General features: G+C 37.1%; 1 long non-coding RNA gene across 3 annotated transcripts; it reads left to right on the top strand.

The window, feature by feature from the left end:
* The first annotated feature begins 119,002 nt into the window (after positions 1–119,002).
* Positions 119,003–270,509, top strand: LOC140695623 (uncharacterized). 3 transcript variants are annotated; one of them, XR_012071317.1, is made up of 7 exons: positions 119,003–119,168; positions 157,852–157,913; positions 201,839–201,925; positions 244,024–244,185; positions 263,436–263,510; positions 265,009–265,058; positions 270,062–270,509. It is a non-coding gene; the product is annotated as an uncharacterized lncRNA (long non-coding RNA). The 3 variants fall into 3 exon arrangements; XR_012071316.1 differs by lacking the exon at positions 119,003–119,168 and adding an exon at positions 155,711–155,784; XR_012071318.1 differs by lacking the exon at positions 119,003–119,168 and adding an exon at positions 155,711–155,784 and having other exon boundaries at positions 263,436–263,514.
* The last annotated feature ends 5,857 nt before the right edge of the window (positions 270,510–276,366 follow it).

Below are 276,366 nucleotides of genomic sequence, written 5' to 3'. Positions count from 1 at the left end.
TACTATAGAAAACGGAATTTAAAGGTTTTTCCCACGTCATGCCCTGCTGTGATACCAGAGGAACATACTCCGTTCCTTGGGAGCTCGTCCTTGGGGCAGGGTTGTGCCTTTTTATGGAACTTGGAGAGGCAGTTAGGGTTGGGGTGGTATCTCCTTTCAAAGGGCGGTAGAAGAGTATAACTGGCCTTGACCTAAATTAAGAGAAACATCGACACCTCTCATTCTCTGGCTCGTCCGAGTTTCGTTCATTTTATTTGACTTTGACAGGGATGTGGGAAAACCTAGCTAGGGCTTAAGCTATTGATGCTAAGTTGAAGAGACGGGTGGGAGTGTGAGGGGGAGCGAAGGCTGGGCATACCTTCCATTCCTCGCGATGCTCTCTGTGTAGGCGTGGCTAAAGGAAGGAGCCTAAAGAGCCCTCTTCAGGCTGTATCTGTGTCAGTGTGGATAGACTGACAAGGCTTCCTGTCAGAGAAGGTGAATTAACTGAGGAACACCAGATTAAAACAAACCAATAAATGGTTGAAACTGTTGCAAGGCTGTTTTTTAAAAGTTTGCTTTTTTGTTTTTTAATTTGAGGCGATTGTTTCCCTCAGATTGTTAAACATTGTTGAGTTTTACAGGGGTTCCCCAGAACAACTGATAGACATTTAATCAATATTTCCCATCATTTTAAATTGGGTAGGGCTATGCTTTTTAGAAAGGTCCATGTGAGAGTTTGTCATGACTCATCTCCCACCAATTTATTAAAAATCCTCCAGCCTACATATACACTACCTTTTGATTCAGACTCTCAAGCATTGTATGTGTGTAATATGAATTACAGAATGAATTCTCCTTGCATAGAATATGGGTTAAGTGGAAACGCCTGTATTAAATGTTGTTACATCACAGGAGAGCATTTTAAAAGTTAACTTAATTTCAATCCACTAGATTCAGCTAGCTATTAAGATGTGATTAACACTTGTTAATTTAGTTTACTAGAGTGTTAATTATCTTAAGTTCATTGAATACATTAAGGCAGTCACAAAAAAGTTTGAAAAGTAATTTTGTACTTGAACCATTCTTTTCTTGTGTTTGCTTTACTTTGATAGAGAAGGACTGACCACATATCTAAAGCTTTAATTATTTAGGGATGAGGTGGAGGGGATTTGACCAGAACGAGTAAAACCTGTATCCCATTGTCTTCCGTTGAAGGTGGGTAAATCCCCACCCACATGGCATCTTAACTTGGCCTCCTCTTACTCAGAATTTCTGATGACATCCAAGGGGTTGGGGAGGAGCAAGGGTGGTTTTCAATGTAGTTTTCAAATGTCTGACCTGCAGCCCCTTAAGAGTAATTGATTTTCTTTTCTTAATTGTGGTAGGAAAATTCTTCTCATGCCTTATTTTAGTTAGTAACCTAATCTTTTGGTAATATATTATTATAGTGAGTTGTTGTTTGTATTTTCCCACTTTTCAGCATTTCAACTATGGAAGGAAGCAATGACCGTGTACAAAGTAATTTGGTACTCTGGTAGTGTGTCTCTTCATTGCATAGTACACATTATGCCTACCTGAATCAAATGGGCAAGTTGTGATGCTGATAAGGGTAATTTGTTCTGAGGGAGCTGATGAAAGTTGCTCTTTGGGAAGTTTGCCATTTTTTAGATATTTTCTGTATCATTCAGTTTAAATAATTGATAAACAATTATTGAGTGCTAAATAAATGTAAAATGCTGTGGAAGATTTGAAAATTAAACAGCATAGTCTCATATTTAAAGAGATTTTCTGTTTAAATATGGGGAATGAACCAAGATATTCAAAGCAGAGAAATTACAGAATTAGCTAATTTGGGTGGTGGTGGTGATGAGCTTAAAACTTCAAAGAAAGGAGAAGTCTAGAGAGGTTTTGTGGAGGCGTGGAACTTGAACATTTCTTGAGGGCTGAATAGATTTTAGATAAGTAGAGGTTGTATACATGAGGAAAGGCCAACTAAAAGTGATCTTAATGATAATTCTGGCTGAATTCATTTATTTTATGAATGAGAAAACTGAGACACCGTTAATTTAAAAGCAACCTGCCTAACCTTTTACAACCAGGTGAGGCAGGATATGAGTCAGCTCTTTTAAGAGTCCTTCTAGTCACTGTATACACTGAGTAGCTTTTGTTTGGACTAAATAACTAAGAAGAAATCCATCCTATATGATAATTCAGTGCAGGACAAAGACAAAAAAGAAGTAACCTGATGCAGGGCCTGGTCCATCTCTGATGTCTAGTGTGCATTGCAGACAGAGGATGTGTGAACATCAAGCCCTTTGCTGGCCTTCAAGTGCTGGATCACTCCTCATTCTTGGTTACCACATATTTAACGACCATTTCTCACTTCTCCTTTGGAGCTGAAGTCACCGATTCAGATGCCTTCAGTGACCATTAGGTACCCCAAATGAGTAAAGCAGACTAGACACTATGTCACAGGGGCTGAAGGTGCTGGATTGTACTGAGCTGAGGGTGTTAAAAGGGCTCAGTGTTTTCCTGGTTCAGCTGATTGTTGTCAGTTGAACCTGCAGGGGCCCAGTGTTGTGCAATCTTCTAATTTTTCAAGAAATGCTGTAAATCAAAGATTTTTACATGAGCTTTCTGATATTTGTTTGTTGGCACCTAACTAAAAATTTCAGTAAACATTTTGTGGACATTGAAAAATTCTTTGGGCCTGAGTTAGCCCTCAGCTTTCTAGTTTTCAACCTCTGCTTTAGTGATTTCCAGTGTAGAAGGCCGTTCTATTTTATACATGTCTTAGTAGTTTTGTGAGTTATTTCTTGAAGCACCTGTAAAATAATTCCTACTTATGTCTTAATACAAGGCAATGACTTCTGTTATGAAAAGAGGATAGAGAACCTTATAAATATGGCAGAGAAGCTCTCTGGAAGAATTCCCAGGTGGGAATTCTCTCTCGCTGAAGCTCCTTGCCCCCATTATGTTTGACCCTGCACCATTACACTTGTCTTCTTTCAAGACTGTGCCTAGTCCTGTGCAAAAATCTCCTCCTTTCCTTGGACACAACTGAAGTAGGAGCTTGATGGTTTTAAAGGAACTTTGCTAAATGTTTATACAGAATAAAAGTGAAATAACAGGAGGGACATATGTATTTGTTGCTTAAACACAGATTTTAAGCTGAACAATCATGTGTGATTATTTTTAACTCCATTCCATTCAAGTGTAAGAAATGTCACATGGTGTTATTATTATCATTATCATAATTATTGCTAAATCTGGCTCTAAGCCCCCATCTCACTGTGTGGTAGAACAATAAATCCATAGGTTTTATAAAGGACCCAGAATATATGGGGTGGACTCTCTCTGGTCTATGTCTATCACTGCTGATATAATCCATTGGAAGCTCAAGAATTTCCCTTTAAGGAAGTGTTTGAGATTGGGTGCAGTCTAGATGAAGGAACCAGGGGATCTGAATTAAAGCTGGGTTTACATAGTAAACATACTGGTTTTACTTAGATTATGTGTTTATTTGGCCGTGAGGTTGAGGGTGGCATTGACAGGGATTATGAGAAGCGAGGCTGCAAATTTCCCTAGCCACCGCTTGGCACTGAAACATTTATGATGATTGTCTGCATGATTTCCTGAAATGTATAGCTCACCTGGGAGCTGTGGTACCATGCCCAACTCTCCTCTGCAGGTGTGCACTTTCCTGAGGAGCTGAAAAGACAGTGGACCTTCCTGGGACTGGCAGCCTCTGCCCTTTCCCAATCTTGGGGGTAGCTATCCTAACTCTAGACTACTATCTGTACACTCTCCTAGTCTCCAGAGTTCTTTCTCCTCCTAGGACCCTCTGGTTCTTTTGTGATCTAAGACTAAGGAAAGTATCCCCCTCCCCACCTCCCACTCCCTTCCACATCCTCCCCTCCAGTTCAAGTTCCTTTTTAACTCTTGGTGGTGCTCTGTAGGTGAGGTGTGCGGGAATATCTTTCACTGTTTCAGATATATTGAAAATACAACTCTGGCTTCCTAAGAGATATCAGTCTTGACTAACACCTTTTTGGGCATCTTTCCTTCTTTGTTCCTTGCCTTTCTCTACCTAAGAGCAGCCTCTAGGAAGTTGTATGTCCTTTGAAAGCAAAAGACTCAAGGTTAACTCTCCTGCGCACCAAGAAAACTCTCTTCTTCTGTACTGTTTGAGAAAAATGTCCTGTCCACAGAATTGTACAATATTGTGACAAAAGTGATCCTTTCTCCCACATGATAATTGTCTTTAAGGCATTTGGCATAGTGCAAAGTGCCCTGAAAGGTGTCAAATAAGATCTGAGAATAAGAAACGGTGGTAAAGAATGACCTCACAACCCTGTTTCCATACTGTTTTATACTAAAAAGGAGCATATGTATTTCTGAGTAAAATGAGGAGGTAGGAAGAATAGATGGGGCAGAATGCCTCTTCAGCTTTTCACTTTTAAACATGCTAATAGTGAACCAAATGCCATCAACATCAAAAACATTGCTGATTAATAATAGCTTATTCCTGATGGGGCTTTGCAGTTTAAAAACAATTAAGTTACATTATCTTTTTGAATTTTCTCTCTATTCTGTGCGATAGTTGTTTTATATTCAGTTTACCTTTAAAGGTAACTGAGTCTCAGAGAGGCTGTGTATCACCCAACTGGAAAGTAACAGAGCTTGGTCAGAACCTAAAATTTCCTTTTCCAAATCTAGCACTTCTATTTTGAACATGCCTCTAAAATCTGAATAATTATACAGAATGGGTCAGATTGTCACAATAAAAGTGGTAAAAAGGAAATGGTTGGTTCTCCTTTTGGGGGCAGGTTGGAGGTTGGTTTTGTTGTTGATCTTGAAAGCAAGACTTAAGTCATTTGAATCACTCCTTCTACACAAACATTAAATATTGTATTAAACAGTTAAGAGGTAAATAAAATAATTCCTTTAGCTTTAGTTTATTATGGCTAACATATTGACTTCATTGATATTTACGAAAGTTAATTCTCTGTTTATGTGTGGCATAGATTTGTGATATATTGGAGCCCTTGGTATAACAAGTATTTGCATATGTGCCCATTTGAAAGTGTTCATTTTATAATTTTAAGTTATATGGATTTACAGTTGTTATAGCTTTGCTTTTATTGTATGTTATTCATAGCTATGATTTATTTGATAATGAACCTTTGGTCAAAAGCACAATCCCTGCTAATATCACTTGTTCTCATAGGAAAATACCACTCACTTTATAACATGGTTTCCAGACCATATTATGGCAAAAAGTAGAAAATATATATATCACACATATGAACACAGAAGATTTTCTGTTTCTACTTAGAGAATTAGAATTGTAGTCACCTTGGTCTCATTTTATTTTCAGTCAGCCATTTATTCAAGTATCATACTTATCATATTTAATCTTTTGATCTGTTATGGCCTACTTGGGAGCTTTTGCTGTTGCTTTGGATTTTGGAAATTTAAGAACCAATGTGAACTTACAGTTTAGAATACGTTCAGAATTAGAGACAGGGCAGTATAGTCTAATAGGGGATGTAAGATATGAGGATAAGGGATATTAGATTGGAAGCACCATTCAGGCACTAATTTAGTGATGTCAGAGTTCTGGAGTGCTGGAACATATTCAGCTCAGGGTGTTGGTAAAGGCTTCATGGAAAAGTTAACATTGGAACATCAAAGGTTTGTGGCTGTGATAGTGAGAGGATTGAAACATTTTAAATTTAGGAATCTCATAAGCAGTGATTTGCTATCACAAAGTGGTCTAGGGGAAAGACAGTAATCTGGTTTAACTGGCATACAGGGCACATGAAGGTGCCTGTGACAGATGGAGCTAAAAAGATGGGTTGGGGACAGATTGTAAAGAGAGCGTTTAATATTGGGTTAAGGAGTATGGATAAAAATCTGTGAGCAATAGGAATCCTTTGGAGGCTTCTGACCAGAACGTGGCATAATTAAATCAATACGTTAGGACTATCGAGGTGATAACAGTCTGAGTAATGGATTGGAGTGAGGGGATACTGGAAAAAGGAAGCTGAATTAGGAGACAAAAAATAATAAGCCTGTGCAATGGAATTGATAATGGGAATAGAGAAGATGACGAGGCCATGAAGGGCTCTGTGAAGGTAGAGCTGACCAGTTTGACAGGTTTATTTGGGTGAGAGAGGTGAGTGAGCATGAGGAACCAAAAATAACTACTAGCATCAAGTTTGGTTTACTAGAAGATGGCATTGCTAGGAAAAGAAAAAAGGAAATCAGGAGAAGAAGCTGGTTTCAGTTAGAAGTGGTAGGATATATGTGTGAAAATATTTGGCAAGCATTTGAAAATGTGGGTTTTGAAAATGTGCCTCAGAGTCAGTCCCATCGAGATAATAGTAGGAGTCATGGAATTGGATAAGTTTTGTGAGAGACGTTATAAGGAAAAGGGATAAGAAAGGAAAGAGTGTTTCCAAACCATGCCCATTGTAAGGGCTGTACACCCCCTTCTCATTTAGAATCATGCCGGTGGTGGGCCACTCTACTGACAGGGGTATCTTATGCCTGAGGTGTGTGTGTGTGTCCTTGTATATCTTTCTAAGGTTTTTCCCAAGAGTAACATTACTCTCAGTCACTTGCCATTCAAATGTGTGTTTTGAAGTAGGAGAAAGAAGAGGTGGAATTAACAGCTGCCGCTTTGGGCATTGCACTTATTCAGGGCCTACCATGAAGGTATGTTGCCTTGTACACCTCATCCCCTGAGTATGTTATGACAGAAAGCAGGTATTATAGGTGGTAATGGGGGGGGCCTGAAGGCACTTTGAACTGAAATGAACAAGGAACAAGAGATTGTGGGGAGAAAGTAAGCAGGGAGACCAATGATCAGAGGAGGCCCTATATCATATGGGAGTTTGAAATAGGGTACTCTCAGTGGAAATAATGAACAGTGTAAAACTGAAGTGATTATTTGCAAAAGGCATTTAAAAGTAAGAGATTGTTGCTACTGGTAGTAGTCACATATTTACTGAATAATGGTTCCCGGCTGTATGTTGAATATTGTCCATCCTGAGTGGATTAAAATTTCAGTTCAGTTCTAGGGAAAATTACACAACTGGAAAAGAGAAGGAATACAGTTGTCTCCAAGGGTTGGTGCTGTTTTATAGTACTTAAAGCAGTAATGCCTCCTTTACATTTTTATAGCAAATTAATTTTAACTATGGCTAATTAATAGGAATGTGTTTGATAATCTGTAATGTGTTTGATCTTGGAAACAGAGCCATTAACTGAAAATAAGGAGAACTGCTCTCTGTTGATGATTCTGTACCTCTAATCTTTGCCTTGAATAAATCACTTCTCTTATGTGTGTAATTATTTTAGGTGATTTAAATACTCTGGTTATTTGAATTGTGATATTCTCTTCACTATTTCTCAACTGAGCCAACATAAAAAATATTAAAACTGTAAGGTATAATTTGATCTATCTGCGAAAGATTATTAGCTTCAAATTGCAAATAAATGTATCAAAATCTGTATGCTGTACACTTTATTCTCACACAATATTATATATAATTTATATCTCAACATAAAAGAAAAGAGTATTAGCCTCTAATAGGGATATTCACATTTCTTAAAAACAACAATGGTCCAGAATGTTAACAATCTATTGTAACTCTGACTTATGGTGAAAAAATGTTACTGGAGTCAGCAAATTGTATTAGACTTCAGTAGTATAGAAAGCCAAGCCGCATGATTTAGCATTGTCAAATATTGATATATCTTGTATTTTGCATGGAGAAGTCTGTCCTATATAGATTTTGACTTGATCAGTATCTTTGCTTCATTTTTAGTTTCCTGAATCTTTTTAAGAAAAGTTTCTATCTTGTGGTTTAAAAATTAGCCTATCTTTTACACATTCTCTCTAAGCATTCACTTGAATAGATCAAGTGAATATTTTTAAAATATTTTGAATATTTTCCAAGACAAATGTGGCATTGGAAATTTACTTTAAAAATAGAAGATTTGAAGGCATTTTTTATTTGTTTGTTTTGGAATGGCAATTATTCCAGGAAGTTTACTGTAAAATATTCAACTGTTAGCTCTTCAGAATAAACTTTTTAAAATTTATTTTTAGTTTACACGAAGTAAAATATACTCTTTTTGTTTTATACATTTGACAAACAGAATAGTTCTATTGCCCCAAAAACCTCCCTCATCCCATTTCTTTGTAGTCAGACCCTCTTCCTTTGACTCTTAACCCTGGCAGCCACGGTCAGTTTTCTATTCGCACAGTCTTGCTTCTTCAGAATGTCATATAAATGGAATCATACAGCATGTAGCCTCTTTGGTCTGGTTTCTTCCACTTAGCATAATACATTTGAGATTTATTGATGTTGTTGAATGTATCTGTAGTTTATCCCTTTTTATTGCTGAATAGTATTTCATTATTGGGTGGTATAGTTTGATTATTAGTTGAAGGACATTTGTATGGTATCTAATTTTTGGTGATTCTGAACAAAGCTTTATAAACATTCACAAATGTTTTTTATGTGAATGTAAGTTTTTATCTTTCTTGGGCGAGTACCTAAGAGTGGGATTAAATTCATATATTAAGTGTATATGTTGTTCTTTTCAGTGTATTTACTATTTTCCAAACTATTAATAGTTTATAATATACTGCCAAACTATTTTCCCAAGTGGCTATCCCTTTTTTTGTTGTTTTTTTGAGAGTTTGGTTTTCAGTTTATACTTACCAACACTTTGTATTGTCAACTTTTTGTTATTCGTTTTTAGTTTTAATCATTCTAGAGAATGCATATTAGTATCTCATTGTGGTTTTAATTTGAATTTCCCTAGTGACTAATGATGTTGGGTATTTTTTCTTGTGTTTGTCATTCTTTTATTTTCTTGTTGAAGGATCTTTTTATATTTTCTGTCAATTTTAAAAATTGGGTTGTTTGTTTTCATGTTGGTGAGGTTTGAAAATTCTTTATAAAATCTGAATACAGGTTTTTTGTCAGATATGTGATTTGCAAATAATTTCTCCCAACCTCTGGCTTGTTTTTTTAAATTCTTCTGAAGTATCTTTTGCCCAGCATACTGTCTTTTTGTAGAGCAAAAAAAGTTTTTAATTTTGATAAAGTCCAATTTATCAATTTTTTTAAAGATAGTGCTTTTGGTGTTATATCTAAGAACTCTTTGCCTAGCTCAGTCACAAAAATTTTCCCATCTGTTTTCTCTAAATGTTTTTTTTATATTTACATTTAAGTCTGTGGTCCATTTTGAGTTAGTTTTTGTAAAAAGTGTGAGAAAAATGTCTAGGTTCTTCTTTTTTTTTTTTTACATAAAGATTTACACCATTTGTTAAAAAGGTGGGTTTTTCTCCATTAAATTGCCTTTGAACCCATGTCAAAAATCAATTGGCCATAGTATTTATGTGGGTGTATTTCTGGACTCTGTTCTTTATTGATCTATCTGTCTTTCCATTTGCCAATACCACACATTGTCATGGTTATTGTAGCTTTATAGAATTAATTTTAAACATCTTGGCTAGAAATAAACAAGTTCACTATAGCATTCTTTTTTTAATCTTATTATCCAATCAGATGGATTATTTCTGAATAATTTAAGTGTCTTCTATCTTCATTTGTATTGAAGTGTATATATTGATTATAAGTTCAGAATGGGCTATAGCCATACTTCTTATATCCCTTCCCTGGCTAGAAGGAAAAGACCCCTGTGAACTATGACATTTAACTAGCGCTTTCTCTACAAATTCAGAAATGTGCAAAAGAACCACTTACTAAGCTAATACCTGCAAAAGTTCCCTTGATGGGCTTCCCCTCCTCTCATGGGCCCCACCACCCAGCCTGAGCTGCCTGGACAGTAATGACACCTTACCACCCATTGACAACCAGCTTCTTGTCTGGTGGAGTGGCATTTGGTGGAAGCCAGTTGTCACGATCATACCATTTAAGATTTCTGCCTTTTGAGTAGTGACGCTAACAGAGCCAGGCTGAATGGTGTCTGATTGGGAGAATTTTCTTTATGAAAGAGGTTTGATTTCTAGTGCCTCAGCAATTGAACTTTTTATTTTTTAACAGGTATGTTCCAGTTTTCAGTTTCTGTGTGAATTCGGTTAGATGGATAAGTGTTGTTTTCACCAAGTGTTTGTTCTAGCTGTTATTTCTTCTTGAAAAACAAGCAAGCTTGGAAACATCTGTAAAATAAAGGTTCTTGCTTTACCCGTTCTTTAATAGTTTTACAAGTTTTCAGGTTTCTGATACACTCCAAAAGACAAAAAGTTCTCTGCCCATTGTATGACTTGTTACATTTTGGATTTGGTGAAATAAATTTCATGTGCCTAGGGGGATAACTTCATATACCTTGAGGATATGGTCTTTCTCTTGGGCTGCTGAAACCAGTTTTATCCCTGGTTTGTCATTTGTTTATTTGTTTGGGATTTTTGGGGGTCATCTTGTTAGTTCAGATAGACTTATGAATGTCATTTAAAAGCAGAATATTTGTTAGGAGGTCAAAGAAGTTTACTACCTTAGGGACAACTTTTTGTGCCAGTCAGTCAGTAAATACACTGAAAAGTACAATATAAGAAAAAAAATTAAATATTGGTAAGGAAACAGTATACTGGTTTTTATGTGTCACCTCACATTAACGTCGTCCTTACTTTAGAGAAAACAAGAGAGCATGATGATGGAGAAAGACAGTGATTAAGTTCTAGGCATACCAGTCATGTGTGTGTGTGTACTGGGGGGAGGTGGTGGGGAACGAGCCTATTACCAGCAGTGCAGCCTCCTACAGGATGGGCCAGATTTCTATAGTGATGCTGTATAGCATCTTTGCTACATGCTGAATCATGCCCCTAAATATGAGAAAGTCAGATTATGACTGGAATTTTTTCTGAAACTAAGGAGTGCTGATTTCCTATAGCCAATTAAACTTGTGCTGTAATTCAACATTTTATAACATTTGGTAGTAACAAATGATTTTTAGCTTTGTTTTGGTGATACCCTAGGGCAAAAGTTCTCAAATTTTAAAGTACATAAGAATCCCCGGGGGAGCTTGTTAAAATTTAGGTCCCTAGGCTCCAGCCCTGAAAGGTTTGGATTTAGCTGGTCTGGGGAGTGGTCAAGAATCTGCATTTTAACAACAACCTCACTGTGTTTGGTACCCTGAGTCACCTCTCAAGAAGTTGCACCGTTCTCCTAACAAAAATTGTTGCTCTTCAACTAAATTTTTAAAATACTGTTTCACTTAGTACAAGTAGGTGTTGTGAAACCTAATAATTGAGCTTCAGAGTTCCAAAGAGGTTAGCAATAACTAGTTTAGATTCCCTAGGTGTGAACTAAGATATAACATGCAATGAGCAGTATACAAAGGCTTAAGTTAGATTTCTTTCAATTAGAAGTTATTAGTTACCCAATTTCCATTTCTAGGTCATCTGCACATCCACAGATGGTATTAGATAAGGGAGGTAGACCAGGCATAGATACCTAGGGAATTTCACAAGGTTTTTTATAATCATTTATTGCCTACTGTGCCCTTAATGATGTTACTCAGGATCCCATTAAGTTAGCTGTGAATATCGTAATTGGTCCCTAGACAATAGCCAGAGGGTGTTGAATCCTGTGTCTCCACTCCGTTCTGGTCATGTTGGAGACAAGATAGAAACTGCCTGTAATCCTTTCTGGGGACAAGGCTGCCTGTGTTTCAAAGATTTCTTAAAACACAGCAGGGGTCTCTGGAGAGCCCTCCTCTAATTCAGGCAGGCACCTATGACCTACTTTTAAAACTAATTTGAAAATCCCATCAAACACAAGCAATCAAAATCCAGATTCCCCACCAGGTATTCTGTAGACCTAGCATTGCATCCTTTCCATTTGCTTGTACCAACAACTTAAATATATTTTGGGTAGAATTTTCCCTTATCTTTAGTGTTATTTAGATAAGATGGAGAATTTCTAGTTTCTGGACTCAAAGCAACTGCACAAATGAATATGATACTGGGTAAACTGTTTTTTTTTTCTCCTGTACATAACAGAGGGAAGCAGATTTGCTGCTTTGGTGTTGAAATTCAAAGTTCTGCAGCTTGCTGAATTAGAATATCCAAACCAGAGGTTCTTTCTCCCTCTTTGGAAGCCCTGTGCCTGTGGTTTATGTACTACCTCATGAAATTTTTCTTAACTTTTCAAAGCAAAAGTTTGACAAGGCAAAGAGATGGACAGAATCTTCCGGAGTTGGAAGGTACTTTAAAGAATATCCAATCCCATCTCTTACCTAATTTTTGAATCTAATCTTACTTCTACTGTAGCTCTTCAATTTAATCTTCAGCTTCTTAAGGAAGAAATTTCTATTTTACTCATATGCTCCTATTTTTAATCAACATGAAATTACGCTAATAATCAATTTCAGCTTCTTGAGGAAGAAGGCTTCATTTTGCACAATTGGCCTAAATAAATATTTGTGAGTGTGATCATTAAGATGGCTTATTTTTCTCATTCCTATTTTCCAGCTGCATGAATTTGGCTGCCACATTTCCTCAATTCAGATTCTTGCCCTGCCACTTACTAGTTGTGTGACCCTGGGCAAGTTACTTAACTTCTCTGTGCCTTAGTTTTCTTGCCTGTAAAATGGAACTCAGTAAATGATAGCATGATCCTGATCACTACCAGCCCGCCCATGCTCTTTTATTGTCATCATTTCAGGGTGTCTTTTACAAGACTCTTGTCATCTGTTTTCATTGGTGCCTTTAATTCTCCCTAAAATCAATCTGCATTTTCTGAATTTATTCACTTCTGACTCTATCTGCTGAATATATATATATTCTGGCTAAGAATTATATGGCAGTGCTCCAGCCTCTGGAAAGATAGTGTGAAACTGCATAGCATAATGCAGGCTGTGCTGCAGCCTGGAATGAGCCTGGATCTGCCACTTACCTCGCTTTACCCCACTGAGCATCAGTTCCTCACAAGTAAAATGGAGAGGATAATAGTACTTGTGTCATGAAGTGCAGAAGAAAATGATTAGGTAAAAGCACTCAGAATGGTAACTAGTATTCAAAATAACTACCATACCCAAGCCCCAACCTAAGATTCTGGTTAAATTGATCTAGGGTGGGGCTCAGGCATCTGTTTATTTAAAAAACTCTAGGTAATTCTAAGATGCAGTGAGGATTGAGAATCACTGGACTAGATTATTCTCAAAGTCTAGTCTCACTAACAGCAGTACCAGCTTATGTGCTCATGCTTCCTGTCCTTTTATGTTGTAGTTTAAGTTCTATCTGAAAAATACAGACAGAAGTTATTTGAAAACTGTTAAAAGTAGGACAAGTTAACAGTTACAATTATTTAATATGTACATACTAGGTACCTGTTATTATGGTAGGTACCCCTGGATTCTAAATCAAAAAATTTTTCAACTGAAAATGTAATAAGGAGTTTTTAGGCTCCTTCAACTCATTGTCCTACAACATAATATGGAACTCACTGGTTTAAAAAAAAAAACCTCATGATTCAGTAACAAAGTTAGGTTATGTCTGCTCATGTAGAGCAGAAGAGTAAATTAATTGGGTGTTTGGAGTCTGATACGCTGCAATGAATTGGGTTATCAAGTGGTGACTTAATTGGGCTATTGAATGCATTAACACTCCTTAAATGTGGAAAGTTCACATTTAGCTTCATCATTCCTGTTAGTGAACTGGTGGCAGTATCCAAAAGATCAAAGTACGTTTATGGAAATAAAAAAAAAAAGGAAAATCCAAGTAATTCATATCAAAGAATAATAAGTATCAGAGGCATTAGGGCCTTATCATTTAATGTTGCTAATGTCCCATATAATATTCACTGCAGACAAACTGGGAAAACACAGAATTAGAAAGAAAACTAAAATCACCTGTAATTCTGTACCCTAAAACAACCATTACTAAGAAGTTTATTAGCTCCTCCCAGCCACAATTATGTATATTCATGAGATTAAAATAGAAGTTGTAACTATAGATAAAATTTTGCATTTATCACATTAAACAAACTCACTGAGAGCACCTTGCAAGACAACATGACTTGAACTTTTGCTTTCTCCTCAGTTATACATGAGATATGCTAAATAATAATATAAGTTCAAGATAAAGGATGTAAGTAAAAGGAAAAATAGAAAAACAAGACAGAGAAGAGTAAATAATAGGTGCTGTTTCTGAATATCACTTTTTTATTTGTAAATAAATTATTTATGAGGAAGGGTTGAAAAAGTCAGGGATTTAAATTTATTTATGGAAAAAATACAGTTTAGGTTCATTAGTGAGCTTTTAAGGAGTGGCTCAATGAGTATTTTATGAATGAATGAAGGAAGAACTAAACACATAGGAATATAAATATAGCCTCTAAAACTATAAATTCTTTGTCTCTCTCTCTCTCCCCAGACTTACTCAAAAATCTCTTTTCCCTTCCCTATATTCTGTGACTTAGGAATTTTAAAAGTGGAAGATTTACTGTTGATTATATTACATTTTCTTTTCTTTTTTTTAATATAGAAAATATGGAAGCCCACCTGGGTACTAGTAGGTATAAACACAAAGAGTTGGGAGATCTGTGCTTACAATTCTTGGTGCTGGCTGATATTCTCCATTTTGGAAAGTCTTTGAAGAGAAGGACAAGAAAACCTTATGTGGCTGAAGGATTCCCAGAGCCATCTTGTAATGAAGGCTGCATTTGGTACCCATTAGAGTTTGTTCACCATTGGGCCCAGGTGCTTGCCATGCAGGTGCTGAAAGTTCAGTTTTTGATTCCCAGTACCCTCTGAAACACTGACTTCATAACTTGCTAGGCCTAGTACAGAATGAAAATGTGGAGACCCTTGTTCAAAAAGCTAGAAAATTAAAATATAAAGCTTTCCCCTTCTAGTCCTTCCAATCTGTAATGTTTTTATTTCTTATTTAATGTTTCATATCCTCAGGCCTGGGGACACTTGCCTGGCAAATGCAGATTCTGACAAGGCCTGATTCTGTGACTAACCACCCATGTTGCTGGGTTCTTCCTTCCACCAGCTGCTGGACAGACCCATGTCCTGGCAGAGGGCAGAGAAGTTGGATCAGACATCTCTTCCCCTGTGCTTATAGCCCATTAGAACCTATGGTGGATGAGGGACCTCTGAGGGTAGTGCAACTTCTATGCTGGAATTTGCTAGATACCTGGATTGGAGGTGGGTGAAAGTTTCTCTTCCGCCCACCAGTCACTGATAAATACCCTGTGGTGCTGTCCATCTGGGATGGGGATGGCTGCCACCATGCCTTGCTCTGAGATATCTCAGGGAGTAATGCAATGCTGTCAGTAGCAATGGGTGAGGACCTGGAAGGGGGAAGCCGAGGGGTTCTTAAGTTCCAGGGCAGCTAAAAACCCATCCCAGCGAGGCAGGGAAGTGGGCTGATACTCCAAGCTCCTAGTATGTGTGCTGTGGTCTCATAGTACTTCACTTAGAAACCATAAAGATAAAATTATTAAGAATTTCAAGATAGAGTATTAAATCTCATGGAAAGAGGAGGGTCTTCTGAGCCAGTACGCTGTGTTGCTGAACTGGCTGCATTCCAATGAAGCAGTCCTGGGCCTCTAAAATAACCTTCTGACACTGAAATGAAGAAACTTTTCAAGAGGAGTGAGAAATACTTGAATATCACTTTTTTTTTCTTGTATAGCAATGCTTCTAAACTTTAATGTACATATGAATCATATGTAGTTCTTGTTGAAATGTGGATTCTAATTTAGTAAGTCTGGAGTAGTGCCTGAGTTTCTTTATTTCTACCAAGTTCCCAGCTGATGCCAAAGCTGGTCTGAGAACCACCCTTCCACTGCCACCCCCAGCCCCATCATAAAAACATTTTATTTGAAAATAATTGTAGACTCAAAAGAAGTTGCAAAAACTAGTTCACAGACTCCTATGTACCTTTCATCCAACTCTGAGTGGTGACATCTTATATGTAAAGACTGTAATATAACACCAAAAATAGGAAATTGACATTGTACAATAATGTTAACTATACTACAGACTTGATTCCATTTTCATTATTTTTTCTTTGCATACATTTATGTGCATGTATGTGTGTTTGTATGGGATGTAGTTTCATTCCATGATACATTTGTGTACCTCTCACCACAACCAATATATGAAACTATTCTCTCAGCACAAAGGAACTTCTTCATGCTACCCATTTAATTCATGCCCTGCAAAGATGTATACAATAGATTGGAAATTCTCAATAATTTGTATAATAATAATGCCTATTCTTTTATTATAGTCAGAATTGTTTCTAGGATGCAGCAAACCATGAGCTTAACAGTTCTAAGTGCATTGAAGCAATAAAATGAGATGAAGCTTAAGGGGCAAAAATAACACTGGCCTTTGGAGGGAAATACAGCATTCCTTGTCTTAGTAAACCCTCCACTCATCTTGGAGTGTGTCTTGCATGCCTGAAGTCAAATGCAGATTTGGGGGCATCATTTTACTTAAAGGAGCCATGATGAAAATAAGAACCAGATCCACCCAGTAAATCTCCAGGACTCAGAATAGAAATTGGTAAATAGTAATTGATAATGATGAAGTAAGATGTTTGTCATCATAGTGTTCAGAGGACTTGCTAATTGCTTTATCTGTGCATAAAACAGCTTCTAACCTCACACATAAAATAAAACTTGTTACTTAAGAAATACTCCGTATAAAGGCAATATATATCAGAACTTTGGTAAACATGACTCATAATTATCAGTAGTTCCAGTAGACTATGCCTGCTTCTCTTTGTATGTTGGTGGTATAGGCTAGTGGTTAAGCACATTACTCTTATCAGCTGTGTGACCCATCAAGTAACTTAACATCTCTATGCCCCAGTTTCCTTATCTGTAAACTGAAGATGATTGATTACAGGACCTAACTTAGGATCCTTGCAAGAGTGAAGCACATAGAGCAGTGCCTTGCAGAGTGTAAATGCTCAGTGTCAATTAATCGTATCATGAATGTTAGGACTGGGCTGGCCTTGGATGCTGTCTTTCAACAATTGCCCCAAATTTTGCTTCTTTATATCCAAACTATTGATCTCAATAACTTCTATGTTGAACATATATAGATTTTTAAGGATAGAGGATCTTTGAAAAATTTTTTAATTGAAGTGTTGTCAGTTTATAATGTGTTAGTTTCTGGTGTACAGCATAGTGATTCAGTTATACATATATATTCATAGCCTTTTCAATATAAGTTATTACAAGATGTTGAATATAATTCCCTATGCTATACAATATGACTGTTTATCTATTTTATGTATAGTAGTTAGTATCTGCAAATCCTGAACTCCTAATTTACTCCTCCCCTGCTTTCCCCCTGTTACCCATAAGTTTGTTTTCTATATGAGTCTATTTCTGTTTTGTAAATAAGTTCATTTGTGTCTTTTTGTTTGTTTGTTTTAGATTCCACATATGTTATATACGGTATTTTTCTTTCTCTTTCTGACTTGCTTCATTTAGTATGGTAATCTCTAGGTCCATCCATGTTGCTGTAAATGGCATTATTTCTTTTTTAATGATTGAGAAGTACTCCATTGCGCATATATATATATATATATATATATATATATATATATATATACACACCACATTTTCATTATCCAATCATCTGTCGATGGACATTTAGGTTGCTTCCATGTCTTGGCTGTTCCTGGTTTTCTCAATAAGTATAGCTAGCTCACGAAGTTCCAGGGATACTTGGGAGAAATGATGTTAAACCAAATATAAAAGAGCATTTCTCCAGCCCAGTGACCGGTCACACCTTGAAGACAGAGGACTTGGAACACCTAACAATGTAGATTCCCAAGTGTTGCAGAGACTACTAATTGCCCCCTGATATCCATCCTCTTCTTCCTCTTAGTAATTGGACCCTGCTCCTTGCCAATGTTAGAAGGGCACATGGCCAACAGAGCCAGAAACCACATGCTCCTAGCCTGCCTCGTAACTAGCTGTACGTATTTTTCTGGCAATGGAATGTGCACAACTTCTTCACTTCCTGACAAATTGCTTGCGCTCTACTTCTTTGCTTTCCCCTTCCCTCTTCTGAGAATGTGATAGCCCATAGACATGGTCAGGGACCAGCTTTTACTATGCAAGCAACAAGACAGCATTAGTTCGATTCTGTGGTTAGAGTAGAGCTGCCTTCTCTACGTTGGCCACCTTTTACTGTACTGGACTTAACAGTCCAGTAAGTAAGAAGAAGTAAGTGGAGTAAGCTTCTATTTTGTTGATGCCACTATATTTTATAATCTCTTGGTTATAACAGTTTAGACTGTATCCTAACTGATTTATCAGGCTCATTTCCAACGATGTTGAATGTTGGGAAATACACATTTTAATAAGAACCTCCTATAACTGTGATGCCAGCAATCTAGGTGCTATACTTTGAAAAACACACCAGTTTGCTCTAAAGATGTCTCCTTGCCTCTAAGCAAAATGTAAGTTTTGAAAAGAGGTCTAGAATTTAGAAAAAAGGGTCATCCCCTGATAAAATTTTATTATACTGGAACTGAACTTTGTTTAAGAATTCTGAAATAATTAACCTGCCACCTCATTTCATTTTACATTAGCAGCAAGATTACTTTTTAAGTTAAAATAATTGATTTAAGAAAATGAATGCCCAAGATGTTCTTTATAACATTATCATAATAACCAAAAAGAGTGAAAATAATTTGGTATTTATCAGGTCATTTGTTCAATTTTATATCATGGAATTAAAAGAATGAGGTAATTATATATTGACTGAGATGCCCAAGATGTATTAAGCTAAAAATAAATAAATATTACAAATAAATGAAGCAAGACACAAAAGAATATATATGGTTTGACTCAATTTATTTAAAAATCTAAAAGCTGGAAAAGTTATAGTCCTTAATGATGCATGCTTAGATGGTAATATTAAAAAGAAAAACAAGGAATTGATTACTCTAAAAGTCAGGATAGTGGAAACCTTTGAGAGGTGGGTGGGAGGGGTAGTGATTAGGAGTCATGAAGAGGGCTTCTAAGGGGCTGGCAATGTGGGTGGTGATTGCAAGGGGGTGCACTTTGTTTTGTACACTTACCTATGCATATATTGATTTCACAATAAAAACTATTTCATAACTACATTAAATATATATATTCTCTATATATTCATATGTATGTTGGGCATATATATGTATGTGTGTGTATATATATTCTTGTGTATTCATCGAAAATTTCACAAAGGATGCCACACAAAAAGAGCTATGGGAATTTTTTATTAGCTCTGGGTAGTGGGGATGTGAGATAAGGAAAATTTCACTTTGTATTTTACAATTTGCATTTTACCATAATTTGCATTTTCTCCATAATCGTGGTACTTTGTTTAAAAATACTCCCTCAGATATTCTATGTGAATATGGATCATTCCATTTTTATATGTTTCTGTGTTAACTGAATTGTCTTCATAATCATGTGTTACTTTAAAAATACTTTCTCAATACATATGTGTATACATATGTATACACATGTTTATATATACTTGGAGAATTCTGGGATGATATTTGTAAAATTCTTAACAGTGGTCACCTTTGAGGAGTGCACCTGGGAATAATGCACTATGAGAGGGGAGAACTTTTTACTTTATATACTTCTGAGTTGTTTGAATATTTTCTTTTACAATGAACATGTATTACTTTTAAATTTATAGCACACACCAAATGTGGTATATAGTATATTTCAGTGAATTTTGTTTTATAGGCAGAATAGACTTGGAGAGATAGGAAGGAATCTACTTAAAAATGTGTCTGAAGGGAGGGTGGGGGTGAAGGCTTGTCTATAGGAAGATACCCTAGATTACAAATCTACCCCTTACCCCAATACATAAATGCCAGAGCCTTTGCTAATGGGCTACTCTGATGGAATCTTTGAAATTAAACCACCAAGGTAGGAATCCTCAAAATCAAGCACAGGTCCTGGCCTTTGGAAGGTATTCAAGAGTTCGTTGAATTTATAAGTCAGCAGTACAATGGTTAAATGCTATTTTACCTACTAGACTTTCATTGCTCGGTAATGCTTATGCTTTTTAATATTAGGTGTGTTTTTAGTGAAAGAATTGAGAGGTGGAGAACATTATTGATAGGATACAAGTGAGTGATTTAATCTGCTTTTAAAAGCTTAGGCTCCTTTTCAAATTGTTAATTAACAATAATACTATGTCCCAGTTGTTCTATGAAGCTCAGGGTAAATGATCTAAAATTCAATAGGAGTGACACAGCCAGACAAGAAAAAATTCACTTGAAGACTAAATATATTATGCGGAAACAGCACTGGTATTAATCAACAATCTGATAACTGAATCTCTATGAGAAGTCTAAGTAGATTCAACACTTTCTGGTTGATAATTAAATATTGTCAACAAATGATAATCAATAATAATGTTTTGTTGACAGCAGAGGCAATCAAGTATAGAGATGCAGAAGTGAGCTACTCACTGGAAGAGAGCTTTTCTGAAATAATGTCCAGCACTAATGTAAAGCTGTGCTACTCAGAAAGTAGCAATTAACCACATGTCACTCCTGAACACTTGAAATGTAGCTACTCTGAACTGAGATGTCTTTTGTCAAATACACGCTAGATTTTGAATACTTAATTGGAAAAATAGAATGGAAACTATTATTTATGTTGTTAAAATTTTAATGTTTTAATGTTGCTTACATGTTGACATCATACTATTTTGAATATATTTATGAAAAAATTATTAAAATTACCTTCACCTGCTTCTTTTTAGTTTTAATGGTTATGAAAAAAACTTAAAGTGACTAATGTGACTCACATTTGTTGCTCACTTAGGCTTCTCTTGGATAGCACTGGTACAGAAGATTTAAATTCAAAGTGAACCAGGAATCAGTGTTTTCACTTCTCTTACTTTCCATCTGGGGAAAAGCATTCCAGGGAGGACGTTCTTTGCTCAAAGGCACAAAAGTGATTGGGAAGAAGTGAGCAGTAGAGTTTCCATCTTTTGATTCTGTCTCCTATCTTATAGCTTACACAACTGGCCCCTAATAGAAAATTCGAGATCAGAGAAATAGACTTACGCATATCTGACTAGGTATTTCTTTAACCTAACCTTAAGAGCTAGGCAATGATTTAAAAAAAGAAATTTCTAGAGATTTGGAACAGGATTGAGAACAGATAGAGGTCAGAAGATTTTAACAGTTTAGTTTTACACACCTCTGTGTTATTCTTAAGCCTTGGGCATATATTACTATTAAGAAAGGGAAAAAAAAAAGAAAGAAAGAAAGAAAAAAAGGCCTGGGGTGATAGATAAGATTCAAAAGAAACCTTGGCTTGAAATTCAAGTCTGGAGATATTTGAAGTGGCTTTTTCTACCATTATCTTCTTTCACATCTCTAAACATCCTTAGCTAATTCTTTCTGTTCCCTTTGGGAATGTTTTACTTTTTACATTACTAAAGCAAAATCTACTGATACTCATTTTTGAATCTGCAGCTGTAGCTCCAAAAACCTGTTTTCCCTACTTTCGTAAGCAGCAGGCCATAAGAATGATTGGTGATTTTATTTCAAGAGAATTCAAGTCCTGCCTTCTAAAGGGTACTTGCCAACAGACTAGATTTTTTTATTTGAAGCCATTTGCTGCAATCATCCTTGAGATTTTTTTGCTCATGGCTTTCAGAGCTGTTACTTCTAAAGGCATATTCTTAGAATACAAGTTCATTGAGCTTCAGAACATAGACAACCTTCTTATTGGAGCAGCTGTGCTGAGTTCCTGAACTGAGAGATGATTTCCATAGTGCATTTTATAGCCACACACCATTCCTGAGGAGAATCTTAATCACAAATTATTTTTATTTTTCCTCTGTTCTAGTAGGAGAGAAAGACATACTTGGCTAGTCTAAGTGGGTAATGTTTACAGCAGCATTTGAAATTTTTGTGAGTTTCGTTTGCATTGTTGATTTTCTTTTCAACCCCCAGAATTCGATTTAGAGGTCTCCTAACCCAAGACAAGGATAAATGCAGGTTTCCAGTGCTTACCAGGACCCTTGGAGTGTGTATGAGCACAGTATCAATTCCTCTGTTTAAATTTTTGCCGGTATTCTCATTTTCTCTTCTTAGTTTATCACTTTTCAGCCTTTACAGTCCCTGAAACAAAACATACAGGCATACCTTTAGAGATGTCCTAGGTTTGGTTCCAGATCTCCACAGTGAAGAAAATACCACAATAAAGTGAGTCACGCAAATTTTTTGGTTTCCCCAGGGCATATAAAAGTTATGTTTATGCTATACTGTAGTCTATTAAGTGTGCAATAGAACTAAAAAACAAGGTACATACCTTAATTTAAAAACACTGTATTGCTAAAAAATGCTATCATCTGAGCCTTTAGGCAGTTGTAATCTTTTTGCTGGTGAAAGGTCTTGCCTCAGTGTTGATGCCTGTCTTAAAATAAGCCAACAATGAAGTTTGCCACAAAGATGTGACTCCTTGTGACTCTTGCTTTCACAAATGAATTCTCTGTAGCATACTATGCTGTTTGATATAGCATTTTACCTACAGTAGAACTTTTTAAAAATTGGAGTCAATCCTCTCAAACCCTGCCTCTGCTTTATCAACTAAGTTTATGTAATATTATAAATCCTTTGTTGTCATTTCACCAATTTTCACATTATCTTCTTTCTACCAGAATCTACTTTACCACAGAATCTGCTTCTACCAGGAGTAGAATCCATCTCAAGAAACCACATTTTTTGCTCATCCATAAGAAGCAACTCCCCATCAGTTTAGGTTTTTTTCATGAGATTGCAGCAATTCTGTCACATCTTCAGGGTCTACTTCTGATTCTGGTTTTCTTACTGTTTTCACCACATCTGCAGTTACTTTCTCCACTGAGTCTTGAATGTCTCAAAATCATTCATGGAGGTTGGAATCAGCTTCTTCCAAACGCCTGTTAATGTTGATATTTTGACCTTTCCCCATTAATTACCAGTATTCATAATGGCATCCAGAATGGTGAATCCTTTCCAGGAGGTTTTCAATTTACTTTGCCCAGATCCATCAGAGGAATCAGTATCTATGGCAGCCATAGCTTTATGAAATGTATTTTTTAAGTAGTAAGACTTGAAAGTCAAAATTATTCCTTGATCCATGGGCTGCAGAATAGATATTGAAAGCAACATGAATCTCCTTGTACATCTCCATTAAAGCTATTGGGTGGCCAGATAATAATGAGCAGTAATACTTTGAAAGGAATCTTTTTTTCTGAGTAGTAGGTCTCAACGGTGGGCATTAAATATTCAGTAAACCATGTTGTCAGCACATCCAGGCTTTGCTGTTTCCATTTTATAGAGCACAGGTAGAGTAGATTTAGCATAATTCTTACGAGCCCTTGGATTTTTGGAATGGTCAATGAATATTAGCTTCAACTTTAGGTCACCAGCTGCCTTAGCCCCTAACAAGTGAGTCCTTTGAAATTTTAAAGCCAGGCATTGACTTCTCCTCTCTGGCTATGAAAGTGCTGCGTGGCATCTTCTTCTAATTGGGAGGGTGTTTCGTCTACATGAAAAACCTACGGTTTAGTGTAGCTGGAGATCTCAGCTAGACCTTCTGGATAATTTGCTGCAGCTTCTACATCAGCACTTGCTGCTTCACCTTGCACTTTGATGTTATGGAGATGGCTTCTTTTTTAATGAACCAGCCTCTGCTAGCTTGAAATTTTTCTTCAGCAGCTTCCTCACCTCTCTTGGCCTTCATAGAGTTGAGGGGAGTTAGGGCTTGGTTTAAGGGAACTTTGTGGCTGTTTTTTGATCTTCTATGCAGACTACTATAACTAGACATCTCCATATGAACGATAATGTTATTTTGCTTTGTTATCATTCATGTGTTTACTGGAGTAGTATTTTTAATTTCCTTTAAGAACTTTTCCTTAGACTTTACAACTTGGTCAAATGTTTTGTGCAGGAGGCCTATCTTTCAGCCAATCTCAGCTTGCTTACTTGCTTGCCTGCCTGCCTGCTTGCTTGCTTGCTTGCTTTCTTCTTTCTTATTGAAGTATAGTCAGTTTACCATGTAACAGTTTCTAGTGTACAGCATAATGTTTCAGTCATGCATACACATACATATATCTGTTTTCATATTCATTTTCATTATAGATTACTACAGGATATTGAATATAGTTCCCCGTGCTATATAGAAGGAACTTGTTTATCTTATCTCAGCTTTCAACATGCCTCCCTCACTAAGCTTAATCATTTCTACCTTTTGGTTTAAAGTGAGAGAAGTTCGAATCTTCCTTTCACTGATCACTTAGAGGCCATTGCATGGTTATTAATTGGCTTAATTTCAATACTGTTGTGTCTCAGGAAATAAGGAGACCCAAGGAGAGGGAGAGATGGGGGAACAGCAGGTCAGAACACACACAAACTTTATTAAGTTTGCTGTCTTATATGGGCACAGTTTATGACACCCCAAAACAATTACAGTAGTAACATCAAATATCACTGAACACAGATCACCAAAACAATTGTTATAATAATGAAAATCTGAAATATTTTGAGAATTACCAAAATGTGACACAGAGACATGAAGTGAGCAAATGCTATTGGAAAAATGATGTCAATAGACTTTCCTGACACAGGATTGCCGCAAACCTCCAATTTATATAAAATATAGTACCTACAAAGTACAATAAAAGGAGGTAAACCTGTAATCCTGCCCTAGAGACTGATGTCATCTTCTTTACCTACTTTTGTGAGTCACGTGCAAAGGTTCTGAAGGAACTTTTTTGTTTTGGTTTTTTCAAAGTTATTTACCAAATACATATTCAGATACCTGAACTCATCCAGAAAGTGAGGAATCTCAGTCTCTTGAATCCCAAAATCTGCTTTCATTTATTTCACAGTCATAATTTTAATCACCGCTTAAGTGCAAAGGTAAGGGTATCTCTGTTAAAAATAACATCAACAGGGGTACAGGGTATATAGCTCAGTGGTAGAGCATGTGCTTGGTGTGCATGAGGTCCTGGATTCAATCCCCAATGCCTCTGTTAAAGGGAAAAACAAACAAGCAAAAAAGATTAATGTTGACAGTTTATCACATCACAAGGAAAAAATTTTTTTGTAATGATGTTTGATGCTGATGTTAACCAAGCTTATTGTGGTGGTCATTTTGTAAGGCATACAAGTGATGAATTACTATGCTGTACACCTGAAACTAATGTAATGTTGTATGTCAGCTATATCTTAACACACACAAAAAGAAGTAACCTTGGAAGAGTGAAGAAAGCTGAATAAAGGCTCTTAGACCACTCCTGAGGACATTGGAGTGATAGAAAGAGAGGATGCAGAAGATAAAACTAAGTCTGGGAGAGCCCAGTATCCCCACCTCCAGAAATAGTCAAATGCTACATACTCCCAGCCTTTGTCTGCCATTGGGCTTCTGAGTTGCTGCATAGGGCTTTAGTCCCTTAACAGCTTTCCTGACTTTTGCTTGTTTGCTGTCCCCACAACACCAAAAGCTGGAGCACTTACATATAAATTCATGCCCAAGGCCGGTCTCTTCTCCATTAAAACACCAGCTATGTGACCTCACCCTAGCTCAGAATAACTCTCTTAGATATTTACTCTGATCTGCAAAAAGAAGGGCTGGGACCTTTTTTAGCCTTAAACTGGTAACCAGGCTGAAGAGAAGAGGTAGAAGTAGAACTTCATCTTAGCTCCTATTCGAAAATGGTCATCCACTGCCAGGAGGACTTGGTCACACCTGCGTTGCACAGTGGAAGTTTCAGAGATATGCATGTCCCTGAGCTCTGCCCCTGACCAATTAAATAAAAATTACTGAGACGTGGGACTTGAGGATGAGCATTTTTGAAAAGCACACCAGCTAATATGCAGCCAGTGTTGGGAACAACTGATAGTGAAAGTCTCAGGCCATGAGAGGGACAGACATGGGTGTAAAATCCAGAATTTACCACTTATTAGTTGTAAAGCCATGAGCAAGTCACTTAATCTCTTTTAGCCTCAAGTTCTTTATCTGTAAAGTGGGGACAAAATATTACCTTCCTCAAAGGTAGCTTTGTAGCACATAATAGACACTCAGTGAATGGTAGTTATTGAGATGAGTCTATAGCTATTCTGTCCAAATGATAGCCATTACCTATACGTGATTGTTTAAAATGAGATAAGTTAAAAAGTTTGTTCTAAGTTACACTAGCCTCATACCAAGTTTGCAGTAGCCACATGTGGCTAGTGGCTGCTGTATTGTACAGCAGAGATGTTAAGCATTTCCTTCATCACTGAAAGTTCTGTAGGCTGGAAAATGATAGTCTACAGGATCTGCTTCAGTAAGAGCTAAGTTTATTCAGAGAAAATTTATTTTTAGCTCTGTTCTGGAAAACCCACTGCATTTGTTTCTGTCAGGTAAAAAGCAGGCCTTCTACTTGAGCAGAGAAGTGAAGGAAATCCAGGAACCAGATCGTCTGGAGAGACTTTTTTACTTGTTCCTATGTACCTGTAAATGAGTTTACCTAGAAGTAAACACACAAGTGGGAACAGCTAATCGATTGTTTAAATAAGGATCTCTCTTCACCTCCCTACCCCATAAGTTCACTTAGCATTTAGTCCATTTTTTGAAGTAGAACATTTTTCCTGCTGTATTTTTCAATACGACAGGTACTATTAGTGTGGCTGTGTGTGTGCGTGCATGCGTGCGTGCACGTGTATTAAGAGAAAAAGGCAGAAAGGGGGAAGCGTTAGTGTTGGTAAGGGAAGTCACTAAATATCTGTCAGTGGGAAAAGAAAGACCATAGATAGGATTGTTTTATGATTTTATTATCAGTAATGTTTATTTCACGTATTTTGATATCTCTTTTATTCTGAAAATTCTTTAGTGTCATTTTGATTTGTCCACAGTGGGTAAGAACACAGGCTCTGAAGTCAGACCTCATGAGTTCAAACCATGGTCCAGTATTTAATAGTTGAATGACCTTATGTCTTAGTTTCTCCATCTACAAAATGAAGATAAAAGTACACCTCATAGGATTGTTTCAAGGATTAAATGAAGGAATGCATGTGAAGTTCTTAGTATAGTATCTAACACCAGATAGCTGCTAAATGAATTTTTAAAAATTATTTAGAGAAAAGAAAGGATATTTTATTGTCAGTAAACAAATGGTGTGATGCTTTTAGCTACAAATTTATGAGATACATATAATTCCTCATAGGAGTTTTAAATCTGTTTTAAAGTGTAATGTTCTTATCCCTTTGTCATATCTTCTAGAATGAGTAGATCTCTTTGTTTCTCAAAGAACATTTATAGTCTCTGTGTTACATAAATGTTCTACTTGCTCTACTGTACTTGTTTGGTTAAGCACAGGCCTAGCAGCTGGGGAGGTGTCAAAGTCTGAAGAGCAAATGTATTGTTGATTTGAGCTACTGTGTGCTAAAAATTGCTAATACAGCCAAGCAGTCTTAAAAACAAGGAAGGTAGTGGTTCATGAAGGAAAAGAGGCCACAACCTACCTCTTAAATTCTCTTTATATTTGTTTTGTCTTCCTGCAGTGATGTTTTTGTTGGCAGTTACTTTATTATTTTTTTTAAATCTGAAAACATGGCATGTCTTTTGGGTTTTGTATTATTTAGATGTTTCACACTCTTTGATTTTGTTATGCAGTGTGGCAGTGTGACATACTTAAAAACTAACTCCCTAGGGAGTGGAAAGTGCTGTCATTTATTTTTAGTAAGGACGCTGTATTGGTTCATATAACTGCTTTCCCAGCTGAAATAACATAGCAAATTAGTGCTGTTTGAATACGGTTAATTGCTGAGTGTTCTTAAACTAGTAAATAGGCCTGATTAGCTAGAATCCAAACAGTAACCCAAAGAGACCAGACGACTTTTGATAAGATAAACACTCTACTAACCTTAAACATTCTCTTTGGATTATCTTCCAGTGCCATGAAATGTTAAACTAGAAATGTTTTTTTATATTTAGAAAGACTTCAGGAAAAAATTGTTTGGGATATTTGAAACCAAGTTAAAGTTTGTTATGTCCAATGTATGATCTGGTAGATAATTATCAGTAATTCTGGTACTATATCATTTAAATCCTGAGAGTTGAACCATAAAGGTCAAACAGTTTATAACAGAAAGTCCTGATTTATAAGATCACATTGTACTCAATCATTTCTGTTTGGACAACTGTAAACAAACAGTAGTAACTCTAACAAGGGAATAATGAGCTTTTAATAAATAAAATGTACTATAGGGTTCTTTATTACTCATCTTAAATCTCAAAACTGGAAAGCTTTCTAGAATAAAACTCCACTTTTATTTACATTTAAAATATTCATTGGAAAACAACTCTAGATTTCCTTCCATTTTTCAGGTTCTAGAGCATTTATATTAAAATTAAGCTTGTTTGAGGTATTCTATTTAATAGAGTTTAAAATGTTTTAATTAAATATTGCTCATGTGAACCATGCCATTTCCTTAACCCTAGAAATGAAAGCTGAAACACAACGAAAATGATCAGAATGTGATATATCAAGAGTCAGGAGACAGTCAATTTTTAGAGGGCTATCAACTCACCTTGTAGACTTAGATAAATATTTTTTAAACTCTCTGTGACTCCTACTGATAAGGAAATTTTCTTATCATTGAAGTACATAGAGTGAACTAGCTTTCTAAAGTTTTTGCCAGGTCAGAAATTCAACAGTAAGGTATATTTTTATAAAAAATAAAAAATGTTATTGTTTTCTTGGCTCACTGTTAAAAAATAGAAAGTAGGAAGAAGAAAAAGAAAACAACTACAGTCCCACTAACCACCATTAAGTTTATGGCATAGTAGCTTCTAGTCTTCTGTTCTGTACTTAAAAAACTTAGAGTTGAACTCATACAGCGTATATGTATACTTAATATTATAATAGTGAAAGCTTTTCATAAAGTCATTTTATTTATTTTTATTGAAGTATAGTTAACTTACAGTATTATATTAATTTCAGATGTACATCATACTGATTCAGTATTTTTGCAGATTTTGATCCATTAAATGTTATTCCAAGATAATGGCTATAATTCCCTATGCTATACAATATATCTTTGTTGCTTATCTGTTTATACATAGTTTGTATCTGTTAATCCCATACCCCTAATTTGTCCCTACCTCCTTCCCTCTCCCCACTGGTAACTACTAGTTTGTTCTCTATGTCTATTTCTGTTTTGCATATACATTCACTTGTCATATTTTTTTAGATTCCACATGTAAGTGATATCACAGTATTTGTCTTTCTGTCTGACTTATTTCTCTAAGCCAAATATTCTCTAGGTCTATCCACATTGCTGCACATGGCATGCTTTCATTCCTTTAATATGGCTGAGTAATATTCCACTGTACACACACACACACACACACACACACGCACACACATACACAAACACACTCCACACACATCTTCTTTACTCATTTGTCTGTTGCTGGGCATTTGGGTTGCTTCAGTATTGTGGCAATTGTAAATAGTGCTGCTATGAACCCTGAGTGCATATATCTTTTCAAATTAGTTTTTTTGTTTTTTTTGCTGGATATATACCCAGGAGTGAAATAGCTGGATCATATGTTAGTTCCATTTTTAGTTTTTTGAGGAATCTCCATGCTGCTTTTCATAGTGGCTCCGCCAGTTTATTTATTTATTTTATTTTATTTTTTTGTCATTTTTTTAATGTTTTATTTTGTCTTATTTATTTTATCTTTAGGGGAGGGGGAGGGAGGTAATTAGGTTTGTTTATTTATTTTTAGAGGAGGTACTGGGGATTGAACCCGGGACCTCATGCATGCTAAGCATGTGCTCTACCCACTTGAGCTATACCTTTCCCCCCCACCAGTTTATATACCCACCAACAATGTACAAGGGTTCCCTTTTCTCCACTTCTCCAACATTATTTGTAGACTTTTCAATAATAGCCATTATGACAGGTGTGAGGTGATAACTCATTGTTTTGATTTCCATTTTCTCTAATAATTAGTAATGTCAAGTATCTTTTCATGTGCCTATTAGCCACCTGTATGTCTTATTTGGAAAAATGTCTTATTTAGGTCTTCTGGTCCTTTTTTCACTGGGTTGTTTGTTTTTTCAACATTGAGTTGTACAAGCTGTTCATATATTTTGGACATTAACCCCTTGTTGGTTATATCATTTGCAAATATTTTCTCCCATTCTGTAGGTTCTTTTTGTTTTGTTGATGATTTCCTTAGCTGTGCAAAAGCTTTTAAGTTTAATTAGATCCCATTTAAAAATTTTTGCTTTTATTTTTTTTTTGCCTTAGAAGAAAGATCCAAGAAAAAATTGCTATGATTTATGTCAAAGAGTGTTCTGCCTATGTTCTCTTCTAGGAGTTTTATGGTTTTAGTTCATGCATCATGGTCTTTAATATATTTTGAGTTTATTTTTGCATATAGTGTGAGGAAACATTCTAATCTCATTGTTTTATCTGTAGCTATCCAATTTTCCCAGCAACTTTTCTGCCAATCTAAAATTACTACAAAATAAAAAGTTCATTAAAGAAAAAGAAATTGAAAAGCTTGTTCTAAAATGTATGGAAAAGCAAAGGACCTAGACTAGCCAAAACAATTTTGCTAAAGAAGAATAAGATATATAGACTACCTAATTTCATGACTTATTCTAAAGCTACAATAATCAAGACTGTGTGGTATTGGCATAAGGATAGACACATGGAAACAGAATGGAATAGAGAGCTCAATAATCGATCCCAATTTATAAGATCAAATGATTTGCCAATAACGTGCCAAGGTAGTCTAATGGGGAAAAGGGTAGTCTTTTCAACAAATGGTGCTAGAACAATTGAATATCTGTCTGGAAAAAATGATCTTTGATTCTTACATCAGCCTTGCACAGGAAATAACTTGGCATGGACTGCAGACCTAAATGTAAAAGCTAAAGCTATAAAACGTCTAAAAAAATTAAGAGAAAAATCTTTGTGACATTGAGTTAGGCCAGTGGTTCTCAACCAGGAGTAATTTGTCCTTCAAGGGACATTTGGCAATGTCAGTTGTGACAACCAAAATAAAAAATTTTTGATTGTCACAACTGCAGTGGGGAGCACACTGTTTAATGAGTAGAGACAAGACATGCTCATAAACATTCTGCAATGCACAGGATAGCCTCCACAACAAAGAATTATCTGATCCCAATTATCAACAGTACAGAGGTTGAAAAAGCCTGGGTTAATCAAAGGTTTCTCAAATAGATAATAAAAATCATGAATCATAAAAGGAATCAATTGATAAAATCACCTTATGAAAATTTAAAACATTTTTCTGTGAATGATGTAGTTAAGAAAATGAAAAGGCATCTCAGAGTAAGCGGAGGTATTTGCAAAACATATATGTGACAGAAGGCTTGGATTCAGCATATATAAAGAACTCATATAGTTAATAATAAGAAAACAAACAACTTAATAAAAGTAGATAAAGGACAGATACTTTAAAAAAGAATATAAAAATATGGCTGATAAGCACATGAAAAGATACGCAATATCACTAGTCATCAGGGAAATGAAAATTAAAATCACTGCACGCTCAGTAGAATGGCTAAAATTAAAAAGCCTGGCAACAAAGTGTTGATAAAGATGTGGAGAAGTCGGAATGCTCATACATTAATGGTGGGATTGCAAAATGGTTCAGCTACTTTGGAAAACAACTTGGCTTTGCCTTATACAGTAAGCATATGCTTACCACAGGATCCAGCAGTCCTGCTTCCTAGGTATTGACCCAAGAGAAATGAAAACATATGTCCATAGAAAAATTTACAACTGCATTATTCATAATAGCCTCAAATGAAACAATCCAGTTGTCTATCAATTGAATAATGAATAAATTTGTGGCATAACCATACAATGGAATTTTATTTGGTAATAAAAAGGGAACAAAATACTTGTGCTAAGTGAAAGAAGTCACAAAATTATATTCTGTATGATCTCATTCACATGAAATTCTAAAAAAGGTAAAACTGTAGTGACAGAAAGTAGATCAGTGGTTGCCTGGGGCTTGGTGTCAAGGGAAGGGATCAACTGCAAAGAGGAGATTTTTTAGGGTACTGGAAATATTCTATAACTTGGCTGTAGTGATGATCCACAATTGATTATATACAATTAAAACTCTTCAAACCATACATTTAAAGTGAGTGAATTTTATGTTAGATTTAACCAGTAGAAAAAAATAATTTGAGACTTTGATATTAATAACACACTATTAAGAGACTATGAACCAAATAATAAAGGAAAAAAGTTAATTATCACCCCCAAACAGCTAAAGATAATTATTGTCATTGAGCACTAAATTTGGCTTCAAGGTTTCTGGTAGATAAAATAAAAATGAACAGTGCATGTGCTATATACTTTTCATTATGTCAGAAGGCTACACATTTTTATAAGCAGGAGGGTAGTCTTCTGTGAGAATTTTCACATAGGAACATTAAGCACCACACTGGGCAACATTTTCTAAAGGACTTTAAAAAGTCAGAAATATTCTTAATATGGTTGACTCCTTTTTTTTTTTTTAAGGTTGACTCTTATAATGACCATGAAGAAACCATGTTTTTTCTGGAAGCAAAAGTAAAGTACATAGTTTCCCATTGTTCAACCCCTTGGAGCAGTTTTTTGGATGTCAGTAACCTTACCAAGACAGTTAATATGAGCTCAGAAACAAAGGAGGAACTGTTGAAGTTCATGGAGCAGGACTGAGGTATGATCTAAAAAATGAGTCTTGTAGATGATGACATTTTTATGAGAATAGAACACCCACCCCAGTGGAACACATCTATCCCACGGGGTGTTTTATATGCTTAAATGTTTAGACAAGCATTCTGTTGAATTCCTAAATTTTATATCACAAGCAAAGAACACATATTCCATTGGTAAGTATCAATAGTTACCAGCTTTTTGTATGGAACTTTAATAGGGATCATGTGCAATGTTTTAATTTGACCTGGTCTGCAGCCTGATAAGCCTGCCAAGTTATCTTCAAGATATAACCTCAGATAATTACATTAGTTGACCTATTGAATTATTTAGTATTTTCCATTTGAGTGCTGCTGAAATTTGTATGTGGAAAATGAATATTTGGGTCTTGGCATACTTAATATTGGATCATTAATTTCTGAAGCAATTGGTCAACAGATTCAGTTACTTCTTGTGGTCTTAGGTCATTAGCAGATGGGAGTAATTTTGCTTTCGCATTTACTGTACTAGGTCTGATTGCTTTGGTATTAGTGGAGAGGGTCTTTAAAGACAGTTATATTAAGTCCATTTTGGGGTTAGAATATGTTCTGTGAAGTGCTCATGTCTTCCTACTCCAAACACTTCTGCAATGGACTGAATGTTTATGTCTTTCCAAAATTCATATGTTGAAATCTTAGTTCCCAAAGTGATAGTGTTAGGAGGCAACAACTTTGAAAGATGATTAGTTCATGAGGGCAGATCCCTCAGCCATGTGAGGACAAAGGGAAAAGATACAGTCTATGACCCAAGAAGTGGGCTCTCATTAGACACCAAATCTCTGGGGCCTTGATATTGGATGTCTCAGTATCCAGAACTGTGAAAAATAGTATTTCTGTTGTTTATAAGCTATCCAGTTTATACTACTTTCATTATAGAAACCAGAACATATTAAGACAACCTCTTATATTCTATGGATATAGAATATATATATAACTCAGCCATAAAAATGAAATAATATCATTTGCCATTTGCAGCAACATGGATGGACCTAGGGATTATTATACTAAGTGAAGTAAGTCAGACAGAGAAAGACAAATATATGATATCACTTATATGTGGAATCTAAAAAAAGATACAAATGAATTTATTAACAAAATAGAAAAAGACTCATAGACATGGAAAACAAACTTATGGTTACCAAAGGGGAAAATGTGAGGGGAGGGATAAATTAAGAGTTTGGTATTAGCAGATACATACTACTACATATAAAATAGATCATAAACAAGGACCTACCGTATAGCCCAGAGAACTATATTCAATAGCTTGTAATAACCTATAATGAAAAGGAATCTGAAAAAGAATATATATATATATATATATATATATATATATATATATATAAAATCTGAATATAATATATATATTTGAATCACATTGCTATACATCTGAAACTAACACACGTTGTAAATCAACTGTACTTCAATTTAAAAAAGAAAGTATAGCCAATGGAACACCTCTATCTACATAACCTGCAATTCCTGGGCCCCCTCTCAGCCCAAATAAATCAGAATCTCTGTGGGTAAAGCCCAGGAATATACATTTTAACAAGCTCTACACATAATCTTTATGGACACTAAGGTCTGAGAATCAATTACTGTGCTGAGTCCTAGAGGGACCACATCACAAACATTAGGTTCAGTTCATTAGGTTAGTTCCATTAGGTTCAGTGAAATTGTGTGCCAAAGTCCCCTTGTGTAATAATCTCAGTGCTGACAATTTTTACATATAAGCTTCCAGAACAAACAGTCTCCAAAGAAACTACTATAAAATTATCAATGTACTGAAAATAATTATCACTGTTAAAGGAGGGCAGAAAGGAGGATGAGACTGATTTACCAGAGTTAGGAAAAGTATCATAGAGGAAATACCTGTGTTGGGTGTTACAGCACAAGCTTTTAGCTGGGTCAGCCAGTTTTGAAGCTTTGTCTTAGTCAGGATTCTTTCGGTATCATACTCAAGAGCTGGATGAATCAAGAAGTTGTTACCACTGCTGATTCTTAAAAAGTGTTGGCTTCTGCCATCCACTCTGGAGCCTGTAGAATGATGCCTTGTGACCAGCCTATTTCCTTCCATAGCTCACTTCTGCATCAAGGTCTTCCTTGGTGCAGCAAATGTGTATCATTTAAGTTAATATCTAGACACTAACTACAGAGGAGAATGGGAAATGCAGCTTTTTGTTTTTGTTTTTATGCTACCTTGGGAAGGTGAAATTGACAACGGAAGGAACTATCAAAACATGGAGTGAATAGTCAAGCGATTTTGAGCTGCTATGATGTTTATGTCTCCCACAGAGTCTAAGTCCAGAATCTAGGCTTTTAGCTACTCTGCTATACTGCTTCTACTGTGGCCAGTAATCTCATTGCCCATATCTGAGTCCTGCATAGATATATATACACACCACATCTTTATTCATTCATCTGTCGATGGACATTTAGATTGCTCCCATATCTTGGCTATTGTAGCCATACTGTTACTGAGTCCAAATTTGTTCTGCTCACCTCATGACAGGCCAGTAAATCGGGAGATGAGGTTTTGGGGCAAGGAATAATGACTTTATTCAGAAAGCCGGCAGACCAAGAAGATGGCAGACTAACATCTTAGAGAGCCATCTTTGCCACATCAGAATTCAGGCTCCTTTTATATTCAAAAGGGAAGGAGGTATAGTTGTTGCAAACTTGATGTCAGAATCCTTTGTTCTTGCAGCTGTCTATGTGGGTCAGGTCATGGTATCCCTGTACACCTCCAACAAAACAAATGTTATTTTCTATCCTGCACCTTTTTGTCTTTATATGAATGGAAAAGTGTTAATACCCTTAAAGGTCAGAGCCTTGAGAATGGGCTATCCTGTGTATTTCAGGCTATAGGCAGCATTCTTTTACAAATGATGCAGAACAGCAAGACTAAGTCTAGGAAACAGAGCACAGGGTTAAAGCCAAAGGAACAGATTTATTATGAAGTCAGATTTTTTTTTCCTATTAAAATTCTTTTATAAACATTGAACTATACTTGAACTTTGTGTTTTATCTCATTCATCAATGTTAGCCCAATGCCTGGCACATGGTAGGTACTCTGTAAGTATTGGCTTAATGATTGAATTAGTTCATTGTGTGATAAATAGTAAAGGACAGAAATATTGAAAATGGTGACACTTTACCTATACATGTTTTGTTCAAAGTATAAAAATGCTTTGGAACCAAAGAAGCAAATTAGGCAATATTTTTCCATGTAGTGATTCAATAGCTTCTCTAAGGGTCAAACTTCTGGTTCAGTGGGTTTCCCACTAAAGTCGGGATTCATTTTCCATGCATGGTCGGACAGAAGATAGTACATAGTAATTTTTGATTCACATTTATCAGGGAAAATTGTACCCATGTCTGGCAAATTTATCACTAAAGAAGGTATCTTTTTCCAGAGCTTTAGAGCTTGTGTTCTGGCAGGACTTCTCTTCCTACTGCTTTTCTAGCCCTCCCCTCTGTGACATTATCTCTGGGTGTCAGGAGCTTAAATTTGAGAAAAACAGCATTCGTGAAATAGTACCTTCTAAGACACAATTATGTATTGCAAATGTGGGGATAACTTAACAATCACAGAACTCAAATAAAACTCAATTATTTCTTCAGCTTCTGCTCTTTGTCTGCCTGAGTTTTTTTGAATAGTTAGGCATGATAACAGAACCAAAAGAAGGTGAACATGGTTTGACATGAAAGAGAAAGATCAAGGATAAAGATCTATATGGCTCAGAGCACTCAGAATAGATGTACTCACCCAATGGCCCTAGTCATAGGGGTCTTGTACTGCTCATTTCCAGGTGTGGGAATTCTCGCTGTCATACAGGGTCTTGTTTGGATGACACTTCGTGGAGGAAGACTTTCTCAGTTTTCTCCCATTCACAGCCAGTAGGATCTCACCATCCTCAGAACCTCTATCTCATAGTTATTTCTGTGAATCCTATCTTTTCTGTCAAACTGTCAGCATTCTGAGGGTCATGTACCTGTACTAAATAAAGACTCTGTAAAAATGTGAGTGAGCCATTGTCAAAGGGCACATGTTTCCCTGTTGTTAATGGAAGGACTAGGACAGTTTGCTAAAATATACTAAAGAATTTTGAGAGAGTTTTGGTGGGGGTTGGAGGAGGGTGAGAATCTTAAGGTTAAGGAGAGTAGAGAGCTTCTGTAATGGGTGGTATAGCCATATAAAAGAATATAAATGACAAGAGAATAATCTTTTCAAGGCATATAAGTGAAGCTGTGATTCATTCACTTGTCTTTTTAAAAAACAACATAGTGAGATATATTTTACACATTACAAAATTCATCCATTGCGAGTGTACCATTCAGTGATTATTAATAACTTTACTGAGTGGTGCAGCCATCCACCATAAATCAGTTCTTGAACATGTTCATCCTCCCAACAAGATCCCTTATGCTTATTTACAATTATCCCCATTCCCATTCCCAGGCAACTACTAATCTATTTTATGTCTATAAATTTGTTTTTTCTGGACACTTTATATAAGTAGAAGCATACAATATGATCTCTTGTATCTGGCTTTCTCTTTGTCAGATGTTTTTGAGTTTGTATGTGATATAGCATGTGTTGGTAGTTCCTTCCTTTATCTTGTCCAGTAGTATTCCATTATATGGGTATACCACATTTAATATATCTGTTCACCCATTGTTTGACGTTCAGGTTGTTTTCAGTGTAGGGCTCTTATAAATAATTCTGCTGTGAACATTTCTATGCTAGGCTTGGTATAGACATATGTTTTTATTTCTCTTGTGTAGATATCTAGGAGTGGAATTGCTGGGTTCTTTTGGTAGTTTTATGTTTAGCTTTTTAAGAAACTGCTAAAATGTTTTTCAAAGTACCTACACCATTTTGCATTCCCAGTAGCAATGTATGAGGGGTTCCCTTTCTTCACACCTCACAACATGTGTTACCGTCTGCCTTGTTTATTATAACCATTCTAGTGGAAGAGAAATGACATCTTATACTTGTTTTAATTTGCATTTCCTCAATGACTAAAGATGTTGAACATCTTTTCATGTCTTTATTAGCCATTAGCCATTTGCATATCTTCTTTAGTGAAATAATCAGCTTATATATTTTGCCCATTTTTAAATTGCATCGTTTGTCTTTTTATTATTGAGTTGTAGGAGTTATTTGTATATTTTGGATGTAAATCCCTCATCAGATACGTGTTTGCAAATATTTTCTTGTAGTCTGTTGCTTATCTTTTTATTTTCTTAATCATGTCTTTTGTTGTGTGAAGTTTTAAAGTTTGAAGAGGTCTAATTTAATTTTTTCTTTATGAAATGTGTTTTTGGTATCTACCTAAAAAAATCTTTACCTAATTTAATACCTCAGAGATTTTCTCCTATATTTGTCTCTATTTAACTCTTTCATTTAAGTCTATGATCCATTTGAGTTAATTTTTGCATATGGTTTGAGGTGGGGCTCTAGGTTCATCATCTTACATGTGAATATCTGATAGTCCTCACTTACAAACTGACATCTGTTGAGTCAGATCTTGGCTTTGGGGTAAGCTCTGGTGATACAAAGATGAATGATGTAATTTCCAACTTCAAGTACAATCTAGGGAGGTATATGTTTCTAACCAAGGAGCATAAAAGAGGGACACAACAACTCAAGATCTTGTGACTTCAAGAAGAATGACTGTAAGGTAAAATCAAGTGGATGGCTTTGGTATTCTCAGGGAAAAGCCCTGTATATCTTAGGCTAGTCTAGTGTAATTGTTTCAGCTTGTTTGATCTCAACGCACTAGTTTGTCACCATCTGTTTTAAGGCATATCTCAAAAATTTTGTGTTTAATAAAGAATTCAAATACTGGTTTTTGCTAATGATAAAAAAAAGAACACTTGATATACTTAGAGTGAGGGCTATAGTGTTGTCTAGAATTGACCACACCCCAGGTTATACCCTGAGAACATGTCTCTCATGTACACATTATTTAAAAATGGCTTAGTGGGTGACCATTAGATTAGGAATCAGGAGACTACTTGGGACTACTATTAATGGCTTTGTGTTTTTGGACCATTATCTAAAATCTGAGACCCTCAATTTTGCTTCCAGTATAATGTTTTTTCCTTAGTATGTTCTATTTGTTCATTCAGTCAACATTTATTGAGTACATGCATTGATAGGGTGAGCACTGTCAAACAAAGTTAAGACAAAGCTGCCAGATACTTTTCTAGAAGGAATGTGAATGCAAATCATTAAAAGATAATGTTGTACATTTGGCTTCGTTCTTTGATTCCCTGGGTCTAGAAATGCATCTCTCTTCCGACTGAGGAGTTAACTGGGGAGGGTGAAGCAAAAAGGAAAATGACCCCAAGGATCAGCTTACAGAACATGCCCTGTAGGAGAGAATTCACACATGAGACGTGTGACAGGAATTCCAGCCTACACAGCTGTGACCAAACTTTGGACAATGATTTTTTTTCATATTGTGGGAGAAAGATATATTTATTTCCCCAAGAGCGAAAAGGGAAAGATATGCAACACTTGGGACTATATAAAGAACTTGGCAGATACTGGTTATCCAATTCTCTATTTTGCTGAAATTTATAACGGCTATTATCTTATATTTTAAGTTTTCCCGAAGAGCAAACCTATATGATGAAACATCTGGTTAAGAAGTATGTTTTTAATATATTGCAGGAATATGAATCTGGTAGAAATCAACTTCATGACCCCATTCCCAAGACTTGTCTTTCAGATTCTGAGTCACATTCTCTAATACATTTTCTGAATTTCCTTTTATAACTACAGCACCTTCAGACTTGAACCTAAATAACCTAATATTCTTTCATGTAATGTACAGACACTGAAGCTATGACTTTCGAAAGCTTTTCAGACCAAGGGTGTCTGTGCTCCTTTGTCTTGAGTTCCCTCAGAGATCCCTCTGAATCTCTCCTCTTTACGTCCACACACTTTCTTCTCTCTTCTTGACAACTGACAGTCTAGGGCTGCTTATATGTGAATAGTTGGAAGTATTTGCAAAGTTATAAGAAAATTAAGCTGACATTACATTCATTTAACTTTGTAATCTTTATTTGGCTTTTGTACCATTTAGGAGCAACCATTGTTCAAGTATACTTATATATGCCTTAATTATACATTGTGTTTTGGAAACGCCTTGCCTTGGTCTAGTAGTCAGGATGCTTTGTTACAAGTGACAGAAATCCAGCTCCAATTAACGCAAGCTCAGCTCAAATTCTTAAAAAGAGAATTTATTGGCTCTTTTAACCCAAAAGTCCAGGTTTGCTGCTGATGTAAGCACAGCTGTATCGGGGACCCAGCAGAATTCCTGGCTCTTTCTCCCTGTCACTCAGTTCAGCATTATTCCAGGTACTGGCATTGTTCTCAGATTCTATGTGTGTGGTAGTTAAAGACGGCACCTCCAGACTGATCCGGTCTTGGTAAGTCAAGATCAGTGAGAGAGAGCCTCTTTGAGGTCCATATACTGGATCTCATCAGGGGACTCTGATTGGTCCTGCTTGAGTCATATGCTCACCCATTGCCCCAGTCTCTGTGAACAGCAGAAGAAGATATAAAGATTGACTAGCCCAGGAACTGTCCCAGCTCATGAAGCCAGAGCTGAGTAAGGCCTTCTGCCTGACAAATTTTCCAAATCCACATGGGGTGAAAGAGGAGCAAGTGCCTAGTGGATGGCGGGCAGACATAAACAACAGATGTCCACTACATTTGTTAAGGTGTTAATTAAGCACTTGTAAGTGAAAGGAACACTGGCTTTCATTTGCCACAAAAATGCAAAGCTGCTATTAATAATATTGCTTTATTTATTTTTGAAACCATCTCAAATATCCCAGAGATCTATTTAAACTCATTCTCTCTTAATCTTCCATATGGTAATATAATACCTGGTCACTGAATTAACATTCGGTGTCAATTCTTTATATCAATTTTTGAATTTTATCAAGTTTTTGTAAATATTCTCATTGTGATTGCTTGCACAGCCTATGTTTATTTCACAAGCGTACAGTTGGGAGAGATCGTTTAAAAAGTAGATCCTTGTTGATCATTTGAATGTGTTGATGGTGTTTGTTTACCTAGAATTAAAAAAAAATTTTTTTGGACTAGAATTTGTCTCAAATTTTTGGTAAAGACTAGGAAATAGTTTTTAAGTGACCACAGTTACAAGCTTCAGGTGAACTCCATTTTCCTTGTGTAGGACATTTTCAATTCTTAGATCTTGACCCTGATAAACTTTCTGATAGGGGAAAATTCCAAAAAACATACGAAGGAAAGAATTATATTCAGGCGTTTTAAATAGCAAGTCCAAATACAGTAATCTTTTTTTTTCATACTCATAAATTAGGACAGCTCCAGCTTTTAAAATAGAGTAAGAAGAAAGGGTGGCATACATACAGAACAAACCAACATTTAAATATAGCACATTAGAATTCTTTGCATATCAAAAACAAGTAATAAAATGTAAGTTGATGTTGGCTTTAGAAAACATGTTGGATGTTGGCTGGTCATGCTATGCTGCCAGACTCTAGAGCTTGGCATGGGGCCTCCATCGTAGGAAGAAAGAAGAAGTGAAATCATTACAAAAAGGCCCTGCTTTTATTGTTATCACTAAATCTTTTTGGACTATTTCCAGTGTAGATACATTATATGTACAATTCCTATGCATATGGTTAATTTTAGTGTTAGTATATCTTCTTCCTTCAATCTGTTGGTCTTAAAGTTAGAAGCATTATGTGATAGAGTGACTTGTTCCTAGGAAATATATACTGAAATATTTAGTGGAAAAGGGCATGATGTCTCCAACTTGTTCTCAAATGGCTTACAACAACAACAATAATAATAACATGATGTTCTATTGTATAAATGTTTCATAATTTATTTTTATCAGTCCTATGTAGGTAATTACATGTGGAAGCAGATGAGAAAACTTCAACTCAGGCTTTTCTTCAAGTAGTTTTATTATTTGCCTTGAAATGCTATACATTACAAATTTTTAGGCCATATTCCAAAGTCAGTATACATGCCATTAGAGTTAATAATTGAGTTGACTGTACATTTAAAATATTACCTCAAAGGACTTCTGATAAAATGTGCAAATAGAGTCATTAATAGGTGAGAGATTTCAACACCATTTTAGAAGTTAGAAAACAGAATAAGATGCTACAACATGAGTCTTCAGTTTGAAAAGGCCCACTGAGTGCCTACACAATGAATGAAAAGAGACCCTCATAAAGCAAGTCTTCATAAAATTCAGCACCTAGGATTAAAGTGAAAACACTGAACGACCAGGCCATGTAAAACAGGTAATAGAATGGCATAGTGTGTAGTCAGTGAGCATATGTGGCTAGGCCACATCTTCAAAATGTGGCACTATCACATATTGTTGAGCATTTTGTTCCCCTGTTCCTCTCCATCTGGCTAAATGGTAGACCAGTTTCATAGGAATTAAATGATTTATCTGCTGATCTAGTGGTAGACTAGGGCTTAGAAGTCAAGCCTTCTGATGTCAGGAGCAGGAGTATAACTTCTTGGGGCACCAAAGCTATGTGGTGTTTATTGCTACTGTCATCAGAGCAGTCACTAAACTTGAAACATAAACTCCAGGACGGTGAGATTGACTTTGAAGCAAAACATGGTGAACATACAGTGCTTGGATTGGGCTCTCTAGCAAATGTTAAGGCAGGTTTACTTATTCCCTTATTACTTTCTATACTTTTAAAATCCCTTTTTATATTTTGAGAACTAGACATTGCAGGAAACTCCTCTCATACCTTGTTTTCTCTCTGTAGGTCCAGTAGGTGAAAATGACAGTCCTGTGATAGCTAAATATCTAAGCTTTAAAAACATTTTAAAAGCCCTAATTGGCATAATAGCCTGTTATTTTCTTCTCTTTTTTGGCATCACCCATTTTATATCTTGTACTTCCAGTTTCTCTCAATCACATAATTATCAGATATTCTTGTGGATTGTAAAAAGTGGTTTTGATGTCATATTCTTCAATTAATTGGCCAGTTTGCTTCCATTAACTGTAATCTTTTGTTGCTTGGTATATAGTTTAGTTCAATAGTACCTTTTGAGGCCTTGTCCCTTGATTTGTTGACTTTAATACTTGTTCCTGGTCTAAGTGGGAAATCTTAGAGGTGGAACAGAGAATATTTTTCTCACTGTATGTGTAGATTAAGCTTCCTTAAGAGTAATGCTATTTCTGGGTGCAAGACTGGATTGACTATCTTTGGTTCTGTTTCTATTGTGTGAATATGGCTAAATAAACTTCATTCTCTTGGTCATCCCTTTGAATTTTGAACTTGGTTACGGCTCTTTTGTTGGCTGTTATACTCTGAATGTGTGTTCCTCAAAATTTATATGTTGAAGCCTTACCCTCACCCAATGTGATAGTATTTGGAGGTGGGGCCTTTGGGAAATAAACCGTCAGGTCAATCACAATAATTAACATGATGAAACTGCCACGAATATGTTGCATCCTGTTCCATTTATCTATTCACCGATCCTTGTGCCCATAACGCACTGCACCATTCTGTCTTGGTTACCACAGCTGTATTGTACGTCTCAAGAATCAGGCAGTGTAACTCTGCCAACTCTGTTCTTCTAAATCGTTGGCTATTCTATATCCTTTGTATTTCAGTATAAATGAAATATTGTGAGCTTCCTCAAATTAAAATGAATTATGTAAAAATTGTATAGGTTTTCAAGCTGGTGGGCCTAGTGAATTATAAATTGTTTTCAATGCAGTTGCCACTGTAGCTGATTAAAAAAATTATTTGTTATTTTTTGACAGTCCTAGGAAAATGAATATTGCATTATGCCTGGTCTTTAGAAATATATCCTTAGGATAAGATGCAAATGCCCTATGTATTTATGTCTATAAACCTATAATGCATAGACATTTATGGAGTAATACATAAGCTACTGTGTTTTGCTCTGGTAGAGTCGGGGGAGGGTGGAGTGGATGTCCGCTAAAGAAGAGAAACTTACTTTTTTGTATACCCTTCAACTCCTTTAAATTTAAAAAACTAATACAATTTTTCATAATAAAAATTTAATATACATTATATTCATGGATTTTGAGATCTATCTCTAAATCAGAATTCCTTCGTATGCATGAAATCTGTCCTGATTTATGACTGTCAGTGCTGTTTATAGTTCATGTCATGGCAGTTTGTCCTCTTTATTTCTTTCAGTCACCCAATCATGTGGACTTTAAGGAAACTTTAATTAATCAATCTCCTATATTATGCATCTTTGCTGTACCTCCTGAGCTTTTCATACTGCTCTTGGCTCCAAATAAATACTTATGCTTTAGGGCTTATAGCTGTCTTTCAGTGCGTCCTGTTTTTGCTTAACTTTTCTTACAGTTTCTTGTGGATCCTAGTTTTACTTAATGTATCCTGGCCTCAGTTACCTTATCTGTAAAAGGTATTGGATAAAATATGCTCCAAAGTCCCTTCTAGTCCTGTGAGTTCATAAGTTTACCTTCTATTTGATTCCATTTCATTTATGATCCAGATAGACAGTGAAGAGACAATCTTCAAGACATAATGTGACTTTCATAGAGAATTCAAGCTTCAGAAAAGTTATGCCACTCTTTGCTATTCCTTAGACCTGTGATTCACAGTTCTAGTTCTAGAATGTTCAGGATGCCTGCAGTTACCAGCAAGGGTGATATGTTGAATCATTTGCCCTTCCCTGCATCCACACTCTTGCCATGGCTTCATTGTGGGCAGAGTATACTTCCTCAATGCTTGACTTGCTATGGCTAATGGCATGTAGGCAGGAGCTGTGTCACTTTTCAACCTAGGATTTAAGGGCCTTGTATAATTTTGATAGTCATCTGGTGCTTCCATTTCTGCTGGTTCAAGGAGGGTGAGAGACATGGGGGGCAGACCTACTGATATGAGTAAGAAGCAAGGCTATCCCAGGCACTGAAGCCTGAACCAGAGCCTCTCAGTTGAGCCTAGTCTGGATCAGCTGAGTCCCAGATACCTATAGATTTTCAAGAATAAATAATTATTAGGTCTTGGCATGGTCTATGACACAGCATTTTTGTGATTCCTAACTCATACAACAGGCACCATTGACCATTTACTTGACTTCTATGAAAATATACTTTTAGTATATGAAACATATTTATATGGTTCAAAAGTGAAAATATAGGAAGGTGAACAGTGCAATGTTTGCCCCAGGCCCTGGGGCAAACATTTACCTGGGTCCCATCAATGTCCTACCACCACACGAGGCACATTTTATCTGTTTCTTTTGTATCCTTCTGGAGTTTGTTTATGTAAATACAAACAGACATGAATTTATAATCTTGGCCCCTATCCTCACCTTTTATACTGTTTTTTTAACATTTTTTATTGATTTATAATCATTTTACAATGTTGTGTCAAATTCCAGTGTTCAGCACAATTTTTCAGTCATTCATGGACATATACACACTCATTGTCACATTTTTTTCTCTGTGATTTATCATAACATTTTGTGTATATTTCCCTGTGCTATACAGTGTAATCTTGTTTATCTATTCTACAATTTTGAAATCCCAGTCTATCCCTTCCCACCCTCCTTTTACACTGTTTTATGCTTTGCTTTTTTCATTTAATATATCTTGGGTATATTTACACATCATTATATAGAAAGCTTCCTTATTCCTTTTTACAACTGCATTGTACAGGCATACCTTAGACATATGGTAAGTTTGGTTTCAGACAACTATAATAAAGCAACTATTGCAATAAAGCAAATCACACAAATTTTTTGGTTTTTCAGTGCATGTAAAAGTTATGCTTACACTATACTCGGTTTGTTAAGTGTGCAATAGTATCGTGTCTAAGAAACAACATGCATACCTTAATTAAAAATACTTTATTGCTAAAAAATACTAACCATCATCTGAGCCTTCAGCGACTTACAATCTTTTTCTGGTGGAAGGTCTTACCTAGATATTGATGACTGCTGACTTTCACGGTGGTGTTTGCTGAAGGTGGGAGTCACTGTGGCAGTTTCTTAAAATAAGACAACAATGAAGTTTGCCACATCAATTGACTCTCCATTTCATAAGAAATTTCTCTGTAGAATGCATTCCTGTGTGACAGCATTTTACCTAGAGTAGAATTTTTTTCAAAATTGGAGTCAGTCCTCTCAAACCCTGCCTCTGCTTTATCAACTAAGTTTTATGTCATATTCAAAATCCTTTGTTGTCATTTCAACAATTTTCACAGCATCTTTCTACCAGGATATACTTTTACCATAGAATCTACTTCTACCACGAGTAGAATCCATCTCAAGAAGCCACTTTCTTTGCTCATCCATAGCAACTCCTCATTAAAGTGTTTTTTGTTTGTTTGTTTGTTTGTTAATGAGATTGCAGCAATTCTGTCACATCTTTAGGCTCCATTTCTGATTTTAGTTTTCTTACTAGTTTTCATCACATCTGCAGTTACTTCCTCCAGTGACATTTTAAACCCTTCGCAGTCATCCATGAGGCCTGGAATCAACTTCCTCCAAACTCCTATTAATGCTGATATTTTGACCTTTTCCCATTAATTACAAATGTTCTTAATGGCATCTAGAATAGTGAATCCTTTCTGAAGGTTTTCAATTTACTTTGCCCAGATCCATCAGAGGAACCAGTATCTATGCCAGCTATAGCCTTATGAGATGTATTTCTTAAGCAATAAGACTTGGAAGTCAAAATTATTCCTTGATCCTTGGGCTGCAGAATACATATTGAAAGCCACATGAATCTCCTTATCTGTCTCCATCAGAGCTCTGGGGTGGACAGATATCAATGAGCAGTAATACTTTGAAAGGAATCGTTTTTGTTTTTTTTTTCCTGAGAAGTAGGTCTCAACACTGGGCATTAAATATACAGTAAACCATGTCAGCACATGTGCTTTCATCCAGGCTTTGCTGTTCCCATTTTATAGAGCACAGGTAGAGTAGATTTAGCATAATTCTTAAGAGCCTTAGGATTTTTGGAATGGTCAGTGAGCACCATTTTTATCTTCAGGTCACCAGCTGAATTAGCCCTAACAAGACAGTCAGCCTGTCCTTTGAAGCTTTGAAGCCAGGCATTGACTTCTTTCTAGCTATCAAAGTCCTGCATAGCATCTTCTTCCAATAGAAGGATATTCTGTTCACATGAAAAATCTATTGTTTAGTGTAGCTAGTGATCCTAACTAGATTTTCTGGACAATTTGCTGCAGCTTCTATATCACCACTTGCTGCTTCTCCTTGCACTTTGATGTTATGGAGATGGCTTCTTTTTTAAAACCTCATGAACCAACCTCTGCTAGCTTGAAATTTTTCTCCAGCAGCTTCCTCACCTCTCTTGGCTTTCACAGAGTTGCGAGTTAGGAGCTTGCTCTGGATAAAGGTTTGCCTAAGAGACTGTTGTGGTTGGTTTGATCTTGTATCCAAACCACTAAAACTGTCTCCATATCGGCAGTAAGGCTGTTTGGTTCTCTTATCGTTTGTGTATGTACTGGAGTAGCACTTGTCATTTCCTTCAAGAAATTTCCCTTTGCTTTCACAGCTTGGCTGTTTGGCACAGGAGGCCTAGCTTTCAGCTTATCTCAGCTTTTGACCTGTCATCTATAGCTTTGATTTAATGTGCAACTCTTCCTTTCACTTGAACACTTAAGAGTCCATTGCAGGGTTATTAATTGGCCTAATTTCAAAATTATTGTGTCTCAGGGGATAGGGAGGCCAGAGGAGAGGGAGAAAGATGGGGGATCGGCTTATCGGTGGAGCAGTCAGAACACACACATTTCTCTATTAAGTTTACTGTCTTGCATGGGTGTGATTTGTGGCACCCCAAAACAATTACAGTAGTAATATCAAAGGTCACTGGTCACTGATCACCATAACTCATAAAATAGTAATGAAAAAGTTTGAAATACTTCAAGAATTATCAAAATGTTGACACTGAGATATGAAGTGAGCAAAGACTGTTGGAAAAATGATGCTGATAGACTTGCTCTAAGCAGGGTTGCCACAGGCTTACAATTTGTAAAAACTGCATTACCTGTGAACCACAATTTAAAAAGGTATAACTGTATACCATAATAAAAGAGAATGCAGTCCTCTTTTGACAGCCACTGGTTTGTTTTCTTTTACTGCAATGCAAGTGTACCTGTATGATAAATTCTCAGGAAAAAGAAGATGTATGCATATGGAATTTTGATAGTTACTGCCAATTGTCCTTTATAGAGCAAATGAATTTCAATTTGGAAGAGATATTGTGAATTTCTACAGCCTATTTCTTTAACTTGAAGAAAGAGTATAATATTTCACCCAGGAAGGCATCCCTCTGAGCTTTTAGGAGGCCATGAATTGATCTTTTCAGAGAGCTGACACCTATACACCAGAAAGTTCTCAGCACTTTACAGGTATCAGCCTTTTAAATCCTCACAATATCCTATGAAGGAGGTAATGTTACTACTCTCATCTTAAAGATAAGGAGATTTCTGTGTAAGAAAGCTGAGTGACTTGCTTGGGTTCACTCAGATAGAAAGCAGTAGAGCTAGGTTTCTAACTTATGTAGACTTACTCTAGACTAAGCTAAATAAAGGTATAAATAACCAGTATTACTATAATACCCTAAATATTTTTTCTCACATACCCTGTTTCGGCAATAGCTTTGAAAAAGTAATCCATAAGTCATGTGCGTGTGCTTGTGTTTGCGCGCGTGTGTGTGTGTGTGTTTGGATGCTGTTTTACAATATCTATAGGACTCTGGGGGGATTTCCACTTATAAAACTGAAGATATGTTGAGATATATTAGAAACTGCTATGAACTGGACTCACTTTTAAAATTCTGTGATTGTAATTGTTGGTTGAAGTTTTAGAAAATATGTTTTCTAAAATGTGTTTTGGAAAATGTATAGGTGAGTTTCTATAGTTTCCTAGATAGCTAACTTAACTTTGGCACAGTTGAAAACAAATCACTTCCAATATATATTCATTTAATATTCACATCACTTATGTGAATTGTAAGGCATTCATATTCTGATTTTACAGATGAGAAAATTGAAGTTCAGAGATAGGAGTTGATTTGCTCAGGTAGTGAGGATGATTATGGTGACGGGTAATATTTACAGAATATTTATTTACTCTATGCCAAGCGCATTGCTAGGCCCACTTTATAAGGACCTATTTAATCTTCACAACAATTCTATCAATAGTTACTCTTACTCTTCTCATTTTACAGGTAATAAGGTTTTAAAGAAATTTAGAAACTTTCTCGAAACCCTCTAGCTGGGAATCCAGCTTTATTATCATGGTCTGTTTAGTGTTTCAATTTAGCTAGGCTACAATCCCCACAGTGATATTCATTCAAACACTAGTCTAGGCATTGCTATGAAGGCATTTTGTTGATGTGATTAAAGTTCATAATCATGCGACTTTGGGTAAGAATGAGCCTAGATAATCTGTGTGGATCTGACTCAAACAATGGAAAGGTCTTAAGAGCAGAGCTGAAGCTTTCCTGAAGAAGAAATTCTGCCTGCAGACTGCAGCTTCAGCTGCCTAAGGGTTCCAACCTGCCCTTCCTGATGGCTTGCCTGATGGATTTCAGACTTCCCTAGCCAGCCCCCAGTTCTTTGCAATAAACCTCTTCATATAAACTTCCTACTGGTTCTTTTTCTCTGGTTGAACTGTGACTGATTTGTTTGTCTAAATCCAAAGCTCAAGCACTAACCAGAATGTTATGCTCATTCTTTGTATACAGTGAATTAGGAATTTGAACCCATGTCCAGAGCTTGTGCTGCTGTGCATCTGAATCATACATTACACTTGTCATACCCTACCTCATACTGTTAGCTTTTAAATTTGCACCTTCTAGCTTGATACTCATTTTGAAGGTAGAATAAAGGTTTTGCTTATCTTCTTTTTCCTATATGCATATCATGCACACAAGACGCACAGCTCTGTTGTCAAAATGGTTTCTGTCACGCCTGTACACAGCCATGTCGTTTGCCTTCTTAGTTTTGTACTCTCAAATTTAGGGGCTGTTGTTATTGTTCCTATTCTAGCTTTTCTTTAGTTTTCTGTTTTAATTATTACCTTACAAGCTTTAAGGAGTTTAGAACTTTAGTGAATATAGCTGTGCCCTGTCTTATCAATTATTAGGGTTTGCCCTAGGTAACAGAAAACTTTAATGGGAGAAAGAGGTGATATTCTCTGAGCTTTGGGTGGTGATTCGATTGAGCTGTTTTAACCTGTGCTCCAGTTCTTCCAGGGCTGGACTTCTCACAAAAATTGATAAGCAAAATTCAAAAGTTTTCAGTTCTCTAATGAACACCGTTGGAATAGGAAGAACATGATTGTTACTATAGATGAGTCCTAATTCCAAGGTCAAAATGTTATCAAAGAGCAGATCCTGAGAGTTGATTAAGTGATGGGTCCTAAAAGACAACACTTTTCTATTTTTCTTCTTTTCTACTTATACTTTATTTCTTAAGTAAGATCTTTCTTTAATATTTTCTCATCTCCTGTCAATTAGGCTTGAAGTAAATCCTTTGCCAAGAGAATAAGAGGTTCCCCTCAGACTTTCTTATAACTTAGCTGGCCCATTTCCAGTAGATACCCTCTTAGCATTTACTTCAATCATAATAATAGAATTAAGACTAAAAAAAAAAACAAACAAACTAGAGCTTAAAATCCTGACTCTGATTAGAGATTAAGACATTAATTTTAGTTGTTTAGTTGGATCATAGATGATGTGAGCTGAGCCATAAAATGTGGAATGTGTCTCACTTTCCTAAGTTTACAGAAATTTGTATTAAACTTTATTTGGGTATATTTATTTTATATAGAAAGCAAAACCACATACATCTTGTTTTGAAGAATCCTATAGGCAGTATAAAAGGTGAGATACTTATTTAAGTTTGCTCCAGGTAATTTTGTTGCTTGTACTGTGTTGCATTCCTTACTTTGCTCTGTGGAAAAAGTAGGTATCTGTGTACTTAATCCCCTTGCTAATCTTTCTTTTCTTCAGCAAGAATTTTGTAAGGAATATTTTCCTACATTGGAGTTATGCAGAAGATACGTAAACATCCAACATACATTTGCAAATCTTTAAAGTATAACGTTGAGCATGTTTAGCTTTTCTCTACATAGGCTACCAATGGAAGTATACAGAAAAACTATTTTGTGATCTGAACCAGTAAGATCCAATGCAGACTGCAAAAGAACAAAGAAATCAAACCTCATTTGTTTACCTCCAAGCATAAATTGCTTGATAAAGAGACTTGGTTGGATTAAGTAAGCAGAGACATGTGCCAGGGGTGTCAATGATAATTACTGTTAAGCATACAAAGCATACGGGAATATAGAATGCTTCATTAATACTAAAATCAATTTCTTTTCTTAAAGAGGTTCCATTTGTGTTATCACTAGACAATGTAAAAGGAACATTTCCTCCCCAGAAAGTAAATAAAAATGATTATTCTGCATTGCTCCCAATGGTATTAGATATAACTGCTAACCTCATGACTTGTACAAAGGGCAAGGTTGCCTTGAAACTATAATTCCCCCAACATAATCACATTTAAACAAGATCTGTTAAAGAAAACTTTTGTGGAGAGAATGGAACCCTCTAAAGGATATGGCCCACTCCTGTGTTCCCTAATCACTCTCCTCAGCAGGTACACAAAACTTAAGGGACTTCTCTAGTACTTGCTCTAAACTCATTTCTTTAGTCAGAATTTGGATACTGCTCCCATGCTTTCTAGTTATGTATTTGTGCCTGTCAGTCATTAGTTCTGTTCACTAATATTCTGGTCTCCTCCTTTGGGCATGGTAGGTTTCTACTTCTCTTTGAAATAGGTCATGGCCACATGACTTGTAGGGAGGAGTCAGGGTGTAAGTCACCATCTTTCTCTTCTCCCTGCATAGCAGCCAACTTTATTTAAGACAGCAGATGCTCCATCATACTACAAATAGCAGAGGCTTCGCCAACCTGCATGGATAGGTAGCATGAATGAAAAATAGTATCACTAATTATCAGAGAAATATGATGAATTATCAGATAAATGCAAATCAAAAACTACAGTGAAGTATCACCTTACACTGGTCAGAATGGCCATCATTCAAAAGTCCATGAGTGATAAATGCTGGAGAGGGTGTAGAGAAAAGGGTACCCTTCTACATTGCTGGTGGGAATGTAGTTTGGTGCAGCTGTTAGGGAAAACAGTATGGAGATTCCTCAAAAACTAAAAATAAACTTGCCAAATGATCCAGCAATCCCATTTCTGGGTATACATCCAGAGAGAACTCTAATTCGAAAAGATATATGCACCCCAATGTTCATAGCAGCACTATATACAATAGCCAAGACACAGAAGAAACCTAAATGTCCATTGACAGATGACTGGATAAATAAGTTGTGGTGTATTTATACAATGGAATACTACTCAACCATAAATAGAATAAAATAATGCCATGTTCAGCAACATGGTTGGACCTAGAGATTGTCATTCTAAGTGAAGTAAGCCAGAAAGAGAAAGAAAAATACCATATGGTATGACTCATATGTCAATTCTAAAAAAAAAAGGAAAAAAAAAAGGACACTATGAACACATCTACAAAACAGCAACAGACTCACAGACCTAGTAAGCAATCTTATAGTTACCCAGCAAAGCCTTGTTTATCTATTCTGCATATAGTAGTTAGTATCTGCAAATCTTGAACTCCTAATTTATCCCTCCTCTCTGCTCCTTTCCTTTTTGGCAACCATAAGTTTGTTTTCTATTTCTGTGTCTCTACGTTTTGTAAATACGTTCATTTGTGTCATTTTTGTTTGTTTGTTTTTCAGATTCCACATATAAGTGCTATCATGTGATATTTGTCTTTCTCTGTCTGACTTACTTCACTTATTATGACAATCTCTAGGGACATCTTTGCTGCTGCAAATCTCATATACCTATCCTTATTAACAAAGTGACTTTGAGTAAGCTCTTAACCTCTGATAGTTTTCTCATCTGTAAGATAGGAATAGTAATAGTTCCCACCTTGTGGTTAGTGTGAGGACTAAATGAAATTATCTAGTTAAAGCACTTAGCACGGTGTCTGGCAAGTGATAAATTCTCAATCAGTGTTGGCTGATGTTTTTACTTTCATTATCTTTATCCAGAATCTTCAGGGCTAAGATACTATACATTTAAAAATCTCCAAAGTTTATCCCCTTTAAATGCAGCCTCTTTTTAAGAATTACTTTTCTTGCTTATCTTTCTAAAAAGTATCACATTCTTTTCTACCTTAAATAGAGTTCTTAGGGACTTAGGTCTATCATTATGAATGCAAATTATTATACTGTAGTGTGCTATAGACTTCCCAAAGACTAGAGCCATCACTATAAATGTCAATTATTATACTGTGATGTGATGTGGTTCAGGACACTCTGAGGTGTGTAGGGCATCTGCTGTAATGTTTTTTGTTTTTGTGTGTGTGTATTTTTGCATAAAATTATGGCAATTTTTCTTCTCTATCACCTATTTGCTATTATCAGTGAGCTTTTGACAACATTTTCTTTCTAATCCCATTGACCTCTTAATATATGGCTTTCAATCTGCTGCAAATTTTGGAAGGTACTAATCAGTTTTGTTAGAATTAAGGATAACTTAAAAGAAATTAGCCTGAAGTAAGTGACTACTTGTTAGGTATGCTACTGTATTTCTTGAGTAGCTTACTGATTTCTTTTTTTTTAAAGAAAGAAACCTATCTAACCCTCTGTCACTATTGGAAACATTTCAGCTTTATTATAGTTGAGAAGCTAAATAGAGTCTAAATTGGATAGTGTTCATATTCCATCAGTTTTGCCATCCATCAGAAGTTTGAGATCAGCATCACTAGAACACTTCCAGTGTAAACAAATGAGCCTGGGTGCTTGTGGAGGTTCAGGGACCTACCATTATTCCCTGCCTTGCAAGCCCATCCAAACTGAAAGTTGGAACTGGAAAATATTGCCACCACTCCTGCCACTTTCAGAAACCAAGGTGGCAAGCACCAGTTAAGGGGAGAAAAGAGGGTGGGGACAGACAGTAGATTTTCCCAGTGCACTCCTGTTGTTCACATGGACATGGAAATTTATCATTACCCCTTCCAGGTGATATCAGCTTATTTGGGAATATGGCCCAGTTACTCAGAATCCCAGGTTCTCCACTATTATTGTTAGTGTGTTGTGTACATTGGGCATTAAAGAAATAACATAATTTCTGACTCTTATTATCTGTTCAATACATGTGATTATGGTGAATTATAAGGGCTTATGAGTTCTGAAAAACAATGTAAGTCAATACTTCTATATACATAGGGCATGTGTTTTCTCATTGTCACCCCTTTCTTGCTTTTTTTTAACACTTTTTATTGAGTTATAATCATTTTACAATGTTATGTCAAATTCCAGTGTAGAGCACAATTTTTCAGTTATACATGAACATATATATATTCATTGTCACATTTTTTTCCTCTGTGAGCTACCATAAGATCTGCGTATATTTCCCTGTGCCATACGGTATAATCTTGTTTATCTATTCTACAGTTTGGAAATCTCGTCTATCCCTTCCCATCCTCCGCCCCCTTGGCAACCGTAAGTTTGTATTCTATGTCTATGAGTCTGTTTCTGTTTTTTATGCTTTGTTTGTTTTTGTTTTTGTTTTTTTTTTAGATTCCACATATGAGCGATCTCATATGGTACTTTTCTTTCTCTTTCTGGCTTTCTTCACTTAGAATGACATTCTCCAGGAGCATCCATGTTGCTGCAAATGGCGTTATGTTGTCGGTTTTTATGGCTGAGTAGTATTCCATTGTATAAATATACCACTTCTTCTTTATCCAGTCATTCATTGATGGACATTTAGGCTGTCTCTATGTCTTGACTATTGTAAATAGTGCTGCTATGAACATTGGGATGCAGGTGTCATCCTGAAGTAGGGTTCCTTTTGGATATATGCCCAGGAGCGGGTTTCCTGGGTCATATGGTAAGTCTATTCCTAGTCTTTTTGAGGAATCGCCATACTGTTTTCCACAGTGACTGCACCAAACTGCATTCCCACCAGCAGTGTAGGAGGGTTCCCCTTTCTCCACAGCCTCTCCAGCATTTGTCATTTGTGGATTTTTGAATGATGGCCATTCTGACTGGTGTGAGGTGATACCTCATTGTAGTTTTGATTTGCATTTCTCTGATAATTAGCGATATGGAGCATTTTTTCATGTGCCTATTGATCATTTGTATGTCTTCCTTGGAGAATTGCTTGTTTAGGTCTTTTGCCCATTTTTGGATTGGGTTGTTTGGTTGTTTCTTATTAAGTCATATGAGCTGCTTATATATTCTGGAGATCAAGCCTTTGTCGGTTTCATTTGCAAAAATTTTCTCCCATTCCGTAGGTTGTCTTTTTGTTTTACTTATGGTTTCCTTTGCTGTGCAGAAGCTTGTAAGTTTCATTAGGTCCCATTTGTTTATTCTTGCTTTTATTTCTATTGCTTGAGTAGACTGTTCTAGGAGAACATTTTTGAGATGTATGCCAGATAATGTTTTGCCTATATTTTCTTCTAGGAGGGTTATTGTATCTTGTCTTATGTTTAAGTCTTTGATCCATTTTGAGTTTATTTTTGTGTATGATGTAAGGGAGTGTTCTAGCTTCATTGCTTTACATGCTGCTGTCCAGTTTCCCCAACACCATTTGCTGAAGAGACTGTCTTTATTCCATTGTATATTCTTGCCTCCTTTGTCGAAGATTAGTTGACCAAAAGTTTGTGGGTTCATTTGTGGGCTCTCTATTCTGTTCCATTGGTCTACATGTCTGTTTTTGTACCAATACTATGCTGTCTTGATGACTGTAGCTCTATAGTATTGTCTGAAGTCTGGGAGAGTTATTCCTCCAGCCTCTTTCTTTCTCTTCAGTAATGCTTTAGCAATTCTAGGTCTTTGATGGTTCCACATAAATTTTATTATGATTTGTTCTCATTGTCACCCCTTAGTCCTTCCTCTGTAACAGCCCTTGGACTCTGCTTTGTGGTGGCAAAGCAAAGGTGGGACTGTGGGAGTTCTACTTTCCTTCAGTCAATCTAGACCTCTTAGATGTTATCACTTGGAATTTGAATCTTGAGTGACAAAATGACTGAAATTATTGGCCCAAATTTTTGTAGCAGCCCTGAAGAAGAAAAGAAAAGTCATTAGCTTCTGCTGTCTAGACCTCCAGACCCGCCAGATTCTGGATCTTTCACATGGCTTCTGAGGGGTATCTCACAACTTTCCAGGAATTCATTTTCTACTTTAGTCCATTTCTTTTGCTTATAACCCAAGAATTTCTACACAATAAAGTTTTGTGTTTTATGTTTCACAGTGATAATTAGCATAAATAGACATTTTTAAATGTTAGTTTTAAAATATATTGAACAAGAAGATACATTTTCTTAGAACAGAACTGTAATGAATTTGAGTAAAGACAATTTCTAAATTAGGAGGATAGCTACTATTTTTTGAACATGTTAAATACTTTATGTATACATGGCTATGTGGGTGTGTTGTATAGTTACTTGTGTTTAAATATATACGTATAAAACTTTATTTGCCATTACAATGACTCAGGGAGCAAGATATTACTATCCCCATTTTACATGTGAAGAAGCTGAAGCTTAGAGTGTTTAATTTGACAAAGTCAGACAACTGAAACTAGGATTTATACCCAAGTCTGGTTGCTTTAACCACCATGATATATTGCCTCCCATATTAGAAATAATGTGATTTTTTGGACTCAAATAAAAGCTGATACTTGCTCAGAAATTAGATATATTCTCTCTCTCTCTTTTTAGACAGGGCTCTGAAAGCAAAAAAGAATAAATGCTAATAAAAATAAGCAGCAGATTTGTAACACATCTCAAAAGATAAAATGGTTATAAATAGATCAGTCCTCTAGTCTTGTACTGTTACTATATTTGTTTCCCATTTTATTTTTGAAAGAGAGATACTTAATTCAGTTACCTTGGATGATTCTAAGATTAGTCAGAAGTTTATACTTAAAATTTATTTAAATTTTAATTGACTTAAGATTTCATTTCCTATTTTGTTAGGATCTGGTATTTTTTTCCTGTTTCTTTATAAATGATTGCAAATCTAGAATGTGCATAATGCAATATAGACCAGGAAAGCAAGTGATATTGTTCAACTCAGAATCACAAATAACTCTAGTATCATGGAGTGAATGGAGAGAATTTTATCAGTGTCACTGCATACTCTCTGAAGTTCCTAAACATTTTATGATGGAAAATTAGGTGACATGACAGATCTTTTTTTTTTTACACAAAAGAATAATTAAAAATTATAGCTGCCTCCTAGTATTTAGGGTTCTAGAAGCATGCCATAAGAAACCAGCTTTGTGCTTGAAAAGTCCTGTTTTTCCATTGTTTCAAGTTAGTATTACTTACGAGATTCCTGTTGATCAGTATTTTTTTTATTAGCTAGAAAAGGCATTTTCCTCCCATTTTATTTGATAGGACATTTTCACAGAAACATGATATTATTTACAAATATACATGTAAGAGACTGCTGGTTAAAAATCTTAAACTGAAAATGTCATCAAAAGATAATTTACAAAACCCACCACTATCCAAGGGAGCCCTGGAGAATATGGATGGCGCCCTGCGATGGGCCTGCAGAAGTGAGCGCCTCTGCCATTCTGGCTTCTGGACTGTCCCATGCTAGAGGCCCAGGCTCAGCACCCACAGCTGCCCACAGTATGTGTTTGTATATATGTGTGTGTGTGTGTGTGTGTGTGTGTGTGTGTGTATACACACATCTACAAAAAACTTTCACAGCACCACCTAGATTATTGTTTGATTAGGTAATTTGGAACTGGAGGATTAGAGCAGTTGACACAGACTAACCATCACCAAGTCTCTGTGTGACACTTGTGATGGTGGAAGGAAGTCTCTGGAAATTTTGTAGGTGTAGCACAACCTGCTTAAGGGTGGCTGGGGAACGGAGGCAGAACAGGTGTACCTCTTGCCCTTTCTTGCCCCCCAGGCATCCCCCGTACTACCTCCCTAGTGATTGTGCAGCCATGGTGGTGAGCAGAGGGGAAGATGTTCTCTAGAGAAGCTAGGAAATGATAGTTCAGTCATTTGGGGGAAACCTGGTTGTAAAGGGTCAGGATCTAGATGATTTTATGATGGCTCTTGTGGGGTGAGGGTGAAGGGCATCATTTATTAGCACAATAATGTCCTTGGTTTCACTTTGCTAATGAGAGTCTAAAAAAGATTTTACACTGAAATGCCACTTGTGAAAGCTGTCTGGGCCTCCTCTCACCTTGTCCCAATAATAAAATAATACTGTTAGACTAGTAGCTAGGCTCAAGACTCATGGGGGATTTAGGGTTTCCAAATCTCTGTTGCTTTCAGAACCTCTGAAATGTGTTTTCTTCTTATGGCTGCTTTACACTAAAAACCTGTGAACTGGGACACAGAAAACAGAAACAGTAATGGAAAGATTGGATCCTGGGTAAGCGTAAAATTATTCACTATTTAAAAAGTCTTGAAGGTAGAATCCAAAATATGGGTCATGGAAATTTTTAAGGACATAGCAATGTTATGAGACAATCTTACAGGCATATTTTGTGTAACAAGCCAGTTAAATAATGATGGGTAGGGATGAAAAATAAGATTTAAGCAACATGATAAAGGGAAGAAATTTTGTTTCCAACTTCACCTTTAAAACATGGATATTTAATAAAATCCCATGAAGTTATTTTTTTGTCTCCGCTTAATAAAACTTGACCAATGACAAAATGTAACATATAACCCACGAATGAAATATTTACAAAATAAACACAGACTTTCATTTATTTCAGAGTAATTTCAGCCAAGAAATGAAATAGCTAATGAAAGCCAGAGTTATTATTATCCAATAGAGGCAAAGTGTTTACTAAAACCATAATCCCTAAAGTTAACTCTAACTGAAAACACTGCAGAAAGGTTGTTCAGCATTTGCCCCAAGTGACTTTTTAGCCATCTCTACCTTTAGAATACTATCAAAGTTTTTTTTATTATTTTAAAGGAAAGGATTTCAATTTACTACTCATATTATATCAGGACCAACACTTAACAACTTCAGTTTATTTACCTACGGTTAAAAAATAACCAAAAAACAAATAATCCAAAGCGGGAAGGAGGAAAGAAAAGCATACTTACATGATGGTTTTGTAAAGGCAAAAAGTTAAAACATTTCTGCATTTGAAAAATGATTGAAACTTTTTAATAATCTTTCACTTCCCAGTTGAGACCAGGTGGGAAGCAATATGGCAGTGCTATTTGGAATTCCTAGGAATTGGACAAGGACTCTTTCCTTGGCTCCTCTCAACCACAAAGGAAAGTGCTTTGTTTGCTCTAAAGAGAACTTAGACAGAATCTCGGGAGAAACATCTGCTGTTTTACAGCAGATAAAACTACTGAGGTATGTCTTTTATAGCTAGAAGCAAGATAATAGACAGTTATTAGGACCTCTACTTCCATTGTATTATCTGATAAAAACAAATGAATTAGGCTCTCTACTTCTAACATATTACCTTAATAAAAAAAGATGAATGCTATTTTGTGTGAAGTAAAGACCTCAAAGCAATTTTAGCCTTGTTTTCATATGAATAGAACAAAATGTAGATGTTTGCCTTCCCTGTTTCTCAGGCCATACAGAAAAGGTGTACAGTGCACGCTTTCTCTGAACTTGATGGTACACTTTTTTTGCCAGGATAATCTCATTGTTTTCCAAATGGAGGTCAGGCCTTCTGGCATGATTAAATGTCATATTCATATTTTTGCTAATTTATTTAACACATTAACAAATTTCTTTGCTTCTGAGTCTCCTTTAGTAGAGCTTCTAATTGAGCCAGTGAACTAGTGCTTGATCATTTGAGTTTGAGTGTAATTAGTCTAATGCTTTCCCACATTTCTCTCAACTAACTGAGTTTAATAAAATCCTTCTCTGCCCTTCAGACACTTTGGATAGAAAGTTCAGTTGTTTGAGACAAAGCTTGCCAGCCCCCCTAGGCCACACGGACATTCAGTAACTCATGAGAATGAGGTACCCCATTTGAATCTGTCCGTCTTGACTTGCCATTTCCAATTAATTTTTCCATTACTTAGAATAGATGAAGACTCAGATGAGAAGATAAAAAAGATCTATCTGCTGAAAAACTTTCATTGCTGATTCAACTTACAATAGTTATTTTGGGGGTGGTGATGTCAGTGTCCAACTATTATAGTCCAATTTTGCTGTCTTTTCTTTTTAAAGTACAAGGAGAATTCTGTAAAGAAGCGGGCCAAATATCCTGCAAATGTTTATAGGAAAGCTCAAGAGGCAGGAAGCTAAATTAGAGTTTGGTCTGTCTCCAGCAAATATTGGGAGTAGTGAGAAAATGGAGAGAGACGCTTTACCATCATTTATTGGTTTGTCTAGTTTTTCAAGTTTTCAGCAGAACCAGGATGAAAGTCATTCTATAACAAACAAATGATTTCATGGTAATGAAGTTAAAACTTGCAAAAAAGGAGTCAAGAAACTTTCCGGAAATAGCTGTTTGTGTTTCTCTGGCTGCTTGGTGTCCAGGTAGAATTGAATGCTGTAGATAAATCCTGAGCTACTTCAAAATATGTGATCATATTAGATAAAGTATTTCCTAGTTCCCACATCAGTCAGTGTTCCAGATACTTGATTTGGGGAAGATATATCTATTGCTAAAATTGGCCATACTCTGTAGCCAAACTGAAGGTTTTGCTAAGCCAGTGAAAATATTCCTAAGATTGCCGGACTGCCTTTGCCCACCACAAAGCCAGTTTTTTTAACACAGTATTTTTCACAACTTGGGAGAGTGTTCACTGAAGCACAGGTGCTCAGGTGTAAACACATGTTGTGAAATCGTGTCAGGAGGCCAACTGGAGTTTACACTTTTTTCTCACATAAAAAAAACAAAGAGATTTGAATTAGTCAAAGAGGCCTGGGAAAGCTTTCCCAGGAAGATACTATTAAGCTGAGAGCTAAAAGACGGATAGGTTTTTTAGCCACATGATGGACCAAGGTCTAAAACCAAGAAAACAGAGTGTAAGATGCAGCTGAATGACTCCCAATTAATTAAATCTCGAGTGTCTCCTATGTGTACATTGTGGGCTAAGCTCTGGGAATATAATGGTGTTCCAAAACACAATCAGGCATGATCCTTGTGTCATTTCCTCTCTATGGAGGGAGACAAACACTAACCCAATTACAGAAATAAATATAAAATCATCACTCTGTTAAAGAGAACAAGATGATGGGGGAATATAACCAAAAGGGATTTGAACTCATTGGGGCTGACAAGGGAGGCTTTTCTGTGAAAGTTACAACTGAGCTGAGATCTAGATGAGTCAAATATCTGAAGTGAGGAGAGCACGTGTTTCAGGTGAGGGAACAGCATGTATGAAAATTGGATGGCCCATCCTCACTGGAGGGACTTCTGCTCTTCTCACAAAGAATGTTGTACAACTTGTGAGAGTCTGAAGAACTTTTTCAGCTCAAATTCTAAAATAAATCATGGAGTGCCTGAAAGAGTAAATTAGTTAGTCAGGGCTTTAAACTGGGCTGGCAGGGTGAGAGGATAGTGATTTTGATGTGCCCTGAGGCAGTGGACTAAGAAAGGAGGAGAGGAAATATGGAAAGATGAGTTCAGTAGCATACTTAGATTTGGGAAAAAGAAGCTGTGGACTTCTGCTTCAGAGGACCCTCAAATCACAAATATGTACCACACATAAACAGTAAATTATTAAAAAAAATTGGCACTTCTATTGCTAAACATTCATGCTTGTGATTAACACTCTTCAGGCTAAAGGGAAATTCTTTTCCACATCTTTTAACCTACCTCCTGGAAATAGAAAGGAGTTGTGGGGGGGTGATGAATATAACTCAGTGTAAAGCACATGCTTAGCATGCATGAGGTCCTCGGTTCAAACCCCAGTACCGCCATTAAAAAAGAAAAAAAAAAAGAAGGAATTGTATCTGAATGCTGTGAAGTATTATGGGTTATGCTACCCGCAACATATGAAAAGGAGAAGGCTTCAACCATCCAGGGAGGAGTTGAACAGCAGAAGCACTTCACTAAGAGAAAAGATAAATTAATTAACTTGTCAAATCCTTCTCATAGCATGAATGCAGTGGATACTTGCAGTATGAAGTTTCATTTCCCAGTGGTGCTGAGCATCCACTTTCTTGCTTCTCTTCATATAAAGCAGTTCATGGTTCTGGATTTACTCCAGATGTGCTCAGAATTTGCAGTTATTGCATATGATGGCTTAGGAATATTTTGCAGTATTAAACAATTCATATTGCTCTTAAATTTGTATGCATTTATGTCTAGGTGTAATATACTTAATGTGTGATACTAGTTCTTAACATTGGCAACTAGGTGAATATTGAATGCTAGAAATGCAAATAGTTTCATTTTTATAAAAATGTTTAATCAGATTAATTAAAATTTCAAATATTAAAATAAAATTCAGCATTATTTAATTTTACTTTATAATTTGATATTCATTATAGCTTATATTTTGCCCTTTAATTTTAATAATTTTATATATTTTAGAAGAAAAATAATTTTAACACATGAAAATTTTTATTTTTCTGCATTTTTAATTTACATTTTTGATTAAAATAAATTCAAATTTTATACACTTTCTACAATAACATTTTACTTTTAAATCTTTTAGATCATTGAGAATGAAGGGCCAGTGAAGATACAGAATTGGGGTTGAAATACAGAATTCAAGAATAGAGATTAGAAAAGAAAAAAGCTGGAAAGAAAAAAGAAACAGAAAAAATTTCAAAGAAGAGTTCTAGTTAAGCTAGAAATAAAACTATAGGAATGATGAAAGTGAGCAGTCTTGTTGAGCATGACATTAATAGAAATTGTAAACAAGAGATTACAAGTTCTTATTTAGTGAAGATTTAACTACTGATCAGAACAATGCAAATGAACAAGAACATTATTCTCATTAAATCTACAACTTAGATGGGTCAGTTAAAAAACTCTTGCAACTTTTTATTATTTATTAAATGAATATTTAGTTACTAATTAAAACAATGAGAATGAAAAAGAATCAACTGATAATATTCCACAAATAGAAATGTCAAAATAGTACATAGGCATATGTTCTTTAAAGAATAATATTGTATATCCAATATTCAGCCATGCCTTTCAAGACAGAACAGCAAAATATTTATAAAATGTAGTGGCAGATGTCTAGGATTTATAGAAATTATTTTGTAATTTGATGAAAGAATGATCAAAAACATAAGATGGATAAAAGTAATGAAACAAATAATAATTCTCTAATAAGGAGAATTAAAAATGAAATTATTTATTTAAGAGATAATAAAGTGAGATTAAAAAAATCATCCTCCAAATTTTGAAAAGCAAGAACTATTTCCTTGATTCCACCAGGATCCAAGTATTGCTACATAAATAACACATATTTACATATATGTTGAATAACCAGGAGAAGGTTAAATTATAAATATTCCATTGGTTTCAAACCTGTTGGGAAAAGTAGAGCTTTTGACTTGAGGAAAAAATTGAAAAAACAACTTCCATTTTAGGCTCTGATTTAAAAGATTGTTGGGAGCAAAACTGTGATACTGGTGCTAACAACAAATGTCATTTTGGTGAAAAATCCAGAATGATTCTTTATGCTATTTACAATACATGGTTTGAATTTGTTACTAAAAGTCATGGTGTCAATACTGCTGATATTGTTGACATTCTTTGGAAGAGTTTAAACATTATATAGTATTTTCAAGATCCGTTCAAAGATGGAACATCTTGAGGAAAACAGAAAATTTGACCTAATAGATATTCGTGGATAAACAATGGGAGTGCTGATCAAATACTGCTAAAGCAGTTAGATTTAAACAAGATTCAAAATGTACTAGAGCAGTTAAATGAAAAAACAGAAAATTTCTCAAATAGTGAATTGTGATTTTTGCCAGAAAATGCAATTAATTTTGAGTATGTCTATCCATGTATTTACTTGCTGTTAATAATGTTAGCAAAAGCTTAGGAAAAAAATCTAAATTTGGCTATATAACTTTTAACAGGGTTGAAAACTCTTAAAACTGAAAGTGGTTTTTATAAATAGAAACTACATGTGCAATATACAGTAAAACTGACAATCCAAAAAAAAATTAAAATGAAGAAATAAAGATGTTCATATGACTACAAAGCAGAAGATTCACATAAAAAAAAGAACCCAAACTAATTTCTATTAATATCTATAAAGGCTATTTTCTGGCTATTAGAAACCAAAGAAAGATTGGAACAAATTGAGCAAGACTGCTGTTTTAAAATTTTTATAATATCCTAAAACTGAAAAATGTAAAAGCAGAAAAATTAAGAATTATTATATGAATCTACATAGTGTCTTGAGATCCTGAAAAACCACAATGTGATAGCAACCTCTCTGATGAAATTAAAATACTTTGTAATATTTTTTGAGATGATAATTTATCATGTGCAAACCCATTACAATATGTGAGCATGATATGTGAAATGAATGTTCACTTCTGAACTACTGCTTTAAAAATTTTATTGACAATTCCATTTGCCACTGTTTCAGCAGCGCTAAGCTTCTCCAAAGAGAATTAAAAACTATATAATAATTTCAACCTAAGAAAGACCATCTAATTTGGCATTTCCTGTCAGAATTCAGATTATGTGAAAAATCTTGATTTAACAACATAATAATTTTGGTGAAACAAAGGCAAGAAAAATATATTTTACAGAATAGTATATAATATTTTATGAATTATGGATGTCTTTATTACTCATCCAAATATCATTTAGACAGGTGCAGTAATTACATTTAGTAGTAGTCTTTGTTGTTTTGCTGATTTTCAGCCATATAAAACCTATTGATTGTCAAGATAGAAAGATAAGACATATTTTAGCTAATAATTTTGTTAGCCTGATTTATAACTTTTAAATATGGGCCTCCATTTGTGTTCTTGCTCTAGTCCTACAAATGTTAGGTATAGACCTGGGTGAACTGCTTCTCTCATGGGCCTGAAATGTACTAGACAGAGGGCAGTGGAACTGCCTGTTAGACAGTAGCCAGGAGGCCCATGCTTGGTCAGCTCATTTAGGTTAATGATTGGTAGGACAGGATTGTGAACAGCTTGGATTAGACTGTAAGGATATACAAGCTACACTATTTGCGATCCCTTGAAAGATTTAGAGCAGGATGGAAAGGTCTTATTAAGAATACCAGATGCCCGGGGATGAGGGTAAGGGGAAAGAGGTTACTTTTAAGTGGTTGTCTTCACCATCTCTTCTCCCCTTCATCCCCAACCCCCATTCTGGGACTTGCCACACTGAAGACAATACAAGAGTTAGGCAATACAAGAGTTAGACGATATGACCCAGGTTTAGCCCTAATGCTTACAGAAACTACTCAGGCACGTATCTAGCCTGTCTGAGATCCCTCATTTAGAAATTGTGAGTTTAGAGTATTAACCTATTACACCATATTGCTTTAATGGGTAGTAGGTAAAAATAATGATAAAATACTTGGCAAAAGTAAAGCCCAAATATGTGTGCCATGGTAATATTTGCTATCCCTATAATACAGTGAAAATTTATCACGACATTATGACCTATATGCTGTATTTCCACTTGAGTGTTAATTCCTCCCCTGGAAATGTTTTTGTATTTATATTATATATAATCAAGAAGTTATCAGAGATTTAAATGAACTTTCTTTAGACCTAATTATAGGCTTCTTTCCCCAGAGCATGAAGACAAAAAAAAAAAAAAATCTACCTCGGACAGAGGAAAATTTGATTCCATTTATTTTTCTCTCTCCAAGTCTTCTGGTGGTAATTAACAGATGGTCCTTGTTTTCTAGTTGATAACCAATGAGCAAACATGTGCTTCATCTTTAGCCTGCAGACAGAGTTTGTCATCAGATGCTGTATGTCAGAGTCTGGCACAGCACTTAGCTGGATTTACACAACCATTTCTCCCACCCACTCAGTAGGTTATTTTATTTTTCAATCATACTGGTTAAAACATCAAATTCACATAGGTATTTACCCTCACTCTTTAGTTGAAGTGACCTTGCCCTGCCATTTTTGTTCTGTTTTCACTACAAGTCCTTGATAAAGCAAAATAAAAAGTTAATAGTGTTTGGAAAGTGTAACAAAAAAATCTTTAAAAAATATCTATCTATCTATCTATCTATCTATCTATCTAGAGACAGAAATCTTGCTATTTTTTTTCCCTTCCCGCAGATGACTATGGACTATATCGGATGAGATGGGGTGCGTTCAGTGTGGTATGGCCGTAGACAGACTATGGAATCTATCAGTGTAACAGAGGCACATAATCTACTGTGTTTTGTTTTTTTCTATCCATGTAATAGAAACCTGTACTAGTTATATATTGATGTGTAACAGCTAACTACAACAGTTAGTGGCTTAAAACAACAAACATGTTATTATCTCATAGTTTCTGTGAATCAGAAATCTGGGAGCAGATTAGCTGGGGGGCTCTGACTCGAGGTGTCTCATGAAGTTGCAATCAAAATATCAGCAGAGACTGCAGTCACCTGAAGGCTTGACTGGTGCTGAAGGAACTACTTCCAAGACGGCTTATTCCTATGACTGCTGGAAATTCCCCACCATGAGGTCCTCTCCATGGTGCCGCTCGAATCCCCTCACCTCATGGGAGCTAGATTCCCCCAGAGGGAGTGACCTAGCCTTGAAGTCACATGTCATTGTGTCTGCTGTATTTTATTGATCATACAGACCAATCCTGATATTATGTGGGAGGAGGAATATCAGACTGTGAACACCAAGAGGCAGGGTTGCAGGGGGCTATCTTGGAGACTGGCTACCACAGACAGGATTGTGTTCAGAGCACTCAGTGACTAGTGTTGAAGCCAAAATATATCTAAGAGAAGTTGTGTCGTCTGAGCTTTTCTTGAACATCTCTTAATCTTTGAGATACGTGTTGGTTACCATTTGAGGCAACAGTAAAAAAAAAAAAAAAATGTTTGGACATGGGAGCCAGAGATATCAGTTCATATTGTTGCTCTTGACTCTGCTTTTGAGAGAGGTTTGATCTAAATCTGACTATCTCAGTTTGTTTTTCTTTAAAATGGAGGAAGTAATACACATCTGTCTGTGCTCAGTAGATTGTATGCAAGACAAAAACCTTTGTCATTTTAAGTATAGTGCCAGGCATACCAGAGATAAACAAATGCCATTTACCTTTCTCCTTTCCCTCAAGATGCTCAAACAAAATTTACCAAGTATTGTACTGTGAAATACCATTTCTTTTCTTGCCATCCTTCTGAATCTGTTGCTTCTGGCTGACAGTGACCTCCTCCAATGTGCCAAATAAGTACTAACTTTTTACATGTTTATCATAGTGAAAAACTTGGGGCAGCTCTTCCCTAAAAGAAGATTGATTTAAAATAGCCATTTGAAAAGACATCTAATAAGGTACTCAGGATCTAATTATAGCTACTTGCCCCTAAGAGCACTGTTTCAGCACAGGCATGAGAATATATTTAGCAATACCTTAAAACAGTTTTCCCAAATGTTTTGATCCTAAAAGCAAAGATTCAGACCTAGATAAGAATATCCAAGGGATGAGGCTAGAAACCCAAAGTTTTAACAAAGACTCCTAAAATTCTGGGCATTAGACAAGTCTGGGAAACACTACATCTGATGAATTTACCTTTGGAAAGTGTAATGTAGGGAGTTGGCCTGGAGGGATTGGGCAATGAGAGTAAAGGGAGGGAAGTGTTGATATTTTTCTCACAAATTCTGGCATTGTCACTGATTTAGCTTTTCTAGGTCAGTGTGTGTGTGTGTGTGTGTGTGTCTTGTCTGTCTGTCTGTCTGTGTGTCTGTAAAGTGGGGAGTGGGGCTGTTATGTTCTGTGAATGTTATATTGCAGTTCATTCACTGTAACTCATATGTAGGATGTGCTCACTATGTTTAAGACATCTGACTGTATAGTGGCCTCCCCACCTCTGCTCAGCTACTTTGGTGTGATGAACTGGGCAAAACAAGTCTCTCCCACTCTGCCTTTGATAGTATTACTCTGGCTGTAATTCAAATGCCTTCCATGGCTGGGCATGAAATGCAATGAATAAAATTTTGACTAGTTTAGGGTGGTAGGAAAAAAGATCTCCAAGTGTAAATTTGGTGGAAAAAACAAGATAAAAAGCAGTATGTATAATATTCTACCTTTGTGTAAAAAAGGGGAACTTAAAATTATCTATGCATATTTTCTTATCATTTGCCTAAAGAAACTAGAAGAATATACACAAAACTAATAAAAGATTACCTTGAGAGAAGTTGGGGGCAGATGGGTAGGTAAGACATAACGGTGGGCGAGACTTTTCACTGTATACCTTTTTTAACCAAATGAATTTAAGATCGTTTTTAAAAAAAATAAAATATAACAATATTCAGTCTGAACCAGACAAGAATCTGGACTGAATTTGGCCCATGAACTGCCATTTGAGACCTCTCTGTTAAACAGATTCCTAAACTTCAATTATTGAAATTTGAATCTTTGATTCATTCATTCAGTTCACATTTATTGAATGCCTCCTAAGGCCCAGGCTTCATGTGCAGGACTTGGTCTCTGGTCTCAAGGAACCTTTTTGTCTCGATTCTAGTGGCCCTTCTTGGTGAATATTTAAAAAGAAATATCTTTTTATTATTTTGGCAACTTAAACTAATTAATATGTGTTTCCAAGTTGAATTTCCAGTGCATAGGTAAGACTTGCTTGCGGATTAGCAAAATTTATTTATAGACACACAGTAATGTTTAAGACCAAAAAATATTTTGATCTTAACTATTTTGAAATAAACCCTTTTTAGCCTTGTTTGTTCTATTGATTTATTAGGCAAATACTTTATATATTACTAAGGATAAACTTAAACCCAAACCAAGTCAGTTACTTCAAATCTAAATAAAATGAATCCATATTAATGAAGCTTAAATATATTTGCAAATAAAATGAGATCTAACTGTTCTCAATGAGAGATAGGAAATATGAATAAAGAGAAGAGGGGAACCAGGAATAAAACAGAAATCCAATATATCTCCCCTTGAAGAAAAAAAAATGATTTGACAGCCTCCTTTAATCTGGTAAGCTAATATGGACACTTATCTCTTCTAAAAGTATATTTTGGCTTCTTTCCTCACCATGCCCCCATTTCCTCCAGCCCTCTGACCCTGGCCCACATTTGACGCCTGGAAGTGTATAGTTTATGTAGAAAAGCAACATGTTCTGCCCTCTAGTAGAATGGAGATAGAATGGAGAACTGTGTTCCCCACATGCCCCTGTAAAAGTGCCAATAGAAATTTAGATTGTCTCAAATGTAGAAATATATTTCCCACCATGACACTGGGAAATATTTCAGGTTTCTAGATTCTTAAAGATTCTGCTTCCTGAAAATTCTATTCTGAAGCCTACTTTTCTTTGACTAATTGTTAGTCAGGCGGCAGAGTTATTCAAGACTAATATTACTGGTTTTGAATCGACACTAATATTTTGAGGAAGCCTAACTACTCGTGTGGAGCAATGTTTCTGACCAGAATGTTACCTCAAGAGCCTCAGAGGTTAAATAACTTTATTTGATAAGAAAGAGGTTCATTAACAGTTTGTCACATATGTCTCGATAAATGATTTCTTCAGGGTGATAAAACAAGAAAGTCTTCTCTATATGCTGTTTAATAAAACTTGATCCAGTTTGAGATTTAACATCCATCTAGTAGAATTTTGCATCTGGTTCAGGTATCTTTTACTACATCATAACTGCCCCCCCCGCCCAATTTAATGACTTGAAACAGCAATTCACTGCTATCCCTCATTAATTGTTCTGTAGGTTGGCTGGGCTCAACTGAGCTTGAAATTCTTGCTTGGAGCCTCTCAAATGGTTGCAGTCAGATGTTGTCTGAGGTCTAAGTAATTTGAAGGCTTGAGGGAGTCGGACATCTCAGATGACTTCTTGACTCACATATTTGGCTCCTCAGCTAGAATGGCTGGAAGAGCTAGAAAGTGATCTCTCTCTCTCTCTCTCTTCACGTGGCTACATTGGGATTCCACACAGCATTACAATCTCAGGGTAGTTAGAATTCTTATGGTGGCTGTTTCTCCTAGGGTAAAGGTTCAAGAGACTCTTATAGAAGCTGCAAGGTTTTTTTTACAGCCTAGCTTTGGAAGCCATGCAGCATCACTTTTGTTTCATTCAGTTGGTAAAAGACTAGTCATACACAGATACCAACTAGTAGAGCTTCCAACAGCCAAAGCAGGGACAATTTGACCAATAAAATAAATAACATAGTATTGGATTATAACACGAATTATAGGACAGGGATCTGTTGAGTTCATCCTGATATAAATAAATGAATAAATAAATATATGTGGGAGAAAAGACAAATCTCCCTTGAAATGGAATTCCAAATAGTATGTAGATATTCCACCCTCAAGAAGGGGAAGCATGAATCCTTATTCTTTAAGTGTGTGCTGCTCATAATGACTTCCTTTCAGAGTGCAGAATGGAAGGTGGGAAAGAAAAAGGATCTCAGAAATATGTTCAATGTTAGTAACAACAGCGATAAATTGTGTTGACAGTATATATTCTTGATATCTTGTGATGAAAATGGCACTTCTGTGCTCTTCATTCCAAAAATCCATAACCCCAGTCTAACTGTGGGAAAAGCACCAGACAAGTTCCAATAGAAGGACATCCTACAAAATACTTGATCAATCCCTCAAAACTGTCAAGGTCATCAATGGGGAGAGTCTAGTTCAATGGTAGATTGTGTGCTTAGCACGCATGAGGTGCTGGGTTTAATCCCCAGTACCTCCATTAAAAAAAAAAACAACCTAATTACCACCCCCCTTCAAAAAAAAAGACAAAACTGTCAAGATCATCAAAAAATAAGAAATTCTGAAAAACTGTCACAGCTAAGAGGAACCAAAGGACAATGACAAATCAATGTAATATGGTACCCTGGATGGTATCCAGAGCAGAAAAAGGTATTAGGCAGAAACCAAGGAAATCTGAATGGATTACTATGGACTTCAGTTAATAATAATGTATTAATGTATTAATAGGTTTTCATGAATTGTAGCAAATGTACCATGCAAATATAAGATGTTAATAATAGGAGAAATTGGTGAGGGGGAATGTAAGAACCGTGTGTACTATGGCCTCATTTTTCCTATAGATCTAAAACTTTTCTTAAAAATAAGATCTATTAAAAAAAAGTTAGGTATAGGACCCAGATTTGAGGGAAAGGGACTACAAAAGATGTGAAAAACAGAAAGTGTGGTTCATTGGGGGACCATCTACAATAGCATTTGTTCCATTGATTTTCCTCCAAGGACTCACCTTTCTACCTTTGGATCTAGAGATAGAGTCAGTGACTCTGGCCTAAGGCAATCAGTGAGTTTCATATCCCTCACCAGAATCTCCTTACTTACAACCAAAACTAAGGAAACTGCATCTCCTTTGCCACGGAATAATTTCAATGGGGAGTAACTTAAGCTGGGGCAATCAGAGTAATTCTAAGACTGTTAGAAAAGTCCCTCTGGCCTTGAATTTGGGTATATGTGAGGTGGGAGCTGCTGCCTCTTATCTTGTCATCAGAAGGGGAGAACTTGGTGTGGTGCTAGGAACCACCAACTAGAGTATGAGAAAGAAGCCAACAAAATGGGGGTAGCTGATAAAAATAGAGTGAAAAGATGGGGAAAAAATGAGCTGTGGAGCATTATGGAGGCCAGAATCTATCCCTACTTGGAAGAGCTCTGCCTCTGGAGATTTCTCAACTACATAAGTCACTATTATCTTTTTGGCATAAGTCAGTTTGGTTTGGGACTTTTTGGTCCATTACAATAGAAGAAGTTCCCAAATGACATAAAACAGTTATTGTCCTCCAGTTTATCTCTATGTTAAATATGATCAGAATATTAATTAATTTTAAGATTCCTGCTTTTTTAAAGGCTGCTCTGTTTATTCCCAAATCACTATTAATCTGAAGATAAATTTGGCAAAGTGTAAATTGGTTAATATGTTTAAAACACTTAGAACAATTGCATAGGACACAGGAAGTGCCCAATAAATGTTAGATATTACTTATAATTATTATTTTAGCTTATTTTAAAGGGCTAAAACTTTGTTATGGCATTAAATATACATATAGTTATCACAGTAAAAAATTAGAAGAATCATATAGCAAAGTAGCTAAAAGCATATTTTATAATCCAACAGATTTTGGTTCAAATTCCAGCCATGCTCCTTACTTGCTGTGTTTGCCTCTCTGAGCCTTATTTCATTCTGCTAAAAATTAGAATAAAAATACCTCTTAGAAGTAAAATTAAATCATATTTACAAAGGCCCAGTTTCAGTGGCTAATGCAGAATATACATTCCAGCAAGTGTCATTATATTATTTTATATTGTGTGAAGATAAAAGACTGAAATTATAATTAGCCTATAAAAAACTTGTCAAATAAATCAAGAATCCATGTAAGTGACATGTTTATTATATCAATGTATGAATTACCTATCTAAAAATTAAAATGAATAAAAGTTGCTCTAAAATTTATGAACTATATTTATTATAGAAGACATGACATTATTTTGAAAATTTGGGGCTAACATACTTTTTCTAAGTTACAAGGTTAAAACACTATTTCAAATGTATTATGATATCCTTTAATTAGCAGACCATATTTGTTCAATGTCAACTGTGTTCTAAAATTATAAATGAACAAGTTGCACAATGCTGAACAGTAAGTTGAAATAGATACTGGTTTGTTAGATGATCAGTGTCATAAAATTAAACTTATAGTCAATAAATATCATCAAATTGAAATTAGTTAAAACAAAGTAAAGGGTCTGAGAAACAGTGTTATATGAATACATTTCAAATATATAATTGCTTTTAAAGAACAAGCAAATGCTAGTGTTTTAATTGTTGTAATGGGACCATTTTGGTTGCCAAGTAAAAAGAATCTGATTAATATGATTTTCTCATCTAACAAGTCTGGAGGTAGGGTGCTCCTGGTTTAGTACTGTCATGATGGACTCAGTTTTTCGATCTTTTATCCAGCTCCCTCCCTGGTCACAAGATGGCTGCAGCAGATCCAGCTCTCATAATCTCACACCAATGCCCAGGTAAGAAAAGAGGATTTCTTCCTTGTGTTTCTGTAGAAGAGCTAAGAAACCTTTTCAGAAGAAGCAACTTTCCCAGTTTTCCATCCTGCACAAACTTCTCTTCAGGTCTCATTGACCAGAACAAGGTCATAAGGGAAATAAAAGTACTGTGATTGGTTTGAATGACCTAAGAGTCACTCTGGGGGCTGGGACTGGACCATTTGTCCATGTCAATGAACATGGGTGGTTATCAGAGTGGAAGAAGAGGGGAATGGGTGGTGGGCAGGCAAACAAACACCTAGTACACTGACAAGCACCATTCCAAAAAAGTCAGAAAGACAATTTAATTGATGAAAGCATAATGTTAAATATTATGAAGTAGTTAGAGGAAATAAGTGTAGAGCAACATATGTAGATCTTAAAAGCATAGTCTTCAGTGAAAACAGAGGGAAAGAGGACAAAATCTATTGTACAATATTTATGTTGCTTAAAAGTACGTGAACACTGGAACATTCACCTACTGCTATTACATTTGGTACAACCATTTGGGAAAACTGTTGGGCAGAATCTTCTAAAGCCAAACAGAAGTATGCCCTACTTCCCAGTAAATTAGTCTCCTAGGCAGATACATATGCATATCTATGTGCACCACACATATCTGAGAATATTTAGAGCAACACCATTCATAATAAGCTGGAAACCAGCCACTCAAGTGTCCAGCAGCCAGAGAATGGGTAAGTAAGTGATGGTATAGTTCTACATTAGAAGACAGTAACGGACTATCGTACAGTGTTCACTGGAATATTATACAGTGGTGAGAATGAATGAATGACTGCTATGTGCTACAACTAATGAAAGCAGTTACTAAAAAGTTCCAACTATATGATTCTATTTATGCGAATTTCAAAAATAGGCAGAATTAATCTGTAATGATAGGAGTCAAGATAGTGGTAACTTTTGGGGAGAGGGTCATAGTTATTGGAATGGATTTCTGGTGGGCTGGTAATGTTTTATTTCTTAACATGGGTGATAGTTTCATGGGTTTATTTGTGAAAATTCACAGAGCTGTACAATTGTGATGTTCAGTTTTCTATATGCATCTTATACTTTAAATTTTTTCTTTAAAAAATCATACACATGCAAAATAGCATTTATTTATTTATTTATTTAATTAATGAGAATACAAAGAAAACTCAGTCCGTGTCTCCATGGAGCTTAATTCTAGTAACAAAAATAAATGTAATAATAGTAACAGCAGGTAATACTAAATAGCGTAGATTGTGTGCCAGATCAGATTGTAACCATATGCAGTGGACACTATCATCATCCCCATTTTGAATGAAGGAAATGGAGGACCAGGCTACCTGCTGAAGATCACATAGTAAGTGGTAGGGTGAGAATGCAAGCCCAGTAACTCTAACTCTAGGGTCTGGCTTTTAACCAGGATGCCCTATCGCCTCTCATTCCAGTGAAGGAGAAAGACAAAAAACAAAGATAGGTACAAAAACTATCTCAGGTGACAACAACTGCAACTAAGAAAATCCAAAATACAGAGACAGAAAGTGACAAGGGGGATTATGCTTTTCAATAGAATGATTAGGGAAAGTTTTTTCCCTTCCCCCTTTAAAAAATTAAGCAATGTTTGAACAGAGACATGAAGGAAGTGAGTGAGCCATGTGGATATGTTAGCAATGAGTGTGTTGGGTAGAAGAAATAGCAGGTACAAAGGCCCTGAGGTGTGCATAGTAAGTTCAAGAAATAGCTAGGAGGTTGGGGTGGCCTAAGTAGAGTGAGATTGTGAGAGTGGGGGGAGATGAAGTCAGACTTAGTTGGCACCAGATCATAGATGGCCTATAGGCCAGTGTTTGTGCTTTATAAGGACATGCACATACCCCATGATATATGTAGTAAGTATATTAGAGTGAGTGCTTACCATAGGAGGGAAATGGTTGAGGGGATCTTGAATAAAAGAAATAAATACAAGGGAGGGACCTAGCATCAACCTATAAGGCTAGAGTATCATAAGTATTAACTCAGTTCTACACCTGAATTGTTGGGTAGAGTTGGGAACAACTCTGGCATGGTCTTTAACCAAAGACGACTCTATACTCCATCTCCACACCACCATAAATTATCCAGAAGTTAAAATGATGGCATCACATCTCCACGTCAGAGAAGAAAGTTATACCCTAAGTCTGTTAGGACTTCTCCGTTTCTGATGATTGATTTCCAAGTAGGTGGTAGTATTTACAATGGACTGTATTGCCTTTGGCCTGCAATGTGGCAAGAGATCTCTTTTCCTTTCGACAAAGCATCTTACTAAAAGTGTAATAAAACCTAGTTCCTTAAAAAGATATATTAACATCAATCATTTAAAAACTATATGACTTCATGGTTTAATTTTCCTAGGAATGACAGGCATATTGACTACATGAATTGTTGCTTAAAACAGTGATTTCTTCAAAACAGTCATTCATTGGTACTATGAGAGGTCTTACTTTAGGTTAGAGAGATTTTATTTTATTCAGGCTAATTATTGCAAAACTTGCCTCCATGTTTATTTTTTGGTTCTCAAAACCCAGAAAAGGTATCTTTTTAAAAAGTACAGTTGTCCTGTAACAATTCAGATGAAATAATATTTAAAAGCATTGTGTCCTGGCAATTCAGCAGTTGTACTTTGAACTTCATTAGGACTTTCAAAGAAAAAAAAGTGGAAAGAGAACTATCTTCTGCGATTTGACTCTCAAATGAGCTTCTAGGTTTCAGCTCAATATTGAAATTGTAAAAGGGATGAGCACTCTGTACATTAATTTATAATGCATTTATTAATCTGTTCACTACTTATTGAATGTCTCCTGAGTGTCAGACGCTGTGCTAAGTGCCTGGGATATGTTGATTAGGGAAAACAGACACAGTCTTGCCTTCATAGTGCTACAGGCTAGCAGGGCAGGGGACATCAGTAAAATAATTACTCAAGCACATATAGAACTGGAAATGTAACAAGCACTGTGGAAAAGAGGCTCATGAGGCAATGAAAGCCTATAAGAAGGACTTTGGACTAGTTGGGTTGGTAAGGGAAGGCTGCTCTGGAGACATGACAGTTACATTCTGAACTGAAGTAAGAGGTAGGAATTAACTTAGTGAAGGGAGAAAGGAAGAGGATGAAAAACAGAGGGAAAAACCAAGTGAACAGTGGGAACATAGAACAGAAAGAAAGTCAAGAGAATAGGAATTCTTGATTAAAGAAAAAAAGATTATAGATGAAGGCTATATTCATTCATTCATTTAAGGAAAGTGTTTTGAGTGCCTACTGTGTGCCAAATCTTGTTCTAGGTGCTGGGAATATTGAAGAACATTGACTTTGTTATCAAAGTAAAGACATTAAAAACTTAATCATGCAGGGATGGGGGTGGGGTGGTGATATGATCATATCTGTGTTTTGCAGTTAACTAGCTCCAAAATAAAGACTGGCTGAGAAGAAGTCAAACTGTATTCTGTGAACTAGCTAGGAGGCTATCTCAGTACTTCAGCTGAGAGACAAGGATAGCTTGCCTGAGGAAAATAATGCTGGAGATGGCTAGCAGTGTGGGTAGCTTCAAAAGATAGTTTAGGAAGCAAAATAGGACATTGTGATAGGTTGAGGGGGCAGGGAGGGACATGTCAAGGATGTGTCTGAGGGTTCTAGCTGGCACAGCTAGATGGGTTACATAAAATAATGGCAATAATAATAAATCAACATTACCAACTGGTTTGACTGGAATTTTGGGGTGGTAAGGGGCTGTGGGTAGAAATTGCTGTATTGTAGTCTTTAGTCAAAGTAGAGTCCTTCCTCCTACCCACTATAAGTGATGATTGCCTCAAATCTTCCTTTTTTTTTGGACAGAGTAGACATGTCTTACATATGTCAGAACTTCACTGGTTCTGATGGTCCATGTGAACACTGAAGCCTTTTATGAGTTGCACTGCTTTGGCCCTGCAATGTTGCCAAGAGTCCTTTTCTCTATAGATACAGCATCTTCTGAAAAGAGCAGTCAGACATAATTTCTGAAAAGCAAAAGAGGTATCTAATGTAGGGGGTAAAGCAAGGAGTAGAGAGGAACACACCTCAGATTCTTTGTTGGGATCCAGGTAAGATCAAAGTCCAGAGCATGGAGATGCAGCCTGTGAGGCTGGAGTGGAGGGTGGGATATCTGGCCTGGCAGGAGATGAGGCTGAAGTGACATCCTGGAGGACGCTCTGCACTTTGCTAAGGTTTCATTTTACCCAAAGGGCAGCAGAGAGACTTTGAAAAGGTTAGGAAAATGTCAGAAATAAAATTAGATTTGCATTTTAGAAAGATGACTTTATAATAATTTAAGCTGCCCTTATTTTGTAAACATTTTCTGAATATGTGTTATTTTCACAATAAAACTAATTTTTAAAAAAGGAACACTGGTTTTGTCTGCATCGTAGATTGGATTGGACTTGGAATGTGAGACAAGATGTAGGGAAACCAGTTAGAAAGCTATTGCCACAGGAGGTTAATAAAATGGAAGAGAAGTTGTGAACTTTGGAGCTAGGAAGACTTAAATTTGGATAGACCCTGGCTCTGCCACTTCTGGACTGTGTGAGCTTGGGAGGCTGTTTTTCTTCTCTGGGTCTTAATTTTTTCATCTGTAAAAATATGGATAATAGTACCTTTGTACATTATTCTTCTTTGTGATTATTGTGTATGTTAAGTTCCCAGCATATAGTGCTCTCAGCAAACATAGTTCTTACTCATTTTTAATGATGAAAAGAGTCTGAATTAAGGCAGAAGCAATGGGAATGGAGAGGGAGGGAATAGATGGCAATGATGTTAAGGAGGTTGATTGTATAAGCCTCAGGGACAGATTGAATGAATGTGGGAGAGCTGTCATATTCCCAGGGATCCTACATGGGTGGGATTAAGCAGATGGTGATTCCTTTCATTAGAAAGAGAAATCAAGAGGGTCAAGTTAGTGGTTTGGGGTGGGTAGGTTGGGAATGAAGGGAATTATGAACTCAGTGTGGGATTTGTTACCCTTTGGATGCCCAGAAGACAGCTGGCTATATGGGTCTGTAGCTCTATGGAAGAATTGGGAGTTGGGGCTCCAAGATGAGGAGGTGGAACTTTCTAAGGAAAATACGCTCTGAGTAATGAGTTAGAAGGCCAAGGTTAGTGCCATAGGAGCATGAGCATTTTAAGAGTACAACAACAGAACAAGAGGCAAAAAAGGGGGGATGAGAAAAGGAAAATGGTTATACATGTTAAGAGGAGAAGCAGGAATTGTAAGTCAAGAGAAGAAAATTTCAAGAGGAAGGAAGTGCTTAATAGTGTTACCTGTCACAAAGAGGTCAGCTAAAGTTTGCATGGAGAAAAAAAATGCATTGGATTTAGCAACTGGGGGTGGGGTGTGAGGGTGGTGTTACAGTCTTACGAGAGACCCTTGAGTGGAATGTAAGGTCTGGAATCCACACTGCAGTCTGTGGAAGAGTGGACAGGAGGTAAGAAGTCAACATGGGGTGGAACTGCCCTCTGTCCTTTTAGTGAGGGGAAGGAGAAAAATAGAGATGATGGAATTTTGTTTGTTGGTTTTACAAATGAATTCTTAGGTGTTCAGGGAAGTAACCAAGCTAGAGAGAGAAAGAATAAGGGTGATTCTGAACTGTGTGGGAGGCATGGAATTTGCCAGCACAGGTGAAGGAATTAGTTAGGAACTAAAAAAGGGAGGTCATTTCCTCTGGAATGAGAAGAAAGCTGGCACGTATGGGTACAGATAAAAATAGATGAAAGTGTGGGCAGGGGAGGTGTGAGATGTAGAGGAAGTTCACGCTGATGATCTCAATAGTCTTTGTAAAGAGACTGGCAGTGGCCATGGGGCAAGAGAGTAGACTTAATTTTACTGAGTTGTCTGAGGCCCCAGGAACAGTGAGTTGATCACATGTGGGCTCCAGAAGGGATCCTTGAGTAGCGCTCCAGTCCTCTTGGGGTTGAAGGTAGTTGGCTGGCTAGGTGTCTTCCACCATTGTTCCCTGTTGTAACCGTGCAGAACTGAGGAAGGGGCTACTGAAAGGGAAGGAGCTGAGGTAGGATGGAAAGTCAGGGGCTAAATGTGTGGAGGAGCTGAGTAGGAGGCAAAGATCAAAGAATGCTCCTGGATGCAGAGGATTTAGGCTGTGGTGGAGAGCAGGACTGGTGACTGTGTATTTAAGAATTTGAGGCCATGGTTTAAGCAAAACACATACCTTAGCACTTAACACCTGTAGTCTGAACAGAAAGGTGCAAGGTGGGGCTGGTGATTATCTACAAGGATATTTTTAGTTAGATGGTCTGTAATTGACAGTCTCTCTTGTTTTCTCTTTCCTGGGAAGAGGCAGAAAGTTTTAAAAAACCTAAAAAGACATGATTTCTGTAATTTGAGGTCTTTGTACAATGGGAACAACAGAAAAGATCATAAAATACTGATAAGACCAAAGTAGTATTGACAAAGGCATTACAAATGACTTGGGCACTATTCTAAAGTAAGTAAAAAAACCAACCCCCCCCCAAAAACAATTGAAGACAAGACATGGGTTATTCTTTCTTCTTTTTCTAAATTGCTCTAAATCTTTTATGTCAGAACTTAGTAAGGAAATAAAATAGGTTGTAAGTAGCTATTGATACTGGAATTTTTATTTAGGCTATTGTGTGTGTGTGTGTGTGCATGTGCACACGTGTTTACATGTGTGTTTACCAATCAAGGAGTCCCTCTGTGCATTTTGTGGCATTAGATGTCAAGTATAAGTGCTAAACAAGAATGTCTGTGGGAGTTAATATCAGTAGCTAATATTCTCTTAGCAGTTAAGTTTTTGAAATGATGATAATAAAGTGTTGAAATCGAAGTGTCCAGAAATTTGTTTTTCAATTAAAAATATCTTTAAAATTCTGGCAGGTGGGCAAAGTCATCAGCCAGTCAGGGGTAGGAGGTAGCAGGATAATTCTGAAAGGAGCCAGTTTTGTCACTAAATGTTGGCTGCCAAGAGCTGCCTTTTAAAGGGAGTGCATGCCCCTTTTATGAGTTCCCTCCCTTGAACTTGTCCTGGTGAGGGAGGGAGTGGGGAGAGAAATTTGACCTATGAGGGGAGCCCATCAATGATTCTTGTGGGTGATGGGGTTAAGGGTTACAGTGGATGGCAGCCAGATTTCCTGCCAGAAGTCGACCTGGTGCTATAAAAATGTCAGGAAGAGTGTGCCTAGTACCACTGTTCTTAATAGCCCCAAAATGGAAACACAAAAATGCCAACTCTAGGAGAATAGATAAGTGTGTATAGGTAATTCTCACAATTTGCTTGTAATGAATGAGTATAAATATACACAACACCCCAGATGAATCTGTCACAAAATACTAGTGAAAAAAGAAAATCCCAGAAAACTATACATAGTACAATACCATTTTTGTAACACTTAAAAAAAGCCAAAGGAACAATAAACACCAAGTTCAGAATGGTAGTTACCCCTGAGGTGGTGAGGGTGAGGAGCACACTGAGGATGCCATGGGGAGAACATTTAAGTAGGTATTAGTTATTGTTCATATCATTTTTTTGGGTTAGAGGTATATTCATGAGTGTTTCTATATTATTTAAATTAAAATGAATAAAATAAATAGAACCAGGAATGGATTGATGGAGATAGTGCATCAGAAACCAAAGAGATATATGTTTCCAACAGCATGACATTGTGGGCAGCTAATATGACAATAACGTGGCCCCTGGTGAGCAAGACGGTAGAACCTCTTCCCACAAGAGTTTACCTTCTGGTGTGAAGATGGACTGCAAACAAAGAATTTCAGAAAGTCATACGTGCCGTGAAAGAAAAACAACCCCCCAAACAAAATCTTTTTCTGTAGGTTTGTGCAGGTAGGTCTCTAGGATAGGTGCCCAGAAACAGATTAGTTGGATGGGAGAGTATGTATGTTTAAATTTTTGACAGATACTGCCAAAGTGTTCTCCAAAAAAAGGTTGTACTCATTTACATTTTCACAGCCTTCTTTTCCTGCGTTCTTGCCAACATTGATGATTATCGATGATTATCAATCTTTTGGTTTAGCCAACTGGCAAAATATGGCATCTCATTTTTGCTTCAAACAACCAATTTTTAGATGAGCTTTTGGCATGGGAGTCATTAGTGAACTGAAGACTGTGCATACTTCTGTTCTGTTATTGGCAAAAAAAGCAATTGTAGTTGTATTTGCCTAAAAGTTCTTTGGAAACAGTTGTGCCTGTGTTTAGATCTATTTCTCCCTAATCCATTTGGTCAGAAGTAGTGCTTACCTAAAACACTTGGGGAGATAGAAGAGGAGGGAAGGAAGACGTATTCAGTGCTTTTCATGTGACAAGTAGTGGGCGAGATGCTTTCACGTGTTCTCTCATTTAATTTTTTCTTCATGACAGCCTCCTGAGGAAGTCTCGAGATTCAGAATTGAAGACTTGGCTTAGTCATATTGTGAGGAAGTGATTCAGCTAGCTCTTACTTCATTTCTCATACTTCTCCTTCCCCCAAACCTAATTGAAGATAGCACCATTTTAAGGATCTAGTCTTTGAATGGTTCTATTCTAGTTGTTTCCAACCTTGGTTGTATATTGAGATCTCCTGGGGAACCTGAAAAAAATACACCTGGATCTTATACCCAGAGATTCATCTGAGGTGTACCCTTCATGTTACGATTGAAAAAAAACTCCCAGTGGATCTACTGTTCAGCCAAGGCTGAGAGCCACTGGTCTAAATCAGTGACCTCCAGATTTCTTTTTAGACTTCCATTCATTACCAATAATTCAATTTTGTGACAATCTTTTGCCACTTTATCTCTTAAGAGTTTTGCAACTTTTTTGGGTTTTGTTTTTGCTTTATTTTGAGGCTTTTGGAAAAATTCCATAATAGAGTTTGAAATAATTGCAGATATCCTGGTGTGAGATGTAGAAAGGCTGCATTACTAAACTGAGGTCAAGAGTTGCTGAGCTAATTATTTCCCAGGTCTTTATTTTGCAGTTTTAAAAATCAGTAATCCAACTGCAGCATGACATAAGCAGTCTTCATCTTAAAGAAGAGTAACAGCAAATTATTAGTATCACTTATGACTTTTCACAAATACATTTTCATCTGTTACTGAAGATAAAATAGCACAAAACAGGGAGCTCAAAAAGGGAAATATGTCAGCTGTAATAAATGAAATCTTATTCAAATGTTATTCAGTTTTTCTGGAAATATTTACTCAGGGCCCTATAAAAGTAAAATACGTACAAATTGTCTGCCACATGTATGATGAGCATAGTCAGTAAAAAGATTTCTCTAGTCTGTGATATCAAGACGCCTTCCCCCACCTGCAGTACAGCTGTAGAAATAATTATTTTGGGAGCTCAAATGGAGGTCATCATGCCTCTTATCTGTGCAGTTGTTGGGGTTTATTCTTTTTTTGTTCATTTTGTTTTTTTCTTTGCTTTTTTAATTTTAACTTTTTTATTGAAGTATAACAGATACACAATGTTTCAGGTGTACAGCAAAGTGATTCAGTTATATATATGCGTGTATATATATACATACATATACACACACACACATATATATATTCTTTTTCAGATTCTTGTCCATTACAGTTTATTATAAGGTAGTGAATATAGCTCCCTGTGCTATACAGTAGGTCCTTGTTTATCTATTTTATATATAGTAGTGTGTATATGTTAATCTCAAAGTCCAAATTTATCCCTCCCCTCTTTCCTCTTTTGTAACCAAAGTTTGTTTTCTATGTCTGTAAGTTTATTTCTGTTTTGTAAGTAAGTTCATCTGTATCAGTTTTTAAAGATATGGTTTATTCTTAACATGTGTTGATATTTGATATTGCATTTCTTGGTGGTGTGGCCAACAGTTATAGGAAAACCATACAGTGATTTTAGCAGAGACTTTATTTTTTCCCTTTCCAAAGCACTTATTATTGTTCTTGTATGAATATTTTAATTTACAGGTCTTTTTCAAACCAGTTTAATGTAACTCTGACTAGGGGATCCTATTTGATTTCTGTGTGTCCTGCGGTTTTTTTGCTTTTCCTTCCAGTCTTCTTTTCTGTAAGTCTCACTAATCATGGCCCAGTCCTGAGATCAGCTTTGCAAAGACTGGGACAGAGACCCAGCATGGTGGTGTAGGAAGAGCAAGACTTGGTGGACTTGACTTTTAGTTCCACATCAGTGATTTCCCCTAGAATTTGGAGTTATTCTGTGTCATAGTTTTCTTAATCTATAAAATGGGGATAACAGTTCCTGAGAAGCAAACAATAGACTGTATGTGAAAGCATTTTGAAATGTATAAAGTGTGGTGTAGTTCAGTACTGTTTATTTCTAACTAGTCCCTTTTCTTCAAAGTCGGTAAAATAAACCAAAAACCATCTAGAAGCTGCTATCTGGCGTGTGATGACTGTGTGAGATTGGAGTTGAAAGATCTGATGTGAATCTGGGCAAATCATTTCATCTTAGCCTTAGTTTCCATCTTTAAAATGAGGCTAGTAGTTAGGTACCATCTCGTTGGATGGATGGATGAAGTATTATCATCAATGTGAAAGTACTTTGTAAAGAGCAAAGCACCTCACAAACATTAGCTAACTCCTGATTTAAATTGGGGTACAGGACCCATCCTTGAAGTCATTAAGATTTGCCCTTCAAGTCAGGCATCGTCTTTTTCAGCTCCAAGGCCCAGAATCTCCATGCTACCTCCCAAATTCCCACTCTCTCTCATTTTGCTGCTTCTTCACTAGGTCCTCCCATCTGGACCCCTCTCTCCTTCTAACCTTTTCTTCTTTCACCTTCTTTACTCCCACCCCTCTCCCAGATTATTTTGACATTTTCCTTGCCTGGGTTTTATTTTCTTCATTATGAAATTACACTTCTATTAATATAGATTAAGATTACATTTACTTTTTAGCAGCTGATTAACAGCTGCTTGTGGGTAGCATTTTAGATGACTAGTTAATCTGTTGATTATCTGAAAATAAATGTTACTAATTTGTGTTGTTCTTTCAGAGAGTATACCGTATTTTAGCAATGACCAGAGTACCAGCACCCACAGTAATGACAAATATAAGCATTTCAGATCTGTGTTAGATTCAAGGTGAATGTTTAAGGAGGGATGTGCCTTTTGTTACCATCCAAAATTCACCTTCTAGCCAGCTCCTCAGTCTGCTAAACTATGTTACTGCTCCTAGATGGAAAGGAAGCACATTTTTTCTCTTTTTTGGATTCAGATGAAAAGTTATTAATGATATTTTGATTATATTTCAAATAATTTTAATAACAGCTATGGTAATATATATTTTAATTCTTTTGTTGAACTGTGATTCAAATATAAGACGATAAACTTTTAAAATATTATCCAAATCCTTTGAAACACATGTGTAACATGACATCCCTGTCCTTAAAAAAAAAACCCAGTCCAGTTCCAATCTTAATAGTATTCTACCATGTTTTCTACCAAAAAAAAAAAATTCCTCAATGTCCTCTTTTTTAAAAAAGCATCACTTTTAGGTGGATATTCTTTTTAGCACAAAGTTCTTAAAATCAGCTGACTTCCCCTAGTCATGTATACCTAGCGTAGAGCAGTTGATTTTTGAAATTTTCTATGAACTCACAGGAAAAAGATTAAAATGACTGAAAACCCAAAACCTAAACAAACATCTCTGATTATTTTAGAGATTTTTCTTCTTGGGAGTTCTTTATCTTTTGCTTTATTCCAGGTGTTTTACTATGTCATAAATTTCAATAAGAAGGAGATCTTCTGCAACTACTTTGTATAGTCAAAAAAAAAAAAAGAAAAAGAAAAAGTTGCTTCTGGAAAACTAATGACTTTCAAGGCATTCTTAATAAAAACAATGCCTCCTTCTCTTGGGCTATGAGACTGCTTGGGCTGAAAGAGATTAAAGAATTATTTATCCCCAACTCTTGTATTTATTTCCAGATGGGAGGACTGGGCCCCAAGGAGGTGACAGTTTGCTTGAATTCACGCAGATGGCTCACTTTATTGAGGAGTTCTTAAGAAACAGTATGGGTAGGCATATCTAGATAAGAGATAAAAACATATGAGTTGTATCAGTTTGTTAATGAGCTGTTGGCCATTTCATCTTTCAGATATTATTTATCCATGCATCTGTTCTTGGCAAGGGCAATAATAGAAGCAGGATTCCTGCCCTATTGCTGAGCTTGGGAGAGTTTTACATACATATATATGTTCAAACATAGGAGAAAAGGGAAAATTAGCCACTTTTGTGGAAATTTACCTTTTTTCTGTCCTGAGATAGTCTTAGCTCTTAACCCCTGATCTTAGAAAAATAAGATTTTGAAGAATGTGTTTGGGGGAGACCTCAGCTTCCCTGAGGGGAGCCTTGGCTTGGACACTTCCAGGGCAGAGCCATCAGTGCCAGCTCTGGTGTCAGACAGCTCTAATTGTTTGAAAGGTTTTCATTATATTGAGTTGAGATCTGTTCCCTGTAATTTCTACCCACAAATCCTAGACCTTCTTTCTGGAAAAACCCAGACCCAATACATTCAGTCAACTTCCTTCCTCTTCATGGAGGTCTCTTCTTTCTGGAATAACTACTCCCAGACCCTTCAGCTTTTCTCCATAGTGCATTATTTTCAGATCTCTGATTGCTATTCTTAGGACTCAGTCTGGTTTTGAATTGTGTCTTTTAAAATGTGAGGTTGAGAACTGAGTACCTCTCCAGATGTGGTAATCCATTATGGAATATATGGCAGAACCATAACATCTGCTAGCAACTATATTTCTATTAATAGAGACTAAATACATTTGCTTTCTTGATAGTTGCCTTTATACTCTTGACACATATTAAGCTTGGAAACAACTAAGCCCCCTGGATATCCTCTACATGAAATGTTATCATATCAGGTCTCCTCTGGTCTATGTTTGTGCAATTAAATATTTTGAACTGACATTTATCTATGTTAGATGTTATATTTTGGTTTCATTGTAGTGAGAGATCTTAATTCTTGACCTTGTCCTTGACTGAAATCATTTGTGTACTTTCTTTGTAGTAAAAGAATAGTCTTCAGCATTTTGAAGGGTGGGGTACCTTATTTTGCTTAGAAATATCTAGGAAAAAGGAGGATTTTTTCTTGACCTTATCTTAGGTCTCATTAAAAAAAAAGTTAGTGTGTAGTGTGAGTTTATAGTACATAGTGGACTCTATGGTGTACTACTCAGATCTCCCCTTCAGAACCAAGTCACTAATTTCCCTAGTAACTGGATAAGTTGGAGGCTAAGGGCCAGAAGCTAAGACCCTCTCTGGGAATTACCCTCAGCCAAAGATTTATCTCACACAAATTATACCACTTTCCCAGGGTCAGCCTACAGACAAAGACTACTCAGTCTGGGGAATTAAGACTCAATCTCATCGCTTTGAGGAAGGGCCATCCCAGTTTCAGAGATACCCAGCAGCACAGCAGAATCCCTTTTTGTGACTGCACTGAAGTTCAACTTTTCTCTCTGTCCACACCTACTTCCTTGATTCCCTCAAAGGTGTGGATCCCAAGGGTCTTCCTCAATAAACTTTTTGCACTCAAATCTCCTTCAGAATCTGTTTCCCAGAGAACAAGACTTAAGAAATTTGGTACCAGAAGTGCTCTGAGGAAGCTGCTCTAAAGTAGGATTTTGGAGCTAGGTTAGTGCAAATGGCTGGCAATGGTGGATAATCCCTATCATGAAGTGGTCATGCAGTTGTTTACACCTTCACTGATGATGAACTGGGATGGAATAATCCTGGAAGAAATGAAGTGGCTGGTGCAACATTTCAGACTTTTGAGAGGTGAACATACTAATTATAAGGACAATGGGATAGGATGGCTCCTGCTGAGTGTCATTAATGCATTGGAGAAAGGCAATGATTAATTACCAATCAAAGAGGAAATGTGAAAGTCAGAGAGCCTTCTTAGCAGCAAATAATGAGACTCATCTCCTACAGGCTGAGAGCAGGAAACACTGAGAACCCCTTGCACATGCCATGTAGAGAATTATACACCATTTAATAAACAGCTCCTGGATACTACTGGACCCTCGACCATGCGAGACTAAATGTCCATGCAGCCAGAATTACCTACCATGAATTCGGGTCACACCACCAAGTCTAAAGTCTGTGAGCTCAGCAGCCACCAATTATAAATAAAAGTTGCACATTAATGAAGCCCATGCTATTTGACATTGTTGCACTGGTACATCTTTTTCAGCTAACACAGAGGGCTGCAGGGACAAGGGGTCCTTATGACTAGCTTGCAGAGGAGAAAAAAAAAGTCTGAGCTTGATTCATAGATGAGTGGATGTAAGCCAAAAATAGTCTGCTATATCACCACCCCTTAGAGGTGGCCCTGAAAGACAGTGGGGAGAGGAAGTCCCCCCAATGAGCAGAGTTTTGGGTGGTGTCTTTGTTATTTATTGTGTGTGGAAAGAAAAGTAGCCTGAAGTAAGAATATTATAAACTCATAGGCTGTGGAAAATGGTTTATCTGGTTGGTTAGGGGACGGGAAGAAGGCTTAGAAACAGGATAAACGGTTCCGAAGAGAAGCATATAGATGGACACATGGGAGTGGACACGTAGTGTAAGGATACTTATGTCACACGCTGATCTCCACCAGAGAGCAATTATCATGGAAGAGGCACTAAATAACCAAGCAGACCAAATGACTTAGCTCACGTCAGTCAGTCTGTCATTGTCATCTCATTGCTGACACAATGGGAACATAAGTCAGATAGCCATGGTGGCAGTGAAGAGGCTATACATGGGCCCATCAGCATGAGCTCTCCTTTACAACATTCATCTAGCTACTGCAGCTGCTGAATGGCCAAATTCCAGCAGTAGACACTGTCTTAGTTCAGGAGGCTATTGCAAAGTGCCATGGACTGGGTGACTTATAAACAACAGAAATTTATTTCTGTTGGAGGTTGAAAGTCTGAGATCAGGTTTCAGCATAGTCAAGTTCAGGTGAAGGCCTTCTTTCAGGTTGTAAAATGCCAGCTTATTGTATCCTTACATGGTAGGGAGCAGAAAAGAGAAGCAAGTTCTTTTGTGAATCTTATATGGGCACCAATACCATTCATGAGGGCCCCACTCTCATGGCCTCATCTAATCCTAGTACCTGTCAAAGGCCTAACCTCCTAGTATCATCACATTGTGGGGGAGGTGGGGGGAGATAGGGCTCCAACATAAGAATACAGGGGGGGACAAAAGCAATCCATTTATAACAGAGACCAATGCTGAGTCCCCTGTATGGAGTCATCCCTCACGATACCAAATAGCAAGCAATTGGTGATAGCTTGATTACACTTTACCCTTCTCACTCTGGAATCAACTAATGTTTTAGATGTGGGTTTGCCTTATCTTCCTGCAGGGCATCAGTTGGCACCACTATCCCACAGCTAGAGAGTATTTGGTCCACCAGCACAGGATTTGTACAACATTGTATCAAATCAAAGAGTCCTTTCTACAACAAAGGTGCTAAAGTGGATAAATGGTCATAAGATCCATTGGCCTTATCAAACACCACACTTCTAGAAGCTGCCTGCCTAGTAGAGTGATAGAATGCCTTGTGAAAGGACAAATGAAGTGCCAGCTTGGAGATAATAACCTTTAAGGATGGAGTGTAAGTGCAGCATGCCCCTCAATCAACCATCATTATATAGTTCCTTGTGTCTAAGAGGCCGGATACATGTATCCAGGGACCTAGGGTTGGAGGTAGGGACAACCTCATTTACCAACTCTCTCAGTGACCCACTCAGTGGGGAATTTGTGCTTCTGTGGGTTTAGAGATCCTGTTTCCCAGAAGAGAAGCACTTCCATCAAAGGACAGTATTATGTCCTGTTAAACTTTAAACTATGTTTACACCCAATCACTTCAGGTTCCTCAGGCCAAGAGCCCAGTAGTCAAGGCAAGGAGTCACCATCCTGAGAGGGGTAATCAATCCTGAAGAGAAAGCAGCAAGGCTGCTGCTACATCATAGGGTATAGAAAAATCTGTTTGGCACTTAGGTGATCCACTGGGGGATTTTTTTGGTATTTCTTTGCTCAATTTGAAGAGTAAATGGAAAAATATATCAGTCATGGCCTGAGAAAGGTATGATGACTAGGGACTCAGTCCCCTCAGGGATGAAGTCTGGGTCACCCCACAAATTAAACTACCTACACCAGAAAAGGTACTAGTTGTGATAAGAAGACTCTAGAATGGGTAACGAGGAGGGAGACAATGACAGCCTTGAGACCAGCTGCAATGAGTTTGTCCTACTAACCTCTTTCAGCTTCCTCAGAAAAAGAAGCCAATCAGAATCTTGGAGGACTTTCCCCTAGAACATAACATGTGAAGCCAGTGCATACAAGTGGCACAAGTGTGGGGCGGTGGTGGAAATGGTTCATTGCTGAGATCCCTCCCTTCAGGACCAAGGCACTCAGTTGCTGAACTGTTGATGTTGATAGTTCTCTGCTGAATCCCTCTCTGGAATTTACTTTCAGCTGAAGGGAGCCGCCTCACCCAAAGTTCTGCTTCTCTCTGGGAAATAGCCTGCACTGGATGGCTGGTCAGTGTGGAGTTATTAAGCTTAGTTCCTTGACTCAAGTGGTACGACTCAGAGGGATCATCGCAGCTCCAGAGAACCCTGTGGGAGTAGTTGAGTCCTTTGTTGCAATCACAGTACAGTTTACCTCCTCCCTGTGCGCATTCTTACTTCCTGTAGTCCTCCATAATTGGTTTTTTTTTTGGAGGGGGGAGGTAATTAGATTTATTACTTATTCACTTTTTTAATGGAGATACTGGGGATTGCACCCAGGACCCCGTGCCTGCTAAGCACACAGTCTACCACTGAGCTACACCCTCCCCCAAGTCCTACACAATTTTTGATTCTGAGGGCATTTCTTGAGAACTTTCCTGCATAGAAGCATGCATCTCAGACTCCATTTCCCAGGGAACACAACTGAAGTCATACCATTTTTCATTTCAGTTGGTCAGCAAAGATCAGAGACTCCATATGAAGTACATGCAATGGTACATGCAACTATACTGCAATATAAAATCCTGATGTGTGGTCTTCCTTAGTTGGGGGCTGTACTAGGCACTTTACATGCCTTATTTTATTTAACCCTTTTAACAACCCTCAGAGGTAGCTAGCTACCTGTCATTCCCAAGTTACAGGTGAGAAACTGAAGCACAGAGAAGTGAGTTGTATTGCTGAATTCACATGAGTAGTTAGCACCAAAGTTGGGATTTGAAGTTCATCATTCTGACTCCTACTATACCGTGCTGTTATAAAGGTGTTTGGAACACAAGATGGTATATATTTGCTGGAGGTTCCTAATCTACCCTTAGTTTGAACTGAGAATGTGAGACTGTGGGCAAGGACCTCCCAAACAGGACATGATTCATTTATAAGTTTACCTGTAGGAAAGCTAGTCTAATGGTCACTGTGGTTTATCCTCTGATGGAGAGAGGGGGGTAATTTAACTTGGTAACAGGATGGATTTAGCTGTTGAAGGATTTTGAGTGACTTAGATTTGTGTGTTCTATTGGCTATGAGAATGAGAAAGAAAATGGTAGCACAGGGCAATAGTTTTTCTAGCTTTGACTCCAGTATTTTTTGATGCTATTAACCAGGTGGTAGTTGGAAGCCAGGTTTGATTCTCTTGCCTCTTGTTGCCATGGACAACAGTGAATGCTGAATGGAGATCATGTCAAGGAGTGAAGAAAGTTAGAGACCCTCATAAACCCAGGGTTTCAAGCCTGTATCTAAGTTGCTTTGCTCAAAGCTAACTTTGCTTATATCATGTTGCCAAGAAAGTTGGCATTAGAGTACTACCAACAGCTGTTGAGTGATCGGCAGCTCTCATAAGGATTTCATTTTGGTACTTTCAGTAAATTGATGATGATTACATTGAAAAACTTCAGCCTTTACTAATTATAGATTGTATTTTGAACCCTGACCATGGGGGTGGTTGTTGCTACCTGTCTGTAGTTTATTGCATCTGTGAAACTTCTCTTCATTTTGCCTGATTTTTACCAGTGATATTTCTTGTCTGTGGTTTGTGTTATGTGGCCTACGGGGGAAAAAAGCCACCTGCTTAACTATTTAAATACTCATAAGTCAATAGTTTCCTGAAATAACCCAGTCTAACTTTCTCAGAAAGGTGTGAAATTCCCTTTTCTGGGAATTGTTTTTCGCTTCTGATTCTTGCCCTCAGTGACAGCTATGCTGGTGTCTTATTTCCATGCTAAGCAAGATAAAGTTAAAGCACAAAAATTTACAAAAGACTTCACAAAAAAATAGGCCAGATGTCCCCTTTGCTTAACTCCCTTTATCTTCTTTGCACTGACCTGACATGCTGGGAACAGCTATGTTTTGGGGTATATTTTTGGCTTAAATTTTTAAAGGCTAATAATTGTCTTCTGGTACTTATTCCTATTATCAACATTTCTTGGTTATGATATTTTCTAAAAATATTTTTTTAAAAAATCCCTAATGAGTGCATTCAAAAGGCTGGGTTTTGATGAAAGGGGTAGTACACTTTTTCTTGGGGTAAACAAGGAACACAGATAATTTTTTTGCTCTTTTCCATCACAATTTCTTGGAACTTTGGAAGCACATCAGTGAATCAAATCAGCTTCCCCAAACGTCAGTGGATAAAACATAGCTGAGAGTTATTGTTCCTAACCTTAACTTGTATTTAAAAAAAAAAAAAGCTTCAATGCTATGAAGGAAAAAAAAATTGTTGAGAGGAGCAGCACAGGAGAGCTTTTTGGGCTGGAAATGCTTTCTATCTTCATCCGGAGGGTTGGTTACATTCATTAAGCTGTATGCATAAGACTTGGGCTCCAAATTATATGTATGTTCTACCACAATAAAGCAAATGAGTATTTTCTAGTCTTGAAATGTCTTTTATTTTAAAGCATTTAGAACATGAGACAAAGTCAGGGAAAGAAATGTTTAACACGTAAAACACTATGGAACTAAAAGATAGCATGATCTAGAAATATAACTGGCGTATTTGGTATACAAAGTGGATTGTCCTCCACCCTGTAGCCCTGGATCTTTTCAGCTTTGCTGCATTCCCTTGACCTGGAACCAGGGAGGGAGTTCTCTTTGTGTCTGGTGATTCTTACCTCTTCCCCTGCTGTGAGGCTTAAAGGTTTAATTCTAGGGCAATTAACCTGCAGATCTTTTTCAAAGTCTGTCACCTTACTAAAACGTAATGAAATAGCACATATTGTCCCTGGGATGATCGTGGACAAATTTCACAACAATTGGAGAGAAATTCAGTGGAGTCAGGGGTGGTATTAAGAAAATGTATTATAGAGGCAGGGAGAACACGTCAGAAGAGTGCAATGAGGACAGGACAGACTGGACACATATTCCTGATAACACATTGCTAAGCATTTGTGACAGAAAACTGCTAGTGCTGGCAGATGAATGAAGAAGGAAGAAGAAAAACTGTCTGTGAGTCCCAGACTAGGTCCGTCATTAAAACGGGTTTGAATGTCACTTGGACACTGTCAGGTTATAGCAGACCTTTTCAGTATGAATCTCGTGGAGAAAGTGAGCTTAACAGCAGGGCCCGAGAGCCAGCCTAGTTGCCTTTTGCTGTTGTGAATTTTGACCTCTTACAATTTCGGACTGCTTTCCGAACTCTCTGACTCTCTACTGTTCCATTCATTCCCATAGCTTACTGTTTGATCATAGCTTCTCTAACTACTTCTGTTTCTTTTTTATACCTCTGCACCTTTCCCCTTTCCCCTCCCACTTTCAAATCCTTTCATGGACTTGTTTTCAGCCAGCTTGGGTACAAAGTCTTGCCTTTCCTCCTCTCATCTCTTCTTTGACAGCAAGCTCAAGTTTCACATCTCTCATCACTTCAGCCCATACTGATCTCCTCTTTCTTCTTTTAGCTACTACCTGTGACTTCCAATGTGGCACTCTATGATTTCTGATCCTAGTTCTTAAGTGGTTCATATAAATGGCTTATTTCTTTCTTCAAATTTCTTGGAAAGAAAACATCACCTTCATTTTGTATTCACTTTAGGTCACTTCAGGGGATAGCACATTGCTTTAGAGGTATTAGGTAATCAAAATATATCTGTGGAATGAACAAATAATGTATTCAAGGCTTCTATATACAATCAGGTTCCCACTCTTTTGGGTGCATAAGGATATTATGTTGAATCTCAAGTAATCTCATTCTTAAGATTACATTCTTTATTTACTTTTAATTTTCCTTTTGCAATTCAATCTGACAAGAGGGGCCACTTGCGTATGTATAGGAAATCCTTTGCCCAATTTAGGCTTCCAGTAAATACAGGTTTTAAATAATGCAATATGGATATGGCTCTTTATAGTCTCTAAGTAATTACCGGGACCCTTCAATAAGGGAAATATTTTTCTGATGAATCATTAGAAACACATTTGTGGTAAACTTCTAAGCCATTAATAATCATGGATATTGTCTTAATTGCTCTTGAAGTGAAGAATTCTTTTGTAATATGAAGAACCACTTTCTAATTCATCTGTTTTGCTAGTTTAGATTTTCTTAAATTGGCTTGCTTTAAAAATGGGCATACTTGTGCTTAAAAAAAGCTCCAGAGACCTTCCATCTATCTACAAATACAAAAATAGCAATAATGACTGACAGTCACCCCCTTTCCCCCTGTCAGTTATGGGACTATTTCAGGTTCTTTCTTTTTCATGCTCTCGAAGTAATGTGAGGTTTAGATTCAACTCCCTTTAATCTGAAACACTGACTGAGCTCCAAACCACTTAGCAGCCTGCCATTTTTCAATGGGAGGGGAAAACTGCGATGTAATTTACTGTCCACATTTTATAGTTTTCCCTTTAAAAAACCTGCTTACACAGTTCCTGTATTTGCAGAGACTGGAGAGTGAGATGGCTTTTAAATGCAGCTCTTGGCTGAGCAGTGCTGGGAAACTCAAAGCAGCTGACAGGCCACCCTAACTGGTGCAAGGTGATGAGAGATAAGGGGCTCTGGGAATAAAGCTGTCAGGGAGAGTGTGAGGAAGACGTAGGCATCGCAGCAGGTCTGACGAGCCAGAGGGGGAGCACAGTCTGGGAAGGACAGAGGGTCATGGCTGGCCTCCGCTGCTGAATCGAGGTGTACACCTAGATAAGAATTGTGTCATTGTTTTAGTCAGGCAGCAGCATTTACTGGGCACTGACTCACTGCTTGGGAGTTTCTTCATTGTTACCCTGTCTGAACCCTGGTCTCTCAGAGATTCAGCCAAAAGAATCTCTGGCCTCACATCCTGCTTTTATTACTGAACAGGCAGTGTCTGCCCTGGGCCTTGTGTAGGAAAACTGGATTAGAGGTGGGATTCCTGAGGCCTCACCTTCAGGATGGTGTTCTACCCCATGAGAACTTTGCCCACACTCCTTGTCCCCCTACTCAACTGCCTTATGTTCTTCAGCAGTTTTCTTCTTTTCTTATTCAGTTTGTCTATTCACTTCCAGCTCCATCCATTCATGGAGCAGTTACTGAGCATCTACCATGGGAAGACACATACTGAGAGATACCGCATTAGCCAGGGTTCTTAGAGAAACAGACTTAATAGGATATATATATCTCCTATATATGATATAGTATATATATAGGTAGATATATAGATATCTATATATAATATAGACATATATAGATATGTATCTGTATCTATCTATATGTCTATCTAATTGACCTGTGAACAACATGACAGGTAGGGGTACAGACCCCTGCACAATCAAAAATCTGTGTATAACTTACAGTTATCCAAGGTTCTGCATCCAACCAACTACAGACAGTGTAGTACTGTAGTATGAATTTATTGGAGAAACTCCATGTATAAGTGGATCTGCACAGTTCAAACATGTGTTGTTCAAAGTTGCACACACACACACACACACACACACACACCCATAGAACTGATCAGTCTATCTCTCCATCTGTCTATCTATCTGGCCATCATCTATCTAGATTTATTTTAAGGAACTGGATTGTGGAGAATGGTAAGTTCAAAATGCACAGGGTAGGCTAATGGGCTGGAGACCCAGAGAAGAGCTGATACTGCAGCTAGGGTCTGAAGACAGTCTAGAGGCTGACTCCCCCCTTCCTTGGGGGAGGTCAGTCTTTTTTCTGTTTAAGGTCTTCAGCTGATTGGATGAGACCCACCCAAATGATCAAAAGTCATTTGCTTTTCTCAAAATATACTGATTTAAATGTTAATCTCATCTAACAAATATTTTCACAGCAACATCTAGATTAGTGTTTGACCAGATATCTGGGTATCATGGCTTAGCCAAGCTGACACATAAAATTAACCAAGAGTACTATGACTCCTACAAAGGAAAGTACTCTAGGCCCTTAGCCTCAATGAATATATGTTTAATTAGAGAGATGATCACATAAATAAGTAAATGACTGTAAATCCAGTCATGAGCCTTGTGATGAGTTCTGTATCAGTTATCAACAAAGAACTTAAGGAACCCAGAGGAAAGAATGATCAATTCTGACAGGGGGTAGTAAGAAAGGCTTTGTAAAAGGGATGCATTTTGTGGTGGGTGTTGAGAGCTAAGTAGGATTTTGCTAAATGAAAAAGGTGAGGACTGGGGGAGGGGAAACAGTCTAGATCTGGTAAAAACAGAATTGTTCATGAGTTCATATACTCTCTAAAATTTTATCAAGCACGATTTCTTTGCCTCTTTATTGTTCTAGGTGCTGATGGTGTGCAAAGAGGATGCGTCTCTCAGAATGAACAATGATAATGGTTACTATTTCTTGAGTGCTGTCTGCCATGTATCAGGTACTATGCCAAGTGTCTGTACCCATTATCTCAATTACTGTCCGACCGCCATGTAGGAATGGTTCTCTGTGGGGAAGCTCGGCCAGTACAGTATGGTATCTGTCAGTGGACTGTGAGGGCTCTACTGAGCCTACTCCTGGGAGTAGGAAGGACAAGTAGTTGTTGGGCTCAGAGGCTTGGACTGAAGGGCATAGGTTTTTCATTGCTAGGCTGGTCCTGAAGCAGACAGGACGTGAATCCAGCCTTAGCTCACAACCCAGGTGATTCTGCAGGTGTTCTGGTATAAATGGAAGCTGTGTGACAGTATCCAGGGGAATGGAATCTGAAATAGTCCAATCTTCAATTCTTTGCTAAGTTTGCTTCCACTAAAGTCATCACTCTCATTATCCCAAGAAAACTGAGCATTTGAGAGGTTAAGTGAATTTCTCAGAATTCCACTGCCAGTAAGTTGAGGTTCAACCACTGGCTGCCTGACATCAAAATTTTTGCTCTTTCCCTTAAGCCATAATGCCCTAACTCCTGGGCTAATGGGAAAAACAGTAATTGCTGTGGTCTGAATATGGCCCCCGCCTGGAAATTCATATGATGAAATCCTAATGCCCAATGTGACAGTATTAGGAGATGGAACTTATGGGAGGTGACCAGGTCATGAGTATGGAGCCCTTTGAATGGAATTAGTGCTCTTTTAAACAGACTCTACAAAGTTCTTTCAGCCCTGAGACCGTGGGAGGATATAGCGAGACATCTGCAGCTGGAAGAGGGCCCTCACCTAACCATGCTGGCACCTTAATCTCAGACTTTTAGCTTTCAGAATTATGAGAAATAAATTTCTATTATTTATAAACTGCCCAATCTGTGGTATTTTTTGAAAAATAGCAGCCTGATGGGCCACAACAATGATTTAAGCAAATGACTCCAAAGGAGTGGGGTTAGTGCTATAATGGAGATATCTTTAAGGTACAGATGATGGAGTGATGAGTTCCATAGAATGTGAGCAAAGGTATACATACTGCAAGGTGTGCTGAAGGAAGAGTACCTGGAGTCTAGGCAGCTGATGAAACCAGAACCAAGATAAAGGTAATGGGGATGGAAAGGAGGGACTTAACATTAGATTAACATTCTGTAAGTCTAGAAGACAAAACTTAGTAACCAATTTTGGGAAAGTAGAACAACTTAGATATCAGGACCCTTAGCTGCATGCAAAAGAACACTTGTATCTAATTGAAGTAGGGAAAGATCATGGGAGGCTATTTCCTAGGTCACAGGTTTTCTAGGAGATCCAGAGAACCAGGCTGAGGGACAATGAAGCCTGAAACCATGCTCACATCACACCATGGGGTTCCTGCAGTGAAGAGTCCACTGTTGGCACCCCTGGGCACTGTGTATCACATCATAGGTGACTGACCACTGGTGCTGGGCGCTGGATGCTAGAACCTCTACCACTGCTTGCTTTAAACTGCATCCCTCCACCTCCAACCTCATGAAAGTAGGTATTGTACAGTTCTGGCTTTCAGTGGGTCAAAAGCTTGTACTCTGGCTGCAAGGGAGGCAGCAAAAGGGACATTCTACCTTTCACCTTTTGAAGGTTGAGGAATTCCTCAAATGTGGAATGGATGATCGCAAGGTGTTTGTGGCCACAAACATGCCTACTCAAGGTGGAGAAGAAGAGGGAGGACTCAAAACTGATATTATGGTTTCTCATTTAGCAAATGGGTGATTAGAGATACTAGGGCTAAGATCAGGAAGCTGGAAGGAGGAATGTATTTGTGGGTCTAAAAATTTTAGTTTATTTTAAAATACATTAAATTTAAGATACCTGCAGCACATTGATGTGGTGATAGTTATACAACAGGCAGTTAGAAATTTGGGTCCCATGTTCAAGATGGCAGATAGGGATAGAGATGTATATTTGGGAACCAATATACAGATATGGGAATAGATAAGGCTGATCAGGGAGTATGTAACTCTGATGAACATGACCTTTGAAGGTGGATAGAAGAGAAGGAAGACCTACTCAAGGATTCAAGAGATAGAATGGGAATCTAAAGACTGAGAAAACTAGAGTGTCATGGAACTCAAAGGTGCAAAGGAGGGAGATGGTGGTCAAGACAGTGAAATGCTGCATAAAAATGAGTTGAGTGAAGGCTGAGGGTGACTTGGTCTCACAGTTAGAAATTCATCAGTGGTGTACAGAAGTTCTTTTGTCTTAGGCCAAGATCATGACCCATTTAGGGTGAATAGTAACATACCCTATACTTCTTCTTAGCCTCTACACAATAAACAGCTTTCATCCCTTTGTCCCTACCCAGTCCTCAACTTCCTTTCTTAACCCTCCCAGTGTCCCCTTTCAAGACTATGTTACCATACACTTCCTAATAACAAACCCTGCCCCAAATCTGTGCCTCATTTTAATCTCAGTCCCCAGCTATGCCTTTCCCAGCTTCAGTGTTCTGTCCGCTCCCACATTCTTCTCCTTTTCTGGTCTCATCCTTTCTCTGTTCTCTTTGGTGTTTCTTCAATTGCAGGGTCACTAATCTAGCACCCTGTATCAGTCCCTAAGCCCAGACTGTTTTCTCAATTTCCTTTTCCTGGATTACTTCCCATTTTTCTGTGGAGCTGATGCCAGTACTTCCTGTACCAGAGCCCTCACCTGCACCCACCATTTTCCTGGCACTAGGGCTGGCCTCAGTCCTTGGAGATTTTGCTGGCCTGCCTCTCCCCTGCTTTGCCTGTCTTTCTCATTTCGAGTCCCTTCTCTCACTTTGGATTCTATGTTTCCTCACTGAACTATGTACTTTTTCCTTATCTGCTAACTGAAAAAAAAAAAAGGATGTCTAAAGAAATTCCTTATCTTTCAGAGGCAAATAGTAAAGTATTTATTGATGCAGTGATATGATTACTAGAATTTGATTCAAAATATTTGAGATGGGGGCTAGCAAGGGTAGATATAAATAGAGAAGTGACCCTCTATGAATTGATAACTGTTGAAGCTGATGAATACATACAGGCTTCTTATATTATTCTCTATTTTGTTTACATTTAAAATTTTCCATGAAAATGTTCTAATGAAAAAAATTTAAATGTATGTAAGTAAATAAAATGAATTGCTAATCAAGAAAACTGTTAAGTAATACTAGTCCAGATATGGCCAAAATATGATAAGGCAAAAACCATGAAGGTGAAATTGGAATGCCTAAAATGGGGAAAACACTAAGATAATAGAGACGGAGCTCAGAATGAGTAGGGGTATCGAGCATCAGAGCATTCGAGGAAAGAAGTCTCAGCAATTCCATCATCTGGGCTTGACCCTCTTGGTGAAGGAGTCCATATGCTCTCCAGGGTGTGAGGGGGTAGGGAACAGGCAGGACTTGGGTGAAGAATTTTGATACAGCCATTGTGGGGAAGGGGAAGGGAGCCAGCTAGAGAAAAGCTGCAGCGGAGGTTGGAGAATTCGAGTCTGTGGTAGGGCTGCTCACCCACATCTGAGCAGTCCAAAGAGTCTTCTAGGGCACTTGGGGAACCCTCATGAGTGCTTCAGGTTTTCTGCAAAACAAAAGAAGTCTTTTCTATAAATCAGTGATGATGTAAACTACCTGTAGAACCTATTTGTCTAGAAGATCTGCTTCACATTAGGGGTTTCAGGGAAAATACTTATTGAAAAAGTTTCACTGGTAAAATGTTGGACTAAAGAAGCAGTATCTCTGGCATAGCTGTTTTCTTTCTGGTGTTTTATGCACTTGTTTTGTTGTAGATGTTAGTGGAACACAATGTAAAATAATGGATAGTGAGTCCATCTCAAAGGGAGAATTTTGAAAGTAGCTGTTGCTATTTGGAGTGGCTCATCGGGGTTTATCTGCCCTCTGTTTGGTTAAGGCAGTGGTTTTCAACCTACACGCATGCGCACACACATGCACACATTCAATTGTGCATATAATTTCAAGGATTCAAAGACCAGAGATCCCAGATAAAATCCTAGTGAGTCACATAGCAAGAGCTCTTACTGGGGAAGATGTCCATTTGTGTTTAGCCAACAGAAGGCTCATTTTTCCTCTTAGAATTGATAAGTAGTATTGTCACTGAGACTGTTTCTTCTCCAGGCCTCAAATGTCAAAACTTCACCTTCTTACCTTAGACCAAGAATTTACCAAAAGTTATTCTGACTCAAAGTCTGTTATCCCTTTGATATCATATAACTAGTTAATATAGAAAACACTTGTAACAGTATAAATGTCCACATAGTACAAGTTGTACTTTGTTTTGTATTTTAAAAGTAATCTGTGTGTGCACAGACTTTTATAGGGCATCAGTAGTTGTCCTGCCATATTGAAGAGAGAGAAGGGAGGGATCTAACATTTACTGAGGACTTAGGATACATCAGGTTCTCTGTGTGTAACTTGTTTAGTCAACACAGTATTGCCATTAGACGGATATTACTTTTACTATTTGAATGATGCAAAAACTGAGGTTCAGAAAGTCTAATACATTTGCCTAAATGACAGTTAATGAGTGGCTGAGCCAGCATTGAAATCCTGGTTTCTTCTAAGTCTTTGCTTAACAGAGAACACTGGAGAGTTGTTGCTTTTTGGCTACCTTGCATTTATTTCTCTCTTTTCTGGAGAGTTAGTACCTCTGTTCCCCACCCCACTGCCCCCAAACTCTATTCTATTATATGCCCTTAAAACTATTAATCAAGTTACCCTGCCTCTTGACACAAGCTAGGATAATCATATTCTCTTTGAGTTGTTTGAGTCTTACATGGAGACACTCAAAGATTGAAACCTTTGTTGGGACTAATTCTTTCTAGTATGAACACCATAAATGAACTAACTGTTGACTCTTGCTACCTAACTGTCCCTGCAACCCCAAGTTACCCTGTTGGTTCTCTAGGTTTCTTTTTGATTCTCTGGGCTATTCAGTATCCTCTAATAAACTGATTTCTTTTGTAGGTTATGTAGTGCTATGGGCTGAATTGTGTCCCCTCTATTTGTATGTTGATGCCCTGACCTTCAATGTGATGGTGTTTGGAGATGGGGCCTTTGGGAGATAATTAGGTTTCAATGAAGTTACAAAGGTGAGACTCTCATGGTAAGATTAGTATCTTTGTAAGAAGAGACGCTGGAGAGTTCGCTTCCTCTCTCTTTATGTCATATGAGGACACAGTGAAAAGGTTACTGTCTGCAGGGCCAGGAAGAGGGTCCTCACCTGGGAACTGAATTGGCCAGTGCTTTGATCTTGGACTTCCTAGACTGTGAGAAATAAATTCCTATTGTTTAAGCCACACAGTCTATGGTATTTTGTTATGGCAGCCCAAGAGACTCATATGGATATTTTCTGTTGCTTGCTACCAAATTAACTACTGTACAGAATGGCTAGTGAGAAGGCATAGTTTAGCTTTTAGCACCGTGTTTCTGAAATAGAGGAGAAAGGACAGAGGTTACACCAGCAAATTTAGTGACTTACTCTCATTTACAGGAGGAAAAGTTCTGTGAATAAGGAGGGAGAGAAACGATTTATAGTGTGGGATTTGGGAATTATTTATGGGTTATACCTATTCTTACTTTCATTGTAGCTTGTGTGCACACCCCTTAATTCTAACTTGATCACAATTTGGCGCTACATGGTGATAAACCAATGCAAAGTTAGAAAATGAATTCATCTAGGATAACTTTTCCTTCAGGCTGCAGAACCGGTGAAATGAGGATTAATCCCTAAAAAGTGGTCTGCCAGAAAGAAAAGCTGCACTGAAATGGGCACCTAAAATTTTCCTTCCTACTTGTTTGCTTTGGTATTAAAAAATGTAAGAAATTCTGACTGCAGGAATTTCTTCACTGGTTCCCAGTCCCCTTTTCCTCACACAGGTTCATCTTTTATTTTTAGAGCTTTGTTTTGATCTATATGTCTTTTAGCCCTGAGTAGTGCATTCCATGAGATAACTGAGTTCTGAGAAATCAAGTCAGGTGAAGATGAACTATAAGGTTTTCCTACCTCTACTGTACTTAAAAAAAAAAAAATCTGCTTTTAAAGATGTATACCTTCCCTCCAGGATTTCTTGGCACCATCTATATTTTTCCTCTTAGTTAACAGCACAATTTGAGTTTGATGGTATCCTAGCAATCATTTAGTTCACCCTTCTTACCTTACGGAAGAGAAAATAGAGGCCTAGAGAAGTATCTAGCTTGTCAATAATTATATAGTTGGTGACTGAATAGGAACTCGAACACAGTTCTTCAGATTTCCAATTCTTTATGCAGTCTCCTTCTACAAGCTGCCAACTAATTGACCAAGCCAAGAGAATAAAAGCAATTCCCATTTAACCCAAACTAAAGAAAAAATATGGAAAAGAAGAAGAAATAGAATTTTCAAAGTATTGAGTTTCACTGAGCAAAAAGGGAAGATTTTGAGCCATGTGGAGGAAAGAGGCAGAGAGGTAGTAGTGTTTTATGGAAGGATTGCTTTTAAGCCTACTGCCAGATTGCTTTATTCTCTGGGTATGTGCCTGCATGTTTATTTCACGGGTTAAATGATCCCTTCAAGGTCAATAAAACACTGTCTCATTTCCTTGTGAACAAAAATTTTAAAAAGAATTTCTTCCCCCTTGGGAGTTTGTCACATTAAATCCACTTGGTTTGAGCATCTATGTTGAAAACAGGCGAAAGGGGACTGGGACCTCATCTTATTTCTCCAGTTGGCTTCTTGCCTTCCTGTCTTGCAAGAAGTAACGTTGTCTGGGCACCCTGCTCCTTCCCCAGCTCTAGACTAAAAGTCTACTGTCCGTTTGGTAGCTTGTCCCTGTCTGGGCAACCACACCCTAGGTCAGGATGGTTTGTTTTCAGTATAGAGCCAGCTGTTCCAGGATTACTTTTTCAGTGTTGGAAACCACTAATTTGGACCCCAAGGCAAAATGCTGAGAATAAAAATGTAAAGAAAAATGTCAAAGAACTTTCAGATTGTCACCTTTCTACTTGAAACTGAGTCTATTTTAAGTGTTTTTCAGAATCCCTGCTCTAAACATGTTGCTCTAAAGAACGTATGATGAAAAGTCATAAATATTAAGTGAAAACACACATCTCTCTCCTTTCCTCTAGGCAACAAAGGCAAATATTAAAAAGGAGTAGAACAGTTGAAATTTATAATCTTTGCTCTGGATAAAGAGGTATTTCTTGATAACACTAAGGGCTTGGGTTCTGGGCCTGGTCTCCCAAATCCCTCAGTGTGTAAATAATAGACAGTGATCAAAGTAAACATTTTGGTGAGGAAAACAACTTCAGAGCCATCCTTACCGTAATGGATTGCTGAAGTTGAGTAATGAGTAGCTACAGAATTTAGAGCAGGGTTTTAGAAAGTCAGTCTCTATAGTTGTAAGCATATGCTATGTTATGAGAATTTGCTGTACCATAAGAATATTCAGTGACTTCTTTAAAACAAAGAAGAAGGAAAGTGATAAATATCAAGTTCAATCATTGAAGCTTGTGTTTTGTAAAATTGGCTATTTCCCCCCTTATACTCAGATTATAATAAACCCTCAAATCATAAATCTATGTGATTTTTCATAAAGGTCAACAACAATATAAACAAATATTTAAAATTAATTCATAATCACATTTGCCCATTCAATGAAACATATTTTTGTATAATAGTTTCTATTGTTCTTTCCATAGGCCTGTGCATTTTATAATATTTACAACCACACTATTTTATATTATGCTTTTTACACATAGCATTCTGCCTCTCAACATTAACATTTCCAACTTCTGTATCATATTAATGATTACTGTTTTAAATGATTGTATAATATTTAATATCATCTATCTTAATTTGCTAATCTCTACTATTGGCCACTAGATAGCTTTTAACTTATTAAATTACATTTTAGAAATAAAGATGTATATACTATAGAAAACATTGCATTGAGGATCTTCATGTTTATAGATATGTATTTTATTAGTATTGAATTTATTTTCTCATAATTAAATTCCCCCAAATGTTATCAAGGTTAAAGATTATGAACATCTTTATGGTTCTTGCTGTACATCAACATGACATGCTGCTTTCTAAAGTTTTCATACAGTATGACCTTATGACATCCTCTGGCCTTTTATGTATATTTGATATTATCATTTGTTTTAATTTGCATTTCTTTGATTATTAGTGGAATGAACATTTTCCTTTGTGGATTTTGTTTTATTGTTTTTGCTAGTTGTATTTATCTGGGTATGCATTGTCTATGATAGTTCAACAGCTTATTTTTTCCTGTTTAATAATTTCCCTGAGGAGCAGTACACGTTGATCTCTGGACATTTGATTGTCTGTTCTAAAGTGATCTTCAGGCCAGGAACATTAAAACAGTTTTTTCTTAGGTGAGACTGGTCTGAAACCATTGCACTACATTTTAGCCGAAATAACTATTTGTACCATGAGGAAACTATTCCACTTTCTCACTGTGTCCTCAGAGAGAGTCCTCTCTGGTAGACCTTCTTATACAGGCATTACTCTCACCAGAGAGCTCCACTCTTACAACCCTATGTACCTCCCAAAGGCTCCATTTCCAAATATGACTGCATTGGAAGTTCCAACTTTAACACGTGAGTTTTGGGAAGACACACGCATTCAGTCCATGACACTCCTCTTCTCCCTCAGGTCACTCCAACACCTCTACCAAAGTACGCATCCTCATAATTAAGGGGGACTTGATGAGTGTTAAAGACAGAAGTTAAATTTCATGAACACTTGATCGAGCTTTAAAAAATCTAAGCAGTAGATATGGAACAAAATGAAACAAACAAAAGAAAAGCATGGAAAGAAAGTAGTTGAAGCATTTTATGTCAGGGCCAGTCTCTAAGCATGATTTGTCTTGTGGGTATTGATGGTGGCATGTGGTTTTAAGAGATCTTTTGGAGGAGTATTTTCATGTCTTGTAACTCAAGCATTCTGAATCTTGAGTCTCTGTCATGAATGATAGAGATGGAACTTCATAATACAGGGATTTTAGCAGCGCTAGGAATTACCTCCTTGGTGCCGTCTCTTCTCCCCTCCCCTTCTCTCCCTTCCCTTCATGTCATTCCCTACCCACGTCCCTTGCCCTAAGCGCCCACATACCAACTGGCATCGGGCTAGTTACACATCTGGTTATTTCTTTATTTTCTTTTGTGAGTCAGAAATGAATCAATATCCTGGCAAGGAATTAAGAAGGCTGGTCTTTTCAAAGAGCTGTTTTGTAGGTAAATACAAACATAATAATTTAAGTGTTTAAAAACTTAAGCTTGAAGAGTTATTTTAGGATTAAAAAAATCCCATTATTGATAACTTAAAAAATGCAATTAGTTTGTAGAATTTGAATAAATCTTATTTGCACATGGTAAAAATGCAAGCATTACAAAAAGGTGTGCAGTGAAAAACAAATTTTCTTCCCATCCTACAATCCCAGTTCCTTTGTCTCTCTTCCTCTCCTCGTAGATAATCACTACTAATTTCTTACTAACGCCCTATGGAAACACTCTGTCTACAATCAAACTTGAATATTATTCATATAGCCTGCCTTTAAAAACCCCAATAGGAAATAACTATGCACACCTTGGTTTTCCTCTTATTTTTTTTTACCTTTAGCTTAATGATATCTTATTTCTTGGAGATTGGTCCATGTCAGCGCATATAACTTCCTCCCATTCGTTTTACTGGCTGTATGGTAAGGATATGCTGTCATTTATTAAATTAGCTTTTTATTAATAGGTATTTAGGTTATTTCTAGTCTTTAAAAAAGGAAACCCTACTGCAATGAAAAGGCTTATATGTATGTATTTGTGCATTTGTGCAAGTATATTAATAAATATATAGATAAATAGACTTTGAGTCAGAATAACTTTTGGTAAATTCTTTGGTAAGTTCATAAAGAGAAATGTGGTATTATAGTGGTAAAAAGCATGGATATTAGAGTTTTACTGTCCACCACCTGCCTAGGGACACGTTACTTACCTTTCTGTATGTCAGTTTCCCCATCTATAAAATTGGTATAAATATTAGTATAATAATAGTACATACTTTGAAGATATGAACATTAAGGGAGCTAATATAAGTACAGCATTCATCAGCATATAGTATGTTCTCCATAAATTACCTTATTGGGTAATTTCCTAGAAGCCAGGACCTTATCTTTTAGAAGCATCAGTGCTGTTACTGGAGAATAATTTCTTTTTTCCTTTTGGCTCCAGAAAGACGTTTGGGAGGGTAAATTGAGAGTAGGAGTTATGGCTGTAGGTAGAAGTGGAAGTCTGACTTTAGTCTTATTTGTTTTTGAACATTGGATTAAAAGTCATCATTTGAGGCCTCAATGTCCTTGTCAGTTATATACAGGGATTAGATTAGATGATTCCTAAAGTAACTTCCAGCTCAAACAGTTATGTCTGTGCTTGTTCCATTCTCAAAATGAGATGTGATATATATGGCTTAGACCATTGTGAGACATAAATTAAAATCTTGACTCATGTAATGGTGTCACTTTGCACATGTTGTTCCTTCTATGAGGAATGACCTTCCCCCTTGTCTGACTGTGTGTGTGTAGCCAAACCCTGACTTATCCGCATAGACTTAGCTCTGGCTGGGCCTTCGCTGTGAAGCCTCCGCTGTGAGCCCCAGTTCAGTTGGGCCCTCTCTCCCTTGGAGCAGTCTGAGCCTCTGTGTCATGTGATAGAAGGAGAGTTTTCAGTTATTACCCGAGCGTTTTTATTTGTCACCCCACACCCAGCTTTGGTGGGGCATCTTTGATGCATGAAGGAGGATGAGATGACACAGTCTTTTCTTGGGTTTTAAGTTTCAAAAGTCTGGGCCCTTCAGGGAATAAGAAGGTGCATGTACACAGATGAACCAGGAGAAGACATGCTGAGCATGTAAAGTTCCTATGTTCCAGAAGAGAGAAAGTGCTCTGGACAGGAAGGAGCAAGGGATGAGTAGATGCTGTGGGCCTGTGACAGAGGACCTGTGAGGTTCTCTGCCTGGTCCTTTCCCCGAGCCCAGCACAGGAATAAGGAGAGTGACAGAAATCCCCCAGGTTTATGCAGAATCTGAGCACAAGAAACGGTACCATGTTTCCTTTCTTGGATGGAGCCCAGTGAGGTGGGAAGAACCCAGAGCAGACATGGCAGCACAGGGTACCCAGGTGCACAGGCCTGGAGGGAGCTTGCAGAGGTTCCATAGAGAGCAGCATGTCATGAGAGCAGAGGGTGACATCTGTGCTCTGAGGGGGGCATGGGGGTGGTGAAGGGCTGAGGGTGGTCCTCCCCTTCCTGGGGCCCAGTGTGGTATGGGAACCACAGAATGGTCCCATGTACTGTAAAGGGGCAAGGGAGTTAAAGAGAGTTAGGCCCCAAAGTACTTTAGTTAGGGGACATGAACAGAATCAGTAGTGACCGATATGGACCAATGCCTGAAGATCAGATGGAAGATGTTTTAGTAAATACCTGGATGTGATGTTCACCCACTCCCAACCTGCCCCAGAGAAATAGGGGAATCCCAATTTGACTGAGATTCAGTTTCCATAACCTAGAGAAATAGGTATTCCAAGGGAGAACTTGAGTTTATTCAAATTAAAAAAATTTTATTAAAGATTCCTAGGACCTCTAATACTTTTCTATTGCATCATAAATATTTGATTCATTACCTGCTTCTCTGGATCACAAGCTCTTTGAGGGAAGGCACTACGTCTGTATTTTCTATTTTATTTGTTCCTGTGCTTTTCAAGTGCTGACCCAGAGGAGGACTGTAGCAAGCTTTCTGGATGAGTAAATGAACATTTACTGCATGGCTGTTCTCTGCCTCCGCCTATCCTAGGTGCCTTCACAGCCCATGAACTAGGCGTTATCATCTCCATTTTGCAGTTGAGAACACTAAGTGAGGCACAGGGAAGTGATATAACCCATTCATGGGCAGTCGGAGGCAGACTGTCATTCACACTCGAGGTCCTCTGACACCAGACTGCTTTCCTAGGTAAAAATGATTCTTTTCTCTTACTGTCTGATTAACTATGGAATGCTGATGAAAATTAGTTTTTCACTTATTGTAGTAAGTTTTTACACTTTCTTGCTTTATTACTTTTAAAATAAAGCAGAGTGTTTTGCTCATTTTATTTTTCTTATTGACTACACATCAGAAAAGAATACCTATTGCCGTATGACCATGATACTACAAGCACGATAAAGGTACAGAGAAACTTTAATATTCTTGCTAACACTGCCCTGTTTATTTATAGAAGAAATATATGTTCTTTGCAGATGATTTGTAAAATTAGAAAAGTTCAAGAAGTTAAAATTCACTTATAATTCCACTTCCTACAGATACCCAGTATTAACTTTCACTTGTATTTCACTCTGATTTAAGAAAGTTAGAAAATTGATACAAACACTTTGTTTATGTGTTATTATATCAAGAATGTTCTCCATAGTGCAGAGTGTTTAATGGTCATGGAAACGAATCTAGATTGTAGTGCTCAATGGGAGTTTTTGGAGTTAGGATTTCACAGGTAAATTGAGATACCTAATATGCAAGTTCTTGCTTTAGATATGCTTCCAGAAAACTTTTAAAATTTCAAGGAAAGGAATAATGTACATTTAATCCAGTAAGACTATCACGACTATAATAAACTTTAACTGCAATTTGAAATATGGGAAGAGGATGAAAATCACCTACAGCATGATTTATAAATGGTTTAAGAATCTTACTGGAGAGAGGAGCGGCCTCATGTCTCGGAGGGATTTGACCACTTGACCTCAGTGTACCATCCATGACCATGGGTAGATTTGTCATTTCATCTGTTTTCCTGCACCAGAGACACAGGTTAGCAAGTCAGTCATGGGACACAAGAATGATTGAACAAGTGTAGCAACATTTCTCTCCTACTCCAGAGGTAGTGAAACAGTGGACTACAACAAGGACAAGGACAATGAGTAAAAGTTTAGCACTAGATTTACATTTCAAACTTTCTAGAGAATTAACATGTCTGTTTCAGGCCAATTAAAGAAGAAAGGTACCTTCCATTCAAAGCATTAGAATTTTCTCAGTGTGAATGGAAACTGCTGTAGAGTTGTTTTGGCTTGTTTCCATGGTGTTTAAGAAAGAAGAAGGCCTGGAGGGCACTCTAAATTGACTTGATGTTTTTAGGTTTTTGACATGTGGGGCTAATCTTATTTCCATGTCAATGTACCCTGTCAGCTGCTGCAGATTAAAATATGATTAGCCCTTCCCTTTAATTGGCCATGTGATAAACCCATCATCCCCAAACCATGGCTTGGTGGTTCAGAGCACAGACTTGGAAACAGACTGCCTGCATTTGAATCCTAATTTTGCTCTTTATGGGCTTTGAGAGTTGGGACAATCTACTCAAGATCTTTATGCCTCATTTTCCTATTGTTCTTCTCTCAGGAGGAGTTTCATAAGGATTAAATGAGATAAAATGTGTAAAGCACTTTGAATAATGCCTGGTACAGAGTAAGAACTATAAAAGTATTAAATAAAAAGTAATATAGGGCTGGGGGTGGGAAGGGACAGACTGGGATTTCAAAATGTAGAATAGATAAACAAGATTATACTGTATAGCACAGGGAAATATATACAAGATCTTATAGTTGCTCACAGTGAAAAAAATGTGACAATGAATATATGTATGTTCATGTATAACTGAAAAATTCTGCTCTACACTGGAATTTGACACATTGTAAAATGACGATAACTTAATAAAAAAAAATGTTAGGAAAAAAAGTGATATAATTAGGCTCTCCATTTGTGATCACTGGTGACCAGAGGTAAAACCACTGACTGGGAGTGGGCTAATGACATGGCTGACTTTGAAATCTCGTAATGACAAAAAAAAGTGCCAGTGTTTTTGTGGCAGAATGGGTGGGTGGTTAGGCAAGAAATAGGTAAGAAGTACCACAAGAGTCTTCAAGCCGACTGGGTTGCTTCACTAGACATGATCTGTTGGGGCTGGCCTGGGGAATGAATGGGAAAACTGGGTTCTTTAGGAACCGAATGCATATTTGAAAGGTAAATTGCGATTTCTCAGATTACTTACCTGGACTGTGGGTGCGGTCAACTGAATCTGGAAATAGATTGAAGATATCCAAGGTTATGCCTTCTTGCTAGGCTTTTAGATAAATCAGATAGAATTTTAATCTTCAGTTCACTGTTTCTGTCAGTTCCCATTTGTTGGCTGCCATCACATAGGCCACTTCTGGCTAATTGCATCAGAGAAGTAATTTATTGGAAGTGAGGACATCTCAAACAAGAGGAAAGGCAAGGCAAGAGATTTAGAAGGGCCAGGAATTATGGCCACTGAGGGTCTGGAAAGCAGGGACTGCTGGCTGATCACTTCAGGGTCAATCAGCCACTTGTCCATTGTTCACATTCCAAAGACAGCAATCTAATCAGCCTTGCTTGTGCCAGGTAGCCACCCTTGGCTAGAGGGCAGGGCATCTAAATTGGCAGTCACACTTGACTGTATCTGGTGGAGCAGTTCCTCCAAAGCAAAAGAAGGATGATAGTACCAGAAGGAAGAAGAAAGAAAGCAGAGTGGACAAAAACAACAAATGTCTACTGCACTATCCTATATTGCTTCAAGCAGCTGCTGCAGAAGACAAAGGGCATAAGGAAGTGAGGAGACCCTGGACAATATGATTTTTAATCTTTCTCTTCTATTTCAATTGCCTTCTTCTCTGACTTTGCATCTAGACTGCAAAGCTTAGGCTCACACCAGAAGAAATCCTCAGATTCTGGTAGAATTACCTCCTGATCCTACCATAATATGATTTAAAGAAAACAGCTTAAAACATTTTATGAATTTTTATCAAAATGGTGATGGTTGTTCTTCCATTAGATACTTACTGGGTGTTTACTATCTATCAATAAAAAACAAATAGCTCTGTCTTCTGCCTTTCAGGAATTTATAGTCAGGGAAGCAAGACAGACAAATAAATTACATGAATACAATGTAGTGTGGAGAACAGTGTAATAGAGAATAAAAAAAAAAGACTCAGATACATCTGCCTAGGGGTTTCAGTAGAGGTGGCATTTGAACTTGGCTTTGACAACTGAATGAACATTTATAATTTTAAATTGATGCATTTAGAATAAAAACAAAACTGACTCCAAACTATAAATATTATTCACATTGCTGTCAATGGCACCAATTTCATCTCTTGGCAGCATAAATTCTATTCTTTGTGTTTCTAAGGTTAAGAAGTGAACTCATCAAAATAAAGTCAAAGACTGAGGAACAAATAAACTATAACATTCCTAAACTATAACAATTTATAAATAAAGTACCGTTCCTACAAATTGTAGTTTCATGGGTCAGGGGAGCGTATAGTTCAGTAGTAGAGTACATGCTTAATATGTACGAGGTCCTGGGTTCAATCCCCAGTACCACCATTGAAAATAAATAAATAAACCTAATTACCACCGCCCTCCAAAGAAAAGCTTAAAAAATTGTAGTTTTATGAACTTTACTAGATATAAAATGTGCCAGGTCCTTCCAAGACTTCTGGAACCCCTTTAGCAGCTGTCATTCATTGACTGGGCAGCTTGAAGGTCAGAGCTTCTCCTGGATCAGGTAGGGGTGTTGGGTTAGCTACTGACTTTTTAGTATAGGGGCTACTTATGCATTTAACATTTGTATCTTGGCTAGAACTCATCTGTAGTATGTCTTTGGGTTAGCAATGTGTCTGGATTTCAATCTTCTGTAGAAACTGAAATTAGAGTCAGGAATATAGTGGTAAGAAAGAACTCAGAATTTGCAAGGGTAAGAAGAATCTCATCACAAAATAAGCCTCACTGATTAGCAGATTATTTTTAATTAGTAAAACTATTGTCAGGATTTTTTATATTGGGAATGTGTTTTCCTGTGCCAAATGAATATTCCTAAGGTGTTGGAAAATATTTTTTTCTCTTGGGTTGATGCGAATGCTTTACCTTGTTGTAAGGCATGTGTCTCTATAAACTACCTCAGGTCACTTTTTAGACCAAAATGGGAAAACAAAGAGCAAATGAATGAATGAAGGAATAAATAAGCTCTAAAAAATAAGGTGTATTAAAAGTTACATTAATTATCTAATTTGAGTTAATAAAAACTGTCCAGGGTCCTATAAAATGATTCCTTTGGCCCCATTATTTTGCCACGGATAAACTAGGAGTTAGAAGACCTGAGTTTTGTCTTGGCTCTGCGCCTACCTACCTGTGTGAGTCTAGGTGAAATACTAGGAGGACCCTGATCTCTGAGGAATTTTCTATGAGATGGTTAGCCCTACCTATTTGAGGTCCCTTCAAGTCATTTCTCAGTTTACCTCAAGTGTTACCACTACTTAAAATAAATCAACCAAAACCATATAATTTGTGAGCTTTAGTGCAGACGTATTTGATTGAGGTCTACTTTTTATTTCAGTAAATATTCCTATTATCTGTTTTGGTAAAAATCTCTTTGACACAAATTTTAATTTAAAGGACATGTAGGGAAAAATAGCCCCTCTAAAGGCCATTGATGGGCACAGATAGATTCTAGGTAACCTATGGATTTCCCATTATAGGAACTTAGAACAACTGGCACAGTAGTTACATGCTTAGCTTTCATGTAACTACTATAATTAATAGTATTCTCTAAGTGTTGGTGGGCAGAAATCCTTAAAGCATAACATTTTGATAGATTCAGTTTAGGTACTGGATTGTTTTATTGTCAAAAGTTTTACTCACATTTTCCCAGAGTCATTGTAAGGTATATAACATAAAAGAGCTAAGAGTGTGTGTACTTTTTTTTTTTTTAATGTATTTCACCTAAGACTTGGAAGACCAGTCTTCTTAGGCCAAATTTAAATTTCAACTTAATTATTTCCATTTTTTTAGAATTCTAAATTTTCACCAGCATTCTTGTTCATTCTTGCTCATGTAAACTTTCTTTATACCAGAAGTGCACAATAGAGAAAGGGCTCAGTGGAATGGAGGAAGAGAGATAATCACAGAAACCCACATTGAGCTAAATGATCTCTGGAATGCCATTTGAAGATGAATGTTCCAAATTATTTTTTCTCTGTCTAGATGACAGACTAATAAGGGAATCAATCAGTCAGTCAAACTCAATCAATGAGAACAGAGTGAAACTCATCTGAGTGGTGATAGATGATACTTGAAAGTGAATTAGTGACTGATTTGGAGAGATTTCAAAAGAGTAGCTCTAACAATGGCAAATCAGGTTAACTTGTGTGTACTGCTGACAGGATGTGGGCTGGGCAACAGAAATTCTATCCAACAGCCTCCAACTGCCTGTGAAGTTGACCCGGAGACGACTTCAGATCTGATGGATTAAGAAAGTCCATCTGAAGTCATTTTTTTTCAATCTTATAATTTTTATAATATGTATCAAGCCTAGAAACCTACATTTAAGTATCTGAATACATCTGCACAGAGGCAAACAACTCCCAACAATGCCTCCATGACTATATGCTGCTGTTGGTTGCTAATTGGGAAAAATGAAAAGTCATAATTAGAAGGCATTCTGTTGCTTTCTGGGAGGACTCCTTCCCTTCCCTAAATGGTTAAAATATTCAGCTCTATTGGGCAACCACCTGGTTTAAAAATCTTTGACAGGTGATAAGGGGGGAGGGTATAGCTTAAGTAGTAGAGTACAGGCTTAGCTAATGCACAAGGTCCTGGGTTCAATTCCCAGTACCTCCTATAAAAATAAATAAATAAGTATCTTTGACAGGTGGTATTAGCAGTGCACATTTACTTGTTATTTTAGTCATGTAATAACTGCAAAAGCTCAAAAACCAAGCCAAGCTACAAAATGATCATGTGCCTCTCATGTCAATTCACCCTCAATGCCTATCTAAGCCAGTGCCCTTCCTCTCTGTCCTCTCCAGGCCATGGTGCCAGCAGGATCTTTTCCTGAGGTGTTGACAATCAGCACCTCAGCAAAGTGATTGCCAAGTAGAAGAGGGACATTTTGTAATGCATCCTGCAAGGACGTCAAACCCAGACTTTTAGCAGATTCAAGTAAGCAAAGTTTGGACAAAGAGAAAGTGTGTGGCTCACATTCTCTTGGCCTTTGAAGCCCAGGATTCCTGCCCGGATCCTACAGTTTTGATTGGACTGCACCACTGGATGGAAATATTAGTGTTGCAATCCGTTAGGGGTTTATTCATTCTAGAAAATTTTTATATTAGAAAATAAACTATAGGCTGTTTCATTTTCTACTATATCCCATTTCTTCCTCGTTTCAGTAGTTAGCAAACATTATTCAATAATTGGCTCTCTCTCTTTAGTCTTCTGTTTCTGGTCTATTGTCCCTCCACAATTCTTTTTCCCCAAGAAGCAGCAGCAGAGGGTAGATTTTAAATATTCCTGCCTGTGGCTGGCATCCTCTTCCTGGCTTACAGCCTGCCCTGATGTTGTTATGTGGAAGGCTGGTAGAGTTACCAGGATACCCAGTGATGATTTGTGTGTATCTGACAGTACCCTGGTGGATTGAGCTGATTGATCACACCAATTGCTTATTTTCAGGGATATATTCCATTTTCCGACTTGGCCAACATCATCTAATTGAGGACCAGATGTTTTTAGTCAGCATCTTCTTTCTGTGGTTCAAGGAGCTCCAAAATCTTCCTTTACTCCAAGAATCTAATGTCCAGACTTGAACAAATAGGTTTCCCCTATTCACTCTGAAGGAATTACGTGACTTTTAAAGGAGCAGGCGAACATATGGGTGTTTGTCTTTTCAACACAGATTGGAACACTGTTTTGGAGACAGTGGGGGAAGCAGACATGAGTATATATTTTAAGGACTGTAAATTGGCATACACTTTTCTGGAGGCAATTTGATTCTGTCTGCCAAGATCTAAAATGCAGATACTCTGGACTGAGGAATTTTGCTTCTTGCTATGCATTCCCAAAGTATACTAGCACATGTGTTCAAGGGTGAATGAACATTTATCCAGCATTGTTCACAGTAGCAAAAGACTGGAAGCAATCTAAATGTCCATTCAATAAGGGACTAGTTAAATTATTGCACATCCCTACAATAGATTCTTTTAACAGTTGTTGAAAGAATGAGGCAAGTCTCTGTGTACCAGTGTGGAAAATTTTCCAAGATATACTAGGTATCTAAGAAGAGACAGACAATGCCGCCATTTATGTAAAAAAAGAAGGGGGGCTTCTGTACACATGTGTATGTTTGTGTATGTGTAACCTATCTTGACTTACTGTCAGCAGTTTACTGTGATGAAGGAACTGGGGAGCTGAGAGAGAGCTGGAAGGGAAAGAGTCTTACTTTTCACTGCGTGCTTTTTTATAAAGCTTAAAATGTTTTCCTTGTACATGTAATTCCTATTCAGATAAATAGGTAATTAAATGAACAAAAAATAAAGGTGTTAATTTTTCATCTTCTCCTTAGGATTTCTTCTTACTGCTTGCTTTCCACAGAAAGGCTCCTCTCCTTAGGACTTGGGGTCAGATAGACCATCAGTTCTGGCCCCCACTGACTAGTGTGACACTCAGTAAATTATTTAGTGTTGTCCAGAGCCTCACCTCTTTTCTTCTCCTCCAAAGAAGATGAGTAATACCGCCAGACTCGTGAGGCTTAAATAAGACAAGGTCCTTTGCATAATGCCTGGGACACCATCCTTAATGAGGCCTCGAATAAAGGAGGTGATGCTGGTGGAATCAATCAATAAGGGATGATAGGTATTCCTAGCACATTGCTGTACCCAAAAATCTTCCCTTTGCCCTTCATTGAAAGCACCTCTTCTCCTCGTAGGACACTGGAGGTTTTACGTGTTACTAGGTTAAAACCAACAACAACCAAAAAAAAAGATAAGAAGATACCTTAAAGCAAATAAACAGAACATCCTCTCCACTGGTGTTAGGATTCAAAACAGGTCTCCCATGAGGGCCTCAGGCTGGTGGTGGAGCAGGTGGGGCCGCAGTCCCTCTGAGCTGGCTTCATCCTCCCCAGAGCCCCAGGAGCTTTACAGTCCTTTGTGGCTGTGACCCTCGGGCCCCTCTGGGGTCCTCTTCATTTGGCAGCTGCTCAATCAGCCCAGGAGGACCCAACAGCCACTGAGCTACCCAGAGTCTTTTTTCCCCAGTCTCCTGGGGCCTTAACTTTCAGGAAGAAGATTTTTTTTTCCTTCCCCTCATCTTTTCTATGTTTAGTTTTCAAGCACATATGAAATATCGTTTCTATTTTGATGGGAAGAAGAGGGTACTTTTTGAGTAAACTACTCTCTGGGGGAACTGCTGTGGCAATGGAGTGTGTGTCTGTGTGTGTGTGTGTGTGTGTGTGTGTGTGTGTGTGTGTCTGTCTGTGTGTGTGCTTTGCTTTGGTCCCCTGTGGCCTTGGTCTAGTTGCAGTATACCACATCCTGAGTAGTTTTACACACACCAACTCCAGATGCTCCTGAAGCCGGAGGCCGTGACCTTGAATCCACAGAGGAGGACCTCGTTCTTTGGAGCTCTGGTGAGAGGCCCAACACTCATATGTCCTTTCCAGCTTTTGGAATTTGTTCTGTTTGCAGGTTCACAGGTACATCTTGGTGAGGCTGGGTGTGTCTGTGAGTAGCAGAGACCACAGTACTTTTTACCTGCCTCTATTCCCGCTCACCACATTGCATTTGTGTGTAGTGCAGGGCTGGGCTGGAGGGTGCTGGCTCTAGAAACAGACCTGGGTTGAAAGCCAGACTTGATACTTTCAGCTGGGTGGCCTTAGTGTCTTAGTTTGTTTCAGCTGCTCTAACAGCATGCCATTCACTGGGTGGTTTATAAACAACAGAAATTTATTTCTTACAGTTCTGAAGGCTGAGAAGTCCAAGATCAAGGCATTGGCAGATTCACTGTCTGATGAGGGCCCACTACCTCGAAGGTTGGTCCTTCCTGTTTGTAACGTCATATGGCCGAGGAAGGAGTGAGGGCTCGTGGGCTTAGCACAGTGCCTGGCATGCAGCCGGCCCTTAGTCAGGTGCAGTGCTAACTCAGATCCTGGTTGTCTCTCCACTTGGTAATGAATTCTTACAGGGCAGACATTATGCCTTTCCCTTTATTATATTCCAGGTGCCCAGCACATTACCTAAGCACTTGATAAATAAATGAATGACAAACAAATGAATGAATGAATGAGATCCCCAAAGCAGAATCACAATGGGACTGATTTTGTGACCATTTACCATTCTTATTTAACTGACATCCTTGGAATAACCCATTTTAACATCATTTCCTTCTTGACTACTCCGCTCCCCGTGGAAAACTCTCCTGCTTCTATGTATTGTTCTCTAAATTACTTTTCACAGGTGCCTTCTTACAGCTTCTTATAGCTTATTTCTCCTTTTTGGCCTTAAAGAAACTCTCTCATTCTTAAGACCAAATGAAAAGAAAAGGAAAGAAAAAAGATCTCAGAGATTTATAGCTGATTTTATTAGTATTTCTTGTTACTTAAAATATACATTTGGCTGGAAAGTGGAAGAAGTATTTGCTTTTTAGGATTTTATGTATAAAATTCTCTTAGATCTACTACTCTGTGGCATTCAGTATGTATCCTAGGACTCTTTCCTCTCCAGACCTGGGTTGGGCTTCTTTTAAGTTTTCATGTAGCTTCGTGATATAGCCTCATGACACCCAATTCAAGACAGGCTACTACTGAATTCGTTTAAACTATACATTATGATTTTCAAAAAATGAAACCCAAACAATTGTCTCTTTTACATTTGACCTAAAATTCTTCCCACTTATACTACCTAGTAAATGGGAAGAATTTGATACCAACTTTCCCCCAAAATATTAATATTGTGATTATAAAGAATAGGCTGGGATTTCTTTCTGTTTCCTGGAAAGAAAACTCTTTACTTCTGTTTTTCAGACTTGACCAAGCTGGGCTCTGATGCCTTGTTGGCAGCTTTAGAATCATAGAAAGAAAGAGCTGGGAGAGACCATAGAGGTCACCCAGTCCAACCCCTTCATTTGCAGAGATGCAGTGTGGCTTAGCCAGGATCACAGAGCTAGTTAGTGGCAGGGTGGTGCCTAGAAATAGGATCTCTTAAATCATTGTTCAGTGATTTTTCTAATTTATCCAATGCCTTTTCTCCTACATTCAAGATTTAGAGGCTTTAGTGATTAACGTTCTGATATTGTTATTCTTTGTTTAAATAATTTGAGGATTAATGGTAGAAGATTGATTTCATTGAGGAAATTCCATAGGCAGTGATGAGGGTGCACCAAATTATTAAAATGAGAGAAAGCAAAAATGAGGGCTCAAACAAAATGTGTTTGGGGCCATATATGATATGAGGACCAGCATTCTGTGACTTAATTTATTATCTAATAATGGAGATGAGTCTAGTGCACATGAAATCAGTGGTAAGCATTAGACAGATGTCTTGGATTACATGGTACACAGAAAATGTTAATTGAGGAGTACAGGAGTGAGAAGGCTTCATGGAGGATGTCAAACTAAATCCAGGCTCTGAAGAATGAGTAGAGTGAGGATATGCAGTTGAAGAAGCAGGGCATTTTACACTAGAGCGAGCAGCATGTGTGTAGTCACAGAAAGGACAGGGAAGCCATATGGGTGTGTGTCTTGTGTGTTCACGGGAGACTGGTGAGGAAGCCAGTCTGACTGGAAAATAAGCACAGGTTGGTAGGGTGGAGTCACATTATGAAGGACGGAAAGTCAGGCAGAAGAGCTCAGACTTGTAGACCACAGAGAGCACACCTTGCATTTTGAGCTAAAGTATAACTCTCTAGAGACCTGTTTGAGGTGGTCACTCAGGCATTTTGGTTTGAAGAATCTGGATGCCTAGTTACCAGGCACTTGAGTATGTGGTAAGATGGCAGAGACAAGTAGGGATGGAAAAGAAGAGGAAAATATATAGACTTCCAGAGAAATAATAGCTGGGGTAACTGGTTAGATTTGGTAGGTGGAGAGAAGAAATTGTTCAAAAGTTGGGTCCAAGAGTTTTAACCTGGGTGACCAATCTCAAAGAAGTTTGTCTGTGTCCCTGAACTTCTTTTCCTGCCAAAGCTAGAATAGAGCTGATTGCTCTAAAAGAACCTATTCCTGTTTGGCAAGCTTTTTTCTCCACATCTCTTTTTCTTCTTGTTTCAGGTTACAGAGCTGTCGTATTGAAGGCGTGTCTCATTTCCCTTAAGGAGAAACAATATTTGTAGAAAGGTTCTTGGTTCCTTGCACCTGCCTTCTGATTACTGTTGACTTTGCCACTTCGTTATCTCACGGTTAAATATATAGAGAAAGATCCCTGGAGCCCATTAGTCTCTGCAGGTGAGAATGTATTTAATCTATGGGAGAAAACAACATTACTTACCTGGAATGTTTGTTCTCTGACTAATAATTTAGTCACATTGATGCACCTTCTATGTTCAATGAGTTCTCAAAGGTTTGTGTATTGCAGGGAGCATTAGAAATGGTTTAATTTACATATATAGCTAAAGGAGTCAGTTGAGGGACTTTGGTTATACTCATCAAGAGAGTGATGAACTTAAAAAAAAAAAAAAATCTAGGGCCTAGAGGCCTGTAGATCTTATATAACAGAGTGGCTTTTTTTTTTCTTCCTGGTCCGAGAGACATCTCATTCAATTGCTGCCATTTCTCCTTCATCCTGAGAGAGGCTGAAAAGAAGATACATTAAAAGAGGGCCGTGCTGCAGGTTTTCCTCATGCCAGCAAAACATGATGTAGTACAAATATTTATTATTAGTAATATTTAATCCTCACAGTAATCTTGTGATTACTTGTAGATATAATTATCATACTCATTTTACAGATAATGAGACTGAGAAAGACTGAGAGAGGTGAAATGAGATGAGTGTTAAACCAGCCATCTGACTTTAAATCCTGGATTTTTCTCCCTTACTGTGGAGAGCATGGGCGAGCTCACCAAAGCTGCCAACTTGTTTATGTGTTTTATTTTTCACTTATGTGACACTGGTTCTTTATGGATTGTTTGGGCTTCTCTGTTACAACAAGTAATTCAGAGGATTGTATATTTCCTTCCACTGGCTCTTAGCTCCTGTGAGCTCATGATGCTACAAAAGTCATCCTTACAGCTATTTAAATTATCCAGCAAATCCCAATTCTTGTTTTGCTTCTTACAAGGTCCTGCTTGACTTGGGGGAAAAAAATGGGTGTTCCATCTCTCTCATCTCTATATTTAGCTGCCTGGAATGGTAACGTCTACCTGCTCTTTGGGACTTCGGCTCAAAGCCAAGGTGGTTGGGCAAGGGAAGGGTGAATTGGCCGGTTCAGGCTGAGTCTTGTGTTAGGCATTTTGACAGGGGCAGCATTCTGAGAAAAATGTCACCATATGGCTGAAGGAAATGCTGGTTTGCAAACACACTTGATGTGGGTTTCTATGATTTTACTCATTTCCCCCCATGAGGCTTTCTGGCTCAGCTAGTCTTTTGGCCACGTGTTACTCTACAGTAGAGTCCCATGAAAGGTGGCATGTTCTCTACTTGATCGTGTAGCAAATCATCAACATCACTTCTTTTAAATTCCGAGAAGGCATATGGGCACCAAGGAAAAATGAGCTGGCATTTCTTCCATCTGTGATATGATCATTGCATTCCTTGAATGGAAGAGACCTTGAGAAGGCCAGCTTATCCCTCCCACCTTGCCCCTATCTTCTTGACATGGATCCATTAAAAATATCCTCAGGAAAAGAATCAGATTTAATAAAACCCCTAAAGAGAGTCCAACTTCTTTTTTCATTAATTATACTGTCCAGCATTTAGACTGTTTAAATAACAGAAGGAGATGATGACAAAGCTGACCAGCTCTGTAGACATCTTCCTGTTTATTTTGGCCCCTACGTAGCCAGTGGAATTGATTATATAAACTCTAGCTATTCATATGGAAGAAGACTGGATTATGTGGCACTCAGGTCACAAGGAAAGACCTAACCATGTTATTAGTAAATTCATCCTTTACCTTATCTCAGTTTCTGAGGGTATAATTCAAGTAAACGTCCTCAGAAGTTGCCCTAATTGGAGGTGGAAATAGCTTCTTGCCATCTACTGTGTAGGAAACCTCCATATACACTGAAAGATAAGATAAACTAACTTTGGATTCTTAGAATAAATCATCAAAGATCTCTTTGCTGCTCAAGTCACCCTAGGGACCTAGAGTTGTTCATTAAATGACATTGGTTGTAAACAATTTAGGATGAAGCCCAACAGTCAAAATCAGCTATTATTTCTTATTTAAATAAACCAGAGCTTGAAATGAGCCCTCCACACAGAGGAGAAAGGAAGGTAATAGAACAAGTCCAAGGTGATGGGAGCAGAACCAAGCCATTGGCCTAATGATTTCCTCTGAACAACTCTCATAACTATGGGGAAGAGGCATTCTCAGTTGCTACCCAAACACACCTCTGTGCAGTACTGCACTGTTGCTTCCATTTCACTTAACCACTTAGTAGTCTGTTTCCTGCTTACCCACAGTTGACCTTGTTATTCTCAAATCCTCTTGTTTGGAGGCTCTGGGTTTAAGGCCCTACTCCATTACCTTCTGCAGCAGAATTATCTGACTCCAGATGGCCTCTGTCACCTGACTAAAGGGCTGTTCCTGGTTGGGTCCAGCAGTTCCCAAAAGGACCTGATCAGATACACGAGGTGATAACCCCACACCAGTGCTCTGTGTGGGCGAGGGGCATGGACCCTCATCAAAGCTGGCAACAGGATGCAGCTCTTGGGAAATATTCCCATCAGTGGACTCCTGTTGATCGAGTTTTGCATGCATTCATGCAGATGAGTCACACAGATCACCAAAATTATCCAGGACACTTAAAAAAAACCACAGTTTCCTGTGGCCTACCACCTGATATTCTGATCCTGTAAGTTTGAGACAGGACTCAGGAAAAGTTTTAAAAAGCTTTGAAGATGGTTCTAGGAGCCTTTAATCTAAGGAATTGAGCTTTTCCAAAGAAATAATTTATCCTGCATGAATGGGGAAGCTCTTTGAGCTTTAACAATTTGCTCACCTATCTACAAATGTAATATTTTACAGGGTTTTGGAGGGCTCTGGTTTAATTCTATTATTAGCCCTTATTGAATTAGCTGGACCTCCTACAAAGTCCTTGGCAACACCAAGGTTTTCATTGGGATTTTGGTAGCACAGGCTCTTCTTAAGTCACCTTCAGTTTCTGAGAAGTGGGCTGGTGGATGGCATGAGGGGTAGCAGTGTCTGGTCAGCCCATCTTTCCAGGCCCCCCCTACTGCAGGATCAGCCTCTTCTTTGCCCAGTCTTGTCCAGGCCTGGAAGCAGATAGATGGCCTTAGTCTTTATTCTTGTGGGCCTGGCATGAGGTCTACCACATGCAGGTTGTAGTTGGTGTGCCAGATGTGAGTGCTGTGTGACCTCTCTAGTGGAGTCCTGGTGGAGTTATGTGACCCCTAACATGCTGGCCTCTGCCTCACTTTACTTTCTAGATCTTCCCTGGGTCTACAGCCTACCTGGAGTCTTAGCCCACTTGGCCCAGCCCCCTAACTTGCTGCCTGGCTCTCGCCTCTTGTCTCCCATGGCTTGCTCTGTGGATTCCCTACCGACTGATCCCACAGTGCGTGGAGTGGAGTGTCCTGTGGGGCTAACAGTGTATCTCTAGGCTTAAACTGCCTTCGTTGGAAGCTAGCTGAGCACCTTCTAGCTGTATGAGCTTGGGCAAGTGACATAACCATTTAGTTTCTTCATCTCCCTTTCTTCATCTTTCTTACCTTAGTTCCTTCATCTGTAAAATGGAGAAATAATAGTATCTCTCTCATGGAATTATAAGGATTAAATGAGACAGCACATTGGAAACACTTAAAAAATACTTCAGTGTTCAGATTATGTTATTACTGACTTACAGTCATGAAACCATTGCCTGCTGGATTATAAATTTTGTCTGCTTATATATGTAGTTGAGTTCACCACATCCTTGGGACATTGTCCATTAGGAGGCCCAGCACATAAATTCCAGGCTGCTTATCCTTCCCCATCCCCCAGCAATGTCAGCTGGGTTTCTGGGGACCCTACAAATATCTTGCCCAACTGGCCTCATTTATAAAAATTCATTGTCTTCAGTTCTTTTGCTTTTTTTCTGACTAAGTTGACCAAGTTCCTTCAATTTCAGAGGCTTTAATTTCCAATCACTCAATCATCTTTCTGCCCTACTTTAAACCTTTTCCAAATTCTTTTCCCATTTACTTGCTTAAACCAGATGCAGTGTAAAAGGCTACCAACTAGGCTGAGGGTAGTGGAAAGATTGTCTTGGGGTTTCTGCCTGCTTTCCCTGATTCTCCATTCAGGAGCACGCTAACATGATGGACCTCAGGATGCAGATGCTGTGTGCTCTTGCTCATAACTAGAAATTTTCTGTGCTTTGTTGCATTATTTTACAAAAATAAATTAGCTCTTCTCAAGAAACTACCAACCTTTTATGGGAGGCTTAGTAGTAGGTGGCCCTTATTTTTATGCAGTGGTGATGATAAGGAAATAATGATGAGATAAGAAAGAGTATTGCTATTTATTCAGTTAATATTAAATTAGTACCATTTTATGCTAGGCATTGGTCTAGGTGCTTAGGAGGATATGAATGAATAAAACAGATATAGATCCATGTCATGGAAATTCTCCATCAACAGTGGACACAAAGTCAGTAGTTGTTTTTCAATCAAAATATTTTTGTTAAAATTTGGAGGGTAGAAATATTTTAGGATGTGTTGAGGTTTAAATAGAAAATCAAGAATTAGGAATTATGACACTTTATAACATGCTTGGCAAAATCCAGATGTTTCAAAAGTTAAAATGAATAATGAAAGGTATATAATTGTATCCTGGTAACCTAGAATCTTCTAGAAAGTGTTGATGAGGCTATGAGACATTGTAAATTGTGTGTAGTAAAATTCACAAATACTGCTGACAGTGATCAGTCATGCTCTAAGAGGGATTGGCAATCTTGGGTTCAAAAAAATCAGATCTTCATTTATTATGATTTTCTGAGTAGTAGCAAATGTGGTGTCCCTGTTTAAGCAGCATAAAGGGTGATGGAAGCAAGAGTAGTGGGAGGGCAGGTATGCTCATGGCTTAAAGATCATGGTCTTTGCACATCTATGTTGGAAGGTTGTCTGGTGAATGTAGGGGTTATTTTAGGAAATTCTGGAGGTAGCAAAACTGACAGAGGATACAGAAAAGAGAGGGTAGTTTCTTCCATTACTTAAAAGTACAAATCACTTGGGGAAGAGTCATATCTTAATTCTTTTTAAGCTAACATCTTAATATCATGGGGAAGAAAAACATATAAAACCACGTTTTAAAATGGTTCTGATATTTTAGTGTACTTAAATTACATGGTAAAATATTTTAAAAAATAGTACAGCTCTTAAAAGAAATAGAGTAGAAACTTAGAGCAAATTCAACAAACTGTTATTGAAAATCCAGCCTGTATTCAGCATTTTGCCAAGACCTTGGGAATACAAAGGTTGCCTAAGACACATCTCTAATTCTCAAAGAACTCACAGTACGGTAGAGAGAGTGATACATACAATACCAAATAAATACTTTTCAATGTTGTAAGTGGTCTATTAGGCTAGATTTCCTCAAATTACAGTGGGGTGGAGAATGGGCTGGTTCTGGGAGTTATATTATCAGGTTTTCTGTCTCTTTTTACTCTTTTTTGTTTTTTAATCTTTTGGTTTAATGATATGTATGGCTTTTGTGCAAGTCATCTCAAATTCTTTTGAGAAGTAGGAAAGGTCCTTTAATAGTCAATCAATAAAGATAATCCTCTGATAAAGTAAAATTTGAATACATAAATCATATTCATCTTAAGCCGTTATATATAAAACATCCCCTCAAACAAATAGGCTGTTCAGAAAAAGTCTCAGAGTGAATTAGCTGGAGGGCTTGTCCAAGTCATGGTTTTTCCTGATCAAAGAGATCCCCACTGGGTAATTTTCTTACATTCCCGTAACATCAGTCTCATGTTCTTTTTACTCTAGCTGAGGCACAATGAACCTGGCCAGGATTGGGAAGAGAGAGAGCAACTGTGAAGAAGGAGGATTCTCCAGGGTAGAGGGCTGGTGAATTTATAGTTCTGGGGAATTAGAGGAGGGGAAAAATGGGGTCTGCCTAGGTAATGAGGAAGGAGATGTTTAAACAGTTGGATCCCATGTCTGATCCCAGGGAGCAGATTGAGAAGGTAACATTTTGCTTAGTAGCTCAAAGCACAATTAGATGAGTATAGCCTAAATGTTCCCAATTCTAAAAACCAAGTCAGGGAGAAATTTTGTTTGGGCTTGAGAAGCAACACCACATTAAATTAAACAAGTAGTGACAGGAGTCAAAGAGTCATGTGGTGGAAGGCACCAACCTATTTGTATGAATTTGCATTTTTAAAATCTTGTTTTATGTAGTTTTAAGAATATTTTATATTGTTTACAATTAGCAATGTTAATGAGTAGTTTTCTATTTAGATTGTTGGTTTAGTAAAAGCTTCTTTTATACAAAAAGAAGAACTGACTGAATATTCTGAGCAACTTGTCTGGGGAAAGCCAGCTGGAATACATGACATTATCTGGATGCCACTTTGCCCCCTATTGGCAACAACACAAATTGCAGGCATAGTAAACCTGCCCTGGAAGAATTATCCAGCCTTGCAAATCCAAACCTACCGAGTGACAGTAAACATCAAATCATGACAGGAGTTGATTAGCAACCACTTTAATGGCACATAGTATATCGTTATTACTTAGTCCTATATTTCCCATTGGGTGATAAATTTTGTAAGAGCAGAGACTGTATTTGACTTACTTAAATTTACTTCTCTAGAGCCTAACAGTGTATGATGTACAGTTGATATTTGAGAAAAATTATTGAATAGTGAGACACTGGGGTGAAGGGTGAGGAGAAAAGCAGAAAAAGGAAGATAGGAGGACTGTGCAAGTCATGTCAAATTCTTTTGAGAAGTAGGAAGTGTCATGAATTGTATTTATTTCTTGAATTTGCCTAGAATCCTCTTTGGCTTCTCCCATGAGCCTGGATGATTGACTCCATCTAGAGGGGCTTATTAAATACTAAAGAGAGTCTTAATTTTAGTTCTCAAAGTATTGATTTGTCTTTCTATTGAAAGCATGTTTCTTAACAACAGTGTAAGTAATTTGATTGGTAGCTTCTTTGCAGTCTTAGAACTAAGAATTCAGGACAAAGATGTGAGATGTCAGATCAAAATACATTTTCTATCACCTAAAATACACGAAATTGAATAAGACTACAGTCTCTTGAGGGAATTTTCAGCACGCAGGCCTATCCATTTTAAAAAGAGTGGGTAATGTAGCCCCTTTATGAAAGTGCCTATTTAATTCATCTGAATTAAGTGGGAACAACGAACAGAAGAGTTTTAACCACAGAGATAAAGTAACTGTGTGAATTGCAAAGCCAAGAATGAGTCCAAGTTAATGGACACACATTAAGAAAGGCTTAGGAGAGCCCATTAGAAGAGGCACTGCAAAATTACAAAGGATCTTCTCCATAAGGATTAAGGATTTGCGCTTTGAAAATATGATAGCACATAGAAGAATAGCATTAGGAACTGAAAAAGCCTTTTTCTGAAGCAGCCATTCTCACCCAGAGTGCAAAAGACGCCTTTCAGCTGGAGTGGCTTTTGCCATTGCCTAGTGCCAGGGAGCTGCAGCCTTGGCAGGCAGCTTCACACAGCTCCTTCCCTGCAGGAGTGCCAGCAAGGAGAGGCTTCCAGAGCATGTCTGCACAGGAGACCAGAAAGCTCAGGTTCCTTAAGTTCTAAATAAGGAGATTCATTCTGATGAAAATTCTTCCTTAGTCATTTGTTCATGACTCCAGAGACAGTAGCCCTGTTGGTTTCATTGTATTATTTAAAAGAACGTATTGAAAATGCTAATAGGACCCCATGACGGACTATATGCATTATTACACAGGATAATGTCAATTTTCCACACCTTTTGTCATCATCAGCCTCTCATTTTATATACTACCAGCTGGACTTCTTAGGTCCTCCTGGAATTTCGTTGAGCAATTCCTGACATCCAAGAAACATTTTTTATAAAAGTACTGTTTTTCAGTAACTAGCATATGAAAATAAAAACAGTTTGACCATCTCCTCTTGGCAAAGGTACAACATTTTTAGACAGTAAATAAACAGACGGTTGTTTTAAGGTGCAGTAAAGCTGGGCAAGGAAAATTAGTCTGGAGATGAATTTGTATTCATCTCCAGCAGGAGGGATGGTAGAAAGGGAGGAGAAATCTGGGTGGTGGTTCTACAACTCTGGGACTCCACCATGGTCTGCAGCCCAGTGACATCTGCAACCACTGGCAGAATTTCAGGGTCCCTTGTCCCCCAGTCAACTAAATCAGAATCTCCTTGTCCAAAGGATTCCCTGGTGACTCATCTGCACAGTGAAGTTTGAGAGCTGAGTCCTAAGAGGCTGAGTTCTGAGTAGTAAATCTACAGTTGCTAGGGCTCTGTAACTTTGGTATGCATGAGAAATACCCAGGGAAATTGTTAAAAAGGTAAGTTCAGGGTCCAGATCAAACAGATTCTGATTCCGTAGGCTTGTATGTGATATCTGGAAAATCTGTGTTTCTAACACATTTCCCAAGGGTTCTGGCACACATTTTAAGAAATCTCTGCCACCAGTATCAAGGAAGACTATGCTTACTAAATAAAGTCTACTGAAGTAGTAGGCCATTGAGAGCTTCCTGTCTGGGAACAGTAATGGTGTTCCTCGTCTGAGACACGATAACTGGTTGCAGGACCCCCAAGCACTCAGCTTCCTAGCTTTATCTATGTGCTAGTTACACTGAGCTCTGTGCTCTTTCCCAAAACACACTATGTTCTTCAACACCTTAGTCTTTGCTCTTTGTGCAGGTTTCATAGTCTAAAATGCTGTGTTTGGATTCTAGCTTAGGGCATGCACTGGTTTGGTGTCCTTGGGCAAGTGATCATAATCTCTGCCACTCGGTTTCCTCATGTCTTAAATGGGTACTGTAGTACCTGTCTTATGGAGTTATTGCAACATTTATAAGAGAAATGGCCTTTGTAAAATTTACAGCACAGTGCATAGCATTTAGCAGATTCAGTACTTGATCACAACTCCTATTTGTACTTTTTTCCCCCCCTTTTGGTCTGGAGAATTCCCTTTTTTCTTCTAAAACTTGCTCTTTGTAGCATTCCTTCACAAACTCCCCTTACCTCCAACATGAATTGCTCACGCATCTGCATTCTCATAGTACTTAAACATTCTCTCTTTGTGTTCCTTTTTGACATTATGTTAGTAGTTCATTCTCTGTCTTTTCACTGAACTGTGAGCTTATCAAGACAAACAACATAACAAACTGTCTTATGTCTTGTACTTTTAGCACCTTGCACATAATAATAGTTAAGACAAAGTGTTTGTCTATTGCTACACACTGTTCTAAGCACTTTTAATGTATTAACTCATTTAATCCTCAGAACAAACCTATGAGGTAGATACTGCTCTTATCTATGTTTTATAGATGAGACATTGAAACACGAGGAGGTTAAATAACTTGTCCAAGGTGATAAGTTCCAGAATTCAAAACTGACCCTCAGTGAACGCTTATTGAATTGCATCACACTGTGAATACTTTGACTTAAGGTGAGGTCTTTCCTCTTCAGGAAATGGTGTTAGGGAGATGACAAAGGAGCAAGTCAAATCATTGCTCAGTTTTCTGACCTAGCTTCTTAACTTGAAACAATAGTAAAACAAATCATAGATATAAAATGGTTAGTGGGTTCCTTCTGAAAGGAAACCTCAAATCTATTATGAATGTGATGGTAAGTATTCAGATTATTTCACAGAGCAAGATTTCATAGAATAGCAATAGTAAGTAAAGACTTCCTGACATTGAGTTTTCTTTTTATAGCTTTATTGAAATATAACTTACATATAATAAACTTGCTCACTTAAGTGTACAGTTGGATGACTTTCAGTTAATTATGTAAAGCTGCAAAACCTCCACCACAATCAAAATATAGAAAAATTCCATCACCCTAGAAAGTACCCTTGTGTCCCTTTGTAGTTAATCTTCTCCTCCAACCCCTGGGTCCAGGCAACCATTGATCTGTTTTCTGTTACTGTAGTTTACCTCTTCCAGAATGTCATGTAAATGAAATCATACAATATGGTAGTCTGTTGTGTCTGGATAGTTTTGCTTAGCATAAAGCTTTTGAGATTTATCTGTACTTAAAAAAAAAACTTTTAAAACATTTTATTATAGAAAATTTCAAACATAGGAAAGAAAGTAGAAAAAATAGTGATATAATGAAACTCACAAACTACTCACTTAGCTACAATTGACAATCTTTCATCTATCCTGTGTTGTTGTTTTTATCAGTATTTTTTTTCTTATTGTTAAGTAGTGTTTCATGTCATAGATATACCATGATTTATTGATCCATTCACTAGTTGGTGAACATTTGGGTGGTTTCCAATTTGGGGTTATTATGAATAATGCTGCTGTCAACATTCATGCATTAAGTCTTCGTATGGAAATATACTTTTATTTCTCTTGGTTCAATACCTAGGAGTGGGTGTGCTGGGTCATATGGTAAATCTATGTTTGACTTTATAAGATACTGCCTTACTGTTTTCCAAGTGGCCATACTTTTGTATTCCCCCAGCAATGTACTAGAGTTCTGGTTGCTTCTATCCTTGACAACACTTGATATTGTCAGTCCTATTAACTTGAGCTATTCTAGTGGCTGTTTAGTGGTAGCTCACTGTGGTTTTAATTTGCATTTTCTTAATGACTAGTGATGCTGAGCATCTTTTCTGGGCCTATTGGCTATTTCCATATCTTCTTCTGTGATTGTTCAAATCTTTTGTTCATTTTTTAAAAATTGGGTTATCTTTTTCTTATTGACTTGCATATGTATTTTTTTTAAAAAAATTCTCTTAATAGAACCCTTTTGTCAAACACATAGTTTACAAATATTTTCTCACAATCTGCAGCTTGCATTTTCATTTTCCTAATTGTGTCTTTTGAAGAGCAAACATTTAAAATTTTGACTAAGTTCATTTTATCCATTCTATTTTACACTTTTTGTGTCTTGTTTAAAAAATCTTTTCCTAACTCAATGTCACAAGAATTTCCCTCTAGAAGTCTAGTAGTTTTTTACATTTAGGTTTACCATCATTTCAAGTTAATCTTGAGTCTGACATAGAGATTAAAATGTTTTCAATGCTTTCCCTAAAATCCTCTTTTCTTGCTGATGTGCTACATAACTAGCTCATTATGTAACAGTGGCAGGTTAAGATGACCATGTAGAAACTAATAGAAGATAGTGTGTGGGTGTGAGACTCTGGGAAACCTTTTCAAGCTGGTAACTGTTCAATTCTCAAGTCCCACAATAAATGAGATTGTTTAAATCGGGCTTGTGATTTTTTGTAGGGTGTGTAGAAAGAATGGGAGGGTACTATCTCATGGTAGATGGGGAGTTCAAGTAACGTTTTGAAATCTTTAAGCTTTGGGTGGACAGATAGTTTTCAATTAAATTTGAATAGATAGAATAAAAAGGACTGTATTTATGACTCCATGTTTTGTTGACTTTTCTGAATATTAGGCCAAGGGATATTGTTTTGCTTGGTTTTTCCTTTTCTGCCTGTTCCCAGGAAGCACGATGTTCTCATTTGAAGAGAACAAACACTTTTCTTCTTGCTGCAAACCTGTTTGCAATAGGGAAGGACCAATCTCAGGAAAACTTTTCAGCCTGAAGTCTTTTTTCCTAGCCTGTCTTTTGCCCATAACCACTCCCACATGCTCTGTTCCTAAGATAGACTGAAGTTTCAGAATTCCAACAAAAAATTCCCTGTGTTTAGGTTGTTTTGGATTGTTAATTATTGGTGGCATTGGATGAGTGTTCAGCACTTTGGAACTATTGCAAAAGAAACTTAATAAGGATACATTTGCTGTAGTTGGAAAAGTATTTGATGAACAGCTGACCTTTCAAATGTTTATATGAGCTGAATCTCTGAACTGCTAATGTTAGGAAGGTCCAAGTTCTAATTCGGATTCAGACACTGAATCCCTTTGTAGGGAAAGCTTTTAAATATCATCAGTTTTCTCATTTGTTTTTTGAAAAAAGTCTGACTTCACTCAAATTAATTGGTTAATGTTTGTGAATGTTTTGAGGGGATGAAAAGCACTCTCTCAGAGCAGTGCCCTATCGTCCCCTCTCATGGTTGTGGTTCATCATCCACCTGAAGTCAGTGGGTAAGTCATGGACCAAATTTGCATTGTAGAAAGGAAATGATTCTACAGATCCTTAGCCATTGAATGAAAGAATGTATTTCTTTCATGTGGAGTTTGTGAATAAAGCTTCCACTGTTCTGAGGAAAAAATGCAAAAGGAAGCCTGCTTGTGTGGATTAGGTCACTTATGAATACCTTTAAAAATATTTACATAAATCTCCATTGACTAACCAATTCTCTGAGCACATTCCATAAAAATTTCTTCTCAACTGATTTCTTTTGGAAATTTGTGTCTGTGTGTATATATACACATGCATAGTTCCTGGTGTCTTGTACAAGGTCTGGTGTTCACGGTGCTCAGTTGACTTAAAGAAGCCAATCCGTGGGGCTAAAAGAACTGGGAAATGGGTTAAGGAAGAAAATTGGAGATGAGGAATTTGGAAGGGCCTCCTTTTCTTTCTTTCCTTCTATCTTTCTTTCTTTTTATTTTTAATGGAGGTACTGAGGATTGAACCCAGGACATCGTGCATGCTAAGCCCACACTCTACCATTGAACTACACCTACCCCCCAGGAAGGGCCTCCTTTTTATTGTGGCTTTTTTTTCCCCCACTGAAGTCCCATTTCAGCATATTTTTTTTAGATTCAGTTGCCTCATTGCTGAGTTCCTCTTCCAGATGACCTGTGTTCCTCAGCAACTGCCCCAGTCAACGTGGCTGTCTCACCCTAAAGCAGTTCTGCAATTCTCCCTTTGTGGTTCTGGACATTATACGTGGAGCAGTAAGTCAGGGTACTTCCATAGCTTCACAAAACATGTCGTTTTGAAATTGTTCTAAAAGCATTGATCATTTTGGTTGCAGCTGGATTATGAAGGGAATTCTTAGGGAATCCATGTCTGCCATAGATGTCATCTAGTTCCCATGAAGGGAAAAAAAGGATTGTGTTGTTATTATTGGAAACAGGAAAAAGGAATTCAGGTACCTGCTCATCTCTATTGAGGTCTGACTGCACCTTGAAGGAATGAAGAACAGAGCTCACATTTAGGTGTTTTATTTGACCTATGTAGTATTCAAAAACTGGAAAAAAAATTAAAATTAAATAAAAACTCAAACCCCCAAAACCCAAACTAAAGTTTCAAGCATTTAAAATCTGGAGGTTTCATATAAAAATCTGGAATCTCAGCTTCTTTTGAAAAATCAGAAAATCTGGGATCTCTGGATCTGCATTCTGATGTGGCAACATTGACTAGATTGTAGCATCACATGCTCTTTTGGGAGGTCTAAAGGCTCACTATCACCAGCTTGTTCCCTGGAGATATGATCTGTAGGGGTTTACATACTCAGAATAAACATCCTATACATATATATATATATATATATATATATATAATTAATTATTTAATTTGCAGGGAGAGGTAGTTAGGTTTACTTATTTATTTATTTTATTGACAGAGGTACTGGGAATTGAACCCAGGACCTTGTGCATGCTAGACATGTACTCTACCACTGAGCTATACCCTCCCCCCAAAACATATTATTTTAAATCATTCTTTTCATTCTCTCTACATAGTTGCTTTCCTTTGAGTGGGAAATAGACATGAGAAAGTATGATAAGAGAAGGAATGCCTCTTTATCATGTTTTTCCATGTCTATTTCCTGTTCAAAGAGCAGGAATTACCTAGAGAGAATGAAAAGAATGATTTAAAATGAAAAAAAAGATGTATTTTGACTTTTATTCAGCTGTTTATGTTCAACAGTTCATAAGGTTATCTGAAGAATTCAAATTCAAATATACTGTTTCAAATATACTACCTTTGACCCTTCTGATGGGAAGGTATACATGTGTTATGTCTTATTTGGCTTAAAAATTAAATATTTTCCAAAATTGTTTATCTAGACATTTACAGTGTAAAAAACCAAAAACTTTGTGTGGCCACTTGACAGCTAAATAAACTAGTCTTCACTCTGTTGAATACCAGAATTGTATTTATATCTAGAGAGAGATAAAGTGACAGTTGGATATCATCAGTACCTTTTCACTGAAAAATATGTGTCAGTTTATGAGATCACTTTAATTCTGAGACATCTTTTGTTTATTAATGCTGCCTTTATCCACCAGACATAAATTGCTTCCTGTACTAGTCTTCCTGGTGTTCATTCTTGCTTCCTAATAGCATCTTGATTTCCTTTTGAACTGTTATGTCTCTCCCATGTAATGCCATCCTGGGAGTCTAGGATCTGATGATGGTAGATCAAGTCTCCTTGGATCCCCACTAGAGGGGCCCTTGGTTCTTACTCTCTACTGTTGGGTATGCACCAAGAAATGGGCATGTGACTAAAGCTTGGAAAGCTGAAGCTGCCAGGGTTTTTGAATCTTGAGTGAGTGGTGCAAAGTCAAAAGAAACAGTTGAAGCTCATGTATTCCAGTGATGTTGCTGTGATGGTCAGGTAGTTCCTGGCCTTGTTTCTATTTTGTTTCCAAGTCTTGTTCTCCAGGCTCCCTGTCAATTTCATGAGATTTCCCCAATATTTTCTTTTCTTTTCTTTCTTTTTTTGGTAGAGTGGTTTTCTTTTGCATATAATCAGACAGCTCTGATACCTCCTGTCTCACCATTTCCTCCGCTACTGCCCTAGTCCATCCTTACCATCCCTTGCCGGGAATACTGAAGTAGCCTCCTCACCAGTCAAAGCAGATAAATATATATGTCTGCTAAAACATTTATAAGTCAAATCAATTCATTCCTCTGCTCCAAACCTTCCAGTGGCCCCCCAGTTCACTCTGAGTTAAGGCCAAAATCTTCACACTGCCTGGGAGGGCCCACCATGATCTGACCTCCTATTGCCTTTGTGACCTCATCTCCTACTACCCATGGCCTCCCCAACCCTGGCCTCCTTCCTGGTCCTTTAATGCCAGGCATACTCCATCCATGAGCATTTCTCACTTGCTCCTCTTTCTGCCTTGATTACCTTTTCTCCAGATAGCTCCCTTGGCTCATTTGGATTTTTGTTCACGTTTCACATAATTTGTGAGACCTTCCTTGACCACCTCATTTAAGTTATCAAGACTCTCCCACCATTGGCATTTCCTACCCACTTCCCAGCTTATTTTAATATTTTACTTTATAGAACTTTCTCACCATCTGAAATGCCGTGTGATTTTTTTAAAAAATTGCTCATTGATGACCCCTGGAATGTAAGCTTCAAAAGGGTGTGTTAATGTTCTCTTCTGTATTCCCACCATATAGAATAGTCCTTAGCACATTAATTTGTTGAACAAATGATGTGCTCCTTGGGGGAGCAATTCTGTTTTATTTGACTTGTATCGTTAATATGTAGCACAGTGCATGGCACAGAATAGGCACATAGTAAATACTTGTTTTTGTTGTTGAGCCTAGCTGCTTTAATTGTTAAAGAGGACAGAGTCATCAGGATATAATCTTTTTACAGTTTCATGCTTGTTGATAAGTGGTTTGTAACAATCGCAGGGACTAACTCCACCCAGTATTGGAGCTTATATCTGTTTTGATGAGAAACAAAACAAAACAAAAAATGGCAACCTGGTCAGGACAGAACTTGCTTAAAGAAAGGCTCAGATTAGTTTCAGCAAGTTTACGTAAGTCAGCATTTTGGAGGTGAAGCTCTGAGGTTGAATCAAGCCAAGAAATACAATTGATCATCCTAGTCTGCAAATTTCATTTGCAAGTTCAATTGAAGTGTAAGTGGAATGGGATCATGTTATTAGTTCTCTCAGAGGCACAGATTTCCAGGATAGGAAAATGTGTGTGTGCCTGCCTGGTCAGGCAGACACGGGCTGTCAACGCAGTGCTCCCAGGGCCCTTGGAGGAAAAGAAAGGACGTAAGAAGAGACTATTTCTAAGCAAGATGTCTGATCATTCCATCCTCTCCTCCCTGCCCCCAACCCCAGCACACACCAATTAAACCAAATGGTTTTCATATTGTGACAAAAAGATAAACATAATTCTAATCTAAATTTAGTCAGAATACTTCTTTTATTCCTTTTGCATTAAGCATTCTAATTTTCTTTTCCCACTGCAAAATTGTGTCTTTTTAGGTTGGCAGGGCTTCAAATGGTATTAATCATAATTTCTAAGTATTTAAGCTATTTCAGTGATTGAAGAGAACTTCCATGATTATAGCATACTGTTGAATAATGGGTCCTTTTAAAATCTCATTGGTCAGTTTCAGTTTAGTTAGGGAAAAAAATCACAAAGGCAAAAATGTAAGTTTTGAGCAACTACCCTTTTTAGCTTTAGGCAAACACTATCCTGTGTTTTTCTTGTCAGAAGTAGAGGAAAGGTTTTGCTGCAAACTTGGGAGACTACTACTTAGTAACTTCCTATAACATGATGAGGATTTTTCCTTCCTGAGTGAGATACTTTCATTTTTCCTTTATAACTCAACTCTGGAACCCAGAGTTCTTCTTGGATTGTGAATTCCCAAACCTCAAGAGCATTTTGAATTTTTTTTTAATAAAAATAACAAATGGCATTGGCAATATTTGAATTAGGCAAATCTGGTTAAGGTTAAGTCCACCTTGTTTGAGAGCCACTGTTCAGATTAAAAACACCTGGGGCCAGGGGTAGTTCCGTTGTACACATATATGCAAGGAAACTAGTATGGAGTCCCCTTAATGTGGATAGAGTTGACTCTCAGACTTCGTCTGCACATATCAATTGAGGAAATAAAATCATTATCCAAACCTCCAAGCAAGAGTTTACTTTTTTTTTAGGCGGGGGTGTTGTTTAATTTTGTTTTAGTCAAGTTTATACACTTTGTATAAAAGTGGAATTTGTTATGTGGGTTTTTAATGGATATTCAGATGGCAGCATCAATTTTCCATTTTTGTTTTATTTCGTGTTTACTTCAATAAATTGTTCTTGTACCTGTGAGGTCAAATAAAGTAGCTATCCAGACAGTGCTATCATTTTCATTATTTATAAAATATTGCATGTTTGTAGTCAGTGGAGCTATTGTAAGTTTCAGATGCAGGGGCCATTCTTGTTAAGTTTTCCACCCTCAGAGCCTAGCACAGTGTAGGTGCTCTCTGTCTGCTTAATGTGAATTGACTGAACTAACGGCATGGTTTGTTACTGTAATCTAATTTTTTGACCTATATAAGTGGGATCTGTTATCTCTTTGATATATCCTATTCTCCTTATTAGACCATTTAAAAGTTTTTAGGATACATATATTAGGCTTATAACCATTGATCCTTAAATTTGAATAATTTTATAAAAAACACTTATATTCATAATTACCACAGTTCTATGAAGCCAGGAGGCAGAGAAGCCTAGAGGTTAAGAGATGGTTCATCAGTCTTTGTTCTGACCCCTAGGCCAGATCTCTCTCTTATTTTTACTAACTGTATGGTGGACACCATGAATCCATTAGTAACTTCTAATAACAAATTTTCCTCCTAAAGGCTTGTGGGTTGACACTGTTGAAGTAATGATGGGGAATTCAGAAATCAAGCTTCTGACACCTTTACATTGTTGGCATGAGTTTAAGGTTTTATTTTAAGTAGCTATTTTCTGAACTGAAGTTCAGCATGACGGGAAAAATCATCTCTGGGTTATCTGCTTGAGGGTGGCTTCCTTGGTGGATTAGTAGGACAGTTGGTTTATTCTAAGTTTGGATTCTCACTGGGGATCCCTGAAGGTTGATATGTACTCACAGATTACAAAATAATTTTAATAACAAATCCAACTTAATGGAAATGTTGTATGAATTATTAGACTAATGCACCTATTTAGCTTCCCAATGGGGAAAATTGAGAGATGATTTTGTGAATCCTTGTACATTAAAAATCTTATTTAAGGTTTGCAAACATTAAAAAATGCCCTGTCTTTCCTTAAAATTGTTTGCTAATTTCCCTCCCCCCACTGCTTTGCCTATTTCATAGTCTTTTTTATTCTCTTCAGAGTACCAAGGCTTGTGGTTCTATTCAGTTGCTTCTTCTTTCCATTACTAATTTTTTCCAGTTGGTTCTTTCAATAAGACAGTCAATATTTATTTTGTTGCTTGATTGATTTTTCAGAATTTTAGATCTGGAAAAGTATTAAGTTTCTCACAAAATGTAATCATTCTGATCATCAAAGTTGTCCATATGTGTACTCAGACCAAACTTTCCCCATTTCCTAAAATTTTTTTGTAAAGATAGAGCTAATTAATGCTACTGAAAACTTATTATTAGGGCATTTAAAGGGGACCATAGTTTTTTGTTTTGCTCTAAATAATCTAATTCCAAATCTTTAAACATTTTTTATTCTTTTTCCTTTTTAATACCCTTTAATTTTTTTATTTTTCAGTTTTATTAGGTAGAATTGTTACAATTTGACTGCACATATACAATATATTGCATGTAAATACATATATACAGTATACTGAACTTTTTTTTGTTTACATATATGTACTGATCATTGTTTCTAAGAATAGTTTAGAGCTTTAGCTTTTTAAATTTACATAGTTATCAAAAGAATAAAGCAAACCACAAAATAAGAACAGAATGCAGTAATCCAGTCAAATGTGCTTAAACATACTTAAGAAATCAATCATCTAAGTTATAAATAATAAGTAGTTCATTTGGGTCGTTTATTTTTTTCCTTCAGATTCCACATATAAGTGACATCACATGACATTTTTCTTTCTCTTTCTGGCCCACTTCACTTAGAATGAAAATCTCCAGGTCCATACATGTTGCTGCAAATGGCATTATTTTATTCTTTTTTATGGCTGAGTAGTATTCCATTGTTTAAATATACCATAGCTTCTTTATCCAGTTATCTGTTGATGGACATTTGGGTTGTTTCCATGTCTTGGCTATTGTATGTAGTGCTGCTATGAACATTGGGGTGTATGTAGCTTTTGGAATTAGTTCCCTCTGGATATTTGCCCAGGAGTCGGATTGCTGGATTATATGGTAAGTCTGTTTTCAGTTTTTTGAGGCATCTCCATACTGTTTTCCATAATGGCTGCACCAAACTTCATTCCCACCAGCAGCATAGGAGGTTTCCCTTTTCTCCACATCCTCTCCAGCATTTATCATTTGTGGACTTTTGGTAATTTTTTTTTTAATTTTTTTTGGTAGGGGGTAGATAATTAGGTTTATTTCTTTATTTTTAGAGGAGGTACTGGGGATTGAACTCAGGACCTCATGCATATGCTCTACCACTTGAGCTATACCCTCCCCCCATTTGTGGACTTTTGAATGATGGCCTTTCTGACTGGTGTGAGGTGATACCCATTATAGTTTTGATTTGCATTTCCCTGATAATTAGCAACATCAAGCATTTTTTCATGTGCCTGTTGGCCATTTGTATGTCTTCACTGGAGAATTGCTTGTTTAGGTCTTCTGCCCATTTTTGGATTGGGTTGTTTGATTTTTTGTTATTAAGTTGAATGAGCTGTTTATATATTCTGGAAATTAAACCTTCATCAGTTGCATCATTTGTAAATATTTTTTCCCATTCTGTAGGTTGTTGTTTTGTTTTGCTTATGGTTTCCTTTGCTTTGCAAAAGCTTGTAAATTTAATAAGGTCCCAATTTGTTTATTTTTGCTTTTATTTCTATTGCCTGGGTAGACTGCACTAGGAGAATATTGCTAAGATTTCTGTCAGTGAATGTTTTGCCTATGTTTTCTTCTAGGAGGTTTATTGTGTTTGTCTTATATTTAAGTCTTTAAGCCATTTTGAGTTTATTTTTGTGTATGGTGTGAGGAAATGTTCTAATTTCATTGATTTACATGCTGCTCTCCAGTTTTCCCAATACCACTTGCCGAAGACACTATCTTTTCTTCATTGTATATTCTTGCCTCCTTTGTTGAAGATTAATTGACTGTAGGTCTATGGGTTTATTTCTGGGCTCTCTCTTCTGTTCCATTGATCCATATGTCTGTTTTTGTGCCAATACCATGTTGTGTTGATTACTGTAGCTCTGTAGTATTGTCTGAAGTCTGGGAGTATTATTCCTCCAGCTTTGTTCTTTTTATTCAGTATAGCTTTGGCAATTCTGGGTCTTTTGTGATTCTGTATAAATTTTAGGATTATTTGTTCTAGTTCTATGAAAAATGTTCTGGGTAATTTGATAGGGATCACATTAAATCTGTAGATTGCCTTGGCAAGATGGCCATTTTAACAATATTGATTCTTCCAATCCAAGAGCATGGGATATCTTTCCATTTCTTTAAGTCATCTTTAACTTCCTTAATCAATGCTTTGTAGTCCTACATGTATGAGTCTTTCACCTTCTTGGTCAGATTTATTCCTAAGTATTTTATTGTTTTGGATGTGATTTTAAAAGGAAGTATTTCTTTACTCTCTTTTTCTGATATTTGTTCGTATAAAGAAATGCAACTTATTTCTGTATGTTAATCTTGCATCCTGCTACCTTGCTGAATTCTTTTCTCAGCTCTGGTAGTTTTTATGTGGAGCTTTTAGGGTTTTCTATATATAGTATCATGTAATCTGCATATATTGACAATTTTACCTCTTCTCTTACGATTTGGATCCTTTTTATTTTTCTTGCTTGATTGCTGTGGCTAGGACTTCCAATACTATGTTGAATAGAAGTGGTGAGAGTGGACATCCTTGTCTTGTTCCAGATTTTCATGGGAAGGCTTTCAGCTGTTCACCATTGAGTATTATGCTGGTTGGGGGTTTGCCATAAATAGCTTGAGATATGTTCCCTCTATACCCACTTTGGTAAGAATTTTTATCATAAATGGGTGTTGAATTTTATCAAATACTTTTTCTGCATCTATTGAGATGATCATGTGATTTTTGTCCTTTCTTTTGTTGATGTAGTGTGTAACAACTCTGATTCTATGCAGATTATTCTGAGCCTGTTATTTAACTAGAAGGATTTTGCAGCCTTTAGGAGCAAAGCAATCATCAGATGTATTCTCCAAAGTTGATGATAGGTTTTTGCTTAACAGTTTACATGGTATCTAAAGTGCCCTTATATTTAAAGAGTGAACTTCTGGGTTGCTAGCCCAGTGAATAAGAACTCTATAAATGTCAAATTGAATGGATAGATATGAATAATTATAGTTTCTTATTTACAGAGACCTCAGTGATTTCCCTCAGTGATGAGGTGGGTGCCTAAAGTTAGCTCTTTAAAGTTCAGACTTAACCTAGATGGTGAGAAACTGGATCAGTGGTGTGAGTGGAATTTTCATCTGATGTGGGGTTTTGTAAGAGAGCTTTGGGGTTAGACTGTCTACCTTTGAATCCTGGCTCTGCCATTTGCAAGCTGTGTGGAAGTGCTAGCAAATGATTTGACTTTTGAATCTGTTTCCTTATTGGTACAAAGGTAGTAGTAATAATAATAGTACTTAGTACTTCCCTCATAAAGTTGTTATGAGCTTGAAATGGGATACTTAAAGTGCTCAGTTAGCACTCAGTAGAGGTCATATATTATTTTTATTCTCTTTCTATGAGATAACTCTATTTTTTTTGGCATCAACGTGACTTTGGCCAGGAATTACCAGACCCCAAGGACTAACTATTTCAAAGTCTACTCCTAAGGCTTTCCCCTTCTCTTCCCCTTCTCCTCTTTCCTCCCTTTCAGACTGGTAGTGATACGGAATGCAGTCTTCCTAATTTGTTGCCTATTTCATTTTCAGAGTTTTGACATTACTTCCTAAGAAAAAACAGAGTTTAACAAGCTCTGGGGAAGTGATAAAGCTTAAATTCTACGGAGTTCTTAACAGCTATAATTTCTGGTATGATTCTTAACCCCTCTTACAGAGATGTTTTCCATTCATTCAAACTATTTAATGGCAAAAATTACCTGCTTTCTCCTTTCTCCATGAAAACCCTTTCGGAAAGATCAGTACATAGGATGGTGGGCTTCTTTAATGAGGTGACATCCATCTATCAGATTTCTGCTTCGTGCAGAAATAGTCCCTAGGGGGAATCTCTTTGTAAACCCAGCACAAAGTCTATTGTATTATTAACTTCTTAAATTCAAAAAGTGCTTTTGGTTGCTTAGTATGGGATTTCTGATTTTATAAAAAAATGTGTCACTGCAATTTGGTGTGGTGTCTGTATTGAGAAAGTCTGTGAAATTTATCTTTTGTAATGATACTATAGAAGTTTTTTCTATTTGTTGTCCTCTTTTGAAAGACTCTTGGGAAAAAAATCCTGTCCTGCTTTAGTGTCAACTAATTATTGATTTATTTTCCTAAGTAATTGTTCTACCCTAGAAATCATACTTGTATATAACTGATGGAGCTCATCCTTTCTGACTTTGCCTTTTTAAAATGAACCTCATCTTTTGTTATTCTCTTTTTTGGGGTTTACATTTTGATTTAGTGACTCTGTATTTTAAGTATCTTTGTAAGCTACCTTTAAGATTTTCTGAAACAAAGGTAGCGTACATAACCTGTCATGTTTGTAAGTTTTCAAATTATGGTATTCTAAACATCCTTTGTTTCCTCACAGTAATTGCAGTTATCATTTATTCATCTCTATGTGCCACAAGCTCTGCAAAAAGCTTTGTAAATCATCTCTTTTAATCTCCACAACAGCATTAGGCAGAAGATTTGTTTGTTTGTTTGCTTCCTTTTTACAGGTGAGAAAACTAAAGTGTAGAGAGGTTAGGGCCATAAAAGTAGTAAATTAGGAAGACAGGTTTTGAACTCAGTTGGACCCAAGCTTGAATCCTAGTCTCTACCATTTTTAATTGAAAAAGGTGAGTTGGTCTTCCATATTTTGAAGGCTTATTTATTTATACTTTGTGTATACTAGGAGAATAAATATGTTGGCTATCCAAATCTTCATGCAATGGCATTGGAACAATTCCATGTCCTGGGCCTTTAAAATATGTTGAAATAATTTAGCATCATTATCAAATGTCAAATTATAGGTTAAAGAGGGCATAATAGACATTTTTAGTTGCAACCATCTCAAAGAACATTTTACCTGAGCTGATTTAAAATTTGTAGAGAATGGTCAGAGGAGAACACTAGATGTATTACTGCAAACTAGGATTTTTGTGAAATTGTGAAATTCAATAATTGCTCGTGTGTAGATAGATACTCTTAGGGATCAACTTTTATTGTTGTTGGTTTTAAAAGTGAACTGTAAATTCATCCAAAAATGAGCTAGTATACTTGAGTGTTGCCACTTGCTGGGCCTGAAAGCTGGAGTGATTTATCTCAGCCACACCTCCTGGTTGTACTGATAAATTTCAAAGGAAAGAAAGAAAGAACAGCCTGCTTTCTTCTGCCCTTGATTAAGAAGTCCAGAGATCTGTTTTCTCTGACTACCCTTTATGCTCTTGCTATTAATATTAAGTGACAAGAAGAAGGTGATTTTTTTTTCCTCTTCTCAGTTCCTTGTATTTATTTATTTATTTCCTTTGCCCTAACAGTTTTGGAAAGCATGCTCCTTCCAGGCATTTAAAAGCTTTTTTGGCATCTGATGCTGCCAGTGTTAACACTGGCAATTGGTGCAATTTACAATAGTGCATTAAATACAAATCTCATTTTTACATCACTTGCTTAAAGTTGATTTGTGATAGATATACCTTTGCTGGTAATGGTAGATGTGAATTATGAATTATTGCATGTTTAGTCCATGGACTTAAGCTATAGGGGGTAAGCAATTACATCGTTATTTAGAAGTATTAATGCATCTGTACAACTTAATTTTTGTCATGTCTTTGTCAGCTTTGCAAAAGGCCATGATGAGTTTTTACGTCCTTGAGTTAGATCATTTCCGTTCTGGGAAAGAGACACTGAGCAATTAGAATAAATGATTTTAAGCCCTTTTTAGAATTACAAATTAACTTCTGACATAAACCTTTCTCATCTGGGTAACTTCTCAGCCTTGAGAGTTTTTGTAGCATGCCTTGTTATCTTTACGTGATTAGAAGGTTGTTTGAAAGGTATGTGAGCATGAAGCAGTTTATTTCAAATGTGTTGGGGCCCTAAGGAGTACAGAGAAGTGTAATATTTTCTAAGCTTTTCTGGTCTGTCTCTTTTTTTTTTTTGAATGGGGGCATTTGTTTGGGTTTCAGCTGCACTGTATTTGATTTTAGTCTAACTGGTGTTTCCTACCTCCTGGCCTCTGCACAGTTCTGTTTTCTTTAGAGCATTCACCTTCAGTGAGCCTAACTTTTCTCTTTGAACCCTTAGTTATTGAGAGACTTTTTGGCTTCTGGTTTATTTTTTATTGTTGTTCTAGGGTTTGTGCCTTTACCAAATTAGATCTTTCCCCTGATTTGACCTTGCTTTTTAAAACTGAAGGTGAAAGTGATACTGTCCTCCAAACTTCCTTAACTTTAGCTGAGGTTTGTATGAGAGAACTAAACTCTACTGAAAATGATTTGAGTGGTCATTTTTTTTCAAGTCTCCTAAGAGTGGTACTTAGGTAAGTACCCTTCTGGGTGCATAGGAGAGAAATCATTACATCCAATGGATGCCTTTGGGCATTAGGGCTTAATTCACTTGCAGAACCCCAGTTTAGAAGGATAGTACAACTTTCTTTAAATGTACACCAAACAAAGGAAAGGGCAGGCTGACTGATACTGCCCCAGTGCCTGCATTGCCCCGGGTAATGCCTGGGGACCTTTAATGTTTTATCTCATTTAATATTAGAGTTGGCTTGAAAGTTGTGAAATAATTAGAACCACTGATAGTGCTTCTATTAGACTTTCCCTTACCGTTTTTTTTAAAGGCTTACCAGAGACCCAGGGTAAGTTGGATACGTTTGCTTCCGCTTGCAGCTGAAAAGATAAAACAAAGACTCTGAGACCCTTGAGCCTCCTGACAGTAGGGGATTGTGTCCATTTACACTCTTCTCTGTCATTAGCGCCTAGAGTTTCGGGTCTCTTACAGATGTACAATAAATCTTTTTTTGATAAAAGTAAAAAAAATGTAATCTTGACCAGTTATATAGCACATATTTGTTCTTAATCTCCTCCAAGATAGTTTTCCATGCTTTTATTTAAAATTTGCAGGTGTTTTAAACAGGTTATGAGTCTGTCTGGTTATGGTCTTACTGAGCCCTCAGATCTTCATGAAAGTAGTAAAGATTCCGAGAATGCCACGTGTGAGTGAATTTGTTTTGTGAATTTGTGGGTGAGAGAGGCAGCTATCAATACGCACACGTGTTTTTCACCAGAATTCTGTTTTGAGAAGCTGGGATGTCCTGGTTCCCTGCCCTCTGGCCAACGCTGCACCAGATGAGATGAAGGAGAGATTATAACAGGACATGCTCTCCATCAGGAACTGTCATGAATCATGGCTTTTACTAGGAAGAAATTATTCACAGTAATATGAAAACCTTGATACACAGGTTACCATCCCTGGCGCAGGAATACGTGAAATAAAGAACTTGGGGCCGCTTCTAGAGCCATTTGAAAATAATTAGGTTTAGAATAACATCAGAGATATTTCTCTACATTATATGTACTAAGAACAATGTGACTTCAGTGACAGGGACTCTAGTGAGAACAAGAAATAATTTAGAAAATGTAATAAGCCTTTTACAAGTATAAACATGTGTACAATTTCAAAAATGATGAAGCTGTTTCTAAAAAGTATTAATTGTTATAGATTGTCTTGATTGCCTTTGTTTTTCCCCTGGAGTGTGGCATTGTAAGGCATCCCCTACAATTAATTGTGCTCTGTTGAAATCAGTATGCCAATTCTGTGATGTTACATACAGCACCATTAGTTTTGCAATAAATAAATGTACCAAATAAAGAAACAAGCATCTATTTTAAAAATACAAGGAGGAAAAAGAAAATGATTGAAGGATTGACAGGGTGAATGGAGGTAGGAGGTGAGGACACAGGAGGCAGAAACACAGGATAGTGATGAAATCCTAAGACCTTGAGGAAAAAAAAAAAAGAAATCTTAGGGAGATTTATTTCTTCCCAGGCCAGAGAGCTGAGGGTTCAAGGACGTCATATCTAGATCTCAAGAAATGGAGGTCCTCCCCTGAAGTCTGGGTAACATTAGTCAGCATCTTGAGTTATTCTCCCAATATTGCCCCGACTTCTCCCTGACTCCCCATCTAAGCTCCGACCAAACATCCCATCACTTATACCAAAACCTTTGGTGGGAGGGTTGGGGTAGTAACCAGGTTTATTTTAAAGGAGGTACTGGGAGTTGAACCCAGGACCTCGTGCATGCTAGTCACACACTCTACCACTGAGCTATACCCTCCCCTCCAGGACTCATTCTTGACTCTGCTTTTTCCTTACCTCCCACAACCAACCCATCAGCAATTCTGAGGTTCTAGCTCCAAAATAAACTCTGAAACTATTTACTTGTCTCCTATTCCACTGCCACTCTGGGTCCTAGGACACCATCATTTCCTTCCTGGACAGCTGCAAGAGAATTCTAATCTCCATTCTAACCACCTTTTCTCACTCTTGCTGTCTATTGCTCCTTCCTTCCACAGCAGAGAGATACATGGAAACAAAATAAAATCTAGGTACTTCTTTGTTAAAAATCTACCAGTGGGTACCCCTTCACCTTGAGGATAGACTGCAAACCTCTGTGTTGCTGGGGGGAGGCTGGCCCTTCACCCTGTACCACCCACTACCCAGCAGGCTCCAGCCGCACTGCCTGCCTGTGTTTTGGGTGTGAATCTTTCTCCTGCGTTAGGGCTCTGATTCTTGCTGCCTCTGGGACACATCTTTCTCCCTCTCATCCCACTTCTTTTCTCATCCTTCCATCTTGGTTCACATATTCCTCCTTGGGGAGATCTTCTCTTTCTACCTACTGCAGATGTCCCCATTTACCACACTGCTTTATTTGTCTCACTGCACTTGTTAAGATTATGATTTGTTTATGTTCTATTTCTCTTTCTACCAGAGGCAGGAACCATTGGCTTTTTCACTGTATTCCTGTTGCTATCGTATAGTAAGCAGTCCACAAATATTAGTTGAGTGAAAGACTTCTTTATTCAGATGTTCTCTGTCCTATGATTCAGAGAATCCATGGGCCTCGCTATCTCATATTTCAGCTTTCATATAGGTCTTTTCTGCTCCCCATACCAAACCTACAAATTGACTGACACAAATAGGCCTCCGGTGGGATGGGGAGCAATCCCTCTGGTCGTCACAAGGACCCAGCCATGGCTGAGTCCCAGTAGGGGCACAGATTGGCTAAAACTGGGACTCTTGATGTACATATTTATCATTAAAGTCTGTGCCAGTTACCATTCTTTGCCTCCAAAGTAAAGTGATTTTTTCAAAGATGTGATATATAACTTAGAGATTTCTGAGAAGGAAAACTCAAACTATATTGCCCTTCCTGAAGTCAGTTTTAATCAGAGAGGAGTCAGAAGACATCTAGGGGGGTAAAGGCATATTCTTGTGGATCTGAAATTATAGTAGTTTTTTTTTTACCTTTTAAAAATTGAGTTATAGTTGAAAAATAAAATTGTAAGATATCTGAAGTGTACGTTGTGATGATTTGATACATGTGTACATTGTGAAAGGATTCCCCCCATCAAGTTAATGAACACATCTGTCACTTCACATATTGACCTTTTTTTTTTTTTGGTGAAGTTCTACTTTCTTAAATTACACAATACAGTGTTATCTACTATAATCACCATGTTATACATTAGATACTCAGACTTTATTCATCTTCTGACTGACAGTTTATACCCTTTTACCAATCTCTCCCTATTTTCCTCCACCTCCTAGCCCTGGCAACCACTTTTACTCTCTGTTCCTATCAGTTTGACTTTTTTTTTTTTTAAGATTCCACATATTAGTGCTACATGCAGTGTTTGTCTTTCTCTGTTTATTTTATTTCAAGTAGCATAATACCCACCATGTTACTCATGTTGTCACAAATAGAATTTCCTTCTTGGGTATTATGAACATTTTAACAATATTAGTTCTTTCCCGAGCACAGAATATCTTTTCATTTATTTGTGTCTTCTTCAATTTCTTTCATCAATGTCTTACAGTTTTCAGTGCATAGGTTTTTCACCTCCTTCCTTTATTAAATTTATTTCTAGGTATTCTTTTGATGCAATTGCAAATGAGATGTTCTTAATTTCTCTTTTGGATAGTTTGTTATTAATACATAGAAATGCAACTGATTTTTGTATGTTGATTTTGTATTTTACACTTTCACTGAATTTATTTATTAATTTTAAACATTTTAGGGTGAAGTCTTTAGGGTTTTCCATATGTAATACCATGCTATGTGCAAATAGAGAAAATTTTATGTCTTTCCTTCTGATTTGGATGCTTTTTACGTATTTTTATTGCCAATTCCTCTGGTTAGGACTTTCAGTACTATTTTGAATAAAAGTAGTGAATGTAGGCATTCTTGTTTTTTTTCCTGATCTTAGAGGAAAAGCTTTTAGCTTTTCACTACAGAGTATGATGTTAGCTGTGGGCTTGTCATATATGGCCTTTGTTATGTTGAGGTACATTTCTTCTATACCCAGTTTGTTGAGAGATTTTATCTTGAAAGGTTGTTAAATTTTATTAGATGCTTTTTCTGCATCTATTGATATGATCATGTGATTTTCAGCCTTCATTTTCTTAATGCGGTGTATCACATTGATTGATTTTGGATGTTGAACTATCGTTGCATCCCTGCAATAAATACTAATTGATCATGGAGTATGATCCTTTTAATGTATCATTGAATTAGGTTTGCTAATATTTTGTTGAGGAGTTTTGCATCTGTGTTCATCAGGGATATTGGTCTGTAATCTTCTTTCTTGTAGTGTCCTTGTCTGCCTTGTATCTGGGTAATGCTAGCCTTGTAAAATATGTTTCTCTTCTCTTTTTCAGAAGAGTTTGAGAAGGATTGGTAGTTCTTTAAATGTCTGGTAAAATTCATTAGTGAAGCCACTTGGTCCTGGACTTTTCTTTGTTGGGAGGTTTTCTATTATTGATTCAGTCTCTTGAATAGTAATTGCTTTGTTCAGATGTTCTATTTCTTCATAATTCAGTCTTGTTAATTTGTATGTTTCTAGGAATTTATGCATTTCTTCTAGGTTGTCCAACTTGTTGACATATAATTGTTCATAATGGTCTCTTACGAGCCTTTTGTATTTCTGTGGTACCACTTTTAATAGTTCCTCTTTCTATTTCTGATTTTACTTATTGCATCTTCTTTTCTTCCCCTCAGTAAGTCTAGCTAAAGAGTTGCCTATTTTGTTCATCTTAAAAAACAAAAACAAAAACAAAAACAAAACTTAAGTATCACATGACTTTTGTTATGTTGGGTTTGCATTTCCATTTTTTCCAAGATTTAAAAAAAATCTCTCCTTTGATTTCCTCTTTGACTCACTGATTATTCAGTAGCATGTTGTTTAATCTCCACATATTGGTGAATTTTCTAGTTTTCTTCTTGTGATTGATTCCTAGTTTCATACCAACATGGTCAGAAAAGATGCTTCATATGATTTCAATCATTTAAATTTATTAAAACTTGTTTATTAAGGCTTAACTAAATTAATTTAAAAAATAAATTAAATTTATTAAGGCCTAACATATGATCTATCCTAGTAGAGTTTCATGTGTACTTGAGAAGAATATGTTTTCTGCTATTGTTGGATGGAATGTTCTGTAGATGTATGTTAGAACTATCTGGTCTAACATATAGTTTAAATCTAATGTTTCCTTATTGATTTTCTGTCTGGATGAATTCTCCAATGTTGAAGTGGGGTATGGAAGTACCCTACTCTTATTGTATTGCTGTCTGTTTCTCCTTTCTGATCTGTTAATATTTGTTTTATATATTTAAGTGCCCATATGTTGGGTGCATAAATGTATACAGACTTTTTTCTTTTGATGAATTGATTCCTTTATCATTACATAATGGCCTTTTTGTGTCTTATTACTGTTTTTGGCTTAAAGTGTATTTTGTTGATATAAGTATAGCTACCCTGCTTTCTTTTGCCTTCCATTTGCATAAAATATATTTTTTTCAATTCTTCCACTTTAAAGTGGGAAGCTGAATTGAGTCCCTTGGAGACAGCAAGCCTTGTGTTTTTATCCATTCAGCCATTATATGTTTTTTTTTATTGGATAATTTAGTCCATTTACATTTAAAGTAACTATTTATAGATATGAATTTACTACTTACTATTCCCACTTTGTTCATTGTTTCCTGTTTGTTTTGTAATTCCTTCATCTCTTTCTTTCTCTCTTGTTCTCTTCCTTTGTGATTTGATGATTTTTGTAGTGGTATACTTTGATTCCTTTTTCTTTATCTTTTATATATTTACTATAGGTTTTTGCTTTGTGGTTACCATGAGGCGTACATAAAAAAACTTATATTAATAGCAGTCTATTTTGAGCTAACAACAACTTAATTTCAAGTGCACTCCAAAACTCAACATTTTACCCCCTCATTTTATGTTTTTGATGTCATAATTTACATCTTTGTTAGGATATCCACTAACAATTTATTGTAGTTATAGCTATTTTTAATACTTTTGTCATTTCATCTTTATACCAAAATTTTATTACCACAACCATTACAATATTAGAATATTCTGAATTTAACTGTATATTTACCTTTACCAGTGAGTTTTATACTTTCATGTTTTCCTTTTACTAGTTAGCATCTCTCTAATACAGTTTTGGATTTTATGTTTGTATTTTCATTTTGATAGTATTCTAAAAATAATTTATATTAGAATATTTTGGATCCCCTGGAAACCTATTTTATAACAGTGAACTGTAGGGACCTTTCAGTGCTGAAGTTTGCATTCATGTTTGTGATTAATTCACACCAACTGAAGGCCAAATGATATTAGTCCCCTCACTGTAGAAACAGAGGTTTTGCAACAGTTTAAACAGAGTTGTGTTCTTCAACCTTTGTTTCCAAATACGTATGCACACACTACTCCTTTGTGATAAGCTGTCACATTACACTGACTTTCTTAGGTTTCAGTGGCAGTCCTCAGGGGCCCCTGGAAAGGCACAGTGATGATGTAGAGTAAGCAGAACTCTACCCTTCCCCTCCTACATCCCTTGAGCCCTCTTCAACAAAGCAGCTTTCGTTTTCTATTTTGTATATCAGTCTTTGAAACAAGCCTGTTGACCAATGGTTTCATTATTCCAAAACAAGTTTTTTAAACCACTGGTCTGGACCATTGCAGTTCCAGGTGAGAATTTAAAATATTATAAGAATTTGTAATAAAAACATTATTGGCTAAAATTTGACTATAGCCTTATTTTCAGAAGCAAAATATGGGGAACTGTCTTAACCTCAGAACTATAAGCACGGGTAAGTTTCTACTTAAAGCAAAACAGAAGACATTTCAGTTACATGAAGCATTGGAGTGGAGTACTTCATGTCTCTCATGTTACAGAGAATCTCATAGAAAACTCTAGGGCCCCTCAGTTAATCAGAGGCAGAGCCAAGACCCAAGGTTCCTGACTCCTGTTCTAGCACTTTTTGCATCATTCTGCCTCTTCCTCACATCCTTTTCTCTCAAAATTATCTCACTTAAAATTTGTAGGACAAAATTTTAAAAATATTATATATATATATATATATATATATATATGTGTGTGTGTGTGTGTGTGTGTGTGTGTGTGTATAATTTTTTTTTTTGGCAGAGGGAGGTAATTTAGGTTTACTTATTTTTAAATTTTTTTGATAGAGGTACTGGGGATTTAATCCAGGACCTTGTGCATGCTAGGCATACACTCTACCACTGAGCTATACCTTCCCCCCTCTAGGGGAATATATGTTGTTTCTCGAGTGTTTTAAGGCACGAAATCAAAAGTGTCCTTTGAACCAGAGAGGACATATTTATAAATCTGTTAATTTCTCTTTTAATGGTCATAGTTTGTTCTTTTCTACCCTCTCTTCTTTTTGCTGCAGTAAATGCCTTGAGTGTAAGTAAGGCTTTTTAAAAATTTTATGTTTATTTGTGAGATCCTTTGGGGTTAAGATACAGGCATGGTTACGAAAGGAAGCACTATAATTTTGCTGCCTCTGGGCCTGACTCTTACCTGCCAACTTCTTAATATTTTGGATGCTCTAATCTGAAATGCACTGATGTTTTTATTTGGTATGTAGATTCCTCTTTACCCTACTCCTTGTGGCTGTTGTCTTTGGTCCATTTGTCTAGAAAACTTAATATAAATCCAGTGGGTGCTTCAAGCTTGCTCATAAAATTCACATTTTGGAGGTTTGCTATGACTGGGACATCTTTTTCTTCTATTTGCAAGATTGGTTGCTAACCAGGTTGGCTATAAAACTGTAGTTTTACTTCTGTTTGTTCTTTTAGTCTACAAAACTCTGTAAGTTCTTTTTATGTTCATAATCTTCAAATTTAAGCTTAGTTATTTTTCTATTGGAGACTTTCATTAGTCTCTTTATTTACTTTAGTTTTAATTAATTGCCTTCCTCTATTCTTCTCTTCTTTCCTCTCCCCCTTCCTTCAAAATACATTCATTGACACTACTTTGTGTCAAACAGTGTACCATTATAACTACAGCCAAATGCTTAATAGTTAGATTGAGTTGCTTCAGATGCCATCTTTCTTCTGTGTTGCTGAATGACGTTTTGACTGTGTTGTGTATAGAAGAGATGGAGCCATTTTCAAATATTCTGCTAGCTTTTCTCTTTTCTGGCTTTTTCTAGATTTACCCAGTTGGGTTTGTGTTTATTTTTATACCCTGTGACTCCTACTGACTGGACTTCAGATTTCAGATATCACTCATGATTGTTGATGTCACCTGAGTTGAATTTGTTATTTTTGATTTTCTTGTATATGATTTTGTACTTACATACCCTGGACTTCATTTTATTTTCAGAAATGCTGTTTCTCTGAATTGTCACAGCTAATTTGAACCCTTTTCCAATTTCTAGGAAGTTAACAATTGTATTCCCCATGGAGGCAAATATAGACTTACTGGGCTCATTTCTCTCATGTAGGTCACTGATAAAAATAAACAACTTGGTGCTTTTTCTCTTGTTGCAGAAAGTAGGTTACTGTGGGCCCATGGAGAATATCTTCTCATATTACTGTGTTACAGTGTTGCTTCCAGACAGTGATCATGTGAGTTGTTGGTATAGTTCTGGCATTCATTTTTTCCTGAACGTTCCTCAGTGAAATTTAACATATGACAGTCATACTTGAAGTTTTATTTTATGTTAATTTACTTTAATTTAATTTAGACTATTTGTATATGAGGAGTAACAGATTAAATCTAAAGCTCCATCCACTTTTTTGTTGTAACTGATGTTAACAGCCAGCTGTGTAGTCTTCCAAAAATATTTAAATATAAAGGAACATTCAGGTTTTTAAAATACTTTCACATCATACATACTATTCTGTAGTTTTCTTTTACCACTTAAAATTACGTTATATAATTAGCATCTCTCAGGTTAATAGATATTCATTATATTCTTTTTATAGCTGCATAATATCCTACAAGGTGGGTATACTATAATGTATAACCATTACCCTATTAATGGACATTAAGGTTTCTAATTTTTCACCACTAAAAATACTGTGTAACAGCATTACAGTGTAACAATGATAACTGTTACGCATGTATCTTTTCGTTTTGGTGCTTTTATTGCTGTGGGATAGATTCCCCAAAGTACAATTGGTAAATCAAGTTGTATATGTGTTTCTTATTGCAATAGACATTGCCACATTACTTTGCAAAATGTTGTAGCATTTCATGCTTCCATCAGCAATGTAGAAGAGTGTCCATTTTTCTGAACACCAGATATTTTTACTCTTTTAAACGTAGGCCAAAAACTGATGGTTAAGAAACAGTATCATGTTTTATTTCCTATTTCGCTTTGTCCACTGATAAGGTCAATGTCTTTTTTTGGTTTGTTTGTTTAAGTTTTATGGCCATTCGGATTTTCTCTTCTGTGAGTATCCTGTGCATAGCCTTTGCCCATTCTTATTTTGAGTTGTTTGTTTTCTTCTTTTCGATTTGTAGTTCTTTATATTTTAGAACTAGTAATCTTGTATTTGTAACTTTTTAAAAATAAACTTTTAATTTTAGAACCGTTTCAGATTTCAGAACAATTATGAAGATAGTCCAGAGAGTTGCTGTATTACCCTCACCCTCCCTGCCCCTAGTTTCCCCTATTATTAACATCTTAACATTACTTTGGCACGTTTGGTGTAATTAATAAACACATATAATACATTGTTATTAACTAAAGCTCATACTTTATTCAAGTATCTTTAGTCATTTTCCCTAATGTCCTTTTTCTGTTCTAGGATATCTTCCAGGATATCCATGACATTTAATCATCATGTGTCTTTAGACTCCTCTTTACTGTGAAAGTTTGTCAGAATTTCCTAGCTTTTGATAATCTTGTCACTTTTAAGAAGTGCTGTTCAGGTGTGTGTAGCCTGCCCCTCAGTTGGGATTTGCCCGTTTTTCTCATGAATAGACTGGAGTTGTGGATAGTTGGGAGGAGGAGCACAGAGGTAGAGTGACACTGATGTTGCATCACATCCAGAGTACATTCCACCAACATGAGTTATCATCGGAGGTGATCACCTTAATCACCTGGCTGAGGTTGTGTTTGTTGTGTTTCTTCATCATCAAGTTACTCTTCTCTGGCCACCTCCCTTTCTGTACTAACTGCACTCCAGAAAGAAGTAACTACATGCAGCCCAAACACGTAAGGAATGGGGAGTCATGCTGCATGTCTTCTGAGGGTGCAGTATGTAAGGTATTTATAATTCTTTTGCAAGATGTATTTCCCCCACTTATTTATTTATTCACACTCCATCGTTTTTTGTTTGTTTGTGTTTTTAGCAAGAGCACTTCCTTACTGGTTCTACAAGATGCTCCAGACTCATCTTGTATATTTCCTGTCCCCATCCTAGAATCAGCCACTTTTCCAAGGGACCTTGGTACCTTTTACCAGACAACGATATTAGAAAAATCACATCTGGCCCATGTAAGCTGTTGCTATGGATTCAGCTGACAGGACAAGGAAATGTATGTGTTCATCTCTGTATAAATGAATACATTCTCTATATGTAACTATCTGTATCTATATTATATTAACATAAGTTCATAATGACATCTCCAACTCTAATCCATTACCACGGGGATCATTCTAGTCTCCTTCTGGTTTTTATTTGTAACCTCCAACTCCAGCAGTGAGAAACCTGGCTCCTCGCAATGACCATTCATTTTCTTAATGGTACCATTGTGTATAGTGGGATCAGAATTGTTAACCTATACTTATCCCCGGGGGGAAGACAACTTTTATAAGCAAGAGTTCAGATTTTTTTTTGTCTTTAGTCTTATAGATACTACTCATTTCCATTTTTTAAGTCAGCACCTTCTGCCTCTGTTCCTTTTGTGAGGCTGTTTCAGACATTTGTAATATAGTTAGGATGTTTTATCACATTCTGCATTCCTTCCTGAGATTACCTGACCTCCTAAATCATGTTTTTAAAATTTGTATACATTAAGGTTCACTCCTTGTGATATGCAAGGCTATGGATTTTGGCAAATTCGTAGTGTCATTTATCCACATTACAATGACATGCAGAATAGTTTCAATGCCCTGGTGCCTCACTTACTCAACTCTTTTTCTCCCTCCATAACCACTGATCTTTTTACTGTTTCACTGGTTTTGCATTTTCTGGAATGTGTTACAATTGGAATCAGAGTATGTAGCCTTTTCATACTGATTTTTTACTTAGCAATATATATTTAAGATTAACACATGTCTTTTCATAGTTGTCTAGATTATATCTTTTAAAATCACTGAATACATTTCCAATATATCATATTTTACTGATCCATTCACTTATTGGGAAATTCTTGGTTGCTTCCAGTTTTTGACAATTATGAATACAACTGTTACATTCATGTGCAGGTTTTTGTGTGGATATAAGTTTTCAGTTAGGTAAATAGCTAGGAGAGTTGTGCTGTACACCAGAAATTGACACAACATTATAAACTGACTATACTTCAATAAAAATATTTTTTTAAAAATACCTAGGAAAGCAATTATTGGATCATACGATAAAACTAGGTTTAGCCTTGTAAGAAGTTGCCAAAGTGTTTTCTAGAGTAGCTGTAATCACCAGCAAGAATGAGAGTTCCTGTTCCTTTGTATCCTAATCAGCAATTCGTATTTCCAGTCGGGGGATTTTTTTTTTTAATGTATACAGCAGATTTATTTATAACTGTCCAAACATGGGAAGCACCTGAGATGTCAGTATGTAAAAAGATCCTATGTAGGGTACATCCAGGCAATGGAATGTTATTCAGCGAAAAAAGAAATGAGCTACAGAGCTGTGAGGAGACAAGCAGGGAAACGTAAATGCTTATTAGTAACTGAAAAAAGCTATCTGAAAATGTTGCACACTTTATTATTCCAACGATACATTCTAGAGAAGACAAAATTATGGACACAGTAATAAGGATCAGTGGGTTGCCAAGCGTTAAGGTGGAGAGCGGGCAGCACGCAGGTGTTTCTCATCGCGGAACTCTCGGAGCCGAGGTAGGAAAGCCTGAGATCCTGCGAGATCTGGCTTCCTCTAGGAAGCGTGGTGAAGGCAGCAGGGCTCCGGGTCTTGATTCCGCCATTTTTCGAGCTGCCGCGGATTGCTTAGCGCGGTTGTTTTTGTTTGTTTCGTTTTTTTTTTTTTTTTTTTTTGGGCATTTTAACCGTTCTAGTAGGTATGTGGAAGTATCTCATTTCTGTTTTAATTTGCAATTCCCTAATGACAAATGATATTGAGCGTCTTTTCATTTATTTGCTATCTTTGGTAAGACGTCTGGTCACATCTTTTGCCCATATTTTAGTTGGGCTGTTTGTTTTCCTATTGTTGGTTTTTAAGTGTTCTTTGTATATTTGGGACGTAAGTCCTTTATTAGTTATGTATTTTGCAAATATTTTCTCCCAGTCTGTAGCTTGTCTTTTCATTCTCAACTATCTTTGCAGAGCAGAGATTCAAATTTTAATAAAGTCCACCTTATCCGTTTCTTCCTTTATGAGTTGTACTTTTAGTGTCAGGAATAAAATTCATCCTTAAACACAGATATTTTCCTATGTCTTCTAGAAGTTTTATAGTTTTGAAATTTACATTTAGGTCTGTGATCTATTTTAAGTTAACTATTGTGAAAGCCGTAAGGCCGGCAACTCAGGTGTTTTTAATTTTTTTTTTTTTAACGTATGAACAGCTAGCTGTTACTGCATCGTTTGTTGGAAAGAATATCCTTTTAAAATTAAATTGTCTTTGCTCATTTATCAGAGATTTGATGGTTATATTTGTTATTTGTGTGGATGTATTTCTTCACTCTCTGTTCTGTCCATTGTCTATTATTTTGCCAGTACCACACTATCTTGATTACTGTAGCTTTGTATTAAAGCTTGAGATTGGGTAGTTTGGGTCCCAAATAACTTTGTTCTTTTTATTTAGTATTGTGTTGGCAATTCTAGGTCTTTTGCTTTTTCTTACGTACTTTTTTATCAGTTATTTATGTATATATAAATCTATTCTTTTTTTAGATTATTTTCGATTATAGGTTATTACAAGATATTGAATATAATTCTCTGTTCTATACAGTAGGCCTTTGTTGGTTATCTGCTATATATATATATATATATATATCCCAAACTCCTAATTTCTCTCTCCTCCTCCTTCCCCTTCGGTAACTGTAAATTTTCTGTCTGTGAGATTACTTCTGTTTTGTAAATAAGTTCATTTGTATCATTTTTTTTTTAGATTCTACATATAAGTGATATTATATGATATTTGTCTTTCTCTGACTTACTTCACTTAGTATGATAATCTCTAAGTCCATCGGAATCAGTTTTTCAATATCTGTGAAATAGCTTGCTTGGTGTTAGGAATTGCATTAAAGTCATAGACAAGTTGGGAAGAATTGACATCTTAACAATACTGGGTGTTTCAATATATGAACAGAGTATTTCTCCATTTACTTAGATTTAAAAAAAATTTCCTTCATCAGAGTTTTGTAGTTTTCCATGTATAGATTTTTTACATTTACATGACTTTTATTTTATATTTTGGTGCTATTATAAAATATATTGTTTTTTAAATCTCAAATTCCACCTGTCCACTACTGCTTCATAGGAAAGAAATGGATTTTTTGTGTATTAACCTGATAATCCTGTGACCTTGCCATGCTCGCTGATTAGTTCCAGGAGCTTTTTGTTGTTGCTGCTGTTGATTCCTTTGGACTTTCTACATAGTCAAATCATGTTACCTGCAAATACACAGCTTTTTTTTTTATTGTTACTAAATTTCTATTTATGACAAAATCTTAAAGTCTGAAAATTATGTGTTCATCAATGGTAATTTCTGTTTTAATAGATGACTTCAAACAAGATTAAAGTGAATTAAATTATCCTTGCTTTCAGGGTTTTAAGTTATTTACAATATCTTTTATTTATTTTTCATATTTTTACAACCTTAAAATTGTATAAAACATGCATATTTTAGTTAAGATCACATCAAAAGCATTGTCTATATTTCAACATATGTTGTAATTTTTATCTTTAATTATGAAAAAATAAGCTTATTAAAGCCGAGGTAGAAAACAAAGCAAACAAAACTGCCCATAATCCTTCAATTTTACAACTACTGTAACCACTTGGTATTATTACTTCTAACAGAATTTCTGGTCTTCTCTCGTGTATGTGCAAATACACACAGTTTTTATTTCCAAACATTTTTGTTTGTTTTTGATGGTCTCTTTTTTTTTTTCTTACTGCACTAGGAGTAGTGAGAGGAGGCATCCTTGCTGCGGATCTAAGGGAGAAATCAACCAGCTTCTTCTCAGTAAGTATAATGGTTGTAGGTCTTTTATAGATGTTCTTTATTAATTTGAGGAAGTTCCTTTCTATCCCTTGTTTGCTGTTTGCCACAGATTTTGCAAATATTATCTCCATTCTATAATTTGTCTTTATATTTTGCTCTGTCTTTTGTCATATATACATTTTACACTTGTTTCCTGAGATTGTGGTATGTAAGCTCTCAGATAAACTTTGGGCTTCTTTGTATCACTTCCATTCTTTCTTATTTCTTCCTCTATTGTCTAAAACTTCTTAGTGGTTAAGCATGTCTGCTTAGGAATCAGATTTTTCTGGGTTCAACTGCTAGATTTCCACTTATAAGTTGTTTGGGCTTAGGAATCAGATTTTTTTTCTGGGTTCAATTCCTAGATTTTCTCTAACCAGTTGTTTGATCTTTGAAAAATTCTTTTACCTCTCCAAGCCTTAATTCCTCCTCCGAAAAAGTTGGTGTATTATCCTTTCTCAAGGATCTTTGTTATATTTATAACTGCTCAGTAAGTGATTGCTGTTCTCTTTATCTTTTATGGAGAAAGTTACCATGTTTTTCATTCTGGAAAACATTAAGATTATATTATCCACCTGTGTGACATTTCTAGGGAACAAAAGTGACCAGAATGTAGTTTCATCTGTGCAACTGTTTTCTGTGAGCAGAGAAAGTTTTTGGTCAAATTGTAGGTCCAGCTATGTTTTATCACTGTTATAAATAAGTGATCTTCTAATTATTAGCCTTCACTTGGACAATAGAAGTGGTGTTAAATTTTTGAAGAGCAACTTGATGGAGACAAATCTTCAGATGTGTATAAACAAATAGACATGTAGAAAATGTGGCTGTAACCTGGGGATTTGATTGCTTACATGCTTTACAGCAATTTTAAGTCAATGCAAAGAATGTTATTAATGAGTTACTAATATACAAAAAAAAAACCCTTAGTATACTAGTATTTCATTGCTGACATTCAAATGGAATTTGTAGTACCTGCATACACAGTTGGGTGGAGGGTGGGGGTGGAAGGAGAGGAAGTTGGTGACTTCTGTCTTTCAGTGTCACAGTACTTATTTTGTATTCCTCACAAATTTCATCACAAATAAGGAATGACTTGGCTAGAAGAAGCTAAGGTTCTGCTGGGAAGAGGATTTAACTGGGACGTGCTCGTGGAATTTCTGAATTTGAAGAAGTATGATTGTTGAAAGCATACCAAGTGTTTGGAAAGTAACATTTGCCAACCATGTAAAACCAGCATGAGTCCTGGGCTAGAAATTGAGCTATTTGGGTGTTAGGAGCCCATTATTTCCCTTGCTTTAAATTTCTTAACCTTGCTTGATTTCTCCAGATATTAAAACAATAATCATACTTTCCATTATTTAGCTCACAGAATGTTATAAGAACAGAACAGAAATAAGATTCTTCATTTGTTTTCCATTACTTATAGGCTGAAATCCAAATTCCTTAGCAATATCATAGTGGATGAAAACACAGGTTTTGGAGTCAGACAGATGTTGTGAGCCCAGATTCTGACTGCCATACACAGTCATGCTCTTGGACAGTTTACTTAACATTTCTAAGCTTCAGTTTCCTCATCTATAAAATAGAGATAATAATAATCTTTTTCTCATGGTTGGTGTGAGAATTAAATTGGTGGTGATGTACGCACAAGGCAAGCACAGGGTTTGGTGCTCTTGATGTGTTCAGTAAGTGGTAGCTACTGGAATTCACATCATGATGTATAAGGCCTTTGCTAGTTGGTCTTCCCAACCTCATCTACCATCATTGACCCCCAACATTCACGCCTTGTTTATGCTGAGTACACTTCTCTATTACACACACCCCAATTATATCCTGATTTTTCTCTACCATTAGACAGTGTTTCTTTGGTGTCAGAAATGTTAACCTATTCATAGCTGGATCCTAGTTAGTTAACACAAGACTGTAGCCAGTTTACTCAAGAGAATTGTGTAGAATTAAGCTAATATAGGGATAATCATAAATATATAAGAATTGGTCAGATAAATGTATATTCAGTGCATTCATGATAAAGTGAATGAAAATCTCTGTGTATATAAGGCATCTTAAACCAGTGGTCAATGGGCCAAACTAAGTATATAGGCCTGTTTTATTTGGTTTCTTGATGTTAAAACAAATAAGAGAAATTGACAACTAAAGTTTGAATTTCTGGCTACTCTTGAGAAGGTTGGAGATCTAGCAACTGAACCTCCATTACTGCATAAAAATGGTTGGGATTCTCCAGTTAGATCCACTCTCCACACAAATGATAAGCAGCATAGACATTCTTACAATAGGGACTCTTTGTGCGGCCACCAGCAGAAAGCTCAGATTTCAGAAAGGTGATTTGATCAATGCAGAATTGGGAAGAGTAGTGCTCTTTACTCATTTCCATGTCACTAAGGCATAATTGATTTTTACCTGAAGAAGCAGCAGGAACTACCCACACCACATTCCAGTTCACCTAACCAAATATTCTTTAAAATGTTTGATCTTGGTAAAGCCCATATTTCTATTGCTAAGTACAGTTTTGCTATTGAAAATCCTATGCAAAATTGCAATCGTTGATTTTGTTCTGTATGCTTCTGAGAAGCCCTACAGTTTGTGAAGATGAGTTTGAGTTATTTATGGAGATGGTGGCTTGTGTTAGATGAGCCCTGTTCTCCTAAAGCCCTATGACAGAGGCAGGTGGTGTTGGCCATATGGTGACAGGGTCCAGAGGTCCATGTGCACTCGTGCTAGGAGGCTGAGTACAAAGAGTGTTTGACATGGACATCAGGCCAGTTTGCAAGCTGAATATTTTGGGGGGTATACATTCAAATTTTGACCATTTGAGCAATTAAATTAAATGTTTGCAATCTCTTGTGGCTACAAGTACATCTCATAAATTCCCATGCTTAGGGGAATATCCACAATGAACAAAGGGGATTGATTTTGCAATAATCTAGTTAATTTGGTCAGTGAGAGCACCCCAATTGGCTATATCTTATTCTGTTTTGAAACTTGAATTGCACACTTTTTTTGTTTACACTGACTAAATTGAGCATAAAATTGCCAGATCACTTTACTCTAGGTTTTATAGATATAACATAAAACCCAGATTAAGCAGAGATAATATTTCTGTCTGAGCAGAGCGTGGGAATTTGAGGTTCTTATCAGACTTTGAAACCTGTGACTGCTGAATTATACTAGGTTGGCACTTCCAGCTCTTACTTGTCATTGAATTTATTTTCTTCTGAAGCCCAAAGCAGGCTTTCAAGTGTATATTCTTCAATACATCGATGTGGAAAGAGATGTGGTAGAGTTGCAGCTGGGAAAATATTTAAAAATTTAATCAAGAAAATTTTGTATTATTCAGCTCAAGTACAGGAACAAACATGACTTGTGTGAGATTTGGCAACCTCTCATTCCTCTTTCAAAATGAAGCACGTCCAGAACACCTTCCTGAGGCACGTACTAATTGGCTCTTACTGTGTTATTACCTAATCTTATCCATTCAGGTATCCAAAAGAAGACCCGTTTACAAGTGACTGTATGATTCAGTGGATTAAGTACAAACCCTGAAGTTAATACTCTGATGCTGCTGACTTCCTTGCGAGACTCTTGGGAATATGGGTCAACATGACAATATCTGAGTTTCAATAAGGAACGTGATGATTTTCTTTCCCCATCTCCAACATAAAGATATGATGATGACTTAAAGATAAATTACTGTAAAAGCAAATAATATAATTCAATGAATATGATAAGAAATAATCGGATGGGTACCTAGACAATATGTATGAGAGGACGTAATAACAGAGTGACTCAATTTTCATCCCCACATGACTCAACCATATGCATGATCTTTCTTATATAAGCAATAACTCTGCGCAAACACTCTTTACTTCTTGTCTGACCTATGAAATGGGCTAGATGGATTAACTTAAGCTCCACTGTGTTGGAGATATTGTCTCACGGGTATGTACTTTTAACATCTGGCTAAAATCTTCTATGAGAAACCTCTAAGCAATCTCCCCAATCGAATCCTTGACCCAGTTGAATTTGCTCTCTTGTTGGTGATACCACTTAACTTTTCTCACAGAAGCTGTGACCAGAATTACATCTTTCAGTTTCACTGAAGGCCTGTTCCTAAAGAGAGTGCCTTGAGTGTGGGACACGACTTCTTCATCCTTGTATCCGCTTGTGTAGGGGAGAATGCCTGGTCCCCAGCTGCCTACTCAATGCATGATTATTGAAGGGATGAATCTATCCATCCGCAGTACTGCTTTGGTAACCACTTACTCTAACAAGGTTAAGTTACTTCAATTCAGTAAACCTCAGACTTTTCTATATGTGAAATGAAAATTTGAACTGGCTAGTAAAACAAGTTTCCTTACAGCTCCAAAATTTGACTCTATGATTTTATGTATTGTAAAACTAGGCAAATACACATAACCAAAAGTGTTTGTAGGGCCCTGATATGAATGATGTGGTGAAACAGATTCTGATGTTAACTTGTTGAAGTATTATTGTTTAATTTTTACCTATTGGTAGATTTATTATACTCATTTGTATTTCAGAAAGTATTACAAAATAAGTAGGTGATCAACCACTTAGGGAGCTGCTTATTTATATACATATACCTAAAAGAATGGCCTCTGAAAGATTATAGTAAAAAAAAAAGAACAATGACTTAAATGTTATACTTACAGAAAATAAAATAGTGAAAAGAAATTAAAACAATAAAACATAATTAGGTGTCTTAATGGCCAGCAAACATTATCTGTGACTGTTAGCATATAACTTTTGTCCTAAGTAAAAATTTGTCCCTTTTAGTGGAAATCTTAATGTTTGAAAGTTTTATCATCAAGAGTTTTTGTATATTAAAAGTTCTGGGTAGAGAGAGGTTTCTGTACATATGGAAGTGACTTTCTCTTAAATCCAGGTGACCCCTCTTATAAATTATGACATGACTACCGATTACCTTTTCTTAAAAATGTGAAGGACTAGCCAGGAAGGCGTGTGAGATCTTCCATTTCTTCAAGTCCTTTTAAGGTGCTGAAAGTCTTGTTTCTTCTCTGCCCAGGCCTGACTTGCCTTGGGGAGCTCAAAGCTGCAGGGCCTGTTCAGCTGCTGCTCTCTACGTGTGCTGACCAAGGTTTATATCCCAGATGCTTATGTATTAGAACTCTAGTTGAGAAAACACCTTTGAAAAATTCAGTGGCCTCTTCCAGGACGGATTTTTATTTGAAATCTTGCTTACTACTCCTTCCTGTTCATTTTAGTCTCTTTTTCTTCTTCCTTCACCATGACTTTCTATTCATTCATATGTCCAGTGTCATACTGAACACTTCCTATATACCAAACACTTTGTTGGATTCTGAGGATAGAGTGTTAAAGATATACTCCTCACCATCTAACAGCTTATTGCCCAGTATCATTTTGGGGGTGTTAAATGTTTGCAAGATGAATCCTTTGCTATTTATAACTACTGGGCGTGTACTTACACTTTGAATGTTTAGCTTTTGATTCTCAGCTTTAAATAATTGATTTCTAAATTTTGTTAAGTATCCATGAAAGTCAGTCAGCCAAAGCTGTCTTTAGCCATCAGTTAATAGATATGACCACTTAATTTTAGTTTTCTTTCATTTTGCAAATGTCTCTTTTTCAATAAGAAATACAAAACTAGGATAATACTTTTGCAGCTTTAAGGTTTTTGATAACCAGGTTCTATTCTTGTTTGGCTACTACATTTGAGGGTGAATGTGGAAAGAAAATTTGTATTTAGGTTACAAAGTCTGACTCCTTCCTTAAACTTTATTGAAATCCTCTGATGAGACTATAAATTTCCTGCTTCCAGTTTTTTTTCTTTCTCCTTAACAGTTACAGATATAGGAGATAAAAGACTTAGATCTCAACTTGAAACCTATGGGATAGTCAGTAGAGGAATTACTGCAAGCTTTCAGAGTTGAGGATGGAAAAGCTACTTAAGATTATTATTGTAGGGAAGCTGAAGGAGAGGAGAGGGAAATATTAGGAAAAGGGTGTTATTAGGAACCATAGGAATCTGTTTGAGCCAAAGACAATAAAAGAGAATGTTTTGATTCTTTTTTTAAAAAAAATTATTTAAAAAGCTTTTATTGAAGTGTAGTTGATTTACATTGTTGTTTTCAGGTGTACAGCAAAGTGACTCAGTTACACATACACATACATACATTTTTTTCTTTCTTTTCAGATTCTTTTCCATTATATGTTATTGCAAGAAATTGAATGTAGTTCCCTGTGCTATACAGTGGTCCTTGTTGTTTATCTATGTTATATATAGTAACATGTGTCTGTTAATCCCCAGCCCCTAATTTATCCCTCCACACCCTTTCCCCTTTGGTAATCATAGTTTATTTTCTATGTCATGAGTCTGTTTTTGGTTTGTAAATAGAATTTGTATCATTTTTTTTTATTTTTTAGATTCCACATGTAAGTGATAGCTTATGATATTTGTCTTTCTCTTTCAGACTTAAGTTCACTCAGTATGATAATCTCTAGGTCCATCCATGTTGCTGCAAATGGCATTATTTCAGAGAATGTTTTGATTCTTTTTTGCTTCTTAACTTTTGTCTTCCCCTAAACTTGGTGGCTTAACACAACAACCCTTTTATTGTATCTCCTGATTCTCTGGGCTGACTGGGTTCAGCTGAGTGCTTCTACTTCACATGAAGTCATCTGGGGCTGCAGCTACTTTGGATCTCAACTGGGCCAGAGCACCCAAGATGGCATACTTAGATAGTCGTGATGCTGGCTACCAGCTCAGCTCAGACTGTCGACGGGGGCCTTAATTCTCCATGAGGCCTCCTGAACTTCTCCTTGCTTAGGCTTGTGTGTAGCATAGTAGGTGGGTTTCAAGAAGCAGGACATGGAGGGTGCCAGCCCTCTTAAAGGCTAGACCTGAAATTGGCATAGCTTCACGTTCCCTATATTCTATTGGTCAAAGCAGTCATAAGCCCAACTTACATTCAAGGGGGTGAACAAATCGACTTCACTTCTCAGTAGGGGAAGTGACAAAGACATTGCAGTTAACTTTAATCGACTATAGTTAGTCTATGTGTAACAACCAATGTTTGGAAAAAACAGAGGGGCATAAAAAAGACAAGGAATTTCAGCGTTAGGTATCTCCTGAATGCATGTAATGTAAATGGAAATTAGCTGCTCATAATCACATTCAGTTGGGTTTAAGAAAAGTTACCTTAGACCATTTGTTCTTAAACTTGAGTGTTTTGAATTTCTACGAGGGCATGTTAAAACACAGATTGCTGGACCCCACCACCAAAGTTTCTGATTAAGCAGCCTGGGGTGAGGTCTGGGAATATGCATTTCTATCAAACTCCCAGGTAATGCTGATGCTACTGGTCTTAGGAACCAGACTTTGAGAACCACTATCTCAGACTGCAGGACCAGAAAAATTGAGAAAATTTTTTAAAAACCTAAAAAGAAGGAAATATGTTCTTTATTCTTCCTGGTATTTTAAAAAAACCAGTAGTATAAATTTAAGTTTCAGGCTGCCATGAACAACCATAGGGCCTTTATGTTCGGCATGGTAATTAATCCTAGTACTGCATCATCGACCCCTGAAATCTCATAAGCTTAACACGACAAAGGCTTATTCTTACTTATGTAAAGTCCAAAGTGAGTCAGTAGCTTTCCTCTGTATGGCACTATAGCATCTGAAACATGTAGCCCTCAGTTTTGCTAAGGCAGAGGAAGAGGGAAGAGAGATGAACAAGGAACACTGGCTCTTTTTTAATTTAAAAGAATTTTTATACTGAAGTATAGTCAGTTTACACTGTTGTGTTAATTTCTGGTATACAGCATTGTGTTTCAGTTACACATATACCTATATTTCTTTTCATATTCTTTTTCATTATTGGTTATTACAAGATATTTACTATAGTTCCCTGTGCTATACAGTAGAACCTTGTTGTGTATCTATTTTGTATATAATAGTATCAGCAAATCCCCCAAATCCCAATTTATCCCTCCAACCCACCACCCCTCTCCCCATTGCTAACCAAAAGTTTGTTTTCTATGTCTGAGTTTGTTTCTTTTTGTATAAGTCAATTTGTGCACTTTGGCTCTTAACTGCCTCAGCCTGGAAGTGACACAGGTTACCTTCTCTCAGAGTCCATTGGTCAGAACTAGTCACATGACCTCAATTATTCAGACATTATTGTTACTACTATAAAATATTTATTCTCTTCTCTGAGTAATTTATGATTTTATTCCTAATCTCCTGTATGGTATTAAACAGAGTGCTTAATGACATAACTATCTCAAAAGAAAAGTTGGGGCAAGGTGTAGGGTGTAGCTCAAGCACTAGAACACATGCACGAGATCCTGGGTTCAGTCCCAAGTACCTCCTCTAAAAATAAATAAATAAATAAACCTAATTACCTTCCCTCCCCCCCCAAAAAGAAAAATTAACAAAAGAAAAATCTGTTGTAAGAAGTCTTTTTCCCCATTACAGATAACTTGGTAAATCCCTGTTATAAGGCCAGTTTAGTTGTTCTCTTAAAGACTGATGAGCACCATCTTTTTCTTGGGTTTCTTGGCTGATTTTGCCAAGCACATAATTCTGTAGGTTAATTGTTGAAGTGATTACTTACACTGCTGGAGCATTGGTAACAGAGCATTATCAGGACTTTCAAACCATCTTGTGGGCATTTTTGAAAACAAAGAAGTAGAATTGATTTTTATCCCATCTATACAAATACCGCTGTTAGCCAAGTGATAGATAATATGGCACACAATATTGTCAGTGAGAAACAAAGCACAGTTTGGTTTAATTTCTTAATCAGCTTCCTTCTTACTGTTGTTGCCTACCTTTGTCTGGAAATATTTTCTTTTGGTGCCTCCACATAAATTGATACTGGTGAGCAGGACTCCAGCCACATAGGGACTTTTTGGTCATGGGAAAGCTGTCCTTTTTTTCCTCTGCTAATAGAAAGACTTTATCTGCCAGGTAAAACCTTAGAAACATGTGACACACCCAGTCTCAGTGGCTTTGAGGCAAATTTCCGTTTCAGTTTTGTCTCTTAAATTCTGCAGGCTTAATTAACGCCTCTGAAATGTTCAAACAGTATGATGATGAGATGTTTTCTGTGGAAACGTGGTTGACTGCTAGCAGTCACCTGTCTTTGTTTGGTAGAGTAAAATACTGTATGTCGTGGTTATTAGAAAGCATCCAAGTTATGTGCTTTGATGCCTTAGTTATAAGCTCTCAGTTTATACTTAGAATCTTTATAGGGTTTTTTACCCACAATTATTTAGTAGCTACCAGACAGACAGCTTCTTTAAATTAATAAGTGACAGATCAGCATAAATGATGAAGAAACTGAGACAATTTCATGACTAGCCCAAAGCATCCTGTTGACTCAGGGGCAGATTAAGGATTAAACTTTAGTTTATATGCTCAGGCTAAAACACCTTGTGTAACTCTGAAGTTAAATTTCTGGAGGCAGGGGCACTGTCTTATTTTAATATTTACGGGAACAACAGGATGCTGAGCAACTGTAAAAATTGAAGACTGTCTAAATCAAGTTATGTGATCCATCTCAGAAGCGTGGCTGTATTCATCTACCTGGATGGGTAGAGAAAGGCTTGAATATACACAGAAGGCTGTCTGATGTAGAAAGAGCAAAACACTACAGTTGGTCAAAACATGTTCCAGTGAGAGCTGTGACCTTGATCATGTCACTTAACTTCCCAAGAACCTCAGTGTCTTCATTTGTAAAAGGGAGCCCTCAGGGTTGATGTTTCCTAAGGTCTATTTTGATTGCAGATTTTTGAAACTTTTATTTGTGTTAGAAGTCTCCTCCTTAGGTGAATCTCAATCCAAATCTGAAATTCTCATTCTTTTAAAGATTTATTTTTAAGGGCAATTGCTAAGAGAGACAATTTCCTTGGCTCTGCCTTGGCCTCCGGAATCCTCTCTCTGTCATTAGTTCTGCACAGAAGGGAACTGGGGAATGAGGCTGAGTGTGCAGAGCAATCACCAACTTGTGAGGCCAGGCTCTCTCCACAGCCCCGCTTTCCATTTTTCCCACAGTTGAGGTTGAACTCTAAACCTCCTACTCCTCCTCACAGCACCGTACTGAAGAATAGAAGAAATCTTTGCATGGGGCGAGCATTTGCTAGGTTGTTTTGGGAGCAGCTCTTGTATCCAGCCTTACCCCCATGCATTTGGTTGGTTTGCCATGGAATGAATCTGGGAGAATTTTCATTTTCAGCTTTTCTCCTCTCCTGCCCTTGTGCTAAGTGAAAAGACAGAATGTGGCATCAGACTTCTTGAAATACAATGGTGCCTCCCTGTTTCTCCATCTGCCCCTGTGGAAGGGAGCTTGATGGATTCATCAAGGGCAAAGCATGGGAGTTGTGTTACCAAGTCCAAACTCGTTCTGCTTGCCACCTAACAGGCCAATAAATTGGGAAACAAGGTGTTGGGGCAAGGAATAACGACTTTTTCCAGAAAGTCAGCAGACTATGGTGATGGCAGACTAATGTCCTAGAGAACCATCTTCCCCAAGTCAGAATTCAGGCTCCTTTTATAATAAAAAGGGGATGGGGTTTGTTGGTTGTTGCAGACTTCTTGGTGTCCTCATACTTTGTTCTTGCAGCTGTCCATGTAGGTCAGGTCATGATGTTCTTGTAAACCTCCAACAAGACAAATGCTATCCTCTGTTATGCAACTTTTTATCTTTATATGAATATGGAAAGTGTTATATCCTTAAAGATCAGAGCTTGAGAATGGGCTATCCTATATATTTCAGGCTATAGGCAAAAGCCTTTTACAAAAGGGACAGAACCAGCAAGACTAAACACAGGAAACAGAGCATGGGGTTAGAGCTAAAGGAACATCTATAATATGGAGTCAGATTTGTTCTTCCCTATTACAGTTGGAGTCCCTTTGAAGAGTATTCACTGTAGAGGTCCAAGCTTATTTCTGAATATCACTGAACCAGAGAGGCCAGTTTCACATCCTGCAAAAAAGCTCTGAGAGAATGTGTCAGCAGAACTGGCATTGCATGTCTAGACAAAGAATTGATATTAGCATCATCAGCCAGCATCCAATCTGTTAACTCTTGTGTAAGCATTTGCTGTCTGCCTCAGGCATTTTTTGGCTTAAAATGAAAACTGTAGCTCTAAGATTTAGACTTCGGTCTTTCAGGAGGTCCTTTCAAGGGAAGGAATCATAAGTTACCTTATTTCAGGATAAGCCATTTTATTGATTAATACAAAAGTCTCCTCCTCATTTTTCCCCTTCTCCAGTTAAACAGTGACTGTGTCATCATCTTCATTGTAGTATACATTCATTATTTTAAGAAATATTTATTAAGCAACTTCTTGAAATCTATGCAGGGCCTTCTGCTAGGCTCTGCTGAAGTATGGGTGAATAAAACAACTAAGGTCCCTTCCTGCCCCTGAAGTTTATAGCCTAATGGGGAGACTGACCACAAACAAGAGTAACAGGATATTTGTTTTAGTTTCGGCTGAGGCACCAAAGAACAAAGCAGGAGGTGTCAGGTTCCTTGGTGTTCTAAATTGAGGTGCTAGACTACCTCTGCAGGATTTGCAGAGAGGGTACCTTGGAACTGGTTCTGCCAGCCTGACCCATCATCCACCTCCAGGGCATTGGTGGGAAGACTTAGTGTTCTTGGAGTTTCATGTGCTGGTGCATAGAGTTCCTTTGAGGAGAGTTGTCACTGTGTTGGATGGTTCTCCTTACCCCAGGGTATGGAGGGGCTGTGTGTCCCCGCACTCAAACCTCATTGCTGGGAGGCTTCTAGGGAGCCACTCAGAGACAGCAGTGTCCTGTGTTGCCTGGGGTTTGGGAACCTGGAGAGTAACATCTGTGGCATCTCAAGGCAGAGGCCAGAGTTGGAGAGGGTGGGACATGGTGGCGAGAGTTGCAATAGAAAAGAGGTGGCTGCACTGGGAATGCCAGCACTTTTGGAATTGACTGTGCAAGAATTGCCTCCAAAGAAAGAACAGACTGGGTCATCTTGAAGGCAACTTGACAAAGAGAATTGTATGGAGGGATGAGGTTGTTGCTGAATGCAGTTTCGTGTGCCGGATGCACCATGAGGCCAAACAAACTGGAACGCTGGAGTTTGGAGCAGAGAAAGGTTTATTGCAGGGCTAAGCAAGGTGGAGGATGGGATGACTCATGCCAAAGAAAACCCTAAACTCCCCGAAGGGTTTCAATAAAGCATATTTAAAGGCCAGGTGAGGGAAGGGTGTCCAGCTTGTGCATAGTTCTCTGGTTGATGTTGGGGTAACAGGATGGTCAACACTGTCAACCCCTAGGCACTAGAAGATTGCTCTCATCAAGTCATTATTTTCTTCCCTTTGGTGGTGATTTTTAGCATCTGAAAAACTCAGAAAATATACATGAGATACTATTATCTGGGTACCTGGGAGAGGAGCTACAGCAGAGGATATGGGGGAGGGATCTGGCCCTGGAAGTCCCCGCAGGGTCCTGCTGGGTTACAAGGTGACTCTGGAAAAAAAGGTAGACCTCTGGAATGGGGCCGCTGAGTGGGAATGAGAGAGAACTTCTTAAGGGACCAAGCAGAAAGGGCCTTGTCCAGTAAAGCAGCTGTGGGTAAGACATCTACCCTGATGGGGCTCTCTGAAACCCCATAAAGAACTGGCTTGGGAAGCTCGGTTGTCTGCCAAGTGCAGAGGCACCAACCCCAGATTACAGCCATATCTGACAAGTTAGATCTCTATCCCTGTTCTTCTCCATCCCCTGCCCCAACCTCGATGGGCCTGAATCCACAGCTGGCAGGACGGGAGGAGATGGAGTGAGGAAAAAGCTGTCACGTTTGCCCCCTTGTACAGTCTTCCAAGCCTGAGGCAGATGTGAGCTGGCAGAGAGGGGAAATTGCAGGTTAACTTAGGTTTGGAGTTTTGATATTAAAATCACTTGAGAAAAGGGACTATTTGTGACTGGGATAGCTATGAGGCCAGTGAGAAATTTTCATCTACTGACAGGGAAGGACATATGAAAGGAGCAGATTTGAAGGAGCAAAGTAGGAGAGGATAGATCACTTTCAGTTTGCCCCATTCTGATCCTGGTTCCTTTAATAACCGGATTTTGTTAGTGGAGGAATAAAATGCAGAATTACAAAACTGTGTTCTTAAAGGATAGTGGGGAGGGGTGGTAGTAGTGGGGAGCCTTTTTAGGGAGCTCAGTGAGGATGACCTCTCAGGAAACGGTAAGGAATGAATGAGAAGAAGCCAGCTGTGCCATTTGGTGAAAGTTGAGGGGAGGAGGTGCCTGCAGGGTCCACGCAGAGGGAACAACATTTGTAAAGTTTTTGTGGAGCCCTTTGATCAGCAACCAAGGGTATTTCCATTCTTTGTGCAGGGCACTAGGTTAAATACCAGGACGGTAAAGAGCATAGATGCCTCCCTCACTGAGGTTTGAGGCTTAATTGATCAACATTGAAACAACAGCAACACCCCCAAAAACCTAATTTGATCAAAGGTAAAACCTAAAGGCTGTAAAGAGCTAAGAAGCTTCTGCCCTCTGCCCTCAGGCTCCTGATGGCCCCAGACCTTCTTTTCTGAGAATTGCCATGACCAGCAGCCTTGCCTGGCATACTCACGACCTTTTATGGAGTGTCAGGGCAGCTGGGGAAAGAAGCACAGTGCTCCCTGACAGTCTCAGGAGGGACGGAAAACCTCTGAACTTGTTCTAGGGTTCTGTTAATGTCTAAGTCTTCGGAAAGACTACTTGCTATAAGCGTGCCATCCGAAATAACAGAGGTAAGATGTCAACAACTCTGTTGGTTGGGGCAGATAGAACTGCTCACACTGACACGATGATTGGAAAAATGGCTTGCCTCCACTGGCATAAGTTTGTTCACTCAGGAAATAAAAAGAGCAAAGATGAAATGGTGGTCTTGCCAAGGCCAGGGGAGAGTCTCTGCAGGAATGTAGACTCATCCATTTTAAGCTCAGATCCCAGGCAGACAATGACCTCAGTGAGTGCCTGTGCAGGTGGCACTTCCCCAGCCTCTCTGGGGTTCCAGCTGGCACTCAGTCTCCACTGGCAGATGGAGCATCTCAGGGCAGGGAGCGAGGCACCATGGCCCGTGGGGGCTCTTGGGAGGAAGGGCGGACAGACCCTGCTTTTAAGGAGCCCTCTGGTTGGGAGATTGAACCGCCTTTGCCCACACATTTGACGGGTACATGTGCAGAGCCAACTCAAAGAGCTGAAAAAAGAGGTGAAATATGCTTCCCGTGAATAACGAGAAAAGACAGCATAATCTAAGGTACCAGTTTTCTGTCTCAAGCTTTTAACTTTGTCTCTTCGCTTTCCCGATAACACATGGTCTGCAGAGAAACTAGCAAGTGTAGACAGTGTAAGAAATCAGTTACGTTCATTTTTAAATATTAGTTTGTAAGGAGGAAAGAGTTTGTGCTTTGTTTTTCCTCCTTTCCCTTTGGTGGGGAGAAGAAATTTGTCCCATTAGAACCTGTGCCCCTTAGAAAGGAGCCAGTCTCCAAACAGGCTGCCTAGTACACAGAAAATTCTCAGTAAATGTATTTAAAAATCAAAGTTGAGGAATTTAGGGATCTATAAGAATTTCAACTTCTTGAAATTGAATTATAGTGCTTTGTAACTAGTCTGTCTTGCCAGTATTGTATGTGAATATTAGACCCTAAGGCATGCTCTCTGATACTCTTTAATTTATGAATACAATGTGTTTCAAAAGTCAGTTTTCAAATTGACATTGTGGTCCTCAGGTGTATTCTGTCCTTGGCAACATGCCATGGTAGAAAGAGCGTGAGCATTTGAGTCAAGCAAATGTGCGTTTAAACACCAGCCTTACAAACCTGTAGATCTGGCATCTAGGACTCTGCTCTGGATTCCTACTTTGAAGGGTCTTCCCTGACCCTGTGACAACTGCAGCCCTCCTAAAGGAGAGAGAAGTCTGAGGGACCAAAAACATGTGCCCATCTGAGCCTTCAGACCCTGTACTCTCAGGTCTCGAATTCCCTGCCCAGGCAACTGTGAACACACTTACGGACTACTGGGGCAGTCTGGCTGGGCCGTCCACCCTTTGCAGGATGGGGTGGTGGGTGTTGGGTGGGAGAAAAGGAGGACAGGGCAGTGGCTGGGGAACTTCCGTTTGTCCTTTCATATTGGGTCCTGAAAGTGTCAGAGACGGGTCGCTCACATCTGACTCTGGGTCACCCTGCTTGCAAGTGACCTGACCTTTCTGAAGCTCACTTTCTTTTTCCAAAAATGTGTATAAGAATTCCTAGCTTACAGATCTTAAGGATCCAATTGGATTATTATATAAACATAACTGTATGGGACATAGTAAATGATAAATTCTTATCACAGCTACCAATCATGGCTAGAATTTCAGGCTAAACTGAAAATGTCTGCTAAAGCCACCAGACACCTGAAATGCACACTAGTTATATTATTAGCACTGATAGTATTTTAGGTATTTGGTCTTTTATCTAAAACCTTTGGGGCCAGATGTTTTCAGAATTCAGCATATTTTGGATTTTAGAAATATGGTCATAAACCATATATTGCATTGCACCTGGAATATTTGAGGCAGGGCCATGTTATCAAATACATTAATATTTTTATAGCAAAACCTGTTGAATGAGTACAGGTGACAAGACTATACATAGCCTTATGTCAGTTCAGGTCATTTAAAAAAATAGCTTTAAAAATTTTAGAACAGGTTCATATTTATAGGCAGATTGCAAAGATAGTACAGAGTTCCCATATGTCTGGTACCCAGTTTTTTATATGGTTAGCGTCTTACCTTAGTAGGGTACGTTTGTCACAATTAATGAACCAATATTGAACCAACATTATTATGAGCTAAAATCTGTACTTTATTTAAATTTCCTTAATTTTTACCTAATTTCCTTTTCTGTTCCATCCAGGACACTCCTTTACATTTAGTTTTTAGGACTGCATAAGCTCTTGTTGGCTGTGACAGTTTCTCAGACTTGTTTTTGATTACCTTGACAGTTTAAGTACTGGTCGGATATTTTGTAGAACACCTTTCAGTTGGGATTTGTCTGATGATTTTCTCATGATTAGACTGAGGTTATGGATTTTGGAGAGGAAGTTCACAGCAGTGCCATTCTCATCACATCTGACAGGTACATACCATCCATGTGACCTCTCTGTTGATGTTGATCATTGATCAAAGACTTGATCACCTGGCTGTGGTAGTACTTGTAAGGTTTCCCCACTGTAAAGTTACTCTTTTTTTCTCCCCTTTTCATTTTGCACTTGTTGGAAGTAAGTCACTCTGTACAACCTGTACTTAAAGAGAGGAATTATGCTCCCCTCCTAGAGGGTGGAGTATCTGTAACTTGTTTGGAATTCGTCTGCATAGGAGATTGGTCTCCCTTTTCCCATAAATCAGATTTTGCTGCCACATGGGTTAAGAAATCTTTTTTTTTCTTTTAAAATTTTGGTATTGTAGATAAAGGATTATGGACCAGAACCAGCATTATATCTAAATTTAAAAAATCTTACAATGTCCTCTGGTGACAAAAGAGACTGAATTGGTAGTTTCTTATAGGAAGACAGAACAAAAGGGACTAGTAGGAAGAGATCATGATGGCCAGTTTCTGAGAGCTGTGGACGGTCCCCGCCCATCACACCTGGCTTGACTGTTCGTTTCTATATTTGGTGGTTTCCATATCTTGATAGCAAATTCATCCTGACGGGAAATTCTGGGAAATACGGTGATGACCAAGTTAAGAGTGAAAGTTTAAAAAAAAAAAAAAGAGACAATTTTTCCCTTTTCTGCATTTGTCAGACCTTTTTAAACACACATTTCATAGGCACTCTTGAATTGGGATTATTCAGGACTAGGAGAGGTGTGTGTAGAAGGAAACGTATGTGATTCTTGCCCTCAGCATGTAGTCACTGGGGGACACACTCTACCCTCCTCCATTCGCACCTCCCTCTGAGATGCCCCATACCTGCCCCCGGGCAGCTCTGTGTACCACACAGTCCATCTCAGTCCTCTTTCTCCTCAACTCTTTTCACCCATTCCCCCTTTCAACTGGGTGAGACCCTCTTAAAATTTTTATTGTTCAATTCTCGCTCCTTCGTGGTCTCTATATGGCTTCTGAAACTTGCTTCTACCAGAGGAAATACTCAAAGTATCTGAGCATCCATGCCCTGGAGCTGCAGCTGGATCTCCTTGTACCAGGCACTATGCCTTTAGGTACAGAGGGTCCAGTGGGAGGGGACTTACTGAAGGATGCATGAGGGGACATGAAAATGACTGAGAGCAGCTTCAATTTACCAACCAGAAGAGGAGTCTTTTGATATTTTGACATGCAAGGAAAGTAAATATTACTAAATGTATTTTATATCATGTTGGTCATAGGAGACTTCCAGAATTAAGCCCTAGCCTCCATTTACTGATTACTAATAGTCCTTACACACTCTTAGGGGTGACTTTCTAGCCTGTGTCTAGGAAGGCATCCATTTAATTGGGGCAACCCTGTGACCTAATATTGATATGTTATGGTCCAAACTCAACCCTAAATAAAGCCCAGTGGCCAGTGTCATATGGTCTTAGGGCTAACTCACAAGATAGTAGGAGCCCCAGACAGCACCAGAATTATTTGAAATGGGCTATCAGGAATGTATCTGTGGTGAGGTTTTTCCTGTTGGAGTCTTCAAAGGAGCCCAGGTCAGGAAATTTCTCTTCTATTGATTTCACTTGATCCCTTGCCAGCCTATGATGTCACTGCCTACAATTACATGCATCTCTTTAGTGATCCCATCTCTGCCATCTAATTTAGAAGAATAATGTGGATATCTTGAAAATGGTACAAACTTCTGAGGAAAAAAAGTTATATGTAATTTAGATGATGAATAATCTTCAAATAACTCCCTGAATTTGAACTCCAATTAGGGAGAAATAATTAAGCATGTTGGCATTGAAGGAATAAAATATTTCAAACCATTCTCTGATCTTGGTCCTGTCTCTTTTTCAAAGTCCAAAAATTAAACATAATGATGGACTAGCTAAATAAGTTTATTATTCACCATCTGGTTATGCTGCTTGATGAATTGACTAGAGGTTTCTCAGAGACCTTCTTTTCAAAGGCCCCCCTGGGGGGCACAATCCTCGCCTGGTTTTTGTGATGTCTTTAAACCGCATGTCACTGGATTTAATTGCCTACAGCAAAGGCCTCTCAACTTTTTTGTCAGACTCTTCTACCCATAAAAATTATTCAACTGCTTAGGTCTTATAATACATTTTATACATTTACTACCAGAATAATACATAATGTTATAAAACTATTTACATAGTTTGGAAATGTCTTATGTACTGCCTTGTGAAAATCTTCTATTGTATCTTGAATTGTTTTTTAAATAATTGTGATTTACATTTTCATTGGTTTATGCTTTTTTCCCCCTCTCTCTGATTGGATTTATAAAACTAAGGCCAAGAACTGTTAAAAAAAATTATTCTCTAGTTACAACAGAACCTTTTGCTTAACTGGTTTTTTGAACCAGGAAGAGCTGGAGTCTTGTCCAGCTTTGCCCTGTTTGTGTGATCAGCAGCGAACCACTTAACTTCCATGAGCCCTACTTATCTCATCTGTAAAGGAAAGGCTTAGACTAGATGATTTCTAACATCCCTCCAGCATTATAATTTGGATGATTTGATTTGGCAAATCTCCCAGAAAGATGCACTCTGAGTTTGAGAAGGCTGTCCTAATTTGACCATGGATGTTACGAATTTAGAAAAAACTCTTTTAGAAAACTCCCCAAAGACAAAAGCTTTAGAGGCTTGGTGTCCTAAACCATCTTTCTGTGGCACGACTCAGACAGTAGGTTGGGGGGTGGGGTGCCACTGTGGAAGGCCACACCCACAGCATCAGAGCAGCAGGAGGCTAGCTGCACATGCAAATCATGAAACTGTCAGCAACAGCATTATTCATAAAGAGAACTTCAGCCGAGAGAGCTGAGGTCAATACTTTTTAGCTCATTATGCAAGCAATTGGCCTCCTCACTTTTTTCTTGGTTGCATTATGTTAAAAATCCTTATTTTATTTTCTGATCCTTTGTGAGCTGTGGTGTTTAGAGAAATAGATGCATAAAAAATAAAAGTCAAAGTGTCACATCCCGTAAACATACCTTAAGCTAATTATTTCATATGTTTTTCTTTACTCAAGCAGGTGATATAGGACATGACAGTAATAATAAACACTCATCTGAAAAAGATTTTGATCAAGGAAGTCTCCCATTGGTTCTATATATAATCTTCACTCTGTTGGTTTTCCCAGGGCAAAAATTGCACAAAAGAAACAAACCACAGCTCTTGAAATATAATACCAGTTAAAAAATAAAACAAACAAACAAAAAAAAACAAAAAAAGCAAACAGAACTTCAAGACAAAAACTGGCCTAACAACGCAAACCAGAACTTAAATAAGATCCTACCACACCTAGGCAGCCACCCATAGCCAGTCTGTATCCTGGAAAGACTTATGACTAAGCAAAGAGAGGAGAGAGCATGAAAAGAATCAATCATGGATTTTTAATTTGTAAGCACAGACTGATCCCGGGAAGACTTACAGCAAACTTTATTCCAGTGACTCTTACTGTTTTTTATCATACAATCTGTGTCTGTCAGCAGTAGCCTTTGATTGCTTCTTTAGCCAATCTGAAATGCTAGGACGATCCTTGTTTAACCAGTTTTTAATAACTGCATCTCTCTGCCACCCTCACCATCATTTCATTTGCTTTTAGGACCAGAGATATTTACACACATTATATTTAAGGATCTGCTATAATATGATTGGGGGGTGGGCAGTAATTATACAGGAAATGAAAAATCAAGACTCTTACATTTCTGTCCCAGGCAAGGACCATAAATTATAGTTCTGCCAGAGCATCCCTCTTTTTCATGGGATTATTGTTATGGTAACACTGATGATAATACATTTTACATTTTGTGTAAAAGATGCTCTATATTTGCCATATAGAAAATGTGAATGTGCAGTCAGCTTTGGCATCTAATTGTCAGCAGATGTAGATGCTGTGGTTAAACACAGGGGAAGTTTCCCATGAAAAGTGGGCAAATCTGTATTACATGAAAATGATTGTCAGCACTACTTTAAGCAGATAATGCTGCCCTTAGTGAGAAGAATGTAGAATAAATGCCAGTTGTTTTTATTTCATGCCTAAGTCTGTATGTTAAAAGTTAGGTTAATTCCCTGATTAAATGATTTAAATGATTAGATTGATCCAGTAGCACTAATACTTTTGCATTTCGCGAGCTCTTTTGTTCAAGCCAGCTGTTTTGCTCCCCAGGTGTGCTCAAATTGGGGAGAAAGGCAACAGTCTAGGAGCCAGCTGAAGACTGATGTAGCCTTTTCCTTAGATTTAAAAAGAAAAAGTTTAAATCATGATACTCCGTTGTGGGCAACGTACTCTACTGTCATATGTATTTTTTTAATGCTAGTGAAAGCCCCACAGCATGTTCTGGGCGAAATAAGGAGAGAGGATGCAGACCATTCTTATATTTTTCTGGGTATTTGGGAGACTGAGTCAGCACCCTTTCTTCCATGCCTTCTGCCCTCCCTGCCTGGGAGGCCCAGTGTGGGTAGGACTAGCCTTAAGTGTGGGGACAGTAGGTTGCTCTATTAGAAATGCTATTCCCCCCCCCATTAATTTTGTCCTTTTTAGCCTTTTAATCTATATATCTATCAATGATATGCATATATATGTGTACACACACACACACATATATATATAATTTACTCAGTTGATAAAATGTTTTGAGTATACTTATGTAGGAAACATGTAGAAGATAGAAAAATAAGTACCAGTGAGTCCTTTGCTGACTGATGTGTGGAAAATGAGACATAGTTACCTATAAATATAAAATAGAAAATGTCAAGTGACATAAAAGGGAAAGAGCTGAAGTCCACTTTCCCTTTGGGTTAAAATGAAGCTGTATTCTGGGTACAGCCTTATTTTGACTCCAGTCTGGATAATTGGTCTGGCTAACCCATCATCTAGCAGAATCTGAAACAATAGAACCCATGAGGACAAGATTTGCTGGAGGAGGCATTGCAAAATCAGATCAGGAAGATGGTGGACTGATTGGTGACAATTCGTCTGTAAATCATTACTGCATCCCCAGTTCGTGCTGGGCGATGGGGATATGGAAGAGAACGAGGCAGATGTGGTCTCTGCCCTCCAATAGTCCGGAAGTCGTTTTAGTGAAGAGCATGATCAACCAGAAGGTGAGACAGTGTGCAGAGAGAATAAACTGGAAAAAAAAAAAAGTAATTTTACCTGGTTACAGTTACACTTTGAGATGGCTGAGAATGTGAATAAGTACTATAAGCCTCAATCTAAGATCTTCCTTTTTGCTTTCTCTTCTTGTACTGAGTCTGTGAATTAGGCAGAAGTACTAGGAATCTTAGTGGCCAATAAAGGGAATTCTGGAATGGTCCAGGACCTGGCATGAGGCAGGCTGAGGGAAGGGGAGGGAAAATTGATGGGCAGCTTTGGTGGTAGGGTGGAACATAAGGAATGGCAATTCTAGGAAGAGATGTATACATGGTTCTGAATTGCAGATGCTATTATTTATGGTTATATTTATAAATACTTTGCTTTTGAGGAGATTACAAGTGGCTGAGGAGAAGGTGAGCGGGGTCAGGTAAGTGGGGATAGGAAAGGAAAAATCAGTGGTAGAGTCTGACAGTTCAGCGAATTCCTTGGTCTTTTTTCCCATTTGCAAAAGAGATAGTGTCTTCAAGTTGGAGATAAGAGAAGACAAATGGAATGGAGAAGGAGGTTAGAGCAGAAACCTGAGCCACAGCTGGGCTGAGCACCCTTTACTGGGGAGGATATATGGGTGGAGAGGGATAGACATGGACTAAAGACAGCTTTTAAACCAAGAAAGTCTATATGGAAATGTGCTAAGAACTTTAAAATGTTACATAATGTAAAAATGAATTGTATTTGTTATTTTCATTTGTGTCTCAAGTCTGCCCTCTCTTTCTGTCTCCCTCCCTTCCTTTTTTCTTTTTTTTTTTAAGTACTCTTAGGGTATATAATTTCTTCCTATTTTCCCTACTGAATAACTTCCCATCTACCTAGTGGTGTGCTGTGCTGGTAAAGGAAAAAAAATCCCTATGTATGTACATACATTTATTATAAACTTTTCTGATGTGAAGGATGTATAGCACACAATTTACGAGTAGCAAAATATAGATAATCTTTACTGTATATTTCATATAGCTGATTGATTCTCACAGACTGCTTTTATTGATTTTGCTGAACTACTATATTAGCCAACTTGTGTTTGCAGTTGATGAAAGACCATAGCTCTGACATGAACGTCAGTTGCTTTTTCATTTAAGTTAACAAGTAAAACAAAAATCAGTGATGACAACTGTCAGAACTTCACTTGTTTGTCAGTGGTATGATGACTTCTTTGCTGAATTAGCTAATAGTTTTTGAATACTAGAAGAGTAATTCCTGAAATGGTTTTAGTTTTGTTTTAGTTTTAGTTTTTGTTTTAGTTATTTACAAAGTGATAACTACAAATAGGGCACACTTTTAAGTTTAACCCACATTATTAACATTTTCTCTCTTGCATTATTTGTTATTAACATTTTCATCACTTTCTTAAACCTAGACAATTAACAAAACAATAAATCAAGCCCCAATTGGTAGCTTTTGCCAACTCCCATTGTGTAAATACTTCCAGCATGGGGTCAACTGAACATGCACTTGGCAAGTAATGGGCAATGACATACCATGACATAGTATTTTCTCCAGTTCAGATACAATACATGTTAAGTCACCTCAAGAGCATAGATATTGTAAATTGTCTGTACTTCAATAAAAAAAGAAAAAAAGAAACATTTTTAAAAGAGCATAGATAACAGTAAATATAGTAAAATAATTAGGAAATGATGAATTTTGAGTATTTATGATCTTTATTTTAATACATTTTTGAGGATTTAGGACCTATATTTTTAATATAATGAATTTAGTTGGAAGTTTCTTTAGTTTAATTTTTTAAATAGGCAATGTTTAACAAGTGATTTGAAAAATCCCTGAAACTCTGACAGTCAGCTCTCTTGGGCCAGATTGAGCCTGCTTCAGCTCAGGGATGCATCTGCTTATCCCTACAGCAGTGTGTGTCCTCCACGTCATATCCCAATTTTTGTGTTCTCTCTGCTCTGACAGGATCCAGGGGCCATTGAAGCCAATGATTTGTTAAATGCTTCATACAAGTATCTTCTCTTAGAAGGGAAATCTTCTGAGTTATAATTATGTTTTAAAATGACTGAATTTATAATTAATTTTATTTTGAAAAATAGAATAACATCTATTGAATATTACAATCTAGATAGTTTAATTGAAGAGTAGCATTGGCAATCATGTTGATTTTTGATTGAATAGTGATTGAACAGTGTAGACAGGAAACTGGACTGTGCAAAGCCCAAACTTCTCATCCTCATACACAAATGCAGATTTCAAGAAACTAATACATGTAACTGTAGGCTTCCTATAAGTGGTCTAGACCATTGAGATTATTTAATATAACATTCTAGATTATTGATTAGTGATCCCTGATACATATGGTGTGTGGTAATATGCAGTTTATCTAATGTGTAGATTACAAGCATGAAGCTAGGGTGTGGGAGCAAATTTCATAGGAAGTGAATGAGTACCGACACCGATCCATTGCCCTCCATCTCTGTGCTTGTGAAGAGAACATCTATGCAAAAAAAGAAGGCCAGCTGCCTCTTCTAGTGATGGGTGTTTATGGGAAAGTTCTAGGACTAAGAAAGAAATGGCCTTTGTGCATGTCTTAAGTATTTCAGAATAAGTTTAAAAACACAGAGAATAATAATTCATAGTCAGATATATTGATCAGTATCCTAAGCTGCAAATAATAGATCCCTTTTTAGTTCATTTAAACAGAAAAGGAATCCATTATAGGATATTGCATTGTTCATAGATTCTCTGGGAGAGCCAAGGAATCAGGCTTAGAGGCTATGCATTCTGGGACAGTGCTTGAAGGACACTACTGATTGCTCCAGCAAAAGCCCCAGTGCCACCATCCCTGGACACAGACACCATAACTCCCGCTGCTGATTCTGGTCAACAGATGTCAGAATTTCTACCACTACTGCTCTAAAATGCTGGGTACCTATGCCACTATACTCACCAGAGAATGAATTTTAGATCCTGCTTATGAATCCACAATGTTCTCTTATAATCCAAGTTGTGTGTGAGTGTTTCTTATTGATAGTGGTAGTGATATAGATATGTGCTTTCATTGGGAAAGTGAGTTTCTGTCTTCTGCTTTGTGGGAATGTAACAAAAAAAATTTAGACTTTTCAAACTCAGGAAAGATGTTCAAAAGATTCAAGGTTGCCACAAAAATTGATGAAGTCCTATTGCACCAGAACTAAAACGAGTGAGATGTTAAGTTGGATATATTGCAGCATCTAAAAGAGTAGGAATTCTGTGCCATATTATTTGCAGTTGTGGAATTTCACAAGGATCTAGGGTATAGTCCTCATGAATGTCAAAGGTTTTCTGTACCGTGATATACAACATAGACAATTTGCAAAAAAGTACCAGAAAAATTGTCACCAGAATAATGGTATTTACAAGGAATTTAATTAGAACTCAGAAGTGTAATGGTTGAGTATAATAGGTAATTCAACAGCCTAACTGGAATAGCCTCAAATACTAATACCAGAAATTCTAAAAATATGTCTAGAACAGATAGAGATTATTACAGTATCTGAAGGATATTTGTAACTTTTTGGTACATGGGATAGTAATTTTCATTGTATGAACATTTTACAGTATGAAAAATGCTTCATATAAGTTGCTCTTTTGAACATCAGAAACTATGTTAAGTGTTACTATTTTAGTTGTAAATAGTTTAGGAATCTAAGTCTCAGAGAGTAAAAAAAATGTTAAGTCACATACCTACTAAGTGATTCATCTTGAACCCAGACTTTTTACTCCAAATCTCATGGAAGAGAGTCACTCCAGAGAATCTGGATAAAGGGCACCGTATCAAATACAACACAGAGAAAGTCATGCAGAGAGATTTTGAGATTCCCAGGAGCTCTTCAGGCTGCCTAAACTTAGCAGTTTTCTCTGCTCTGAGCATTTGGTTCTATTCCACTAAATGAATTCCAGTTCTAATTGTTTCTGGACCATACACTCCTAGGTCAAGTTATTGCTATGAAGAATATCCTCCAGTGTACATAGTCTGTCAAACAATCTTTCCACAGGCATTTGTTGAGAAACTGTGAACAAGGTGCTATGCTGGGTGTGGCAGTCATTCAGCCCTCTGTACACTTCTCACAGATCCCTCTTCCCCTTGCTTAGAATGGAAAGGAGAGCCAAGTCAGAATCATCTGTATGGCAAGTCTTGTACTCATTGGATTATAAAGGTTTAATGTTTGGACACAGGTTATAATTTTAATTTGGCAGGTTTTCCTCTCTAGTTATAGTTTAATATTGGAACTTTTTTTGGAGGGGTCTAATTTAAGGATTTTTAGAGGTAATACAATTTCTCTCTCTCTCTCTTTGTATAGCTTCTGGCTCATGATTTGTAATCTTAATCTTCTCTTTTCTAGCCAATCAAAAGGAGTAAAACTGTGATTCCATATTGCTGCTGTAGAATTAATGGGATCTGACCATATACAACCCATATAGTTCATCCCCAAATGGGGTGTATGGTACTCTAACATTTCACTAGAGTATATATTTAAATTTTTTTGGCTTTTAATAAATTAAAAAAACTATCCTCCTCAATCAATTCTTTACTATTAATTTCACATTTATTTAGGAAAACTGATATCAAGTCAATAGGCTGTAACACATTTTGACTTGTCTTTTCAATGTATATGAAAAATTACTTAGCTTCAGATATCTTTTTATGTATCAAACCAGAAGAAAGTCAACATAAGCATTTTAACTGTATAAGACATAGACTTTACTTACTTTTATTATTAGTACTCTAACAATAATACTCAGAAAATATAGTAGAAACCAATTATGAAATAGCACAGCTGAGTGAATTAAGCCAGTACAGTAGACAATAGTGGTTTTTCATTGTTTAGGACTCCGGTTGGTGAGAAGAGCCTACTGGTACCTATGAACTTCAGGTGACATGCAAGGAGTTTCCAGTCCTTTTATTTTTTTTCCTGGGCAACGAGTGCCAGTGAAACCATCGTACTGTCCAAGATGATTTAATTCTGAGGTTCTTTGCTGCACATTCATTAAAAAAAAACTATTGAACACCTGCTGAATGCCAAGTACTCATCTAGGTTCTGGAGGTGTAAAGCCCTGAACAAGACATAAAAGTCCCTGTTCTTATGGAGACTATCATCTAGAGGAGGAGAACTGAAAATAAACTAGTTAACATAGAAATGACAAAGACAGTCTCAAAGAGATAGACATGTAATGAAGATGACAAGCAGGGCAATGTAATAGAAAGTGATTGGGGTAACCTTATCCAGGGATGGTCAATGATGTCCTCTCTGAAGAAGGACATTGGCACTGAGACCTGAATGACAAGATGTAACTGTCTGTGGATCAGTGTGTTAGCACTTCACCCAGCCGCCATGCTTGTTTATGTTTTAATGGTTAGACTGGCATGATGCTTCTAGTCACCGACAGCAACAAGTTCAGAGATATGTTGGTTTTCTCACACTTTTGTGAATGTCTTCTAACATATCCTGATTAATTTTAAAAAGTTTATGCCAGTTCTAAGAGTACAGAATTTATTTCCTTATGAGCTTCTATTTGACACCTGTCTGCTGATCTAGCACTGAGAATGCTTCAGTGAACGGACAGAAGTCCCTGCCCTCATTCGGTCTATATTCTAGTGACAGGGGAAGGTTGATAGCAAACATAAATTCTTAATCAAGTAAGATGCCAAGAATTGGAGGATTTTTGAACTTGATGCAATATGGAAGCAATTTTTCAACTGGAAACACTCAAGAGATCATGAATTAATATGAAAGAATATATATATTGTTGACAGTGACACTTGTGATTTTGACATACTTTTCACTTTTCTGAGTGAAACTAAACTACTATTTCTCAGATGTGAGGACTGTCTTTTCCTTGCTCCTGAGCCCCTTCTGATCTGGATTGCTCCTTAAGCCTGAATCCCATGAATTCTCAGTAGCAAGCATTAATTAAATAGAAGGAGACTTGTAGATAGACTGGTAGCAAGAGTACTATTGACATTGGAAAGTTACTTGGAACTTAGTGAAATTATATTGTTTTGCAGAGATTCTTTTTTTCTTTTTAGTATTGATTTTTTTTATTTTTTTATTTTTTATTTTTATTTTTTTTTACATTTTTTATTGATTCATAATCATTTTACAGTGTTGTGTCAAATTCCAGTGTTCAGCACAATTTTTCAGTCATTCATGGACATATACACACTCATTGTCACATTTTTTTCTCTGTGATTTATCATAACATTTTGTGTATATTTCCCTGTGCTATACAGTGTAATCTTGTTTATCTATTCTACAATTTTGAAATCCCAGTCTATCCCTTCCCACCCTCTACCCCCCCCGTAACCACAAGTCTGTATTCTCTGTCCATGAGTCTATTTCTGTCCTGTATTTATGCTTTGTTTTTGTTTGTTTGTTTGTTTTTGTTTTTTAGATTCCACATATGAGCGATCTCATATGGTATTTTTCTTTCTCTTTCTGGCTTACTTCACTTAGAATGACATTCTCTAGGAGCATCCATGTTGCTGCAAATGGCATTATGTTGTCAGTTTTTATGGCTGAGTAGTATTCCATTGTATAAATATACCACCTCTTCTTTATCCAGTCACCTGTTGATGGACATTTAGGCTGTTTCCATGTTTTGGCTATTGTAAATAGTGCTGCTATGAACATTGGGGTGCAGGTGTCATCCTGAAGTAGATTTCCTTTTGGGTACAAGCCCAGGAGTGGGATTCCTGGGTCATATGGTAAGTCTATTCCTAGTCTTTTGAGGAATCTCCACACTGTTTTCCATAGTGGCTGCACCAAACTGCATTCCCACCAGCAGTGTAGGAGGGTTCCGCTTTCTCCACAGCCTCTCCAGCATTTGTCATTTGTGGATTTTTGAATGATGGCCATTCTGACTGGTGTGAGGTGATACCTCATTGTAGTTTTGATTTGCATTTCTCTGATAATTAGTGATATTGAGCATTTTTTCATGTGCTTTTTGATCATTTGTATGTCTTCCTTGGAGAATTGCTTGTTTAGGTCTTCTGCCCATTTTTGGATTGGGTTGTTTATTTTTTTCTTATTGAGTCATATGAGCTGCTTATATATTTTGGAGATCAAGCCTTTGTCGGTTTCACTTGCAAAAATTTTCTCCCATTCCATAGGTTTTCTTCTTGTTTTATTTCTGGTTTCCTTTGCTCTGCAGAAGCTTGTAAGTTTCATTAGGTCCCATTTGTTTATTCTTGCTTTTATTTCTTCTAGGAGAAAATTTTTGAAATGTATGTCAGATAATGTTTTGCCTATGTTTTCCTCTAGGAGGTTTATTGTATCTTGTCTTATGTTTAAGTCTTTAATCCATTTTGAGTTGATTTTTGTATATGGTGTAAGGGTGTGTTCTAGCTTCATTGTTTTACATGCTGCTGTCCAGTTTTCCCAACACCATTTGCTGAAGAGACTGTCTTTATTCCATTGTATATTCTTGCCTCCTTTGTCGAAGATGAGTTGACCAAAAGTTTGTGGGTTCATTTCTGGGCTCTCTATTCTGTTCCATTGGTCTATATGTCTGTTTTGGTACCAATACCATGCAGAGATTCTTTAGTGATGTGCCTTTAAACTTAGGGTTGCAGTGTCCAAACTTCTCTGCTGTAGAACTTTTTGAAAATTGTACTAAATTTGGAGTAGTATGCTATTACAATACTTACCAATTCAAAGGAACTTCTCATTTTCCAGTGCATTTGCCCTATAGTAATTAAGAGTTGGTCACATATGTGAGTTGAATCTAAGAAGTGAAGTTGTGTGGTTAAGCAAATGTTTGATTATTATTATTATTATGGAGACAGTGGAATCACATTTGGTTAAAAAAAAAAACTACACTTCCAACAGGGTAGATTCCGCTGAAGCACCAACAGATTGCTCTAAAGATAAGTTCCAAATTGCCATCAACTTCCTATTTTCATAGAGAAGAAAGGAGTCCAATTTTAAGCCCTGTCTCTTTAAAACAAAATGCGGGGTGGTGAACTACGTGGCACTTTTGATTATATGTTGAAACTGCACTAAATCCCTGAAATCCAAGGGAATATTGCACTCTGGTCCTTTGTGCAGAATGCTCACATGAGTGCCCACAGGAACCAATCCAGAAGCAAATTGCAGCTGATAGTAACTGACAGCATGAATTACTGCACTCACAGAGACTCTGCCAGCATCAACCCGTATGATCTCACTTTTGCTCATACGGCAAGCCGAATTTGTGCATGTGCTAGAACTGGCCTCCCAAGTTCAGGGAACAGCAAGGTCTCTCAGCTGTTGTTTGAAAATAGGCAACACCTTTGAAGTGAGTCACCATGGTATCCTATCAGCTCACCCTTATAAACCTGGGGAAGATTTTCCTTTGCTGAGTTTCTGACCATGATCATGTAGAGTCCCTTAGAGAAAGGAGACACTGACTCAGTCATCTGTTTTGTCATATGAAAACCAGACAAGTCAATGAACGCAGAGGACAACATCAATTTCTCTTCTGTAAGAGAAATTACCTCTGGGTCTGCCCCTCACTACAATCCATTTGGAGACGTTCTGTTGCTGGTAATTGCTATGTTGATTCATAACAACCTTCAGAAATCCTTCTCTAATTTGGAATGAATAAGAATATTGAAAGAAGAACTATGCTGTTCATTAGTAATGCTCAATTGAACTAAAGTATATATGATAGGAAATTCTCTAAAAATGAATTTATATTTGTGTGTACCAACACAACCAAGATCATTAAAATAGATTTCAAATATGAGAGGCGCTCATCCCAAATATATTGGCTGAGAAAAAAGCAGGAACTAGAAATATTCTTTTGAAGAATAAAATCATAGACACAATCTCTACAGCCCAAAATTAGTCTCAAGATTTCTTCTCTTATTTCAGTTCATTACAGAACTCACCCAAATAGTACCAAAATATATGGGAATAAATCCTAATGGTTTAATGCCTCTGACCATCATTAGCTCTGTTTAATCTACTGTTTCTGGGAAAACATAGACCTTCTGAGGCTTTCCACTCTGTTCCTGGCAGGTAAGAAGCTTACCAGGTCATCTTTAAAGACATTTATTTTTAATTCTTAAGTCTACACATGTTTTCTATTAATAAGTTGGAATCTTAAACAAGATTGTTTTTCACTCTATTTATTTACCTTAGAAAGTACTCAGTTCTTCTGAAACAATTGTCCCTTTGAAAATGAGTGCTGTTAAAATAGAGGGAAAATAGCCTTTCTTTTTTCATCCATGTTTTCACTTTCTCTGGAAAGGGTGATGGACTTCAGCCCTTGCAGAGTATTTCTTCTGAGATAGCACTGCTTTTATGAGGCAGGAAACATGGGAGAGCCTTGTTCATCCAGAAGAGTATGAGTTAGTTGAGGCACCATGAAGGGGAGGTTTCTGGATTGAACAATCCTTCCTGTCTGGGGAAAGTGAGAGAGAGAAGATAGACAAGTCCAGCATGGTAATACAAGGTAACACAACAGGGTAGTGCACACACAGAACGAGCACTTACCTTTCAACGTGAATGCTCCTCAGGCCTCTCCTGTTCAACAGATTCAAAACCCAGCCAGTCACCTCTTACTCCTCCTCCTGTATTCCTGATCTCAGTCAAAGTCTCACTGTTCACTCTGGCAAGAAGGCAGACAAACCTGGGGTTCCTTCTTGCCTCCTTTCTGTCCCTTGTGGACCACAATCCTGTCACTTCTCACTCATTCATCTGCCTCAAACTCTCAAATTCTCTTCCATGTCCTTGGTTCCCACACTAAGAACATACATCATCATCTTTACAAATAGGTCTCCTAACTGCCCCAGTCTTGATCTTGCCAATCTGATCTCTACACTTTCTAAAAGATACATCTGATGAGTTGTCTAAAGTAATCAAACTCATAGAAACAGATGGTAGAATGGTGGTTGCCAGGGACTGGTGGGAAGAGGAAATGGTTCAATGGGTGTATAAATTCATGCAAGATAAAAGTTCTAGAGATCTTTGGACAACAGTGTGCATATACTGAACAATACTATAACGTACACTTAAAATTGTTAAGAGGGTAAATTTATATGTGTTTTTTAACCACAATAAAAAAAGCCCCCCAAAATAAAACATACATCTGATCATCTCATTCTCCAACTTTGAAGGATCTCCACTGCTTTCTAGAAAAGAGTAAGGTCTAAACTCCTTTGAGTAACATATTTACCTCTCAGTCCATGTTCTTTCTCCCCATCCTTGCTTTATCATAGTTTCTCTCTTGAACGCCCTACCATCATCCTTTCTTCTCTTAGATAATTCCTACTTATCTTTCCAATTTTGATTCTGCTGTTACCTCCACCAGGAAACTTTCCCCTCACCCTCTTCCTGGCCCTGATCACAAAATGTTCCCACCGTATCTCTTTGGACCACTGTGCATCATGCATCTTGAGGGCAGGTGCACTCCTTTCTTGTTACGTACTCAGTGTTTGGCATAGTACCTGGCATATTGCAGGTGAATGATTGCAGGGAGTGATCAAAGAAAGTCACAGAGGAGGTGGAATTGAACTCATTCACTCTTGAGGGAGACTAAGGACAAAGTAGGGAAGAGTATTTGAGGTAGATGGAATAACGTGCAGGAGCACGAGAGAGCTCACCGTGTTAGAGAACTACAAATGGTTTACAGCTGCTAGAGAATAAAAGGTGAGATACAGAATTCTGTAGCCTGACTCATGTTCAGTGTTTCAACACATTTTTTAAAATCTGCTAGCAGCTTCTGTCAAGGATTAGAAAGGCTTTCCTGCTGCTTTTCTTGAGGCTCCTGGTATTTAAAAAGGAAGCAGTGTTTAAACAGAATAACATAAAATAATATTCTTACATACTTATATATAACAAATTAGCCCTTTTGACCCACAAAAATTACAGTGCAGTTTAATGTTGTTACTAATGAGAAATAATTGAATATATATCAGAAATAATAGTATATATATCATAAATATACACATCATATGTATCATATGTATCATCTACATATCATATATATATGAGTGACTTTATAGTAGACTACAACAGGTGTGATCAGGTAATGGATTGGGTAATGGGACACATGTTTAGTTTTGTGAGATAAATGTCTTCTATTAGTATTGTTGCATGTTGTGGGACTGTAGTAGAGCCCCCTTGGGAGATTATATCAAAAGTCTAACTTTGATAATATGATCTGAGAGCCAAATGGCCCTTTATAACTCTCAGTCCCTTATCCCCTTCTTACCTGTCCTGCCTGTGAAATACTTTGTAGGAAACTCATACTGAAGGCATTTACTCCTGTGAACTTTCTCTGCTTATTTCCATCCCTCCACCCCTTTAACTGCATAGAAAATGGCAGAGGAAAAAAAAGTTAAAATGAGAAAAGGGAAAATTTGAAAAGTGGGAATAAAGAAGGAAAGACACATTAAAGAAAACATTTAGAAAAGTGATGAAAATTGCTGAGGTAAAGGATGTTTTTTAAAAAATAAAACATATTCCCAATCTCAGGTAAAATAAGTCACTAGCTCAGTGGAAACACTTAACTACTGTAGTTGAAGGAAATGGGCAGAGTATAATTTCTTCATGCAGACAGCGGATTCAGGAACAAGTAAGTCTAGCTGGGATCAACCTAGTGAGCAGACAGACCTCCCCGTGACCTGGCTGGCAGGTTCAGCTGCCCATCCTCGAGAATCCTGGGGAAGTCCAAACTGCATCTAGAACCAAGCCGCCAAGCCGATGATCAGTTTATTTAAGATAATTGTTCTATATGCTAATGTATGCTTATATACCAAGTTATTACACAACACCCCGCTTTCCTTTTCCTTTTTCACACCCTTATCATACTTCTTTTCTCTTGCCATCAGATAAGAATTCATGGGTGTCTCTGAGAATATTCACAACAGGAAACATGTTTATGTTTATAAAATGATAAAATTGTTATTTCTCTCAGTCCTTGATAGAATCTCTGAAAATCTTCACCTGAGCTGAAATTTTTCATATTACTTTTAGTCCCAGATTCAATTATATTAGAAAAGGTCAAAATTTATATACCAGGATTTTTCTCCCTCTGGAGTCAGGGCAAAAATTTTCCTTCAAATGGAAATTTGGACAAATCCTGATAAGTTTGCTGATTATGTGCATCAGGACCTGGTTTTGTCCTGTGCCTCCTTCCTGGGGCTGTTGTTACCTTCTGAGGGGGACTTGGGACACCGGGAGTCAAATGGTCTTAGGGAGCTGCAGTTAACCTCCAAGGAGGTTAGGACTTACAAGTCCTGTTTGCTATTTTTTCTCATTTCTCTCGATCATGTAAGACTGTGACTCAGGTCTTTGTTTCTCAGAAGGAGAAAAGTAAAGTGTAGACAGCTGGAGCATCACTGGTGACTCAGTGGTAGAAGCTGTTAAGAAGAACACAGCATCCCTAACTCTTGATTCTGTGTTTTTATTTTTATTTTTCTCAAGATTTTGTTTGTGGTTATTTCTTTATTAGGGGAATGCGGGATAATATCATTTTATACTTTAAGTGACTTTATATACAAGTAACTGAAAAAAGGGCCAAACTTGCAATATTTTATTTATAGTTATCTGCATAAATATGCAGACATTAAAGTAGACAATTTAGCAATTATTATAACATTTCTTTTTTTGTTGTATAAACATACCAAGGAAGATTAGAAATGGCAGTTTTATTTGTTGTTTTTTTGAACAGTTGATGACCTTAGTGATACCAGTTTTCAAAACACAACATTTTTCTCATTTCTATAAAACAGATAAAGATAACAAGAGCTGTGTTAACTTCTTATTTATACATATAACATTTAAATAAAGTCCTCTTAATTTAAAAAATGTCCTTTATGTTTAGTATCTATCTTTAATTGCCTCAGTGAAGTTCTTAATGTTCTTGATAAAACTTTGAGTTCCTCTCTTTGTTCTCCTTTCTTGGTGTATACTTCTGCATGTTATGCCCTGGCAAGTAGCCCGCTAGGTTTGAAGTTCCCTTGATAGTCCCTAGGGTGTTTCCTAGTTAGCCTGTTAGTGGTCTGTAGGACGCTATTGAGAAAGTATCTGGTGATTTGAACTGGAGGCTCTTGGCTAGTCAGGAAGTCCTCACTTGCATTTGGGAGTAGGATCTGAAGTCAAGGGCTTCACCTCTAGAACCCTCCTCTGGGCTGTGGTATGGGAAGAAGGAGAGCAGTAATCCTCTTCAGCACAGGCTCTGTCACCCAGGATTTAATTACAGATGGGTTTAGAGAATGACCTTTTTTATCATGGAATCTTATTTGGAAAAGAATGGATTCATCTTAAATCAAGGGTTGGCAAAGTTTTGAACTCATCCAAATATTAGTGTTATACATCAGATTTTTATAATATAAATAGTAGATATAATATGTGATATACAAAGGTTGATAGACAATTTTAATATGATATAGTATTAATTCATTCAGCCAATATTTTTGAGTATATATATATGACAGGTGCTATGCAAGATGCTCATAGATGCTGATAGTCATAAGCAAACAACAATCTCTGTTCTAATACAGTCTGTTTTAAAAATACAATGTCTTGGGTATAAACATTAGGTAAAAATGAGAGTATCTATTTTTAAAATATTTTCTAATTTTGCTTTGATAAAACAAAAATTATACATAAGTGGATGATTAGCTAATTATCATTTTCCTGGCTACTTTAACAGAACAAATATGTGTATTGTTAATAATTATTTAAAATTTAAATAATTTAAAAAATTAGTTACAATAGTTTGAAAAGAAGTAGTTTATATTTTGCCAAAATGCATACATTTTACCCAAGTAGAAAAAAAAATCTCAGGAAAAGTAGATCTCTTAAAAGCTATTTGAAATTTATTTCAGAAACATTGATAATTCTACATCTATTGCCAATAAGTTAATTAAGCGTTACTTCTAATTTCTTTATTACCTTTGATTTTTTCCTGTCCTCTCATTTTTCTTTCAGCACAGTATCCAGAAAAAAGAGCTTCTGAACCTGCATTCGAAAAGTTGGTTTAAGTCCAAGCTTTGCTCCTTGTGGTTGTGTAACGTTGGGAAGTCGCATTTACTCTACTTTGGCCTAGTTTCTTCATCTGTAAAATGATAGGGTTATATGGAATAATAGTTGTCGAGATCCCTCCCAATTTTAACTGGTTCTTTAATCTTCTGGACTTGAGGGCAGAATGTAGACATATGGACATGAACACATGTTGAGATATGGTCTTCAAAATAGAAACTGCCCAGAATTTTGGATTTAGTTGGAGTTATGAATGGACTCTGGTTTGCTTATACCACAATGCAGACTTCTGTACTCTGTGAGATTTATACTTAACCAATTAGTGTTTTCCAAGGAAAATATGAATATGTGGGTAAGCAAGGCATTTGAAATGAATGTAGCATTTAATCACAGAAATTCAGAGCCACCCCAAACTAGAGACACCAACACTGTGCTTGGCCAGGACAGGTACAGCTCAGTTAATACTGCTCTCAGATTACATCCCAAGTCACAGCTGTACCACAGCACCAGCCTGCAGGCATCCCGTTGACCCACGGCCTAGGATCCCAGCTCACTTTTAGCATCTTCTGTCTTTCTTGTTCCCTTCCTCAGTTGGAAACACTTTCTTCCTTTTTTATGCTCCAATTCACTTGCACTTAGCCTTGTATTAAAATTTGTTACATACAATCCTTTCTTGCCCAGTGGCCCCTAAGCTCTCTGAAAGAACAAATCCGTCTTGTTTATCTGGGTATTTCCCATGGTGCCTTGCATTCAGTGATCTTTGTTGAAGAGTTCAACTCAGTAGCTGAGAAGTTAAAAACAACTGTGAAAATGTTGTTTTATCTCCTTTAAGTTCCCGTGCAAGGTTAGAGCTTTACAGAGGTACTGAAACCTGAGCTTGATAGTGGCAGAATGGTGTCCATTAAAGAGTCTCATCTCTACCAAGCCATGGGAACCTTGGCAGCCCAGTCAAGCTGAAAACAGGTTCTTGCCTGGAGTTTTGGAAGGAGACTGCAAACACCTTTGTAGTTACCTAAGTGATGATTGATCACCTTTGGTCAGCCAAGTCACTGATCCACTCTCCCATCCAGGGCTGTCTCCATTTTCCCATAGAGCCTGGCCATGGGTCATACTGTTATCTCATGTGAGTCACTGCTTGCCATCTGTATCAGCCTAAGCCTTCATATTGCACAAAAAAATGCTAGCCTGAATAGAGAATGAGACTCTAAATTTAAAAAAATCGTCTAGTATAGAAAGATTTACTAGTAAAATATACTGTTCTCTGTCGTTTTTTGCAAATCACATTTTTCTCAGTTAAAATCACTTCGAACTTTTTCAATGGTTTCTCCTAGAAATATAGTAATGTGCTTACAGTTTATCTATTGATTAAATCAACTTTAATTATTTATGTTTCTCTCCTGTGAATATTGTGGATTTAACTTACTGAAACACTACTAATCTTCCATTCTTTCTCTCAATGTTTGATATTATATTATCAATTTTGGATTTTCTGTTGTTACTTTTTCTATGTCTGTGATAATAGTATGTTTTATTTCTTGTTGCCTCAACTTTAGATATACTTCTTGAATCAATTGTATGTCAGGTGGTGATAATATTCAGTGGTCTTTTCAATGTGGTGCCTGTATCTTTCTAAATTTTCTTCATTAAAAAAATTACTTCTATTTTCTCTGTTCTCTTTCGGGAAACCTAATTGGCTGAACACTGAAGTTTGTGGGTTGATACTTTGTGACTCTTATCTTCTCTGTCATCTGCTTCATCTTTTAATTTTTCCATTATGTTCTGATTTTTTTTAATTTTACTCCCCTTTTATGAATTTTTGAGTTTTGCATTTAAAAAATTGAGCTAGTTCTTACTGTGATCTATTCCATTTTTGTAGATTCTTGTTCTTATTTTTAAGATTACAGCATCATTTAAAAACTCATGAGAAGTCTAATTACAATTTAAGGAAAAGATTTCTTCTGTTCCTTGCATTTCCACTATAATCTCCTGGGTCCATGGCTCTGATTTTATCTTGATCTTTCTCTTTAATGCTGTTAGTCTTCCTCATATGTCTGTTCATCCTTGATTTTCAGCTCCTATTTTAGGATAAATGTTTAGGTTGATTATTCCAGGTTGGGGTGCAGTTTTCTTGACTGCATTGGTCAGGTTCTTTCCCCCAAATGCCTCTTCCCTGAGTTGAAAGCTCTTTGTATATAGGTAGGGCTTATTATATGCAGGACTTTCGTAAGGGTGAGTGGGTGAGAGACTGAGAAATCAGAACTTACACTAGAAGCTTATACTTTTCCCGGGCAGCTTATTCAATTCCTTTAGGTGCCTGTTCACTCTCATAGGAGTGAACACTGGGTTCACTGGGTTGCTTTTTATTTTGCATGCAGGGGTCCTGGGTGTGTTAGATATGTGTGTGTGTGTGTGTGTGTTTGTGTGTGTGTTTATGTACTAGTGCAGCTATTTTATTTACAGATTTTAAATGACCCCTTGTTTTCACTGTTCCCCACCGTATCTGTTCACTCTGAGCTGGGAGCTTCTCCAAAGTTTTGTGGGAAATTAGGCTCCACCCCTTTGCTGGGGCCCATTCTGCTGTTCTGTGCTGCAGCCTCCTGTGCTCCATTACGTGTGGCCATAGGAGTCTGTCTGCTTTCTGTTCCTAGGAATTTGTTGATTCTACTTTCTTGTTCTCTTTGCTGTGAAGGCTTCACTCTCTTATGAGTTTCTTTATTCTCTTTCATGATCTCAGGAAGAAGGTCAGGCAGCCTGAGTTGTCAGCCCATCAGCTTGAACTGTAACTCTTTTCCCATACTCTTCCTGTAGGTGCTAGTTCCCAGTTTGATGAGTAGTTTAGTAAGCTATTTCTTCAGGGAATTATTCTAAAGAAGAATACTACTCTGTAAGATTATAAGAAATTATAACTTCTGTATCTTAGCAGAAGCAGAAAACTACCATGCCTGAGGCACTTTGAACTATATGATCCAATAATAACAGGCACATAGGGCTACTTTTATGCCAGGCACCCTTCCGAGTACTTTATATATATTAACTCATTGAATTCTTACAATAACAGTATAAAGAAAGTACTATAATCATCAAACAGTTGAGGTAACTGAGGCACAGAAAGGTTAACTAATTTGCCCAAGGTCACACAACTCATGAGTAAAAAAGACAAGATTCAGATTTCCTATCCAGAGACTGAGCTCTTAACGTTTATGCTATATTGTCCCTCATAATCATGTCATTAAAAAATGAACCATGAGGATAGAATAAAGGTGATGTATCAAATAATAGTTGATAAACTATTTTCTTTAGAAAATAAAGGCATTTTCAAGAGGAGACTAAAAATGAATGTAATTCCATGGTTATGAGGAGACTGAATTATGGAATTCTGGCTGCACAATTAAAACCACTCTTAATGGAAAGTAAATGGGAAAGCAGGCAGAGAACCTGTCATATTTGCACTGTGAGCTCTATGGCAGGAAGATATCTGTGTAAATTGTGGATAGGGGAATATATAACTAAGGAGAACACAAAGGAATAGGACACGAATTTAAGAGAGTTAACGACAAGGATTAGCTGAGGCTCACAAAACCACTAGAGACTGCAGCAGCAATTTTTAGAGCTATTTTCAGAACAATAGATAGATGAAAATTATAGGTCCATTGCTTGAGAATGATGGTATCGTGTTAAAAGAAAACACTCTACTTCCGCTTTTTTTTCTTTCTATACTGAGAAGAATGACCTTCAAGCTGGCAATATTGAGAGAAGTTAAGAAGTCATTGGCATCCACAATAAGAGAAGCTTAATGATAACTTAAAGATCTGAGATGAATTCAGATCCCAGGCCCAGACAAATTACATTTTAGGCAACAAATGATATCATTGTTATTATCATAGTATTATCATATTCTTTGAGAAATTTTGGAGAACAGGGAAGAGAATTCAAAAGACTGGAGAAAGGTGCATACGATCCCAATTTTCTAAAAGGGGCAATGATAAGTTATATTATGTGTTTTCAGTATTTGCTACCCTTTCCTGCAGGCACCTTTCAATTGGGCCCTTTTGTATAGGAAGATTATACTTCCTTCCCCATAAGTGTCAGGCTTGGCCATGTTATCTTGCTATATAGTCAGTGGAATGTGAGAAGTGACATTAGCCACTTCCAAGCAAAATCTTTAAGAAACACAGTGTTTTCTGCCATCACTGTTAAAATATGTATTATCAATTATTTGAATGCCTGCACAGATATTCTATTTCTCAAGTTCACATGAAACCCATTACATAAGATACTTTCTGGAAAAGAAATTCAATGTATTGGATGGCAAAATTGTAATCGAAAATGATACAATCTTTTGAAAAGATACTGAATCAAATGGATAGAACTTGAAGTTGTATACCTTGAATAAGTGTGTAACTTGAAGTTGTACTTGTAGGCATGAATTGTATTGGATGAGGGAAACCTGCTTGTTGAAATTCAGGTAAAACCAGATAGTATGGGTTGGTCCAAACCTCAAATAACATCAGTTTGCTGGTGCTTCTATAAAAACAAAGGTGATGTGAAGTTGTATTAATAGATGTTTAGTGTACAGATTATTAAAGGGATTATTATGTATTGGTATTATGTCTGGTTCTGGACACTACACTTTAATAGGAATATTGATAAAACCCAAGAGTGTTGAGGTCAGTTTATTGGGTAGAGTTAGGCAGGTAGAGCAAGTGTGTCTAAACCCAAAGCAGAAGACCCCTGGCCTGAAAAGAGAAAGGCTAGAAGAGGAGGAAAGGGTAACAATTGAAGATGTCTCCATACCTAAGGGAGAAAGCTGGCTAAACATTTGTATATCAAGATCTGCCTGGCTGCTTTGATACACTTGACCAGACTCCTGTTCTCCTAATTAACCCTGCTACCTGGTGATAGGAAGTTATAAATACATAGAAGAGATGCACTGAATAAATGCATATCATGAGAGTGTTTTCTAATCCTGGGTGATCATCAGGATCACTTGAGGGGCTTTAAAAAAAAAAAAAAAGCAGATACCAAACCTCACCTCAGACCTACTGAACCATTATTTCTGGTAATGGGTCCTGGGAATCTATATTTTCCTAAAACTCTGTTGATTCTAATGATCTAATTATTTGAGAGCAACTGTGTCTTGTGAAGTGGTAGGTGTTCCATTGACAAGGGTTGGATTAGAGACTATTATTGGAACATCAGTACAAGAGGCAAGTCTAGGACAGTGGTTCCTGGATTTTGATCTTCATGAACCGATAAAACTTTTAAAGAAATAGGGCTCATCAACATAAAATGGCTAACTTTCTAGTACAACAAACCAACCAAGCAAACCATCTATTATCTTTATATTTTCATTTAAAATAAAAATTAAATTTCAAAAAGATGGGACAGGACTCTATATAGGAAGAAAGTCCTACAGTCTTTTAGATCCAATGAATTTAGCCATTTTTCTCCTTTCACCATAGACTGGTGACAGTTTCTTCACACTGTGGGGTCATTTGGCATGTCAGCATTTGAGAGCCAACAGTGCAGGGTATGGGACAGTTCCATATGATCTCTGGCAACATACCGCTTCATTGCTAGGCAGGGTCACTTGGCTCATAGCTGGGTGAGGGACACTAGCGCTGACAGTGGTGGAGGGGAAGGCTCTGAAAAGAGAATATGGATAGTGCAGTAGGGTTCAGGAATACCTTGGAGGATATAGGATCTTTGAGCGATTGTTTGGGAAACTGGCTCTTTAGCTATAGAAGAAAAACTTGTGGGCACTTGAAATCTGTATTAAAATGCATAAAGGGCTTTCATATAATAACCCTTGTTATGCCAGAGGGCAGAGCTAGACCTATGGGAGGAAGTCACTGGCAGATCCATTTCAATTCAGTGTAAAAAGCTTTCTGACAATCAAACCTTTCCAATAGATATTAACAAACTACATGGAGATGGAATTATCCCCTTTGGAAGAGCTCAAAACACATCTGAGTAGCAATTTGTTAGAAATATGGTTAAAAGTATTCTGGACTAAAAGTTGGAAGTTGGATTAAAATCACTTTTTCTAAGCTGGGCAGGCCTCAGTAACACCTGGAAAGCCCTTTAAACAAATACAGATTCCTGGACCTCAACTTAGATCCGTAGAAACAGAAACTTCATGAATGGGACTAAAGAATCTGTATTTTTAATAGATCCTCCAGGAAATTGTAAGTTAAATTGCCTGACACCTTGGGAAACAGATGAAGTGAATCCCCGCGTCTTGAGGCATCTGTGATAAAAGATCCTATCAAATTCGTAAGGAGAGCATTTTGTTACAGCATTAATATTTGAAGATCCTCTTAATATCTCATGTTTTATTATTGGTTATTTAAAAGTTACATTTGAGATAACCGGTTATCTGAACAGCAACACAAAGTGAAAGCATTAAACTATTTTTAAAGCACGGTTTGCTTTGAGTTTAAAAGAGAAATTAGCTTCACATAAGGAAAAGAAGTTATGAACCTAATTATGAAATATGGATATGTAAAAATGCCAAACACATAACATGTTTGTGCCGAAATTTTGAATTTACGTGATCAGTGACTCATTCTTTCCAATCTCAAATAGCATATTAGTTTAAAATGGCAGCAAATATATGTTTATTTCTATGAAAGGAGGCTTTGACTGGGACTTATGTTATTTTAAAATAATTTTTTATTATTGTGACTATTTCATCCTATTACAGCTTAAGTGACTCTCTAAGTAATAGCATTACTGTAACAATCAAGACAGAATGGCCAAGTGGCCCAAAGGTCCTCTTACTAGTTTTTTGAGTCTGCTGTTCTGATCTAGATTGTTGTCTCTAGTGAGTTTCTATCCCAGTGTTCTCTGTATGGATTATCTAAATGGCTTTGAACTGTTGACAGGGGTTAGGCATTGAATTACAAGCATAAAAAACTAGACGGAAGCCATCAGTCAATTGAATATATAAACAGTGCTCAAAAGTTTCTGAAAGTCTAACCCCTGAGAAAATTTGTTCTAATATCCTTTGAGCCATTCAATGCCTTAGAAATATATTCTCATAAACATACTTCTTTTTTTTTTTTAGCGTTTAGGCTCCATTTGCATATTATTCATTTATATGCTGAATAAAAATCTAGTGGGAGCTAATGGTATGCCAGGCACAAAGCTACATAATAGGTAAAGAAGATCCCTGCTCTATGAAGCTATGTTCTGATAAGGGGAAAGAGATAATAAACCTTCAGGTAAATACATAAAAATTTCAGCTAGTGACAAATGCTGTAAGGAAAATTAAATGGATCAGAGAACTTTTGGAGGACTCTTCTTTAGATGAAGTAGTTTCAAAAAGGAGGTGATATTTGATCCAAGACCTGAGCAGTTGTGAAAGAAGAGTTTCAGGGAGAGAGAATAGCCAGAGCAAAGGCCCTGAGGTCAGAATGAACTGGGAATTGAGAGGTCAGTGTAGTATCATTGAAGTGAAAACTTGGGGTCAGGGTACAAAAGGAGGTCAAGAAAAAAAAAACACAAGGGCAAGATAATGAAGGATTTTATAGGCCATGATAGGAATTTGAATTTATTCTCAGTGTGATGGGTTCTAATCAGGAAGTGATATACTTCTGTATTTTACAAAGATAACTCAGGCTCTGTGTGGAAAATGGACCACAGTCAGGTCAATGAATGTGGAATGAGGAAGCCCAGCTAGAAGGCTGCTACATTAGTTCAGTCTAGAGATGATGACTGCAAGAGTAAAGCTTTCCACTGAGGGAATGTATGTGAAAATCACATATATGCCCCTTCCAACAGACATTCTCAATCAAGAAAGTCACATATATGACTCTTACAACATGATTCTTGAACTTGTACTTTTCAGGCTTAGTGTTCATATGTCCAGCATATATCATTAGTTTCATTTCTCCCTGCCGTTAGCTTCTTATGTCCTTCGCTTGAGAATCACTAGGTTCGATGATTGAGCAGGACAGTCAGTCTTTGTCAGGTCAGTGGTGTACATCCAGTTAAAATCCAGAGACCGACACTCAGTTGTTTCTGTCATTTCCCTTTTTCTTCCCATAGACTTCTCTTTCCCAGTTTCTACCACTTAATTTTCTGTCTCCGAAAGGAAAACAGTCTCCCAACTTCTCCCCTGCTCCACTGTCTACTCTAAAAGACACACTGATCTTAATGTTTATGCTGCTGTTTTGAGGGATTTACTTTTTGTATGTAGAAGAATACAGAGATGAATATTAGTAAAAATATAGAAAACTTAGTTTATTCCACTGAAGGAAGGAAAAGTGAACAAGTAACCTATCCTTTTTCATTAAATCATAAGTACAGCTGGAGAGGGTGGGACACATTTTCAACACTTTGTTTTTAGGCAAGTAATATGTTGACATGGCTGTGGATAAGAATATAATAAAATCTAACATTGTTTGAGCCATTGCTATGTACCAAGCTTTGTTGTGGGGAGTTTTCTTGGATGGATTCTCTTATTGTTAACTCTCTTCACAGATGAGAAAACCGAGGTACAGAGCTATTAAGTAATTGGCTCAAGGTTCCATAGAGAGTGTGGGGCCAACCCAGGATTTAAAGCCAGCTTTTTCTCTTCTCTAGGCTATACTGCCTCTCCCAATGAGAGGACTTGGGAATCCGCGGAGAAATGAGGCATTGCAGGTGTAGTGCTGGAGAAACCTTCACCAGGTGGGTGCTCTTCCTTCTGGACTCCCAGTGTGGTCCTAACTCCTCCTCCAGGCTCTCTGTGCTCAATCTGCCTTTTACTTCTGGGCCTTGCTTTCAGCCCCAACTTGCCTCAGTCTACCCTTCACTTAGGTCTTTATTGAGAAGCATCTCTTTTAAGTATGTGGTCACCAAAATTGAGAGATATCCCTCTCTCCTTTTCATTGAATTTCTGACTTGGATGGTTCAATACTCATTTGCTTTAATAGCTGCTGTCTGCTTCTCGGTGGGCACTTTCTTTATGTCTGAAGCAGGCACCCGGGTTGCAGAGCTCCCTAAACTAGAGGGACAACAAAGCTTTCCTCTCTGTGGTTTGTCCCCTTGGGCGCTGAGACATTCAGTTATCAGCTTGTCTCCCTCACAGGTATACTCTTGGTCACAGCGGGCTCCAGGAGATTACTTGTCTCGCTACTGAATTTTCTTTATATGTTTTTTTTAAAGTATGTATGAAATTATAGTCTTGAGCTTTCCTTTTTCATACACAAACTAATCATTATGAAACCCAATAATGATCCCTCAGGGAAAAACCACATGGAGCGAAAGGGCTCAGACGTGGAGTGAGGGTGTTAGACAACAGACATCTTCCAGGACCCGTGGACACAATTCTTTCCAGGGGGTCAGTGCACTGCGTTTTTATCACTTGAAGCTATTTTTCAGGCTATTGCACCATAGTTTCCACAAAGCACAACTGTCTGCTGTAATGTCTGTTTTGCATGCTCCATGTCATTCTTGAGCCTGAAATTGCAAGATTTGAGCATCATGTATTATTGATGTGATATTTTGACTTAAACACAGGAGGGGGGAAGTTTAGAGGGCCAGAACAATCAGAAACATTCCACAAGATAAAGGGACTGGTTTTCTGTAATCGCTCTGACAAAAATGCTTTACCATTTTATTCTTATTGGTTATGTGACTACGGGGTGGTTAACTTGATTATTTGCCTTTGAATATAAGAAAGGAATGTGAGGGGGAAGTTCCTTTTCAATTTTAGATTTAAATATGATTTCTCTTCCACAAAATAGACAATGGGTATACCTCAACATTTTACTTCTGAGAGAGAGAAAGATTTTGATGTTCGATTTTAAAGATAACTCAATTCTATTCTTGGACCAAAATCAGAACAAGGAACGTTCTGACATATTTGCCTCTCAGAAAAGGGTGAAACAAACTCACTTTTTGTCTTCTAGCAAAATCTTTTCTTAAGAAAGACTCAGGTACTTTTTTACACTAAAGTGAAAATTACTGAACATTGCTTAAAACACCATCTCCCTCTCTCTCCCTTTCACAAGGATCAAATCTTTGAAATCTGTGAAAGAATGGAATCTTCCAATTATTGATTTATTTATGTATTTGTTTGCTTCTTTTTAAAAAATTTATATTGTACTTTGTTCAAAAAAAGACTTAAGGCTATGCCTTATAGGATAAAAAATTAAAAATAAATAATTGAGAACATTAGGATGACTCTAATATTGGGGATTTAGGGTTTTATGAAAAGATGGAAGGAACTCTTTATTTTGTTGTTGTTGTTGTGAGAGATTTTTATTTTATCTTGAAATCTTACTAGGGCCGGAGTGGGGCAGAGTCATCAACTCTCTCACAGCAGACCAGATTCTCAGCACATGTGAGGTAACTTTTGTTGAAAAGTTACTATTTTTAATCTCTCGGCTTGCTTGGGGCACTCAATACAGTTCACTGTTCCAGGTTTAGTCCTTTGGTGGCCTTCCCCTTGGTTATTTATTAACCTACCTTTAAAGTGCAACTTAATTGTTCAGGGAAGGTACAAAGTTCAGCTAATGTTTTGATGGTACGTAATTATGATAACACATAAGAAGACCACTGTATAACTTGAAGTGCCTCCTAAAACATAAAATTCATAGATGAAACAATTAGCCTGTGGGGCCCTGGCTCTGAATACCGGCATTGTACAGGGTAATCCTGCGGAAGCAGAGAAACGCCGCCACAACCAGGGAATGTTTATATGTTATCTGTGTTCCAAACAGTCTTTGTGTTTCAATCTGAATGTCCACCTCCTCCTCCTGCCCCTGTCAGTCTCTTTATAAGGACAAGATGTCAAAGAAGATCACATACTCACTCCCCTAGGGGAATCCAGGAAGAAGAGAGCAGTAGATCTCCTCCTCTCTAGAGACATGTCTGTTTTGCAGTTCATTGAGGAGGATGATTACTTAGGATCCAGAATTCAAACTGAACACGGAAGTTCTGGGTTTTCCCCATTTGGAGTAGTGGAAAAGGAGTCCTAGAAGACTTGAGTAAGAACCTAGAATAGGGCCTGAACATGTATGTGTTCAGCGACACTTGAAAGGTGAATGTGCAATGAAATCTTCCTTCTGAAACCTAGTTTCTGAGCATCAGTGTAATAGGAGCTCTGGGGTACTTTTCAGGTGCAGGAAATCCTTCAATTCCTACTCTATTGATTGACTAAAGATGAACAAACTTCTGCTCATTATACTGTGTTGGTCAAGGGTGCTCAGCTCTGGAATCAAGTTGCTTGGATTCAAATATACCTTCACCATTTGCTAGCTATGAAAATGTGGGGAAGTTGCTTAACTATCTGGGACTCAATTTCCTCAGCTATAAAAGAAGTTATTAGGAGAAGAAGCTGATGTATTAAGTGCACAGTATTAGACACCCATCACCTGATAAATATTGGCCAGTAGCCATGGTATAGGAGCCCTAATCTTGGGAAAGCTCAAGTCCTCTCTGCTAAAAGAGACTCTGGCTAGAAATAATAGGAACTTCAAGGAGTTAAAGACAGACTCACAGCTACCTGTGGTTTTTCAAGTTATGAAATAATTAGAAGAGCATTCCAAAGGACTGCTTTCCAGAGAGAGGTAGGCAGCTATCCAAAAGGTTTCAAGTCAGGGATAAATATTGGTGGGTTTCTTTCTTCAAAGAGATTTTTAGAATTATTTCCAAGAAAACGAAGACTATTTATGGGTCTAAAAAATAAAAAATACTGTTTAAAAGCCTTAAAGATGAGATTTTACTTGGAAGTTAGTTATTCTTTAGAAAACATGCCATTCATTCAACAAATATTTTTTAAGTAACTACTGTATCCTAAGCATTGTGTTAGGTGCTAGGGAGAAAAAGTAAAAAAAGCGTGGTGTCTGCTTTTAATGGGTTTAGAGAATCTAAATATTCAGATAAGAAGTACTCTTCAAAATTATTATCCTGGGATCCTATACATTTGTTCTAATATTGCTGCTGTTACTCTCACACCTTCAGACAACTTTTGGGCAATGCCTTCAGAGTGAATGCTGGAACCACACAGAAACAGCACTGGCTTCTTTCCTTTTTTGAAGGACCAAGATTCAGCAGACATTGAAATAACCCAAATCTCCTTTGTCCGTTAATGCAACAGCTCAGAAACCGCCAAGTACCCAGTCATCCCCTAAAGAAGCAGTCAACTTCTGCTACAGTTTCCTGTTGGATTCTGTAGAAAGCCTCACAATCCTGCTACTATAGAGTTCATTGTTGGATCTTGATCAGAGTCCTCTAGTCCTTTGCTCTAGTGACATCTCTTCTGATTGATCTGTGTCCTGCCATACCTCTGGCTGAATATTTAAAATGTCACCCCTAATTTAGAGTGTCAAACTGCATTCCCCCAATCGCTTTGTCACATTCACTTTTTTTTTTTAACCAGGTGCACCCAGGGCCCCATCTCCTACCCTAGATTACTTTTAGCTATTGATGAAGAGCAAATCTAACTTTAAAGGATAAGACTTGGCTACATTTAAAGACATTTGTTTAAAAAAAAAAAAAAGGAACAGAGTAAAGGCAAATCCAAAAGAAAGGTCCTAGGACTGTTCCGAAGAAAGGCAGTTGTCATCAAGGTTTGTATGGGGTGACTGCTTAGAGGGGATGACATTCATTTCCCATTTAAATTGTGGTGCTTTTATGAACAAAAACAATAATATCAGGTCAATTACTTTATAGTCACAGCTTGCATATTAGATGAATGTCTGCTTTCAGAAGAGCTATATTTCAAAGTCATGAAACCTCATTTAGGAGCATTACTAAAATCTAGCATATTTCTTTCAACTAACAAAATATTAGCAAGCATATAAGGGATATGATAGGCATTTTGGAATTCTTAATACCCAAGTATGAAAATAAAATAACAGTGAATATTTTTTCTAGTGACAATCTGATTCAGAATCATTCAAAATTATATAGTGTGGCACAATCATAGAGGAAAAAAATTTTTGTCTCGGGGAAAGTGAATTCAGAAATATGTAGTATTATAAAATATGCTAACTTTTAATAGGAGAATTTGTATTAGAGGATCTAAATTTATTTTTAGTTTGTTATAAGATACTCAAAAAGCAAAAATGCCAATTGGCAAAACAAAATAAAGCAAAAAGGACTTTGTGAAGACAAAATTATTTGATTGGTGGGACACAATTTTGAAAGGAATGAGTATCTGATACTTGTGCTAATGACAATTTACTTCAGATCCCATAGCCTCGAAAGTTGATAAATACTGCTTAATTAAAATTTCTACTGGTTCAGCTGCTGAATCATTGTATGAAAATAAGTAGATTTTTCTTTATAATGATAATGGATTCTATAGATAGCATTAATTCATTCTTTAACATTGACCATTGAACTGAGGTTTATCTGTTGAATGAATATACAAACAGCTGATCAGAGGTAAGAATAACATATCTTTTTGTACATGTTCTTAGGCTTTATTTAAAGATAATAACTTAATAAAATTTTCTTGCAAAAATAATTACAAGTGGATAGAAACTTTTTACAAATGAGACAAGCAAAAAGATTACCTACAGTTCCTACCAACTATAAGTAATCACCATCAGCACTTTTGTGTGTCTGGATACATGTTTTCTGTATATATGTATTGTAGGTATGTATATATGTGTATGTATGTATGATTTACAAAAGATGAAGATGTACAACCTTTTCTTTTACATAAAACATATTGTGATATTATACATGTAAGCCATTAAATAGTGTTCTACAGAAGTTTATTTAGGACTACATAATATTCTACTGTCTGTATATATCACAATTACTTTCACTAATCTTCTGTTATTGAGTGTTTAGGTTGCTTTTAATCTTTTTGCTATTATGTTGTAGAGACTTTTGGCCATTCCAAGAGTTTAAAGTCATTTTTGTTCTGTTATTCTCTGGGACAGTTTAGTTAAGCCTATGAATCCCTTCTTAGGATAATTTTTTTTGCATAAAAAATATAAGGTTACAGAAGAAACCAATTATACTGAAAGGGTAATCAAAATATTTTAAAAATTTGTGACCTATGTGCTTCATTATAAACATATTAAATAACAAGATCTAGTGGCACATCTGATAACAACAATAACTTAAACTAGTGATGAACATAAGTTAATTTTGAGATACCTGAAGCAATTAGAATAATAGTAGTTGCTATGTTCCATTTACTTCATTGTGATTTGTTACTTACCTTAATAATAGAAAGAAATGCTCAATTTCAGTTAGAAGTTAATAAAAATAAAGATGTGAAATTTATTTTTGTCCAAACTGATGGATAGCTTGAATTTTATCCATGAATCTTCATAGCCACACACCTCAGATGAAGAACCTCTGTGAGCATAGATTAACTTGGAAGCATTGAAATAGTAATAAGGGAGAAGTATGTATATTCCCCAAAGATTAGCAATATGGACTTAAAATAACAAAATGGTACTAAACTTGGTGAAACCAATGGAGGTTGAGAATCATAATCTGTAACACAAATAGACCAGGATGATGAGTAACGGTGGAAGAAACTGAGGAGGAGTTGTGGGAAGCTAATTATGAGTAGGGTTTCAAAGGAATGGAAGAGCAGAGAAAAACCCTGCTATTTCAGGCTTCTAATGAAAAGACATCATGTTATTGAAAAGGGGAGAGTGATCTTTTCTCTTAACTTAGTGAAACCCAAATATCCCAGCCCGAACAACCAATGACTGCAAAATATTATCTTATTTCCTTTAAATGCCCAAGTGGTGTGAGCTCCTGTCTCAGAGACCAACTGAAATTGACCCCTCTCTCAGTGGTTCCACTAACTTTACCTATGTTCCCAAGGGTGCTCTCTTGAGAATGTACAGGATAAGCAGGTCTTCTGTGTTCTTCCATTTGGGCTGTCTGCAAAGCCACCACACATTGCCTCTCTTGTCAGTGACCCTTGTGAGGTTGATGCACAAAGATGTTTTTTTACCACGTCTCCAACTTGATGTTGGTGGGGGTGAGAATCTTCTCTGTACCCTGAGTTACTCAGTTCAAAGCAAAAACCAATTCTTCTAATTCCACTCAGCAGAGACCAGGCTGCAAATTGCCACAAAACTTCACCCAGTGTGGGAGGTGGGCCCAGTAATGCTGGGAAGGACCACACAGAATAATTTACATCCTGGATGAAGACTCTAGGACCCGCTGCCTCAGGGCTGCTAAAGGAGTTTCTCACTCTCTATCTCAGTTTGGTAGTGTTTAAATATTCCCAAGAGGCCCCTGTAAAGAAGAGAATTTTTCTTCTCACCAGAGAAAGTCCTACTCCCCTTAGTCTCTACATTTTGAGTCCAGACCCCTCCTGGGATTGACAATGGGAGTACCATATTGGGAAGTTATACCCACAGAGGTTGGCCTATAATTCATTAGTTCAGCATCTATACGTTTTGGATTATTTAGTCCTAAATAATATCAAGAATAGGAGTTCCAAAGTCTAGCCTGTTTCTTTTTTCAGTTCCCCCTCTAGCATGTGGTGAAATACATCTTTGCATGTATTTTTAGTAAGTCTTTAAATTCAAGTCTTCTGCAAACAACTGCTGTGACAAGAAGAAACACATCTTCATGTCTTTTATGTATTTTCTAATTGGATAGTTTTTTCACTGTTTGATTTTATAAGGTTTTTTATACATCCTATATAGAAGGCCTTTGTTTGATATGTAGTTTGCAAATATTTTCTTCCAGTCTGTCTTTTTATTCTTTTTATAGTCTTTTGCAGAGAAAAAGTTTTCATTTTGATGGAGTACAGCTTATCAATTTTTCCTTTTGTGGATTGTGCTTTTGATATAGAGTCTAAGTACTCTTTGCTTAGATCTCAGTCCTAAAGATTTTCTCCTGTTTTTTTCCCTACTAGTTAAAAGGTAATGTACTTTAAAATTTTCTATTTAAGTCTGTAATCCATTTTGGATTAATTTTTGTATAAGATGTGTAGGTTGAGGTTCTTATTTATTTTCCTTATAGATTATCCAGTTGCTCTAGCACCATTGGTTGAAAAGGCTATTCTTCCTCCATTAAATTGTTTTTGCACTTTAGTCAAGTCATTTGGGCATATTTGTGTAGGTGTATTTTGAGGTTTTCTATCCTGTTCCATTGATCTGTATGTCTATCTCTCCACAAAAACCACACAGTTTTTGATTATTTTAGCTACACAATACATCTTAACATTGAGTAGACTGTTTTCTCCCCCCTTACTCTTCTTAAAAATTTTTTTAAAAAGCTATTCTAGTTCCTTTGCCTTTCCACATACATTGTAGGAAGAATGATCTTGCCAATATCTAAAAAATTTCTGGTAGGATTTTGATAAGAATTGGATTAAACCTATATATTAATTTAAGGAGAATTAATATTTTACTAAGTCCAGAGACATGGTATGTCTCTACATTTGTTTAAATCTTCTTTGATTTCTTTTTATTAGCATTTTGTAGTTTTCAGCATACAAATCCTATACAAGTTTTGTTAGGTTTACACCTAAATATTTGGGTTTTTTATTTTAATGATTCTAATTGGTATAATATTTTTAAATTTTGGTGTTCATTGCTAGTATATAGAAATGGAATTGATTTCTGTATGTTTATTTTGTATCCTGTGCTTTTGCTGAACTCACATAGTATTACTAAAAGTTTTCTTGCAGATTCCTTGGGATTTTCTGTGTAGACAATCATGTCGTCTGCAAATAGTCATTTCTTTCTTTTTGATCAGCATGCCTTTTATTTCCTTTTCTTGCTTTATTGTACTATCTAGAATTTCCAGTAGTATGTTGAATGAGAGTGTAGATGTTTTTGCCTTGTTTCTGATCTTGGGGGAAAGCATTAAGCCTTTCGTCATTAACAATAAGATTAGCTATATCAAGTTGAGGAAGTTTCCCTCTATTCCTAATTTTCTGAGAGCTTTTAATCATGAATGGGTGTTGAATTTTGTCAAATACTTTTTCTTATCAGGTTATATAATCATGTGATTTTTTTTTTCATTAGACTATTACTATGATAGATTGACTACCATACATTGACTGATTTTCAAATATTGAACTCACATTGCATGTGATCCTGGTATATAGTCTTTTATTTATTGCTGAATTTAATTTGTTAATGCTTTCTTAAGGACTTTGACAAGAGTGATCTTATCCTGTAGTTTTCTTTTCTTATACTCACTTTGTCTGGTATCTAGCTTCATAAAATAAATTGGTAGTGTTCTTTCCTCTTCTGTCTCTGGAAGAGATTCTATAAAATTGGTGTAAATTCTTCTGTAAATATTTGGAAGAATTCTCCAGTGAAATCATCTGGACCTGGAGACTTCTTTTTGGAGCTTTTAAATTATGAATTCAATTTCCTTTATAGTTACTGGGCTATACCAATTATCTGTTTAATAATGAGTTAGTTATAGTACTTTGTGCTTTTCAGAGTTGGTCCATAATTTTACATATGTAAGTGGTCATGTCTGACCAGTTACATGTTATTCACAGTACTCCTGTATTACCCATTATATGTTGTGATATCCCTTGTTTAATTTCTGATATTACTAAGTTGTGGCTTCTCTTTTTCTTTCTGATCTTTATTAATTATTATTTTGGGTTTATTTTTCTCTTCTTTTTCTAGGTATCATGAGGTAAGAGCTTAGATTATTGATTTGAGACTTTTCCTCTTTTCTAATGTAATCATTTAGTGCTATAAATTTCCCTCTCAGCATTGCTTTAGTTGTGTCTCCCAAATTTTTATGTGTTATACTTTCATTTTCATTTAGTTAAATGTAATTTTTAATTTCTCTTGAGACTTCTTCTTTGACCTATGGATTCATTAGAAGTGTATTATTTTTCTTTCTGTTATTGATTTCTAGTTTGCATCCATTGTGGTCAGGGAACACACTGTGTGATTTAAATTTGTTGAGGTTTGTTTTATGGCCTATGATATGATCTACCTTGGTGTATGTTCCATGGCTTTTGAAAAGAATGTGAATTCTGCTATTGTTGAGTAGACTGTTCCATAAATGTTGATTAGATTCTGTTGGTTGATGGTATTTTGAAAATTTTATACTCTTGCTGGTTTTCTGTGTAGTTGTTCTACTAATTGTTGAGAGAGGGACATTGAAGTGTCCAGTTATAGTTGTAGATTTGCCTGTTTGTCCTTTCAGTTCCACTAGTTTTTGCTTCAGATATTTTATAGCTATGCTGTTTGGTGCGTACACATCTGGAATTGCCATGTCTTACTGGTAGATTGATCCTTTTGTCATTATGTCAATGTCACTCTCTGTCTCTGGTAAATCTGTGCTCTGAAGTTTGCTTTATGTAATATTAATATAGCTACTCCTGCTTTGTTTTGATTATGTTTGCATAATTATCTTTTTCTATCCTTCTATTTTCACCCTACCTATATTATATTTGAAGTGAGTTTATTGTAGGCAACACATAGTTGGTTCATGTTTTTTAAACCACACTACTATTCTCTGTCTTACAGTTGGTGCATATGGATGCACTTTTACCTATAAATTTTTTTCCTTAATATTAAATAATTAAGTAATACAAACAAATTTCAAAAGATATCAAAGAGAACATATTAAAAGGTCAGTCTCCTACTCTTTACCCCAGTCTTCCCATCCCCTTCCCAAGAGGGAACCATCTTCTTCAGTTTTCTGTTGTTTTCTTTCAGAGCCAATCTACACATATGCAAATATTTAAAGAACTATGTATCTTTTCTTTAAAAGAAAATACAAATAGAACAGTGTATATACTTTGTTCTTATCTCTTGGTTTATATCTACTTAATAGCATATCTTGGGGATCTTATTATGTTGGTACATATAGGGCATGCTGGCAACATATAAATAAAATACTGTCTTCTAGCTTTAGAAGTCTTAAAAGCCAGTCTCAGGAAGTGTGCTATTTTACACAAGAAGATTAAATCTAAAAATCTACATGAGTTGAAGACATTTAAGGAATAGAATGTGATTTATAATGAAATATGTAGATTGGTAAATATATATTGCTTGAATAAGAAATAATTTAGAAGAGACATCATGAAAATCTACTATTCATAAGTCATGAATTTCCAGGGAGTTGTGAAATTATTTAGCAGCAACTGTTTATATGACTAAGAATAATGGGATGAGACCAAGAAAAGGAAAGACAATATTTTAATTCAAAACTATAGCTCCTGGAAATTTTGTAGAATACTTTATGCTGTTATTTTCTTATATCCTCAAATGGGGAAAGCCTAATATCTCATGAAATAAAATAGAATTTTAGATCTTGGAGGTTTCATTTACCTTTTATGAATTGCAAAATAAATAGATTTCAGAAGTGAAGATGATTGATCTGTTCAACAAGTATTTATTGGGTACCTGTTGTGTCCCAGAAAGAGTTGTTTTTTTTTTTTACCAGAAAGAATTCTAATCAATGAACAAGACAGACAAGGTCTCTGTAATCTTGGAGCTCATATTCTGGGGAAGGCAGTGAAGAAGAATGAAAATAAAGGAATAAAAATCAAAGAAAAAACCAGGTAGTGTCAGGCATTTTGACGAGAATAAAATAGGGTTATGTCTTACAGAGACACAGGGAGAATGTTTTATATTTGGTGTTAGAAGATGCTGTTAAACTGAGAAACCCAGGAAACTGTATCCATAATCCAAGAAAAAGTCTTTTGCTTACATTGCTCTAGTTTGCTCTGTCCTCCTCTGACCTCCTTCTGGCCAAATCCTTAAAGCCACAGCACAGTCCCACATTCTTGGTAAAGCCTTCTGGGATATTCCTGCCAGGAGGAAGAAAGTGCACCTGATGTAACAGCCACTGTAAGTACTGGACTGAACGATGATCTGATTGGCCCAGTGCAAGAAGGGTTGGAGAGAAGCAGAAACCACAAGCAGAAGGGCCAGATGAGGAAATTAAGCTAAATATATACTATCTCAAGTATATTCCCAGAAGTTACTGTTAAAATTAAATCCTTGCTCACAGTGAAATACTGTACAGCAAAAGTTCTCAAAACTTTTTGGTCTGAGGACCTTTATGCCGTTAAATATTATTGCAGACTCTAAAGAGTTTTTGATTGTGTAGATTACAGCTATTCATATTTGCCATATTATTACTTAAAACTGAGAAGTTAAAAAATATTTATTTATATATTATTAAAAAATAATAATTCTAAACCCATTGTATGCTAACACAAATAACATTTTTATTTAAAAATCTCTTTATTTTCCCCAAACAGAAAATTTAGTGAGAACAGAGGCCTTGTTTTATATTTTGCAATCTCTTTAACAGCTGGTTGTGAGAAAGTAGCTGGTTTATCATCTCTGCTTTTTCACCGATCTATGGTATATATTTCATTTAAAGCAAATGAGGAAATCTCAGCCTTGCATAGGTAATTTCATTGTTGTTTTTTAGATAAATGTGGATATTTTCCCTGATACTACATTAAAACTTGACAAGTGGTAGTTTCTTAAAGGTTAGTTGCAATATGGATCTGAAATCATATCAATAAACTTTTCATATTCTGTTACATTAAAATCCATTGGTCTATCATGAACTTTGAGAGGATCTTTTACCCATGCATGATTTTGTATCATGCATTGGTTATTTGAAAAATATTGGTTTACTGAGTTATGCAGATCCTCCAAATGTTTACATATTTCTTCACATAACTTTTTTAAAAAAATCACATATGGTAAAGTCTTTAAGTATTGGAAAGCTGTCAAGATCATGATAGCAGATATGTTTCTAAAATTCTAATTTTGGTTTGAAAGCTCATTTTGTCATTGGCATCAAATACTGCCAGTTGTTTTCGGAGTCACAGGCTCACTTTATTTATTTTTAAGAAAATACTTGCTAAATGCTCAGGTCTCAATAACCATAGTTTTCCTGTCAGTTACTCTTTCAAATAAAAATAGTGTTCCATGACAAAAGAGACTAGTTTAGCTTGCAACTCAAACAAATTGCTTTTCCTCATGAATTCTTTTCATCCATTGTACTTTGGGATGCAATAGAAGTGCTTTATGCTCTAGCTTTATTAGTTCTTTAAATATTTAGCCTGGGTTCAAAAGTCTGTCATTTTGGGGACACTGTGTGACTTACACTAATTTTTGTGTGTGTGTGTGGTCATTTGGCATTCCATATATACTTTATTTTTTGCAGAGTAATCTGTATTTGATTAGTTAATTAACATTGTGAACATTGACCATTTTTCCCTATTGAATTTTTTTAATGAAGTGTAAATGATTGGATGCAAGCTATCCATGGGAATTTTGACTTCACTGCAGTTTTATACATTCAGTGGGTTGTATGCAGAAAAATATCGTAATGAAGCAGGGGCCATATTTCATGCCTGTGGTCCAGGAGAAGGGGCTGCTGACATGAAAATAATGTAGTACGCTTATTTATGCTATGACATAATGAACTATGCAACTAAAAATACTCTGTTGGAGAGGTAGAATTAGTACCCAAAAACATTGTAGGCATTTGGCCTTTGCTAAAATAATATGCTCCTCCCAGAATCCTCTCCCATTTTCCCTACACATTAAATTCTCTCCCTCTTTTAAGCTTGGCTCAGGCTCTGTCTCATCCCCAAAGCCTTTCCCAACCTCTGCAGTCAGTGGTTACCTCCACTTTTCTGAACTTAGCACTCCTTATATTGCCTATTTTCTAGTTTATTTGTTCATTGGTTCAATCTATATTTGTGTATTTATCTAACTCCTTCATTGTGCTAGGTTTAGGATCCAAAGGCAGATGCCTCAAACCAGCTGAGGAGAAAGACCACTTAAAAGCTCATTTTAATACAGCCTGATGTGTAACCCTAGAGATAAGCACAGAAGCCTCGGGCAATAAATACACAGGCATGACCTAGCTGGGGCAGTGTCAGGTGAAATTTACACTGAGCCCATAACAGATAGGCTCCAAATCTCAGTCTCGTCAAGATGAAAATGGAGATAATAGGTATTCCTACTAGCTTAGGGGCACTGGGAGAAGTAAATGAAGAAATGTGTGCAGAGCACAGAGCGTATGTGTGGCACAGGATGAGTGCTCAGTGAATATGAGATAGTATCATCATTACTACTTTTTAAATGTATGTAATGCCATGGCCATGTGGTGAATTGTTTAAGCTATATAACAACAGCAAATAGGTATTCTCAATTTAACTCAAAATTTTAAATTGTATTTCTTAAACTCATAAAGGAGTAGGCTTAGCATACAATCACATTCCTCAAGAAAAATCTCTTTGTTTCCTTCCTCATCTACTTCCATTACACACTCAGGAGCTGGCCCTGTATCTTTCTAAGAGTCCTTTTTCAAAACTGTTTGTTGCTTCTCTTCCACAGTGTCTTTGTCTCATGGCTCAAAAGTGGCCATTGGATGGGTAGGGAATGCTTTGGGGCTGCCAGGGAAGAGAAGTGGGGGGCTGGCCTAGCTTCATCACTCTACATGGTAGGTTCTCTATAAATGTTTTTGTTTGATTGGAACATTTCTTCTAGCTACATGGGTCAACACCCATTATCCTATTGGGACAGGAGGTAGGGAAGGGGGATGATTCTTATAAATGGTGGGTAATCTCCAGGTCTCCAGACCCTCCTGTCACCTCCAGATATCCTTCATCACTAATCCAGTTCCCTTGTAATGATTGTTTCTGTACAACATGGACAGATTAGTAACCTCAGAGAGTCCTCCCAGCTCACTGGGATCATGTCTCTGAGATGTCTGTCCTGAGGAATCTCACCAGGGCAAGGTCTGCTCAGCTTATTCTTGAGAAAGTAGAGCTCAGCATCACAATATAGACTCTGCCGGGGCATTAATAACCCGCCTTTAAGGATTGTTTACCCTCAGCTCCTTTCCAAGCAGTATGTAGTTAGGAAATGGAGAGAGATAGGGAGACAGGTTATATATAATTAATATGAAGTAATTATGTTAAGGATTCTCCTTCTAAGAAAGGGGAGTAGAAGGGCAAGTTAGGAAGAGGAAAGAGAGGGAACTAACATTTATTGTGCATCTACTATGTGTCAGGCACTTTACACACATTCTCTCATTAAATCCTCAAAACAGACCTATGAGGTAAGTTTTATATCTATTATATAGATAAGGAAACTGAACCCTGTAAGGATACTAAATAATTAATTAATTACTTACTGGCATATAGCTTGTAAGTAACACTGCTTAGGCCACACCAAAGTTGTTGGCCTGACTGACAAAAATTGATATATCTGAAATCCTCTCTCACTGAATCCACTGAAGACCCTGCTCTGTGTCTTGCTAGGGAGGCTGTCAGAGTCTGTTACGAAGGTTCTAAAGTCACTTTTTTGGGGGGCTTCTGGCTGACCCTGTATGTTTCCTAATGAACAATTCTCTCTCCCCTTTCTTCCTTGCTGTTAGAGCCTGTCATTCATGGCAGGCACTGAAAATGCTCAATACTGGTTTTTCCTTCCTCCTTTGTTGTTACTGTGTAGGCCTGTGATTCAGTCCTGGCTAATGGGACTTGAGAAGAAGTTCCCATTGGAAGGGACCTTAGAGACTTCTGGGAAGGATTCCCCTCCTTAGTACAAAAATATATAAGAAAAGTCTTTACCCTTTCTATCCTCCCTGCTTTGGACATTGAGTTGTGGAAATGTGATGCTTGGAGCTGTGGCAGCCACCTTGTGACCATAAAGTTTCCTTATGTTTTTTATTCTCACATGGTAAAAGACACTCTCAGGCACGCTAGAACTTACCTATAGCTAATTTCTTTTGTTGATCTGTGCAGAAAAGGCTATTTAAATGTTAAAATGAGAATGGTAAAAAATAGAATATTTTTATGCAAACATTTTTGAAGAGAAAGGGACATTTGAGGTTATCTTGAGTATTAACATTTTACATTTTACAGAAAAAAACCCTAGAGTAACTAAAAGTCTTTCCTACATTCATTTTACAGAAAAAAATCTAGAGTAACTAAAAGTCTTTCCTAAAGTTATAGAGCTAGCTAGAGTTTGGACTAAAACCTAAGTCTTCTGACTATAACCAGTGTTAATTCCATGAGACATTCCTTAGTGAATAAGACATCACTCATATGTAGCTAAGCCGTTAAAAATATTTGTGATTAGTAAGTGACCATCTGAAATTATTTGACTTACTTGGTTCATTTTGTTTCTGAATAGTTCTGAACTTAGTTGGCCATTTAATGATACTATTTGATTCTTTTTTCCTGAGTTTCTTCCTTGAGTTTAATTAGTTAGTTGAAATAAAAGTATCATGATTTCAATTATTCTGCAACAGAGATGCCTAACACACTTTCTCTGGTTCCCTTGCCCAGTAGCATTTATCAGAGAAAGAGGAGCTGTGTCACTTCTCAGTGCCATTATTTATAATTATATGCTTCACTAAAAGAGATATCAGTTAATTTCACTCATAGCATATGTTTTCAGTGCTAAATTAAGCAGTATCAGATCACTATGAGTGACTTGGAGGTCACTTTGTCCTCTAGTCTGTTGTGGGTTGATTTGTGTCCCTCAAGAAGATATGTTGAAGTCTTAGCTGCTGATACCTGTGAATATGACCTTTGAAATATTTGGAAATAGTCTTTGCAGATGTAATCAAGTTAAAATGAGATCACACTTGATTAGAGTGGGCCCCAAATCCAATGACTGATGTCTTTACAAGGAAATAGAGATTTGGACACAGAGACACAGAGGGGACACAGGAAGAATTTCATGTGAAGTTGGAGACAGAGATTGGAATGTTGTGTCTACACACCAAGGAACAGCAAGTATTGCTGACAACCACCAGAAGCTAGGAAGAGGAAAGGAAGGATTATTTCCTGGAGTCAGAAAGAGCATGGCCCTGAGGACGCTTTGATTTTGGACTTGAGTCTTCTCCCCTCCAGAACTGTGAGAGAAAAAAAAATTTCCATTGTTTTAAGCCACCAAATTTGTGGTGATTTTTTATGGTAGCCCCAGAATACTAATTTACCTTCTCAGATGACATCTGATGGCCAGTTGGTTGTCAGAGCTCTCCTTGGGTTTAAGTAGATTGAAGAATACAGCACTTGTTATTGTGGTTTCCACACAAGTAGTAGGATTCACTTTGAGATGGCGAACTCGCTCACACGCCCACCCCAGATCAATTGGTGTGTCTAGGCAATTAGGTGTTCTAATTGGCCAGATCTGAGTCATGTGCTCACTTTCCCATATTCCTGGGTGAAGGGCCACCCATCCTCATGGACTGAAAGTTGCTGCAGTGTGGTTTGCCAAAAAAAAATTTGCTAAGTGTGTCCAAACCAACAAGTATCCACGGTATGATCCTTATTAGAGTTTCTTCACATCATGATACTTTCCTCTTCCCAGTCTTTAGTACTTTGCTTTATAGATGACTTAATTAAATACTACACTATAGTTTGTTTTATATTTATATGGTTTCTCTTCTTCTTGAGAAGGAAAATTCCTGTAAATTCCTGGAGGTTAGTGGTGTGTTTTATTTTTAGCTGGTGGCCCAAATTGTACATAGTATTTTCTTGTTGGTGTTGTTGGATTTAATATTAAATGAATAAGCAGTGGTAAATTATAGTGTTACAGTGCTAAATATCTCACTGTAATAGCAAAATTAGCCAGGATTACGTCTAGAATACATTTAGATTCATTCAGTGCAACATAGCCTCAATTCTATGATACTTTATCTATTATGTGTTCAACTCCTAGTAGACATTTTAAAAATTTTACTTCCTCCATCAAATTATCTTTTTATTTACCCATCACTCCCCAAGTTTTAATTAATTTTTTAGCAATAATAGCTAGGTAGCCATGTATCTTCATGGTCTGTATCACTCTGTTTTTGACCTCTGATGTTTGTGTTATAGGTGCCCCAGGAAACAAATTTATTTTTCAAGATTTCTGAGGCAATTATATCTGTGCTGTCTAGCATTTCATTGACAACAAACTCTTTCCTCAGTGATAAGGGAAGATTGTTAGAAAGCCTTTTCTTCTCCTTAGGTGTGTGAACTTGACATTTATCTAAATTGTCTGATAATCGAGGAATGCATTTTTACAAGAGATGCCTCAGATCTGAAAAGTAGACCAATACTAGATGAATCACAAATAGCTTAAAAATGAATTTAAGAAATCAATACTCGCTCAGCAGAGAAATGAAAAATCAAGTTTCAGATCTATTTGAATTATACTCTCTTATCCACTGTAAAACAGAATGTAAAAGGTGCACTTTCTTTCACACATTCAAGTAATCAATACCAGTAATAGTCTTATTTTTTAGATAATTATTTAAAAGAAAATAAGAAAAGCTCTCTTTTTGACACATTTAACAGATCTTTAGCTGTTTTTCACTCTTTAGTTTTAACCCAATTATTAAAAAAAAAAAAAGATTTACAATTGTCTATTAACCTACTTATCCAGAAGTAATGCTTCTGAGAAGGGGAGGTATAGCTCAGTGGTAGAGTATGTGCCTAACATGCACAGGGTCCTCGGTTCAATCCCTAGTACTTCGCCTAAAAATAATAAATAAAAACCTAATTACCTACCTCTGAAAAAACAACAACAATAAAAAACAAAAGTAATGCTTCTGGAATTGGTAACAGAACATGAGAAATGTGGCCAATATTTTGTAAAAAACTGTAAATGTAAAGTAATCTTTAAAAATCGTATAAATTTTTTTAAATGTAAAAAAAGACAACCAAATTTAAAAATGATGACATATCACCATAATAATGAAGGATAGTTCATTGTAATTTCTTGATAGTTGAGATTATCTAATTGTTGAAGTATTTTTATAGTTAATTCTTATGTATGAATACATGAACAAATAGATAAATGCACTTAAATATTGAAGTGCTAAGTATTAAGTTGAGTAACCATGAGTACTTTATTTTTTCCTAACCAGAGTCAGACTTCTAATAAGCTTGCTCATTCTCATCTCTAGAGGACCAGGCATGACCAGGGGAGAAAGTGCTCTCCTTAAAGATGGCCCTGCCCTGACTGCCCTGGGACTGCAGGAGGCTGGGGGGCAGGGAGCCTACCTCATGTCTTGAAGGCATGGTGGTAACTTTTCTAGCTTTGATCTCACATCTGACTCTAAACTTAAAATAATATCATACACAAGGGATGAAAATAAAATTACTCCACTTAACAAACATGAATGTGGAGGCAGTTATACCCCATCTCTGCCACTTGCCAAAAATCATGTTCAACAAATTTATTGACTTCGCTTCCCTTCTTTTTCCTTCCTTTCTCCCCTACTTCCTTCACTCCTTCTTCACCCCTCTCTACCTTGCTGGGTTAAAAAAATATATATTTATGAAAGTTTACAATGTCTGTACCCTAGCACTTATTACATGCAAGGAAATGTGTAATTTGGGAGGATACAGGGATGTAAGAATTTGAGTAATAAAACTGTATGCAACTTATACTTTAAAACCCATGAGAAACCTACTAGATAGTAAAGGATTAAGTGGGAGCCTGAGAATAATGGGTGGAAGGAATGCATTCATGTTGCCTTAGAAGAGGAGAATATGAGTTTAATTTGGAAAGCAGTGAAAGTAGATATGTTGGAAATTTTCTGAAATGATTTTACTTATGAGTTATGGCTACCTCCTTACTAATGTATATATAGATAGCTATTTTTCTCTATAAGGCGATTCTTTAGGGGTCTGTTGTGGTTTCTGAATATTTGTAGATCTCACAGAAAGAGCAGTCAGGTAAGACAAATGATTACTTAAAGATAGGTACATAATTGATAAGTACTATTGATGAGAAGTAAGCTGGCTAAACCAGGAAATTTATACTTGGGAAGAGCTGTTCTATAACCTGAACCTATTCAGGGAGAAAAACTTACTTAGTTTCTCCTCCCTCCTCCTTTCCCCTCCTCTTACCATTTCTTTGTTTTTGAGTGTCTACAGCTCTTAAGTTACTAAACCTTAGCATCCCTCTGAGGAAGGTCAGATACCTAATGTGGTATTAACTACAGTTATTTCCTGAGCAGCCTCTATTTTTACCTGTCCTCACCTTGCAATTCTCAGACAGGGAGAGAATGAAAAAATAGCATGAGCATGGGCATTTCTGAACCTGCAGAAATTCTTACCAAAAGGCCTTGACGGACTATTGGCTGCAACTGGGGTGTAAGGAAGAGTAGGAGTCACCTCCTGCCTCTCTATAAACTGGATGTCCTCCTTTAGTCACTTTATCAACCTGGTGACTGATCCAAAGGTAAGGAGGCAGACATTATAACCTTTGGGACAATGAGCAGTAGGGACTCTTTAAGCATGATCAGCCTTCTGTGTGATGACAAATGGGGGGGAAAATCAAATTTATTTTGTATTATAAGAATCTTTTATTGCAAAGAGTAAGTGGTGTTTTCACCTTTCCAGCTTCTTGTTCTCTAGGTTTAACTTTTTTTTTTTTTCCTCTCTGTTCTGCCCAACAGCCATCTTGGCAACTACTCCGTGGAATCATTTCCTGTCATGACATTTTTAGAAACCAAAATAACAGCATTTACAATGTAACAGCTAAATATTCCCATAGAGTATCTGGGTAAAACAAGCATTTTTGCATGGTAGTTTTGAGCAGACCATTGGGTATGTATTGTCTGAGTGTCCACAGTTTCCAACTAACCAGTAGGCTGACTGCACCATTGTTTGCTGTCACTGTACGATCACATCTGGTGAACACAGCTGGTAGCATTCTGGCTACCAAGCTTTTCTCATGTAGTGCCTTGTTTTAATTTCAGAATGAACATTTATTCAATGTCGGGGTGCTTTTACTAATTAGGGGCAGCTGTGTAATTCTCTGTGAAAAATGAACCAGAGGTACATTGTAATATTACATGGGCATATGAGATACCATAAATAGAATATCAGTTGGACAAATTCAATACATTTTGAATTCTCTGGATGTATTTTTAAGAAAATGATCACTCATGTTTATTCCAATAGATGTATTTACTCAACCTTTTACATCATCAATTTTCCATTTTAAATTTAGTGCAGCATAAACTCAGAGAGGAGTTGGGAAAAAATATCTTAAGTATCTGCAGACAGTCAGTGTTCTTAAACCACGATGACAAGACCCCAAAAATAGATGCAGCCCCATCAAAGTTAAAGTTAAATTGAATGACTCAGTGTCTGGACCACTCAGAAGGTTTTTTTTTTTCCTAGTTAGGGGAGGGGAGAGATTGTTCACTTTATAACTTCGGAATCATGGATAGAGAAAGTTTGTTTTATTTTGTTTTTAGTTGGTGGGGGAGTGCCATCACAGGAACTTTGAATAAAAACTGAAGCCTCTTAAAAATAAATGAAGTAAAAGTCAGATCACTTGTTTTTCATTACTGTGTATTTTCAAAAATTAGTCATTAGTCTAGAGCCATGCCTGAGAGGTCAGTTTACCCAACTCCCACATATTTTAGACAGAGCCATGAGGCTCCCTTCTCCCTTGTCTGTCACTCTCTATAGAGGCTGCATAAGCCAGATACTCACTTTCCCAGACTGTCTTGTCTATAAGGGTAGTCATGTGACCAAGTTTTGGCCAACAACATAAAAGGGGTAATCTGCTGGATTGCTTCAGGGAAAAAAAATCCTTTCACTGCTAAAGAAAAAGTAGCTAGATAAAAGATAAAAATCTTTTTCAGTCTCCCTGACTGAATGGGAGTGTGATACTTGGAGCTTGGCAGCCATTTTGGGACTATGAGATGGAGAGCACTAGAGTAGGAGGATGGAAAGAGCTCGAATCTTTGATAATTGCAGCCAGCCACTGCACCAAATCTGGACTTTCTCCTCTGTGACACATTTAGATGTCTTTATTTCTTAAGCCACTTTAATCATTTTTTCTGTTACTCATACCTCGGCACATATTCCTCATTAATGTACCCTGAGAAGTTAATCTGCTCAAGTTTATAGAAGAACGTAGTAGCATAGTCTTCACTGGAATTCAGGCCCTCTAATTTTTTGTTTCATAGTTTTCCTCACTTCTTCTACCCTGTTCCATCACCAGATTATTCTCTTCATGAATAGACGAGTTATTGTCTTGATTAAATCTGTTTTTAAGTGTGGTACTCCAGTGACTTTTATTTGGCCTGTAGATTAGTGTCTGCATTTGCAATACATTTAGCCAAAGAAACTTTCATAAATTTTATAATCCATCTCTGTACAGAAAGGCTTGACAAAGTAAGTTCATGTTTGTGGGATGATTCATGTCCATATTGAAAGGCTTGATTTGAGAAGATGATATAACTATTCTGAGTCACATTAATGTGAGAGAATTTAATGTGTCACTGTGCTTGCAAAGTTGATTGTATTTCAAAACCTCAATTTTCTATCATGGACATTGTTTTAAGAAACAAGTAGATAACATTATATCAAAGTAGAAAAATATTAGCAAATATTTAGTGAAAAATTTTAAAGTAAGAATAAAACATGTAAGTAATGATATCTCAAAGAGTAAGGAATTCTAGACCAAAGTTAGCTGCAAATTGAGCTCTGTTCCTGAATCCACCAATTATTTTTGTGTAATAAGAAAAACCTATCTAATTGGTTTACTCTGTCTTTAAAACAACCATTTTATGGGACCATAGAATTCTAGGGTTGAAAAGACTAAAAAATTCAGGTTATCCATTACCTGTCTTTAAGAGAGGACCCATCAAACCAATCCACTCAGGTAAGAATGAATTATCTTCAAAATGTTCTCAGTTTCTGTATAGGATAGAGAATGAATCATGTGTTATGAGTATATATCAAATCATGGGTTAAGAGTACTTATAGATTATTACACGAAGGATGCCAGATACAAAGGACACTTTGTTTTTTTCTCTGTCAGGTCCTTTGAAGACATTTTGTTCTCTACTAGGCTGGCAAATGACCTTTCCCATTTTACCACTGTGTTGTGATTGAGTTTGTTTTCCATGAATGATGCCTTCTGGAATACCTTCACGGTACAGTGACTTTTTCAGAAACTGTCCATTGGAAAAAGACATGATTTCCATAGCAGTAGCAGCGGCATAAAGATAATGAAGCTTGGGGAAGCAGTACTATAGTTGCTTTAAAGAAATATTTTAAAAAACCAGAGGATCTAAAACGTATTGAATGTGTAGTACAATATATCAAATAGTTCGCACTGAACATTTTGCTCTGTATTGTGTTTTGAAGGAAAGGAGTAATGTTTCAACACTATGTACCCCATTTTTCACTCATGCAATCTGTTCACTGAATTAGGAGACATCTCTTCTTCACATAACATAGGAAATGTGAAGGGGAAACTGGATTCAAAATGCCAGTGATATTTGTTTCTTGATGAAGTTACTTTGACAGGCCATCAGTAAATGTTTCTTTTATCCTCACCTGTATTTCTTCTGTTATAAAATAATAGTATCTTTCTGGTTCTTCTTCCCATCTCGACATGGAGAACAGTTGATCAGTGATTCTGGGTATTTGGCCGTTAGACCTAAAAGGTAGCATCTGTGGAGTGCTAGGGATGGTGGCAAAATAGATACTTTCTTGTGCTTGGAGATACCTCTCAACCAGCTGGAGAAGGATCAACCTCCCATTCTCATGGTGACAAATGGATGATCAAGCCTGTATTATACCCAGTCTGTATTTCATTGTAGGACCTGGAAATGACTCCATTCCCCCTCACTGATGTCCTACAGTTTGAGGGCAGGAGTTAGGGTTCCTGACTTCTCTCTTACGGCTGGCAGCTCTCAGAGCTACTTTGGAGGGTCCCCCAGAGTTGCCCTGGGCAGAGTGACAAAGTCCTCCTATGACTTCTCACCAATCCAGGTTCCCTACCTACTCCTTAAGTCCTTTTATGTCCACCATGACTGCAGTTCTCTCTTTATTGGTATTTCTTCTCTTTATCAATTTATGTGTAGTTGGAGTTCATGCTCAGGCACTATCCCATAATCCTAATAATTATTATCTGTAAAATTAAGTAATTGAAATGTTTTCTCTTGATAGCTCTCTGATTATACCACTTTAAATCTCATTTCCCATTCATTCACATCTATAAAAATAATCACGCTAGTAAAACTCATAGAAGAAAACACAGAAGTGAATCTTCATGCTCTCGAGTTAGGCAACTCTTTCTTAAACATAACAACAAAAGCACAAGCGATAGAAAATTGTTAACTTGAACTTCATCAAAATTTAAAACTTTTGTGCTTCAAGGACACCATCAGGAATGTGAAAAGACAGCCTATGGACTAGGAGAAAATATTTGCAAATCATATATTTGAACATATATCCCGACTGTATAAAGAACTCTTACAACTCTAATAAAATGACAAGACAATTTTTAAATTGGCAAAGGATAAGAATAAGTATTTCTCCAAAAAAAGATGAACAAATCACAAACACATGAAAAGAGGCTCAACATCATTAGGCATTAGGGAAAAGCAAATCATAGCCACATTGAAATTCTGCTTCATATTCACTAGCATAGCTCTAATAGAAAAGACAGGTAATAGCAAGTGTTGTCAAGGATTTGGAGAAATTGGAACCTTCCACATTACTTGATGGAAATATAAAATGGTACAGCTGTCCTGGAAAACAGTTTAGCAGCCCCTCAAAATGTTAAACACAGAGTTATCATGTGACCTAGAAATTCTACTCCTAGGTATATACCTATGAGAATTGAAAACATACAGCAATAACTTGTATATGAATACTCATAACAGTATTATTCATAATAGCCAAAAAATGGAAACAATCTAAATGTCCATCAACAGGTGAATGGATAGACAAAATGTTGTATATCCATACAGTGCAATATTACTTGGCTGTAAAAAAGGGAAATTACTGATACATGTTACAACATGGATGAACCTCGAAAACGTTGTTCTGGGTGAAAGAAGCCAGTCACAAGAAACCACATAATGTATTCCGTTTATACGAAAAACACAGTATAAGCAAATCTGTAGAGACAGAAAGTAAGTTAGTGGTTGACTAGGGTTTGTTTCCAGGGAAGGAAAAGGATGAGAAGTGAGTGCTAATGGGTATAGGATTTTGTTTCTTTTGGGGATGATGAAAATGTTTTAAAATTACATTATAGTAATGGTTGCACAATTTGTAAATATTCTAAATGCCATTGAATTGTATTCTTAAACACACTTAAACAAGTGAACTTTATGGTATAAATTATATCCCAATAAAGCTGTTAAAAATAGTTATAATAACATGAAAACAATGACATCAGGTAAATACTTTATGAGTTATTATTTTCATTGTGGAACAAAAATGTTTAGACTATAAATAAAAACATTTTTTTAAAAAAAGACAAAAAAATGCATATTGAATTTTGGCAATGACCCAAATATTTAAATGCTATTCACTAAAGCACTGTGTGTCAGAACAGAGGAGGTTACCAGATTACCCTAGTGCAGGGTGCCAGTCTTAAATTACAAGTGGATGCTTAAACTATTTTTACTAATTAGGATTGGATGGGGAATAGGTGGGGATGCCAATAGGGCCATTGTGCTTTTAAAAAATATGGTATATGTTCAAAACAGAAAGAGACTCGCAGACATAGTAAACAATTTTATGGTTACCAGGGGAAAGGGGGTGCAACAGGATAAATTTGGGAGTTTGGGATTTGCAAAGGTTAACTACTATATATAAAAAAAAAATAGATAAAAACCAAATTTCTTCTGTATAGCACAGGGAACTATATTCAATGTCTTGTAATAACCTTTAATGAAAAAATATGAAAACAAATATATGTGATGTGTATAGATATATGATATGGTATATATTGATGGTAAAGGGATTAAAAAATCAGGGATTTGATATACACCCATAACCTTGAGTGTATATTTTATCTAGAGATGTCCTTCTCTGTGAACTGGGGTCAGTATTTTGAGGGTAGAGTACTTACTAAAAATGAAAATTTATCAATCCCACCCTAAACCTATGAATCAATATGTTTGTAGTATAGGGTGATGAAAGATTGAAGGAATTTTAATAATGTTGCTAGGAGATTCTTTTTTTCTCTCCATCTTTATTGAGTTACAGTTGACAAATAAAAACTATATATATTTAAAGAACAAGGGCTGAACTTGACATTTTAATATACATATACATTGTAAAGTAACTGCCACCAAGCTAATTAACATGTCCATCACCTCACATAGTTAATTAGATAAGTTTTTTAATTGAAGTCTAGTAGGCTTACAATGTTGTGTCAATTTCTAGTGTATAGTGTAATGTTTCAGTCATATGTATACAGACATACATTCCTTTTCATATTCTTTTTCATCGTAGGTTACTGTAAGATAGTGAATATAGTTCCCTGTGCTATATAGTGGAAACTTGTTTATCTACTTTATATATAGTAGTTAGTATCTGCAAATTTTGAACTCCCAATTTATCCCTTCCCACTGCTTTTCCCCTCAGGTAACCATAAGTTTGTTTTCTATGTCTGTAAGTCTGTTTCTGTTTTGTAAATAAGTTCCTTTTTGTCATTTTTTTTAGATTTGGCATTTAAGTGATATCATATGGCATTTTTCTTTCTCTTTCTGGCTTACTTCACTTAGTATGACAGTCTCCAGGTCCATCCATGTTGCTGCAAATGGCATTATTTTATTCTTTTTTATGGCTGAATAGTATTCCATTGTATAAATATACCACAACTTATTTATCCAGTCATCTGTTGATGGACATTCAGGTTATTTCCATGTCTTGACTGTTATAAATAGTGCTGCTATCAATATTGGAGTACATGTATCATCTTGAATTAGAGTTTCCTCCAGATATATGCCCAGGAGTGGGATTGCTAGATCATATGGTAAGTCTATTTTTAGTTTTTTGAGGAATCTCCATACTGTTTTCCATATGGCTGTACCAATTTAAATTCCCACCAGCAGTGTGGTGGGAATTTCTCTACACCCTCTCCAGCATTTATCGTTCATGGACTTTTGAATGATGACCATTCTGACTGGTGTGAGGTGATACTTCATTGTAGTTTTAATTTGCATTTCTCTGATAATTAGAGATATTGAGCATTTTTTTTCATGTGCCTATTGGCCATTTGTATGTCTTCACTGGAGAAATGCTTGTTTAGGTCTTCTGCCCATTTTTGGATTGGGTTGTGTGGGTTTTTGTTATTAAGTTGTATGAGCTATTTGTATATTCTGGAAATTAACTAGATAATTCTTAAGCAACTGAATTTGAGAACACTGATAAAAAGTTGAAAGGCCCTGCTGATTGGATTTATGATTTTCTGTTGTACAAAGTCCCTAGAATATAGCAAAGCTTAATTTGAAGCATTTCTTGAAGTTTTTATTATAATTTTAAATGAAAATAGACAGTTTAACAGTTTAACTTGAAAGATACAATTTAAAGAAAACAAATTGTTGTGATCCAAGTTCATCTATCTTTCCTTCTCAACAAATACATAAATCCTTGTCCCCATCATCAGAGTCTTAAGAGTCACCTTCTTTAAAATTACCACTATAGAAATATATGTGGTGGCTTGGTGTAGTTGAAAGGGTATATTTTGTACTTACTTTTGGTACACTATGAATTAAATGGTATCTTATAAGTAAGTGTGAGAATTTAACTACCATTTATTACAATGTTTCTATTAGAAAATTTTTTTATGTTCATGATAATTTACTTAACAAATAAATTTTGAGATTATTTGCTGCTCACAAGAATATTATCTTTCGGGGAAAGAACAGTTAAGAAGTTACCTCTGTCTTTAGTAAAATAGTCCCAAACAGATTAGACAAACCAGTAATAACAGTAAAGTAGGACATTACCATGTGTTTGCATTTTTTAAAAGTTGCTTTAAGTGTTTACAGTTACTTTTGATCATTTGCCCGTGGTCCTATGAAAACAGTTAATTGTATTAATAGATGGCAGGTATTCATTACCAGCTGTTTCATCAAGTGAGATGACTGTTTAAAATTTATGTTGGTATTTTAAATTCATATTTTAAACTAATTATTGATTCTTAGAGGTCCCCAAACTTTTAGAAGGAATATGAACTGCAATTTCAAGTTATGACCTGAAGAATAGAAAAATTATTACCCATGTTTATTTAGGACAATCACAAATATTTCAGATTTATAGGAGTTTTTCTTTATGGTCATCTATTGTATATTCACTCAAACACCCTATTACTGGACGTTGATGTTGAAATTTAGAAATTGTTAGAAAATGATTCACTGATTAAAGATGACAAACTCATAGCAAACTAGGATCATTAGTTCTAGAATCACTAGAAGCATTTTATTAAAGGCAAGAACAAGACAAAGATACCCTTTTTCAGATTTTTATTCTGCATGATACTATAAGTCCTAACTAAAAAATAAGACAGGAAAAAAATAAATAAAAATGCAAGGAATGAAAAGAACTGACATTGTCATTATTGACAAACAGTGTGTTTGTCTGAAAGAAAATCCATGGGAATCTGCAGACAAGGACATTTGGAAAATCCAAAAACATCTCTAGATAAAAGAGCCTTTAGAATTTATAGTGTTTACTTCACTAAGTTTGCTAAATACAGAATTAACAACAGAAATTCAACATTAAAAAAAAACTAAGTAGCATTTCTAACAGCACAACCTTGCATAAATGCAATGTGAAAAATGGTATAACTGAAAAGAGCAACCAGTTAAGAAAGAGAGAGTAGGGAACAGAAGGGAGAGAGAGAATATAAGATGTCTGTCTAGGGAAGAAAATCACAAAAACTTTTATTTTTTTCATGCATGAAATTATGAAACTTTACTTAAAGACATAAAAGACAATCTTAGAATTTAGAGAGACATACCATATTCACAGATGGGAAGACTCCTAAAAATATTACATCTCCCCAAATTTATCTAAAAATTCAATGCCATTCCAATGGCTTTTTGTAAAAGCGTACAAAAGTGCCCAACAATTCTACTTTAAAGTACAGTCACATATTTTAAAGAAACACTTGTATATGTGTACACAGATACTCTTTATAGCATTGCTGAGTACAGTAAAAAAGGAGAAACAGCCTAACTGTCCACTAATCAGGGAATGGATAAATTAACTGTAGATTACTACCATTTGACAGTTAAAATGAAAAGTTTGCATCACCTGCATATAACTGTGAATAGACTTGTGAAACAGAATATTCAATGTGAAAAGCAAATTACTAAAAGATACGTGCTTATGATACAAAAATAAGTAAAACTTAAAAACCAAAATAATACTATATATTAATTCTTGCATACTGTGTAGTAAAATTACGCAGTCTTGCATGGAATTGATTCCCCAAAACTTCAGGACACCTCTGGAGAAAGAGGAGAAGGACAGCATGGGGTTGGATTAGTGCTTTAGCTGTATGTGCTTTAACTGTGTCTCAAATACTTTATTAAAAGAGCAAATAAATATGAAACCAAGATGAACGAATGTTAACATCTGTTAGACCTGGGTAGCAAATCATTAACTTCTGTTATATTTGAAATATTTCAAAAAAGCATAATCAATGAACAAAAATTGATTTGTAACATTTTCAGTACTGATCAACTCTTGTAAATGAGCTGACACAAAGCCCTATACTTCGTTTGAATTTTCTCATCAATATTTGCCATACCTGAAAGCTGGACAGATGGCACATATAATATTATTTTTCCTTGACAGATGGATGAACTGGGAGGTTTAATTACTTTCTCGTAGTTACATAATAAGTAGCTCTGGAAACGAAATATTTTGGTCAATAACTTGGGGATTTGGCCACCACACAGAATGTCAGAACACAGTGCTAAACCTTTATAGTTTCTACTATGAGACAACTTATTCATGTGTATGTTTTGTTATATATATATAAAACAGAAACTAAAGATCTTCGTGGATAATCAGACGCTATAGAACAGGAAAAAATATTCTTAAAATTTTGATGTTTCTCATGACTGCTGTTGTGAATGAGCATTTCCATTCTGACATATTCCGAATAAGTGATAACTTATTAATCATTTTTTATAAGGTGAGAGCTTTTGACATTAAAGAGAAGCCAAGAGTAAATCAGGTCTCTTACTCCAGAAATGGATATTTAGGGCAAAGTGCATCTGGCTTATATTTAGAAGACACAATTTTTTTTCTGAAGACTTCCACTTGCCACTGTGATCTACATCAATTCTTTGACTCTTCCAGGGTCTGGAAAAGATTATGGAAGAAGATATATCAGGTGGAGAGAACAGCATCAATCTTAAAATACATTACTTGTTTGGAATATGGCAAAGAGCCTGCTGGAATTGGAAGGACATGATTATGGAAGGCCATAGTAGAAGATGGGCCTGGGGTCGGCGGGGGGTGGGGTGGAGGCGGTTGGATCTTCCTATGCAGCAGCTGAAGATTTTTGAGGAATGGTGCAGTGGTATCTTCATTACGCTTGGCTTGGGAATACTGTCATTCAGTCATTGCATGCAGCATATGAAGACAGCATGCAATATCCAGTCAACCAAATAGAGATTTTTCTGTCTTACAAAGCAAGAAATCAGGAGAGGGACAGGCCAAAGCAGATGTAGCCTCTCCAGATAGTCATCAAGGACCAAGTTTCCTTGTAGCTTCCTATTTCACCAGCCTTAGCTCGAGGCTTTTATTCTTACTTTCCCAGGATGTCTGTTTCACCTCTAGGCAAGAAGAAAAGGGCACTCAAAAGGTAAAAATTTATTCCAACTGAGCAGTAACACAATTACTTTGATAGAAGCTCCATCTAGTAGACCTCTGTGTACACTGATGATATCTTTATAATTAAGATACCAAATATTTCTAGTAGGTGAATGAAAGCTTTGTTACCTTTTAGCAAGGGGAAAAATAGACATTTGAGAGGCAACTAGCAGTATCTGCTAAAACTTCTTGATTCATCCGTTCTCCTCAGGCTACCCTTCCAAGTGGCTTTTCTATTCAGCCTGGTGGACCCCAGGAGAGCTTGGAGGGAGAGAGCCAGGGCGGCAGCTTGCTTTGGGCTAGCTTTTGGCCTAAGGCTGCCTAGGCTGGCAGTGTAACACAGAAGTGAGTGTGGTTTTGAGAGTCAGACCAGGGTTTGAATCCCAGCTCCCCCTGCTAACTTGTTGTGTGGCTTTGAATGATTTAGTTCAATGAATATTTATTAAGTACCCACTATGTACTAGACACTCTGCCATTCCTTGGACATATGGCAGTAAAAAGCACAGGCACAGACCATCCCTTCACAGACCTTACTTTCTGGTGGCGACTGAGACTTTTCTATAAACAGGGGTTGTGGCAAGGATAAATTTAGTTCTTATAGGATGTAAATGTTAGTTAAATGGTAATTGTTCAGAAGCTGTCCTAGATTTGGTTTCCTTCTCCTGAAACTAGTACTTACATTTGTGAGCTTGGATCTCTCCACTAGAAGTTTAGCTTGCTTTTGGATTAATCCCAGGAGTTCTGGGCTTTTTTGGGAGCTAATTAAGGCCAACTATCTTCTCTCTCCCGCCACTGTGACCCTAAACCTCATTGGGTTAAGAGCACATGACCTAGTTTCTTCCCTCTGGGGGAAGAACGTTCTCAAATATCTTCTTGGAATCTCAGAAATCCCTGCCTCTGAAAATCCTTCTATTTGGAAGTCGCTCAGGAACTGGAGTGTGTTTCCCCACACTCCCTGCTCTGTGGGCAACTCTGGTTTCCTTTTCTAACAGCAGGATCCTGAGAATGATCCTAGCCCTCCAGAGACATTAGAATGCCTGGGGATGCTGGAATTGATCCTCGCTTATGGGGTTGCTGATTCTAGACCACGTGACTCCTGATTCTCTCAGTAATCTAAGGAAATACTGGAAAGATCAACAGTTCTACTTTTCCTTGTGATTTCTTTTGCCTTTGATTACATCCAAAACATACTGGAGTATTACTTTTTATTAAGTAACTACTAGGAGCTGGGTACGTTTTCTATATTGTCTCATTTAACAACCTTACGATTATTCCTGTTTTACAGAAAGGAAACTGAGTCTGCAGAGACGACTTGTACTCTGTTCAAGGTCACTTAACTCACAGTAGGTGGAGTTGGGATTCACACCCCACTCTATTTGACTTCAGACTCCATTTTCTTAAAACCAGTATGCTATACTGTGTCTGTTTTTGGAACTGCCTATTCTTGTGAAATATTTATCCCAGCTGTCTTTGGACACAGATTTGTGGAAATCCCAAATACCATAGTGGTCAGCTCTATTTCCCTTTTAAAACTCACAATTCAGTTGTATGTCCAGGAAAAGTGTTTGTCTTTGCCAGGCTCTTGGGTTCTCTGCCTTGAGCCTGGCTTTTTGCTCCCTGGCCAGGCCCTGTGGGCAGTTGCCAGTTCTGAGAGCTTGGTGTGCACTGTGTCCTCATGGACACCGGAGCCAGGCTCACTACACACTTGCCTCTCTAGGACAGCCTTCTGCAGGGACTCTGGACCCTGAGAACAGTTGAGGGTTAGTTGTGTCTGAAATGTGTTTGGATGGGTACTTCCAGTGCATCCTTCTGAATTTTTAAACGAGTTGAGGGATAAAGAATAGAGAAAAGGCAAAACAAAATATTCTATGAATGTCCAAAAAGCATGTCAAAGACATACCTGCTGAATTTTCTGATACTCCATTCCTAGCCCTGTGGTGGTTTCTACCAAAATATTGCATCTTTTAGACATATTTATACCAAAAATTGTATGTTTATTTAGAATTCAGATTTAACTGGGTGGTCTGGATCTTATCTGGCAAGCCTCAATTGGACAATGTATTTATTATGCTCATGACTGACTGGGCCTGGGTTCTGTTTCTTCTTTGACTTTGTTACATTTCTTTCCATGTGTGAGGATTCAAACATGTCCAAACCCTATCTTTGAAGAACTACCTCAAACACCACCTCTTTCCTGATTCCCCATCCTTCCACTCAGAAGTAATATCTTCTTCCTCTGAATCCTATAGCCTGCCTCTTGTTTTATTTGTGTGTTTGAAATATAGTTGTATAAGCATTTCTCAGAAAGAGGCTAAGACCCAGATGCTTCGGGTGAGTGAAGTTAGATGACAGCCCTGTCCCCTTGTATTGATTTGAATTTGTTGATGTTCAACAGAGACAAACACTGCTTGAGGTCTGTCCACCGTAGGAGTTTATACATCTGTGACATGGGCTGAGGTGGCCCTCATGAGGCTTATTCTGCAGGGAGAGAGAAGTACAGCCCTGAGATGAGGGTCCTCCTTAGAACCTTCATATGGGGGTTGATATCCTTGGTTTGTCTTGGTGAGAATTTTACTTATATGAATCTTTTTTCAAATGCAAGTTTTTGTTTTTGTTGTTTTTTGTTTTTTCATATGTCTGTGCTCTGATTTTGCCTAATGTGGAAATAAGGCATAAATTAGTTTCTTAAAATGTTGTCTAGAATTTTTATATTATTTTCTGGCCTGTGGAAGTGATTACTAGCAGTTTGAAAATCATCAATTCCTTGGACATTTTCTATCATTTGTATATAAAAACTACAAGGTCCTGGAACCATATTCTGGAGATAATCTTTGACAAAGTTTTCATCTCTTTTTATAATCATTGATCTATTCAGGTTGTCTGTATCTTTTTGATTGAATTTTAAAAATTGATGTTTTTTTCCTATAAACATAATTTTTGTTCACACTTCAAGTTTATTTATAAAATTGTATGTATATATTTTTAGCAATGGGAAAAATTCCTCTGTACCTGTTGATTTATCTCCTTACTCATTCTTAATTTTTCTTAAACATGTTTTTATCCAAAGAATTTGCTCATGGATTTGCTTTTAATTGTCTTTTTCCATTTTTTAGTCTATTAATAGATATTTTTATTGTTAATTACTTCTTTTTGCTCTTTAGGTTTGCTTTACCTTCTAATTTATTAAAATCATATGCTTAGTTGTTTCATTTTCTTTATTTGTTATTTTAATAATAAAAGATTATATAAGTATAACTAAAAACAGTTTAAACCATCTCCCACAATTTAAAAAATTAAATATAACATTATTTTTTCAAGTGATCATGAGACAAGTAAAAACAAGAAAATAAAAGCCACTTATAATCCAACTACCAGATTTAACAAATTTTAACCTTTTGGGGCATATCCTTTTAGATTATTCTCTTTCCTCTGCTTTCTTTTTCTCTCAGTATGTTTATTTTGTGAAATGGTATCATGCTGTATGAAATTTTACATTTCTTCAATTTTTAGATATTTCAGTGTCATAAAATTCAAATCCATGTCATCATTTTACATAGTTGCATAGTTTTCCACAGTTTGGATATACCATAATTTATTTAAACTATCCACTATTGATGAATACTAAAGTTGTTTCCTGTTTTCTATGTAAATATTTTTACTATTTAATAAGTGCTGAGAAAGTAACAAGGTAGGACCCAGTAAAAATATTGCATCAGTTATGATTGTATATACATCTTTGTGCAGCAACCTTATTGTAATTTTATTTTCTGCAGTGTCAATTCTATCTTTACTGCCTCTATTCTAGATTGAAGTTATGATATTGCATCTTTTGGTCTCCTTACCTCTCCCCTTTCTTTTTTGCTGCCTTCACCCAAGTAAACTTCCATCTCATTTGTAATCTAACTCCATTTAACCTTTTATAGTTCATATATTTTTAATTTTATTGGCAACATGAAGCACATGTTTTCTAACATTTACTTGTATTTCCTATACAGTAGGTAATTTAAAAATTTTGATTTTTAAAACAGCTTGAATGTTGTCTTCAATTTATTATGCCATAGAATATTTTTATAACCTCATCTTAGTATTTCTTCTCCCTGCTTCTCACTTTTGTGTGAGTGTGGACTACCCATCTTTGGTGTTTGCCCACAAACTGGTAGATTAAACTCCAGCTTTCTAACCTTCGTATCAGTCATATTGATGGTTAAGAGATTCATCTCCTGTGGACTGCAGAGGAGGAAGTGTGGTGGATGCCTGGTTACTCCAGCAGAGGAATGTTGATCGTGCAGTATTTTCTCTCCATATTTGGTGAAGGTGCTGTGCAGGTGTCAGATTTCTGGGCTAGCTTTCTTGACCGCCTGTTTCTTAGCCAGCTTGCTTCATGCTTTATATAAGCTGCTGTTGTGCCCAGTTTCCTGCCCAGCCACATCTTGCTGCTTGGTATGGCCTCTGTAATAATTTGGGGGCTTCAGGAGACTCCTTTCAAATGCCAGTGATTCACCTTAGCAAACTAAAGCACAAAGATGCGTTACTCTGCTGTCTTAGGACACCCAGCCATCAGATCTTGTCCTTACAAATAAGTGACTATGCACTGGAGAATTTGAGAGTTAATTCCTTGACTGGTCTTATTTGCTTTTTATCTGATCTATTTATGCATAGCTGAAACTTCTTTTAGTCTGCTTTGTGGATGGTCATCTCCATGGTTTCTAATTTGAAGGTGACTTTCTCTCATCTTTTACAACTCTTGGAACTTTTCAGTGAAAATTTGAGAATAGAGGGTGTGAGGCATTTATGCTTTGACTCACATGTCTAGTTCTTTTCACATTAGCCTGTTGACTTAGACATAACAGACATTCAAAGAACAGCTAATGACGAAACAAAGAATGAGTATCATCTTGCACTTAAAGGGTACTAATTGTGATGATGTGACCAGTCAGGTTCTGACTGAAAAAAAAAAGGAAATACTCTTGCAATAAGTTCAAGAGTATTTGAACAATATTTTTTCACTTCATTTGTAAAATCAATTTTGACTGCATTCCTTCTATGTACAATACCTCTGTTAGGAACAACAGACATAAGAACTAACAAAATATGGTTCCTACCCTCCTGCAGGAACCTCACCTTATAATAATATGCTAATTTATTGGCAGCAACTGCTTTTTTTTTTCTTTTTTTGCAGGTCAAACATCAGAATTGTTTTTTGAAAGTGGAAATACTCAGGATAATAGAATATCTTTTTCTTTCTGCCAGTGGGAGTCTTGTTTATTTGAGTAACTGAGTGAAGGAATTATTTTACCAGGGGCTTACAAGAGATAGGGAGAATGTTTATCTCACTAATCCTGGGGTAATGAATGGAGAATTTCCTCTCTTCTATGATTCCTAGACTTAGTGGAGTCAGAAAAGTTGAACTTGACTGCATCTACAATTTCTTTTAAGTATTTTGTTTGTTAAATACATTTGATTTTTCATTTTATTAATAACTGGAATCTGTGTGCACTCATATATTGATTTTAAGTATTTCTATATTTCTATCCACATATATAATACAAGACAGAGTATAATGTTCATTTCTGGAGGATAGGCATTTTATTTTTAAACTTTTAAAATCCCAGTCAGTGCATATCACTAATAGGAAATATTTTACCAACTAGAAATAGAGACATAGATCCTTCAGAGCCAGGCATATGGGTTTATCAGATGTAGTGGACATTTGTGGGTTTTGTCTGCCCAGTCTCGTTTAATTTGTTTTTTGCTAAAAATTACCCTGGCTTTTCCTTATTCCATCTTAACTTGGTGGGGCTATCAAATGAGGTAGCTCCTTACCCAATGCATGGGAACATGACTCAAGTTATACTGATGAGACTTTGTTTTGTTCGTGAGAATTACCTCCCCCATGAAACCGTTGTGAGGGTTAAGTGAGTTCATACATGCAAAGTACTCAGAAGCATTACTGGCACAAGATAAGCAGTATAAAAATGTGGACTTTTATTATTATGAAGCAGAGGGACAGAAGATTAGAAAGTGGTTAGAACTGGAACATTCTGCTTTGCTGCCTGAAGACACTCCTGGTTCCTCTACCTTGATCCCCAGGGTGACCTAGTTCTGTCAGTTCCTCCAAGGCCTGATTATAAAGCACTTCCTCCGGTTCCAGGAGCTACCCTGTATCCTTCCAATAAATTCATTTTGACTCAACTTTCTTTCCTTGCAATCCAAGGATCTCAATGGATAAAGAGAAACTGTCAATAAGCTCCAAACATTGAAATTAAGTAATATTCTAAAATTTAAAAAAGTATTTCTATTTACTTTGGAATGTGTTTTCTTATTCCTTCTGAATATGGTACTCTGTTGTTCTGGGAAATTATGTCAAGCAAAATGATGGAATCATAGGAGGATTATCTGGCATAGAAAAAGTTGGGACATGCAAAATGATAGAAATAAATGTGCTCACAGTAGTATTACTTTTTAAAGAAAACTCATCACCGTCGCCATTCAAATTGTACTATGCTTAGAGATTTACAGATATTATTTCTAATCTTTAGAGCAAGTCTGCAAATAGTATTAACCCCATTTTATGGATGGGAAGGCTAAACGTTTGAGGCTTGTGCATTAGCAGCTAACAAGAATTCTAGCCCAATTCTACCCATTGCAAATCCTGCTCTCTCTCTAAACAATGACACACTTTAGTTTTCTTAAATTGTGAAATTATTTCTGTTTCTATGCTTGGGATGTTAAGTTGAAGATTTTAAATGGTGTTTATTCACCCTTTAAATATTTATTGAGTGACTATGGTGGTGGGGTCTCCATGAATGTATGTAAATCTATCCTTGGAGTATATGTTTTAAGAAGTGGGAATGACAAAATAGCATGTCAAAGGAAGAACTTTGTGGATTATTTAGATTAAAATATGTCTAGTAGTCAAGTGAAAGGATAATAACTAACTTTTGTCTTTGTTTAGATAATTCACCTAGAATTTATTTCAATTGACTCCAGAAAAATCTTATTTTTCCTTGTGCCTTTTATCCCAATCTATCCTCCTCAATCTAACATACATTCATACTGTGATGTATTTAGGAAACCTTTCTAAGTTCTAGAGAATTTTAGTTCGCTTAATGTTGGGGCATTTTTATGCAGTAAGAATGTGAAGGGTATCACTTGATAAAGAGAGTTGGAAACTTCTAGAAACTGCATACAGTCCCAGATACACCAGTCCTGCTGTTAAGGTCTTAGACATACCTGTATAGGGCCAGAGATGGATAGCCATAACCCCAACATCCAAGGAGCTAGAATCTAATGATTATATAGGAAATTTTGTAATATCTGTAGACAAATCTGGCAACCACTTAATTCTTACCTTTTCTAATGCTTGTAATGGGGATCTGTGGAAAGGTACAGAATACTGTAAACTTTAATCTTTTCTCTCCTTTCAGTCTCACACTACATACTATACCTATTTAGCAAATAGAAGGGAAGAGGTTAAACAAGCTGCCCCCGTTGACAGTAGAGTTTACTTACTTAGTGCAGAAAAAATTTTCTGTGTGTTCAGAGATATTGATGTTTGCTTTCCATGTAATGGAAAAAAACCATAAAGGTAATGAGTAGATACCCTGGCAACTGAAATGCCAAAGAAGCATAGCCAGACTTTAGTTCTACCAGTGCTGGAAGGTTTTGCATATTCAAATTTATTACTAATTATTTCTTTTACTTTAAAGACATTGTCTACGTGAGATTGTAAATGAAAACACTGTGCATTTGGGGGGACTGTAATATTTCTGGAAATATTAAACTGATGAAAGAAACTAAAAGAAATTCATAAAAGAATGATGCCAGATAGAAAGTGCAAATGCCTGAAGAAGTGATTCAGGACAAAACAGGCTAAGCAGTACCTAAGTGTGAGCTTTCATTATTACTGAATAGAGTGGCAGAAGTTAGAAAGTAGTTAGAGTTGGAACATTCTGACCACCAGTGTCAGCTCCCTGAAGAAACTTAAAAAAAAAAAAAACACTTTATTTTTCTTGTAACTGCTTTTGATGTGGTAAAATACACAGTCTCCTTTTTATTTCTTTTACACACTTTTTGTTGTTGGTGGTGAGCAGCAATCAATTGCCTTGTAATTAAAAAAAAAAGTTATGGCTAGTTTTGTGTTTCTCATTCTGTCTTAATCTCTTGGAACTCCTTAAGGTGCTACCTAGGAGTCTCACTGGGCTCCTGTGGGAAAATGTGGGCCCTGTGTGTTCCCAGTGGGAGCCAGGCTGAACGGGCATGCATCCCAGAAGCAGCACCAGCTGCCCTTTAGATTAGAGATCTCAGGTGAAGGTGACAGGCACTCAGAGTGCCTCCCCAAACCACAGCATCCCATGTCAGTGGTTCCAAACCTGGCTGAGGTTTAAAAAATGCAGACTACAGGGTGCCATCCAAACATTCCAAACTAGCATATTGCAAGAGTGGATGGATCCTTGAAATCTGCCTTCTTAGCAGGTAACCTAAAGACCAACTAGGTTTCCAAGGTACCATTCTAAGTCCTTTGTGAAGAAGGAACGACCCTCTTTCCTCACTCCGCCTGTTGGATTGCTGTCAGGTATGGCCCAAGAGCGGCCACCAGTGTGTTCTGGAAGAGTAAGGCCTGTCTTTGGGGCAAACTTCTCAGTTCGTCCACCTGTTTTTAAGACTCCATCCACTTCTCAAATTGTCAGCTTTGCTGTATGGCAGTCAGAATTTTTCATTTTCATCCACTTTCCCATTTTCTGGCCTGGCTTTGCCCTGGCCAACTCTTAGGTGGCTGGTAAAGTGACCATGTGTCTTAAAGATAAATATTGGCATCTAAAAATTTCAGTAATTGGTGGAAGTTCCAGAAAATGGAGCTTTACCTATTGAAGTGCCAAACCTTTCTTCGAAATAGTACTAAAACTTCTCTGCTTTCATAAACAAAGTATGGAAACTTTGTATGTTTCTTGATGATTCAGAACTGTCATTAAAATATGATTTATTTTACTGCACCGGGCAATAGATTAAGGAAGTTGTCAAAGTAGATAGATCATTTTCTCCTGCATTTTATTTTGTTGTTACTGGTTTGGGTTTGCCTGTGTGCTGCCCTTAGCTCTGCCTTTTCCTTGAAGGCCAGCTGTTTCTGTACTGCAGTCAGTATGTCTGCTTGGGCAGTACACATCCCTTCATTTTTTCTGTTTCTAATCTTTGTGGGCTGCAGTATAACGTAGCTGAACTGCTGAGAACTAGGTCTTAATTAAAATGAGCTGGATTCTGGGCAAAGGTCTGGCAACGTCTCCTGGGAGTAACTGTCCAGCTTTGGGAGATGAATGTCATGATGTGTATTCTCGCTGCTCAGAAGGTTTTGTTTACTTGTTTATTTTGTTTTCTATGTATGGCTGGGTTTCAGAGGACTCTGAGTTGTCAGAGTGGTTAGTTTTGAATAGCTAAGTAGTTATCGTCCCTAGCACAAAGCTTGGAATGAGCATTTGTCCACGTTTGTCATAGTGTTTATGTCTCACATACTCAGACTAGAGAGAAAGAATGAAATGTCCAGTTTGAATGTAGTCAGCAAACACCATCAAATCATTGATTTTTCTTTCCCTCTCAGGCTATCAGCCATGCTGGGTCCTGGGCTGCAGCTGGAAAGGGACTTCTTTCCTTCTTGTTATCTTGCTCGATATGGACACTTGCGTGCTTGGTAGCTTAGGAAAATACGACTCTTTTTAATGTGCTGATGATCACAGCCAAGAGAAACACCTGCAGGATTACCTTATGGGAGTGAAGGACTACTGCACAACCTCCAAAGAACACTGCCACTGCCCTGGCTGCTCTCCTGGGCAAGGCGATCGGTACCTCAGAGCAGTCATATGAGAGACACACTGCTTGGGTACAAGAGGAAGGACGTTCCTGGCTTACAGGCTCAGCCTGCAGTAGCTCCCTTGGTGGTGACAGGCAGGGCCACTGGTTAGAGGAGACATATTTACCAAAGCAAGTTATTGATGTGTATACCTTTGAGGTCAGTGAGAAGGACTTCCTCCTGGCTTTCTACTCTTTGCCACTCACACCATAAATCCACTTGCCAAACATGATAGCCATCACCAAGCATTCTTGGCTTCCCCTTTATTTTATTTATCTGTGCAAATCTTACTTCCTCTTTGTCTTTCTTCCTGTGTGTCTCTCTCTCCTTTGCTTCTTATTCCTTTTGGACCTAAACTGCAGGTATATTTTATTTGACTTCTTGATCACTTGATGCACATTGGCTGAGTGAAAAGAGAGGGAAAACTGTTCTAATGACCCTTGTGCTCTCAGGACAGTACAGGCTTCACTAAATGGGGTGGTATCCATGGTGAGTGGGGCGGAATGTGCCAGGTTTTTGTGTCAAAGGGAGATGAAACCCATGTCATATGTTTGAACATATTTGAAGTCAGCAGTTTCAAAGTTCTGATCCTGAATTTATCATTACTGACCAGTTGCAAGGCAGAATAAGAATCTATCAGAACAAATAGCAAAATGGGATGAAGTTCAAAAAGACTTAAAAATAAAACCAGATAGAAATGAGTTAGGATAACAGGGTACTTAATAATAAAATTGATGCTTACTTTATTTAGTTGTAATGTCTAATTTTTAAAAAATAGTTAAGTACTTATTTCAGCTTTTAAGGGACAAATTTTAAATCCTAACAATGATTCACAATGAAATAATTATGGCGTGTCAACTGGTACACACTCATATTCTTGTATTAAAAATGTTGTAAGAAAAAAGTTTAAAACCTTTGCAAAAGAGGTGCTTTGTTTTTCAAATGTTGAGTTAATACATCCCTTTTAAGTTTTGTTGTCAGTTTTATTATGAAAAATTACTGCATTTTTATACTTTTAGGGTTTTCTAACCTGTGGGCTTCCACTCAGTTATTGGTGGGAGAAGAATCAGATTCCTGTTGGGGCTTTTCTGCCTTATAAAGGTAATCGTAACTGTTTGGGGAGAAAGGCTGCTGACCTCATAACCCCTCACCAATTTACTCAAGAACTAAATAGCATCTTTTGCCCATAGAGCTGCCATATGCTTTTTTAATGTATATTATTCCAAATTTGTTTTTCACAGGGTGATATTTAGAGACAAGGATAAAATAACATTGATTGTAAAATAAGAAAGTACTGGTAAAGAAGTACAAAATCCATTGGATATTTGCTTTCATAATTTGTAGTTTGATTTTATGGTGCCTGTAATTCACTTGCAATTTTATTATGCACCTTAAAGGTCTATGCCTTTTTGAAGCCAGATGTAGAATAGGTGTGGTGAGTATAGTATCGGTGGATTCTGGAGTCTGATTGCTGAGTTCCATCTGCCATCACCCTTCTGTGATCTTGAAAAATAATTTACACTCTCTGTGCCTTATTTTTCTCCTTTAAAAATGAAAATAATAAAACTATTTCCTCATAGGATTGTGGTGAAATTATAGATAATGAATTTAGAACATGTAGCTCAGTGCCTGGCATGTGCCTGTAATTACTGCTTAGGTTGTTCTAGCTGCAAAGGAATTTCTTTACAAAGTCTGACAAACTGAAGACACTTGCAGAATCAACTGCAACATCAGTTGTCTTTGAAAGAGGCCTGCAAGTGGCATAAAAGTTAGGTGAATTAAATGCAAGAAATGAAGGAAAGCAGTAAAATCCACTTGACAGGGACTCAGTATATATTTGTTGTATTAAAGAGGATTGGTTATTAGGTATTATGAATGCATAGATTCATAGATGGTGTGGGTTGAGTGTGGAAACGTAAGTATCACCCTTTCCAACTGCCTCATTCAGTGTTTTCTTCTCTGCTGTGTTCCCATGGAATAGACATTAATCCTAATACTTGACCCCTTCCAGTGATGAAGACCTATCCATGAGGGGCCAGCTCTTATTTTGTCCTACCTATGAGATCTTTCTAAGAAGTCTGCTTCTCTTGCTCTCCCTCATCCTCCCTGGTTTGTCCTCTGTGGCTTTCCATATGTCAGTGACTCACAAATTTGAATATATGTATTTTCTGTATTCTCCATTCCCTTCATTTCCCACACGTAAACCCTCAGTTCCTTCAACCGTTCTCAAATGACATGATTTCAAGTTTTTCTTGAGTGATGATTGACCAACTTTGGAACTGAACCTACTTCCCTTAGAAATTGTATTTAGTTACAAACCAACAGAGACCACCAAACTAGAGGCTTCAAACAGAAGGATTTATTTTTCTCTCACTTAAGATGTCCTGCAGGAGACAGTTCAGAGGCGACATGAAGACTCAGGAAATTCACCAGGGACTTCAGATCCTCTTGGTTTCTTCTCTGCCATCCTGAAGGTGTGATTCTCATCCTCAGGCTCTGGAGGTGGCCATTGGAGCTCCAGCCACTGTGTTCTCATTCCAGGTAGGAAAAATAGGAAGAACCAAAAGCAGCAGGGTGTGTACCTCCTGAGTCTGCCTCCCCTTTTACTGAGCTTTTCTGGACATTTTAACAGCATCTTCCATTTCTTATTGGCCAGGTTGTGTCACCTGCTCAACTCTAATGTAAGGGAGGCAAGGAAATATAGTTTGTAAGCTAGGTTTCATTGTTACTCTGAATAAAAGCAGGGTTCTTCTGGTAAAAAAAAATAGTGGACTAGATACAAGGTAGGCAATGGACAGTCTGCATCAGGATATCCTCTTAAAATACCCTCTTCTGAAATGTGGTGCCCTACTTCACCAATAGTGTAGATGTGGGATGACCATAAAGAGTAGAATGGGATTATGTCTGTCTCTGGAAACTTGACTTCTAGAATATGGTACTGATTAATTAAAGATCAGAGAAAAAGTACAGAACAGTTCTTACTTGGGCAGATCTTTGTTTATCCATCTCATTTGAGCTCAGAGTCAGTAATCATAATGTTTACTAAGGCTTTCTACGTGTTGAAAGTTGAAAGCCTGCTCTTTCTTGGGCTGCTTTCTGCTCTGCACTATAACCAGTGTTCAAATGTAGTAGGTCTGGACACCAGTTTCCAGTTGGGCTAATTTCTTCATAAGGGCGTGACTTACTAAAAAGCCTCTGAATAAATAGCATAATTGTAAAATCATTTTAGGAAGGCTTAAGTCACTTAACAAAGTTCTTTATGGTATGTGTTAGTGCTAATGATATTTTAAGAAATCACTCCAGAGTACAGAATCTTGTTGGGATGGATGGCACCTAGAGAATTCATTTAACCACTTTGTTCTTAATTTCTTTCTGTCTAAAGTATCCCAGATACACTGAAAGGAGGTGGTAGTGGGCAAAGCATAGTAGTAATCTTTGGGAAAAACTCTAAGGAAAACCAGAGAAAATGCATGCTTACTCTATAATGAGTCCTGGAAACTTGCAGCTGATCTCTGAAAGTGAAAGGAGATGAGAGAAGATCTCAGTCAGACATCAGTCAGTCCATGCATTCTTTCTACAGAAAAACCCAGACCTAGCTAGCCCAACTATGGCTCATAGCCAGATGGTGGTAGTGGTCACATTCAGGGGCCTTCTCTTGTCTCAGTCTAATGAATACAAGTAATATGATTAGTAACTGACTTTATTCCAAAAACACCTAGAAAAATGTCTCAGTTGGTTTATTCTCTAGGCTTTTAGACAAGAGGTTGTTTCAGCACCAAGGATGCTGACATTTAACATCTCTTACAAGGCCAACTTAAAGAGTATACCCTTTTTCTTGTGGCTTTGTTCTTCATTTTCTTGTTAGATGTAGCTGGGAATGGAATATAAGACTACAGTTCAAGAATAGGTGGATGAATGCAAGTTATGTATAACCTCCCTTCTCTTTTTTTTTTTAATTGAGGTACTGTCAGTTACAATGTGTCAGTTTCTGGTGTACAGCACAATGTCCCAGTCATGCATATACATACATTTATTTGTTTTCATATTCTTTTTCATTAAAGGTTATTACAAGATATTGAACATAGTTCCCTGTGCTATACAGCAGAAACTTTTTTTAAAAATCTTTTTTTATATATAGTGGCTAACTTTTGTAAATCTCAAACTCCCAAATTTATCCCTTCCCACCCTCTTTCCCCAGTTACCGTAAGATTGCTTACTATGTCTTCGAGTCTGTTTCTGTTTTGTAGATGAGTTCATAGTGTTCCTTTTTTTTTCTTTTTTCTTTTTTTTTTAAGATTCCATATATGAGTGATATCATATGGTATTTTTCTTTCTCTTTCTGGCTTACTTCACTTTGATCTCCCCTCTACTCCTAGTTGATTCTGATAGAATTTTATCTGACAGTCACTGAAGGCTTCTCTTCAGTAGTATTTCCATTAGCCTATAGTCTAATATAGTCACAAAAATATGATTGGATAGATACATGGTTATTGATTTCATAAAGGCAACGATAGCTTTTGTGGTAGAGAGATAAAAAAGCCTAAGAATGTATTTTGCTTTTACTATATAATCATTAACCTGTGTTCTCTGTGAGTTCCAATTACTATTGTATATTTTTACATTCATTTATTCATCTATTTAATGACCATTACTCATTTACTTAGTATCTGCTATATGCTTGGCATTGTGCAAAGTTTTGAGGTTGCAGAAATCTATGAGAAACTGTTTCTGCTCTCATAAAGCTTATGATTAAGTGGCTACTGATGGCTTACCTTTGTATTTTGTTTTGGAGTTTTTCCAAGTGTACAAGCATTATAACAAAATCCTTTAAGAAAGTCTCTGGTAGGATAGGTAATAATAGTCCCATTTTAAAGCTGAAGAAATTGAGTCTCACAGAGGTTAAGCACCTTATCTGGATTGCCCAGAAAGTTAATAGTGGAGAGTGTTTAATGTTAGTTCTTGGTAAGTTTCACATTTTAATGTAAAGAGTTATTTATATGTAAAACTTTACTATAAGAACCTTAGATGAGGTTGGTTGTCCGTTTTTAACCTCTTGCAGTAATAATAATGTTCTGACCGAGATTCTAGAAATACAGGTATTTCATCCAGTTTGATTCATACATTGCAGATCTGAACTACTGATAAAATGTCATGAAAGGAAATAGCAGTTGAATTTGTTGGTTGTTGGACCTATTTTGTAGTCAAAATTCTAGTGGTCTCAGAACAATTGGAGTCTGACAGTTAAGGTTTGGCTCCTGTCATGTGACAGCTGTGATGGATTTGATACAGACATATAGGCCATTAGGAAGTATGTATCTGAAAGCAGTGAATCATATTTATAGGATTACTTAAGAAAATGGGATCATGTCTCCTGTATTCTAAAGAAGAGGGATGAATTTTTTTCTTTGTAAATAACCAGAAATAGGGACTTCCCACCTCCCCTTTAACCGTCTATCCACACGACTTTCATTTCTTATTTTAAAGTCGACTTTGTGGTGGTTACTATCTCTCTTAACATAGACTTCTATGAAAGAGTTTAATCTTTCCAGGACGAAAACCGTGGAAAATAGGGACGTGGTCAGTGTATGTTGTTCTTTCTTTTTACAGGAAGCAGAGAGTGTCTGGACCAATGACTCTCAAGCTTTTCACATCCTAGGGCTACCTGGGAAGCTTGTAAAACAGCTGATGCCTGGATCCTGGTTACTGAGAACCACAGAGCCTCTGGGGGTGGAGCCCAGGCATTGGCATTGTTTAAAAATATTCCAAGGTGATTCTAATTGTGCAGCCAGGGTTGAGAATAGCTAGAAACTCCCCCTTCTCTTGGAAAGGAAAGAAATCAAATCAAGTTAATTGATACCAAAGAGTGAACTTATAGTGAGCTTATAGTGTCACTTGAATTTCTGAAATCAGTATCTAATGGATATTCTGGTCAGTGTGACAAAGTGTAATGAAGACATTCAAACAAGGGCAGGAAATATTTCAAGCAGTGGAGTTTTCTATACTTCTTAAATTTCACCACTTCGATGACTGGCCCATCTTAGCTTAGACAGCTGCTTTGCTTGTGCCCTGCTCTGAATTTAGCTTCCTAAAATCAAATGTGTTAAAACACGTATCTGATGCCTATATTTGAGTAAATTTTTCTTAAACCTGAAACTTATAGGCATGTAAATATGTTTGATTACCCAGAGCCGTGTTGTACATCTGTGTTTTTCCCTTAATCATTACAGCTCTCCTTGTACAAGGAAAGTAAAACGGACCCCCTGAAACAATCAGTGGGGTATTAGAGTATTTGAATCCTCTTTGGCTTTTTTTAAAAGATATTTTTGGCTAATAAAGTAGGGATTGGGTATCAAATTATCCAAATATTTCTCAGATTTTCTTGCTACCTAAAGTGTATGCTCCTATTCATTACATTTTTCTGTGCATTAACCTTAACATTCATGCATTCAGATTGGAATGCCTCTATTCTTATGGGAAGGAGGTAATACCTATTACATTTGTCAGTATGAGGGCATGGGCTGTTGGGTTAGAGAGAGCAGACTTTAAATCCTCGTTTATCTTCCTTACTAGCTGTGTGAACTTAGGCCAGTCATGAACCTCTCCAAGTCTCAGCTTCCTGATCTGTAAAGTGGGAATGATGAAAGTTCCTGTCTATTAAACTTGTCATGAGATTTTAAAAAGATAATGCATGTAAAGCACATGGCACTGTGCCTAGTACGTGGAGCTAAAAGTTATTGTCATTATTGCTTTTACTGTTATTTGAGTCTTGGGAAAAAATGATTGAGGGAAAATGAATAATGGCTTGGAAGAGTTAGGACTTTTCAATGGAAAAAGGTGCGTTTGTCCCTATTGTAAGTATCTGAAATATAATAATGTGAGTATCTGAAATTTAAAATCAAGAGCTATGGCGGCATGTTTTATCTCAGAGAAATGCTATAAAATTTCATTTATTTGGATATATGCTTTATCAAAGTCATTTTGACTGCCTCTAACATTTTATGGGCATGATGTGCACCCCTCAGAAGGAAGGAGAAAAATGTAGTTTCCTTCTGGCAAGTCACAGGAATTCCTTGGGATTGGGGTGGGTGGGATGTGATTAAATCAGTAAAGTTGCTATACAACTCTAATACTTGTTGTTTTTTAACCATAGCTTCCAATTCTTATTTGAATGTTAATAGATTGATTTATCTCTGAAGTAATTCAGAGTGAAAGATAAAATCTTGGAAACAGAATGTACAGATAGTCATGGGTTTCTAGTCATTTTACAGAATGTCTGTCTGCTGACTGTGCTCGCCACCTTCTCCAGTGCACAAAACTGCTGTATATTTTCTCCTCTTTTAGTGTGTCTTGAGTGATATGATTTAGGTGATTTCCCGTTATCACTCATGTCAGAAACAAATTACAAACAGAAACAACAGAGAGCTTAATCTAAAGATTAAAGCAATTTATAAAGAGCGGGAATAGAAACTAAATTCCCCACCTTTTCTCTTTGAGCTTTGAATTTTCTTTCCCTCGGGTTAGCTTTCATTTCTCTCCTTTCACTGATACTAATAGGTTACTGCAACTTGCGTCTATCTTTACTAGATTCCCCTCCTATTAATCTCTACCTCCATGTCTGCACTTGGAATAGCAGTTTCTGAATTTAAGAATCATTACTTCCTTAGCTCTTGAGGGTGAAAGCTGACCGTGTGTCCATGCATATACATTTTCGTAAACTTTTCTCGCTGTATATAAAATAAACAAGTTTATTCTGTACAGCACAGGGAACTATATTCAATATCTTATAACAACCTATAATGAAAAAGAATAGGAAAACGAATATATGTATGTATATGTATGACTGAACTATTATGCTGTACACCAGAAATTGACACATGGTAAACTGTCTATACTTCAATTTAAAAAACAAACAAACAAAAAAAACTTCGCTTTAAATTTTATAGGACATCTTGCTCAGAGTTTTTCTGTTAGTTACAAAAGTAAGCGTGGATTGATGTATAATGGGAGAAGAGTGTCTCATTTTAGGAATATATTATTTTGGGAGCAGGTGAGAATTGAGGGTTTTTTTTCAACTTTTGTCTCTGAATTCTCCATTAAAGCACTTTTTTTCCCCCTCTACCAGACTATGAGCTTTGTATTCTTGTAGCAATAGGAGTTCATTCTCACCTTTTCTATTCTATATTAGGCATGTTTGTTCCTTGCGAAAACTTTTCAAGTATTCGTGATCCTCATTTGAATTTTTAGATGAATTAAAATGCATTTCCCTGTAGATTATGTTGCAGACACCCAATGATTTAAAAAACAAAATAATTATTCTACCATGAGCTTAATGAGTCATACTCTGGGGCAGAACGAAGGAGGGAGGTGAAGAAAGATAAAAAATGAAAAGCAGGCATGTATCAGGAAAAACTCCAGCCGGGGCTGATGGGCAGAGCTTTATTGATACCACTTTATGATATGTGTCAAAGTAAATGCAGGAAACAGCTTTTGCTTCAAAGTCTGGAATGTGGTGGTAACTGATATTTAAGTGAAGGAATGTTACAATTGGAAGAGCTGACCTAAAACTCTTTCCAAAACCATCAATTTTATTTATTAAACTGACTGAAGAAAAGAGAAGTGACAAGAAAAGGCATAGATCATGTATTTATGTGACAGGGTACTCAGAGTTCTCTTCCCTGGTAGAGTGGCAATTCAGATGGATGTTCTTATGCTCAGCATGTGTGTTTGCCTGGTTTAAAATTGTTTATATATTTACGGGCAAGGCACTAATGAAAATAAATCAGCCCAGAAGACTTTTATCTCCCTGTCTGTGGAACACTGTGAAAGTTGCATTTTTAATGGATGATGGCCACAGTTGTTTTTAGGATTCCTGAATGAAGTCATGAAATCTTAAGAATTTTGGAACTCAAAGTTTTGACTCATGTTACAATTCAAGTAACTGCTTTATAGAAAAGGTCTAATTTTGAGCCTGTGGCTTTAATGTCACAAGCTGGAGGGAGGCTTATCTCCTGAGGATAATATTTATAAACCCCGTAATTAAGGCAATTCTTTAGTTAGGCTTATTTAGGTTGTAAGGAAAGAGATACAAGTCACTTTCAGGCATCATTTCTCAAATCAGGTGTCCTGTGCTACACTTTGGCAGTTATGTGTGCTGCAAAATAAAGACCATGGGGCCCTCTGCTAAACAGGATTAAACTTTTTTTTTTTTGGTAGCAAGATTTCTAAGAGACTTAAGCATGCGAGTGGGTAGTATTGTGATGAATCAGGAAAGGACATGGCGTTCAGCATTTCCCAGACTATTATCAGGCAGGATCTAGTCTCATCTCTCAGAACTCTGTTTCTCAGAACACAGAGAAAAGCTGCCAGGAGTGATGGGGTTCCTCATAAGTACACAGCTGGCAGTCAGCCCCTCTGGGCCCTGGTCTTCCAAAAGTGCATTGGTGTGCCTGATTCAAGGGCAGAGCTTGTAATCCTCTTCCTGTGCTACTTGTATTTGCACTTCCTGAGAGAGAGGCTCCAGTGGAGTATGTTGGCCACATAGGGGCACTCCTATTGATCTATCTTAAACCAAGGTGCCCCAGAGTATGTTGGCCCTTATTCATGATCTTTTGACCTTAGTGTGAATTCCTGGACCAGTTAGCTTTGGCCAAGGTAGTAATATGAGATGTCCCAAACCACAGAATTTTGGTGCTGTTTTTCCTTAGATGGAGGCTGTGACAGGTAGTTAAGTTTTAAGGGCTGTTCTGTTTAGGTGGCATCCATCTTCATATGAGATGTTCATTCATTCAGCAGTAATAGATACCTATCATGTATTGAGCACCACGTTAGGCTATGAGAATACAAATGTGAATGAGATATCTCCCTGGTTCCCAAGCACCTTATGGGTCATTTAAGCAGTTCATATAATGATTGTTATTGCTTGCTTCATAAGATATTGTTTGGATATAAAACCAACTGCTTCATTTTTGAAAGTTGGTATGGGTGATTTAAATATACATACATAACATCCTGATTATTTTCCTGTTACTATTTGAGCTTATGTTGTTCTAAATGTTCTGTAGTATCCCCCCACAGAAACCAGCACCAGGCAGTGCCAGCACAGGCAGGGGCACCAGGAATGCACTGCTTGTTGGGTATTTAGTTGATAACAAGGGTAGATTATAGCCTTTCCCATGCAGGAAACATGGTGTAACGGCATGATGCCATCTCCTTTTCCCTTGTGCCTTCTCAGGATAGGCAGCCCAGATGGCACTTGACTGATTGTTGGGCAGGAAAGGAACATGGCAGTGGCATTCACAGCACTGCTGGAAGGGATACATCTATACCAGTTGTGTGGATCTTTGTTGCCTGTGGGCTGTTCATCCCTGTGCTTCAGTGCAAACCTTGATGAAGAATAGAATTCCTGGACCAGTCAAAAATTATTTTGTTCTCTTATCTGAGTTTAGAAGGATCCTGGACTCATCGCTTCCCCAGCTTCAAGATCAATACTGCAGTGTAGACGGATCCCTACACCTCTGGGTTTTGATTAAGTATGTTGTAAATTACATGCAGGAACATCAGCATGTTAAACATCTGTTTGGGTTTAAAAAGGAAAAGATTTCTACCTGGGAAGTTTGGATATATCTGTTAGAGTATATATACTTCACAGTTGAAGAAAGTTGGGATACCTTAGGATAGAAAGGATACAGGGCACGATTACTGAATTTACTATTGACCTTGACACCAGTTGCTAAAAAGATTATTTTGGATTTCTTTTTATTCACAGCCAGACAGAGACAGTGAATGGGGACAGACACTCTTCTTGGGCCTTCTCCTCAGAACCCCACCTCTTCATCCTTCTTTTTTTTTTTTTTAACATTTTTTATTGATTCATAATCATTTTACAATGTTGTGTCAAATTCCAGTGTTCACAATTTTTCAGTCATTCATGGACATTTACACACTCATTGTCACATTTTTTTCTCTGTGAATTATCATAACATTTTGTGTATATTTCCCTGTGCTATACAGTGTAATCTTGTTTATCTATTCTACAATTTTGAAATCCCAGTCTATCCCTTCCGACCCTCCACCCCCCTGGCAACCACAAGTCTGTATTCTCTGTCTGTGAGTCTATTTCTGTCCTGTATTTATGCTTTGTTTTTGTTTGTTTGTTTTTGTTTTTGTTTTTTAAATTCCACATATGAGCGATCTCATATGGTATTTTTCTTTCTCTTTCTGGCTTACTTCACTTAGAATGACATTCTCCAGGAACATCCATGTTGCTGCAAATGGCATTATGTTGTCAGTTTTTATGGCTGAGTAGTATTCCATTGTATAAATATACCACCTCTTTATCCAGTCACCTGTTGATGGACATTTAGGCTGTTTTCATGTTTTGGCTATTGTAAATAGTGCTGCTATGAACATTGGGGTGCAGGTGTCATCCTAAAGTAGATTTCCTTCTGGATACAAGCCCAGGAGTGGGATTCCTGGGTCATATGGTAAGTCTATTCCTAGTCTTTTGAGGAATCTCCACACTGTTTTCCATAGTGGCTGCACCAAACTGCATTCCCACCAGCAGTGTAGGAGGGTTCCGCTTTCTCCACAGCCTCTCCAGCATTTGTCATTTGTGGATTTTTGAATGATGGCCATTCTGACTGGTGTGAGGTGATACCTCATTGTAGTTTTGATTTGCATTTCTCTGATAATTAGTGATATTGAGCATTTTTTCATGTGCTTTTTGATCATTTGTATGTCTTCCTTGGAGAATTGCTTGTTTAGGTCTTCTGCCCATTTTTGGATTGGGTTGTTTGTTTTTTTCTTACTGAGTCATATGAGCCATCCTTCTTCTGATTAACATTCTGCAAAGCTGCAGTCTCATGCATTGTTCTTTATGGGTTCACTGGGTAACCGCTGGCCCCATAACTAAGCGATAGCAGTGCTTTTACTTCGATCAGTTCTTTGCACATGTGTTCTTCACTGTTGTCTGAGGGCTTACTCACCACGTGGCAGGCACCATGCAGGGCACCTGGGGAAATACAGCAGTACTCAAGGCACACTTCCTGCCACCCGTGGCAGGGGCAAAACTGGACATAATACAGAATGTCTGCGGTTCATTCTGTACAAGTTGGTGTAAAGAAATTACAACAGCTCTGTAGAACATGGTCATGACAAGGCAGATTCTGGCCCCTGTTGGATTGGTGTGGACCAGTTTGTAAATATGCTGCATAGGGACCCTGAGCAACAAAATGGCAACCTCTTTTGTATAAACATGAAATTCATGTTACTATATTTTTTCAGAACTATACTTTTCAACTTTTGTGCACTCCTTAAACAAAGGTTATGGCACCATGGCTTTTGTTCCTTGTGGACAGTTCACCTTCTGGGAATGTAAGTGGGTACTTGGTTATTACAGGCTATCAACAGCTTCCAGCATGGTCAGTAGTATAGTCTCATGGTCAGTGTGTCAGGAGCAGGTTTATGATACACCTCTCTTTAAGGCAGGCTCTTCTCTGATTTATGAGAATATTTTAATATTTTGATGAAGAAGCTTTCTCACTTTTATTATATATTACCTCATTTAAAAGATCATATTCACTTATCATATATCATTGGCTTCAAAACACGTATTTTTTCACATTTTAACATTTTTGAAATCAGGATGTGTTCTACAATCAATGACATGCCATCATTTGGTTGCCAGTACTCCTCCCTATTCTTTAAAAAAATCTTCTTTAAGATATACAGGTAGCTAACAGACATGTGAAAAGACGTTCAACATTACCAATTATTCGAGAAATGCAAATCAAAACTACAATGAGGTTATCATCTCACACTAGTAAGAATGACCATCATCAAAAAGTCTACAAATAATAAATGCTGAAGATGGTGTGGAGAAATGGGAACCCTCCTACACTGTTGATATGTATGTAATTTCAGGAATTTAAATTGGTACAGCCACTATGGAGAACAGTATAGAGGTTCCTTAGAAAACTAAAAATAGAGTTACCATATGATCCAGCTATCCTACTCTTGAGCACATATCTGGAAAAGACAAACACCCTACTTTGAAAAGATACACGCACTTCAATGTTCATAGCAGCACTATTTACAATAGCCAAGATATGGAAGCAAACTAAGTGTTTATCAACAGATGAATGGATAAAGAAGATGTGATATATTATATGTGTGTGTGTGTGTGTGTGTGTGTATAAAATGGAATATTAGCCATAAAAAAGAATGAAATAATGTCATTTGCAGCAACATGGATGGACCTAGAGATTATACTAAATGAAGTAAGTCAGACAGAGACAGGCAAATATCATATGATACCACTTACATGTGGAATCCAAAAAAATGATACAAGTGAATTTATTTAAAAAACAGAAACAGACTTACAGACATAGAAAGCAATCTTATGGTTATCAAAGAGGAAGGAGTGGGGAAGGATAAATTAGGAATTTGAGATTAACAGATAACACTACTATATATAAAATAGATAAACAATAAGGACCTATGGTAGAGCTCAGGGAACTACATTCAATACATTGTAATAACCTTTAATGGAGAAGAATCTGAAAAACTATATATAATATGTGTGTATATATATGTGTATGTATGTTTGTATGTGTGTGTATACATATATATATAACTGAATCACTTTGATATACATCTGAAGCTAACACAACATTGTAAATCAACTATACTTCAATTTTTAAAAAATTTTAAAGAAAAGAAAAAAAATCTTTAAAAACACATGCCTCTACTGGGAAAGCATTGGAAGTTCCCTATCCTCTACTCATGTTTCTGGTACCTGACACATGAAAGAATTCAGAGATTCAGGCCATTTAGGTCCTATAATTGTAAACAAACAAACAAAAAAACCAGGGCATCCTATCTTATATCCTGACATACGATTTTGTCTTCTCCTTTGTGAGAAAGGGAACAATAGCATAGATAGATATGGGATAAAATTGGTTCACAAATTTGAACTGTTTCATAATGACTTCATCTAACATTCAGTGAATACTACAAAATATGTATTCTTCCACTGTGCACTGTGCCCATGGACATATTTGAAGAACATAACAGGTATAAAAGATACGCCCACATGATAAGCTAAATAACTATAAGTGTAATAATACAATATATGAATAATACTAAATGACAGGGTCAGTTAATCAGTATAAATTCTGAGTGGAAGAGGTTACTTTGGGCTGGGAATATTTAATGGGAGATATGAGAGGTGAAATGGCTTTTGAAAGCAAAAAAGGATTTGGATAAGAAGTGGAGGAGAGAAAAAAATATGTTCTTTTCCCTAAATTTTTTAAAACATCTATCTTCAGTAAATGAATTCAAAGTGAATGTGTATTTTTAGGCTCTGAACATGTGCTTGAAAATACAGCATACATTTATGAGATGGGCTGTTTTACTAAGAACCAATTAGAATATATCTGCTTTTCTGGGAATTCTGAATATTTTTCACTCATGTTGGGTGGCAAAGGAAGACAGCAAAGCACTGACTCATGTTTGAGATAGCACAGAAATGGCTGGCTGTGCGGACTTCACTCCACAGGGATTTCAAGGGGACAGGCTATCTTAGACCTGGATGTGAAGTGAATGTGACCCATGACTCATAGAGAACGCTTGAAATGGATAAAATGACTAAGCCAGTCTCATCTGAAACAAGCTAGACTAGGCCACACTTGGATTATTTAGCAGGAAATTCTGAGGTCTTCTAAACAAACAAGTCACAGTTTTGGGAGATCGTCTCGGCTTCCCTTGTGGTTATGCCTCGTCCGTTCGAATCACTGCAGTGAGCCCTTGCTCCCTGAGCTCAGATGTGAGGTGCTGTGCTACCTGCAGGCCTTTGCTGAGCCCCTTAAATGGGTTGACTTCCTCTTTCCCTTCTCAGTTATTTCCTTCCTGGCTTCTTCTAATACTTTAAAGTTCTATTTGAGCACTCCAGAACAGTTTATCAATAAAGTTTGCTATTACTTCTTTACATTTGCAGAGCAATTATTTAAACTTTAAAATCAAGTGATGAAGACGCCCTCTGCAATCATGAGTACCAGATCGTGTCGCTTATTTAAAACTTTTTTCTATTTTCTGCTTATCTTTGGTTCTAATGATCAAAAGGCCTGTGCAGTACATTTTAAAAGTCTATCGTTTTAACATTTTTGTCCCAGACATCAGATCCCATTTCTCTCCATCTGCTCCAGTCTTTCTACCTGCTGGAGGAGCAGTTAGCCACCATGCTGCACCCTAGATCCTTTTATAAAATACTGGTCCCCAGGCTCTGTCCACAGAAATGTTAACTTATTGGTCTGAGGTAGGATTCAGAATCAGGTTTTTTAAAAAAATTGAGATATAGTTGGCATATAACAGTATGTTAGTTACAGATGTATGACATAATGATTTGATATCTGTATGTACTATGAAATGTTCACCACAATAAGTCTAGTTAACATCCATCATCACAAATAGTTATTTTTGTGTGTGTGATGAGATCTTTTAAGATTTACTGTCTTAGCACCTTTTTAAAAAAAACTTATTGAAAGGTAATTGATTTACGACTTCAGTTTCTGGTGTACGGCAGAGCAATTCACTTGTACATTTACATACATATATATTTTTTTCTTTTCAGATTCTTTTCCATTATATGTTATTACAAGAAATTGAATATATGTAGAATCTAAAATAAAGGGCACCAGTGAATCACTTATTATTTATAACTTAGATTATACTTAGATGATTGATTTCTTGAATGTATGTAAGCACATTTGACTGTCCTTTATGATTGGATTACTGCATTCTGTTGATTCTTATTTTGTGGTTGGCTTTATTGCTTTTATAACTATGTAAGTTTAAAAAGATAAAGCTCTATTTGACACAACATTGTAAAATGACTATAACTCAATAAAAAATGTTTTAAAAAAAAGCTAAAGCTCTAAACTGTTCTTAAAAACAATGAACAATACATATATGTAAATTTTAAAATGGCTTTAGCTCTCAATGAGTTGCTCTTCCTAGATTAAACTTTGTTTACCCTCAAAATAAACAAACAAATAAAAGAAACTGAATATAGTTCCCTGTGCTATACAGTAGGTCCTTGTTGTTTATCTATTTTTATATATAACAATGTGGGTCTGTTAATCCTCAGCTCCTAATTTATCCCTCCACAGTTTTTAAATATACAATATGGTATTATTAACTATCATCATCATGCCTTGTATTATATCCCTATGACTTGTTTATTTTGCAACTGGAAGTTTGTACCTTTTGACCACCTTACCCATTTTGCCCACCCCTCACCTTCTGCCTCTGGTAACTACCAATCTATTCTTTACCCATGAGGGTTTTTTTTTTTTTTTTTAACTCTTTAGGCGGCTGTAGAACCAGGCTTGAGAAACACTGTCAATGTTGAAACCTGGTCAGAACCAGTGAAAGTCTCTAAATCAGAGGGCAAGTCTGGTCCAGTTTAGTGAATCATGAGGCCCAGTTTCTCCAGCAGCTATTGGAACAAAGACTGCTGTGGCTATCCAGAACATTCTTGGGCCCCAGTGCTAAATTATCCCTAGATTAGGATTTTGACTTTGTTTCTGCCTTCTAGCTTCAGAGCAGTGCAGCCCTGTAGCTAATGTATACAGCACCTTTATGAAAGGTAGAAACAGCTTCCCTTTGCTTAAGATATTTTGCTACTTTTTGAGAAATTGTCAGAATAAATGTACAAATTTGTGATAACTTTGTAAATGGTACCCCATGGAGTTGTGCAGTATACAGCCTGCACAACCACACCCTGTGACCCGTCATGTTCTTGTTTCTCCTGTCTAAACAAGTCATGACCTGAACTAGTGACCTGGAGACTATAGCCCTCAGATGACAGTTGTTGGCAAGCTGGCGTAGGCATAGCAACTAAGATAAAAGGCAACTGTGAAGTCTGAGATGATGGGTTAAGATGTTCAAAAGGCTCCCTGCCTCATGGCTCTGTCATGCTGCTTAATTTAGCCCAGGTTGCTAGGGAAATGAATTCAAAATTGACCAAGGCAGTGTCTAGAAGCTGTGTGTGAATATTAAGTAAAATTCATGGCAAATATACCCTTTACTTGACAACCTTGGATGGATTTATTTGCTTATGCAGAGTTGAAGACTAACATAACCGGCCCAGCCTCAGCAAAATTGCTGAGTAAGTCACGCTTATTTTCAGATTCCTCAGCATCTTCTTTTTTTATTTTATTTTCAGCATGCTGATACTTTGAATTTAATTAATTAATTTTTAAATTCAATTTATTTAAACTGAAAAAACAAAACAAAAACAGTTTACCCTCTCCCACTCCCCACTACCTACCGCTAGCAACTACGACTCTGGTCTCTGTATCTATTAGGGTGGTTATTAATTTTTTAGATTCCACATCTAAAAGAGATTATATGGTATTTGTCTTTCTCTAGGGTTTTCTTTTTTGTCCCTTTCTTCCCGGATGTGAACACCTAGAAGCGGCAGGTTGTGTTACACATGGAATATTCTGATAGAAGGATTTAGCCCTGAGCCAGTGAGTTCCATGGATGATTGCTGCCTTCACTGTAGTTGCACTTAAGCAGGCTCTGATGGTGTAGATGTACTGTCTACTAGAACTTTCTGCAGTGATGGAAACAGTCTATAATCTGTGCTGTCTAATGAGATATGTATGTATGTGTGTGTATATTTATTGATAACTGTGTGTGGCTGTGGAGCACTTGAAATGTGGTTAGGTTAACTGAGAGAATTGAATTTCTAATTTTAAGTACTTTTAATTTCATTTAAAATTTTAATAGCTACGGGTGGCTAGTGGCTACCATATTGGACAGTGTGGGTCTGAAAGGTAGGTCTTATCTAGAGGGGGAGAAAACGAATATTTGCTGTGCACCTTTAAAATGTCAGGAATTTTTTTTTATGACCTTATTTAATCCTCATGAAACCTTGCAAGGTAGATATTATTATCTCCATTTTATAGATTGAAAGTAACTGAGGCCCAGAAAACTAATTGCCCATATTATATGACTGATAAATGATCAAATCTGCGTGCAGACCTTCATTTCTTTGGTTCTAAAGCCTGTGCTTGAAGTTTTCTTGGTGGGGTAGTCATCGCTGTGAAGAGTTAGAAACTAAATTTATAATAAAAGCATTAATGACAACCACCAGAATACTTTTATCAACGTCACTGAATGGTAAAAGAATTGCCGAGAGAATGAGGAGGGAGCATGTGGTGGGGCGGGGCAGAAGGAGTGCACTTAACAGACAGGAGGGTGGTGTTGGAGGTGGGTGGTGGCTGTTAGAAGAGGGTGCCAAAGCCACTGTACTGATGAAAACAGGTTACGGTCGCTATGGCCTCCCCAGCGTTTCATATGCAGAGTCATGTGCTCTGTCCTTACTATTTCCTTTCTCCTGGAATAAATCAGGCTTCTGTACTGTGAGTAGAACCATCAGAAGCTCACTTATTCGTAGCCACTTAGGACTGAGTAGAAGTACATCTGGGAGTTGCCAGCTTCTTTTCATCAAAACCCAAGCTCTGCCAAGAACAGGACCTCTGTTGATTTGTTCTCTCCCCACCACTACTCCTTCTCTTACTTTGTTTCTTAAGATGCTCAGAGTCTGTATTTATTGGCCTTCCTTCTGTGTCCTGCTTTATTCATGGCTATTCTCCACATCTAGCAAATATGCATTTATCCTCGAGGCTGTGGTTCTCAGTCCTGGCTACATCAGAATTAACTGTTATACTTTAAAAATTCCAGCTACCAGGGATCCACCTAAGCGAACTGAGTCTTAATTTCTGAGAGTGGGATTCAGCCATCAGTTTCCCGTTTCCCAGGTGACTCCAGTGTGCAGGCAGGGCTGAGAAGTAGAGCCTTCTGCGTGTCTCCCAGAGTTCTACTGCTTCCAGACATTTTGAAATCAAGGCACTAGGTAGGTAAGGGGTGTGGGTGGAGAAAGGTTAGTGTTGCAGGTGGTAAGAAATAAGCAATTTGAAAGTGACTCAGGGAACATGAAGGGGAGGAAGACAAAAATGATGTGCCTGCACCTTGGAAGGCTTTTATCACAAGCCATTATGGATGTGGGGAGAATAGGAATCCCTGATGGAAGAGAGCACTTCAGGGCGAATTATCAATAGTGACATTTCTGCCATTTGACATAATTTTTTGAGAACCTTTCACATGAGCCCCTGTTATAGGGGCACAAAGATAGATAAGAAGGGTCGCTGCCATGGAGAAAGTTTCAGAGTATGGTATTAACCAAAAGAAGAGAAACATCAGAAGAAAAAGCCTCATTTGACAAAGAAGAATAACCCTTGTTTAACTCCTTATGTGTACACTTGCAGTTTATTATCCAACAAAATTAGCTCTTGACACATCCTCAAATGTGTGTCAGATTCTCTTGTCTGTAAGTTATATTCATTGTAGTGGATATCTTCTCAGCCTTCCTATGGTCTGTTTGTGCACAATTTAAACAAATTGAAAAAGAGACTCAGTGCCATGTCCACCTGCAACTTCTCCACAAAAAAATGAGAGGTGAAGTAAATGTCTGTAATAGTTTTTGGAAATGCACTGAATAAGTGCACTCACCATCTCTTAGACCCCCTTGCCAACACATCCCCTCCCCCACATCACACCTAACAAGTTTCCATTTCTAACCATAGCCTACATCAAACTATTTTCTGTGCTTTGATAGAGCTGTAAATGGGAGAATTAAAGAAAAGCTTCCCTGATAGTCAGGGGTCTGTGTTGGGTGAGCACAATGTCCTTCTCTCCCCTGGAAGCTGCATCACGTTTGTCTCAATGGCTTTGTGCCTGCTCGTCATGTACTTCTGCATCAGCGGTCACCTGGAAAACTGTCTTAATTTTATCATCAGTGTGGTGCTTGGGGTGGAGGCTTCCCACAGGAGAAGGGGCAGCTTGGAGGGCGACGAGTCCTCCTATCTGCTGGGCACTTGACTTTCTCTTTGCACCTTCGTAAGTAACACGAACGAGGCATCGATCAGGTTTGTCTGTCTTTGTATTTGATACAAATGGGACTCACAGCCAAGTGTACATACAGGTGACCCACCTGGTTACCTGTCCCCTCTGGCTAGGGGAAGAGGGAAGACCCTGGCAGGGTGGTCCTGGGCTGGAATCTGCTGGGGGGCCCTGAGCTGAGGGCTTGTTGCTTACAACGAGGACCCTCCTTCCTCTGGGCCCTGAAGGGCAGACTCTGGGAGTCCTCAGGTGGCAAGACCTTAATCACTGAAATAAACTCAGCTTCTCTCTTAGGGAAAAAAAGAAGAAAACTTTTGTGTCTGGCTTCTTTCATTTAACACTATGTTTATGAGATTCATTCATATTGTTGTGTGTAGTTATTTACCTTCATAGTGGTAATGTTTTCCATGGTGTGAATAATTTATCCATTCAACTGTTGTTGGATATTTGGAGTTTTCATTTGGAGGTTGTTACAACTCTGCTATGAACAATCTGACACATGCATTCCAGTGAGTGTATGTACAAATTTCTGTTGGGAGTATACCTAAAAGTGGAACTGTCAGGTAAGCGGGAGTATGTGCTTTCAGTTTAAATAGATCCTGCCGAACAGATTTCCCAAGTAGTTGTACTAATTCTCCTGTCCACCTGCAGTGTAAGAGAGCTCTTACCTCCACTGGGCCTTTTCTAATCTTTCCATTTTAGGCATCTTGGTGTATGTGTAGGATCACACTGTGATTTTAATTTGCATTGTCTTGGTGACTTTTGAAGTTGACCCTCTCTCATGTTGATTGCCCATCTATAAATAATTTCTGCTGCTTGTTTTATTATGGTTATTTTAGTCACATATAGGCAAATTTTTATCCTACTTTTTCACTAGGAATTTTCATAGTTTTTTAAAATTGTTATAATGTCATGGAGAAACCAAATTCCCTTTTCTTAGGCTAACCCCATACAGTCATTTTCTTAAATTACTCAGTTACCTGTTCGTAAAAGGAACAACTTTTGTCTCTCAAAGCAAGGCAGAGGATTTCTCAGAAATCAAATGATTTAATGTCTCATAAATGTGCACAGGTTGAAGGAAAATTATGCAGTTGTTTTGGAATTTGATATGTCTTTAGATATTTTACATCAATTTTATCTTCCTCAAAAGAAAGTCAGCCTCAGTGCGGAGAGAAAGAACAAGCTAGAGAAGAACTTACCCTGATGGAGTTTGTTTTCTGAGTGACCGTACTGTTCTAGAGTTGATATATGATTGATAAAATTTGATTTAAGTCAAATGAGCTATTGTTTGAGAGGCTTTTTCTGTTATTGGAAATCAAGGCTGGCAAGCTGTTCTGTGAAGTGCAGTCGTGGAACTTCAGAGAAGGCTTCCACAAGTTAGGTGAGAGAAACTCATAAAACTAGGTGGAGAAACTCATTAAACTAACAGATTGGGGCATTTGGGGCCTTGCTCAAGACCACATAGGCAGTGTGACTGCTGAGAAAAGAAAAGCAGGAGTCACAGAAATATAATAAGCAAGATTATCTGGCTGTATCTCCATTTTCCTGTTCTAAGCAAATACACAGTGGATTTATGGCCTGTCAGCGAGTGACAATGGTATATAAAAAGGACTGACTCTCCCTGTTGGAGAAAAACATTTTGGTTAGTCATATATTGCTGACTGAACCATCTTAGTCTTTGTGGTATCCATAGGATTTAAGCTGATCCCAAATCTTTCCAAATTGCTTGCTTAGATTTTTTCTCCACGGAGAATATTATGAAAATGTCTAATTCAAGGACAGTTTTCTCAAAAGCTCTAATTTCTTTGAACTCCACTCCACAGGTCAAGAGTGCATACAGAGCAGCTTTCCTTCACTTGTCAGTCCTTGCTTACGTGTGTTCCAGGCTGGCCTTGGCAGTAAGTAAGTGGGTCAGGAGGGTACTGAGAGGGCATTGAGAACTGACCATCTACTCTCTCATCCTTGTCCCTGTCATTCTCTCTACTTGCTGTACTCCTTTGAGTTTTGAAGGCTTGGGGGTTTTGGAGTGAACTTTTACAAATACATATAAATTTGGGAGAGGATACATTTGAAATTTATATCATTTGACATCTTAGCATCTTGCTAAAATAAATCCTGAATAGGAAAGAGAAGGAGATGGCAGGGAAGTTACAAGAGAAGAAATGAGTTAGAGCCTGGTTTTACAGTCCACTCTTGATTCTGTCCAAAAAATTTACCAAAAGTATCACTTCTGAAAAGTCTGTATACATTTACTTCTCATCTCATTTACTTCTTATCACAAATTTGAGGGTAAAATGTATTTTGGAACAGACCTCAAGAAATATGTTCAAATACAGTTTCTGCCTTTATTAAATTTACCCTTAGGCCAAACACAGATTTTTTTGTGTGTCTCCATTTTTACCCATTACCACCTTGAGATGATGGGTGTGACAACAGAGAGAAAGGGAGACGATGACAATTTCTTCGTCACTGGCCTTTGCCTCTAAAATTTCTGGGCTGTCAAATTGGCATATCCCCTCTGCCTCTAAACAGCTCATGTTTAAAAAATATTTTGAGAGAATTCCACTGTATTTTCCATTCCATTCTATAGTGAAAATCCCTGGTTTTATATTCTAGAGAAACTTGATACAAATAATAAACAGGAAGAAAGGATCCAGAGAAAGGACCCCCTGAAAGACCACACACTCCCTGAGCTCCATATCAACTCTCTGACACCCCCTCTTCTCCTTCCTTTCTGGAAATGCCTGAATTATACCTGCAAGGGCAGCAAACTCTCTGTCCTTCAAGGATGGAGAGATGAGAATCTGCTTAACTTTTGCTGAAGTTATTCGGTTCACACTTGGATGTGGTAGCAGATGTTACTACCTGGAAAACACACTGACCTTTGATTTGAAAGAAATTAGGGCTTTAAAGTTTCAGATAAGCAGGTCTGAGATAATTAACAGATGATCTGGGTCCCTTGGCTCGTTCATTGACAGTAAGCCATATTTTAACTCGTTCTCTGATGTACAAAGTCCATTCATTGACTCAGTGAGTCACTAACTGTCTTTGAAGTTTCATTAAAAGCAGAGACATTACTAAAGAGCTTGTATTAGTCACACTTTAATCCAGGTTCAGTTAGACATCAGGCAAGAATTGGTAACATAACCAATGATGTCGAAAAAGAGAGGCTAGTGCAGCTATTGAAGTCTCCACTGTTCAAGTCCAACAAGTATGGGAAAATGTGAAGGACCTGTTGGAATGGCTTCTTAGTGGCCAGTGTGACCCACTGCAGAGGGCATGGATATTATGTTATGGAAGATGATGGTTTGTGTAAGCTCTCATGTTTGCCCTGTTTCATCGTCCTTCCCTTTGCTCACTTCTACTGTGGCATTCTTTGCTCTCACCCCCTTCCAGGTAAAAAGCACATCTGCGCAAGACTCAAGAATTTCCTTTGAAGGACACAGGTATTCCAAAAGCTATTTGTGTTCAGGCATTACTTAACTATTTTAAATAGCTCAGCAATGATGGAATACTAGCATAGCAGAATCTAAAATAGTTTGGCCCAGCTTATTAAGTTGTTATGATGCACATTACAGGCTCATTTGCCATAATTAATTAGTGGAGAGAGGATAGAGCCTCAGCCTTAATTGCTTCTATCTAACAAATGTTTTCGAGGAGGGGAGTTCATTTATTAAGAGCACAACTGAGAAGAGTACATAGCAAAAGCTCCTTTTGTCCTCCCTTAACTTGACATTCTTTTCCAATGCTAATATTTAAAATAAATTTCTTAAAGCTCTAAAGAGAAGCATGCATTGTATTCTTCTGTCAGTGGTCTTTTTTTTACTAGACTTATATTTCCTAAATCACCATCTTTACATGCAGTGTTTTCTTCTCCCAGTTGTTCCTTGCAGATCTTTGTGCTTTTAACTCTTTGAAATCCTTTGAGTATTTAGGGGACAGAGTTGGTGAAATGATAGGACTTAATTTTCTCCCTCTCCTTATCAAGCCTCCAGAGTAGGATGAGATGACTAGTATAACTTGGCAGAGTCAAAATAGCAATATAAAAGCCAACGGAGAGATATACAGTATGTCAATCTTGGCTTCTCAAACTAAAATTACTATTTTTTATGGATATTCATTTTACACCTGTCAACATGCAAACAGTAGTAATTCTTCAATTATTTGCTCTTAATAGTTTTCGAAGTGGCTTTATATCTATATGATTTCATTGAGTCATCTTCCAAACACTGAAGCACGCTGGGCAAAAAATTCTCTTACCTTCCATTTACAAATAAAGAACTTGAGATGAAAAGGTGCTAAGGGATTTGGCTGAAAGCATACAACTGTCTTTAGTGGGAACCGGAAACAAACCTGGGCTTCTGATGGTCAGCCAGCACATATTCTTCTGTGTCACTGTTGCTAAAAATTTTAAACATCCAGAAAAGAGATATTTCAGATATCCATATGTCCATCTCCCTAGATTTAACAAATGTTAGCTGTGTGTTTATTTGCTTTAGATCATTTTGTTTGGGCATTTTCTGAGCACATCGAATCCTATCCTTTCCCATCTCTTTTTCATCCCTCTTGCTCTCTTTCAAGCATCACCACTATCCTGAATTTGTTGGGAAGTATTTCCATGGAAGCTTTCAGACTTTTACTCTGTATGTGTATGTCCATGAACATATAATTGTTGTGTTTTAAAATTTCACATATGTGGAATCATGTGTACCATTTTGCAACTTCACGTTGGTCCTGCCTCTTCAGTAACATTTCTGAAATTGATCCATGTAGTCTAGTTCATTCATTTCAACATCTGCATAGTATTCCATTATATAAATAAACCACTGTCTATTTGTCCATTCCTCCTTTAGGGAAATTTAGATTACTGTCCATTTTCCCCTATTTCAAACAGCGCAGGAAAGAACATCTTTGTGCAGTTCCTGTTGGCCACGGGTACAATAATTCCTCTAAGCCTGAAGGATATACTCGGCATTTAATTAATGTGCAATGTACATTTTCAGCTTTCCTGGGTATTATCATATTGCTCTCCATATTGTTGTACTAATTTTCTCCTGCAAGAAATATATAAATTCTCTTTTTTCCGCAGTCTTTCCAGCAACTGATGTTATCAGCTTTTATATTGTTCCTTCTCCCAAATTCCATTTGTGTGTAATGATTTCTCCTTGTTTTAACTTCATCCTAATGAGTTTGCTTATCTTTCCTGATATTTATTGGTCACTGAGCTCTCTTCTTCCAGAAATTAACTGATTATGTTATTTGCTTGTTTTGTTTTTTTCTATTGAACTTTATGCATTTTTCTTATTATTTACAGGAATTTCATATACATTCTGGATACTTTAGCAGTTATATACTTTGCAAATATCTTCTCTCAATATGTCACTTGTCTCAGATTTGCTTATCATGACTTTTTTGAGATATGGAAGATTTTTATTGCAATATACAATATGATTGATCAATATTTCCCCTTATGTTTTGTGGTGTTCTGCCTTTTACAAAATCTGCCTTAGACTGATATCATAAAAATACTCACCTTTTTTTTTTTTCTAATGGCTTAAAGCTTTGCATTTCACACACAGGTCGTACATTCATTTTGAACTTATTTTTTGTGGATGGTAAGAGGTAGTGAGATCTACTTTTATCTCTTCATTGTGGATAAGCACTTGTCCCAATGCCATTTACGAGATAATCCATGTTTAAACTTTTGAGTTTTAAAATTTTACTTTTTATTTTGTCAAATTTTTATATGCAAAATATAAATATTGAAGAATTCTACAGTCTTTTTAAAAAATGAAAAGTGGAAGTTCTTGCTATTATACTTCTTAACATTTCACCCATCCCAGGTACAAACATTATTTTACTTTTAGTCTTTATCAATTTTTAAAAAACCTTTTTTATCTCTTAATAATATGCTTGTGTTACCAGTTCTTAATTTTTCATTTTGGGCATTATTCTTTAACTTCATACTTTCAAAGATAAAGGTTCTTTCTTGTTTCTACTCTTCTAAAATAGTATTATTATAATTTTGGTTTAATTAATATTCCAGATTTAAATTATGCTAATATATAAACTCTGTTTACAAATGAGCTATGTATTACAGTTTAATTACTTTTCCTTTCCTGCATATGTTTGGTTTGTTTTTCTTAGAGTTAGTGTCTTATTTTATTCATTTTATTCATTGCCACAGATTGTTAAAAATTTTTTTCTTGTGTGGAATATTTATTAAACCAAAATTACAATGATACTACTTTAGGAGAATGGAAATGAGAAAGAACCCTCATTTTCCAAAGTTTGAAGTTAAAGAATAATGCCCCAAAAGAAAAAATAATTAAGAACTGGTATGTTACCATAATACCAAGCATATTATTAAGAGATTAAAAAAAGTTGTGTATTTTGTTTGTTTGTTTTAATTTATAGAGAGTAGAGTAGCAGTGAGAGAGTATTTGGAGGAACCTCATGTGTGTTTGGTGTCTTCTTCCTGATTGGGAGAGGTGGGCAGGAGACACTCACAAGGCCCTAGTGAGGGGAGAAGTCAGTAAGTGGGAGGAGCTGACAATCATAAGACCAGGAATACAGGAATTTCCTGTGAACCAAGTGAAGGTAGCAAGGCTTGATCTGTCATCAAGGAACCTTCCCTGGAAGCTCCCTCCTAGGCAAGGAGATCTCAGTGATAGAGGGTGGATGTACTTTTTGGGTCATAACCTGAAAGTACTTAAGAGACCACCTGGGAAGTGCATTGTTGCTGTGCGGAGGCTCCAAGGTTGGTGGCTGCCTCTTAAAGGTCTCTCAAATTTACTTTTGAGCACCTGTCACCCAGAGGACACCCCCAGCCAGATTTTAGCAGCACCATAGACGGTCCAATGGAGATATTCTCAGTCACACCAAGTTTACCCAGAAGAACCACTTTGTAAACACTCTTGGAGGAAGTACTCTAATAGGAAGGAAAATAATTCTAGGAGATGCAGCCAAAAAATAAAACAAACAAAGGATGACTAAATATTTGTACTAAAGTTTAATTTGTCCAAGAAGTTATCAAGGGCCAATGGAAAAAAACTGCAAAAATCAAATCAAGAAACCTTAACATTCTAGAACTAAAATTCTAAATGATATTCGATTGAGAAGAGAGAAGAAGAGACTAAAGGGATGTAAGTGTGTCTTAACAAGATAGCCTCAAAATCTTCACAGCACCATGATTAGGTGAAGTGTTTTTTTCCCCCCTCCAGAAGTATAAGGGTATCATCAGAAAATTTCAGTGGATTATTTGTAGTATTAAAAATAAAAATAATATATTTACTTGAGGAGATACATGAAGATTATTTGAGAATAGCAGCCAGGTGGTGGTGAGTGGGGGGGTGAGCAGAAAATGTAATAAGAAAGTACCCAGTTCCCCTTCTCTGAAGGCTGGTGACCTTCCTATAGACCTCTTTCTCTAGAAGCAGAGCCAAAGTGTAGAATTCAGGGGCAAATAACTTTTTGAGGAGTGCTCTTTGGAAAAAATCGTAAGTTCAAGAATAAGTAACATGGGAAAGCAGAGCACAGAAATTATTTCAGGTAAAGTCTAGCCTCAGTCTAAGCTGTGATGGAGAGGTTTGCAGCATAACCTGGCACAGAAGAACTGTTCTTTCCAGAGCCAGGGGCTGCCCTCTTGTACATTTGAAATCAGTCACTGATGAATATGTGGTGATGGCAGGGTGAATGGGGAGTTATGACTTCCAGGCAGGATGGCACCTGTCAGCTGAGAGCATTTCTCCTGAGAGAATTCTCTGGGAGTCATTCATAGACAACCTCCCCAGTGGCTGAAGGGCAGGAGTGTAAGCCCAGTAAGTGCGATGGAGCAGGGTGGGAGGAACACCTAGTGTCTACCACACTGATTCATAGATTGAACTGGAAATTCTGGTTTCTGAATCACGATCATATTTTACAACTCAAAGTGATTATAGGATTTTCTGTATCCTAACTGTTCAGAAAAGGCACGAGACTGCCCATGTTTCTATCCAGGGCCAAGAAAGATGTCCCTAGACTAAAAAGAACAGCAGAATACAGAAAACAGACACAAAATGGCTTTTTATGATTATACCACATGAGTCCTACATGCTCAGTATATCACGTGTGTGTGTACATACTCATATCAGGCATATATGCATATGTTTACATCTTTTACATTTCATACCATACATACGTGTAGGTACACATATGTACATACACACATATGCATACATATACATCTTTCATATACTATCTCCTATTTTATAGCTCAGAAAAAAAGAATGTTATATTCTTTCAATGATCTTATAAGTAGTCACTGTTAACATTATTGTATAAACACTAAAATCTATATGGCTATTATTACTATAGCAAAAGTATAGATTACACTCATATTTTCTTGTCAGAATTCTACTTCTTTGAAATAGAGAAAGTTGAAAAGAGCGCATTTCTTTTTCTGCCAAAGATCTGGAAACATTTTGTCCCAGGAGTGGACTTCTAGCCAAATGAGGATCTCCATAGGAATGGAAGAAATCACACGCTCTGCTCCAGGATCCTGTGTTTGCCAGGTCACATTGCTTTACTTTGGATTTCTACCATCTAAGCGAAGGTCAGTCCAAAGGCCTGAGACCCACTGTGGTGCTGCAGATTGCTGAGCATCGCCAAGGAAATGTGTCTCCTTGTGTCTTTGCCAGGTAAGGATCTGAAGATGAGATGTTTGCATCCCTGGCGCCTCACATTTTGTGCCAAACCAGGACTGCACTGCAAGAATTCTGCTTGCCCATTTTCCTTTATTAAAAAGATACTCCTTTCCATGCCCAAGAATAACATTATGGAAAAGGATAAGCATTTAACTCCATTTGACCAGGGTCCTGAGGAATTTGACAGGATCCCACAGAGTTCCAAGCTATGCATTTTTTAATTCACAAGCAAAGAATGACAGATACCTCAATGACATGATAGTAGAAAATGTGTAATTCTTTAGAAGGCTTCACGATGTCAGCAGAGTGCCAGGCATCAATATGGTGAAGGTTGTCATACACCATGGCTATATACATAGTATGCTAGCATTATATTTTGAGCAATAATAAAATATGCTCTTTTGGAAGTTATGACAGCTGAGCTACCATTAAGGATTTGGCATTTCATTTTTCTGTATGGAAAGATGTTTAGCACATAGTTTCGCACCCAGCATTTGGAAGTTCGTCCAAGCTCAGTGGTCCTAGACAGTTAACATCCTCTTCTTCTCAAGCTTAGACAGTCGACTAGCATTCAGGATCTCAGCCACACACTGCACCATTATTTTAAAGCACGTCTTTTAGTGCCAGACAACAGGCAAACACTAGTAAAGTTCCAGGTAGAGGCATGTTTATTTGTTTTCTGTGGTTCAGAAACCATTTCCTTTTGCTTGAATAAGACACTGTCTAAAAGCAGTTTCCTTTCTCTTCCCATGGCTCCTTGAAATGGTAAATTATTAAAATTATTAGGGCTACTGGTATGATAGTGAATGAGAGGTGATCTCACCTTGGAGGAAACACTGAGCATAGGAAAAGTTGTAAAAAGTAACATAAATCCATTCTCTGGGACTTGGGGTTTTTGGTCATTGGTAGTTCCTCTTTCCTCCCTTGATCCGCACACTCCTTGGTTCCAACACTGCATTATAAAGATGGGTCATCCCGGATGAAATTCTGTCTTTTAGCCCACATCACTGCTCAGGAGAAGTCACAAATATGACACACACAACAAATGAACAATGAAGTAGAGTTCATAAAACTAAATGAAGTTGCCAAAAAGAAAACTTGGTTTATGGGTGGATTCTCTTTGGACAGAGAGACCCAGTACATCTACACTGGACTGCTAGTCAGAAAATCTAGATTCTGGCCCCTGCTCTGACACCAGGAGACTTTGGGCAAGACTCATAACACACTAAGCCTCAGTTTTCACTTCCATAAAATGGTGAAACTAGTTACCTGCTTTGCCTACTCCAAAGGGCTATTATTACATGTCAAGTGAGATAACATGTGAAAATACATCACAAACTGCAAAACACTTCCCTAAAATAAAACACTAGTAGAACAGAACGTATGTTAAAGTGAGAGTTCAGGTTGTTTTCTTAACTTCCATCCCTTCCTATTTATTCACACCACCACCAGGCTCCCATCATCTCAATTTCTACTCATTGCTGGTCTCCTGCCTCCATTCCCATATCTCAAAATCTTTTCAGTCCCTCCTGTACTTAGAAGCCAGATAAAATCTTCCTAAATTACTGTTTTCTGGGGGAAGTGTCTTAACTCTTGCAAGCCAAGCAGCAGGATGCAAGAAAGGGGAAAATAATGATTAAAGATACAAAGCAATTGTCTCTTAAGGAAGATTCCTGAAAGCTCTCATGTGACATTTTCACTTAGGTACCTCATGTTGACATGGTTATAAGTAGTTGCAAGGGAAGCTAGAAAATGGAGGCTTTATACTATAAGACTATTTACCTAGCTAAAACTTCCCTATTGTGGAAAAAGGAGAAAACAGATGTTGGAGGACAAGTAACATCTTTGCCACATAACCCAGCACGCATGATATTAGCTTTGTAACCTTCACGAAAAGAGAATATCTTCTCAGGGACGTATGGTGGAAAACTCCTGGAAACTGAGAGGCCCACCTTGAGTTACGTGTCTGTTGTTCAGCCAATCTTTCCCTGGTGGCATGCCTGATCAGCATAAGTCATGTGCACATCCCTGTGCTGGGGATGGGGAATGGGGACTCAAATGAAATAGTATCTACCCACTTACTTACCTCACTTACTCATTTAACAAATACCTGTTGTCTGCTCTGCACCAAGCACTGTTCTGGATGCTGGGGATATAGGAGTGAATAATGCAGACTGAAGTCCCTGCTTGTATGGACCTTACATTTTAGCAGTAGGAGAAAGATAATAAAGAAATAAGTAGATAAATGTATAATATGTCAGGTATTGATAAGTGTTAGAAAGAAAATAGATAGCTCTGGGGGATAGAAATACTGGAAAAGCTTTATAAAGTAAAGAACTGTGCAAATTTAAGATTTTGCTCTAATTTCAGGCTTGATTGATTAATAGGATTAAGTTCAAGGCTTTTGGCACTAAAGAGTATATTTGATTCTTTCAAACAAGGGCAGTTTCCATTATTGTTCATTACAAGATCAGCCTTTTTAAAAAGGCCCTATTTCCCCACCTTTTCCTAAGTCCATACATTGATGTGAGGCTTCTGGGAAAGAACTCACCCACTTTGAAACAGAGGAGAATTTAAGTCAGTGTCAGAAGTAGCTAGAATTTGAGTGTTCCCTGAATCATAATTCCATTCTGCCTCTTCCTTTGTCTTTGGAAAGTTCTTTTAAGTTTTTCTTTCTTTTTTTCTTTTTGTTTTTTTTCCTTAATTCCTATTCTGGAAAATAAGAGAAGTGTTGTGTGTGTTTGTGTGTGTGTGTGTGTGTGTGTGTGTGTGTGTGTGTGTGTGTGTGTAGTGCTCAATGCTTTGTTTTGTTCTTAGGCTGATGAATATGGAATCATGTTATCTTTATAGGTGTTATGTGTTAAATATTAATCTTCAATAGTGGTTAGACTCAGCTCATTTTATGTAATTTCTTGATTAATGTTAAAAGCACACTTCTCAAACATTTATGAATGTACCTCTAAATGAAAGACATGTCTTTGCATACAGAGAATAGCAAATCGCTCTGTTCTTCTACTGGGGTGGACACAACTGAATTATAAAGTGAGGCTGAGAAGCCAGTTGCAGATTTTAACACATAAACAGAGCACTCTCACCTACCAGGTTGAGTACTGCCAACTTTAACTGGGAGAATTGCTTGCATATAATATGAGTTGCCCTTGGGCATTAAGATGGTAGTTTTGCAAAATCTTGGGTAGTGAAATTCAAATTAATTTAGATACTCATTCCATTAAGCTGGGCTGCTTTAAAATGGAACTCCATATATTAACATTTAGTAGTATCAGTTTATTATCTCTCATTTTAAGATGATTTAGACTCTTTAGATGGTCTTTAGTCGCCACAGGAGACTGACCTACAGAAATACTTTCCAAGCCTTTTTATGGCAAGATACTACCTTTCTCCTGAAGGTCAAAGAGTGTGGATGGATGGGGGCTGTGAACAACTCCCATAGAAAAATCTTCCTTCACTTCTCTCTGGAATGAAAGAGCAAATATTAAAAGAATCAATAGAGTATTTATAAAAGAATGAGCCCCTAAAGTTAACCATAGGGTATGGACTGTGTTATGACTGAAAATACCATGCTTTGCACTAATAACCAATATCATTAGTTTTAAATTGTCCTAAAAGCTTAAATCCAGGGATTTTTTTTCCTCTAAGTTTCTCTCTGAAAATGTTTGATTTGTCTAAAGCGGAGAAGACCCTTGCATTATTATTTCAATAAACTGCCTAGAAGCTAGACATTAAGATAACATTGACATCATAAAACCTGAAATCCAATTTAATAGTCTCAGCATGAGAGTGAATATTTTTTAAAACAGCAGTTCATTATCAGTTCCCTGTCTTCTATCGATTCAGTTATTTTTTGTTAATTTACTAAAGGGAACTAAAAGTTTTATCTCTGCAGTTTGTTAGAAGAAAATAAAGTTTTACATAATACAAACACAAAAATAAACAGTGACTTAATTAGGCACTTAAATATTTGCTAAAACATTGTCTGTGTCTTTCTCAAGTCTTCCTTTAAAAACCAGTTACTTGCCTTGAAAAATAGATTTTTAAAATGTTTTTGTGTGCCATAATTTCCAGTCTGAGACTCAACTTTTTAAAAGTAAGAATCATAGTCAGATGGTCCATTCAGTTTCTCCTCTCTTATTTTTTCTACCTTTCCTCTCCAGTTCTCAACAGGCTGTATATCAGGACACCTGAGGGAAAAGGCAGGCTTCTTTTTTTGAATAAAGCTGTGCGACACAATTTGCTGGCAGAAGTGGGAGGAATTCTCTCGGGCATTCTTTTTTGACTCCCACCATCTTGACCAGAGCTTCTCTATACCCATACTCCAATCTCATAATTTGAAAAGAAAAAGAAAACATTGTTCTAGCTCATTCTGGCTTGAAATAGGCCTTTGAGCGGTATTTACAAAGAGTCATTTCCATGACAATATCAAAGCCCTCAATTTCTATTCCATGTTATAAAGAGAAAAATCTCTCATTCAAGTGACCCTTCAGACCTGTGTTTTTTCAAGGTATGAAATCGATGTGAAATGAACCCATAAAGAAAGTGGTTGGGAAAAACCAATAAGCATGCCCTGGGATTCTTTCCTGGGGTGTTAAGGGGGTTCCGTGTAACCTCAGCTCTATTTGCATTAGTCCCCTGTTAAATATAAGAATTAAAGAAAGCACTTTAGATAAGGAAATTAAAACTTTATCTGCTTCTATTCAAGATTCCATTGAAGGCCCAGACACACATAATAAAATAAAAACACATTTGTATAGGTGGTGGCACATTTCTAAAAGACTAAAGAAATTCAAATAACTGAGGAATTTGCTAGAGGCAGTATTTAAAAAACAGTCATATCTGTTGCTTCTTGAAGACTGATGAAGGTCATCCTACAAAAGGAATTTAAGTATATTCTGTAGCCCTTGAAACAGAAATTTTTTTCTTTTTTTTGTGGTGGGATTTTTGAGGAGTAATTTGACTTTTGGTATTTTTCAAAACACTGAAGATAGTAAAAAGAAACACAAATATGCTAAACTTTAAAAAATTTCACTTTTAAACAAGCTGTTTTGAGTTTCAGATGGGATTTCAGTCTTTTTCCTATTTTGTGGGAATGATTTTGGCTTTCAAACTGCATAGTGAATCTGACTGTCAGGAGCAAGAAAATCTTGGATGCACATTGAACTTACGCTGTAAATTTTCTCATATGTGTTCAAATACTTTGGAGAAATCTACAAGAGACAAGGGACTTTTCTTTTTCCCTCTTCCCCTTTTGCGAAGTAAAAAGTACTGTTGAACAGAGTTTCATAATAATTGCATAATTACTTTTGTTTTCTCACCAATGCCAGTGTGCTATGGGTAGGGTACAACAGTACTGAAAAGAAATCATCAGAGAACTGAATTCTAACCACTCAGAAAATATTTACTGCAGCCTCCCTTCTCTCTGCTTTGCAAAAAGCTACTTCAAAAATTTCTGAGCAGTGACACAGCTGCACAGAATGAATGGATAAAATAGTTATTATATAATAATCATAACTAGATTAATATTAACTCCAAAGTCCATATAATAAAATAATAAACTTCTGCATTGTTTTATAATCTTAAATTATTTTTGCATGTGTTAACTCCCATTTTCTGTAAGAGTGGGAAACTTTGGGCATATGGCTATGTTCCAAGGACAAGTGAAGTACTGTACTAGGAGTCTTGAGGCAGAATTCTTTGGCTGATTCCATTTGAATGGCTTGGAAAGAGTTGAATTCCTGTGCCTCAGTTTCTCTATTAAAACATGGATAAAGAGACCATTGGCTAGCAGACATGAATGTTCAAAGGTCTCTTTTCCTTCTGAAGCTATAATTAGATGAGAATGAAGGAATATGAGAGATAAGGGATACATTATAAAATGAAGGCCTGTGAGGTTTTCTCTTAGGTGAACTGGTTAATGAACAGATCTTTGCCATTACCTCTGCAATTTTACAGTCAGTACCTGGGACTACAAAGCGCGTATATAGTTAGGAATTTTTCATTTCAGGTGTGATGTTCCATCTTGCTGTGCTGCCATGCCACATTGCTTAATCTAGGA

The sequence above is a fragment of the Vicugna pacos genome, chromosome 3, assembly GCF_048564905.1.
Source record: "Vicugna pacos chromosome 3, VicPac4, whole genome shotgun sequence".
Lineage (NCBI taxonomy): Eukaryota > Metazoa > Chordata > Mammalia > Artiodactyla > Camelidae > Vicugna > Vicugna pacos.
The sequence above is the reverse complement of the archived record's forward strand: the minus strand, read 5'-3'. Positions and strand labels throughout refer to the sequence as shown.